At 38.3% G+C, this 288358-nt stretch overlaps 8 protein-coding genes and 1 long non-coding RNA gene across 11 annotated transcripts in view; 3 read left to right on the forward strand and 6 right to left on the reverse strand.

Annotated features, from left to right (window-relative positions):
- Window positions 1-19283: 19283 nt before the first annotated feature.
- igf2b (insulin-like growth factor 2b) lies at window positions 19284-28397 on the reverse strand. Its single transcript, XM_007228064.4, has 4 exons — window positions 28048-28397; window positions 26862-27012; window positions 23732-23913; window positions 19284-22777 (listed from the first exon to the last, which is right to left on the reverse strand). The coding sequence occupies exons 1-4, from the start codon at window positions 28138-28140 to the stop codon at window positions 22541-22543; spliced, it is 663 nt and encodes a 220-aa protein (XP_007228126.2). The 5' UTR covers window positions 28141-28397; the 3' UTR covers window positions 19284-22540.
- Window positions 28398-35763: 7366 nt separating this feature from the next.
- th (tyrosine hydroxylase) lies at window positions 35764-46895 on the reverse strand. Its single transcript, XM_007228063.4, has 13 exons — window positions 46264-46895; window positions 44243-44458; window positions 43038-43212; window positions 42816-42904; window positions 42622-42689; window positions 41707-41757; window positions 41109-41254; window positions 39695-39830; window positions 39512-39581; window positions 39351-39407; window positions 39152-39247; window positions 38602-38735; window positions 35764-37087 (listed from the first exon to the last, which is right to left on the reverse strand). Exons 1-13 carry the CDS (start codon window positions 46345-46347, stop codon window positions 36928-36930), a joined length of 1482 nt encoding a protein of 493 aa, XP_007228125.2. The 5' UTR covers window positions 46348-46895; the 3' UTR covers window positions 35764-36927.
- A 13347-nt stretch (window positions 46896-60242) lies between these two features.
- On the reverse strand, window positions 60243-95125 carry LOC125799037 (uncharacterized). The gene is made up of 3 exons (XR_007437854.1): window positions 94931-95125; window positions 87646-87749; window positions 60243-61293 (listed from the first exon to the last, which is right to left on the reverse strand). It is a non-coding gene; the product is annotated as an uncharacterized LOC125799037 (long non-coding RNA).
- Window positions 72059-103717, forward strand: si:dkeyp-19e1.3 (USP6 N-terminal-like protein). 2 transcript variants are annotated; one of them, XM_015600899.3, is made up of 14 exons: window positions 72059-72237; window positions 87747-87820; window positions 89674-89759; window positions 90102-90141; window positions 90267-90350; window positions 90463-90570; window positions 90749-90858; window positions 94463-94511; window positions 96545-96665; window positions 96792-96886; window positions 96993-97058; window positions 98709-98808; window positions 99123-99275; window positions 100456-103717. In XM_015600899.3, exons 2-14 carry the CDS (start codon window positions 87755-87757, stop codon window positions 101646-101648), a joined length of 2271 nt encoding a protein of 756 aa, XP_015456385.3. In that variant the 5' UTR covers window positions 72059-72237; window positions 87747-87754; the 3' UTR covers window positions 101649-103717. The 2 variants fall into 2 exon arrangements, with proteins under 2 accessions (XP_015456385.3, XP_007228357.3); XM_007228295.4 differs by lacking the exon at window positions 72059-72237 and adding an exon at window positions 82359-82604.
- Window positions 103718-103813: 96 nt separating this feature from the next.
- uevld (UEV and lactate/malate dehyrogenase domains) lies at window positions 103814-116306 on the reverse strand. Its single transcript, XM_007228059.4, has 12 exons — window positions 116169-116306; window positions 115838-115922; window positions 115648-115713; window positions 112236-112399; window positions 111378-111519; window positions 110788-110879; window positions 110537-110642; window positions 109542-109712; window positions 108252-108425; window positions 107070-107157; window positions 106847-106970; window positions 103814-104954 (listed from the first exon to the last, which is right to left on the reverse strand). Exons 1-12 carry the CDS (start codon window positions 116208-116210, stop codon window positions 104790-104792), a joined length of 1419 nt encoding a protein of 472 aa, XP_007228121.2. The 5' UTR covers window positions 116211-116306; the 3' UTR covers window positions 103814-104789.
- A 2637-nt stretch (window positions 116307-118943) lies between these two features.
- On the reverse strand, window positions 118944-124295 carry spty2d1 (SPT2 chromatin protein domain containing 1). Of its 2 annotated transcripts, none has more exons than XM_007228061.4 (6): window positions 123669-124295; window positions 122604-122718; window positions 120964-122499; window positions 120453-120612; window positions 119741-119818; window positions 118944-119604 (listed from the first exon to the last, which is right to left on the reverse strand). In XM_007228061.4, the coding sequence occupies exons 1-6, from the start codon at window positions 123726-123728 to the stop codon at window positions 119517-119519; spliced, it is 2037 nt and encodes a 678-aa protein (XP_007228123.2). In that variant the 5' UTR covers window positions 123729-124295; the 3' UTR covers window positions 118944-119516. The 2 variants fall into 2 exon arrangements, with proteins under 2 accessions (XP_007228123.2, XP_007228122.3); XM_007228060.4 differs by having other exon boundaries at window positions 118944-119419; window positions 123669-124294.
- A 1288-nt stretch (window positions 124296-125583) lies between these two features.
- tmem86a (transmembrane protein 86A) lies at window positions 125584-150727 on the forward strand. Its single transcript, XM_049474709.1, has 4 exons — window positions 125584-125744; window positions 141556-141820; window positions 142046-142469; window positions 144180-150727. The coding sequence occupies exons 1-4, from the start codon at window positions 125724-125726 to the stop codon at window positions 144316-144318; spliced, it is 849 nt and encodes a 282-aa protein (XP_049330666.1). The 5' UTR covers window positions 125584-125723; the 3' UTR covers window positions 144319-150727.
- A 16863-nt stretch (window positions 150728-167590) lies between these two features.
- LOC103038037 (immunoglobulin superfamily member 22) lies at window positions 167591-191091 on the reverse strand. Its single transcript, XM_022672116.2, has 22 exons — window positions 190926-191091; window positions 189662-189796; window positions 188278-188414; window positions 186666-186765; window positions 186222-186258; window positions 185455-185623; window positions 185193-185306; window positions 182691-182853; window positions 182204-182479; window positions 179123-179407; window positions 178285-178409; window positions 178049-178190; window positions 177420-177716; window positions 175715-176017; window positions 174380-174553; window positions 174041-174169; window positions 173426-173722; window positions 173221-173309; window positions 171419-171611; window positions 171036-171335; window positions 169635-169961; window positions 167591-168739 (listed from the first exon to the last, which is right to left on the reverse strand). Exons 1-22 carry the CDS (start codon window positions 191086-191088, stop codon window positions 168672-168674), a joined length of 4023 nt encoding a protein of 1340 aa, XP_022527837.2. The 5' UTR covers window positions 191089-191091; the 3' UTR covers window positions 167591-168671.
- A 10561-nt stretch (window positions 191092-201652) lies between these two features.
- The window catches only part of b4galnt4a (beta-1,4-N-acetyl-galactosaminyl transferase 4a), a 289838-nt gene continuing 203132 nt past the window's right edge, over window positions 201653-288358 (forward strand). Inside the window, exons 1-2 of the mRNA XM_022672115.2 lie at window positions 201653-203443; window positions 263918-264030. Coding sequence (XP_022527836.2) covers window positions 203302-203443; window positions 263918-264030 — 255 coding nt within the window. The 5' untranslated portion in view covers window positions 201653-203301. The remainder of the gene's footprint in view (window positions 203444-263917; window positions 264031-288358) is intronic.

A 288358-nucleotide genomic window follows, 5' to 3' on the forward strand; every position in this document is an offset into this window, starting at 1 on the left:
AGAATTATTTAGTATAGGCATATTGTCAATTAAAAGAACCTATTCACCCTGTAAAATAATTCATAATTTATGGCCAGAAATGTCATAAACATGTACAGAAGAAATATCTACAATTGATTTTCTGACAATGCAAAAAAGTGTGTTAATTTACTGTGATCCAGATAAAAAAAACCCAAATGGTTCTTTAAGATGCCATGGTTCTATATAGAACCATCTTCAAAAGGCTTTCTATTAATGTAAAGAACCCTTTTACCAGACAGGGGACCATATATGAATCCAAAGCTTTAATGGTTAATTGAGTTATCTTGCCTTATTACTAGAAAAAGAATAAGGTCTTCATCCAAATCATTATGTGTGTTGTTAAGGTCTTCTATAGAACCATCTACAATGTATTTTCACCAATACAAACAGTCATTTTACCAGGAAGGCTAATTTAAGCATCCAAATGGTTGTTTAAATTGGTGTTTGTCTACAGAACCATCTACAACAGGTTTTTTACCAATGCGAATAACTTTTGTTGTAATGATCGCTTAGAGAACCATCTACTCAATGTTAAAACCACCAACTTAAATAAACCAACTTACCAGGCAAAGATCCAGTTGGTTGATCATCCAAATGGTTAGTTATTGTGAGTTATTGTGGTTATCTATATGGAACCATCTTCAAAAGGTTTTCTATATCCAATACGAAGAACCTGTTTATCAGGCACCCCTTAAATCAACTAAATAATACTCAGAGTTGTTGTGGTTCTCTATAGAACCATTATTATTAAAGTCACATGCAAATAAATGAGTCCATGATTGTTTTACATTCTCAACAGAAAAACAAAAGAGAAAAAGCAAGCCTGATAGAGATAGCCAAGACCTGCTGTCAGCAGAGAAAGGTGCATATATTTTACCGGAGAAAAACATGGAAAGTACTAATAAAATACAAATGTTCTTTGGCGAATTAGATGAATAAATATTGCACGTTCACTCTTCGAGACCCAACACGGATTCCTTTGTCTTTCCTCGATGACATGATAATGCCTGCAAACCCCTTGAGTCCTTAAATCCTATTTGAGTTTCCAACATTGGCAGGCACACTTGTTAACCTTGTCTATGAAGATCTACAACTTGCTCTTTCACCCGTGGAACCAAAATATTTGTGAACAATAGGAGAGCACCCAAAGGATGCTGGGAAGTGACCCCCCAGCCAAGACATCCAAACAGTTGAAAAAAAGAGAATGTTATCCACTTCGTTCCTGATAAGCTCGGGGTAGGCCCCTGTGATCCACTGTTTACACTGTAGAAAACACTCTAACCATTTCCTACTCATTTCCCTTCCCTCCCCTGAGCAGAGAGAGAAAAAACATTCCTTTGTGTTTCCAACTCCAGCTGAGGTGGGTTCACAAACTCTGGAAAAGTGATGTAATTTCTTGAAAATTATTCGGGTTTGCACGCGCTCCAAAGCATTTAATGATCCCAGGTTGGTCATGGAAAGGGCACACGACTTGGTAGAGTCAGAGAATCCGCAAAGGTAATAAAACGAAATGAACACTTGAGTTTGGTGCACCTCGTAAATCAGAAAACAACGATGAAATAAGAGCAGAAATATGACAAAGAGTACACTTTGTCACTCTTAAAAATAACATCTTGTGATATTTTTAATGGTACTTTGGGAAAAAAGAAGTATGTACTTATTTCTTAAAGCCTGTTATGTCTATGTGTTTACATAACCATATGAACTCTAGAATGTATAGCTCTATTAAAAGCATACATGAACTGTTGTATATTCAGTATCTTGTAAAGGAAATGTTTTTGGTTTTGTTTCTCACACTCATCATGCTTTCCAGGGTGCGTTAATGAATTATCATGCCTTATGTATTTGAGCAGTGCAACCTTAATGAGTAAAAATCACACTTTTCCCATTGGCTCCTGGCAACACAACTAACCCCTTCCCCACCCTGCCGTCAGTGTGTAGTCACCCCCCGCCCAGACTACATTAATCTATATGTGTTTACTGGTAATCTATATTAAATTTTATCTAAAACATGTAGCTCAAATGTATCTCAGAGCACCTATTGAACCACCCATTGGATTCTAGCCTTCTGTCCATTCTGTTTTAGATTCCACAGTAGTGGTAGGATCTAATGCTGGACAAACATGGCTTGTTGTTCTAGAGTCAGCTTTAAGTTCATAATTTTAGAACAAGTCAGAAGATTTATTAATATTGTGTACTTTACAAATTCTAAGTGATGGTCTTAAGAATAATCTATAATGATTAAAGGGTCGTAATGGCTTCTATGGTGACGTGACCCAATGAATGAAAAAAAATTAGATGTCTACACAACTTCAGAAATGGAATATCCCATCAGGTCTCATTCCAACTTTGTTATTTGTCACCTTACCATAAACACTCTGGCCAGTATTCAACTTCACTCACTCCTTATAACTTACAAAAGATGTATCTTATGAGGTAACACTTCATAATTAATTTACACAATGCTATTCCCTGACTTAAAGCATCTGATTACAAAGCAATTTTTGAGTTAACTCTAAGTAGTTTTGTCAAAAGTTATTTTAGTCGATGACTCTTCCACATGAATGTGTTTACTGTTCATTTTCATCTGTAGGTTATAACCATCCCCCCCCCCCCCCAATTACCCTTACACTACATGTACCAAAACTTGTGGGATTTAAACTTGTGATCTCCTCACATTTGATGAGTTGCGGTTAGACTGTAGGGCCTCTCCAAAGGCGTGAAAAACAGAGTTCTGAGTAAATGTACCTTTCTGTTCTTTAAGTTAATCATTTTAGAACACGTCAGAAGACTCATTTATATTGTGTTTTTTTTTTATAAATAATTATAATAAAGTAATGGTTTTAAGAATGATCTATAACGAATAGACCTGCATATCCAATAATAACGCATGAAGTTTCAGTTATCCAATGCAATTACCTTCTCTCACCAAATCACTTGAGGACACACTCCACTAAAGTAAGTCTTCTGGCTTTAGAAACTGACAGGAGACAAAGACTTCTAGGCCAACAAAGCTGTGGATGAACTATACAGACTCATCTCACACTCCTCCTCTTTTCTCACCCCTACAGGCTCTTTACATAATCATTCCCTCAAAGTAATTAATTCAAAGTTGCCATTGATGATAAAGAATGTGACACAAAAGCATCAAATGCTCTGTACAGAGAGGGCCTAGCGGCTCAATCAAAGACCTCGGACCAATGAGAGGATTAATTAGTGGTTCTTACTCTGCTCTGTTCTCCTGTGTTCTGTTTTCCTCCTTTTTTCTCTCTCTTTCCTCCCAGGCCCCTCCCTCCTCCCTCCTTTTCAGATGCCTGGCTTGTGTGTGTCAGTGACTGAAAAGAGGAAAAAGGTCAAAGGTGGTTTATTTAGGAAACTCAAAACTGCAAAAGTCTTCAAAGCATGCCACCCCATTTAGAGGAAAAAAACAGAGACTCCGAGGGCCCACCTCAGACTTTGCCCTCTGTGAAGCAGACCAGCTGATGTCATAGGTCACATTCCATGGTGGAAATAGGCCAGCCTTCTGTACGATAGCAGGTTGCTGAATCATCTCCGAGGCTGGGGCGAGAGTTTGGACAGGGGTGCAGTGTCTAAAAAGAGCTTTGTCTCATCACTTCATCATTTTTGCGAATGCAGTTCAAGTTTCTTTCGCCGTAGCCAAAATAAGTTTTAAATGCTGTTGCCTTCTTTTCTCGCTTATTGCTCTGACTGGTACAACACTGTCTTTGTTAGGTGAGCAATTCAAGACCCGATATGCTTGCAGAGAGATGGAACTGGTGCTGATCAGACAATCTAAATAGACTGTGACCTCCTGAAAGGGATAATGGGGCTTCCGTTGTGGAAAAAGGAGGCCAAGACAACAAAGGGTGCAAGCCACAAGTATGACCAAAGAGGTGCTGGGTTAAAACCAGGCAGCTGGGAAACCAGGGCATGCACACTGCTGAATTGCTTTATGTCCCTGAAAAAGTAAAAGGACTCTAGAGCCATTTTTGGTATTGTGCTTCCTTTCAGTTTCCTATAAGGCGCAATTTCCACACATTCATAAAAACTGCACAAATTGTGTTTCTAAAAAAATATAGGGAAGTGGTGAAAATGAAGTGAAAGTCAAAGACAAACTAAGAAAAGTTCAACCAGCAGAGCTCAATAGGTCAAAAACACACAGATATTTACCAGACAGATATTATCAAATATATAATTTTAAAGGTTTTGGAACATTTTATAGTTTTAAGTTTAAACGAACAGACAGGTTTAAGCTATTAACCACTCCTAACAAAAACTACCCATCACTGAACTGTGAAAAAATAACAATGCCAATTTTCAGCATATTGACATGCCCCATGCCTTTCGCCCTGTCTCATTGAAGCTCAAGAACACTGCTCTGACCTATGGGCTATTTGTGCTGGGTCTCCTGCCATTGTCACTGCCATTGGCATTTTCACATGGACAATTGTAACCAGATGCTGTCAGCCACAATCATCACCACCCACTGCACTGACCACTGTGGGTGGTATTGGGTTCTATGACGTATTCCAGGTAAACATGTGACACAGAGGATGAAGAAATGTTGAATATCTGCACTTCAGAACTTCAGAAACGGAATGTCCCATCAGGCCCATTTCCAACTTCGATAATTTGTCACCTTGCCATAAACACACTGGCCAGCATTCAACCTCACTCACAAGATAATACCTTACAACTTAAAGATGTATCTTCTAAGGTAACACTTTATTATTAATTGACATACTGCTATCCCTTAAATTAAAGCATCTGATTACAAAGCAAGTTCTGAGTTAACTCAAAGTAGTTTAGTCAGAAGTTCTTCTAAACTAGATTTTTAGTCAAAGACTCTTCCACAAGAATGTGTATACTGTTAATTCTCATCTGCAGGTTTTACCCCCCTCCAACCCTCTCACTTCTTGTGCCAAATCTGAGTGGCTTTAGACAATGTACAGCTGAACCCCTGGAATTTTGTACTTAGAAATATAAGGAGATCATATGGTTAAGTCAAATCTAGGACACAGCTCGCATGGTCAAAAGTTTAAGAAGAGGACCTGCATTTACAGTTGAAGTCACTAAATTAAAAGCCCACACCTAACTGTTTATATGTCTGCTCTTACCATTTTGTGAGGGGAAATCTTGTTTACAAATCTCTGGTGAAGCAGATCTGTCTGGACCCTGTCAGGGAAAGCTTTCCCACTTGTAAAATAAATTGAGGGTAATGAATGAAGATTTTTTTAACTGCAGCTTATTTACTAATGAATTTAATACTCAACTTAAATGAACAATTTGCCATATTGACAATGTGTTGCAAGACATTTGTATCTATTGGTATTTTGTCAATTTTGTCATTGACTATTTGATATATTCTGATTATGGTATTTGTTCTTCAGCCAAAATTAATTAATGAATATACCGATAGAAATCCTCAAAAATTACCCCCAAAAATATTTTTACATTGACTTCGAAAGTATGCGAGTTTGTTTCAAAGTGTGTGAGAATGTTTTACTAAACTAAGCTTACTTAACTCAGAAAATCAGTTAAGATATATGTATTCTGAAACCCAATGATATTAGCCCAATAATATCAATCTAAAATGTACATTTTTCTGCATACAGCTCTGAACAAAACCTCATGTTGAATAAATATGCGACTGCATGTGTGTGTGTTTGTGTTTGTGTGTGTGTGTGTGTGTGTGTGGCAGTGAATGATTTGCAGCAGCAGTTGGGAGTTATCCACCCCGACCACAGCCACATCATATTTTGTTTGGCACTTGTTGAGCTCAGCACCCAACGCCATTTGCACACAACACACTATTAATAAACCATGGAACCAAATTCCCATCATACTTTCTCCAAACTTCCCAGTCACTTTCTCTTCACATTCTTTATCAATCAAAAATCTAATACTGTGAATTCCTGATTTTGAAATGGTGCCTAACGCAGGCATTACTGGAACTTTAGTCTGTTAAGGAATGCGGAGCAGAACAGTGACGAGCAAAACCGAGTCACCCTTATCTCCAGACTTCTGGAAAACAAAACATGGAAAATGAATGGCAATGTCGGGAATACGACAACATTAACTGACTAATATGTTTTTCTTCTTGTCTTCTGTGCATTGTGTGAGTTTCTTAGAAATTCCAGTAAAAAATGTAAAATGTAAAAAAAATAGTAGTTTGTTTTGTTATTGATTGTAATGATAAAGTCATTAACAGTTTTCGCTGTAACATAAAAAAAACTTCCTCATTTTTTTTTACTTTTTCTCTTTGTGGTGTGTCAAAATTATTTACAAACTGGCCAAATAAAATGCTCCAAAAAGACTTGGAATTTTATCTTTTATTCCAGTGATTTCCATTTAAAATTAATTGAGTGGATGGAGCTTTTTTCCTCTGCTGTAAAGTTGCTGTTTTCAAGATACAAAGTTTTTATGGAACAGAACTGTGTTCTACCCATACAAACCTATCAGCATAAATATATATCAGATTTCTTTTTGTATTTTGTGCAAATTCTATCCTGACATGTCTAGTAGTTTCTGAAGTTCTATAAAGATAAACATGAAAAGAAAATAACGAAAACATGTACAACTGGATGATAATGTTGGAAATAAGACAACATTAGCTTTTAATAGGTTTGTTTGCTTAGAAATGCCAGAAGAAAAATCCCTATCTGCATTTTCTGACATAATGTGAAACAGATATGTTATTTTAGATGAGGACTGTATCAGTAGAATTTTACCTGGAATAAACCATCAGGATATTTCTTTTTTATTTTCTGTTAAGTTTGTCATTTTGGATATATAGTGTTGTATATGTGACAGCAATTATATATGATTCACATACACTACACATCTCAACAAAAAGTTCCCAAAAAGAGACTGATAACTCCTTACAAATCTTTGAGATACTTTTTTTCTTGAGAACCATATAACTTATATAATATTTTTTCTCAAAATACATACAATATACCCACACATACAGTACCAGTCAAGAGTTTGGATACACCTCGTCATTTAATGTGTTTTCTTACTTTTTATATATTTTTTATTTTGTAAATATAATATTGAAAGCATAAAGCTTTACAGGAACACATGTGGAATCATTTTATAAAATAGAAGTTTAAAAAAAAACAGAATATGTTTTGTAATTTAAATTCTTCCACATTTATCTTTGAGGACAGATCTGCACACTCTTGGTATTTTAATCTCAGTGTCTTCATGAGGGAGAGATACCTGGAATAGTTTTCTCAGTGTCTTAATGGAGTTTCTGGAGGTGCTGAACAATAGTTGCTGCTTTTCCTCCAGTTCATCCCAAATCCCCTTCTCAGTTGATCGGGTTTAGATCAGGGGGTTAATGTGGAGGACAAACACTTTTTTTTTGTTTATTATATAATTCCATGTTTACCTTAATTGTTTTCATGTCTTAAATATTAATCTACAGTGTTTCAAATAATAAAAAAAATATATAAAAACATTAAATGTGATGTGTGTCCAAACGTTTGATTGGTATTGTACATATTTTTTACTAGTATCTGAGTTGCAAATAGTGGAAAATATACCATTAGTAAAGGCAGATTCTTGTTAAAGCTGCTGAAAATGAAACACACTCTAAACTTACCATAGTGTGATTTACAGCAGAAATAAATTTACTGTAGAATTTTACCTTCACTGCATTTAAAACATGATGATTTGCTGTATACAGTTCATCCAATCAGAATGACTTCATTATGCAGTAGTAATGCTGTGAAAACTACAGAAATTTGTTATAATGTATCTTATCATCCAGTGTTGCAATAATAAGGTAGTATAATAGTTAGTCCTCTGTTGCTGTGTAATGCATTATTACAATCATAGACTTAGAAAAAATGACACATCCCCTTGAATCAGCAAGTAGTCATCCAATCAAGTGGCACACAACACGCCTGGACGGAAACGTTTGGCTGAAAACAACAAGTCACACAGAAAAAGAAAAGGAAAAAAACACGCCATAGGAAATGACCACTGTGATTTTGTCCGACCTTTCCCCAGAATGTTGTGTGAAACTGAATGACTGTGGCATTCTGAGGCCGGTGGTGTATGGAGCTCAGCAGCTTTAAGCCGTCTGGGCTTCCTCCGCATCCACTGCTGCTGTCTATGAAAGTGCTGGCCGACTTAAACCAACACAAATAACATGGCTTGGGCTGTGCGCAGACAAGTAAACGTTCACTTAAGACCCAAAATTACACACCACACTCATGGCACACACGCACAGTCTGTCTGGTGCGTAGGACATAATGCATGTTTACCTGCAAAGAAAAGCCAGGCACATCTAAGAGTGATTGACTTACCAACATAATGACGGCCTTTGGGCACTAAAAGCTCTCTGATCCCCCCGAGGAGATTTTCGAAAAGCAAATATGAGGGGAAAATAAGGTGTTTTATATACCATACGATGAGAATGCATTATTGTCCTGCTTGACGTTGAAGTGTGGGCAAAAAAAAAAACATCTGTCGACCGCTCCGCAAGAAAATAATACGCTTTGGAATAACACTGGTTTAAATACCTCTAAAGCCAGATTCACCAGAACTGACTAATGTGGTCAAAAGAAAAACAGAGCACCAATAATATTACATCACTCCCCCTCCCCCCAAACCCCTCACACCACACCGCCACCACAACAGTGACGTAATATTATTGGCCTTCCACAGATTTCCTCTGTGCACTACATCGTCACACAGCATTGTGTTACAGTGTTGTAACTGCTTGCATCATATTTTTCTGCATTATCTAATGGTTATGTTATGTTTATTGGTATGGAATACTTTCAAAATCTATATTTGGCCACAAAAACGAACCAAACATTCAGGTGGGGTTAGGGTCTGAAAATATCTCAGACTTTAGGCAGAGACAAAGTAAGCAACACTAACTCAGTAATGGAGAGTTTACTGTCCACAAAAATGCTCTACCACCATAAGAGAAGATCTTTAGAGACGAAGAGAGGAGGAGCTACCAAAAAAGTTTTGGCCCACAGAACAATAGGTCTGGTCTCAGACGCTCAGCTGCAAAGTTAGTGTGAGATTATCAGAGATGTTGGCATCTGAGATTACCACTGGCAGAACATCAGTAACTAAACACCCTCATCAGTAAAGACTGTATACACTACTCTACTGGTGCTTTGGTTAAGAAATGTTTATTTTTTAAGCTTGAATGGTTCTTGACTTGGATAAATGGTTCTAGAGAATAACAGTTACAAACTGGTACAATATGAAGAAGTACAGACATCCACACTCATTGTGTTGAGGTTTAACTTCAGCATCTATTTTATGATTTATTTTTGCAAATGAACATTCATTGTTCAAGTCATTGTTCAACCATATTTCTTATGATGACATGAGGGCATGACATCTTTGTTTAGAGAATGTGTTGACATGCTCACTTAGGATCTGGATGTATGCTCACTTAAAGGGCCTCACAGTATTGGAAAAGGAGAATAATTTTGCACAAAAAGATTAGCGTGTTGTGGACAGCAAAGAACATATATACCTCTCCTTCCAAAGAAGAGTAGCTGCATCTAGAGGATGGTTGAGGGAGCTAAAGTTAAAACATCCACTCAAGCATTTATAAGCTTGAAGCTCTGGTGAAACGGATGTATCAGGTGCTTTTGAGGCTCTTACATTAGCTATTTAGCTAACACCTTCCCTAAAGGGTTCATAAAGTACCTGACATGTCTGCTTTACCACAGTTAAAAAAAAAAGATTTTCCTACTCAAAACAATTGTGAGAGCTGACTTATGGGCAGTGAGTTTTTTTTAAACCACAGACGCAGCTCCTCTTTTTTAAAGGAGGTGGATATAAGTCATATGTATTATGTATGTGTATAAAAGTTAGTTAGTAAATAGCCTGCTGAATTGTTGGGTTAGAATAGCTGGATATTTTACGATCTGATTTGATGATCTTTCACAGCAGTAGTGTGTTTCAGATTGCGTTGCTGCATGAACCATTTAATATGAAACGACTGAACGTCACAAATCACAAAACGGCATAAGAAACACTTGAAGAATAAGGTGAATAGCATTACTCCAAAAACATGTCCTAGCATAATTATAATTAATTATTTATTTTAATTTTACATATCATGTAGTGTTCTTGTGTTACATGTAGATTTTCCCACCTCATAATGTCAGTGTGATCACTGCATATCATTGTCTTCTTTGTCCATCAGCTAAGTGTTATACATATTGGTATTAGTGGCCTATTGGTATTGAGGGTGCAACAGTGCTTCAGTGTATGCAGTGACATGGAGAACATTCAGAAATGTTTAATTTTACCACAATTAGTTCAATATGTGTGAGTTTATGGAGAAATTGGCTTGCTTACATTGACTAACATCAACCTGAAAAGTTAACCAATCAGAGGTGATACGTTTGCATATCTTGAATATCATGAATATTCATGAGCCGAAATCTTCTTCATTCTTCCCCACCCACTCCTCCACCAAATATCTCACAGGACATTCATTCATACTAGGGACCACTGCAAAATGAATTAAAAAAAACATGAAATGAGACTTTTGAACTTTTAAAAGCTTCTACATATTTACCAATCTCATTTACTCAAGATGATTTGATAAAGAGCAGTCTGCTCATTTATGGCTCCAGAGAACATTTGGATGAATGTAGCTGAAACTATGGCTGAATGAACTGGATTACCTAATGTTTGTGTTTCATGAACAATCGCAGGGCAAGAGCAAGTCACTCCGAAATGTTATGCTTGATTTTCAGAGTCCAACATAAATAATTTATGACACACTTTAGTGTGGTCCATGAAGTAGACCATTACTGTAATTGGATGGCTCCTCTCTTCTCCTTAATAGCTTCTGTTGCAGTTGGCTGCCGATTTGCCCATTCTAATAATGCCAATCTTTCTGGAACACACACACACCACGCTGCCACCCATCATTAGTCACAAAGTCTTGTGTGTGGCTCACAAACAGAAAAGACGTTGTCATTTGGGCTGTGCAAGTGCACCGGACGGCCCTGAGCTCGAGCATTTCTGGACGCTGTTTCGACTGCATTAGTGAAGCATTAAAATGAAGCTGACAGTCTTCTAGGGAATGGAGATGGCACAGGGGACGTTAGGGGGCAGAGCTAGTCTGCCAGCCTCACCACTTTGTCTCAACAGACAATTCTTTCGGGGTGACCAAATGGTACCACTGTGACTGTTCTTTTTCAAGTCCTTTCACCACAAACATTCGTACCAACCTTTGTGTGTATGTGTGCATGTGTGTGTGTGTGCATGTGTTGGTGTGTGTTGCAGATTTTGGGTTGTTGTTTTAGTGGTTGCCTCCACATGCATGCAATTGCCAGAGAGTAATTTGATAATTGCTGTGTTGTCTCCGTTCTGGAGAAGCAGGGGAAGAACGTACTGCCCTTTTCAACAAAGCATCCAATCAAACACTGCTACTGACCAAATAACATAAACACCACTAAACACCCAACTAATGTTTCGAGCCAGAGGCGTCTGTCACATGATATTAACCTGGTATCAGAGAGCAAACCTAAACAAGGCACTTTACTGCAGACTGAATACATGCTGTTTCAGTGTTCAGCTGTCCAGCTGTGGTCAGGGGGTCCAAAAGCACAGATGAGGAGGAAATGAAACTTCAGACACATGGCACTGTGTAAAGTGACGTGTGTGAGGTCTTGCGCAAGACCTTGGCTGCAGCAGGGCACATATTGCACAAACGCCTCGCTCAGTGAACACACTAAAACTTCCCACCGTTTCAGAGGACATTACTTCCAAATGGCTCCCAGGGGAGGTACAAGATACTCCACATCAGGGCTCTTTACAAACTGTGAAAAACTAAAAGTCTAAAAGTTTGTTACGCTGCTGACAAAAACACAGAACACACACATGCACACACAAAAAGTCAGCTCAACTCGTTCATGCTTCCCAAAGTCAAACAGTGAGCAAGAAACAATGGACTGCTGTAATTAAATGTAATGCGCAATTATAGCACTGGTAAAGGCAAATTTTACAGCTGACTGATGTCTACTTTATGATCAGAAAACATGTAATTTTCCAAAAGGATGGTTAAGCCCAGAAAAAGGGCATTGTACTGAAATACATGATGGTTTTCAGGGAAAATAAGACAATAGTTTGCTCAGTGGATTATGCTCTTCAGCCTACGTTCAGTGCCTGAACACGTTGTAATAAATCTTCATTCTTTTCTTGTCTTTACTCTCTTTAGGAAGGAATATAAGCCAAGGACTCCCAAATTTAGGGCTTAGTTGCATTGCTTTCACTGTCTTTCCTACTAAAACAGGCATGCCTTTACAGGTTTTCTGTATTTATCCATGAAATGTATTTTCTCAATATCAGAAAAAAATGGAATACCAGGCAATGCATTTCCAAAAGAAAACTTTCTTACTTTTACACAAGATATTTCACATGTTGTCTGCTCAGATTAACTTAATTTATTAATAAACAAACAAAAATATATATATATATATATATATATATATATATATATATATTTGCATTTTTTTCACTCCTAAATGTTTCAGGTCATCAAACAAATTTACATATTAGTCAAAGACAACACAAGTAAACACAAAATGCAGCTTTTAAATGACGTTTTTTATTTATTAAGATAGAAAAAAATAATCCACATGGCCCTGTGTGAAAAAGTGTTTGCCCCTAAACTTAAAAAAAATCCTTCACTTTGCTGTATATGAATTTAGCCCCACTCTTCTTTACAGAATTGTTGTAATCTGGATTTTTTAAACATGAACCGCCTTTTTAAGGCAATGCCACGGCCTCTCAATAGGATTCAGGTCAGGACTTTGACTAGGCCACTTGACTTTGTTTTTTATCAGCTATTCAGAGGTGGACTTACTGGTCTGTTTTGGATCATTGTCCTGCTGCAGAACCCAAGTTCACCTACCTCGCTCTGCCTCACTCTACCTCCCCAGCTAGCACACAACCGACCTTCAACGTTGAAATGTGGTTGAAATATGACTAAAGTAATGTCTGTTGTTGTTTCAACGTTGAACGTTCAATGTTCAATGGTTGTGCTAACGTTGAAATTTTAACGTTGAATCAACGTAATGTCCTCAACCTTCTGCCGTTTGAATCAGAATTTTACATTTCCTCACCATACAATTTCTAAAAATGGTTGGATGGAGGAATGAAAAAGTGTTTTACTTCTATTTGCAGTAACTGCTTTTTAATTTAACATCATGTTCTAATAGTTGTTTTAGTGTTTTTGAGATCAGATGTTGAATCAGATTGGTAGTGGTGGATAACTTTCTTTATACTCAGCTTTACTACAGTGATGTAAGTTGTTAACACTTTGTTAACCATAGGATTTTCTAATTTTAGTGAGCTATGGTTTATTACAGGTTGAATGTATGATGTTAAAACAACGTTGCTATAACAACATTGATTCAATGTTGATTCAACCATAACATATACGTTGATCAGCATTGATTCAACGTTTATTCAAAGTTAAAATGCCAGCTGGGTCACTCTACCTCACGCTACCTCACTCTACCTCGCTCTATCTCACTGTACCTCACTGTACCTTGCACTACCTCACATTACCTCACTCTACCTCACTCTACCTCGCTCTATCTCACTGTACCTCACTGTACCTTGCACTACCTCATATTACCTCACTCTACCTCACTCTACCTCGCTTTACCTCGCTCTACCTCACTCTACTCTTCCTTACTCTACCTCATTCTATCTCACTGTACCACACTGTACCTTGCTCTGTCTCACATTACCTCACTCTACTTCACTGTACCTCACTCTACCTCGCTCTACCTCACTCTACCTTACTCTGCCTCACTCTACTCTTCCTTACTTTACCTTACTCTAACTCACTCTACCTCGCTCTACCTCACTCCACCTTACTCTGCCTCACTCTACTCTTCCTTACTTTACCTCACTCTATCTCACTGTACCTCACTGTACCTTGCTCTGCCTCACATTACCTCACTCTACTTCACTGTACCTCACTCTACCTCGCTCTACCTCACTCTACCTTACTCTGCCTCACTCTACTCTTCCTTACTTTACCTTACTCTAACTCACTCTACCTCGCTCTACCTCACTCCACCTTACTCTGCCTCACTCTACTCTTCCTTACTTTACCTCACTCTATCTCACTGTACCTCACTGTACCTTGCTCTGCCTCACATTACCTCACTCTATCTCATTGTACCTCCACTCTACCTCTCTCTACCTTGCTCTGCCTCACATTACCTCACTCTACCTCACTCTACTTCACTCTACCTCACTTTTCCTCACTCCACCTCACTCTACTTTGCTCTACCTCACTCTGCCTCACTCTGCCTCACTCTTTCCTATTTCAGGTGAATGCAGTCATTTTGTTTTCTTTTAGAAACATTCAGATAATACAACCTTCAATACCGATTCCACTTTACTCGGTTTGCATGTTTTTTTTTAAGTAATAGTTATAGTTATGGGAGGTTCTATACATAGCACTGTGAAAACAGTGTAATTGTAAAAGCTGTGATCAAATTGGTGTGTTATCAGCACAGTCTAGAGTGCCAGGTGTAGAAAATGAGACGTTAGGCTACCTGAGTGCATCAGGACACTTGCCTATCATCACGATGCTCTTCACTGGAGAGGAGGAATGTTGCTACTCAATCCTGTTAATCTCAACTCGCAAACACAGCAGTGCACATTCACAGACAATAGGATGCTAACTGTCTTGTAATCAAGAAATCAGGACTAATACAGCCTTAAATTCCAGGTGATCCAATATCACGAGCCATGCCTGATCACTCTAAACAAATCTGTCCAATCTTTTATATTGAGTTCACCAAATGAATCCAGCATAAGTAGGATTTAGGCATTATGGATCATCAGGTAATGGGAACGCATTAAGTTCTTGTTTACTCTAGTTTCAACAGAAATACTATAAATAGAGCAATCCAATTACTAAAGTAATTGAACGAATGGTTTTATGGATCATGGCATGCATGTTTTATATTAGTCAATGTCCCATATACCTGAATCCACCTGACTTTAGAAAGGACTGACTAAAATTATCCTTTAATATCCACTGTGGTCAGCAAAGTTATTACAGCTTGTTGAGATATAATATAATAGCTGAATGCATTTATCAGAAGCGATGTTCACAAGAATTTGCACATTTTGTGTTTCTCACATGGCTTGACAAGGTTGTTTTTTTCCTAAATTAAAACATTCTCCTTTGTAGCCCAGTACATCAGCAACCTGAGATCACTTACCAGAAAAATCTTTAAGTGTGTCAAAACTTTTGACTGCTACTGTATTTGTACTTTTCTAAGTACACTGTAAAAATCTTCAAAATCTTAAAAAATTAACTAGTAATTACATTTTTTCTGATACCACAATAGAAATAGCAGAAAACCATCTACAGTGTGCTATTTTGCATACCGATTGCTTCATGGCCTATTAGTGAATCTCTATGATTAATTTAATCCACAGATGTGTTGATATTTAGGTACATTTTGGGACCTATTTATCCTAAATTTAACTAACTTGCTTTAGATTAGTTTAAGGAACATTGTGTAAGGGCTACGTACGTGGTTTCCTTCAGACTGTGGTGTGTGGTATGGAGGCCCCAAACACCGGCAGGAGGACTCCACTGCAGAAAACACACACACACACACACACACACACACACATACACATGTTAGAGTTACTTGTGGTTGGTCGGATGCACGGGATGCACTGAATGCCCAGCCAACTATTGAAAGTGGATTGGCAGCGGTAGGCCAGGCCAGAGAGGCTAAAGCCAGTCTCCTTGTGTAAAGCGTGCTCACGCATTCCTTGCCAAATATCGCTGCTTCTAATTGCTCCGTCTCAATGGAGGAAAACGGGGTCATATCATAAGCCTGCCTCGACCTGTACAAACTGTTCTAAACTTTTAAGTTGTTTTCCTGCAGCTCTGCTTTGTGTAAAAATATCGGGAAAAATAAGCTGAAATGTGTTTTTGTATGCTTTCTCTTTTACCCAAAGGGCCTGATTTCATAATGAAATCAATTTCACTCCACATCGCTGTCAGTGCTGTGTTTGTCGGAGCAGGGCCACCGTATAAAGACGAGATTGTATTTCTTCACTGCTCCACAAAGTGATCTAATTGTCAGTTCCCAATCAACCAGTAGCTGTGAAGAGGGCTTCCTAATTATGTAACCATAGTTTCTGACTTGTAAACAATAGAGGGGCACTCTCTGTATTTTTTCATATGGGGCAAAATCTTGCTTGCGAGCTATGGCGAGTGGGATAAAATGGCAAAGTTAACGGGGATGTGAACTTGCTTCTGTGTGCTATGTTTACTGGGTCATGTTCATGCCAGAGATACAATAGGTTCAAAAGGAGCCTCAGCTGATTTTCCCAATGAAAACTCTGCTCCAGTGCTGGCTTTATCCGTTTTCAGGTAGGAATTATGATGCACATGCTTGATCATCACCTTCCGCCGCATTAAACTTGCGCTAAAAAGGTCATTTACTACAACTTCCGCAGGTTCAGTGAGTGCACCAGAGTGAGTCTCAAATGATGGCTTTTCTGAAATATTCATCTGTTGTGCAGAGGAACAGGTTTCTAATTAAATTCTTTTGGACAGGAAGGAAAGATTGTAGGAGTGGATTTAATATTTAAACATATTTACAAGCAGGTCAGCATCGCCAACAATTCTTTTCGCTTTAATGGTGTCCAGGTGGAGCCGTGCAACTTCACTAAAAACTTCACAGAAGAGTTTCATTACAGAGATCTGTATTGCTAATCCATTACAACCGCTTTGGTTATGGTTTATAGTATTACACATACATTGTAATAAATTATGAAATTGTTTTAAATTTTGCTTTATTTAATATTGGCATGTAGCACTAAAAGTCCAGTTTCAAAAAGTAAAGAATCAGTGGCTCCTCTGGCATCTGCCAATAGGGCATTTTTTTTTTTTTTTTTTTGACTTGACCGATGTGGAATACATAGACAGAAGTATTGCTTATGTTGGATTAACATGTTGGAGCAATGCTGCAAGGATTTTATTGCATTCAGGATCAGGCAGGATGTTGGATGATTATCATTCCACATCTCCACCTCAATCCCAACTCTCTAACTCAAAATAAACGTATTGGATGCAGCATCATTTCAGAGAACCCAGTTCCACAGCTCCACAGCTGAATGCGGGGGGCTTTATACCCCCTATAGCCCACTCTTGGTAGCCTATAAGGCATGGTGTCAACTGTTTTTTTGGTTGTTTTTATCTGGTCTTGTTCTATGGACAAAACCTCTTTACCACAGTGACTTCACAATCTGTGGGCGTGCTTTTGCACATGTGTGTGTCACATTAGTAGCTGAATGCATTTTTTAGAAGAGCTGTCAACAAATATTTGGACATTATGGGCCACTTTTCCAGAGAGGGCCTAAGCCTAGTTGTAGAGCACTTGTTCCTTTCAATGGGAAATCTCAATTCCAAAAGCTGTGTAGTAAGACTAGGCTTAATTTTTGGGTTGGTTTGGGTTACCTTTAGCATCCTTAGTAAGGTATTTGTCATCTTAGAGGTGAGTTTGGGGTCATTATCATGTGGGAAATCTACCAAGAGAGGGGATCATACTCTGTTTTCAGCATACAGCAAATCTATACTGCTGTACCAGTTGACCAATGACTACTCTAACTTAAATCTAAGTTTCATTAAAATATTTGTAGAATATTGAGCTGGTATCAAAAATCTATTTGAAAAAAGTGTTTGTTTTAAAAAATCTTTTCAATGCAATAACTGTTATTTTCATTTTCACAAGTCCAGGCTACAACATCTATGAATGTGAATAAATCAAAATACTCAGAACTGAAGTTTAAATTACTGTTTCAACAACAGATTTTAAATCACCGATAGAATCTGATTAAAGCCTCATAATTAATTTGTAGTGTTTGACTTAATGTCCAAAAAACTTTATGCGGGACTTCCAGTAACTGTATAAATGAGGAGGCTACTGTTAATAAACTGTCAGTTCTACAAGGAGAAAAAAAATAATGCAAAATATTTACAGTTAGATCTGAAATGGCATCTTAAGTAAAAATCTTTGATTCAAAGTAAAAGTCTTTAGTGTAGGCCCTGTCATCTGCCTAAGTCTTTGTCCTGTTTGGAGCCCACCCCCAGGCAACTGGACAGGACCAACCTGGTGGTGATGGGGAGGATGGAAGAGAAACATGAATCATCTGCTCCTAAAAGCAGGAAGTGATTAGAGAGTTGTCTTTTAAAGACAATTGGAAGCTACTGATTGGTCAAGGAGACATGGGATTAGAGTCTTCTCTTTCTTCAGAAATTATGAGCTTATAGTTCTCATAGCAGTCAACATAATGTCTGTTTATGAAATACCAATATAAAGCTTGCTGTTTATGCCATGTTTAAAGGAGGGTTTACTGGAGAAAGCTCCCACTTAGTGTGCAGATTTGCACAAGCACAGAAGCTATTTTTTATTATTTAAACATTCTGCCTTTAGTTTTAGGTATTGTAATCTCTCCCTGTTCATAGATCAGATCCTGTGTGACTAAAACTAACTGCCTGGTGTTACTGCAAAGATGGCCACCAAGAGAACACATTTATCCATAAGGACTTTGACGTTCTTGGTACACACGTGGAACTGTGGGCCGATAAATGTTAAATTCCTGCATACTTTTAGAAATGGAATGTTCCATCCATCTGGCCTCCACTATCAGACCATTCATGTCATCAGTGGTCAGTGTTTAACCTTACTCACATGATAACACCTCAACTTGTATAGGTGTGGGCGATCTAATGATCAAATAATGATATACACTGCAGTCCTATGACTTTGTGCACGTGTGTGTAAAAAGAGGTATGAGCCCTTTTATTCCTTCCCTGTGTATCTTTGAGAGTTCTTGCTTGACTTGATCTGTACTGGAGGTTTTCTGAGCCAAGCCCTAGCGTGCAAAGCAGGCCGCGTGCCGTGCGGAACATTCCCATGTCAGGTTCTCTGTGAATGTTTGGTCACACTTTTAGTGCAATTTGTTTCGTTGGCACACTTTCGCATATCAGCGACCAGGCAGTGCAGAAAAGATGCTAAAAGCAGCACTGAGGATAGTCTTTGTAAGCCTGGAGATCTACTAAATCATTTACGATGTGGAACGGTCTCAAAAAAAGATCTTCAAAAAAATGTGTACACAGAAAAGGGCCTCTCGCACGTGAAGGCACACACACACACACACACCACACACACATACGTTACAAATATCAGCATTACTAAAAGGTGTATTCGATAAAATGTTTTCTTTATTGATATTAAAAATGAAAGTACATGAATTGTGCATTTCGGACATTCTAGCGTGCAGAGGTTAAATCAATAAAAATACACACAGGCTGAGTGGGCTACTGACACTAATATGTTGCATTGACAGGCAAAGGATCCCTTCATATTTCAGCGCAAAGAACGTTTTTTTTTTCTTTACACCATTCACACAGAAAGTAGCCTGTTCAAAATAAAAAAAGAGTGGATGCAGTCCTAGCAGGAAGTAGAAAAAGATTGTTATGTCTCCAGAAGATGTAATAATAATAATAATAATAATAATAATAATAATAATAATAATAATAATAATAATAATAATAATAATTGCACTGCTTTATCACACAACTGATATGGATAACCAGACAGATTACTGATGAAGACTGTAAATGCAGAGTGGTATACTGTAGACTGTAGTCATTCTGTAGTGGCTTCATGATCTTAAGTGATGTAATATGGTCTGTTAAAGTAGTACTGGCTCATTCTCCATTTTTCTCCATGTCTAAGCGTGGGAAATATCCGAGGAGTTGAGGAGTGAGTGGGGGAATAAAACACAGGATTGCTCCTAATGGCTCTCTGTTCCTCTGCTCTCTGTCTCGAGTGAGGATGAGATCCTCATAAACCGTTTCTTCCTGAGTATAACACTGCGTCGAAGATGGTTCAGTTAGGTAGCCCTTTAGCAATGAAGTAAGATTGGTATTCCTTGATGAGTGAAGGAGGAACCTGTTTCCAGCCAAGGCAGGATGTAGGGCGATGAAGAAAGACAGAGAGTCAGAGGGAGGCAGACAATGACGTATCCATTATTATAATAAAGCACCCCCTCTGAGTGACCTCAGCAGCGATGAGGAAGCATCACCTCACTGCCCTTCAGTGCTCACTTACAGGCTGAACACTTCCCCTGTCAATCGCTGCTGAGCCATGGAGGATAACCGTGTTACTAGACGCTGCCCTTTACACTGATCTGTGACTCCACTACAAAGCTGTCCCGTGGTGCAAAGAGACCGTTTCCCCCATTACGCCTCATTACAGCTACTGGCTTACGACTCGGGTTACTTTTACTTTAACACCACTCAAATCCAATACATGTGACAAACGCTTAACTCCTATACAACTCCTACGCTGATTTACTCATATATACATACTGCAAAAAACACCCCCCTCCCCACTTTAAAAAAAAACAAAAAAAACAAAACAAAAGGCAGATCGCCAGCTCCGATTCCATTTCCAGTCCACATGAACTGGTTTAAATTATTGTCTGTTGAGTACAACTGAGTACAATCACTGCATATTGAACTTGGTGTGATAAAAGTCAAGCTTGAGTATTTTAATAACAGAAATCCATTTGGCAGATCAAAAAGCCATGCAAGAGAAGCCATGAGAGGAGAAAGACGGAGAGTCTTCAGATTATGTGCCTATTTTTTGTGACATGACATGCCTAAGCAATCCAGGGTACTTCTGCTGTTAAAATATTGATTTTTTTTTTTAAATAGCTCCGTGGCAAAACAGAAAGGAAAAAAAAAGAAAGAAATATTTTTGGTACAAAGCATCTACAAAACAAGCATTACAAGTAAAATGGGAAAAGGAGAGCATATAAAATAAAATCCATCAGTTGAGCATCAGTGCTACGTATATTACTGTATTTGGACCAATTTTTTTCATATATATATTTTTATAACAAAATAAATAATGCCTTTATACAGTGCCCATATTTGTACTTAAACAAACAAACAAAAGCTTGGCGGCTCATTACGCAAGATACAGCTCAGACTAAAAGAATATAACATGATGTCCCTGGAAACTAATTATATATAGATATAGATATATATATATTTATATTTCATATTCATATTTTATATAATATATTTATATATATATTCAAGTATTTGTTTTCAGGCAAAAGCATGTGAATACTACTGATAAACATTAAAAATAAAGGTTAGTTGACATTATTGCGATTTTTTCCCTTTGAATTGATATTTGTGCCTTCAGAACTGTAAAATATCACAAAAAAAAAACAGACAAGAAAAGAAAAGACAAAAAAATGCCTATTTTGCAACGACAGGAATGTCACGGTACCAGAAAATGAACAGGTCTTTTTTTTCCTTTTTCCTTGAAACATCTTCATGAAATGACACACAGAAAATAAAAATTAAAAAAATCATCCCACTTATTCCAAGTCCTTAACTCCCACTTCCTGCAGTGCAAGGCAAGGGCTTTTGCAGCCAAGGTAGAACAGAGACTAGCTCTCCAAGTCCAGGCCTTTACGTCATCCCTTTACTGTCCCCACACTGCTCCCATCCACTGACCGCAGTGACAGCAGTGGAACCAGGGGCACACAGCGTGACTGCTGCATGATTTAACCCCATGCATCACTCAGACACAGCTGCATGCGGCGGCGTCCTCTACACGCACTGCCACGGCCGATATGCTCTTTTTTTCTCCTTGTAAAAGTCACACTTTCCTTAAAACGGAAAGTTTAATAATTATTCAAAGAAAAAAAAACGTGCTTTCCAACCTCCTATTCTTTGAGTCCGTTCACAAAGCTAGCACCATGACATTTTTTGAGCTACACGTTCATTGTCCATAAAAAAATAGTGCCTTTTTTATTTACTTAACAAGAACTTTGACGTAATCCGTGGCAATGTGCAATTTGCAGACTCTTCTCTGCTTTTTGTTTGTGATTAGAAGGTGCTGGAACAGGAATCTAAATTTTTACAAAACAATTCCTTACAGTGTGGATGTCCCTTTATAGTTAGCGGTGCAAAGTAACTAAAAGAATAAGGTCTAGCTGAGAGATACTTCTGTCTCGGGAGGAAGTTGTGGAATGCTTGTTTTTTTTGTTCGTGCTAGCAGTTTTGATGTCCTCCGAAACCGACAAAACCACTTTTGCAGGGGTGTCCTCTTGACCTTTTTCGCAAGCCACGTATCTCTCTCTTCATCTTTTCTTCCTTTGCTCCTCTTCCTTATTTTTAGGATCCACCTAAACGATTACAGTCAGCCAAAGCGTCATCTTCTTTTCTTTTTTTTTCAGTCTCGTTTGTGATGTGCCTTTTTGTGGTGGTGAATGAAACAGCAAGAGTAAAAGACTGGAAGAGTGCGAACATGTGTGTGGGGGATGGGAGGGATGCAGGGATATAGAGGACTGCCACAGAAATGACGTCAGATACAAAGCTATGATCCCCTAGTCTTTTTTTCTCTTTTCCAACTCTGTGCAAACTATCCTGGATTCACTTGGGGCTGACGTAGTCTTCTGTGGGATGCCATACTGGAGGGAGCTTGCTGGGAAGCGAGATGAGAGGCTTGTGGAAGTTGGCCTGCTCCTGGGCCTTGATCTTCTCCGCCTGCCGCCTGAACTTCCTGGATCGCAAGATGGCTGGGATGCCCCTCCGTAGCCTCTGGGCGGCCCTCCGTTGCCACTGGTCGTATTTGGAATATCTCACGGTCACGTGCTTTCTTGGGACATCCTGAGGAGAAAATTTAAATTAGTGTTCAAACTCAAGATCTATTCCAACACTATTTTTTTTTTTATATCTGAGCTATTATGTGGTCAGCAGTGGTCAGTTTCTACCCAATATTCTCATGCTTTTCTTTTCTGTACACTCTTAAAAATAAAGCTGCTACAAATATATATTTGAGAGATGCTATAGAATAAATTGTTTCGTCCAACAAGTTATTTTCTTTTTTTTTATGTGAACATATTTTGAAAGATTTAAAGAATGGAATTGTAAAAAAGGATCTTCTATGGCATCGCCCCCTCAAAACCTTTGTAGCAGCTTTATTTTTAAGACTGCACCTTTGTGAAGCTCCACAAAAACATTCAGTTAAGATAGTTAAGACATCTGCTGTCCACAAAGTTGGGGGGGTCACAACAAAAACCTAATCTAAATTCTTCTCTCCCCAATACACAAGGCTATTAACACAGTAAATATGACTCAGCTCAAACCAAACTTTCAAGCCACTGTCTGCCCCAGAACAAACAAGTTAAACAAAAGACCCAGACATGAAAGCTCTACTCTCTGACAATGAGAGTAAAGGAAAGCTGAAGGAATTTTAACAGTCTGTTTTGTCTGGCTGTTATGAATTAGATTGGCCCTAAATGTAGCACAAAAAAAACGTGGGCCAATCTTCATTGTTTTACAGAAAAAGAGTCTCCTGTATGTAATTAGAGCCTTGTCATGAGGTTAACTACCTGCTTAAAGAAACCTGTGAGTGACCTCTGTTCCAGCCCGTCCTCTCATTTTCCACTTAGTCAGCCCTTTTGAGGAAATACTTGCTTACAATGACCAATTTCACTACGCTTGTTTATATTTTCCTTTTGTCCCACATGAGGAGACGTGCGGTTTCTGTAGAAATGCACTGAACTCTAGATGGTCAGAGCGATTAGGTGATGTTTTTTCCACACTGCTGGTTTTACGTACCGGTTTTAATGCTGGCATCATGGATATGACCTGAAGGGAAGTGGCCGACACGTCCCTCTCTGACTTGGCGGGCTTGGCGCAGTACTGCTCCAACAGCTGAAGGTCACAACTCCGAAAACAACACTCTTCCACGATGCCGCGGTTCTGAGTACGCCGACTGTTCGCTCTGCTTATTGGTCTACCTGTGGATGAAGAAGTAGAGATGGCTTTGAGTTGTTTGTTGGTGGAATGAGAGCAAGGCTTAATCAGAGAGGCCTAGATTCAGAGCTAAAGCAATACCTCAACAGACAGCAGGCCTCATAGCACACACATACGGCTGTATGCATGTGATGATTATTATCAGAAATTAAATAGCTTGCAACAGTGACTGAAGACTGTGCTCTGAGGTACACAAAGAGCTCTGTTTGTTTGTTTGGCTGTTTTTTTTTTTTTCTCTTTGGGGCTAATCTTGTTAGGACATCCATTGGACTAATTGAGCCACTGGACATTCATTTTGCCAACTTCATACACTTCATACCCATCCACACATGGTTCCTCATTGGAAAGAAAAGTTGAAGGTCAACAGAGTGTTAGGATGAGTACATATTAAAAACCAAGGATATCATCTGGAGATATCCCTTGTTTTAGGTGAACGAAGGGGAGAAAAGTCTCAAAAAGAGGGGGAAACTTCCAAATGGTCAGGATTTGACTGTCGGTTGGGAATCATGATTGAGGGTAAGTGGAACTGTGGGGAGGGGGGACTGTACTGTCCTAAATTGGATAATGATCTCTTTGGGCAGTTAGGCCTCTGTGGCCAAATGAACACAAAGGCCTTGTCTGTTTGTCAATGCTTGTGGGAGAAAGATGACAAATATTTTAAAAAGTTATGCCGTTGACCTCTTCTGAGAAGCTGAGGGGGGACTTAAACGAGCTTAGCGAGAAAGAGATAAGTACAGAGACACACTTTTTATCAATGAGATAACAAGCAACAAATGGCAGAGCTGTCTGTCAGTGTTGCATTATCTCGTTTTTACATACAGTAGGGCCCATGCTGGAATTACAGCTACATTTTAAATACTCATCAGTCAACTCTGGTAAACCATTAACAGATTTGAGAGTAATAGAGTTGATATTTTGCCTTAACTCCATGTGCTAAACATTTAAAAAGAATTTTTTATGGGTTTTCACCACGTTATTGTGTAAATATTAATAAATATTGCTAGAGAGATTCACTCAACTCATCAAAATAAGAGATTTAATCAATAATTAAGATAAGATATTGTCGGTTAATCTAAAATAATGAGATATGGTTGGCATATAGTGTATGGCCAAAAGTATTTGCTCTCCCATTAAAACAATTGACCTCAGGTTCCAGTCACTACCATGACTACAGGTATATAAAACCAAAAACCCAGGCATGCAGACTGCTTATACAAACATTAGTGAAAGAATGGGTCACTCTCAGGAGCTTAGTGAATAACTGGGATAGGATGTCATCTGTGTAACTAGTCCAGTTGTGAAATTTCCTCACTGCTAAATAGTACATAGTCAACTGTCAGTGATATTATAACAGATTGGGGCATATAGTGTCCAGATGTCACCAACTTTCTACAGAGTCAATCACCACAGACCTTCAAAAGTCAGGGGGCCTGTGCTCAAGCACAGTAGAGTGCAGAGAGATTCATGGAATGGGTTCCCATGGCCAAGCAGCTCCATTTAAGACTAACATCACTAAACGCAATGCAGGCTGTCATGTTTTCTGTCAGAATTTTTTTTTTTTCATTTATTAGCATTATTTGCAGATTTACTGGATTTATGTATTTTACAGATACAAGGCACAAAAAAGTTTCAGACTTAAAATATTGAAAGCAAAATTGTATGATGAAAATATAAACTGGGAGGTTAAGCTGGGCTAATTAGTACAAAATGTTTGTAATCAATGTACCTAGTGGTATTATTCAAAATAATATATTTTCATTTGAAAAAAAGTTATTTAACCCTTTCAGATCCTGCTTCAATTACAATGGACATCAATGTATTTTTTTTTCAATTGTTTTGTTGTATTTTTTTTTTCAATTGTTTTTTTGCACAGAACACTAATTGAGGCCTGTTGTCAATCAGAATAGATCATAAACCAGCCAATGCAACAGTAGCATAACTCCGCCCACTGCACTGGACAACAAAAAAAATTAGCACCTCAGACATTATTAGGGCATGTAAGCACTACAGAACAAATGAGGCAAAGTAATACAAGATTATTATTACTATTTTTTTGTGATTTAGAAAACTTTTATCATGTTTAAAAATAAAAATAAATTAGATTTATTTAATATAGATTTTATATTATAATAGTAGTGTCTTATTCTGTGTGCATTACAGGCAGAAAACACCATTCTTTTATTTTCCATCACTTGAACATAATTCACGCCTGAAAGGGTTAAAGTGTTTATATGAAAGACACAAAAGGAGCTCCCCATTTCTAGAATGATCCATAGGTTCCGATGTAACAGAGCTGTCATAAGGCACGTCCATCCTCCACGTAAAGGGGGGAAGGGGGGCAAACAACTTCCAGCAGCCTGGGAACATTGCTGGCGAGGTGAATGGAATGCCACTTGGGTACTATTACTTTCCCTGGCGGAATGTGCGAGTAAACAAACAGGCCATTGTGGCTCATTTAGCACAGCGCGCCTTAACTGCGCGCGTCCCCTTTCATATGCAATCAGAGATATGGAGGGCGAGAGAGAGAGAGAGAGAGAGAGAGAGAGAGAGAGAGAGAGAGAGAGAGAGAGAGAGAGAGAGAGAGAAAGCGCGCAGTCAGCACACGCACGGCCACCAAGGCTGGAGACCTCAGCCCTACAGCTGGGCGCCCTAATACCTGCCAGATCTCTTTCTCTCTCTCTGTCTGTTTCTACATATCTCCCTCTATCTCTTCACCTCTCTCCCTTTTTTGCGCCCCCTCCCCACCCCCCTCCGCAGGCGCGCGCGCACGCTCGCTGGCGTCCAACACCAACGCTCTCATGAACGCGCAGCACTTCACAGCTGCACTATAGGTAGCTATTTAGGCACTTTTGTTAAAAATCTCAAACAAGCCAATAAATCGAATTTCGTATCGGATTGTTTAGAACAAATTTAAACACGCTGTCGTACTTACTGAAGTAGAAGCCCCTGTCCTCGCACACGAACTGCAGCGCGTCCACCAGCTCTCCGCCACATAACGTCTCGGCTGAAGCCATATCCAAGACGCACAGCGACAGAGCCAGCGCGCACACCAGCCACCGACTGCACGCGGACATCTTTCTGACCTGGAAGAGGGGCAAAGTCGGAGTGAATAACATAGCTAACTATAACTTTTTACTTTACGCACGGATGCATTTTAAATAGCATGCATATATTTCTTTATTACTGCATTTGTTTGCATCGTAAAAGACTTAAAGAACTTTCCTGAATACATTTAATAAATGTGATAAATAGGCTAATAAATGCATGCATTACTTTGTAGACTTGTAAACTTAAAGTATTTGCATATAAAGGGAATGACATAATGCATTTGTTCCAAACACACAGTACAATGCTACAGTGCTAGTTTTTGTTTTAAAGCCCAGTCGTTGACAATATTTTACTTGCAAAATATCCACTGTATCCAAAATGCTGTGTAATCCAAAACTACGAGTGTTAAATCATTCAGAAACATTCACACTGGCAAATAAATGCACTCTGTATGCTAAAACATGCAATGAACAATTGCACAAACCCTCCCAAACATCAGGACACTACTACTACCTCTGCTCTGTCCAAAAGGAGGAAGATCTGCTTGTGCTGAGCAAAATAGTGAAATCTTTTATCTCCTCTGGTCACTCTTACACAACACTCAACAAGTTGCTAACTCCTCAATACTGGACTGAGCTCTCCCTCTCTCTGTTTCTCTCTGGATCCACACTCAGCATATATTATTCCCTGTTCTCCCCACATCGCTCCTTCAGCCAAAGTACTGTCGCCCCCTCGTGCTGGACTGGATTTCTTGGAGGAGCCTGATCTTTACGCACAGTTAACAGAGCCTGACTTTAAATAGATAAATAGATAGATGACAGTGGGGTACATAGCTAGCATAACTAACTACACAGCAGCTGATGTTGTTTTTTCATTATTACGAATGACAACTAACTAACTTAACCCACACTCCAGCCCATATAAGCTGTCAGCCTCCTTCTTACACTCCTGTCTTCTATGATCTTTGCGCTCCTAAACAGCTGGCAGGCACATTTGCGTAAATCGACCACCGTAAAGCCCCCCATTTGCACTTTTCTCCCCCTTTCAACTCGCAGATCCTGATCAAGTACCTTGTTCCTGGCACTCTCCGTTCTCCAGCAGGTGTGGCAAACAGAATGGTAGCTGTGTTGCTGCTGCTTCTTCTGCTGCTGCTGTTCCTCCATATCAGTGCTGTTGGAAGTTTGTTTCAAAATACCAAAAAAAGAAAAATATATATAGGTAGAAAATAATAATGATAAAAAAACAAGAACGCGCGCGCGCACACACAGGATACTGCGGTCGTATTTGGTCAAGAAGAAAGTTGCAGGTAGTTTCCCAGATGCTGCTCGAGCGTTGTGGTTTGTGTATGTGTTGGTTACTCTGTGCGTGCGTGCGCGGGTGTGTGAAGCTGTCCCAAAAATCAGGCGACAGGCAAAAAGTTCTCAGAGAGGAGTATTATATAGCAAGCCCCGCCCCCCTGGCCAGTCCGCCCCGCCCTCTATCCACGCCGCCGACAGGACGAGCATGCGCATAGATGAGAGAGAAAAAAAGAAGAGCCCTGGAGCAGTAGCCCTGGGATCCGACTCAGAGAACCGACTCATCCGGGCAGACAGACAGCCAGAAAGTGTGACTGATTGAGGCCAGCTCACACATTATCACCTTAAACTTTAAAATATGATTCAACTAATAATGTCACCTGTAGTTAAGAAAAATCTATGAAAAAGAAACATTGTTTAATGTTAATTAAATGTAAAAAAGATTCCAAAATACATATAAATCAACGTAAATTAAAGTGTGAAATTGACTTGGGTGTAGCGAAACACAATAACAAGTATAAACTTTTGTCCAAAAGCACACCTTCCAAAATACATCGCTTTAGCCGATGCTCCCAACAGGTTTACAATGCTAGTGATAGGGGCATAGCATTGCCCATGCAAAGAAATTGCTATTTATTTTAATAAGAAACAAGCTCAAAGCAACTCCACACCTCATTGGTAGAATTCCATGAAGCTAGCAATAGTGTTGTATTTTGGAATGCTGAGGTTGAATGCAGGTGGGCTATTCAACAAAAGCACTGCATTTCTCGTTTATATTAACTTAGAAACAATGTAATGATATCGTAGTAAGAGATCAATAAATATTCATAATTTTTTTAATGTCCTATATGTGTGCATAAGTAAGATACAAATGATTACAGTGATTAAACAGGTTACTCTGCTTATATCTGCCTATTTATCATGTCAAAACTATTAAAAATACACAAAATACAGCTCATATATTAATGACTCTATTACTACTTAAAAACAATATAATGTATTTGTTTACCTTAAAATCAGCATCAACAAACAAGATTGTGCAGTTTGTGAACAATCTTTGAGTTGTCTAACTTTTGCCTCAATCTAAAGAAGCTTTTCAGCTGCAAATGTCCACGATTCTACATTTACTAAATCCTCAAAGCACTGTACTTTGTACGAGTGTACAATGTAGAATGAAAAGGAAATGTAATATATTCTTTATTAAATGTTAAAAAGTAAGATGATGAAGCATCATCACAATATCAATGTTGATTTTTCATTCAAAGTCAAAACATAATTCATCATTGATTTAACATTGATATGAGTTTGATTTAACCATAAATTCACATTAAAATTAATTGGTCCAAAGAGGTCAAAAGTCCAGGAAGATCTTTTAGGTTGTCTATGACATGACACATATTTTCTTAAGGTTAAACAGTGAAACATCATGATTTTTCATAGCTTAGTCATAGCAAGCCAGAGTTAGGTCATAACACAGATGTTTGATCTTCGCCACATAAGGTTATGAAAGTGTGCTATGCAGAAATCAGATGAGATCCCAGATGACCTGTGAGTTACTGTGAGTTACTGATTCCTGTGGAAAAGTGCTACTGATGCTGTGCTCTCTGGAATGGATTAAATTAGCAGAATTTTGGCATAAGGTGGAGTAAATTACTATTATTCTCTATTATTACTATAAATCACTGTTATTTACTATTTGTAGAAGGTTTTACCTGTACAGTAGAGTTACCAAAAGAAAAGCAGGACAAACAATATGTTAATACCCTTTACTTCTCATTTTAAATGAGAGAGTGAAAGAGCAATCCCAATACATCCCAATACATTTGTTTATATCATGTTTATGTGTGGAGTTAAAGTCCTCTTTTACAATGAGCGATGTGAAAAAGCTGCTATTGTTTTCCAGGAGGATCATTCCTGCCCATGATCCATGCACATGCCAAACTCTGTATTTCAGTTTAAGAAAATCATCCCAACTGTGAAGCATGGGGGTGGCAGTATTATGGCTTATTATTATTAATAGACCCATAACCTCTGGGATTTATAAGCAAATTCTTTAGGAGAATTTCAGCATTTTTTGTCTGTGAATTAAAGCTGAAATGTACATGGATCATGCAGTAAACCCACCAAACCCAAGAAAAAAAATTAATAAAGCAGAAGAAATTTATGATTTTGCAGTGGCCAAGTCAAAATCCAGATTTTAATTTATAGAAATGCTGAGGAAGATATTGTTCCTGAAGAAGTTCACAGTTAAGCAAATACAAGGGTTTACAAATAGCATTCTCTCTGACAAAGATATTTAATGTTGCATAATTTTCCTTAAACAGAAGCAGTAAATGTAAAATATATGTAATTTTTTGTACCATTTAGGGACATAAATGAGGGACTTAAATAAAGATCTAATCACACTTAGATCACACAGATGAACTCTATAAAGTGTGAAGAACAGAAGGACTGACTTTGAGAACTGGAGATGATTTTATATACAACAGGGGTGCGTTTCCCGATAGCGATTGTTCTTAGGGATTTAAGAACAACTTTAAGAACGACTTAACTTTAAGAACGCCATTTTTCCGACTGTTTCCAGAAGCCACTCTTAAGTCTCCATACTTACGAAGGACCTTTAAGTAGCACTTTGGTGGCTCCGCCCCCGTGTCTGTGAGGTTTAAGGCAAAGCCAGATGAAAACTAGACCACCGATTTATATACAGTTCTTCATTATTAAGCCACAAAGGTATAATTTTGTATGATATAAAAAGCCAAATAAAATATATTTACTTATTTGTTTACTACTACGACTGTCAGACTGGGGAAAACCGTTAATTTAATCCATATGTGTGTGATATGTGTGAATAAAAATTATATTTGTAGGTAATTGTAACTTTGTCTTCACGTGAATACGATTATTTCAACCATATAATAAACCCAAATACTATGAATAAATATGCGCAGGTTAATAAATTAATTTAAATAGTCTGGAATTTAGTCTTTTTTTTATTGTTTATTTTTTTATAAATACGTATGCTGAATGCATCTTTAAATGCATTTTTTTAAGGATCAAAAGCGGCCTCTTTCGTTTTTGAGTCAGAACTGCACGTGGATTCCACGTTAAGAAGAACTTAGTTATTTACGAGTGGGTCAGACCACTCGTAAAGTTACGAACGAGTTTAAGTACTACGTTAGTTACGAAGGCTTTCGGGAAACGCTCGTAATTTTAAGATTGTTCGTAAGTACGAAGTTACGAAGTACTTAGCGTTAAGAACGTTTTGGGAAACGCACCCCAGTTCAGTTAGACGTATGAACTGATTCAGTGGTTCAAATGAGCAATTCATGGAAATGCTGGCTATCCCTGAGGCCCCTTGTTATTTCCTGTGATCTCTACCTGCTTTATTGATCCTCACATAGTGTATAGTGGCTGGTAGATCACTTACAGGATGAGTGCGCAAGGAAGGATGTTGAGGAATTATCGGGGCCTGAATTGAATTTGGTTTGATTGAATTATGTGAAGCCTACCTTGCAATGTCATCCATCTCCAAGCAGAGCATTCAAAGCCATTAACACAGTGCAGGCAGGTGTTGTCCTTAGTAAGAGATAAAAAAAACTTCTTTAAATGTCCTATGAATTTGCATAAGTAAGATACACGTCATTATAGTGGGTAGACAGATTACTGTCTGATATACACTTTTATCATGTAAAAACTATTAAGTAAAACTATTAGTAATGCATAGGATTTGCTTGCATGTAACAGTCCACACATATCTGATACAACACTGAGCCCAGTTTTATTTAACTGTTTAGAGTATGCAGACAGGAAGCCTGTTCATCACATTGCTGTAAACATAAACATTGACAATCTAAAATTAAACTTGCTGCTTTAATTTAAAACGTTGCGTTAAATCACAGTACATGCATTAGTTTTGCCTGCTTTTAGTGCAAGATTGTGGTGCAATGTGGAGTTTTGCAAAAACTGATCTTGCCCTATTAAAACGGCGCCCCTGCTGGATCTAAATGTCCTCGCAGCCTCTGAAGATGCCATAAATTATCAATGATCTGAGTTACTGGAAGCCCCATTATGAAGACATTAAACCTCTTCTCTTTGCCCTCATATCATCCATCAGTTGCAGTGAGCAGGAAGTCCTGTAGGTTTGTAGCACAATATCATAAATCATTCACTGCACCATTCATTCAGCTGCATTGTCATTCATTTTAGCTTTATTGATTCATTCTTCACATAAGAACTAGTTCTAGGGGGAAATTCTCAGCAAGAGAAACACATTGTACATCCAGCTCTCAAAAATGAGTATTAAAATGTATAATAACATATGAATTATGATTTTCATTTTGGCTATGAGATCAGTAATACAGTCAACCATGTGTAATAATGCAGAGACTAGACTGGACTGAACCTTATTTACCCCCTTTATTGTAACATATATCTGTTGTTTGACATCATATCTGTACTAAATTACTAGTATCTCACTGTAAGAAAACAAAATGCATTCCAAATATTATGAATTTAGTATCTACTTGTTCTATACATTTCATGTCATAAACGATTTTAAATATATAAAGCAATGATTAAATGTATTCCCTTTATTTCAGATTATTTATTATCATATTTTCCCTTTAGAATTGGTAATATTCTCACAAACATGTATGTCTGGTGTGTTTAGTATGTTAGTTGCTCAGCAAGACAGCTTACTTATATGTGTGATGAACATATTTGGTAAAATTAAAAAGTGATTCTAATGTAAGTATACACGGTTTACCTCATAAATATGAATAAATAAGAAGCTATTTAAATCCAAGCTACCGACGCAAAAAAAAATGTGTGTGTATATATATATATATATATATATATATATATATATATATATATATATATATATATATATATATATATATATATATATAGGCATGTATTACTTTGCATGTGAAATATATTTAAAATATGTATACATTGTTTCATTTTAATGCAGGTCAACGAATTAAAAGTAAAGACATGAAATAAAAGTATCTTAGATTTTATTTACACATGTATTTCTAGCAAGGATTGCAATGATACCATTTTTCCCTTTAATATTGTAGCTGAATTATGTATATAAACCTTAAGCTAAAAAATATTTTTTGTTTTATATAGTATTTAAACATTAGTAAAGTTTTGAAATGTTCCATTCACTCATCAGTTTACACAGTACATTCAGAGATATTAAACTACAAAACCAGCTCATTTACACAAATCCACTATTCAGTCTACAGCAGCTTTAGCTCCACTCATTCACAGATTATAAACAGTTTTATATCTGAACTGCTTTTTAAATGAGGCTCCATACATGCAGCCAGTCTATAACTCAAAGCTCAGAGAGATCATTAACATGCATCGGGGCAGTTTAATAATGTTTAAACGTGGATAAAAATGGATGGAAATGGCTCATGTGAAAGTGAGTTATGTTTTTGTTAAATAAAACCACACGTCAAACAGACATCAGGGAAAAGGAGAATGTGGAATATAGGCACTTTAAGAAATAGCCCAGTGATTCCAGGTGTTTCTATTAATCTTGGGAAAAGTGAATATACATTAAGGTTATTTAATTGCCGGCAGGGGCCTACTGGGTGCGTCTTTTATCAAGAGCAGTTTTAAAACATAGCTGTGGGAAAACTTGCCAGAAACCTTGCTTCCAAAAATGCATATAGACTGCCATCTGGTGGCGGGAGTGTGTCTCACAGTGTAGCCACGAAGATTGTTGTTTCTGTTTAATGGAGAAGCTTTAATTTAAGAATGAGGTGTAATAAACCTTTAGTATGTAGGTGTCAGCGTCAAAAACACGCTATTAACACTCTTTTACCTTTATCTTTTATGTACAACACTGACTTGCAGGCAGGCACACAGGGTGAAGTCTGAAAGCTAAATTGCTAATTAGCCAATTAGCACAACAAAGGAGTCAGTAAATAAACTAACAAATAGACACAATATCACTTTCTTTTTCAATACTGATATTGAAATATTAAGCTTGGGCTTAAGCAATATTAATCCAATATACAAAAATCTAAAAACAAAAAAAACAAATTAAGTGTTAATACTACTATTGTGCCATCTAAAGCCAGAAGCCCAGTAAAGTATGACCAGCCTCATGCTTTCTTGGTGGCCTTTCTTTTCTGATGCAACAGAACTGGACAATTAGCACTCTACTCCAACCACACTGACCAGTCCAGAAACACAGTGTAACTGGAATTTCAAAAAGATAAGCGGCACTTTAACTGCTCTGGAGGAAGCACTGGAAGCACTGTTTGAGATAAGGAGAACCTACAGGGGCAGTTATCAGGATTTAGTGCCCTTCATTTCCCTGTGGCATATAGTATATATAATAGTATCAGTTAAGAAAATCTCTCAAATGTAACTGGATCCACTTAATGTAATAAACTTGCATGTTTTAAACATGTGATGCTAAAGAATTTAAAAATATATATAATAAATACGAATTTTAAAAAATATGTTGCTGGTTACCATTAATTTTATTCACTACTTCCTTGAAAAAAACAAGTATTGAAACGAGTATTGAATTTAAGAATCTTGCTATTTCTTTCTCTGTAAATATAATATAATAATGGTTTGATCTTTATGACAACATTCATTTATTTAAATTATTACTCATATTTCTATTTTCAAACTTATTATGATCATGTTTTAACACTCTTCCTAAACAAAATCTGAGTTAGCAGGTGTTCACTGAGTTTTTAAACTCAGTTCAACTGAGATTGAACTGCTTGAACTGTAAAACCACACACAGGCCCTCACTTATAGTTCTACACAGTATTTGAATTAAATGGATATTTCCTATTGAAAGGAAAATATATTCTAAAGCTAGATTTGATCCCTGTCTGGGAAATTAACCCATAAAATACAACTTTAGACTAATATGCTGACCTAGGTAAAGATATTTTTTTTCTTTACCCTCAGAATGTATATATTACACTGTTACACAAGCCCATTTAACATTTGATACTGCTGATATACACTTCTAATACATTTGCAGTCAGTTTGGTTAACGTTCTGACTGATACTTAACTCTAAGATACTGATTACAAATGAACTGACACATGTTATGGTGCTGAACGATTTATGCTCTATAAATCACAGCACATTATAGTGCAACTCTAGTTAAACTACGCATTTAGGGATGATCTGCACAGATTTCCCGAAACCACTCAGCTCAGTATGTTGTTTGCAATCTCTAAGTGCCAGAATATTAGCAGGTTAAATTACTGTAAAAGGTTTGTACTTGCTCTGATAGTGTTTATAAATAAAGTGACACATGTGTTATGGTTTTGGTGGGTGGGTGGCTATGAGAATTTTGATAATTATGTCAGAAGAACTGTATATTTGTCCAATGGTTTGAATTTATGTTACAGCTTCTTGGACTCTGTGGTTCTTAAATTATGTGAGTGGCTCATTTTCAGCTTTTTATAATGGGAAAAATAAGACACACACAGACAATCACTTTAAAATGGTTTAATTTTCCATCATGTTGATTTTATATTAGCAGCACTTGATTGCCTCAAAGGCAAGCACAGCTGAAACGATGCGTTTGAGTCGGCCACCACAATGCACGAAGCACAGTACTTTCCACATCAAATAATAGCCAAAGCATGACCAATACTGAAAGTAAAAATTAATTTATTTCATTGTTTTATTTTAGCTATTTAGAGATAAATTCACACTTGGAAAAACTTAGAAGCACACAGCGTACTGTGTGGCGGTGCATGGTAATGAAAAATGATCACCGATTGCAAGAGCATACTTCACATTATTAACACTTATGCCATGATATATGTATATATATATTATTGAAACTATATATACATTCATAATTGGAAGAGGCTGAGGCTCCAGGGTTGTTTAAATCAGTGTTTCTCAGACTTGGATCACAGGTATCAACCATAATCCATGCTACTGTGTGTTTAGCAAAAAAAAAATAACCTTCCTTTGAATCGTATGTTAACCGTTCAGCTAATAACCCTAATGCAGAAACTACAGAGGGTTTTGTTGTAGGTCCTATAAAACTGTTGATAATAATTATATCCCTGTGGCTATGAGAGTAAAGTGTGCACTAAAGAGTGAGCTTACGCACAGTATTTACTGGGTAAAGCACTGAACATAAACATATCTAAAATCATAACAATTACAGAATAAATCTTTGAACATGGATGTTAACATTTCTGTGCATGTAGTCAATTTTCTGAGGTCTTCTCGGAACCATAGTGGGATGCTTTAAGTTCCACCAGTGGTACATAGATAACTACTGAGAACTACTGGTTTAAACAGACACACCTATTTGTATATACTAAATAAATAGTAATTTTATTACATAGTATTTTATTTATTTTTAATAAATATAATTTGGCTTTGACTCAGTGGATAAATCTCTTCAAAAAAAAAAATACCACACATTTCTGACAGAAACTGAAATAGAGTCACCAAGTGACCCAATAAATCTTTGGAAACAAACTCTAACGTGAGGTCTCGTGGTTGCCACCCAGCTTTTTAAAAGCAACAACTTCAGCAGCAGCAAAACAGTACAAGAAACACAACATATAGAAAATGGCACATAGTAAGCAGTGAGGGACAGGGTGGCAGGGCAGGTGGCAGGGCCGGGTAAGCTCATGCCAGCACATTTAAGGCGTCTGTCAAGACCTTCAGGTCTTCTTTGACTAATTCCAGTCCTCCTCTGATCTTTAGGGGGTTGTCCAGCACTTCTATGCTGCTTGTGAACGGGTCGAACCTGACTGAAAACGGCCTCTTGATGCCCGTAGAATATCCTCTGTCATCAGAAAGAAAGAAAATGTGTAAAAATAGATCATACACACAGTTTTTATATGGATGTATACAACAGATTAAATGACAGCAACCTCCTAACAGAAAGTACCCTGTACGGAACTTGTAGTCACTTCTGATGTATCAGTTTTATAGGATGTTGGGGTTGTTTCCAGAGAAAGATTAAGCCTAGACATGGTCTTCACAACAAAATATAGTCTACAACTAGGCATTAATCCCTGTCTGGAAAACTAAATCTTCAGAGCCTTCAGAATCTGAAGGTTAGTAAATCTTTCAAAATAGTACATTTAACGATTATTTACTGTTTTTAGAACTATTTTTATTAAGTAGTGTCATCCAATGGGTTTGTTCATTCCTAAGTGTCCTGAATGTGCCTATACACTGTATGCACAATTATTACTCATACAATTAAGTTATTATTCTGACCTTATTTGCTCATTTTACACCTATAACTAATATAGACTTCCATGTTTTATAGTGTTAATCATTTCCAGGTGATGACCTTTCACCTAAAGGTACTTTAAGTCAAAAATGTACTGACAATGAAAAGTCAAAAATTGTAAAATGCCTTTCAGACAGATGCAACACTTTTTATCTATGGAGGTGTGATAAACAGACAATCAGACATTTTAATGCAAATGGTCCCAAAAATGCATATGTACAATTTAACCACAAAAGAGGTGAGAAGAACCAATTACTGTCCATTTCCACCATATTCCAGAACTGCAACCGACCTGGAGTGTCCAGACAAGCAAGGTGTGAAGTGTTAAGGGACATGGCTAAGGTAAAGAAAGCTAAAACATATCCACCACTGAATAAATATTCACATGGTGAAGTGTCAAGATTAGGCCAAGAAATACAGTACAGATTTCTCTCTTTTTTTTAGAAATTGGTAAAGATCAGTCAGTGGCGTGCACAGACATTTTGGGGGGCAAGTGTTCAGGAGGGGGAAAGGGCACTTTTTAGCACACATGGTGCTGTATGAGACATTTTACTGCACAAAAAAATTATTTCACGTTGGGCTTAGAGGGCAAACGGTAGGATTTTACTTGATGTGTATGTTACCTGGCTGGTGGGACACAGGGGAGAAGAAGCCTGTTGCTGTGCGTGCTGTGCTAAAGACTCGCTGAACTGAGCTGCTGCTGCAGCGCATCTAGTGTGCCTTGCGTGCGACTGCGCAGGGTCATGTGACAGAGGAAGAGAGAGGTCGGGTGTGTGCGAGCTGATTTCAGGACATTCTGTTTTCACTCGTTTTTAATCGCTCAGGTTTTCAAAAGATCATTTCAAACCGGCCTCAGTAAAATCTTAATAATAATAATATAAAAAAAAAAAAAAGTTTCAAAAGGGCACTTTGGTTGATAAAGGACAGAGTTGGTAGTGCTTTAGCCTCTGAGATCAGTAAACCATAACATTTCTTAAGTAATCTATTCAACATATCAAATGTAACCATTATTTAGATTTAACCTCTTCTGATAAAACAATTGTCCCCCTTTTTAATACCTCAGTTTTTCTTTAGCATCAGCGAAGCTCTCAGACACGAAGTAGACAGACTGGTATTCCTGGTCTTGGTACGGCTGCACAGCTACAGTCTCTGGATCAAATTCACGGATCTCTGGCTCATCTGACAGCGCATGCTGGTGAGGAGTTAAAACAAAAACAGGTAAACAGTCAGCTATAGTAACAAACAGTTTTGTAGTTTAGGAATGTAGGGGTGCACAACATTCAATATGCGATAACACTGTTGCATATCCCCAAACCTATTTAAAATGCAACAAATTAAGATCCTAAATTAGTTTTGTTTTCCAGCCCTTAGCATAGCAGTGCTCATTTTGACTTGGTTAAGCAGTAGTTTGGTGTAAGCATTTACTATGGACCTCACTCTGCCTCCCTCTAGTCTGCAACATGAAGAGCTCCCTCTGTTGCTGCATATGGGTAATGCAGTTTGAGTTCTTGGAGCTGTTATTTAAGGAGCTTTTTTGTCATCGTTTTTTGTTTTTGGTGTGTTAATCATAAAAACGTATATTTCAATAAGAAGAAAAGAGACACTGACCACTAGCTCGCCGTAGGAAGACAGAAGGCCTGCACCATAAGCTTTCAATGTGTCTCCCTGCTTACACAGCCCAAACTCCACTGTGAACCAGTAAAGCTAAACAAAAAAACAAACAAACAAACAAAGTTAATTTCTCACAAGATAATTAATAATATCTATTAATATTAATATATGTGTACAAATGTTATGAAAGACTCACGGTTGACAGTTTCTCAATGTCTTCTTCTGATGCACCGAGAGAGGCAAGACCAATGCTCTGTAAAGAAAGAGATTTCCATTTCAATTTTGTTATTACATGTCATTTTTCAGAAAAGAAAAAAAAACAGAAACATTGAAAATGGTGTAACATGCTGTGTTTACCTGGGAAAACTGAGCAAATGTTTTATCAGCTAGCATCGGGACATGTCCAAGGAGCTCATGCACACAGTCTCTAAACAGAACAAATGATAACCCATACTGAGGCTAATAGTCAAGTCTATTCACATATATTCTAGATGTTACAACAAATCTGAGAGTGGGAATATGTAGACAGTTGCTTCTTACGGTTCTGGAGAGTGCATGGGTGCGGAAGCATGGCGGATGTACTGTGTACACTGGAACACGCGGAATGCCAGACTGGCCAAAAAATCTCGTGCTGACAGAAGACCTGCCACTGGCCTCAGCAGAAACCCAGTACGCTCTGATGACGAGAGATGGAGAGAAGGAATAAGTAAGTATTTCCTTATGCCTAAATTATGTATGTTCTTAGTGAATTCATGTAGTTCTAATTCTGTATGATTATGTAAAAATGATACTATTATTTACTGATTTACAAAACTTAGTTAAAGTGGCAGTCTGTATTATTTTGTTTCTAAACTGAAAGCAGAAGCATTTCTGAGTGGAGAAGGGACAAAATATTGTGCTTAATGGTACCAGTGTGCTGGAACAACCATACCTGCTAAGTCTAATATATTCATTCTAAAAACTGGGGCGTTGGGTCGCTTTTCACTGGAGTTCTTCTGGCCAGGTCATGCGTCTTTACATACTTATGTCACATGTACAGCCTCTAAAAGAGGATCTGGCTCAATTTTACTAAACACAAGACTTCAGAAGCAGAACCTCAGACCTCGGTAGCTCATTTAAAAGGGAATGCGATAGAGTCCACGCTAAAACCAGGGTTAATATGAATGAAGAAATGGTGGTGAGAGCTCTGTAAGTGATGCTGAGTCTGACTCAGCGTGCTCTCTCTCTCTCTGACTGAACATAACCTGGAATCGGATTTATCCACTCTGAAAGGAGACCGCATCAAACCCATCCAGTTTAAAATAATTGTTCAGCACACTCAGTGCAATTACCAATTCTCACCAGAGAGGGGCCCTAAATCCCCCTAATCCAAAAAATTACAGACATCAGCTTTGAGTACTACCCAGAGGTTAATCAGATATGCCTACACTCTCTCTTACTGTTAAAAGCAAACAAGAGAAGGCAAATCTATCTTATTCTATCTATTAATACAGTTATTCAATCAGCAACTGTGTATCACAAAATCTTGCAAATACTGGACAACAGTTTCTGGTATTCAATGGAAGGGTAAAGATGGGTCAGTTTAAGTATTTCTACAATGGCTGGTCTCCTGAAATTTTTAGAAAATTAAATTTTAAGACAAAGGAAAGTCCCTGTATAGTTTTAGTGTAGTGTTGCTAATAGAGTGCTCAGTGAACCATACACTGACATGCCAAAGATCATGGGATGACAGTAGGTCAACTGATTATGTGACCTACTGTTACGTCAGGGGACAGTCTGGAAACACTCACACCTATATACGTTGGGATGAATGTGAATTATGTATAAGGGGTGCCAGAGGCATTGAACAATCCATTTCCAAAAATGTTCAGTTTTAATAAAGTTCATTATGGTATAATTAAAATTTTTGAGGTAATCCTTAACATCAAGTTCTGATACTGATCGGCCCACTAACCTTTTAAAAAATTTGAGACGTCCTCCAGCTGAGGGATGTTGTTAGGGCTGTACGTGCAGTGCTTCTCCAGCAGCTTCAATGCATCTAGATACTCACTGCATGCATGAGTGGTGTACAGGTCCCTAAGGGTACTGTAGACCTCCCTCCTGACAATACACACACACACACACACACACACACAGAGTCACATTACAATAACCAAACAGAATCACTCGACTTCATCAGTCTGTCACTTGTTGCTGTGCCACAGGTGCAGGTCAGTGCTTAATGTGATGTCCGTATCACATTACAAATCTGATTACAGACGCAGAGACAACATGCTAACATAATGCACAGCCTTGCAGGTGACCTGATTTATCCTGTGTAAACCAATTCCCTTGAAGTCAGGCTGCCTGTCCCGACAGTGATTGAGTTAACACAGCATGTTGCCACGAACTACGATCCTAAATCCGCCAAAAGGCTAAATGTTTAGCCTTAACAAATCAATTTATCTAGGAACCTAGACTCAGAAAAGCAGTGTTCATGTCTGCTTTTGTGCATATTTAGCGGTATAGTATGGCTTGGTTTTTGCTCTCCTAGAAACAATTTACACACAAACCATGTTCCAATTTCCTCCTCTGTGTACTCCACTCTGGGGATTGACTCTCCACTGAAAAGAAACAAATCAGATTTTAAAATTCAATCAATTTTCTGCACAACATCAACAAAGACAGGAAAAATCAAGTGAAAGCACCCAGAATACAGTCAATAGATCTAATATTTTTTTAATGAAATTGTGGTGAAGATGTTATAGGATCACTTGAGCTATTTCTAGACATTTTATACAATTTCTATCATTTTATCCAATGTAACGGTCTTACTTCAAATTGTTATTTAAGCAATGCCACTAGGAGGAGTTTTGGTTCCATATAAAACATGTTTGTAAAAGAAAGTGAGGGTGAGGAACCTTAACAAATATATTGCACCACTCATGGTGTTCATAAGAATTTGCTTAAAATTATTTTTAAGAAAGACACAAAGAGAAAGTCTTAAAAAAACAAAGAATTGTTTAAAGCTCTTCTCTTTTAAATATTGATCCCATTATACTCATAAATTAAACAAAATCCCAATTAGTAAAACATCATAGTAAGTGTGATTTAGAAAGAAAATAATTTCTAAAAATGGTTAATTACACCTTGAATTAACCTAGAAAAGGTAGAGGGATATATTCAGTATTTTTTATTTGTTTGGGGTATAATGTCCCCAGTTTTTCTAGTGAATATCTGTTTTTCTCTAATCTACCTCTTATAAGTTCTCATATGACATATTGTGACATAAAATCAAAATGTACACATTTTAAACATTTAATGTGCATTGTAAAGTGTTTGAAAAAAGCATTCTAAAAATGTTAAATGATTAGAAATGGCCCCGATAAAAGGAAATAATAAGGAATATAAGTCATTCAGATTTTATTTGAGATGCTTTAACTGGCCAACATGTCATTTTGTGGTTGAACTGATTGAATTTCACCTACTGCCTGTATTTGAAGGCAATGTCACCAATCTGCTTTCTTCGTTTTCTGTACACTGGGTCTGTGAAGCCCTGAAGGAGAGAACATAAGATGCAGATTTTGGTTAAATTTAAGTTTTAGATGGGAAAATGGAGAAGGGAAAATGAGAACACTGTCTTCACACCATTGCCATGTTTAAGATTGTTATGTGTACTCACGGGATGATCCTGGTCCAAATCTGGATCAAATTTAGTGACCAAGTGATGACATCTATCCAGTTCAGCTATTTTCTTTGGAAACCAGTGAACTAAAACCACAGAACAGAGCATAGAAAACAAACAGAACAGAAAATGTGTCTCTACATTATTATACAGCTACACAGTGCAATTCTAAAAGCAGACTGATATTACTCTAAAACCCAGACTTCTGTGATCTCTTACATTTAACCTCTTTAGTGGTTCTGACATCCTCTGCGATCCTCTTCAGGGAGCTGACGAGAGTGCTAACGTCTGAGAGATGCACTTCACACCGCACAAAGTATTCTAAATCCTCCAGACCATCTTTAGGCTTCCGACTCGGTCTGGTCTCAAGGTGATGCATCTTGGCTTCAAATGTCTATAAATTACATTTCACAATATGTTAAAACAAGGTTTTGAGTGACTACAATTATATAATAAGAAAGTCCCAAAAAACAATAAATAAATAAAAACAACAAAAGCACCTACACCCAAATATAATGCATACATTTTTGAATAGAGGTATTTTGTTCAGGTAAAACTTATATCATATTAAATAACAACAAAAAACACTTATTTAAACAACAATAATGATACTAAACATAGAATTTGACTGACCTACACCATGCCTACCAAATCAAAAGGTTTCCAGCAGGCTGCTTTTCTTATTTCCAGACAACTAGAACAACCTCCTACCCTCATTGTATATCCAAAAAATTAATCATGCAATTGATTTAAATCTTCATAAGCTTTATAAGGAACCAATTCAATAACCATTAGTTCAGGGACATCTTAACAAAGGGATAAATTAACTTAATCCTTCACACTAGACACAGAAAAAAATATCATCTAACAGTCACCACAAAAAATTACTTTAAAAAAACAAACATAGTTCCTCTGTGGCATCACTCCAAGGGATCATTAATGGCACCTTTAATGCATAAAACTGGAAATTGTTAATGGAACCTTTAATGCGTACAGATTGAAAATCCTTAATAGCACCTTCAATGTGTTAAAAAGATAGAGAACCATTCATGGCACCTTTAATGTATAAGGACTGGAAATCCTTTATGCCACCTTCGTTAAAAAGACAAAAAAAAATCTTTAATGTGTTTAAAAAACTGAGAACTCTTCATGGCACCTTTAATACATTACGACTAAAAACACTTTATGGCACCATTATTAATGCATTATAACTAAGAACCCTTAATACAACCTTTAATGTGTTTAAAGGCTAAGGACCCTTTGTGGCACCTTTAATGTTTTATGACTGAAAATCCTTTATGGCACCTTTATTAATGCATTAAAAACACTCAAAATCTTTAATGGCAACTTTAATGCATTAAAAAGACACAAAAAGTCCTTAATGGCACCTTTAATGTATAAAGTCTGAGGGCACTCGTTCTTACCTCGAACACTTTGAGTGTGCGGGAAAGGGCAGGGCTCTTGGAGCTCCTCAGGGTGAAGAAGAGGTTGAGCAGGGCTTTTCCATCCTCCTCCTCGAACACGATGTGCTCGTTGGTCTCCGCCGCCTCCGCCGCTGCTGCCGCCGCCGCCGCCGCCGCCTCGCGCTCTTTCCGCGCGTCCTCGATCAAGCTCTGCCGCCTCCCCACGAACCGCGGAGACTGCCAACAGCGAACCACAGGCGGGTCGGTGCACATAACGCCAGAGACACACAGCTGTTCTGTATGTATCTGACTTGCAGCTTGTGTATAGATCAGAAGGCACTGAGGGTGTAGGCTGGTTAATGAAGCCCTGCTTACCTTGGGCACAGGGGCTGGGAGCGATTTGCATCTCCAAAAGCGCATGAGAACTTCAATGCAGTCTATGGAAACCTGCTGCATAGCTTAGACTTAGTGCTTCACTCTTTCAACTAGAGTATGCTGTACTGTGCGTGGGTTAAAGCTTAATCTAGATACTCTCCTTTAAGATGCATGAACTGTTTCTTTTAATGAATTAATACACACTGAATCACAACTTATGGATCAAAGCGCGCGGGATGGTAACTTAAAGCATTTGAACCGTAACTGAAAGTGTATAAAATTAAGGCTTATGCAACTTAAAGCAAATGCACTGTTTTACGCTGTAGACCCAAGCTTATGATCTCTAACGTAAAGTATTTAAACTTAAAGCTCTGCAGTGTAGCTTCAAGTTTGTGTAATTCAGAGAAACAATTATGACCTACATACAACTTATTATGTGTAACTTAAAGCTTATGAACAGTAACGTAAAGGCTATGAGCTGTAACTTAAAGATAACTAGTTATTACTTCAAGTGTATGATCTGTAACTTAAAGATTGTTATTTATTATGTAAAAAGCGTATAAGCTGTAAATTAATGATGACTAGTAATTACTAAAAGTTTATGATCTGTAACTTGAAGATAGTTAGTTATCATTTAAAACTTATGCGTTGGAAATTAACTTTAATATTATTTGGGAATTATATAAAATGTTTACGATCTGTAAGTTAAAGATGATTAGTTATTATAAAAAAACGTTTGAGTTATAAATTAGTTATTACCTAACGTTAATGAGCTGTAACTTAAAGATGATTATTTATTCTATAAAAAAGTTTATGATCTGTAACTTAAAGATTAGTTATTTTATATAAAAAAGCTTGTGAGCTATAAATCAAACATGATTAGTTTTTTACTTGATGCTTATGAGCTGTGACTCAAAGCTTACTAATTGTAACGTAGATCTTATGCACTGTAATACATTTTAAGATCTGTGACTTAGTGCTCATCAAGTAAATATTGTACAGTAATCTTAAGTACTTCAAAGAAAGGCTTATGATTTGTAATGTATAGCTATAAAGCTATGGGGAGGATTCCTGGACAAGGATTAAGTTTAGTCCTAGTCTAAATTAAGTGTCTTTTTAGTGTGAAATCCTCATACATAATACCATGTTTTACAGGATTAGACTTAATCTTTGTTTGGGAAACTGTTCCATATAGCGTGTGTATTGCAGATTAACGCTTATGAACGGCAATTTAAATATCTTATCTTATTTTATTCATGTACAGCAGATTAAAAAGAAAGAATTGTAATTTAAAGCTCATGTACTGCAGAGAACAAAGTTGAACTGCAATGCAAAGTGTAAGAACGTGAGGCTTATGCACTGTTGCGCAAAAAATAAAAATACAGAAATAAAATGTACACAGTGTAACTTAAAGATGATGTACTGCAATGAAGCTCAATCTTATAAATTATGATTTAAGCACTGCACCTACCCAGTTCATAAAGTTTAAGCTCATGCATGGCTGTGCGTAATGCATTTGGAAAAGGGAGGGCGCATGCAGGTTGTGCTCCATATCAAAATTAACTATATGACTGTTCATACCTCATCTGCATATCTAACACACACTATCACAGACACTGTGTTTAATTCTGTTAAAGTGCAGTAAAAGGTGCAGACCGGTCTCTTACCGTGATGGAGTCAGAGCGCTCCAGCTCGGACGCGGCTCTCCTCATGCTTTTGGTGGATGATGTGGAGCTGGTTGAATTGGGCATAACTCAGCTGTTGATGCTCTTCTCTTGGCGATCTTTTGCTTCAGATGTCCGAGACGTCCTGCTGCTCCTTCTGGGTGGAAAGTGCTGGCTTTGTTGGGTTTGTTGGCTGCGCTGGGCTTTTTCTATCACCCACAGTATTTATAGAGACAATTTCTCTTTACTGACGTCAAACAGCCTCTCATTCTCGCCGTCCAGCGTTTCTGAAGCTCCCCCACCCCTGCTCTTCTTTAAAGCCAACTGGTTTTATGAGCATTGGTTTTTAATTAGTTTAAATGTATATTTGGTTGGCCAGAGATTCGTTAGTTAACCTTATATTGGGGTTCAATTGGTAACAAATGTTAATTTGAGTGATGCTATAGAAAAAAAAAACATTTGCTTCCATAAAGTGGAAGAAGAACATTCAAACTGGTGAACGAATTGATGGTTTTGGTTCTTTTGAGTTTTAAAAGGTTCTTCACATACAAATATGGTTCTTTATGGAAATCAACAATGGTAATACTCTTATATTTAAAAGTACAGCTAATTTCAGGTGTAGCGTATACTTTATCGTTTATTATACGCTTATTATAATGCTATAACAGACTAATGAGCTTTATCTTCAATCAATGTACAGTAGAGCACTGTTTACAGCCGAATCAAGCAGGATATTTATGCGGCTTCAGATGATGAAAAAATAATTATTTCTATGTTTATTTATACAATGGTGATTTATTACAATGATTCCACTTTACATCTTTGCTGTGATTTTTTTTTGTCAAAACGCTTTTTTTTACTTTTTCAGTTAAGACCTCTATATTATCTATAATATTGATATCAGACTTACTTTCCTCTTATTATTTTTATTTTATATGTCCATATTAATGACAATCATAAGACTAGGCACTAAGATAAGGCTAAAATCAGCTGAAGCAAATTGTGAAAGTCTCTTTATCAGCTCAGCTCAGCAGCCTCCTCCTCCTGGGTAAATGTGACTTTGATTAAAACCTGAGACTTGTTTTCTGTCCCCCGTTTGTGTGATCTGAAGCTTCACCTCCAGCCGAGAACAGTCTGAGGCGTTTAAACGCGATTAAAGACTCGACACGGAGCGATAAAGGAATTAACCCGCCCTCTCGGCCTCGGATGCTACTGCAGCTACACGGGATTTTTCCACACCTGTATTTAGACAAGCCCCGCCCACTCCTGAACTAGGATTGGGTGGAAAGTGTTGTGAGTATGAACTGATATCCAATCACAGCAGCAGGATTTATCACTCAGTGATTCAGATATACTGAACAGCTGCACGTTTTTCGTTTTCTATGTAAAATTGTTCTTTAATTTATAAATAGAAAATTATGTTTATTCTCCCAAACACATGTCACACCTCAGGGATAAAATCTAATCATTAAAAGAAAACAAAAAACAGGCTCCTTAAATCATGTGCAAGGTTCCGTACAGCACTGTGTGATTCACCTTAACTAATTAACCCTTTCAGACCCTGCATCTATTGCAATGGACATGGTGTGTTTTCTTCTTCTTTTGTTTATTCTTTTGCTTCACACAGATTAAGACCTATTATTAATCAGAAGAGACATTTATTAGCCAATTAAACAGCTGATTAGCCCCGCCCACTTCATTGGAAAAGTAAAGCATGGCATCCCATCAAATGTGACAGAGTAAACACCTTTTCGCATTATGTTATGATTTTTTCACTGCCTAGAGATCATTTGTAAAAAATGAAAAAAAAAAACGTAATAAGTTGAAATAAGTATGAAATAAAATAATTATGTTTGATTTTTATTTATGAATTTGTTATTTTACGTATCTATTTACTGAATCCTGTTTTTGAGCACATTACAGACAGAAACAGTCTTTATATATTTTTTTTCATCACTAGAACATAAGTCTAGGTCAGGTCTGAAAGGCTTAAGTCCAATAAGTGTTACAAATGTGTTATGCTGACATACACTGCATAACAAGTCCATCTGACCTGTAGGTGTGCTGGGTTAGTGCTGAATATAAAAAAAATGCTCTTTTTAAAAGTGTATTTTTACTTCAACGGGTCTGTATTGATTGATTAACAATTCAAAATTGCTTTAATGAAGTTACATTCCATAAAACTAGCTTTGACATGATTTCTAGAACAAAATGCTTAAAACTTATGAAGTTGTAAAGTTATAAAAATCACAGTGTTTTTTTATAGGTACTGTAATTTAAAGTATGCATACTAGAAAAGTTACTGCAGCAACTTACCAGCTAACTGCAGCAGCATGTTAGTGTACATTTCACAGATTACTTATTATAGTGTACATAATAAAACACACTGCTCTGCATTCCTTCTTAGTATCCAAGTCCTACAAACCTCATCAAAAATCATTCATGGTAATGCACATAACTAAATTGAAGCAATATATTCTGTGAGACAAGTAATAAAAAAAAAATAATAAAAAAAAACATTAACTCACAAAATAATCAAGAAATCCATCTTTGCTAGACTTGAATAGTAATAGTAGGCTTTAAAACTATTGATAGAATGTTAGAGAGTATGAATGAATGGCCAGTTCTGCTGCAGGAGTCGGGGTTATCAAGACACAGGTCATGTAAAGAGAAAAAACACACTTGCTGGCTTTATGTGAAGGGGTCAAATGTCTTTGTGTAAATGCTGCAGTGTAAATGCTAAAGAGCACTGATGCTGCCTGGGGGTTTTCACCAAAAGGGTTTCATTTATCAAGAGGGACAGAGGGAGTAAAGAAGATAAAAACACATGCTGACATTAAGACAAAGTGCATAAATTTTCCACCTTGTTTTCAATCAGGTTTAGCATGAAATCCAGGGACACTCTTCTCTTTTGTTGAATGCTGTTGTTGTAAAAAAGAAAATGAAAGGTGGGCTACCCCCACCTCTCGTCCGGGGTACAACTCCCCTACGTGTTCATTTGATAGAGAGTCGTAGACAGGTGGAGTGAAGTTGAAAGCAAACCAAGTATTTATTACTGAATTCAGGAGAACCAATACATACAAGACAGTTAACACAGCCGTCCCAGTAAAAGTTCTGACCCCGTCTGATCTGACTCCATGTTTTATACCCCAAATGACGTGAAACCTGCTGATGAGGCGTTGCTAACGATTAGCTCATGTTAATATGCATAATTTCACGTGTTAGTACTCAAGTTTCACGTGTCTGACCGGGCCACTAGTGTTTGGCCTTGACTGTGTTCTTCCAGAATGGAACATCGTGGCACTATCTGTGTGTGTGCGTCACCCCCCGCTTTGAAGCAGCGTTTTTTAGGGAGGCACTCACTCACCAAAAGGCCGCTTTGATCTAAGAGCCTCTTCTGTAGCAATTTAGCCCCGTACCGAGCGTACCAGTCGAAATCATACAGAGTGTACCAGCCGATGATTGATGGCCGTTAGTTAGGGTCATGCAGTGAACGAAATGCTTCAAGCATGAGCTACGCAATAGTCACACAATAGATCTCATATGTTATATGTTAATGTGTTAGTAACGCGTGGTTAGACCGCCATACAATAGACCCTATGTGTTAGTAAACGCCTTATGTATCGTGTGGGTTAATTTGTCACAATAGAGTCTGTGTTAGTCACATGCCTGATCAAACAATGTTTTACTATATATGTAAAGAATATACTGTGATTATTGATTAATCTTCTATATAAATGCGTGTAAAATACACTGTGAGTAATTAAGTAATATAATACAGGAAATTGACAAATCCTGCACCTAACAGCTGGGGTTATGCATAGGGCTCAGCCAGGATCTAATACTCACTCAACTAACAACAATAGCAAAACCACCACAATCTGATACTGGCTCGACAAGAATCCAGAAGCACAGCCTAACACTATGTTCATGGTCCATTGCCTCAACTGCCAAGTAACAGACCTACCAAAAAATAACCTATGAACACATAGAATCCCTCCTTAATCTAAGCTCACTTCCTTTAACTATGGCAACAACACACTTACCTAAGCACAATCACACACAATAAATCACATTATAAGTTGCGTGAGCAGAACACAGCAACCACTACCATCTGATACTGGCTCGACAAGAATCCAGAAGCATAGCGAACTATGTTCATGGTCCGTGCCTCAACTGCCAAGTACTCAGACGTCTACAAAAACTCATGAGACAAATTATTACAAGAGCAGGACCACACCAATCCCCTTCATCCAAACTTAAACACAAACTTCAGTGCAAGCTCTTCTCAGGGGTCATCAGGCAGGCACCTTCCTTCGTCAGTGTTTCGCTGAATTAGGCCCACGACACCTCCAGAAGGCTCAACAGTGAAGTCTGGCGTCCCAAACCCACCCCCCTCCAAGCTTGCTGTAGAAGCACAAACTCACTCCCTTCCCCACACAGCCTCAGCCCTTCTGAACCACAACCACTGACTAGATCTTTCAGCTACATCTGACAACTCCTTCACTACAGTCCTTAGCACACGACCTCTAATTCCGAATTCAGACAGCAGTCTTGTGGCAGACTTCGCAACAAAGCCTCTAGTACCTACCTCTACCGGTCTAATATACGCTTGCCACCCACGCTCTCTCACCTCAGCCACCAAGTCTGTATACTTCAGCCTTTTCCTTTCATAAGCTCCATCTACCTCGTCTTCAAACGGAACAGTCAGCTCTATAAAATACACTATCCGCTTACTGTCAGAGTACAACACTACATCCGGCCTCAAGGTTGTAACCAGAATGCACTCTGGGATCTGCAGTTTACTACCTACATCCACTAATAACTTCCAATCTCGTGCATTGGCCCACTTACCAGCAGTTTTCAAGCACTGTGCTGTTTCTCCACTATGCTGCCCCTCACGCACAAACGTTATTACCCTACTGCAACCTACCACGGGCATGTTATTAACTTCTAACCGTTTCTTATCAAGTGCACCTGCAAGAGATCTAAGTACCTGATTATGCCTCCATGTGTAGCGCCCCTGGGATAGACTCACCTTACATGCCGACAAAATGTGCTTCAGGGTGCCACTTCCTGCACATAGCTTACAACTTGGATCCTCACCCACCCACTGAGCAAGGTTTTGTGGCGTTGGCAGAACATCATATGTAGCTCCCAAAAGAAACTTTATACGGCCTGTATCCAATCCCCATAACTCTCGCCAGGTGATTCTCCGCTTCTCTACACTTTCCCATCTCATCCACTGCCCCTGTTTACTCTGCCCTGCTGCTTTTGCCCTCCTTGCTTCCTCCTCCTGCTCACGAATAAACCCTGTAACCATACGCCTTTTCTCAGGTGATGTGGCCTTGCCGAATGCTTTCCAAGAATCACCTAAACCTAATCCTGCCCTCCCATTTTGTACCTGCCCCACAACATCCCTGTGCTCCAGTGCCCTCCTTGCGGCTTGAGTAGCTTCTCGAGCATTCCACTTTCTCCCAGACCTAGTCACTGGTGCTGTTGCTTTAACCAGCCCGTCTTTTGACCCTAACAACTGCATTTCACGTCCTACCTTAGCACATTTGAACTCCTCAACCAAGCTCGTCAACGGCAGTTCCAGCATCCCTCTCCCACACCACGCCACACTACTAAGGCAACGCGGCACCCCCAACCATGTCCTTATAGCCTTGCTCATAACCCTTTCTAACCTCTCAACCTCAGAAATCGGAATATCATAAACTGTAAGTGGCCACCTTAGACGAGGCAACAAACCAAACTGCAGACACCACAATTTTAATTTACCTGGCAGAAAAGACTTATCAATTCTATTAATGGCCTCCACCATTTCTGTCCTCAACCCTTCCACCTGCTCTTTATCATTCAGTGCTGCAGTATACCACCTACCTAAACTCTTAACTGGCTTTTCCAATATAGATGGTATGACTTCTCCCTCCATCATAAACCTTTCTTGTATCAATTTCCCTTTAACGATTGATACACTCCTAGACTTGCTCGGTTTAACTTTCATCCTAGCCAGCCTAAAATTCTCATTTAACTTCCCTAGCAGTCGCCGGGTACATGGCACCGTGGTCGTTAATGTTGTCATATCGTCCATAAACGCCCTAACTGGTGGGAGCCGGGTGCCATCATGCAGCCTCTCCCCGCCTACGACCCACTTAGAAGCCCTAATAATCACCTCCATTGCCATCGTAAACGCTAGCGGTGAAATTGTACAACCTGCCATTATACCTATTTCCAGTCGTTGCCAAGATGTGACACACTCCCCTACACTAAAGCAAAACTGTATGTCTTCAAAATAGGCTTTAACTAACCTTGAAATCTCTTCTGGAACCCTAAAAAAATTGAATGCCTTCCACAACAATGCATGCGGTACCGAACCAAAAGCATTAGCCAGATCTAAAAACACCACATGTAGATCCTTTTTCTCGGCTCTTGCTGTTTGAATCTGATGCCAAATCATACTATTATGCTCTATGCAACCAGAAAAACCTGCAATTCCTGCCTTTTGTACAGACGTATCAATTAAATTATTTCTTTTCAGGTACGTTGCTAGTCTACGTGCAACCACACTAAAGAAGATCTTACCCTCCACATTCAACAAGCTTATGGGACGGAACTGATCAATAGCTACAGAATCCTTTTCTTTTGGGATAAGAACACCACCTGCTCTGCGCCACTCCTTTGGAATAATCCCCTTCTTCCACACTATAGCCATTAGTTTCCATAGAAACTTCAAAACATCTGGTGCACTTTTATATAATCTATATGGAACCCCATTTGGCCCTGGGGCAGAACCTGCCTTTGCAGCCTTCACCACCTCCTGAACCTCACTCCACCTAGGGGGGTTAACATCCATTTTCCACTCTATATCACCTAACGGCGGCATGTCTGCTGGTAGGTCCAGGTCGCTAGACCTTTCCTTCTCTGTGTAAACACTCTTAAAGTGCTCCTCCAACTCCCTCTTTCCGACCTTTAGATTTCCTGATTTCTCCTTACTAAACAGACTCTTAACAAACCTAAATGGATCTCTAAAGAACTCTATCCTAGCACGCTCCTTCTTCTTCCTCCTTTTCCTCATAGCCTCTGCTCTCCGCAATTTTACCAACTTACTTCTCAACTCCTCCTGCAATAACTCAATGCCCTCTCTTTCTGCCTCATTCCCCTTCTTCCACTTCTTTCTGAGTAACCTTGATTCCTTAACCAGTTTTTCTATTTCTACCTGCCGCCTTGATTTAACTACATCTTGACACTTTACGTTCCTCTGCACAACACCAAATCTTGCCATTCCATAATCATAAATGACTTTACCTAGCCTGTTCAATTTACTCTCTGCTGTTCCCTTCAAACCCTCAAGCATACCTTTCAAATCATCATTAATACTCCTCCATGCCATCTTGTCTCCTGTGCCTGGCCATTTAACTTTGGATCTTTGACCGATTCCTTTCTCCCTACCCATCTGCTTTCCCTTAGCCTTTGACCTATCAACACCTCCTTCATCCTCCACTCCTTCTGTGCTTAAGTTAGCCTCCCTAGTATCAAAGGTATTGATATCCTGCGGACTGTGGCACGTAACCTGCCGCTGGACTTCAGCCGACTGACTCAAACAATTCTGTTCAAAGTATTGTTCAATGCGGGGCCCCTGCACTCCTTCACTCAAGCACCTCATCTTTCCTTGGTGTATCCTCAGCCCTCTCACTGATGTGACCTTGCTCCACCCACACACACAGGTCAGCAACTCCTTTCCACTTACCATCCCACCTGCCTCTATGCTTAACCCACTTCTCGTAGTCATGTCCGTTCCAGAGTCCGTAACCATGTTACCATACCATAGTAATAAAAATGATCAAATACAATGTGAGTATTGGTTATACATATAAAATACAAGGTTTCACACAATGATTATGTAATTATAGATACTAAGGTAAGTAATCATAATTGAAAGATATTTGTCAATACACTCAAAGTAAAATAAACAGTTACTCTTCACTGTATAATCTCACATTAACATCAGTGATTTGAAGCTTAGAGAAGGTTAATATTTTGAATGGGGTGAATTGGAAATATACAGTGGCTTGCATCCAAGTATTCATGCCCCGTGAACTTTTTCACATTTTGTCACCTTAGAACCACAAAATTAAATGTATTTTATTGAGATTTTTAAAGTGATGTACCAATACAAAATAGCACATAATTATGAAGTGGAACGACAGTGACACATGGTCAAATAATCAAATAAAAATCTGAAACCTTTGACGTGCAATTGAGTCAGCCCCCTTTACTCTGAAACACCTAAATAAAAATCCAGTTTAACCAACTGCCTTTAGAAATCACTTATTAGTTAAAAAAGTCCAGCTGTGTATAATTTAGTCTCAGTATACATATACCTGTTCAATGAAGATCTTAGTGGTTTGTTAGTGAACACTAGTGAACAAACAGCATCATGCAGACCAAGGAAATAAAGTTGTGGAGAATTTTAAAGCAGGGTTAGTTTATATCCTAAGCTTTGAGGACCAAAAGGATGTTCAATTCACCATCCAAAAATGGAAAATGTATTCTACAACTGCAAGCCTACCAAGACAGATAGAGCATGAAGAGCACCATTCAGAGTAGCAGCCAAGAGGTCTATGGTCACTCTGGAGGAGTTGCAGAAATTTACAGTTTTATCTGCCTGAGACACACATTTACATTTCTCTCCTCTTTGGGAACTCGTGACTTATTACAAGTAGTGCAAGGAGGGAAATAACTTTGGCTGTATCTCAATTTCTGCAGGGTTTTTTTTTGTTTACATAAGTTGCCTCTGACAGCTGTTCTTTACATTGTGTTAACATTTTATTCAAGATGAACTGTGTAATAGAAATGCTCCAGATTCACTTTTAATAAAATTCTATTTTTATATTGACTTTCACTGAAGATTAAGAAGGGCTTTCTCCATCCATCCATTCTCAAGTTCTCAAGGGTCTTTTGAAAGTTCTGCATCCTTTCATTGAGCAGTTGTCACAGGATAGCATAGTGCTCAGCACATAGACCTCAACTCTAATATTTACAGTGTTGCTGTACCTGCAGTCCTTACTTCCTTTGTTCTTACATAAGTAAGACAGAACAGAAGGTGAACTGCTTAAAGTCCACATTTGCCATTAGGCAGTGATGTCAACAGGTTTGTGTTAATCTGTTATATAGAGCCTAATACTATTTGCAATATTTCTCTATGTGGAATAGACTCTGTAAAAGCTGTTTCACGTAGACGTATAGAATCAATTACCCCGGGCAGGGATTAAGACTATTTTTTGACCAGGTTTTATTATCTTGGTCCCGGTGCCCACTTATCCTGCTTCCAACACATCTTATTCAACTAAACATCTTATTAACAAGCCCTTTCAGAGTTGCATTTGATGTCTTTAAGTAAATAATTATCTAAAATGTACGTTAGGACCAGGACGAAAGAACAGATCTTGTAGACTATGTTTCCTTTTAAGGTTAATATCCATTTAAAATGCTGTGTAGTCCAAGATTAGTTTTAATCCCTGTTTGGGAAACTGCTCCATAATGTTGGTTTTACCAGACAGGGATTAATCCTAGTCCCAAACTATATTTTTTCATTAGAAAATATCCATTCAAAATGCCAAGACTAAGCCTAATCACTGTCTACGAAACTGCCCAGGACTGGCTCATAGTACCATGCCCCAGCAGTAGGATTAGGACTAGGAGTGTCAGGAGTGCTCTGACTCATAGTGACCATCTCTTTATACTGCACACAGGTTTTAGCTGTAAATGTCTCAGTCATTCATCGCTCACTTGCTGTTTATTCATTTTTCCCTCCCTTGTCTAAAAGTTGCAAAGGATCCCCGGCACTAAGGCACACAATTATCGCAATTATGTATTGATTCTCCGGTGGGCTCCTGCGGATAATTGTTAGACAGTGTAATTGCAGTGTGCCCAGCTGGGCGATTATTCCTCATCCTCCTCAGTTATTTTTTTTTCTTGCTGTATTGTGTGTTGTCTCTGGGCTTCAGTCGTTTCTGTGAGGGTCATTAGTCTCACAGACTGAAAAGAATAAACAAATAAATATTTCATTATATTCAAAAACGATGTCATTGAAATTATAGTTTAAGCACGTCATGTTTAAGGTATTTTCGCATGGTAAAAATAAACAAAAACATAAGGCATGCAGTAAATATAGTTAATGATTTAAAATCTGCGCATGGTGTTTCACTTGTCATCATAGTCTTCCTCTTTTTTTGCTATGTTTTATTCCTGAGGGTTTGGGCTAACTTCCACTCTTACTTCCTTTTTGAAAGGGTTGAGGCATGTTTAAGTTCACCATGTCTTGTTATCCCAGCTTATATCTGCAGATTTTTTGCCAGATCCATTTACTCTATGCTTGTAATTGTGTTTTCGCAACACAAAGACAGTAAACATGTTACAAATGTTCTTAGAGCAAATGTTATATATTGAGAAACTGAAAACATTTCTTACTGTACAGCATATTTATCAATTTAAAAGGTTCTTCACACTCCAACATCTCAATTAAAAACACGATTCTTTACCAAGCCAAACGTAGTTCTTCAGTGGTACTGCTCAAATAACCATCTGTAGCACCTTCACTTTTAAGAGTGGAGAACCCTCCCCAGCAACTTCTTCAAATGAAATGTTCCATTGTGCTTCCATATGCCTTGCAAAACATATTGGCATCATCATCGACACAGACAGAACAGTGAAACGGTGGAACGTGTTGAACGTTATGTGGCCATGTTTCTGCCCATCAGAAGACCCATGAACTGCAGCCTGTTCCAAACCCTGTAAACAGCTATCTGACTCTTATTTCTCTTTGCCCAAGGCTACAAACCCAGACTACTGAGTGCACTCTTATTTTATCAGGCTCAGCAACCAGTCCTATTCTCTGAAAAGAGGAGGAAGGGACTTCTTAGATAATCTTTTTAGTTTAAAGGGGAATGTTTTGTTCAAAATTGTACTGTACATACATGATCAAACATAACATTATGACCACCTTTTTGTTTCTAAACTCAATATATATATTTTTTCAGCTTTGCTGATCATATAAGAATACTGTTCTGTAATTGCAGAGAGTAGACCTGTATCTGTTTCTCTGCACACTTTATTGTCCTCCTTTCACTCTGTTCTTCAGGGTCAGGATTCCACAGGATAAACCACCACAGAGCAGGTATTATTTGGGAGGTGGGTCATTCTCAGCTCTACAGTAACTGTACTGACATGCTGGTGGTGTGTTAGTCAGTGTGTGTTGTGCTGGTTTGAGTGTATTAGACACAGCAGTGCTGCAGGAGTTTTTAAACACCTCAATGTCAATGCTGGACTTACAGTAGAACATGGGCAAGGAGAGGACGCAGAGGTGGACGCAAATGTGAGATATTTAATGAAAATAATACAGAAAAACAAACAAGAAACTTAAATAAATAAAGAAACATCAACAGAAGCAAAACAAAGGAAACATAGAGAACATGGAAGTAGCATAAGCAAAGGAAACACAAAATCTGACTGAGGCTAACACATACAAAAAACGACAAGGAGAATGAAAAAACACGGACTATAAGTACACACACACCAAAACAGGAAAGAGGAAACACCTGAGACAGGTTAACAAGAGGGCGGAGCTACAAATGAACAGGTAAGAGGATAGTAATTGACGGGAGTAATTGGAAAAACACAGGACTGGGGCAGAGCTACAAATTAACACAGACAGAGTACGTGAAGGAACATACACAGACAGAAAAGGTAAACAAACACAGAGAAACACAGGCTCCGAAGGGAGACGACAGGAAACAGGGCAAGGACGTGACATCCCACAGCATCCTGTGGCCACTAATAAAGGGCTGAGCATGACCAACGCTAACAGATGCCATCCTCTCTCTGATTTTACCTCTACAAGGTGGAACAGCTAGGCAGGAGTACCTAGCAGAGTGGATGACAGTGAGAAAACAGTGTTTAAAAACTCCAGCAGCACTGCTGTGCCTGACCTATTCATGGCAGCACAACACGCACTAACACCTCGTACGCCACCACCATGCCAGTGTCACTTTAATGCTTGGTATAACCCACCCACCAAATAATAAATGTGGCAATCCTGTGGATCCTGTGATCCTGATCATCAAAGAACAGGGTGAAAGGAGTCTGTAATTGTTAAAATTGCTAAAAACGGACAATAGGTGTAGAATAATGTTATAATGTTATGCTTGATCTGTGCACATGGCTTTGAGTAAAATCATTGGCTTGATGGTCACGACATCCCTCAGTCTCTCAACTGAAAAAGTAGCTGAAATGCTTTATGCTCGTTTACTCCTGTTCAGTGTGGTGTGTGTTGAGAATGTAATTACCCATTCTCCTTCCAATGTGTCAAAATACAGCTGCCAAACAAAATGGCTAATCATGTAGAGTGCACTTTCATTACTTTTTGCACATGTAATTTGTCCGAGGTGGCAGAGTGTTCTGAGGAGGATGGCTGCTCACTGAGTCGTGCTGACTGCAGTTGAGTCATGACAGCCTCTTTTTGGGCCAGGATGCTCACTCTGGCCATGTCAGATGCACCTTCTGGTATGATCGGTTATGGCTGGTTACACAAAATGTATTTGCTTCCTTCACAGATATCACTACAGTTAGTAATAGGTTAGTGTTTACTGAAAGAGCCATGTTGGTTATTATACACCACCCCCTTTTATTTCAACAGTGCGATAATCTGCTATTACTAACCTCAGAAGAAGAATAAGGAGAAAATGACAGATTCAGTAGAACATACTGTACATTTAAAGTACTACATTTATTTGAAAAAAAAAAACAAAACATAGAAGCCTTTCATGAGCGTGTCTTAATTTAACTGAACAACTAAACATAGTCAAATCCTTTTATATAGTCCAGCATGAATTTCAATCTGAGCTGCTTCTATTTCGGTTAAATTGCCTTCGATAATCATTTTGATTGTAATCAGAATGGCAGAAAATAAAAAGCACACAGATGAAGCTCGCACATTTCCTCATATGTGTTTTTCATTATAATTAAAAGAACAAAGGATAGAGTTACTCACATTAACCATGCATATAAAGCCATATATAAACAGTTTTTGCTTATATGCACACATAGGCTACACAGATTTTGCAGTGCTCTGTACTTGTGTGTTGGAGAAATATTGAAATTCAGAAAATACATTACAATTAGCATTGTATTAACATTACATGTGAAACATGATTCTAAAAATATTTTTTAAATATTCTTAGATGCAAGATACTACACACAAATATATATTTAATATTTAAGCTTAAGGACAATTTTAGTCATGTTCTCATCCTGTTCCTCCACGTGTGTTGCTCCATGTCTCTGGCCCTACCCTCATGACTGTCTGTAACTCCGCCCCCCATTACATGTTCCCAGGTGTTTCCTGTTTCCTATGTCCTTTGTGTGTGTGTATATATAGCCCTTTGTGTCTGTGCTCAGTTGTCGGTTCTTGTGTGTTTTACTTCAGACAGGTTGTTTCTTTTTATCAGTCTAAAGTATACTCTGTGTTTCCTTGTTGTTTTTGTTCTGGTTTGTTTGTTTTCTTGTTTAATAAATTACTCGCAATTGCGTCCAAATCCGTCTGTCTTACTGCAGCACCCTGACAATTTCTCTACTTATGAATACTTTATTTTACGAAAGAAATAAAAAAGTCCACCTTGAATGTCACATTTAATATGTGTTGAGCTTGTAGAGTAGTGTTACAAGCTGTGTGTCGAGTCTGATTAGAGACTGCTGATCATTTGTTCCCAGAGGTGATTCATCATTAATCATTCAACAGTGTTTTTCCTCAGTTAACATAATCTTTTTATGAACTTATTGAAATCAGCCATTCGTATTTGAAAAGTTGGAGGATGTCAAATTAAAGAAGTAAACTCAACAAAACATTATGACACATTATCCATATGTAAAACAAAACTTATATCATATAAATATCATAAAAATAATGTAAAAATATGGGCAAATTGCTTACCAGGAGTGAACCACCATGATGTCACTGTTGGAAGTAACACTTTCCTGCATTGTGTTTTTCCTGCATTTCACTGTGTACCATTCTGATAGACATTTCTAGCTCAATTCAAATCATTTATTATATATATATATAGGTAATATATAAGTTAGCAGGTATTTAGGCTATGCTAAATTCTTCAAAAATGACCTCAGACCTAAGCTAAACACATTAGAAATGGAATTGACAAGAAAAGCCAACAGCATACTGCATACAGAGGACAGCAACCATATTGTCACTCTCCAAAGAAAAACAAAAATTCTTCTAAACATTCAATGGAAGTCAATGTATTGGTCCGTTTATCAAGAAATTTTGGCACAGTGTAAGGAACAGTTTGTCTGTTCAAATTATGTAGTAAACTACAAATTGACAAAAATAGAGATACTTGTTTTTTTATTGGACAACAACGACATGCTATACTCAACACCAAAAAATAGTCAATATATTAAACCAAATGTTACAGCTGGGGTGCTCCATACCCTAAATGAAGATTAATACATCTTAAATTTCACCAATTGTCCCCAAATTACTATTAAGTTTATGACCAGTTCTCATAGTTTGATAACAGTAAAACCATATTAAGTGTATTAGATCTTCTTTAAAACAGGTTTCAGGGGCTTTAGGGCCAGTTAACTTCTATTCTTTTTTTTTAAAGAATACACGTGAGGTCCAGACCGCTAACGAGTGTTACGAGAGCACTTACAAGAGGCTACGCTGGAGAGAAAGAAGACTCTCTCTCTTTCCGCCATCACCACACATTAGACCAGAAATTTCTTTGGGAGTGAACGCTTTATTGAATTTACCTTTCATAATGGCACCATGTGTAGCCCCTGCTGCAGGGCAGACTGGAGCTGGATGTGATAATTACGAGCACCCATACCTCACTGACGCACCTTCTAATTAAACTCTGACATTTTCTCCTCTCTGCTGGTGCAGCCTTCACCACTCTTCTTCCTGCGTTATCTTTTTCACATCTTCTTCATCTTTCGCCGCAGCTTTGCAGGAAGCTGTTATGATAACGGAAAACAGCAGAAAAAAAAACAGGAGAAATATTCTTTAATATCTTTCTTTAAGCATCCTTCCCTGAGGAAATGTTTGACATTATTCACAGAGACAAATCTATGACTCTCCCTCCTGAGAGGAGCAGGGTATTGATTTTGCGGTTGAGATTTCACCCTAAAGTCAAGACCTGACAGTGCGCCTTAGCCGCTACTAAACAGACATCACTTCTCTTATGAAGCTCACTTTATTGTGCTAGGTTTGGAACACGGGGCAAAGAAATATTACGGGGTGATGGACTGGGAATATTAGAAGAACAAATAGCAAAGCAAATAGTCCTGGGTGTCCTGTTAAACAATACGCTAAAAGTTTCACAGTTTCAGATTTCACCTCTAAAACACACCTTGAGTGTCGGAGATACTGGAGGGTTTTCATTTGATCCCTCCGGATTTCCTATTTGAGTGACTGAAAAATTGTGTAAAATGACCAGGTGGGACGTGACATATCCGGAGAGACCAGAATGGCTTTTGCATGAAGCTAAAAGGCCTGCTGTCAGGGAAGACGTGAAACAAAACAATCCAAATAAGATGTTATGTCTGAAATTGCTTATCGGGGCAGATATGAGTAAATTGCCTTTGAGGCTTTGACGTGACTAGAGAGCTGAGGCCCCCATAAGGCCAGATCAATGACACTTCTGAGAGCGCCGAGCGCCTGGGATGTGACGTGGGCATGACACACACGGTTTGGCTCGTCTGGGATGGTCACTTCCTCTAGATAATGGCTGCAGCTGTGGCAAGCATCTGTGTCACCACCCCTCAAACTCACACAAGTGTCTCACGGCCTCATCAAGTCACACACACAGCCCATTACTGCTGACTTAGACTGAGGAGGACCTAATAGAGCCATAGGGATGCAGGACCAGGCTGTCTTTACTCAGCTCCCCGTGTTTGTCAATACTGCCATTTTTCAAGTTTGGCCACTTCATTTGAAGTGAATTCTGCCATTAGATTATTGAAACGACAGGAAGCAAATATATTCAGGGCATCAGTGAGATAACGGATGTAGATGTCCAATCAATATTCTTTTATATTTGTTTTATAAGCATATTAGTTTATAAACATAAACATTATGCCAAAATTTCATCAGGGGAAAGAAATGGAACGTTAAAGCTTAACTCAACTGCTTAACCATTGTGTTTTGAACAATATAATGTCCCAGAAATAATTACAATAAACAATTTTATTTTTATTTAAGACAACTTTATGCCACTGATATAATGACAAAACAGTAGAATAATAATGTATTTACACATCTTTAAAAGAGCAATAAACCTTTAATTAAATATGAGTCCAAACAAAGTACAAATTAGGTTAATTTTTCCATGTAAAAATATGGTTAATTATAGGAAGAGCCTAATTACTAGGTAATATACATATACTGCACAATACATTGATAACATAATTATTGTGACACACTTATTTGACAATTCTTTATATTGTGGAATACATCCATAATGAGTCAACTAATAAAATGCCTCAAAATAATTTGAAATACAATCTTTTTACACAGACTTTTCTTCCTTCTTCTGTAAAGCTGTCATTTTTGACAACCACAGTATATACTATAGATAGGTTTCATGACTTTTCCATGCCTTCAAGGCAAATTTTCATGACCTTATGATTTTTAAAACATCAGTGTAGACATGGACAATAAAAAAAACTATAAACTTAAACTATAATTAAAATTGATTATAGTAGGCCTACAGTGAATCAGATAAAATGTTGACAAACAATCTTTAATAATAAAATGTCAGATCCTGAGAGCTCTATTGTGTATGTTTAATTACTAAATTAACTCTAAGCTGACATATTTGTTAGCTCAGAATAGATATTCCCAATCATTAAACTGAAACACAAACAATTGTAGACTAAATTTTCATGACTTTTCATAAACTTTCTGGATATTTGTTTTTTTTTCTAAAACTTATCCAGGCCTGGAAATTGCTATTTTTAAATTCTATTGCCTTTCCTGTTTTTTAATGACCGCACAAAACCTGTATAGACTGTTTGGACAACAGTATAGAGACAGAGCCTGATTCTGTATATATGTGCATCTTATTGTGACTGTGTGTGTGTGTGTGTGTGTGTGTGTGTGTGTGTGTGTGTGTGTGTGTGTGTGTGTGTGTGTGTGTGTGCAGTGTGCACTGGTCACAATCTCGGCCTCATCTCAGCGGGTGGAGTCTGGGGTCAGGCAGATATCAGTGCCTGAGGAGTCTACAGCCTTTATTACATCACAGAGTCAGAGGAGCCAAATGCATTTATGTCCATTGTATCTCAGTCCTTAATTTTAACTGCATTGACTGCAGCACCTGACCTGACCCCACAATGGGCAAACAAGCCCTGAGTGATAGGTCACGTATTCCTGTGCTGGTGTCGCGGAAGAATACTGACTTTCAGTTTTAGCTTCTTTTTACTAAAAATAGGAAAGGAATAGGATTAACTACAATATCATCTGATAGATTATTCAGCCTGTTTTGAAATAGTGTTTCAAAATATTTATAAAAAGACATGAAAGTCCTGGAAATAAATCCTTCTATTTGGTTAACACTTACATAATGGAATAATTTTGCCTTTATATGAGAATATGAGAATAACTATTTAAGTTGTCTCCTGGACAAAGATTAAGCCTAGTAATGGTTTGCATTCTTAAAAAGTTCTACAAAAATCTAAATCTGCATCTACAAAGCTGGGCCTTAAAGTATGAGCAATCCGGATGCAGTTCACACATTGGCATTACCATGTTTTAAACTGCATTTACACCTGTCCACATTATATGTCTTGAGTAGATCAAATCTGGATATGGTCAAGCTACATAAAAATAAAACACCAGTAATATTGGTTCCTTATTTTGTCTGCAAATCTGCATATTCTTTCCCACACAGCTGTAGTATTCTAGTCTGACTAACTAGAACTGCATTTGTCTATTAAGTGTGAATGAAAAAAAAAAATCAGTCATATAAGGTGACCAGGAGAAAATGTCTTTGATATCCAGATAATATCAGGATATACTTTGGAAAGATTCCGTTTACACTGACCACCTCCTCATCTCCTAATGTAGCTTGAGTGATCAGATTTTAAAAAGATGAGATCCAATTTGATGTTCCCATGAAAAAAAAGGTGCCGACACGTACATGTAACATTTTCTCTTCAACGTAATATGGCTCTGGAAGATAGCAGAGATACTAGATGGTCCCAGATAGTGAAGTAATAGTGGGTGGTTCCACTTTACGATGGAATAGTACTATAGTAATAATAATAGTAATAGAGTTTGTTTGAAAATGCATATATATATATATATATATATATATATATATATATATATATATATATATATATATATATATATGTGTAAATAAATAATTACACACACACACAGACACACACACACATGTGCACACCGTGAGAGAGAGAGCAATGTAGGCAGAGACAGCAGGAGTGAGAGTAGAAAATCAGTATTTATGGCAATAATAAATGAAGACATATTTCTAGTTGCCTTTCTGTATCCAGATTTAATTCCATCTGTGTAAAGTATGGTTAAAATGTGTTTTTGCCCATTTCCAAATGTGGTTTGAGTGATCTGATCATAATTTAGTACCAATGCATCCTTGGAGTGTTTACACTTTGCTTTTAATGTGAATGTCAGATGTAAGTGAAATCTCAACGTGGTTTGATCATTAAAATTACACATTCCAGTCAAAACTAATTCCATCTCTCTGCCTTTCTCTCTGCTTGTTCTCTCTCTAATTCTTTTACATGCATCGAGATGCCCTGTTCCCAGTGTTGCTCAGCCTGGCTCTCCACTGCCTGCTGTGTCAAAAATTAGTACCTGTTACATTAGCTTTAGCTCCACATTATCTCTCTGTACTGTTGTTTAACTTTTGTTATTTATTTGTCTTGGTTCCTCCTAAGGTTTCTTCCTCTAAATATAAGGGAGCTTTTTTTTCTTGCCACTGTGTCACCACAGTAATTGGCATCTCTGTGGTGCTGCTCATAAGAGGTGTGGACCTGTTTTTCTCTGTAAAGCTGCTTTGTGACAACTTCTGTTGTAAAGCGCTATATAAATAAAATTTAATTGAATTGAACTGAACATTAATGTCAAGTGTAAACATTTTCCTCAGCATAACATCATCTGATGTATTTGTAAAATAGTAGAGCTGAACAGAATCAGTACTGTCCGGCACTACGTCACACTGCTTTTAAGCCCAGGTGAAAAATGCCTTTTGTATCTCTTATCGATACACTCTCCGACCTCACTAACCAGCTCCTGTAAACAAGTAACAGCACTCTGAAGATAGGAAAACAGTCGTCCAGGCTCCTGCGAAGAGACAAACGCAGAGGTTGTGTGACAGCTGTTATCAGCCATCAGCACATGTGTAGAGCAAATACCACTCAGCCTCAGCCCACCCACACATCCCCCCCCCCACCCCTGACCAGCGGGAATCCACTGCCCACAAATAGAACCACTGCCTCACATAAAACCTCCAGACACCATTGCCTGGTTTGTTCAGGCCCCTAGTATTTGTCCAGGCAGCCATTTAGGCGACTGTGTTTGCCTGCGGGTCACGCAGAAGGGACGTAAGCAGACTACCCTGATCTGTGTTACAGTGCGCTCGTTGAAAAAAGGCCCAGTGTGTCCGCAGGTGTCTCTCATTATACATCTGCCAACACGTCACACCACGCACACCGAGCCATCTTATTGTTTACAAATTACAGCCCTCAGAACAAACAAGGCCTTCTCCTTCACGCTGGAAAGGATCCTGTCTCTGATGGTTATTGTGGGGAATAATGTAATATTGTCAGCGTGGCGTCAGATACAGCTGCGGCTTTGATTTAAATGGACAGGGATTCGGCACATAAGCATCTGATGTAAACACTGACAATCCTGTCGTGACATAAAGATCATTTAGGTGAGGAAGGGGAGAGGCTTAGAGGGTTACTGACAAATCATACTGTGAGAGAGAGAGAGAGAGAGAGAGAGAGAGAGAGAGAGAGAGAGAGAGAGAATGGACAGTGGGATAGAGAAAAACAGGGAGACACAAAGAAAGAGAAAAGAAACATATGACAAAGCAAGAGAAGCAGAGATACACATAGAGTATGAGAGAGAGTTTGGCTGACAAATTCATATGATGACATTTGATGGCATTTGTCATTTATCCAATTAAATAAAAACACTTTATTCAAAAGCATGACGTTCTGACTACACTCTAAAAAACAGAGGTACGATATGATTACTTTTTTGTACTCAAAGGTACACTCTTCATAATTGTACCCTCAAAGGTACAACATTGGTCTTTACAGGGTCAGATTTGTTCCCTTTGAAGTACAAAGTAATTTCTAACAGAAATAAGTACAAATTTGTACCATTTAACCAGACAAAGGGTACATTCAATATTCTGTATCACTGTACTGATAAACAATATATATTTTAATTGCACATTTTTATTTGAAAGCCAGACAGTTTTGGATCATCAAGTTTTTGAGCCATATTTAGTTGATGATAATGTTTATAGTTTTTAAAATCTTTACTGGCACAAAAACCATGGGTACAAAAAAGGACTCACTGAAAGGTACTTTTTTGTACCTCAGTATAAGGTACAGCCCCAGCGACACGCTTTGTACTCTTTTAAGTACAAATCTGTACTTCCTTTTCTTAGTGTGTAATTTAGATGTTAATTTGTCCTGCACTTTATTAGGAACATCCAATTACCCAACCATGTGGCAACAGTGCAATGGACAAAATAGTTTTACATGAGTCTCAAAATGGTACAGTACTGTTAATAATAATAGAAATCAACAGAGAAAGTCTCTGGCAATTCAGAAAAACACTCAATATGGTAAGCAGAAAAAAGCAGAAAAGCATCTCAATATGTACAACATGTCCAACCTTGTGGCAGATGGGTTACAACAGCAGAAGACCTCAAGAGGGGTTCCAATTCTGTCAGCCAAGAACAGAAAGCTGAGGCTACAGCAAGCACAGATTCACCACTACATACCCTGACCTAATGAATCTCAGTTACCTAAATTCATTCTTAGATCTTATTATTATTATTTTTTTATACAAATTTTGGGAAAATCACTAGAATCACTCAGTGTTCTCATGCTATTAGCATAGCTGCCATTAGCTATTTTTCATGTTTGTGATAATTATATGCTAAAAACTTATTCCTGTTACTCAAAACATAAAAAGTAACAGGTGTGAGTGCCAGTAACAAGAGTGAGTGTGATTTTGCAGTAAATATCAATAGTTTGAACATGCAGTGAACCATTCCTTTAAATAAAGACTTTCTTGAAGAGAAAAAGCAAAGGAACTTGCTTTGTAAATGGCACATGAGTTTTGTAAATATCTTAGGCTTAGAAACCTTGTGAAAAGTTAAATAAAGCTGCCTGAGTTTGACCAGTCTTTTGAAATAGTTAAATGCATGTGTTATTAGATTCAGAGTTTAAAAAAAAATAATAAGTTTAATTTGGAAGAGTTACAACAAGCAAATTGCACCCATTCAGTGGAATGGCCATGGTTAATTTTTTTCTTAGTGTTTTGATATTTATCAGTTTACAGCATTTTTATTATTTGTTTTTTTTTTAAATAACAATCTCTTCCTAATGTACCATTCTAATAACTGTACTGTCTCTATTTCAGCTTCTCTGACACAGAGTACCAAACTCCTGAGTCCACTTGAAAATCCAATCACATTCAAAAATAGCTCTTTCTAAACGTTGCACAATCACATTTGATCTTCTGTTTGAGCACAAAGCTACTGGTAAATGTCAGGCCACGCACGAGACTATCCAGAGACGCCACACTCATACCCTGCAGGCTGAAGACCCTGTAACTTCCTGTCCACTGCCGGGCACTGGAACTGGCCATCAGGCAGCGGGAAGAGTAAGAGCAGAGAGTGACCCGCACTCGACCTCTCAACCTAACCAGCCGAGCCGCACTTTACTCCTCAATGCTGCTGCGTACCGCAACAGATGACTGCAATATTTAGAAGGACAGATATATACATCAGACAAAACACACAACTCAGCATTTAAAATATTATAGTGCCCTCACATAACATACTAATATATGCACTACCAATAAATAAAGCCTGTTTTAATTTCATGTCATCAGTACTCTGCGCTCTTTTATAAACATTCAAAATGGAAAATGTTCTACACATGCCTTCATCACCCAATTATACTGTAAATGTATTGATATAAAGCTGCTGAAGGACTCAAGAACAATTAAATGTAATTAAACATGACATTTCTTCAGGCAGGAATTTAGACACAATTAAGGCAGCACAAAATGTTCCTTCTTTCTGGGGTTTTACACAGAGTAACAACCAATGTCATATGTTTGTCTTTTGGAAAGGAAAGTTTTTGTTGTTTTTATTTGTTACATATTACAAACTGTAATTTGGAACAATAGAATCAGAACAATGAGATATACAGCTCTGGAAAAAAATAAGAGACCACTTAAAAATGACGAGTTTCTTTGATTTTACCAAATTGAAAACCTCTGGAATATAATCAAGAGGAAGATGAATGATCACAAACCATCAAACCAAGTTGAACTGCTTGAATTTTTGCACCAGGAGTGCAGGCATAAAGTTATCCAAAAGCAGTGTGTAAGACTGGTGAAGGACAAAATGCCAAGATACAAGAAAATGATGACCAGGGTTATTCAACCAAATACTGATTTCTGAACTTTTAAAAGTTTATGAATATGAACTTGTTTTCTTTACATTATTTGAGGTCTGAAAGCTCTGCATCTTTTTTGTTATTTCAGCCATTTCTCATTTTCTGCAAATAAATGCTCTGAATGACAATATTTTTATTTGGAATTTGGAAGACATGTTGTCTGTAGTTTATAGAATAACACAACAACATAAATTTTAATCTAACATTACTCTATAAATAGCAAAATCAGAGAAACTAATTCAGAAACTGAAGTGGACTCTTAATTTCCAGAGCTCTATTTGCTGTACTCCCAGGTTGGTGAACATATCTACAATCAGATGTAATGTGTTTAATACCCTTGTAAGTGGCTGTGTGCCATATCAAATTTTACATCATACAATATTGTGTTACAGAACTGTATTTGTATTTGTATATTGCGACACAGTAATATTGTGAGTAAAGAAATCCACATGGTGATAATAACAGCATTCTGTCTTGAAAGCAGTATTTGCTGTTTTTGTTTTGCTATTTACTGTAAAGCTTTAAGAAAACTTTTTGGATTATTGTTCATGTTTGCAGTTTATATGCATACACTAAATATTCTTCTCTTTGGTATTTTGGTAGATTTTTTTTTACATTTGTTTTGTTGCAATAGTATATTCTTAAAATTTGTTGTTGTGTTTTTTTATATCAGAAAGAATATTGTCATCAAAGAAATGCACTGAAATACTATGATGTTATTTTGTGGCCTTATTACCCATCCCTACTTCTAATAAATCATTTTCACAACATCTACAGAATGCACACTGACATGCCAAATGTTATGGGACATAGGGCTAGTATAATTTTCCCTTAGTTTTGTCATTAAAGCAAATAATTACCCTGTACTGACCTGTGGGATATGAGTGGATCCTCCTGTATTCAGTGTGAATTTGTCACTTGTCTGCACTTTATCACCCACTTCACTGTCCACTATCCATCTCCCACATAAAAAAAGAAATGAAGCAATAATCATCTGTCTCTTGAGGATTAAATGTATTGATTTTAAAAGCAATCTTTGATGGACAGTTCCTAATTACAGTATACTTAGTCCTACACTGCCCTGTCCTACACAAGAACAACAAGCCCTCCCGTGGTGAAGCGTGGAATTTCAATCTAAAAGCATTAAATAGAAAAACCCATAAAACTTTGGCCATATGGTACAGCCATATCTATATTTTACATATTATATTATACATTTTTATATATAGTTTGCTGTGGTTATATTATGAAGAGAATGTTCTAAACCTATGGTTCAGACTTTTTTGGGATTTTTTATTAACAATGAATGTAAACCAAAATCCACATATCAACATGGATTACTGAACAATCACATGCAGTATTTAAGACTTTGTCAATTCTAACAAAAGATAAATGCATTTAGAGCACACATGCTGGTTAGCTGTGAATGTTAATCGCTGTTATAGATTCAAATCAGTATTTAATACATTGAAATTACTGTTTTTAACAGACTCATTTACAGTATGTCCTCATTAGAAGAATATGGTCTTCACACTGATTCAGATTGCTTTTAAAAGAGATATGGCACTTTCAAAAAGTCTTTAAAAATATATATTTCTGAAAAGTATTTAAAATATTTTTAAGAGAAAAGACTAGTTAAAATCAGTTTTGAAAAAAGTTTTGATTCTTTTAAAAAGTAGTTTCAATCAGTTTAAAAAAGCAGAATCTTTTAAAAAGAAGTTACAATAAGTTTTAAAACATTAGAATCTATTAAAAAGTAGTTCCAATCTTTTTTTTTAGGATAATCTAAACACTAGAATGCTTTGGGAAAACTGGGTCAGTTTTATAGTAATTTAGTAATCCAAAGAGAACCGCTCATAAATCATCAAAATCATTACATATCAAAATGAGTGAAGCTTTTAATCACCGCTAGAGGGCGCCAAAAGCTTATTTACTCACAACTCTCCCTTAACATTGATTAAAGTAATCGTATTGTGAGTAAGAATGACATTAAACTGGCTTACTTTACTTGTTTTAAAGTGTCCCTTTTTATCTATGACACTTTTAGTTGTTAAAATGGCACACAACTTCATTCTTAACGGATTAAGCTCAGAAGTGTGACTTCTCATGTCTCCTTCTAGTTACCGCTAGAGTGCGCCACACGCCCATTTCCCTCTGAATATTTGCCCAGTCATTTTTTCATGCTTAGGCAAGAATTGCATTAAAAAAAAAAATTCTCTTATTAGTAAACACTGTAAAGTTATCTTTTGTTAGAATTGACAAAGTCTTAAATACTGCATGTGATTGTTCAATAAACCATGTTGATAAATCATTGTTAATAAAAAAATCCAAAACAGTCTCAACCATAGGTTAAGAACATTCTCTTCATAATATAATCACTGCAAAATTACATGTAAATATAATATGTTTATGTAAAATATATGTGTAGATATGGCTGGACGATATGGCCAAAATAATGTATATATAATATTATACTTAAAAAAACAAAAACAAAAAAAAATAAAATAAAAATAATATATATATATTTTTTTCCCTTTTTCAGATTTGTCCATTGTTGTATCTTGTAACACAAATCAAATGGTATAATCCTACTTGCAAAATGTAAAATCCAGAAAATAAAGAAAAGTTTATTATTTTTATTTTCCCTAAAATTATGATTGTGAGGGGCAGAGGGAGAGAAAAAAACTAAAATTGGAAAAATGCATACAAACTTATTATTGTACATTTTAATGTATTGCACTACATTAAAAACATTGAAATAATACGTTTAACACCAGTTTTCTATTTTGGCATTTAGCCTCAAACGGTCAGAACATTCAATTTATAAACGTTACACTAACCATTGTCCATTTCCAGCTGTATCTTTTTTTATATATTTTTATGGGATAATAACAGATTTTGATCAATGTTAAATGTTTTTCCTCTGACAAAAAGTTTCTGCTGCCCCCAGCGATGCTCTTACACACACACACACACACACACACACACACACACACACACACACACACACACACACACAAACACACACACAAACACACACTCTCTGTCGGACTCTCTCAGCTCTATCCGCTCACATGGAGCCGAGCTGTGTGGACGCTGCTGCTGCTGTTGGCGGACGCCTCGCCTTCTCTCTGGCCGTGAACGAGAGGAAACTATGAGAAACGCCGTGTGTTTATCTGTCTGTGGAGCCGGGAAGACCTATCCTAAACGGTGAGCGGCTTTAACACCACCTTATTCCCCAGACCTGGGTTTATACCGCGCTTTCTGCGGTGATGTTCACTCAGGAGAAGAGAGAGAGAGAGAGAGCGCTCAGTTGAGTCTGACCTGGGGCTGAGTTTAGAGTTAACCTAGCGAGCTAACATGATTTCCGGAGCTCTAAACTCACCTCTTTTACTTCACCAAACTGTCGATTTGTGTGAGAAAACATTTACCAGACAGATAAAGCGAATTCCCTCCCTGTTAAAGCACCGACTGTTGTATTTATTTTGCAGTATTTTGACTGTGGAGTCGAGCAGTGAATGAAAACCAAGTTTGAAGTTGGCTTTTCAGTCGAATTTCCGTTCCACCTTAAATGCTGCAGCAGTTACTGCTGCATTCGGTAGCTACACGCAGACTCCTGTACTGTAGTATTTAAGGTGGAACGGGAAATTCTAATGAGAAGTCAGCTAAAGCCTTTATAAGTGTCGTATAGCGTTTATTAAACTTTTACATAAACTCATTTGAAGACATTTCTTTTGAGTTGTGCCTCGGTGTAGTGTATTCTCATGTAGTAACGTTATATTCATTAATATCACAGCTGTTCAATTTAAAAGTTGTTTTTAGTGAACTAAGTTGGTTAATTTCTGACTTTACCCCAACTGTAGCAAAACTAATAATTTCAAAAAGCAGCTTTAGTAACTATCAGCTGTTTTTTTGCATCTATTTTAGCTTATATACATTAAACTTGTGTGTATCGGTGCTTGTAAGGAAGCAATATGTCCAGTAATACATGATATTAAATTTAGAAATCTAGCTAGTCTAGCTAGTCAGTTAATGTCTGTTTTTTTCTACCATGTTGTAACGTTGCCCCAAAATACAAAACAACACCAGTGACTAAAATCACACAGAAGTGAAAAAATGCCTTAAAATTCTCACCAATTCCAATGTTTATTTTAGGCTATCCCTCTTGTTTTTATTGTTTTTATTTATCATTTATTTGTCTGTAAAATTTGCACTGTTAAGCTGTTGAGCCTTATGGGCAGTGCTTCACAGGAAGTTTCAGTTTCACCTTCACTCATGGGCTGACAGATGGGCTTGTCACAGAGAATGCATGGCCACGTCTTTGGTTTGCATCCTTAGTTTCTTTAAAACAAATTTTTTGTTTGTTTGTTTGTTTTTATAAAGCATTTTAGTTTCCTTTGATGCTGCAAATACGTCCCGTGTTCAGCCGTTTCATTAGAAACGTGGACACAAGCCTATGTTATTCCACACTGAAACTTTCACTCACTGCTGTCATCCATTTTCCCTTTTATTCATGTCCATTTTCCCTTTTTACTCATGTGCAGTTCTTACTTATCCTTGGCAAAAAGCCATATTGCTTGAATCAGCGATGTATTGCATTTTAATACCGCATATACACATGGTGCAAATGAAAGATTTTAACCAAAATGTCTGATTCAGTGTGGTCTCCTGCAACTAAGGGAATTTTTTGCAATCACCTTAGGTGCTAACTGATCTCTCCAACACTTGACTAATTGAATTTCAGTGTCAGTTTGACACTTAGTCTTCATGTAAACACAAACACACTAAAGTACAGGATGCACTGTGATCACAAGAGTGTATTTCCTTCTCTACCCAATTTCACATAGGTGTGGCACATTAGTTTCCTATTCAGGCCTCATGTCTTTGATTGTGATAACAATAAGTACAGGTTACTGAGTGGTTTGTTCCTTCTTAAACACTGAGATGTTTTGGACAGCACTCTGTTCTGTGCTGATGTTTGGTTTCCGGAAAGATGACCTTAACAATGATAAGCGAGAGTATTCAGAGAGCAAGAGTATTCAGAGTGGCGTTCCTTTTTTTTAGAATTAAAGTTTTCAGACTAGCAGAGTATCTGTTTTCTCCCTGAACGTGCTGAAACAAACCTACTGGTGAGGCAGAAGACATCCATCAAAATTAGGCCATGTATCCCTCGTGCAGGGTGTCAGAAAAAAGTCACCCAGATGTTGTTGAAATGTAGAGCAATTCACCAAACCGTGGTATTCCAGTGTCAGCCAGGAACTAGGGCTTTACAGCTAAGAGGTAATGCTGGTTGTTGGCTATGATGCTATTGGCAGGCTGTGCACAATGCTTTACCAATATGCAGCTGGTAGCTTGTGTTAGATTGTCCCTCAAGCTATCAAGGCCTATCTCAGATTTTAAACTAAAACCTAATTATAGAGATATGAACACACTTGTTTAGATGAGTGTGGTATGAGTCAGAGTCTCTCTTCTGTCTGACTGGTTTCACAAGATGTGTCATCTGAGGGAAGGAATGATTAAGAAGTCAACATAACTAATGTGGCTTTACAGCAATTCAGTTCTGACAGTGCAGAGAGTGTGATAGTATAGTAATGGGGTGCATAAAATCATGTAAAAAGCTGTAGGGAGTCAAATATACAATGTTTGCAAGGACTAAGGATATGAACAAAGATGTGTATATCTATTTACAACAGTTTTAAATATAAAAACATAAACGTGAGAATGATCGTAATAAAGCTTTTATGATTATTGAATGTTAAAAGTCCACTTCTTACAACATATAGGGATGTTTCTACACATATAATTAATTAAAAAATCACACCAAAGTGCATCACAACATACCACATTAGAACATTCTTTGTGGCGAGAGCAGGAAAGTAAATACAAGAAGAAGGTCCTGTGTGCATATGTCTGTGGGGTTTAACAGAAGGCAGTAACAGAGATGGCATTTGTTCATAGTGTGTTATTTTTTTTGTCTGTGTCATTTGCAATCCTGTAACAAAAAGTACAATATAAATTTCATGATTTATGGGCACCTTCCGAGTAGTAAAGTCAAAGGTGGTATCGGTATCAGTATATGCTTGATCGATATCAGCAGATACTTGAAAATCTTGAAAAAAAAAAAAAAAAAAAAGTTTATTTGGGACTGATGTTTCTGGTGCTCCCAGCCCTGCACATTTTTTCTTATCACACCCCTTGCAACTCTAAAATAGCTTGTTAATGAGCTGATTAGTTGAATCAGGTGTGTTGAAAGAGGAGGAAGCACTAAATGTGCAAAGCAGAGGGAAGTCCCTGGACCAGGATTAAGAAACACTGCTTTGAAGGTTCTTGGTGTGGTTGTTTTTTTCTGCATCCAAGTGCAATTACTGTATTCACGCCTGCCCAAAGAATCGATCCAAAGGTGAAAAAGAACCAGAGTCTGATTAAACCAGACTGGAAAGTAATTTTAGGAGGCTGTAATGTCGTTTTCAAAGATGTCCACTTTGCCTGTTTTTGCTCTGCAGGACCATGCCAGTGTTTTTTTTTCCTGGCAAGAGGTCATGTAGCCCAGGGGATTATCAGGATGGAGCATGTTGGCATTCAGTCACACTGCTGCTTTCTGATTTCTCATTAAGGAGCTCTATATTCTGAAGGATAGGCCGGATGATGGATAAGTCGTATGTAATATACACACCAAAGCACAGGTGCCAGCTGGGCCAGTGCTGAATTTTTAGGGGCCCTTTATTGAGGCTGTATGCAAGAGCCTGGCTTACTTGTACGTTTATCACTAGTGTTTGCTTTTTGCTTAATTTTATCAACAAGTGCTTGCATATAAGAGGATTACATGACAACTTGAGTAGATGTTCAAATAACTGTAAAAGTAGATTTGACAGCTGTGCAAATTAAAGGCAGCCACAGAGCAAAGAGACATTGAAAGAGGTGCTGTAGTAAGTCATATTTTTCCCCATTTCTGCTTTACTCATGTTGATATTCAAATAATAATAATTTATTTAATATCCTGCACTCTGGGTTTGTTCTATTTTGACCAGCATTGTTTCCTCTAATTTCAGATATGTTTTAGTTTGGTTGTACATTTTTTTAGTCTTTCGGAGACTCGTGTTGCTTTTAACACATTTTTGTACATCCGCTTGCTCTATGTTTACAAGCTCTAGCTTATTCGTTTGCTTAGTGTCTTAATGTTCTGTCCTAATCGGACAGTATCGTATCATGGCCAATTTATTGTAATGCTTTTATGAACATGATGTGGATATTGTCTGTGCTTAAAGAGCTTGTTTAATTTGCAGCAAAGTTTGATTTAAAACATTGTACTTTAAGTGTAGGAGAATATTTGGATAGGAATTCTTAAAATATGTGTATGTGACAGTGTATAATTAATGTTTATGTACGTCCATACAACTGTTAGGCCTGTTACACCAGAGTTTATTTAGGCAAACTTGAAGAGCAAAAAAAAAAAAAAAACATGTATTGTGAAAAGTATTGCATATCGTGAGATTTTTTGAGAAGTTTTTAAGACAGCCTGTTGACTAGTTGATTAAACCTGTTTCCTGGGAGATTGTATAACGCAGCTGCAGTGCTGCATGAAGTTGCATGTGCTGCAACACCAAAAATTCTGTCCCTTTTTCACAGCAGTTATTTGATGTTTTCAGTCTGCTATCAACATTACTGGGTTCCCCTTACTCTGTTAATGAAATTAGGAAAACCCCATACAAAGGCCACAAAAAAATATTGGTGTTTATTTTTAGGATCTAATAATAAACTACTCTTCTGTGTTTTTCCATAAACTTTTGGAAAATCCAGATTTTTCATCCTTAAAAAAGGTCTACTTGTGCGTAATGTGTTTATTATAGGGGATGTAGCCTGTTTACTTTTGGAGCCTGAGTAAGGCTTGTCTTTTAAAGGATACGTCCAGTGGTAAAATATCAGTCATGGGGAAGTCCGAAGTTGATCTGAAACCTTTGCCTAATGTTGTGGTGGGCTTTTTTTTCTTTTCACTGTAAGCTATAGGATATTGCATGGGAGCCAGCATGACTGCTGTTTCACATCTCACTGGGTTTAACACACTTTCAGATGTAAGGAAACGTGCGGAGCTTTTGGGTTTTGGTCTGTGACAGTCCACTGCTGGTGAGAGAAAATGTTTACATTCGTTAGTTCCTTTGAATCTAGTGGTTGATTTTGTTTTCAGCTTAGAGAAACTTTATAGACAAAGACTAATGTGGGGGGAAAAAAAATATTTTTTCAATTTCCGGAGTTAGCAGTTGGCCCATGTGGCCAAGTAGAAATTTCTAGTCGACTTTAGGATTCCGTCCTTTATATAAAAACTATAATAAAATAAATAGGTAAGTACCTCATATGTCTGAAGTAAAAGGACCAGATTTCACATTTGTCATTAAGGTTGTACCCGTTTTGACAGTTTAAGTCCTAGCCAGAATTTTTCATGTACATTCATGCAGTTATTTTAGGTCCGAAGCCCAGCTTCACTTATACATTCATCAAGTATCGGTGTGATGACGTTCTTGATTTAAAGGAACATGAATTGGAGAACTAGATCAAAAGCCTAAAGCAGCATCATGTAAAAAAAAAAAAAAAAAAAAATCCCAACATTTACTAACATACTTGTAAAAATCCCCCCACATGTTTTTTTTAAAAAGCTTAAAGATGCAGGACTAGCTTAAATGAACATGTTTACTGATGCAGTTGCGGAACTTTAGAGGATATGTTCTTTTTCACGCTTCACTGAAGTTACATGATGCAGCAGAACTGTGTTTTGTCACAAACAACAATGGGCGACACTCCATAGTCCCTATTACAAGTCAGCGGTACAAACCGTTATTTTTAGGTGTAATTTCTGTGCATATGCTGTGTCAGGCTAGATTTGTATCTGGCAGTTTTTTTGGATCAGATACATTTTAATCATTTTCTGATGAATTCTAAGATGTCATGCCTCGTACCAGAACTGCAAACCAAGTCGGAGGACTTGAACAAATCTTCTACTAATCCTTTTTAGGTCAGCTTTAACTTAAAATTAAACTTTGATTAGTTGTTAGTTATTATTATTATTATTATTTATTTGCGGATTTTTTTTTTTTATATACAGTTTTAGCTACTGTGCCACATCGTATTTTATGCCACTCACTGCATACTGTTACACAAAAGGCATAATTTTCTGTTTGTTAAAATTTATGAAGCTTGCCTATGTCATTGCATGTCAGAGGCATGAAAAAATTATATTTGTTCATTCTAACAAAATTTAGAATAACACCTGTTATTAAGAGAAAACATAATTTGTTATTTTTATTCACGTCTGCACTTCATCTGTTCTACCAGTATTTTGACTGTGTTTTTCACTGGGGGTGCTGCAGGTGTTGCAGGAGTTGAGTAGTCCTCCATGGTTGATTGCGGTCCAGTATCTATTTCTGACTCCACGATTGTTTTGAAACGCCCACTTTCTAACGCCCAATCAAATCCCAATTAATAAAGTCAGGTCCTACCTCAAAGTACAAAAAACAATGTCATAAAAAATAGTTATGATCCTGTTTTATGTTGACTAACAGAGAAAGGCTTTTCTTTTAATGGCATGAACCAAAACCAGTACCCTACCCTATTTGCTGTGCCTCACAAAAATGCAAGTGTAAACATCCAAGATGCATTTAAATCATATTTGCATTTAAATCATATTTGCATTTAAATCAAATATGATCACTTGAACAAACCCCTACAGGAAGTTATTGCAGTGTAAACATGTTTGTCTCTTCAGAACACATCACTGGCATGTGATCAATGTCTTTTATAATGATAATCATGGAGGATGGTGTAATGTAAAGTCATGCACAAGGGTATGTAAAATTATGACTTATTTTCTTTAGCACTGCACAGTAAGAAACAGATGTGCAAATTCGGGTTTGACTACTGAGTGTAAATGCATGTGGTCAGAATCTTTCTCTCACTCATGATCCTGTTGGCCCAGTTCTTTCTTTGGTGTCCAAAAAAAAAAAACCTCACATTAAGTTAGGCTGTCATCCAACCATGCGGAAATCAAAAAAGCCATAGCCTAATTAGCTTGCTGGTTCTCCATGAGAAGTTTATGCATGGTGGTATCAGTTTATTGGCTGTTGTATTTTTATGCCCAGGTCTGCAGTCTTCTGTGCAGTTAATTCCAGGCTGTTTCTTGCACTAGTATGAAGTTTCCACTTTACTATGACAACACCGCTGTAAAGATGAACTCAGTCTTAAAATATCAGCTTACAACTAGAATAAGTGGTCGATTCTGTCAGTGCTGTGTGCAGAAAGCCTAACCACAATAGCGCTTCTGTTTTTAAACCACACAGATCTTCACCACTGTGTCACGGTGCATGGTCAGCAGCAGACTTTTAAAATATATCTGAGAGGAAAAAATGGGTTGTTAGCCTCTAGCCTCCTCTAATTTATTGGTTTGTTTAGCTTGTTTGCTTTCAAAATTAATGAGAGCCTATACACTTAAACATGTATTACACTGGTTTGTATTAATTTTACTGTTACAACCACAGGCAACTAGAGTAAAACCATGTACTGCGCTATATAAAAGTATGAAAATAAGGACAGTATTAAGAATTTTGTTGAGTTTTTTTGATGAGTCAAATAATTTGATATAATTTGAAATAATAATTTGAATATAATTTGATATAATTTGAAATAATAATTTGAAAACGCATTCCTCTCTTTGTGGCTCAAATAGAAACTGTTGTAGATAAACTGAGTACCTAAAGTAAAGTGCTGGATTTTTGTCTAATTTAGTCTTTTGTGTATGACCCCCTGCATTAAAATGTTCATCTTTAGTCACCTACTTTCTATTTTTCACAGAACTAGACAGGCTATTTCTTTGCTAACTGTGCCACTAACTTGTCCACTCTGGGTTTGGCATGCTGCTAACTGCCCTAGCATGTTTCAGGCATTATAACCATCACTGCCATATACTTTTAAACGTCCTTTACATTGACATGGATGTTAAGCAATACATCAAATGATTCTGACAACAGCAAACATGGTGACTGCAGAAGAGGAGGTCACAATATTGAACTTAAAGTAAACAAAATAGCTATTAGAATCAGTGGAGTGAATGGCTACACTGCCTCCACAATTTACATAAAGTACTGCTCTGCTCTGTATCTGTAAGCTTTCAGAAAACATGCACAGATATGGACGAAACTAAAATAGCAGGTAACAAATAACTCATACGTATGTTGCTTTTCCTGAGTCGTGTTATTTCATATTCTTTAGATTCTGGGTCTGTTTCTCTCAGCTTGTCCAGAAATGCATATGTAAAACATGTCCTTTAGAATGTGAATTACACTACACAGAGTGATCAACAAGACACAAACCATATGTAAATACTTAAGTTAATCGTACACGTGACCGTTTCATAGGCAGTTGTACTAATCCCTTAGCTCTGTACTGTATTAAAAAAATGTTCTGTCTCTGTTTGCACTTCAAGCATAATCTTTTTTATTTTTTATTTTAGCAAATTAAGCATAATTTGACTGGTTATGGTTATTCATAGTTAAATTACAAGAGATTTAGGAGAAAATAAAAACACAAACCATAGTCTTAATATGACTGGTTTGCACTTACTGTTTGCACTATATAAGACCTAGAAAAGTTTTATTTTTTATTCTTATTTCTATTTCTTATAGAATTAATTTGTGAGAGAAACCAGTCTGTTAAGTTTGCGTTATATGATTGTCATTTTTAATTTTTGACGCTTTCTTTAAAATTTTTATTGTAAATCTTGTCTCGTCTCGTCTCGTTCTCGTGAACCCAGTAGCGTGTCTCGTCTCGTTCTCGTGAACCCAGTAGCGTGTCTCGTCTCGTCTCGTGATGTTAGTGTCTCATCACACCCCTACTATAGTAGTATAGTAGTATTGTACTGTATCTGTAGCTTGGACGCAGACAATAAACAGTATTTTATAGTTGTATTTTTGTAGTAATTGGTTGGGAGGCAGCAGCTTATATGTCACTGTTGGCTATCTAAGGTTCTACTTGGTTGTAAAAGTAATGTCAAATTGTAACCGGTCTGAGAGGACATTAGATGATTAGTGATTAGATGAATCGGACATGCCCTACTTTTTTGATTCACTGGTTTTCACTCAGCCATCAACTCCCTAGCCCTGGACCAGTTTGCACTCTTTAGCTTGATGAATAAGTCATGGTGTAGTAGCCTCGACTGTTCTGACCCTTTTTCAGCATGTCTTCTAATTTACAACATAAGATAGTTTTGAGTTAGAATTGAGGCACTACAATAATAATAATAATAATAATAACCACCGTACATATAAATCTACTGTGATGTATACATCTACTGTCCTCTCACTGTGGTGTAGAACTGAAAGGTTCAAAGGATCCCTTATTCCTGCTGCTATAAGATAATATAAGATCAGCTATTGACTGTGTACTCTGTTATTACTGTGTGTTTTAGTGTCACGAGTAGCTGTGTTCTGTGATGTACACTTGTGTGCAGTTTTTCGTTTGGAACTTTGCTGTTGGAAAAATAAATTTACCCATTGGGGATTAATAAAGTTAAGTCATGAATAAAAGTGGTAAAAGATAAACACTCACATCTCTCACCAGCACACATTTATCATGGCAATATCTGTGGAAAGTCCCATCAGATTAATAAATTGATGTGTGGTTGCAGATGAAATGGTTACACCCTTTCAAACTGTCCTCACTTAGATATCCTTAGATATCTATGACCCCTTCAAAATGTCACAGTTATAAATGTCTACAGGTTTGTATGTTCATTTATTGACCAGTTTGGAAAATTACATCTTCAGGAATGTACTGGTGTGCTTTACTTTTTTTGATTTATCTGCTAGAAACTACAGATAAATGCAGTTATATTTATGTATCTAAATTATTTTATCTTAGTTATAATTTCTATTGTTTTTCTATTGAAGATGATAAAAACTCTTCATGCTCCTTGTTTGCAGTGCAAAGATAAGAACAGAACGGCCTGTTATTTGTTTACATTGTGACATGATGGACGTAGCATTTCCAGTTAAGCTGTCCTGAAGGATTGTGTGCTATTGCATAACTGGTGAATTTATTTATTTATATATTTTTGGAGTTATTTTAAATAATCAGGATTAACTGAGTTCTCTGGCATGATAATATGTAGCCTAATGTAATATCCACTAAAAGAAGTACGTAAAACCAGCACAACAGACCACAGGCTGATTGTCAGCCACGTCCTGATATATTATAGCACAGCTTGACTGAGCCTGTCCAGGGTTAAAGTGCAGCCGTGTCTGTCAGCGGGTTTTGACCGTGTGGACAACAGATGAAAAGCCACCTGTCTGACTGGAGAGAGGGCTTTCTCAGTCACTCGCTCTGCTGATGGTCTCAGCTGGCATTATGCTGGATCTAATCTGGCCTGTGACCAGAAGTATTTGTTGGATTATAGGAGCGAGAGGTTGAAGGATTTGAGGAGCGGTTGAGGCTTTCCTTACAATAAGACCAGATTGGAGCTGTTGGACTTTTATCATGTGGAGCAGAGCAGATTGGATATTTTGGGGATTTTAGATGACAAAGGGGAGCTGATGAAGGTATTTATTATATGCCCGGTATCAGCTGGGTGAACTTTTATTGTGAAATGTATTGAGCTTGATACAAGACTAAATATAGTATGTTTTACATCTTTACATATTTTTCCCTGTCTGTGGGTTTCATTTTGTCTGTCTGTTTTATCTACCCACTTGTGTATATGTTTTGTTCTTATATTGTTGTAAATTTTTGTGTGCTTTTTGACATAATTAAATATGTTTGCTGTTGTTCTTAGAGATTGTGCATTAGATTATAGTATGTATCAGAGTAACTCTCTCTGTTGCACATCTTTGTCAGCAACTGAGAGCCTTTAGAGCCACATAAAACAAATGAGAATCTCTAGTTCAGTTCAGTAAAATAACAACTTTTTTTTATTGTGCATATTGTAAATTTAATCTAGATTAAAGTGTAAAATAACAGTTTGTACTCCTACACAAGTGACCAAATCAACATTTTCCTCTTTTAAACACTGCTTAGTTCAGCTAGACCCATTGTGTTGGTGCACTGAAAGCCATTTCCCTGTCTTGATACTCCCACTGTGGCTCACGCAACAATAAACATCCAAATAAGGAGTTGAAGATGGGTCTAAACTTTCTGAATGAAAGTCGCATTGCTGTCAGTTGACCTGTGAAGTTGACCTGCTGTCAGAGAACAGAGAGGAGAGACAGGTGGTGAAATAGGTGCTGGTAGACAGTGGATGTTCCATTAATCTATGTCTGGTTGAGACCACCTAAACCACTGAACCAGATCAGCATATTTGTTGGCACTGTATCCCATATGGTTAACATACAACATGGTTCTGTATAATGAAACTAATGGGATAATGATGACATACTGTTATTCTTTATGTAGTTTTTTTTTTATCTTGAATAATGAAAAATGATGAAAAGTGAAAGACTTTTAAACAGATAGTAGAACAGAGATGTAGAGCAGTTACGTATCAATAATGTATCGCAAAGAAAAAATGATACAGTATATTGTGATATCGATTAGGGGTGTGAGATTAAAATGTGACGATATTTCTCGTCAAGCTTAACCCTGTCTCACAGGGGAAAAAGCAGTTTAGTGTGGACTTTTTAAGAGGAATCTGGCAACACAGTAGCGATAGCAGCGAGTGTGGTGGCTGTGCAGTGAGAGCAGCTCTCCGCAGAAGAGGAAAATTCAGGCATTTGCATAGAAGATGCTTCTGCTACTTTTAAGTTGTATGTCTGGCTGCATTTTGGCTCCAGTGGAAACAATAAACGGTAACAGAGTGACCAACAAGATACAAACCATATATAAATACTGTAAGTAAATCCTACACGTGACATAGGCAGGTGTACTAATCCCTTAGCTTTGTTTTGCAGTTCAAGCATAGGCTTAATATGACTGGTTATGGTTATGCATAGTTAAATTACAAGAGATTTAGGAGAAAAAAAAACACAAACCATAGGCTTAATATGACTGGTTGTGGTTTGCACTTATTGTTTTCAAGACCTAGAAAAGTTTTATTTTTAATTTTTATTCTTATTATTATTTCTATTTCTTATCAAATCAATGTGTGAGAAACCAGTCTGTTATGTTTGCGTTTTTGTCAAATAAAACTCATTTTTGATGTTTTCTTTAAGATTTTATTTTTAAATCTCGTCTCGTGACATTCGTGTCTCGTCACACGCCTAATATTGATGTCTCTCAGCCAATCACATTGCAGGGTTGAATTAACAGTGGTATATTTACATTTTCAAAATACTATACTGTTACTTGGATTGTTGGGACTAGGGTCTTTCAATGACTATGATCGAGGTTTTGTTAGAAGTTGTCTAGGAGCTCAAGGTCCACTCATATTTTTTGAAAACAAGAAAAAAAAATCACTGATCTTACTTAAAAGGTTAAAAAGAATGTTTTAATTTTAATCTAGTCATATTTTTGCATGCTACTGTTAAGCATATACTCACTGTGCTGGTACTTGCAGTACTGGTGATCTGCAAGACATCAGAGCAGTCTTGCATGCCATGTACAGTGACTACACTAATACCCTGTGCTCTGTTATCTAGGTCACAGTCTAAAGGAATCTTCAAACAGCTTTTTTGCCCATATGATTCTGCTTTGCTGCCTTGTGCTGGTGCTGTGTTTGTCTGGTATCCGGTCTCGGCTTCATTGAAGGATTATTCAGGCATGTCCAGAATGTCTGTTTAGGTATTTGCTCATGAGCTTGTCCAGAGTCCTGTGCATAACTTTAGTATGTTATCTTAGAAAGAGCCAGAACTAAAGTGGTGGTCTAGTCAAGGTGGTATGACTGGCACTTGTCCATTTTATGTACGTTCATTGGAGGCCAGCACATTGCTTATAAATAAATGAACTGATATACTGCCTGTCTAAATTATGGCCTTATTTTAACTAAAGCATTAAAAGATTTGCAGGGTGGAATAATGTGTTTGGGTATTTGCCACGGATTGCCTCTTCACACAGACCTCCTGCATTAAGGCTGCATTCACATGACCAGCTGTATTGCTCAATTCTGATTTGTTGCTCAGTTTTCACTACATGCACACTTCCGCATCCGAATTCAACAAAATGTCATGACATAGTAGTTACAAAAGCCTGCAGAGAGTTTTTAATTTTAATCAAAATATTCTGGTGCTGTCACCATATATCAACAGAAGCTGGGACTTCTTTTCAAATTTCTCACCATGCCACACTGCATTTTGACAGAACTACATTAAATTAAAGCCATAATGAGCTGCTGTAACCTACAGTTGGTCTGTTTTTACTTGACATTTACACAGAAATAGAGTCATTTTATAAAAAAAAGGCTAAGGCTAAGTTTTCTCATCTTAAACTATAGCTCTGTACAGCTTATGTTATTAGTACAAATACTGCTGATTCTGGCAGTTAGCATTGCGGCTTAACCACCCCAACACCGCCAAACCTAGCTTCTGTGTCTGTTAACATCACAGCGCCAACTTAGCCAAGCCTGGCAGTTAGCATCATGGCTAACCTGCTCCAACCTTGCTGAGCCCGACTGCTGTGCTGGTTTGCATCGCAGCTCCAACCCTGCTGAGTCCAGCTGTTGGTATCATGATTAACCTGGTTTGGGAAGAGGTAGTAAACTAAAGTGTGATAAGTTACACTGAATGTATGGGCCTGTCACCACTAGAGGAAACAGTGTCAGATGTGACAGTTAATTCTTTCTGCATTGATAGTTCACATTCATGGTTGTAAGTGACCCATGTCTGTCATTTGTATAAACTAGTCTGACTTCTAGACCCTCATGTTCACTTTATCATTATCTTTACATGAGATTTTCCTGTTGTCTGCAGTCTCCTCTAGATTAGTTTGAAGCAAGTAAACTGAAGAAAGTGTATTATCCAAAGCTCCGACTTGACATCCATTTTTTATTCCTTTTTCTCCCGTAATGTTTCTCCTCCCATTTGAGGTTTTGGATATGTCATACTAGATTACAGTCACTTTAGTCTTCTTAAAGATACCAAGTAAATAAAGCAGCCTTTTTCTGCCACTTCATATGGATCTGTCATAAGAGGAAATGTGAAATATAAAGGATCAAATATTTTGTGTGTTTCATTTTTACAAGAAGCATGTGATTCTACAGGCTGTTCTGATTTTCTGGTAAATTCTGTCACATCAAACAACAGTCCCACCTTCCTACTCAAACAAAGCCACCCCCACAGCCAGCAATAAGACTTTAGCATTGTAGCTGCCAACAGTTCTACACATACACTGCTGACCATGTAGTAGTGTGTAGTACAGTTGCACATATTGCTAACATTACATTTCTGTGTGATTGGCTAATGCTCAGTTTAGCAGACTCTTTCCATGGATATTAAGCTAATGGTGGTAGCACTGGGGCTTTAAAAGCAGAATTAGTGTTAGTGAGAAGCAACAGACTGGAAAGACGTTTAAACAAAGGGAAAGGGTAAACAAAGAAAGAGAAAAGGGTGCAAAAGTTTGTTTGTTTGCTAGTATACACAGTTATTAGCTACTTGGCACAGTAACAGCCACTGGCTGCATTGTGTAGTCTAGCGTATCATAGTTAATCAGTCTAATGAGAACGTTGTTTTTATTATTGTAGTTATGTCATTGTTTGTGGTCGCTTACGCTGTATTCAGATTTGAGTCACTTTCACGTGGTCCTAAATCAGATTCGTATCCGATTAATGGCCATGCGACATGAATGTGAATGGTCAAATTGGGATTCATGCATCTTTCTGTTTTTTTTACGCATGTGTTATGTGCTTCTCTCTCATACCCACACATCTCTTGGTGCAGCTGTGCAGCTATAGCAGCAAAAACAGCAGATACTCACCTCCTGGACCTGAGCATGTACTTCAGAACAGCTGTTTACTCTCCACTCCAGCAAAAGATGCACACCATTTGAGCTGCTAACTCATCCATTTCCCTTTATAAAGATACAAATCGTTTCTCAAATCTGAGTTTTTTTTTTGTTGCTAAAGAAGGCGACGTTTATACACTTATCAATGTACATATGTGAGACATTTCAGGGACAGATTTCATCCACATTACACACAGATACAGGTCACTTACATTTGTGAATGTAAACCGTCAAGATAGCCAAATCCAATCTGAGCAAAAAATCTGATTTGAGCAATGTGGCTGGTAATATAAACATAGCCTAAGTTTTTTTGCCCAAACGCTCTTCTAGTTTACGTATGCAGATACCAGCAGAGAAGCTTCATAGATTGGTCCTTCCCCAGTCTGCCTAGCACTAGCTTTTAGCCTTTTTAGACCCACTCCCAAATTATCCCGCTTTCTCCAGAGGACTGGATTGGTAGTAATATTATTTCAAGACTTCTGTAACAGTCTTGGGGTTTTACTCTTCTGTTGTAAAACAGAGCTATTTACAACTGTGTTTGAGCTTTACAGGATGTTCATTCAGTTGAATATAATGAATACTGAATAGTAAATTTTATATGTATCTGAATTCTGAAACCTGGACAGTACCCAGGAACATCCCTAATGTAGACTGTTAAGCATGTGTGTTTAATCACATGTAGTGGGAAATTCATTAAAGGCCAGTAACACTTACGGTAAGTTTGATCTTGGGACAAAGAGTGTGTCATATCCCAGCTGAGACGTCACATTTTGGAGACACACTGTTTATACATTTTTCTTCTGTTCCTTTTCCAGATTCTGAGATGAAGAAAGATATCGAGTTATTAATAGCTGAAGAACGGGCTGAAATCATCTCAAAATATGACAAGGTTAGTCACACATCTTCATGAACTTGTGTTGTTGCACAAGCCAAGTTGGACTGTCGCTATTGTAAATTTTTTTGTGTGTCATCCAGCTCACACAGTATTTTATTATAGCCTCAGTCAGACACTGTTACAGATAGCCTCTCAGGTTTGGGGGTTTAAAGAATGACAAAGCAACCACTTGAAACAGCACATGTGTCTGGCATGCTTGTTGCTATTTGGGAGCTATTTCTCTTGCAGCTGTAGTCCTGCTTCAGCCAACCCTGCTTAGGGATTGGTGCAGAATGTTTTTTTCTAAACTTTGTGCGAACACATAGAAAAGGACAGCTTATTCAGTGTTAAAAAGGACATTATTTTAAACTCGGTTCATTTAGATTACTGATTGTTGCTGCTGAACTTTTGATAGTGGCTGATATTTGATATAGTCAGCACTGCTTTCTGATTTGTGGGGTTAACAGTGTTTGTTAGCTCTGATATGATGCTGTGCTAATAGATACCCACTCTTTGGGCTAAAAGATACACTTTAGAGAGGATTATATGACCAATGAGCCACATCAGTAAGCCTCACAAAGTTGCTGCAATCCTTAACTTACAAATAATTGGCTAAATTGGAGAAATATCCACTGATCACATGTTTTAATTTAAAATGGGCTAATACTGATACATAGCCAATCAATCTTTCCACATCTACATTCTATGAAGCCTCTCCATAATAAAGATCACTTTTCAGAATCCTGCTTTGACGCCTTTGTAGATGATTGATAGATAATCGGTGATAGAGGAACCAGTTTCTTGGCAATCCATACAGTAGCTATTTGCCCTGAAGCTGAGAAACTATGCAGTAAAAAGCTCCTTTTCCCTGATCTGCACTTATATTTTTGATGTGTCCTATTTGATTAAAGTCAGGAGGTAGATGGAGGAGTCGAGGCTTGTAGAGAGTAAACAGTTATAGACTAATTCTACTCAGAGATGGGGGAAGTGATGGATGCTTGCTGTGATAGAGTGCAGCTGTGTGTCAGACTGTATCTACACTCACATTTGGCAGCCATTGATTGTAGTCAAGGCAGAAACACTAAGTTTGGAAGCCATTAGAGAGTACAAAGTCAAGATGTTAAAAAAAAGGAAAAAAAGCAGAAGTGGCTCTTCTCTTTTTTATGGGGTTTATTGCCGGGTATCTTTGAAACATTCTTTTAACTAAAGTTAAATACAAGCTATTTTAGGGTTCTAGGCAATGAGTTTTATTCTTTGGAAAATTCCATATTATCCACTTTCGAATGTGTTTATAGTTGGGCAGTTTTTGTTTGTTTGTTTCAGTAAATATCTTACTTTGGTAATTTAGTTGTGTGTGTGTTTTTTTTTTTTTAAGGTTTTTACTTTTTGTTTGTTGGTTCATTGAATGTTTTAATAGTTTGTAAGTAATTTTTATAGATTGTTTTAATAGTTTGTTAGTTATTATAGTTATTATAGATCATTTAATTTGTTAAGTTACATCAGAATGATAAAACAACTAATATATATACAAAACATTTCATGCAGACATATTCTGTAATAATATTCCCAAATTCTGCTTTTTTTTTGTCTTCATATTTTATTAAATTTTTTTTAGCACAGAAATAATTGTGAATGGTGAGGAGAGGATATACTTTGTCAGTATAATGTGGGCCAGTCTTAGTATATTTAGCAAATGTTAAATTGTGCAACCAGTCACAATTTGTAAGCAAGTAATGCCTCATAAATTGCCAAATTTCTCTACATTTTGCCAGCACAGTCTGTCTTTCCATGGCTTTGTTTTGCTCCTGTTTTTTTTTTTCCTGATGGCTTTTTTTTTTTCTTCTTCTTTTTTTTTTTAATGATTGCAGGGCAGAACAGAGGACGCGCACATTAACCCTTGGGAAGATGCCAACTACAGCCTTTACAAGGTCATGGACCGCTTCGGCTTCCTGCAGTAAGTCATGCAGCACTCTTCGTTCTCCAGCAGACAGTGGAGCATTTACTGTACAGGCTTAATGATGAAGTTACTGAGAAGACCACAGCGGTGGAAGCATAGGTCATTAATCAGTGAGAAAATGATCTGCAGTTGCCTATGTTTTTTTTTAACCCTTTTGTGACATTTTTGTGGGGTTTATATAACTGTGACCTTACAGTCCCTGTGCTGAGGAAGGATGTAGGTTTGGTTCCTTTTGATACTGATCCTGGTTACATTGTCATACATGCAGACAGAAGTAGAGCTGAAACTCATGTTTTGTTTCATGATGTCCTGACTGTGTTGCTTCTTCTTTCTACCCAGTGAGAAGGAGTTGCCCACTCCAAGTGCAGTGGAGGAAAAGGTCAGATCCTGTTTCCCTTTACAAAATTAAAATACATTTAAAGCGTTTAATTTTATTCAGATATCCAATTTGTTTGAATGAATTGGTCCTTAGTTAACACTCTCATTTGCTTTCTTTGTTCACAGCATAAGCTTCAGGAGATTGAGAGAGCGGAGAAGTGGCTTAAGATGGTGAAGAAATGGGACCAAAAGTACCATAACAGTGAAAAGGTAAGGAAAGGCATGCTTCACATAGTTCCACTGAGCGTGGGCACAGACAATAGATCCCGTTCCAGCATTTCCTCATCCTGTGTGTGTGCGTGTTTGCGTGTTTGTGGTGCAGATGATGAAGCGTGTGTATAAGGGGATTCCCCTGCAGCTGCGGGGCCAGGCTTGGGCTCTTCTGCTGGAAGTGGAGAAGGTAAAGGAGCAGAATCAGGGGAAGTATGAGGTAAGACAATATGATAGAGTACATATAATGGGGGTGCCCAGATAGGCTTGCTATAAAAAAGCTGAGCAGGGGCCCTTTGTGATGAATATAATTTTAGCTCTATAAGTTTAGAATCTTTTAAGTCATGTTTTTCACGGATTACGTTTGAAATAATGTTTGACTTTTCCATTTGCAACAGGCAATGAAGAAACAAGCCAGACTCCACTCAACAGAGATCAAACAGATAGACCTGGATGTCAACAGGACTTTTAGAAATCATGTAATGTTCATGGAAAGATTTGGAGTCAAGTAAGTCAGTGAACATACAGTACAGGCAAAAAGTTAGGACACACCTTCTCTTTTTCAGTGCGTTTTCTTTATTTTCATGAGTATTTACATTGTAGATTCTCACCGAAGGCATCAAAACTATAAATTTAAGTTTTATGTACTTAACAAAAAAAGGTGAAATAACTAAAATAAATATATATATATATATATATATATATATATATATATATATATATATATATATATATATATATATATATATATATATTCAAGTTTCTTCAAAATACCCATCCGCTGCTCTGATTACTGCTTTGCACACTCTTGGCATCATTCTCTCAATGAGCTTCAAGAGGTGGTCACCTGAAATTATTTTCCTACAGTCTTGAAGGAAGGAGTTCCCAGAGGTGTTTAGCACTTGTTGCCCCTTTGCCTTCACTCTGTGGTCCAGCTCACCCCAAACCATCTGGATTAGGTTCAGGTCCGGTGACTGTGGAGGCCAGCTCATTATTTGTTAAGTGCCTAACTCCACATGTTCTCATTCATAGTTTTGATGCCTTCAGTGAGACTCTACAATGTAAATACACTGTAAAACCAGATAAGTTAACTAAACTCAAAACTTTTGTTGTAACCGATTAACTAATAAATTTTAAGTTCATGAAATATAATTAACTACAATTAAAAAATATAATAAAGTACAATTAACTTAACAAATACATATACATATATATTTAAATTTAATATTTTCCTGAACTTGTATTTAGTCTTCTTTCTGGTTTCATTCAACTATTTTTTTAAATACTCATAAATGTAAATGATGCTCTACAGTCTACAACACAGAGGCCAAGTATTTAATGATAACATGTGATCTACAAGTTTACCTAAGGTAGCCCCGGGTGAATCACTACACACTGATGGTGAGTGTCAGAAACTGTTGGACACACACAGTATGCAAATAGATTGTGACAGAAGCCAATGGAAAAGAAGCTGTTAATGGCAACAGACTAAACTCGGTTATTATAAGTTGATTCAACTCAAAGATCTCAGTTTAAATGTATATGTGCCCACGAATGTTCAACTAACTCAAAATAGTTGAGTATTGTTTAGGAATCTCCAATTTTATGTAAAACAGACTTAATTTATTTGAGTTCAAACAACTTCTGGGTTTACAGTGTAGTCATGAAAATAAAGAAAACGCATTGAATGAGAAGGCGTTTCCAAACTTTTGGCCTGTACTGTACTTAAACACCTTTTTCTCTTTTTCTCTCTCTATCACTCTCTTTGTCTCTGCCACACTCACGTACACACACACCATTTTAATAAATGTCATGTAATCACAATGACTAAGTTCTACAGGAGGGTTTAATTTTTAAATAGTGGAAACAAGAAATGAAGATGTGATGATTCCCATTCCAGAGACAAAGGCAGAATAAATGTTAAGGTAGATCAATTTTACAGCTAAAAAGAACATTCATAATGTAACCAAATAATAATAAATAATAAATGAATCCTGCGTAGTATAAAAATATCTAGGCTGCATCCCAAAATCACATAGTACTTCACATGCTAAGCTAATGTATGAATATTAGTATATTAATAGTCCACAACATTCACGTATGATTAACTGTGCTATTCTTAAACAGTGTTTTTGTTGATGCACTGTAAGAAAAGCACTCCTATGTGTATCAGATGTTTTGTCTCCTGGCTCCAGAAAGCCACTGCTGATTCTTTGTGTTTGTTTACTTTTAGTCTGGAGTTCTTTCTGCCATTGTGTCTTGGCCCCATGGCCTTTTGCCTTCAGGTGCATGTGAAGTGAATAGTGCAGACCTTGTAGAGGCCTAACCAAAACAAGAGCCACTTCCTCTGTCTCAGCGCCTTTTTTTATTTCTTCAACTTCCTGAGAGTCAGTGAGGACTTGGAGGAAGTGACAGCCCCACGACTCACTGCCATTATGCCCAGAGTTAATGCCGTGTTTTCATTCTGAACGAACAAAAATCTGCTGCAGTGTGGAAAACCATTTCCCGACATTTTTCACATTTCACTGGCAATCATAAAGGTGTTTTATTCAGGGCTAAACGGGAGTGTATATATATAACAGGACTTGAACATGAGGTTTTATGTCGGGGATATATACATTGTGCTCTGCAATTAATTCAGTTCATGTTCACATCTTGGTTAATGATCCAGGTATATCTAGCTGAAGAAGAAAACATCTTGTGCATTGTTTGTGATGTTCAGAAGATGATTATGATTTCCACGTGTCCAAACCGAAACTTCGTTTGTCACATTCGTTGGTTTGTTCAAACTAAGCTGGAGGACATGACGAGGTTTCACACTTGTATGTGGGTTTGCTGGGTTGTACACAGTGGAGGAAGTGTAGGAAGATTACATCAGTGTAGCAGCTCAGTGCTGTCGTGCTTCAGCCAAAAAAAATCCTCTTCTGCCCCTCGGCCTCATTTACACACCCCTGCCTTACTGACCAGGCAGATTACTAATTTGTTGATCCCATCTTTTTTTGCTAGTTGATTTGTCTGTGAATGATAATGGAACAAAAAGATCATCCTCTCTGTTTCAGCCTGAGTTCTGCTCCTACCCACCCACCCAGCAGCATCTATTATTAATGCACCTTTCTTTTTTGGATGCGATAGTTAATGCATGAAATATCCTCCACTGTTGCTGGGTTGTTTTCTTTTTTTTTTGTTCTCATCTTAGAACTAATATGTCTAACTGTGAGCGTGTGTGCAGCACACATTCATACTATTTCCGTAGTTTGGTGGCCACAAACAATTATTTTTGTAGTCAACATAATCTGTTCATAATTATTTTGATTAGTCAATTTGTTGACAGTTATTTATGCCATGCCCTGGATTATTTCTTATGTCTGGATCAGACACAGCAGTGCTGCTGGAGTTTTTAAACTCCTCTGTGTTACTACAGAAATATTCCACCAACAGTGTCCTGTGTACAGTATCCTGTAACAACTGATGAAGGACTAGAGAACACAAAACTGTGCAGCAACAGATTTGGAGCTTCTGTCTCTGACTTTATATCTACAAGGTGGATCAGCTTGTGAGAAGTGTCTAATAAAATGGACATCAAGTGGACAGTGTTTAAAAACACCAGCAGCATTGCTGTGTCTGATCCCCTTGTACCAGCACAACACAAAAACACCAACATCCAAATAATACCTGCTCTATGGTTGGAGGATAATAATGTACACAGAGAAACAGATACAGGATTAAAGCCTGTAATTATAGAACTACAAAGTATCCTGTATGCTCAGTGGAACTAAAAAATGGAAAACAGGTGTATTTTACTCAAAGTGGTGATTAAAATGTTCTTGTTTGCTCTTAAACTCAAAAGAGGAACCACAAAGATACAAGCGACTCCCTTCCTTTTTTATATTGTCACTCAGTTTATTATAATGGTGTCTTCATTATCCCCTCCCCTACTGACTCCTACTCATCTCAGAACATTATCAATTAAGTTGACTAATCATTGCAGCCCTGTTACATAGTCCACATGATGTTACAATGGCTATAACAAAGACTTTCATTAGAAACCCATGCTGAAGTTGAAAGTGTGTTGTTACTAAGCGTGTTAACTTGCATAATTTTTTTTTTCACAGGCAAAAAGCTCTGTTTGATGTGCTGACAGCCTACTCTGTCTACAACAAGGTGAGTGTACGTTTTTTCCTGTATGATTTATGTTGGTACTTTTTAGTTTTCATACATTTATTTGAATAGAATTTTCTATAGCCTTGATTGTTCGCACAGACACATGCAGGGCATAAACATTGCTGTCCACTGTTGGTGGTAATGCCTATGTTGTTTTCCCAGTACTCACACTGTGACACTTGTGAATCAAGGATCCAGACATTAACTAAGGGGTTTGTTTTATAAAGCCCTCAGCATTAAGCCGTGGAGCCATGGCACTGTGTACACTGGAATTATGGTGCTCCATCCAATACATTTAGGATGAGTTGCAGATGAGGTCATCTAACATCCTGAGCTTGCTAATGCTTTTGTAACCCTAAAGGAGAACTTCGGTGTAAATTGGACTTTTGTTGTAGTAAAACATGATAAAAAGTACTTACCTTTGATGAATAGCACTCCTCCATTCTTCCACAGCGTCCCGAGATCCAGAACTTTGAACAGTCTATCCAAACACCCTTCAGACTGGGTGACACTGGGCATAATTTGCCCCGGATCTTGGAACGCTGTGAACGGAGGTGTGCTCCGTTTTATGTTTTACTACACCAAAAGTCCATTTAACACCGGATTTCTCCTTTAACTGCACAGTAGAAATAGTTATCCCAACAATAGCAGGATAAACCCTTTTTTTAAATAATATAAATAGCTGATGATTATGTACATTTTTTGTTAGTGCGTGTGTTGCTCTAATGGGTGTGTACGAAGTTGAGAATTTGAAAATTTTGCATGTGAATACCAAAGCATTTGTAAGTGCAACAATATCATTAATATTCTGCGAGATGTGTTGTACATTGCCTGTTAAGTTGTTATTTTGGAGATGTAAGATATACATATACACACTCACACCATCATTCATTCATAACCCTTAATTTTAAAGTAAATGGGGGAAACATGTGTGTTTGTGTTGCCTGTTACATAATCCAGCACACAGTGTTCTGAACTGAAGAGGGAGAGGTTAAGAGTCATAACCCTACTACCTCGTCTGTGCCAGATCTGTTCTCTGTTCTCTTTCTCTGGAGTTCCTGAAGCTTGATAAACCTGATAGATGTGGATCCTGCTGATCATGCTTTAAATAGTTGGAAAACCTCTGCTGTGCTGATCAGAGGAGCTTCAGAGCATCATGTTCTGCTTAATGAAAGCACAGAAACGCTGCTGCGTCATTGTGGTGGTCTGTGTGTGTAGTAGTGGGGGAAACTGGGTCACATCTGTCCTTAAATGTATGTGAATTGTGGATTAATTTTACTAATTTTATGTTGTTTTAGTGATCTAATGGAAGACAAATAAACAAAGTGATGTTGAATTGTTCATGTTCCAGTACTCAAATATTAATAATCAAGAAAGTAAATGTAGTCAAACATGCAGATGCCTACCTTAGTACTTTGAAGAGTACTGTGTAAATTCTATCTATCTAGACAATAAGGGTTTATTTGCTAAAACTCTAACATTAGGCTTAATACAATAAACTTTCATTTAAAAAAAAGTGTAATTTCATGTGTGTAGGGTGTTAATTCAAACATTTATGTAGCTTTTCTTATAAAACCTGGTATTGTTAATCATAGTATTTGCTCATTTATGCTTGGGCCAGTTTCCCAGACTGGGATTAATAGGAGAAAACAGTCTTCAACTAGGCTTCAGGAAACCAACCCATTATGTTCAGTCCATTTAAAAAATTTGGAACCACGCTTTTGTTTCTTAAACAAAGATGTTGTTACTTTTTACATGTCATTTTTACTGTCTGCACAATTGCATGGATTGTAATCCTGGATTGTAAAGTGTTTTTACACTCAACATTGTGCATAGGTGCATAAACTTCTGCACAGTACTGTATGAATGTTTAATGTGTAGTGTATGTATTATACATTGGATTGTGGTACTTCAGGTATATTTTAGAGCGTGTGCAAGGTTTGCGTTTATAACACGTGAGAATATAATGTTGTTTACATGTGATTGTTTACATGTGATGGTTACAGAGTGCTTGGCTTTTATGTTTTCTGTAGGAGGTCAGCTACTGCCAGGGCATGAGCCAGATTGCAGCCATTTTGCTAATGTATCTGAATGAGGAGGACGCATTTTGGGCCCTGTCTCAGCTCCTTACCAACCAGAAGCATGCTATGCACGGTAAGCAAATCTGGATTCGCCTAACAGGTTTTTTTTAAAGTTATTTTTTTATTGTTGTGTTGTGTGACCATTGTGAGTTTTATAAATTGTAGGTCATCTATACTTGTTTTTCATAATAATTCCCAGGATTCTTCATCCCTGGCTTTCCCAAGCTACAGAGGTTCCAGGCTCACCATGACCAAATCCTGGCTAAACTCCTTCCAAAGCTCAAGAGGCACATGGTAAGATTTTCCCACCCCTGTTTATTTAATGGAGAGGAACTATGAATGCTCTGTGAATGTACTGATTTTTCCCACCTTGTCTGTTCCTTGTCTCTCTCCTTTGCAGGATAAGGAGCAGATGACCACGGGTATATACACAACCAAATGGTTCCTGCAGTGTTTCATTGACAGAGTAAGGCTGCTCTTCATAGCTTACCCTTTTTACTGCCTTAGTTTACACTGATTTCCTCTTGCTGTCCTAATAGATTGATCACAGATGGTAGCAGCATCACTCAGGCATGTTCTGGTGACTGACTGTTTTAATATATTAAAGTCAGAGATTATACAGCTGAATACAAATGCACCAGTCTGACTGATACAAAATCTCATGTTCGTCACATTTAGGATATTCTACTGTATTTGTAGTTGCATACATTTGATCAAATACTTAGTCGATTAGAGGTATTGGTTGCAAAATACAAAATGTTTATCTCCAGAATTTCAATGTAATCATTATTATTCAGTCTTTTTTATCATTAAGCAACAGCCGGATTTACATTGTCAAAATGAGAAAAAGGTCAACAATATAAATACTAACTTTTTAGTCCAACAAAAAAAATGTGTATATACATATGGCTTTGAGGTGCTATAGTATATTTTCCTTTCATACAAACATCTTGTGTCTCAATTCTTTTCATTTTTTTGACATGTTAACATTTAAATCTAGCATTTATTCACACATTGTCAAAATTTTGTAATGAATGGACGAATAGAAATGCTGAAAAATGTCTTGGAATAAAATCTATATATTTTTCATATATTTTTCATTACCCTGTATAATTGATGTTTTAGAGTTAAACAAGGCTTTGAGGGTGATAGTAGGGGTGGGCGATATGGCTCTAAAATAAAATCACAATATTTCAGGGTATTTTTGCGATAATGATATACTTGGCGATATAGGAAAACTAAAATAATTAATTAATTTCAGGAATATAGTATAATAGTATAACAGAATAATCATAATGTGGCAAAGTAAATAATATAGCATAAAATAATATAATGCAGCAAAAAATATTGCAGAATATTTAGTGCATGCATATAAACTGCAAACTAAAACAATTATACAATAAATACACCTAAAGCTTCACAGTAAATAATAGACTACTTTTAAGACAGAACAGCCCTATTATCACGATATGGATTTTTAATATCATGATATTTCTGTGTCACGATATATTGTATACGATATAATATTGCCCATCCCCTAGGTGATAGTATATATTAAACTCTGCTACAAACTACTCTGCTTATTTACTTTAATTATCAGTTTTTGGAACATAATGGGTGTCCTTGTTGTTTTAAAGCCGCCTCCCTTTTAGTTCCCTTGCTTTTTGGTGATCCATTATTTAAGACCTGTGGACAGCATGGCAGAAAGAGAATAGACGGGGTGTGACCTCTGTTACAGAACACGGAAAAAGCCTTCGTGCTTTTTTATCTGGGAAGAGCATTACATCATTCTTACCCACTCACACTCACACTAGAGTTCTTTAACAAACAAAACCAAGACTTCTCCCTGAATTTTTCATTTGAGTTAGCCAAAACCCAAGACAGACTTTTATTCATGCTAGTCCTTGGGCATGACTGGTTCATTTTTCGTACAAATTCAGCACTGATATCTAGTGATTTGGGTTTAATCACAACCTAAATGAACCACTGAATCACACCAGTCTTTATATATTTTACATATATTAATTAAAATATATAGATATTTCGATACATGTATATTAATTTTCCCCCTATCATTATATCACTCACTTTTTTCTTTGTTTTTTTTTCCAAATAGACACCTTTCACCTTGACCCTGCGTCTGTGGGACATATACATCCTGGAAGGAGAGAGGATTCTGACTGCTATGGCCTACACTGCCCTAAGAATTCACAAAAGTATGTATGATGTCACACGTGCTTCAGTTAAATGAAACTAATTTATATATATCTTTCAGAGAAGCCCTTTATTCGTAAAGCTCTCATATCAGTTCCATTTATTTAGCCACCCAACCCACAAATGTGAATACGTGAAACGTGTGCGAATTACTGCACAGTTATTTCCTACTCCTGTGGTTTTTGCGGGGGTTATAACTGTGTCATGTTAAATCCGTCACCATAGTTTAAACCCTAAGTTCTACACCATAAAGCTTCTGCAGTTAGCTCGGTTCTGAGTGTGCTTATGTAACTGTGCCCTCTTCTTTCTCTTTCAGAGCGTCTGCTGAAGATGTCTTTGGAGGATCTGCGGGAGTTTCTGCAGGAGAGCATCTCCTCCTCCTTCCACCAAAATGACGATACCGTCATAGAGCAGCTGCAGGCCGCCATGGCTGATCTACGCAAAATGAAGCTGGATCTTCCTCCTCCATGTATGTTATATTATCTTGCCCATCTGTAGATGTTCACATGTGTCATTTGGAAATGCACTTTAGTCAGTTTTAAGAAAGGGTTCAGTTCATATGGGTTCAGTTCATTTCCTGCTGGGCACTATTTAGTTGTAGAGTTTTTAATTTTATGATTCACAAAGTATTTTTGGATTTTAGACTTTTGAGTCATGGTTTAATGTTCATGATGTTCATAGATTTTGTTCATTCCAGTGATAGCATTAATTTGAATGAGCACATGGAGATAATTTCCGGGTACATTTCACCCTAATGATAGATACAGACAGACTACTTAAATATAAACTTAATTTAAGCAAATAATCTGAATTGAACAGTTTTGTAATGTTAATGCTTAATTTGAAAACCACATAAAAAGTTCACACATTTGAGTTAAAATGGAAAACAGCATTACTCCAACAATAGATGGATAAATATATTTATTACATTTAATAAATAAGCAGGTGTCTCAATACTTTTGTCCATGTAGTGTATGTTTATGCATCACTGTACAAGACCAGTTTCTTGGACTTTTAATTTTCCAACATATATATTTTACAACTCAATCCCTGTCTGGAAAACTGTACCATATAGATTTTAGATTTAGGTTTAGAAGCTTTTATAGTTCTATGCTGAAACTACAAGGCTAATGTAGCTACCAAGTACACTGGCATGCCAAATGTCATGGAGCCACCTGCCACCTTGTATGTAGATGTAATTTCTGCCAGAGTCACTTGTCTGTTTACAAGGACAATTCTAACCAGATAGTGCTGCTCATGGTCATTTGCACCCACTGTAATGTTCACTGTGGTTGATAATACCTTCTGTGATGTACACATATGAAACTGTTGATTGAGAAATGTTAAATACCCACATTACTTTGGAAATAAAATGTCTCACCTATTTGTTTCCAAGCTGGCCCCTTCACAAGGACACTTATTGATCAATCTGCATACTGCTATCCCTTCACTTTTGGCATGCCCATTTAAATGTGAAAAGGTGTAAAACTACCTGTTTATATCATGCAAAGTTCAAATCTGTAGTGTCATAAGTTACCCTTGAAAAGAACTTGTGGAAGGAAACAAATAGCAGTTTTTCAAATTTCATTATAATACTATAAGAGCAAAAATAAATTTTAATTATTTTGTATTCCTTAATATTCTTGCAGCAAAAGGTGATGAGTTGCCGAAGATGCCTCTGGGTGTGGAGGATCCAGAGGATGTTGTATTAACTCCAGTGAAGCCTAAGCAGGATGCGCTCCCTCAGCCAGCCAACCCTCGCTTACCGGAGCCCGTCACCCAGAATCAGACCCCCTCCATCCCTCCAGTCTGCCCAGTAATACCATACAGCCAGGCAAATGGTCCAGTACCTCTAATCACAACCTCATATCCACAGCCTGGGTCTGCAGGATCAGAGACTAGAGTCCACAGCCGGAGTGGAGCTGCTGAGAAGAGGCTGGCTTTCCCCTCAGCAGGCGCCACTCTCTCGCCAGACAGTGCTTTTAAAAGACCACCTTCAGTTGACTCCATTCTGCAGGGGGATGCGGGTGACTGGCCACCTCCGTACCAACCTTCTGAGACTGATGTCGCCAGTGTTCACTCTCTAAACTTTCCTGAACTGCCCCCTCCACCTCTACCAGAGGCTGGAGTGGAGCTTTTACCCCTGGAGGACGCCACATTACCGCCACCACCACCAGCAGCATCACTGACTCATCCTTTGGATCCCTGTTCCTCACCATCTTCATACAGAGCCCAGCGGCAGCTCAGCAAGTTCCCCGTCAACTTGTACGTACCCCCTTCCACAAGCGACCGGCGGCCCTCCAACACCTCTCATTACGATAACCTGTCCGAGGAGGAGGAGTCCGTGGAGAGGTTGCTGGAAATTGCAGCTACTCTTCCTCCAAGCCCAGAAACAGGTCGAGGAATCTCCAGCCTCCCCACGCTGCCAGAGGACAGTGCCACCCACCATTGGCCCCAACCACCAGGGTTCTTTTACATCCCTGACTCTGTTCCACCTCCTCCACCTCAGCCATACCTCAGTGCATTGCCCCCATTGCCTCAGGAGCAGGACTACCAGGGGCCGGACAGTTGGGTGACTTCAGACTGCGTCCTCCCAAAACCTCCCCCCGACTTTGCAGACACACCCTCCCCAGTCCCCTCCCCCATGATTTCCTTCAGATCCCACCAGGCAAATCAGAATCAGAAGGACACCTACAGGAACCAGCTACGATCTCCCAAGGTCCCAGTAAAACCACCACCACCAGCAGCTCCATCCCCTACACCACCTCCGGTGTGGCCTGACTCGAGCCTTAACCGGATGCATGTCCCAAACCGCCAGCTGCCAAAGCCAGTGACCTTCTAACACAGGAAACGTTTGCGGCCTTTGGTGCTGCTGCAATAAAAAAAAAATAAAAGTCATGTTCCGTCTCTCTGATGTTCAGAACTTTCCAAATGTCAAGCCATCCTGTTACGTTCTCTCTTCTTTTTTCCTCTCAAACTGTTGTGATTTGTACAGCTTTTTTTTTTACCCGTTAAGATTTGATTTTGTTCCTTTTATGGTGGAATTATGTCTAATGTAGCATATTTTGCCACATTAATGGTGCTTCTATGTGTAATTGTTGTCTTCTATGTGTAAAAGCACTGTTGTTGAGCTTAGATCCGTTTGGCTTGTACCCGTTTTGTGCCTTTTAAGCTGTTTGCTTTGTACAGATATCTATGTAAGACTTAAGACTTTGAAAAAACTCCAAAAATATTTCTAATTTGTACAGGACACCAAAAAGGTCAATTCAATTCCAAATTTTATTTGCTCTTCCGAAACTCCAGCCAATTAGCATGTTATGCAAAGGAGTCAGACGTATGCATGCTTTCACTCATTCTATAATTTCCTCATCTATAATATGCAGTGTTTTGAGTTGTGAAAATGTGTTTGAATGTGTTTAAGTGTGAGTGATGTGATTTGGTTTATGCAGCTTTGTTTTTTTTGTTGTTTTTTATCTTCTGCTCACTTTAAAACATATCCTGTAAAGCTTTACGCACAAATGGCAATTTAATTGTAACAAAAAGAAAGCTTTTTGTCTTTTATGTGGCTCATAGTAAAAAAAAAAAAAAGGAAAAAATGCTTATATCAGAATGAGCACATCCCAGTGTAAGAGAGTTGGCTCTAGAAGTTTTTGAGATTTGTTTTTTTTTCTAATGTATTTTAAAATGCTTTAGGTCAAGGATTTGGAAATGAATCCTCTAGTAGAGGGATCACAATTTAACAATTTGCTGATTTCTAGCTCCACATTGTGGAAGACAATGTGCAATCTTCCATAAAAACCTCAAATGCTTTGCCTGTAAATGTGTGTTCACAGTGAATTTGTACAGAACTTAAACAGAGAGAAAAATATTGTGAAAAACATCGTATTATTTTATTTGCACTTTTTTAAACTGTATTTAAGAGCTTTATGTTTTGTGGTGTTCCTCGGGTGCAGCTGCTTTTCCCTTTGAAAGCAGCTTCCAACCTGTTCCAACCCAAAGATGGTCTTTTGTATTTGGTTGTGATGCTGTGATGACACCATTTAATGCCAAAAATGTTTAAAAGAAAAAAATGTGGTGGTTTTTTTTTCACACAGTGTTTTATTGAACATTTACATTATTGCTTCATTCTGCAGTGTGCATTCAGTGCTGCCTGACACAGTCTATCAGAAAACTTCTTTCAGTACTTCTGCTGTAGTATACAAAAGTTAAGTGCATCACAGTATCAAGATATGAGGCATATCATTAAAAAAGGCATGAAAGCAAGTCGAAAAGAAAGCATATTAAACTTATAGAAAAGTGCAAACATAAGGCACCTTTAGATTAGCAGGATGTAGTTTGCATTTCCAAAGAATGAAATATTTTCCCTCCCCCACTCCCCAAGGACACAGAGTATTATAGTTTATTGCTATGTATAGGCCCCAGCTCTGCAAAGCAAAGTGAAATATGAAAATATACACAAAGACATTTCTTTTAGGGATTAGTGCAGTAAGAAGAACTTCATTGTCAGATATACTATTCACTTCCATAAATAAATCATCAACCTAAAATGGCTTACTTGGCATGGAATAACTTATAAAAACAAATTACATAATAAAATATAGTAATAAAACAGTTCATGAAAAGGAGTGTAACTATTGCATACAAATTACCGTCTTAAGGCCCCACTACACTCAGTTCTGTACAAACATGTGATTCAATCCTTCGTAGGCTTAGTGCCAGTTAAAGTCACCCTATTTGCTTCTGAAAGCTAAGGGACAGATTTCAGATATTTCAAGTAAAATCTGCAAATAAAGCTACAAGTGTCTCAGTGCACTTCTAAACATAAAGGTGCTTCAAATGCAATTGAGTTTTTTACAACAGAAATGTAAGAATGAAGAACATTTACTTTACCAATTAAGAGATTCTTTGCACTCTTATGCATTATACAGCTCTGGAAAAAAATAAGACCACTCCAGTTTCTGAATTAGTTTCTCTGATTTTGCTATTTATAGGTATATGTTTGAGTACAGGGTTTTATTCTATAAACTACAGACAACATTTCTCCCAAATTCCCCCCAAAAAAGTAATTTAGAGCATTTATTTGCAGAAAATGAGAAATGCAGAGATCCCAGAGCTTTCAGGACTTAAATAATGAGATAAAGAAAACAAGTTCATATCATAAAGTTTTAAGAGTTCAGAAATCAATATTTGATGGAAAAACCCTGGTTTCTAATCACAGTTTTCATGCATCTTGGCATATTCTCCACCAGTCTTTCACACTGCTTTTGGATAACTTTATGCTTGGTTTGATGGCTGTGATCATCCAACCTCCTCTTGATTATATTCCAGAGGTTTTCAATTTAGTAAAATCAAATAAACTCTATATTTTTTCCAGAGTTGTATATAATATTATAGTATAGTATAGTATGTTTTTTCTTTGGCATTGCTCAAAGGACCATTTGAAGCAACTTTAATTTATTTGATGGAAAATATATATAAAGCCCTCTGAGTGATGACACTAATGTCTATTCAGTTTATATCAGTATTCTTCAGTCCTGGAGGCACCCTGCTCTGCACATTTTAGTGTTTTTCCAGCTCTCACATTCACAAGCCCTCCTGAGTTGCAAAACCTTTTTCCTGAGTTGCAGAGGAATCAGAAGCAGGGTATCCATATAAAATGCGCAGGGCAGGGTGCCTTAAGAACCAAGGTGGGTAAACACTGGGTTATGGAATGTTTATTTGTGTATGTGTCACCTTTGGTAATGCAGTGCATTCAGACAGCACAAGGCTACACACAATCTTTGTGGTCGCCTACTTTACATGCTGGCAAAGGTTTGTTTTATCAGAAGGCACCATGCAGTCTAAGATTGCAATTTTATAGTATTGAACTCAGCCAGAGGCTGTGGGACTGAATGAGGTTATTTTCATGAATCCCTCTAAACATATGATGATTGATTGGTTACTGCACTGCAGCAGCGCTGGTGTCTCAGAGGGGTTTTTGTAGCTATATTCTCAATTGCGTGAAGAAGTTGCTTAGAGATGTGACGCTCTCCCTCAGTTTGGCATCATCTTCTGGTGTAAGAGCCACTCCTGCCAGGCGGGTAGATCCGTTCGCTCCCAGCACACAAGGTAAGCTGAGGAACACCTCCGAACCAATTCCACCCCATCCCTAAAAAAAAAAAAAAAAAACACACATGATTATAGAACACTCAAATGTTAAAATTGGGAATATATATATAATAATATCATATATATTATATTATATATAATATATATATATATAAGCTGTTAAAAATGCTTAACTCTTGTTTATCTTAGCAACTATTTGCTTTATTGTATTGCTTCAATCAGCCCTTCACCCTGCTGTTACATTCTAGCCTTTCAGCCTAGCTTCCATACTCCCCAGATATTGCTGCTGCCATTAATAATTGAAAGACTTTCTAGTTGGCTGGATGTAAGAATCAAGTCACATAACAGTTTAGGGATTTTGGAATTGGCTTATTTGGCAGCCTTATGGTAGATGATTGTAGATCTCCTTTTTATTTTATTGCACTTAGTGTGTATTTTAAGAAATCTTTTCAGAATTTGTTTACTCCATTGGCAGATTTCTTTTACTTATTAAAGAAAAATATGTCTATATGTTTCTTTTGTTTGTTTTTTTATTTTTTTTTTGCCAATAGATTTTCAAAGTGGAGAAAACCTCAAGACAGAGAAGAGGTAAACAGAGAAGTTGTTCATGGTTAAAATTGATTTACAGCACCTCCCAGAGGGCAAAAGCTGAAAATGTAGTAGGCTAAATGTAGGGCTTCACAAACAATTCAGAATTGCATAAATCAGTGGTTCTCAAACTGTGGTAGGTAATATTAATAATACTAATAAAAATAATAATACATTTTACTTGTTGGCGCCTTTCAAGACACTCAAGGTCACCTTGCATCCAAGAGATACTCATTGTGATTGTTGTATTTACGTTATTTTAGTCAATCTGTATTTATTTGATCTTGTTTTTACTTTATTCATTCTATTTTATTTTTATCTAGTTTCTACTTTTCTGCTTTTAAATATGTATTGTTTGTTTAAAAGCGTTCACTCAACCGGAACCAGAATTACCAGAAGGATGATAAATGTTTTTATGTATCAAAAGCAAACGATTATACAAGCAAATTAATGCAAATGTCTGAGTCTTAAAAATGTGCCTGGTTTAATTGGAGACAGTGACATATTGTCAATGTCAGATAAAAACACAATTTTCTCCTAATGTCGTGAAATTCAAAATAAAAGTATTTTGCAGCATTTCTATTAGAATTTGGAGTAAATATTTCAATTGCATTTATTTATTGTTTTTCACACTGACATCAGGATATTCAACAGCGTTATTACACATTGCATTTTTTACTAAATTGTAATTGTTTGTGTCCATACTGTATGTTCCTGTGGATGACTTTTAGGTGGTACTTTGAGTTTTAAGTTTGATTGTGGCTATATGATTTTGAAACCAGATTACTGTATCAGACTTTTAATGGATGTACACATTGCAATAAAACAGTAACAGGCTGTTTTCTGACCACCAGGTAACGTCTTAGTTGTGTTTAATTCTAGGGTGTGGCATATTCTCAGAATCAAAGTGTTTTAATTAAAAACACAGCAACAGATGTTATGGGAAGTCAACATCCAGTGGTCAGCATGGAAACGAAATATACAGAAATCGTCAGAAAGAGCAGGGCCCAATATTTACCAACCTTCTCAGATTAAAAACGCTGAACGTTGATCTGAAATGATTTTTTTGTCTTTTACATTCTGTTTATAAAAGGATAACATGAGGCTTGGGTCTGTATTCACAAAGCTTCTCATCTTCTTAGAATCAAAATTCAATGATCCTACTGACAGGAACAGATCACAGATTTGCCCTCCTAATCTAAGAAGCTTTAAGCTTTTTCTTAAAGATTACATATCCGATCAGTGCTCTTACTCTTACATATAGGTCCTGTCTAAATGTACTAAGCCTGATTACTCTCTAAACAATCACAGGCAGCAACAAACACCACAGTATGGGTGACTGACCTGAGCCAGCGTGGTGATGGAGTGTGTTTTCCTTTGATCCGTGAGAACGCTGTGAGTGATATCAGCGATGGACAGTCCCACTGACCATGACCTCTGACCTCTCCCTTTCAACATCTCCAGCCCCCTGCAGGGTGTTAACAGAGAGAGTGTGAATTTTTTGGATCCAGATGCTTTTTTTACAGTAACAGCAGCTTCAGATGTTTGCAGTGTTCATGGTTCCTACCTCTCTATTAGTGGCTTTGTGGAGCTGGTCACTGGAGCCAGCACTTGATGTTTGTCCACACTTGTTCCTGAACTCCCCCATACAGCAACTAATAAAGAGCAAGACCCTCCATTAGTACTGTTTTAATACTCTGAAACTTTGAAACTCTTTTATTCATGCACAGAGAACTTCTTTCAAAATGCCTGTGAGAAAAAAATGCTCAGGTGTTTCTATTTATCTCTGCTGTAGATCACTGAATTAGTGGTCTCTGGAGAAAGACAGGATTTCAGCTCTTTCTCAGGAATATTCATGCAATATACATGCAAATATATCACCTCTGATTGGCTAACAGCACTGCAGCAGAGAACGTCTACCTGCCTTCCCCCCACAGTCAAATTTATAGCTCTAAAACTCAAAGGACAAAAGACTCTGAGCGTCGCTCGGCTGTGAGACAGTCTCACCCCGTCAAAGCCCCAGAGTCCGCTCTAAATCATAAAATCCGATGTGAACGGCGCCCGCTTTGACTGGTGTTCTGTCAAGTTGTGCTACTTCTGTCAAACCGTGCTTCCCTAGTGTTTATTTAAGGTCTCGGTAAAACACGGAATCAACCGGAGATCCGATTTAAACCTATAGTTACTTACACAAGAAAGCAAACCTTAACTAGCTGGTGTAAACAAAGCTCTTTAGCTAACAGTGTCGGCTCTGCTGCAGCCTGGCTTTAGCGCTGCCTTGGGCTGTACCGAGCCGAGGTGAGCGAGACCATGAACTCAGGGGTTGACAAAGACACTGTGCTTTTCCTGATCGATTCATTTTTCTGAACATTCATGCTACTGCAAAGAATGGGGGTTTACAGTTTACTTTACAGCATGCATATACAACTCAGAGAGACCTATTATATTTCACAAAGAACAAGAAAAAGTGGATTTTAGCAGAAGGAGACCTTTAAGTTAATCCAGTTCTTTTGTGCTACATTTTTTAACTGTCCATAGAAAACATTCCAAATGTTGAAATTTCCTGTTTACACACAAGAAATAAAAAATAGGTTTCTTACAGTAACCACTGTGCTTCAAAAGGTTCTTCTACTGGACAATAAACAATGCAACCTGAACGCAGCAAGTCCATATCCTCCAAAACAAAACATGCTCTGAAAAACTGTATCAAACAAGGCAAAAAAAATAGGAAAAGGAGTATAGACGGGCTCACCCTTGTTGTCGGACACCTCTCCTATGACCCAGGCCTGTTTGTCGGATTTGTTGGCCAGTAGAGCAATGTTGAGGACATAAGAGAGTCTCTCTGATTCCAGGTTACAGCCTGCACCAATCACGTGTGTTGGCGGCAGACAACTCTGCCTCCAAGCCACATGCGTCATTATATCCACTTAGAGCAAAAAAAAAAGAAAAAAAAGAATAGGAATAGTTAGTTCCATGGTCAGATATACATGCAATCATTACATTTCTAACCGGATCTAGTTGTCTGCGATGCACGGTAATCTAAAGGCAAGGTTCAAGAAGCAGGACTGGATTTTAGCACCTTAGGGACACATGCAGTCTACAGCCCACCTAGAATCATTTCACTGATAACACTTTACACAAATAACAGTACTTACAAAAGGTAATAAACTGTCTTAACTCTTTATTAATTGACATCTGTTAAGATATTATTAAACTACATGTTAATGCTTAAGAATTTAGAAAACAATAAAAATTATTTCATACATTAGTTTAAAAATGTCATGATTAATAATATCTTAACTACTGTTTATTAATAATTAATCGAGACATTTAGTCATAAGTATGGTTAATTAATGTACACTTATTGTACAGTGGTACCATTTCATTTAGGCAGAAATACCTTCTGGAAAGAGCTCCAGTCTAATGCAAGGTACTACACACACTCACACCTAAACGCAATTTAGCACAGTGCTGCAAAAGATTATTTAAGCGATGCCTAAGGAGAACACTATTCTGTGGATGTGAGTGTGATTGCGAGGGAGATCCTTTAAATCCATAAAAAGGTTTAAAAATCCACTTTTTTAAATCATTAAACCATTCTTTACACTCAGATATCAATCTTTTTTATATAGTTTTTTCCTCCATAAACCTAAACGTTTACAGCAGTTTTTAACTCAAAACTTTTATCAAACAAGTGAATTAATGAATCAGCTCATGCTGCCCAAAAGCTGTTAAAAGTCGTTTATACAGTATTATTCAACGTTTAAGTTATATTTGCTCCCACTACGGTTTTCTGGTATCTATGCATGATTGACTAGAAATTAGGAAAAACTCTACCCTGACCTGTTTCCTTCAGGAAATTCAGTCACAGCTCTAAAGTGCTTAATATATGATAGAATGCAGCTCCTGCTCCTTCTGTGATAAGACACTTTAATTCATTGTTTTCTTGTTCTTCCATAATGACATACTTTAGTTGGGGTATCTCTTGAATGCCAAACTAACGAAAGATATATCAGAGTGTGTTCAGTGTCTTCATACTAACCAGGCTGGGAAACGATGAGCAGCACTGCCGTGGGGCTGAGGCGGGCCAGGCTCGGGATGATGCGGCTGTACATATCTACATTAGTCTGCACCACACTTGCATACGACTGCTCCTCACTCCAAGCGTTTGCAGTCACCACCACCACCTTGGAACCTGCTGAGGCTGACAGGTCTGCAGGGAAAACACATAGACACACACACACACACACACACACAGACTATATTAGTGCTGGGCCTCAGTGAGAAAGGGGTCTGTTACGCAAGCCTGCATATCCTAAGACACATGAGTCATGTGAGTGGTATTATGTCAAAGGCTGGTTTGTTGCCGTTTCAGGAAACAGTTGTCCTCTTTTTACACGGAGAAACTTATAAAACCTGAACATGACAAGGGAAGTAATGCTAAACCAGCACAATGAAGTTCTGACTGATCCTAACAGAGCAAACCACCATTACTCATAAGTGTGTTTAAATGCTTTCTGTGCTTGAAAACAAACAAGTCAGCTAACAAGGGGCTTGTTAATATAACAAAATCAAGCGTGGAACAATCAGTGCAGTAGAGCTTTAATTAATAGTTTACATGCATTTTTTATGTGGTGTTTAAACCCTGGATTTAAGACTACAGTGTTGTACTCCACTGTTCTGATTGGGTTAAACAAAATCCCGTTCTCTTCATACACTTATTATATCATGACAGTCTTCCATTATATTGTATCTTAACCACTGTATAACATTACATATTGTATCGACAGCTTCAGCCCCACAGTGCATTGGACAGCCTGACAGCTCTTCAGAAACATGTTTTTCTTTTACCATTTGCAAGATAAAGCAATAAATACACAGTTAACCTATCCAGAAGCACTTTCTAATGCCACAGCCAACAGCATACATGTAAAGCCCTGACCACTGAAGCAATACATTCATTCAGTATAGTTAAGTTTAGCTTCTTGTATATAAATTAATCATGTGTGGTATCTCAGAAACAGAACAGGAATGTACCTTTTGAAACTTCCACATTTGGCAAACTGAAGATCTCTAGGTCCATTGTACCACCCTTGGTTGAACTTTCTGGTATGTCAATCAAAACCAGTTTGTCCACAGGGCTCTTTAGAAAAAGAGGGAGGCAAATTCATTTATGGGCAAACAGGATTTGTAAGACAGATTTACCAGAATTAATGATTGTACTATTATGCATTATGCATCATGTTTTTAATTAGAGAATTTGGAAAAAATAAACAAACAAAAAATACTTTTGCCATGATACTCAACACAGCAGCCATCCCCAGGTCTCCTCCTCCTATCACAGAGACTTTATTCACACCCTTATCAGGTCGATTTCCCCCTATGGAAACAAACATTTGAATTATTTAAATTTTAGTATCAACATTTACTTTTTTTTTTTTAACAATCAAATGTTGGGGACAGAAAACAATGCTATATACACTTTTTGAACAAAAGTATTGGAACACCTGCTCATTCGTTGTTTCTTCTAAAATTTCGCTGTCAGATTCTGATTGCATTCAGCAGGATTAGTGAGGTCAGAACGTTGGATGATCAGCACCCCAAATCATCCTCAACTCATCTCAAAGGTATTGGATTAGGCAACATCATACCAGAAAACACGGTTCCACTGCTCCACAACCTGGCATTGATCATGCTGTTTCATGCAGCTCTAGATCTTTATATTCTATTGAGATCTTCATAGAAACTAAATGTCAACATCTGCATCAACAATTAATAATGGGTGAATGAATCCATTAGAAAGGGTGTTCACAAACATTTGGACCTTATGTATTGCAAGTGAATCAATTGCAAGTTGAGTATTAAGTGTCAAACCTACCTTCAGTGATGTTTAGATGCGACACACAAGCGAGCAGCTCATTGGGATCTTTTCCATCTCCTGTAGACTTCATGCCTAATGGAGGATCCTCTTCAAACTTAGCAATCATCTCCTCCAAGAGCACACTTACAGATGATTTTGGCTATAATGACATTGGGGTATTCATCACGTACAAAAAAAATAGAAGAAAATAAATGACAAACATTCACAGAGCAAATCGAGGTTCATTTCCATTCAAGCATAGAGGTATTTATAAGTTTCAGAAAATAAGTGAGCCCACTACACTGGATAGCACTCTACAGCTTAGAGTCAATTATTAATGAACTACCTGGTGAAAATTAAACCAATACTAAACACACCAGAGTTAGGATTAAGGATGGTTCACAGAGGAGCTTTAAGGTTTAGATTTAAGGTTCAGCTCTTTCATTATCGACTTTTAGTACAATGAATGGACATGAACTCAATAACTTTTGCTGATCTCAATATTACTCCCATTAATGTGAAGGAGACAGTATGCTGTTGACTGATCACAATGGTTATATTTTATTTATGGTTTTATTTTTTTAGTTTATATTCTAAATCCAATGTCTAAACATTATTACTAATTATATGTTCACTGCTCTTTAAATGTAATGTGACATGTGTTGCATTATTATACCATTATATCTTCAATATATCCGTGGCATAAAATAGTCTTTTAAAGACAACTATACAATTATACTATCCAAATACCATTTTACCCAGATTACTGTAAGAATCTTTTAATTTGTTTAATAATCCCCCAATTGAACTTGTATTACCTAAACTTGCATTCAAGGAATAGTTTACCAAAACAAATAAGACATTAATTACTCTTACATGGTCCCAGTTGTGTAGGCCAGGCAGGTAGATTCTGCCTTTGGCATCCACATGTTTGCCCTCTCTGATCATCATGTTGGAAGTGGGCCGTAGAAAGCAAATGGGTGGTGTGAAGGGGAACGAATCCAACAGCCATAACTGGATGGGCAAGTTGTAAGAGTGTCCTTTACAAAGAAAGAAAGAATTTCATATAGACAAGAAACAGTGAATATACTGCTCTGGAAAAAATAGAGACCACTTAAAATTATGAGTTTCTTTGATTTTACCAAATTTACCAAAAACCTCTGGAATATAATCAGAAGGAAGATGGATGATCACAAGCCATCAAACCAAGCTGAACTACTTGAATTATTGCGCCAGGAGTGGAATAAAGTTATCCAAAAGCAGTGTGTAAGACTGGTGATTAACTGTGATTAAAAAACAGGGTTATTCCACCAAATATTGATTTCTGAACTCTTAAAATGTTATGAATATGAACTTGTTTTCTTAGTTCTGCATTTTTTTGTTTGTTATTTTAGTCATTTCTCATTTTCTGATTTCAGATTCTCAAATAGTCTGTTGATTCAGACACCACATTATGAAAATATACCTATTAAACTGTGAATAGCCTAAATAACAAAAATATTACTGTACAGTTTTTTTATAATGAGCCTCTGAACTTGGCATTTGAGAAGATTAAAGAAGAATAAATTGCCTGTTCTGCATATTTCCAGATGCCCTAAATCCAGATTCTCAAATAGTCTGTTGAATCAGACACCACATTATGAAAATATACCTATTAGACTGTGATTAGCCTAAAGAGCTAAAAATATTACTGTACAGTTTTTTTTATTATGACCCTGTGAACTTGGTTTTTGAGAAGATTAAAGAATAAATTGCCTGTTCTGCATGTTTACAGATGCCCTAAATCCAGATTCTCAAATAGTCTGTTGAATCAGACACCACATTATGACAATATACCTATTAAACTGTGAATAGCCTAAATAACAAAAAATATTACTGTACAGTTTTTTTTATTATGACCCTGTGATCTTTAGGCTAATCACAGTCTAATAGGTATATTTTCATAATGTGGTGTCTGATTCAACATACTATTTGAGAATCTGGATTTAGGGCATCTGTAAACATGCAGAACAGGCAATTTATTCTTTAATCTTCTCAAAAACCAAGTTCACAGGGTCATAATAAAAAAAAACTGTACAGTAATATTTTTAGCTCTTTGGGCTCATCACAGTGTAATAGGTATGTTTTCGTGATTTTGTGTCAAATTTAACAGACTATTTGAGAATCTGGATTTAGGGCATCTGGAAATATGCAGAACAGGCAATTTATTCTTCTTTAATCTTCTCAAATGCCAAGTTCACAGGGTCATAATAAAAAAACTGTACAGTAATATTTTTAGCTCTTTAGGCTAATCACAGTCTAATAGGTATATTTTCATAATGTGGTGTCTGATTCAACAGACTATTTGAGAATCTGGATTTAGGGCATCTGGAAATATGCAGAACAGGCAATTTATTCTTCTTTAATCTTCTCAAATGCCAAGTTCACAGGGTCATAATAAAAAAACTGTACAGTAATATTTTTTGTTATTTAGGCTATTCACAGTTTAATAGGTATATTTTCATAATGTGGTGTTGATTTCAACAGACTATTTGACAATCTGGAATTAGGGTAACTGGAAATATGCAGAACAGGCAATTTATTCTACTGACATATTCTGAAATGCCAAGTTCAGAGGGTCATAATAATAAACTGTACAGTAATCTTTGTAGTTATTAAAGATTTTCACAGTTTAATATGTAAATTTTCATAATTTGTGTCAAATTTAACAGACTATTTGAATATGTGGATTTAGGGCATCTAGAAATATGCAGAACAGGCAATTTATTCTCCTTTAATCTTCTCAAATGCCAAGTTCAGAGGCTCATAATAAAAAAAACTGTACATTAAATGTTAAGTTCTTTAGGCTATTCACAGTATACTAGTTATATTTTCATAATGTGGTGTCAAATTCAACAGACTATTTGACATACCTGTCAAGTCTCCCGTTTTGGCCGGGAAACTACCGTATTTTACTCCTCTTTCCCGCCGTCCTCCCGTATTAGTATTTTCCCGTAAATTTCCCGTATTATACTAAATAAAAAAATATATAGGCCACAGGCGACAATGCACTGACCGCTGTGTGTCTCTTAACCAATCGTGGTGCCGGTTCAAGGAGAAAGTCCCGCCTTTCAGGAGAAACAGCCAATCAGCTAGCTGGTTTTGCGGAGCGCAGTTTAGTGTGCGGGAAGCCCCGCCCCTCCCCTCGCTGTGAGTTCAGGCAGCTAGTCGGAGCAGCTGTCGTTAAAACTAATCTGGATATACGGAGATTTTTTCTAAAAGAAAGGTAATTAACCATGTAAACTGTGATGATATTGTTTCTGATAGCTGGTTAAAAAGACTCTTCTCTGAATCAAAACATAAATTAAACCCACTGTGTGTTTAATAAAATACAGCTTGTGACTCAGTTAGCTTAACTTTAGAATTAGCTAGATAGATATTCAGGGTTTGAGAAAAATCTACATATATATATAATGCCCTGCCCTGATGTGCCTGATCAGCCAATAACTATCATTTCCAAACTCTATTAGTTCAGGGCTAGTTTTAGGGTTTGTTAGAATTTGTTTAAATCTCAAGTATTGTGGTAATGTATTATAATGTCATGTAATGTATTATTTAGAAGGGGTAGAAGAGTTGGTTGAGCTGGAGAGAGAGAAAATGTGGAGAGGGCTGAAATTAACTGAACTGATCAGGAGTGGACTGAACGATAGAAAGAAGTATTAATGAAAGATTATTAATTGTGCAGGCCCCTTAGGACTATTATTTACTTATGGAATATATCTGATCCATGTCCTTTTTGTAAATTCAATTTTAAATCTATTAAATAAATAAAAAATATATATATATATATATATATATTTTTTTTTTTCCTCGTTTGGGCTGTTGGGGCGGCGGAAAAAATCCCTTATTTTTAAGTCCAAAACTTGACAGGTATGCTATTTGATAATCTGGAGTTCGGGCAACTGGAAATACCCAGAACAGGCAATGTATTCTCAGTGTAATATGCCCTAAATGCCAAACTCGTTTTGCTCGGCTCAACCCTGCTCTCTACTGGCGAATAATTGGTACTTCGACTTTTTAAGGTGGACCGGAAAATCCGAATAAGACACTGGCGAATAAGACGCCAACTTCAGCCTCGTAATTTTTTCCAGAGCTGTATGTTTATAGCAGCATATTTAAACTTTTAACTCGTCCCACCAGCTCATGACCAGCTTGTCATCCAGAAAAAACATACCCTGCTATGCTTATCAAGAGCTAGATAATGAGTTTTTTTTCTGGTACTCATTCATTCATTCATTCACTCTCTCACCCTTGTATTTGACTGGGATGTTGCCAACCAGGTTTAGCAGGTCCCTTTGAGTGCTGTCACTAAACGCTGTTAATTCAAAAGAGAAGAGGTGGATTAGCTCATTTAAACAAGTTTGAGTTTAAGGTTAAACCCAACACATTCAGTAAACTTCTTCCCAAAATAGTAGATTAATAATGAACTCATCACTCACTGTAAGAACCAGTCTTCAGTTTCATGTCAGGATAAACACGGTTAAGTTTCTGAAGCTCCTCAATGGCAACATCTCGAAATTTATACTGTTAAACACAGTGAAATTAGTGAACTTAGTTACAGCAGCTGCTGAGAGTTTAAACTCCTGTACTTTCAGGTCAGACCGGTTGTGTTTCTTCTCTCAGAGAGAGTTAGCCTAGGTTAACTCCAGGAGCTAATGTGTTTAATGTGAACACAGCCTGTTTATCACTCCCTCAAACAAACCTCAAACAATACAGAAACACAGTAAACTCCAACACAGTAAACCCACAGTAAACTCAGAGTGAACGCACCTTAGACAGGATCTTTTTGAGCGGCTCTGAGTTCAGCTCCATGTTTAACACTAACTCTTCAGCTCAGCCTCCTGACAGCTCCCTCAGCTTCCGCAAACGCTCACATCAACACTCCACCAGCAGCCGGTAAGGAAAGCCTGCAGGGACAGTCCGTAATCACCTGTGATCCTGAATACAGCTCAACACACCGCCTGATACTACAGAGAAATTAAAAAAGGAACACTACCGCGGAAAGGTTTAAATCGTCGTTGTCCAATAAAAAACAAGTATCTCCAAATCAGCAACTTTTGACTTTCAATGGAAGTCAATGTACCGGCAAAAAGAGTTTATTATAGGTCATTTTAAAGTATCTCTTTTGGAGCTTCATCAAAAAATTATATACATATATAAACAGTACCAGTCAGCAGATTAATACTGAAGTCATCCAAACTATGAAGAAAAATGCAACGTTATAGAATTATTTAGTAAACAAGAGTGTTAAACAGGGCGGCACGGTGGCAAAGTCGCCTGAAGCCATGGGTTCGATTCCTAGCTGGGGTCACCCAGTCGGTGTTCCGTGGAGTTGTGCTACCCTTTCAAACCGTGCTATCCTAGTAGTATTTCACTTTTAAAAAGTAAAAAAATACCAAAAGCATCATATTAGAAATCTTATTAGAAAACACTCTCAGCAGAATCCTAGGTAGGATATGTGGATTGGCAAAATATCTGTATCAGGTAAAATTAAGGACATATAACTTACATGATTTTTATAGTTTTTAATTTTTAAATGGTGTTTTTTTTTTTAAACATGCAAGAAGATTGTTTAATGCTCTCAATAAAAAAAACTTAAGGAATTATCACGAAAAACAGGAAAACTTAAAAAAAAAAAAAAGTTGGTCTGCGCATGCGTAGTGTCTTGACTACAACCCCCGCGACCCTGACGGATAAAGCGGGTATTGACAATGGATGGATGGACTGGCTCTCATCAGGAAAGAAGACCAAAAGTGAAATGCTTCTCAGATTTTTAATTTACAATGTATGGTTACAATTATATAATTCTGAAAATGTCCACCCAGTGTAATTGTACTTAAAATAGAAAAGATATAGAACAAAGTATTCAAGTAAATTAAATTTTTTCTATTGGTCCGTTCATTAAGAAAATTTTGACACAATGTAAGGGACAGTTTGTTTATTCAAATTATGTTGTAAACCTAAAATCGACTAAAATGGAGACACTTGTTTTTTCATTGGACAGCGATAAAATGCAATCCACAAGATGCATTGCTTTTCCTCACTAACATGCAAAATATGTGCCAAAATTGAATGCAAAACTACTATTACAGCACAAGATGTACGAACGAGATAATAATGCGTGGTCATGACTTATTAAGGTGTGAGAATGAGATAATTAAAGCGTGTGAATGAGATAATTAGGGCACGTGAAAGAAATAATTAAGTCGTGGCCACCATATGCTTATCTTAAATGTGCAGTTCTTGTTAAAATTGAACAGTTTCCCTGATTACTGATACTGAAAATGTGACAGATAAAGGTGTGGCTGTACAAGCAAAGAAGGAGATATATCTAATTATTTTAGTACAATAAACTTGATTATATCCTAGTTTTACTGCATTTTTTCTGATCCCTAGATGGTCATTTGTAGGTTTCTTTCTTAAGACACATTTGTAAACCCAATCCCTGAGTTGTTAATTCTGAATTGATTTTTTCTCAAGATACAAGCATGGGCACAACATCCCTGATATTTTATACAACACTGCCCTGCCCAATCTTTTTGTGAAGTGGGTATAAACACACTACCTGCTGCACTATTGTCTCACTCCTTTTTATATACAGACCACCAAACATACTTTACTCAGGGTTCTTTTGGTTACATTTTCTTTATTTAAAATATTTGAATTCAAAGTGTTGGTAGACTAACTGTCTGGAGGAAGGTCAGAAAAAGACACTAGATAGACTGCACTAAGGGTACTGTAAAGCAAAAAGTTACAGGCTATATATTTTTATTCTAATGAGCTTGTGCTCTGTGATGGCATGTTGAAACATTTTGGATACAGACCCATAAAAAGGTCTGCATATAAACCATTCATAAGTAAAAACATACTGTACTGTAAATGCCTGTTTAAAAATATAAGCACACATATGGCTCAAATGTCCGTATAATTTTTTTGAGTAATCATTAATGTACATAATTTAAGCTGCAGTTGGACTCAACTCAAATTCAAAGCTCTTACAATCGCCTACAAGGTGATGACAGAACAGGCTCCTTCCTACCTGCACTCGCTCCTGAAGGCTTACGCTACCTCCCGGCCGCTGCGCTCCTCCAATGAACGTCGCCTCGCTTTGCCAAACAAACATTTACACAAAGCAATCCAGACTGTTCTCATACAGAGTTCCCCAATGGTGGAACAAACTACCTTCCACTACCAGATCAGGAGAATCTCTCGCTATCTTTAAGAAACTCCTGAAGACAGAGCTCTTCAAAGAGCACTTACTCTCCTAACACCTCTAACAAACTAACTACTTCTAACCTCATTTCCTTCTTCCCCTCCTTCACTCCTCTATCCTATTATTCCCCTTTGACCTGCTTTTATCCCTATCCAAAGATGTTTTACCTATAAACTTATTTTACATTGTACTTGACTATTGTAAGTCGCTTTGGACAAAAGCGTCTGCCAAATGTAATGTAATGTAATGTAATGTAATGTTCACCATAGACATGTCTTGGTGTGACCTACTGCATTTAAATACAACCACCTACAAATCACAGGACACAAAGATCTGTCAAAACACTTTAACAAGAAAAATGAAAATACATTGCAAAATTGCAGCTTCTCATTTCAGTCAGCAATTGAATATTACAAGTAGTAAAATAAGACTCCCAATCTGTGTGACATTCTGAACAAATAATGAAATAATGAAGTAATGAAAGTTGTCGCTTTGTATTCCAAGGCAGCCCACATAATTTCATCATCATGGATATAAAAATGTTAGTGACTCATTATTATATTGTACTTTCTCTACAGCTCAGCTATGAGAGATGATCTCTTGATAGTGCATATCTGAAATAAATAACGTAACATTAATTGCACAGTGGCACAAGGAAATTTCAAACCCTGAATCTTCACACAATGCCAGTCCATCAAAAACCACACATCAAGTCTTTCTCTGTTTTGCTTTCATTGCTTGTTTTCTTTTCATCTCCTCCTCCTCCATACGCATGTCCTCCTCATCTTCCTTGATACCCATGCGTAAACTGAAGCAGAGAAAAAACAAAGGCGCATTAAGGTAAACAGTGGTGGCTGAATTTCTGTGCCCATCCTGGCGCGCAAATCAGTTACATAACAATCATGTCATTTTCTCCTTTTAGCTGCTGTTCTTTTCATCTCTTCCAGCTCTCGTCGTTCTTCCTCCTGATCCTCAAGCACAGCCATACGCAGGCTACCATGCAGGTGGCACGTAGAACACAAAAAAGAGGCAGATATGACTTATAATGTTGGAAAAAGGTGGCAAATATACCTTGGTTTGCACACACTTCTTTCGGTTAAGTTAAATAAATTGGATTTGATTTGTTTACCTTCTTGCCTCCTCCTTCTGCTGTTCCTTCCAACTGCTTTCCATATACTTTAACGCATAGTCGCTCTCATCTTTGTATCTGAAAACAGAGACAACGCTGTGTTAAATGATGCTTTTTTTTTTTTTTTTGCCACCGTCTGTTTTTAAATATAAACAGATTGGGAAATCTCTGGTAAGTATGTACACAAACTAAGAAATATGATTAAGGAGTTACAACAAGTTACAGCTTTATTAGATGTATTCATCCTATTCATTTTAGAATGTTCTCTGATTCAATAAATCAAAGTATGCTGTTTACATGACTACTTCAATAACTGCAGTAATCCAATTCTAAATGTGCATATAAACACACTCAAAGCTCCCCCTTTGACAAACCTACTAGACCAGGGTTTAATTGTGGTAAAACTAACAAAAGTCTTGACCACTCCAAATACTTTGAATAACACAGCATAGCCTTCTAATAGACTAATCAGCCTTAACACTGGTGCCACAGACAGTGGTGCTAATGTTACGGCTAACCAGTGTATGTAAACCATAAAGTTCTAGAACAATACTAAAATGCACTCCTCAGGATGCTTACACACAACAAAATAATATCTAGGTAGCTGTAAATGCATGCAAATCCTCCTCATCTTGGAGCAGTATATATGGATTGAGCAGAGTCTGGATCTGAACAAATCAGTCTTTTTTTTAAGTTTCCACTGGTTGATTACCTGGTTCGATCATAGCCAAAGATTTCCCTGATATGCTTAGAAATTTCATCTTGCTCTTCTCCTTCATCGTCAATGAAGTCGTCCATCTCAGAGTCATATTCTTCTTCTTCATCTTCATACTTCCGCTTGTAGCTGGAGGTTATTGGTGGTAGAGCTACTCCTTAAAAAAAGAGGCGTACAATTTTTTTAAATATTGTAATAAAATTTTGAATACAAAAACAATTAACTGTACATTTATATTAGCACTCCCAGCACTGAGATATTTTCGTATGTGAAATTAAAGGTGAGTCAACAGAGATTTAGAACTGCTGACTAAACACATCATGCCATTTAACAGGGACAGGTTTTTACAGGCCCCTGTGATTCAAATACAGGCAGCTGCTACAGTCTGGCAGACTGACAAAAATAAACACGGCAACACTATTCTAATAGTAACTACCATTTTTTTCCTGAAGTATGTTGAATAAAATTATGAATACAGAAACACACAAATATAGAACACTTATCTTACCATTTGGTCTGACCAGAATTCTATGGCCTGTTGGTCCTATCACTGTTTTGGGTCCTTGGGGAGCCGAAGGCCTTGGAGCCATTCCTGGTTTGGGTGCAAAGTTCTTAGATGAAATTGTCTCTGACACAACAGTACACTGGGTTCTTCCAGGTCCTTGGCCCATGCTGTTTGATGGTCGTGCAGGCACACCAGTACACTGGGGTCTTCCAGGTCCTTGGCCCATGCTGTTTGATGGTCGTGCAGGCACACCAGTACACTGGGGTCTTCCAGGTCCTTGGCCCATGCTGTTTGATGGTCGTGCAGGCACACCACCACCAGACCTACTAGGTCCATTTGCAGAGGGTCTTGCTCCTCCAGGCACCGGACGACTCTGCTGACTACCTCCAGGTCTCGGTTGCTGTGTACCTGCTTGCTTTGAGGGGCCACCAGGTGCAGATCTCATAGGTCCATTGTTACCTGGTCGAGGAGTGGGGGCACCCCCAGATCGCGGCACTTCTCCCTTTCCAGGCTTTTGAGGAGGTCCTCCCTTGCTTGACATACTCTGTCCGGGTCTGACCTGGCCAGATCCTTTGATGCCCTGCCCATGGCCTGGCGGTCTAGATGGGTTCGAGTCAGCTCCATGTCTGCTTCCAGAACCACTTGATCTTTTTTGAGGTAATCCAGGATAACCCTTCTTCGAGGTAAGGTCACTTGAGGGGCTAGTCTTTTGGCCTGATTGAGGCCTGGGTACTGCTTGCTTGCTTGAGACTGGGCCACCACCTTTTATGGCAGTTTTACCACTTAAGGCACCTGAGGAGCTAGAACTATGTTTGGACCCATTTGCATTAGATAACTTGGCAGAACTGTGCGGCCGCTCACTTGGCATGTTTTGCTTTGGTGCTTTGCTAACTCCACTGGGTTGTTTTTCACCTGAAGACTTATGTGGCTTGCCTTCCCTAATGTCCCTGTCATGCCCATTTTTCTTGTGGGAGTTTGAGGTGGGTTTGCTTTCTTTTTGCCCTGAACTTCTGTCACCTTTACTGTCTTTCCCTCTGTCTTGTTTCTTAACCTTGCGCTCAAGTTCCAACTCCCTAATTTCATCTGCAGTGCGAAGCCTCCCCTCAGGTTTCTTAGTCACAGGTTTTAACTCGACAGGTTCAAACTGTTTTTTCTCTGCAAGTCTTAAAAGATCTGCAAAGTTCATTGGGGGTCGAGAACCTTTAGGTGGAGCACTAGGTTTTTTCTGTGAATGGCTCATTTTGCTTGGACCATCACTGCGGGGTTGAGGCCTTACCGGTGTGGGTTCTGGCTCTGATTCTGAGTCAGTTTCTGCATATTCATAATCGTCCTCATCATCATAAACATCACTGGTGTCCTGAATTTGATCACCCGGTTCTCCCTTGGACCGCCTCTTCTTGGGCTGTTCCACAACAGGTATGCCATTGTAGCCTCTGAAGTTGTCCTTGGTGCGCGAAGCCATGGCGCGGGCCTTTCTGTCAGATTTCAGTTCCACTCTTTTAGCTAAAAGTTCTTCTTTCTCCTTTTTTTTCAGCAGTTCTGAATGTGAACCACATAAAACAAGGGAAGAATTTACGATACATTACAGGAATAATACAGAGTGTTGATCAATAAGTAAAATAAAAAACATTCTTGGATCTTACCTTTCTTTTTATGTTCAGTTTCTTGCTTTTTTAGAAACGCCTGCACTGCAGCTGAATTGACACCTTTCACCTTGGGGTCTTTTTTGGGTGGGCCAGGTGTCAAGCTATATCTCTTCTGCCAAACAAACAAACAAAAAAAAGAGACAGAAGCATTTTAAACAAAGCACTACACTGCACAACTACATTAACATTCTTCGCATTCACATTATCGGGGGAATCTTCATCAGACAGGGTGATAATATAAGTATAATGTATATATACACAGTACCAGTCAAACGTTTGGAAATCTCCTCATTTAATGTTTTTTTTTTTGTTTATTTAATTTATTTTTTACATTGCAGATTAATATTAAAGACATGAAAACAATTAAGAAACAAAAGAAATATAGAATTATGTAGTAAACAAAAAGTCATCTGCTTCAACAATTTTCTGTCCTTTTTTTTTGCTCGGTCCTGAACTTCATTTTAAAATCAGTATTTTCCTGAATACAAATCAAACAGGCAAAGTCCTCGAAACCTTTAGTTTCGTTTTGTTTGTCTAGTTTTTAACGTATATTTTCAAACATGCAGAATTTGGGTTGATTCCTGTTACTGATCTCGAAAGATTAAGTGGAGTAGAGAGAAAACAGGCAGCTTTTTCAAGTGTCCTGTAGAAGATTTCAAAGCCTGTAAATTTTCAGAATGTAAAGTTATTGTACTGCAAAAAAATATTTTTGTATTACCTACACCTGTAGCCTATATAGGAGACTAGGCATTTTAATGCCAATAGTATGAAGCTGTCTTCAAAGCTAAACCTGGTACTTACATACAGCTACCTCTGGTTTGTTAAACATTTCTCGTTTACAAAATAATCTTACGCGTTCATGTATAGCTTTAATGTCTTCAGTATTAAATTTACAATGTAAAAATCATATAAAGAAGGAAAACCCACTAAATGACAATAGGTGTGTACAGCCCTTTGACTGGTAGTTACTGTAATTATTTGTAGCTATAGTAATACATATTAAAAATGTAGCTAGCCTAGGTAACTAACAGAAGCTGGAACACAGGTGACTGGTGAACCTACCTGTGCATTGCTACCGCTCTGCTTTTCAGAAGCCATGGACAGCACTCTGTGGAAATCCATGCTGGCAGATGTGGAGCTGATCACCAGGATCCTCTAAACCAGAGATTTAGCTTAACTGCTGCTAGTCTGTTGGGTTAGTTAGCACTAGCACTAGCTAACCAGAGCACGACAGTCGCTCGTAGCTTTTTACAAATGGCACAAACGAGCCGCTCAGCTTCTTAAACCGAACCCACACGACAGCATTTTAACAACATGTGCTAAAATGAGCTTCTGTGAGTCCTATTAGTCTGTTCTAGACGAGAAACGAGCTCCTACAGCCGCTCGGAGAAGCATAGCGAGCTACAGCAAGCTAACGCTAGCTAACCTAACGCTAGCTAACAAGCTAGCCTAACCCAAGTGAGTCGATCCACAGGTTAACCCGATGACAGTCCAGCCGAATCTGTACAAAAACTCGCTATCTTAGCTGTCTGTGGACATATTTAGTCCGTATGTCGATTAACTATCTCTAATTCCTTCAGCTGGTTTAGATAATGTAGAAAATAACCGAGAGAGGGAGAAAACAAACACGTCTACTTCTTATCTGTCCACCTCACTCCTGCGCTGTGAAGCGTCGCGTCATCCGGCGAGCTGACATATGTAACATCCGGAGCGGGGGCTCCTGGTCGGGAACAGATGCTGTAGACCTCTGTAATCTGCGAATTAAATTATGTGTTTATAAATGCTGTGGGATTTACTGGAAACACCGGAGAGCTGTAAGACTGACTGGGACACAGCAAATATGGTGCCACACTGTTTGTCTATGGAAGGCAGTTTTAGCTTAGACTGAACCCAGCAATACAAAGTCTAACTTCACAAAGTCTAACTTTTTAGTAGAAAACGACTCCAAGATCTCTGCAATGTAGTTTTTACCAGTAGAAACTTTCATTTTACAGATCAGCAATGGAATGTTTACCAGTTATAATATAAAACCCATATCTGTTAACAAGACAAGACAACCATATAACTTACACCATACTTGTGCTGAAAGCACAGATGGAATTTGTCCTCCAACTTTAACCCATCTGTGCAGTGACCCAGACATAAAGTATAAAGTACTAGTGACCCAGACTAGTTCAATTCCAGGTATGGGTAAGTATGCTGTGCTACACCAATAAGAGTCCTTGGGCAAGACTCCTATCACTATGTTGGCCCACCTCTGTAATAGGAATAACCTTGTAAGTCGCTCTGGATAAGAGTATCAGTAAAAGTAAAAGAGTAAAAGTATAAGTGCTCTATCAAAAAAGTGATGAGTGGAAGTTGAAGTGTTCTTTATTATTATTAATATTATTATTATGTAAGTATTGCAAGTAGTTTATTGTAAATGTAGTACTGAAGTACTGAAAGTAAAAGTACAGTACTGTGTTCTGTATTTATTACAGAAAGCAGTGAAAAGTTCTCAGAGTGAAAGACATCTATCTATCTATCTATCTATCTATCTATCTATCTATCTATCTATCTATCTATCTATCTATCTATCTATCTATCTGTGTGTTTGCTGAAGGGGGGGTAGGTAAAAACACTGGGCACGCTGCTCTCGACTAGTAGTGCCACAAGGTGTCGTAGTGTAATGCTCTCGTTTAATCCTAAAAATGGCCAAATTAAAGCGTTATTTAACCTTTATATAGCGTTTATTGTCTTTAAACCCTCGAGAGCACGTTTTATATATTTGAACCGCGGTCTTACAACACAGATGAGAGGATGTAAATAACCCGAGTGAGTCCCTCCCCTACAGTGGGCGTGCGCTCTCCCTTCAATCTTGTATTTACAGCCAGGCTCGCGCTCTGATTGGGCGGATATTTTAACTACATCCTATCGGTGCGTTCCCATTGTGCCCCCACCCCCAGTTACAGCTGATTTCCTCCTCCCCCTTGATGATGAACTGTCCCAAACAAGAGAGAAAAACAGTTTTCCGCACAAAGGAGCGTAAATACTCCCGCTGTCGCCTTTAACGTCCGTCTCGGAGCCGTTCCTCCTCACAGCCGCGGAGCCGCCGCAGTGTTAGTCGTGCTGCTGAACATGGTGTCACCTGTCACGGTAGTAAGTGGACAATAACTGCTTCTGCTTTGCGTGTCTGCGGTCTTAATAACAGCAGCCCAGATGCGCTAAAGGCTGTGTGTGCTGTGGACTAGTCAAAACCAGCATCCTCAGCGCATCTCCTCCACACTCTTTCTCTCTCCCGCTCAGCCTAGGTGTTCTGTCGTATTGGGCTACCCGTCTAGTTGTGTTGCTTTCTGCACTGCGCATGCGCTAACCCAAATTTTTCTTGAATGTTTTCGTGTTTTTTATAATAATTCTTAGTTTTAGCTTGTGTGCGTTAAAAAAAAACCTGACCTCACTGCCATGAATTGCTTTCAGTGTTAAACAAAAGTGTAAATGACAAAAAAAATAATAGTACACATTAATACTAATAAACAAAAAGGTTCTATTACCTTAGCTTTAACATAATACAGTGACTTTAGGCTAACCAAATCCCCTATCTAGCATTAAGAGGGGAGTTTCTTACAACATGATGCTTTTGTATGTGTTTATTTTTTTTTCTTATACATATATATATATATACACACACATATACACTATAGTAGCATGGTTTGACGGGGTAGCACAAATCGCCAGAACACCGGCTGTGTATGTGTGTTTCTGTGTGTTTTTGGCCATCGTCTGAAGCTGTGATGGTGCAGCTTAGCACTGTTTGCAAGATAAACTAGCTAGGTTAACGTTAGCTATCTAATCTGTCTTGCAGTCTTAACTACAGCTCGCTACATTAGACATTAGTCAATGATAAATGTTGTAGTTTTCTTTAAAGACGTTTCATTCTCAAACCATTTCGAGCCTATTATCTGGATAAACAATGAGCACGTGACCAAGAGCAGCATGTCCATGTTTATTTGTTCGTTTATTTATTTATTTACTTATTTATTTATTACATTAGCCATCCGCAGTCTCAGTCACAGCTCGCCTACTCGCTGTCAGTAATGGTTAGCGAAACTAAAACTCAGCCAGTCACGTTAGAGGGTGAAAGCTGAACGCAGCCTCTGCGGTGCTCAGTTCCTCAGTCTGAGGCATTTCTAGAAGCGTGCAGTGTGTACTCAGCTGTTCTGTAACCTCAACCGGCAGCCTGTGATCATAGTCCTCATTCTGCTATATATAAAATGATTCTCACGACTTCCTTATTGTTCCCTGCTTTCAGCTGCTTTCAAAGGGCTCGCACTGAAAGAAAGCACTCATGTGACAACGCTTTTACACCTCTTTTTTCTTTCTTCGGCTGGCGCATGCGCACAACGCATTTAACGCATTCAACGTTCTGCATTTAAGGAGAGTGCACAGCTTTGGAGGTCTGTCATTAGAAACTGCTGAGAGAGTATTAAGTCTCTGTGCTGCACATGTGAATACGTATGTTAATTGACATGGTGTAGGATTTTTATTCATGTAATTTATGAACAAAATCATTTTTCATGAAGTTAGGGCTGGGAGGTAATTAAATACATTTGAATAACCAAATTGCTGTTTTAATGCGATTTTCCCAATTGAATAATTGAGATTGTACATCCCCAGATAGCCACCGAGTGCTGGCCCAGAATTGGGCCTTAGCTGGTTTCTGACTGTCCTCAAAGCTGGCCCAGAATCGGCCACCGGACTCGGCCCAGTGTCTTTTTGAACGTAGGACCAGGACTGGGCCTTATTCGGTTTCTGACTCCTCAAAGCTGGCTGGGAGTCGGTCACCGGACTCAGCCCAGTGTCTTTTTGAATGTGGGGCCAGGTCTGGGCCTTATTCAGTTTCTGACTGTTCTGGAAGCTGGCTGAGATTCGGTCACCGGACTCGGCCCAGTGTCTTTTTGAACGTAGGACCAGGACTGGGCCTTACTCGGTTTCTGACTCCTCAAAGCTGGCTGAGATTCGGTCACCGGACTCGGCCCAGTGTCTTTTTGAACGTAGGACCAGGACTGGGCCTTACTCGGTTTCTGACTCCTCAAAGCTGGCTGAGATTCGGTCACCGGACTCGGTCCAGTGTCTTTTTGAACGTAGGACCAGGTCTGGGCCTTTTCCGGTTTCTGACTCCTTGAAGCTGGCTGAGATTCGGTCACCGAACTTGGTCCAGTGCCCAACATTGGGCTGAATAGAGTAAGCAAACTGCTTGTAACTGAAGGTACTTTGTCTTTTACTGTTGGTGAATTTGTTTTCTAAGAACTAGGAGATTCAGGAACCTACAATGTTATTCCTACTACTACAAGCTACAAGCTATTTGTACATAAAATTTACGTAAATAACCACTTCGTACATCAGTACATCAATATGATTATTATATTATTATATTATATTATATATATTATATATTATTATAGGAAACACTAATAAGGAACTTACCATTGGTTTAAATAAAGTATTTTGTTTACTCAATTAGTGTTAATGAGAAAAAAAAAGCTCAAAGAAAGACATAAAACATAGACTTATATTAAATTTATGTTTAATTCATAAATTTTACATATTAAAAAAAAAGGAAAAAAAAGAAAACAGAAACAGAATACAATTTGCAAATCATAACATTGGTTTAATAGGTTTAAGGTTAAAGGTTTGGCACCTGTGGACTTCTTGTTACTTTTTACCGTATTTATTTTTATTTGCATCTGTTTTAATGCATGGTACCTTTGCTACGTAAAACTCTCTTAATATTGAGATAATTGGTTTTAAGAAAATTGCATCGGCCTAAAACATTTTCACAGTAATGTACATACACACATACTGTATAGGTTTTTGTGTGTGTTTGATCTGTACTATGGAGGACCAAAAATGCCATAAGTATAAATTAATAAATGCACATATTAATGTAGAAATACATAAATATAGACATAAATAAATGAATAAATAAATACATGTTGAAATAAATAAATAAATATATAAATAAATGAACATATAAATGAATGAATAAATAAATAAATAAATAAATACATGCATAAATATTTGCATAGGTAAATAAATAAATTAATAAATACATTTCTTATTTATTTATACATTTATTTATATATTAATGTGCATTTATTTATTTATTTATTCATTTATTTATTTCACCATTTCTACATTTATTCATTTATTTATTTCAACATTTCTACATTTATTTATTCATTTATTTTCACATTTCTTCATTTATTTATTTCCACATTTCTTCATTTATTTATTTCCACATTTCTGCATGTCTATGGTAATTAGAGCAATTAAAGCAGGATTGGTTGCGGGACACAGAAGTACAGCGGCTGTCTTTATACAGTAATTCACAAGAAAACAGACATGGGGGTTCCAGTAAAGAAGTGTTTTACACACCAGTACAGTGGTGTATACACCAGTACACCCTACAGAACAGTGTTTTACACACCAGTACATAACAGGACAGTGGTGTATACACCAGTACACACTGGTGTACCGGCGCACACCCCGCTGTGCTGCTGTGTGTCCCGGCGCACACCCCACCGTCCTGTACTTCCGGTATCAGTGAGAAGGAAACAAAGGGACGGCACAGCAACATCACGGCTATAACCCCTACTGCAGTAACAACTGCTGAAAATAAATGAGGGTCAACAGCTTCAAAATGTTGCCGCTGCAGGCCAAGACAGGAGCAGTAGAGCCAACACTTTTGCAGCTCAAAAACTAATCCTGCTTTAGAGCGAGGATAGGACCACCTACCTAACTATCATACAAATGCAGAAATACAGAAATAAATAAATTAATAAATGTGGAAATAAATCAATAAATAAATGTGGAAATAAATCAATAAATAAATGTTGAAATAAATGAATGAATAAACAAATGTTAAAATAAATAAATGAAAAAATAAATAAATGCACATATAAATGAATAATTAAAAAATATGAAGAAATATAAAAAATATATAAGAAATGTATGTATTATTTTATTTATTTAACTATACAATTATTCATGCGTGTATTTATTTATTTCTACATTCATGTATGCATTTATTTATTTATACATATGTCATTTTTGGTCCACCATACTGTACTACTTAAATAAATAGATACATCTACATTAATTATACGGAAAATGTGTTGATTATAGATATTAAAATAATATAAGACAATTAAAATAAAGATAATTTAATAATTCATTGATGTCTCCTCCTCAGTAAATTTATATCTTACTCCCGTTTGGAGAACATGTTGGCATTAGCGTCCAATGCAACACCTAACATTAGCCTGAGAGCATTACACACCAGTATAGTTTTGCTTATTTATATTTCCTGAGTAGGCTCTAAAAGCAAGTTAGACCTTCTCTACACATATTTAATTGTACGCTTGTTTCTATAGATACAACTATCAACTAATAGAATCAAAGTACAGTAATAGTTTAATGTTAAATATGTTTATTGCAGTCATATTTGCAAATATAATGTTGTTATGTTTGCCCATTGTGACCATTTTTTTTTTGCCCATAATGTTGACCATTTTAAATTCAGCATCACATTCTTAAAATAAGTACTTGGAAAATTGGGCACTAGCAGAAGCGAAAGTAGGGGCAGCAACATTAAAACATATATTAATTTACTGACAATAATAAAAGGCATCTATGATTTTCCTATTTCATTTTCTGCCAATAGATAGATAGATAGATAGATAGATAGATAGATAGATAGATAGATAGATAGATAGATAGATAGATAGATAGATAGATAGATACTTTATTTATCCCGAAGGAAATTTAGGATATATATAAATATAATATAAAACATGAATAAGTTAATTGCTCTGAAAAGCTCCACTATTTTACTTAATGCTGTTAAATTCTCCTGTTGTGTCTAGTTATAGATAACTGTATGTAATTTGATTTTACATTTTTTAAGTAAAACACTTTTGTCTCTAGTATACTAATATAACTTACTGCACACACAAACAACTTCTAGTGTGATTTTACAAATTAGAGAAATGTTGACTAAAGCTTATTTGGTAGTAGTGAGTGTGTTTATATAAAACTGTGCTAGCTAAGTTAATAAAGTACTTACATTTTTAACAAAGTAGCAGAGTGTGCAGGAACATATTACTGATCTTTATTACTGAATAAAGATTTTTTTGTATTAACTGACAGACACAGCACCATTTTATTTAACTAAAAAGCTAGCTAAAACAAACATTACACAGTGACTTGTAGAGACACACAACCACTAAGTTAACCTAGCTGACTAGCTAGCTAATGTACAACATCTAAACAAAAGTTCCGTGGAAGCATTTAGGTTAGCTAATAAAGAACAATTCGCTAGCTAACTACCAAATTGGTTAACTAGCAAGCCTAAATGCTTTTACAGTATGTATGTTTGTAAAAGCATTTAAGCTAACGCTAGCAAACTAGCTGGTTTCTATCCTAGCAAGCTAACTATTTATTAGCTTAGCTAACCTAAATAACGTTACCGAAACAGTACTTCTGTTCTGGCCTTGTACACTAGTTAACAATTTTAATTTCAAGTAAAACCATACTTTTTGGTTGTCTGTTAGTGACTGTTATAGCTGCATTATCATTTACATTAACATGAAATGTGTTTAATGCTACATTCTGAGATAATTTAGCCTCAGATAATATCACCTTGATATGCTGCTAAGTTAGCTAGCTTAGCTAACTGAAGAGGCAACACACAGATAGGGTTATAAATCATATTTGACGGTCAAAATATTTATTAAGTACATGGAATCTAAATAAATTATATTTCAAAAAAGGTACTTAATACTTAGGTACGTAGGTTTGCTACCTACCTACAAACTTCAAAGGTTTCAGGATAGCTGACAGTTGACGAAAGTTTTAATGTTTGAGGAATCCGCGCGCCAAGTGCTACCAGAAACCGCACGGGTTGAACTGGGCTGATGCGCAGGGGCACCAAGGTAAATATCATCTAGATCACTCTAAACGTGATCACACACACAGCTTATCCAGTCCCTGTAGAAAAATGTGGCCAATAAAATTAGACTCTCTGGGTGTGTGTGTGTGCGTGCGTACGTGTGTGTGTGAAGCAGTACTATAACAGGCTGTGTGTGTGTGTGTGTGTGTGTGTGAAGCAGTCCTATAACAGGCTGTGTGTGCGTGTGCGTGTGTGTGTGTGTACTATAACAGTGCTGGTACAGGGTCGTCTGCCGTATTTGAGCCAGTACACACCTGTGTTCAGAGAATCAACAGGTCAGGTGCGTCAGTCCATCACCAGCACCAAAACGACTGCTCAGTGACACTGATGTAGAACAGTCAGAAAGTGACACTGGGCCAGCTGTGGGCCAGAAGTATTTTTCTGCTTGCGACTCTAAACCAGCAGTGCCGACTTAGAAACGAGTCCGGGCCAAAGTCGCTGGCTATCTGGGTCTTTACATACAGCTCTCGAAAAAATGAGAGACCACTTTAAAATAATGAGTTTCTTTGATTTTACCAAATTGAAAACATCTGGAATATAATCAAGAGCCATTAAACCAAGCTGAACTGCTTGAATTTTTGCACCAGTAGTTGCATAAAGTTATCCAAAAGCAGTGTGTAAGACTGCTAGAGGAGAACATACTAAGATGCATGAAAGCTGTGATTAAAAACCAGGGTTATTCCACCAGATATTGATTTGTTACCCCTTAAACTCTATGAATATGAACTTGTTTTCTTTGCATTATTTGAGGTCTGAAAGCTCTGCTTCTTTTTTGTTATCTCAGCCATTTCTCATTTTCTGCAAAACATGCTCTAAATTACAATATTTTTATTTGGAATTTGAAATAAATGTCTGTAGTTTATAGAACAACAGTGTTTATTTTACTCAAACATATACCTATAAATAGCAAAGTCAGAGAAACTGATTCAGAAACTGAAGTGGTCTCATAATTTCTGTCAAAGCTGTCAGAGGGAATCTTAAGTAAATCTGTAAAAATCTTTTAAAAAATCTTATATGTGGGAAAGAAGTTTTTGTTACATTAGGGCCCAGAAAGAAGATTAAAGCAGGTCTAACAGTACATCTTAACATTCTGGATAAAATCAAGACCACTGTACATGTGAATACATATTGTAATTGACATGGTGTAAGAATTGTATTTATGTAATTTATAAACAAAGAGGTTAATGAAAAAAAGTAAATTAAATGTAATCATATTAATTTGAATAACCACTGTTTACAGTTTTAATGTGATATTTTCAAAATTGGATACTCAGGATTGTACATCTTATCTGTCAGATAGATAAATATATAAAGTATAAGTAAATATGTAAAGAACTATTTTATGTGGCAGTGATTTTTATATTTTATATTTTTGCTTAACTGAAATACGTACGCTTGTTCTGTTATGTTCAGGCCCAGAAAGAAGATCATAGCTAAAATTAGGAAAACTGATCAAAAAGCTGCTCCATTACTGCGTGTTAATGATTCATTGTTAATGAGGTATAATGGGCTGGGCTGTAGATGTAATCTTCTCTTATTGTTTTATTGGTCATTTGTTCAGATTTAATGATTTTTTTCAGCACTCTCAGGACAACATTTGGTATATGAAAAAAGGGTAGTGAGAAGACTGAAGGTTTTTATTTACCTGTTTTCAGTAAAACCTCTAAAGAACTCTTTTACGTGGCAGGGATTGTCATATTTTACACTTTTCTTTGAATACAAGGATGTTATGTTTTCATTGAACTTAATATAAAACCTCCACATACGATTGAAAGGGTTGCTTATTAAAATAAATAGTGAATTAAATGTAAAGGAAGTAATAGCTCATGCATCACTTTAAATGGTGCTGTCTGTTTACAAAAAACTGAAGTTGTTTTGTAAGAATCATTATGCCAAAATTAGTAATCGAGAATCGCTCATATACATTTATATGTTTTATATTTTTACAATATCGCCCAGCTCTACGTGTAGTCTGTTCAGACAGTCATTGATGCTTCTTCTCAGAAAACAGGCCTACTAATTAGCTAAATGCTACCTAACCTAGTAGTAGTAGTAGTAGATATTAAATACATGATATAAACATACAAACATTCAATAATAAATAAAATGCAGTGATCCATCAGGGCTGTTGAATATGCTTTCCACCCCGTCGCAGATCTCGAATAACCACAATAACATTCTGTCTCGTTGAGGTACCTGCTGAGGAATAATTGACATCACTTAAGGCATCAGAGCAGTTCAAACGTTCATAGTCTGATAAGTACTTCATTTCAACAGGTGTAATTTGTTTGGACACTGTCCCTTAAGGGCAGTGGGGTTTGGTGAGCACAACATGTCCACCCTGTCACATAAAAAAAGAACTAGAAAACACTTCAGCAAAGGCCTGCCATGATAAGTATGTTTCTGATTTATCATACAATATATGGACATGATATGGTAGTTTTTGCTGACCTCAGTATTGCCTGTTTTGTTTATATAGTGAGAAGAGTGCATAAACATGAATCAGCAGGTTTAAATTAAAGAAAAATATATTTTCTTATTATTTAAAAGTTAATTGCTCTTTAAAAGAGTAATCACAATTTTCTGTGATTATATAATCATTATGTAAGTGGCATAACATTGTCTTGATATGGCAGTGATATCACAATTATTTCTGGGCCTATTTAAGCATTTATTTTGCAGTCTTCACAGTAGTAGTGTGTGCAATGAACTGTTAAAGCAATTGTCAGAAGATCTAAGCTTGATCACAGGGAGTGCACCAAGTTTAGCCTCAAATACAAAAGTGTCACACACCTAATACACCAGGGCTTTTGTTCTCATTATTTTTTTTAGAAATAAAATATAAATATAAAGATTAAAGAACTTTAAAATGAACAAAGGTTTTGGACATGGACATTTTTTGCTGTAGCAATTGAAAGCTTCCAAGCACATGGGCACAGCTGGTTGTCAATGTGAGCATGTGATCAAACAGCAAGTATAGCAAGTATATCTCATAGCCTAACTCTTTCCTACTGTAAGGCTAGCCCAGGAGAACGAAATACTGGTTCTCAAAAAACTGTTGCTTACAATACTGATCAACAGTGAACCACTAAACACTAAACAAAACATTGTATGTATGAATCATGAGTTACAGTTAGCTGATGAATACATTTATCCTTGGAATTTTTCTTTCAGGGGGATATCAGCTATGCAGATTTAAATGTCTGCATTGAAAATGTTACACCATTGTAACTGACTTATTGAGGTGGAATAACTTTTGATCCATTTTTATGCAGCACTCCGTTTCATAGCTTCATTCCACTGACCAAACACTGAGCCCTTCTTCCAGTTACCTACACCCACTAACCATCATCTTTAGTCACGTCCAATTTCATTTTCAAACAGTTAAACCAATGAATGTTTTTGGAAACAGAAACATAGTGAGTAAAAAATGACGCTTAGAGCGAGAGTAAAATAAGTCTGTGCCTGTGCTCATGATAATATTTTTGTAATTAATGTTAAGTAGAGGTGCGCGATATGGCTCAAAATTAATATCACATAATAATAATAATAATAAAAATATTACACCCGAAAACTGTGGTAGATTTCACAGTTTTAAAGTTCTGAATATTATTTAGTGCATACATATAAACTGTCTGCACACAAACAATTATACAATAATACCCCTAAAGCTTTACAGTATACAAATGAATACAAATACAAAATTCACTGCTTTAAAGAATGCACAATCATCACAATCTAGAAAAATAAATAAGTAAAATGTAAATGTATAAATTCTTTACACTTAAATGTCACTATCACACACTTCTTTATGGTTCTTTATGGAAGCAGAAGTGCTTTTTCTGTCATCCCTAAAAAAAAACTTTTAAAGCATCTTTATAATTTCAAAAGTGTTTTTACATAACCACAGTGTTTTCCCCTTCCAGGACACATTTGCTGTGTCCTTTTCCAGACCTGCACTGGCTGAACATGACCTTTCCCAGACTGCAGGGGTACAATCTGATTAAAATATATGCTTGCTAACAATAGCTATTTTCCAGTGGAACAGCACAACTTCAGCCCCCCACTTCCTCTCTGAGGCCAAAGAATCCAGAAAGAGCCAAGTTCTTAGACTGGCCCAGAGCACCAGGACTGATATATGACTTCACTGAACTTTAGGACAGTTCTTTTAGCATGTAGGTGCTGCTAATATTGTTGTAAAAAATGTTTATAATGCATGCACAAAGCAAAATAAATAAAAATTAATGCTGAATGATACTGGAAACAAACTGCATTCCAGGATTATGTTTATATTACATTTTTTTATTCTCCTGCTAAATATATTGAGATATAAAATAAAACGTATAAAACAAAATGCAGTGATTTCCATTGTATTTCAACAGAAGTCAAGTATCCAATATTGTGTTCCATAAACGTGTAGATTAATCAAATTAAGTGTTTCCCAATGTTTCTACTGAATCAAGCACTGGAGTACAATGAAAATCTCTACACTACTCTGTAGCCTCATAACATGAATGTAAGGAATGTACGATTTCATAATGCAATGCATTTGAAAGGTCAGACTATACAGATTCAGAAAATGTTCAACCATATTTTGCACTGTATTATTACAAAGATAGATTAATAGAAACATTAAGATTGAAAAAATGTATTTGTCCATTGCACAAGCATTACACGTCCTGCAATATGACTATTGAGCATGCCCATATTGCAGTAACAGTGCTGACATAAAATAGTGTGGAACTGTAAATAAATATATATATATATATATATATATATATATATATATATATATATATATATATATATATATATTGTATATATATATACAAAAGATGCAAATAGACATTTATTAGGGACATGTAACAGACAGTCTAAACATTATAGGAAAAGGAAAAACCTCCTCTAACAGGATTTATTTTTGGAAGCACCCTGTTTTTGGAATGTTTTACTTAAACCCCTCCTTTTGGCGTTAATCTTTCAGGCTTTGATTTGGATTAAGCCTGAGCCGTGAGGGTGCTTTGATTACTCTTGTCATTTTCTATGTTGATGTGTGGCATTTCACTCTCATTTCTATCCACTCGGAGAGATGCATTAGCGGCCAGTGCGTTCAATGTCTGCACGGACACACATGAGCACAATGAATAGAATATTCTGATATTCAGTGAACACTAGATTGAGTGTTTTCGGCCAGTGCTAGAGGCCTCCAGCTCAGTTGGGGGGAAAGTAGAGCAGAAAAGACAGAATTACAGTCACATGGCCCACTGAGCCGGAGTATTTACAATGTGTGGTAGGGGGTGTATCATTTCATTGTGTTTCTTTCAGGGTGTTTTTCTAGGGCTGTTTCATTGTATATGACAGATTTGGGATATTTAAAACTGGTGGCAATTGAAATTCCTATGCCTGAATGTATGTAAAAGGACTATAAACTATGACTAATTAAAGTATTGTTGAAATTCATATATTAATTTACATTACATAACAGTCTGAAAGGTCTGTTTTGTATTTGGTCCAAAACTCACAACATACAGTAGATGTTTCTACTCTGTGATGATTCATCTCAGATGCTTCAGATTAATAAAGCACAGAGAAGTTGATGCTTCTGGACATGGTTAACACAAGGCTTCTCTTTTGCACATTAAAGTATATTCGTATATCGGTAGCAAAAGTAACATAATACACAAAGATGATAAATCCTACACCTAACATCTGGAGTTATATATAGGGCCCATTCACTTGCCCTATCCTTAACTCTACCACTCACTTACTATTACCTAGATGACAGTATTATCGGACCACACAAAAATAGTTATCGTGACAGGCCTAGTTCTAACTGTTGATGGATAAAAACACAATGTAACACAGCTATAAATTCACCAGAAGTGGATCTGTTATCATAACCCCAGTTTTACTCAAGCTCTCGTTCCATCTGCCATACTTAGAGAGAACACTGTGTTGTACTTGAGTCTTATCAGTCTTTGCAGATGATAAGCACTGCGCTGCCAGGCTATAGGACAGAGCAAACAAAACAGTACATCACCGCCGCCCCTTACTGTCCTCCGTCAATGACAGTGTGCTCGTTTGGTTCATTTGGTTCATGGGATTATGAGTTTTAAGCGTCGATTGTAGCAGGGGGCATATCATGCTCTGAGTTGAGCCAGGCTTCTGGAATGAGCCTCTGCTTTGTGATTTGGCCCCGGGGGGTTTGAGCAAGCGAGCCGTTTTGCAATCGGCTTGGTCCCTCCGCTCAGCCTTCGTACCACATTGCTCTGAAGTGGTGGGATGCAGCTGGGTTGTTGTTTTAGGTTGCAGAGCACAAGGTGAAATGTCTGCAGGATTGCTTTGCTTTGAAACGCCCCCTCCACTCTCTCCCTCTTTATCATTCTCTCTCTCTGTCTCTCTCTCTCTCTTTCTCTCTCTCTCTCTTTCTCTCTCACTCCTGCTGCCAGAGAGCTCTGGAACACTGTGGACTGGACACTGAGCCCCATCCTGTCCCCATTCCTCATTACAACATGCTTGTTTTTTAAACAAATTGCACTATATGTCCAAATGTTAGTGGAGACCCGTACTAAAGGGGTCTATTTAAGCATTACTGATTGCTGACACAGATGTGCAAATGCATATAAACACACACAGCTTGTCTAATCTCTGCATTAAGACATTTTGTTAACAGAATAGAACTCTACTGCAGATAAATGAACATGAACCTATTAGCACCCATGCATCATGCCATTGCTAGTGGGTTTTATAAAGCCTTCCAGCATAGAGCATAGTGTACCAGTGGAACTCTGGTCAGTGTTATCTGGAAAGTGTCGCTTCACTAAGTACTTTTGGGATGATCTGGGCAGTTACAGTTGTGGTCAAAAGTTTACATACACTTGTAAAAAAACATAATGTTATGGCTGTCTTGAGTTTTCAATAAGTTCTACAACTCTTATTTTTCTGTGATAGAGTGATCGGAACACATACATGTTTGTCACAAAAAACAGTCATAAAATTTGGTTCTTTCATAAATTTATTATGGGTCTGCTGAAAATGTCACCAAATCTGCTGGGTCAAAAATATACATACAGCAACATTAGTATTTGGTTACATGTCCCTTGGCCATTTTCACGGCAACTAGGCGCTTTTGGTAGCCATCCACAAGCTCCTGGCAAGCTTCAGGTCGAATGTTTGACCACTCTTCTTGACAGAATTGGTGCAGTTCAGCTAAATGTGATGGTTTTCTTGCATGAACCCGTTTCTTTAGCACTGTCCACATGTTCTCAATGGGGTTTAAGTCAGGACTTTGGGAAGGCCATTCTAAAACCTTAATTCTAGCCTGGTTTAGCCATTCCTTTACCACTTTTGATGTGTGTTTTGGGTCATTGTCTTGTTGGAACACCCAACTGCGCCCAAGACCCAACCTTCGGGCTGATGGTTTTAAGTTTTCCTGCAGAATTTGGAGGTAATCCTCCTTCTTCATTATCCCATTTACTTTCTGCAAAGAACCAGTTCCACTGGCAGCAAAACATCCCCAGAGCATAATACTACCACCACCATGCTTGACAGTAGGCATGGTGTTCCTGGGATTAAAGGCCTCACCTTTTCTCCTCCAAACATATTGCTGGGTGTTGTGGCCAAACAGCTTAATTTTTGTTTCGTCTGACCAGAGAACTTTCCTCCAGAAGGTTTTATCTTTGTCCATGTGATCAGCAGCAAACTTCAGCCGAGTCTTAAGGTGCCTTTTCTGGAGCAAGGGCTTCTTTCTTGCACGGCAGCCTCTCAGTCCATGGCGATGTAAAACACGCTTGACTGTGGAGACTGACACCTGTGTTCCATCAGCTTCCAAATCCTTGCAGACCTGCTTCTTGGTGATTCTTGGTTGACTCTTGACCATCCTGACCAATCTCCTCTCGGCAGCATGTGATAGCTTGCGTTTTCTTCCTGATCGTGGCAGTGACACAACTGTTCCATGCACTTTATACTTGCGTATAATTGTCTGCACAGTTGCTCTTGGGACCTGTAGCTGCTTTGAAATGGCTCCAAGTGACTTCCCTGACTTGTTCAAGTCAATAATTCGCTTTTTCAGATCCACACTGAGTTCCTTTGACTTTCCCATTGTAGCTTTTGTAGCTGAGTCTAATCACTGGGTCAAATGAGCCCTATTTAAATGGGCTCATGAGAAGTCAACAGCTGTAGTCAATCAGAATCACTTACAAGAAGTGAAGAGGCCATGACATGAAGCTAATTTGATTGACACAACTCGCTACATCACCAAAATTGACAAATTTTGTTGCTGTATGTATATTTTTGACCCAGCAGATTTGGTGACATTTTCAGCAGACCCATAATAAATTTATGAAAGAACCAAATTTTATGACTGTTTTTTGTGACAAACATGTATGTGTTCCGATCACTCTATCACAGAAAAATAAGAGTTGTAGAACTTATTGAAAACTCAAGACAGCCATAACATTATGTTTTTTTACAAGTGTATGTAAACTTTTGACCACAACTGTAGGTTAGTTAGATCAGTTGGTGTGGTCATAATTAGCATCCTGATCCCAGTTCTCACAGTGCTAAATCAATCAAATCAATACAATCCTAACAGCAATGCTTAAAAATCTATAGTTCGTAGAATGCTTTTCTTGGATAGTAGCGAATATTCCAAATTGCCAAATTGTTAGTTATTCCAGCAAAGCAAGATAAATTCTGCTTACATTTTAAATTCTAGATTATAAAAGAATAATGGGATATGCAGGTTTCTCAATACGTGTGCTTGGATCTGATCAATTCATACTGTACAGGCTGTACTCTAGTATTACAAGGAGAAATTCTTGTTTATGAGTCATGCCAAAGCTCTCAGTTAAAGAGTGTCATAGTAATTGAATCACTTAACTATCTCAAATATGCTGCCATGCCATGACATGTCACGGGACAGAAAATTTTACTATGTCCTATAGGGCTAAGGAACACTGCACTGACCTGCAAAATAAGCATGTTGGGCCTCCTGCATTGAATGCCACTTATCTGTCACTTACCTGTTTGTATGGACAATTGCAGCCAGACACCACCTGTCACAATCATTACCACCCAACATGCTGTCTACTGTGGGTGTTAATGCCTTTTATGACTTGTTCTGTGTACACTATGGATCAAAAAAACTTACAAAATGTAATGCTTATTAGCATCTGGAATCCTTTATTAGGCCTCACACAAACACAAGCATCACTTACAAGATAACACCTAACAACTTATACAGGTGTGAGCATTACCAAGCCATCCCAAAGGGCTCCCAAGATGCAAATCTGATCACCTGAACTAATTTGTGAGGTGTCCTGAGATGCATGTTAACAGGAGTGTAAACAATCTTTTCAAGATACATTTAACAACTGAAACTCCACCCAATACAAATAAATTTGCATATTCTGTCCCATACAACAATCAGATTTTAGTCCAACTAACCAGAGACGCATCTTAAGACCATGGGTGAACACATGTGGCGACAATCTTATCAGGATACTAGTAATTCGAAATTGAATTACTCCATTGTATTTATTTTATCATTACCTGACTTAGCTAAAAAAGAATACATAATAGCTCGTAGATTAATAGGAGATATTCGAGAAAGACTATTCTATAACCCCTGTTCTCCCCAGTCTAATAACCTACATGTTTCTATCTCTTCCATTTCCTGTGAAAAAAGTTTGCATCCCACCACCTCCCATATCCTCCTTAGTTCTCCTGACCTCCTGGCTTCCTTTCAGTCCTTTACGGAGCTGTGCTCGGCCCTCTAGCCTTCTAACATAAAATAAAAGCTGCCAGGAACTCTAGCCAAATGTCTCAGAGTTCCTTCCCCCTCTCAAAGGTTCTACACCCTCTCCTTAGACCCACAGCCATTAAACTGAGCTTCTGTACGCACAAGCTACTTTTACCTTTAACCCAGATGCCTTAAGTGTGTTTTGTTCTTGTGTCCAGGTGAAGAGCGAGGGCCCAAAACTGGTGCCATTCTTCAAAGCCACGTGTGTCTACTTCGTACTGTGGCTGCCCACCTCCAGCCCATCTTGGTTCAGTGCCCTCATCAAATGTCTGCCCATCTTCTGCCTATGGGTGTTCCTGCTGGCCCATGGTTTCAGCTTTTTAGGAGCCCATTCCAATGCTCGGAAGATCCTGGCAGGACTCATCTTCTCAGCGCTTGGTGATGCTTTTCTGATCTGGCAAGAGCAAGGATACTTCAGCCATGGTGAGTGTATTCGATTGAATCTTATTAGTATAATTTATAGATTGATCTTGGAGGTCGTATTTACACGTGTTTGAAAACTCCAGCCGCATTGCTGTGTCTGATACACTCATACCAGAACAACACTATGCTATGTGGCGTCCTGACCATTGAAGAACAGGGTGCAAGGAGGATAATAAATTAGAATAAGTGGAGCTGACTAAGTTCATGACTTATTTGTCTACACAGGTCTACTGATGTTCGCCATCACCCACATCCTGTACTCCTCTGCTTTTGGGATGAAACCACTCAACCTACGGGCTGGCCTGGTCATCGGTACTATATCTGGCCTTTGCTACACCCTCCTCTACCCCTACCTCGCCGGCCCCTTCACGTACCTGGTGGCCGTCTACATCGCACTCATTGGCTTCATGGGCTGGAGAGCCATCGCCGGAGTCCAGCTGGCCAACGACCTGTGGACCTGGACCAAACTGTCTGCCTGCCTGGGAGCCGTCCTCTTCATGGTGTCTGACCTCACCATCGCCGTCAACAAGTTCTGTTTCCCCGTGCCACACTCGCGAGCCATCATTATGGCTACGTACTATGCAGCCCAGATGCTGATCGCCCTGTCGGCCGTGGAGTGCCAGGACGCTGACGTGGCTAGGAAGAGAATGTGAGGAGCACTGATTCATTTAAACTGCATCACATTATCAACGTACAGAAGGCTGCATCTTCATGCAGTCGGGTCCAGTCCCCACGTCCACCAGTTTAATCCTCCCTATCTTAAAACATCGTTTGAACAGCAGCCCTTTGATCCCATTGTGGCTTCTCTGGCATGATCGGTTTCAGTTGTTTGATGTTTTTTTTTTAAATATATTTTTAGGGGTTTGACTGTGGTAGGAGAGAGAGATTAGGCCTCCATCTGGAGACTTTATGCTGGATTGGTGTTTCGAGATTTGAATGTTGCTTGATGGATATCAATCACCAGTTTGACTCGATCCCTTCAACGTACACCTTTTTTTTGTTTGTTTTTTATTACAGTGCAGTGTTAGAATCTCTGTCAGTGAGGCTTTCTCCTTGGTTTGTTCCCCTCATGAAGTTGAGGGAAAAGGGAAAGAATAGTCTGACTAAAGGATTTCTTTTATAGATTCTGTTCCATTCTCTTAGAAGTTTGCTGTTGCTACATTTTCGTCTCCGTGTAAAATGGTATTCTACTCAACAGAGCAGAATTCCGCCTCTTATTTCACTCCAGACAGCCACATTGCCTTCTGTTTTCCGCTTTCTGTTTTTCTTTTTGCCCCTTGCTCTTCTGTTGTACTTTAGACAGTCCCAGCTGGCCAGAGGAAATTGGAGTCGTGACTGTCGTGAGGACTCTCCTGATTAGCTTTAGCTTCTCGCTGTTTTTAAAAAGAGCGGTGATCAGTGTTTGTGTTGTTAGGAATCGTTTATTTTAGGGAGCTGGTTTCCCCACTGTATATCCTAGTGTTAAGAGACATAATCAAAGAGCAGCATGACTTTTTTTATACTAAATATTTGAGCAGAACAGACGCTCTGTAGCTCTGGCTCTGTGTGTATCCTGTCAGTATTCTGTAGTGTTATCCTGTTTGTCCTGTTTGACATTTCGGAGCATTTATTCCACCAGGATTCTTTCTTCTTTTTTTTACTTGTTAACTTGAACCCAATTGAACACGCACACACGCCATCCCCTCTATGTTCCCTATTGATATGAATATTTATATATGTATATATATATTCATTCATATCTACATATATACTTGTAGACGCACATTTACACACATGTATGCTGAACAGGATAGTTTTCTTGCTGCAAATCCTCAGCAATAGCTCTATCTCTGTGCTTGTAGGGGCATAACTAAAGATTATATCATAAGATAGATAAGTCTGTGCTTATAACTCTATCTGTGTTTTTGCTTACTGTGTTTTTTTTTTTTTTTTTTTTTACTCAAGGAACTGATTGTGTCTGTATTGTTAGCTTAAACATGTCATATGACCATGTTACAGGCACCAAAAACACAACGCATAAGGGACCCAGTCAGTAGAGTGAACTAAAAACCAGGTCAACGCCCCCTATATAAAGGGAAAGGTTACTTTAGGGGAAGCTACTGTTTCTCCTTTTTCTTCTTTCTTTTTTTTTAAGACATCGTCAGACATCGACATGAACATAACTACACTTCACTGCTGTACTTCTCATGTGGAATCACTGCATCCTCAATCCAAGCATCTTTTTTTCTATTCATATGTTTTGATTTTGTATATATTGTGATGTTAGGAGTCAGGTGTATTTTTTACAGATGCTGCGAGAGGTTACGAAGAAGACATAGAAACGAAGCTACTTACTACATTTGTCTTGTTTTACTGACAGGTCACAGCCTACTCAAGTGATAACAGGGAGTCCGCTCAAAGGCAATTGCACTGCACTGAGCCATAACTTAGATACAGCCGGTAATTTGTCCTTCTCTCTGTTTTATCAGCTTGTTTTGTGTCTGCTTTCTGCCTACTAACGTGTGGTGCATCTGTTGACACTGTGGCATTAATGGCGACTTCTTTGTTTAACATTGATAGGTAGAACAAGCAAAGCTAGTACCTTACCTACTATGTGCTCTTACACCATCTTTATGATACTCAAGCATAACACGACCATAACGAACAGATGGACAATCCAGGAATGAGCTGACTAATAGATATGACCACTTTCTTATTGTATTTATTTTGTTCTTTTTTTTGGTTGTTTGGTTGTTTTTTTGGCTTTTACTTCCTGTCTTTAAGTTCTCTTATGGGTACGTGAAGGCTGGAGATGCATCCTCCATTGTGCACAACACCTTACGCCACAAACTATATCCCATTGTTAAATTGCAGACAGCCTCAACACGCTTGAAGGAGAACGTTAACACCTGACTTTAAGCCCAGATAAGTAAGAATGAGTCAGAATGTTTTACAGTTTCACAGCAGAGGAAGAAGAAACATGGTGTTTTCTACGTTCACATCCATCCAAATCAAATGTGGTCAGCAGCACTATAAACATTGTACAGTTCGTTGCTGCTCTGTACGCCCAGGACGCTTTGTGTCGACGCGGTTTGCATCATTCAGTCATCCATCAAAAGGGATCACCACCTGGTCTTCTCTCGCTGCTAAACAAGGGAAAACAAACTGTGATGGAAATGTTGGGCTTTTTATGTGTTCAGCTGGTGCAATGAAGTGGAGAAGGAAAAGGTTTTTTTTTTTTTTTTTTTTTTTTTTTTTTTTTTTTAAACAGTCTAGAGCACAAAGCCTTGCTGTGTACATTAAGGTGAAGCAGCAGGCAGATCCTTTATAGGACATTCATGTTCTGTCACTCAAGCCTAGGTTGACAATGTGTTTGTTAACCCTTCTCCCGCCCCCGCCATCTGCACCAACAAGTACAAACACACATCATACACTCACAATATGGGCATGCGAGTACTGTGTGTTCATGTATGAATAATAGATAAGTATCTTTTTTTTTTTTTTTTTGCACTTTATGCAATGTTATTTCAGAAAATATTGTGGAAACAAATTTCTTTAACTGGATGAAAGTCATTTCATGCACAGTAATGGTAATGCTTTCTCCCTCAACACTATCATTGCAATGTTGGTTGGCACAAGGGTCTGTTGGCTGATTTACAGTATCAGAACTGGCAATCTGGTGTTTTCTTCCAAGCACATTTGTTTTCTACCAAATGATACTGCATTGTGGGTAGTTTGGAAAGTGGCTAGTGGTAGGTGATTTTAAATGTATCGGAGGAGGCATGCGCTTGTCCTGAACCTCTTAATATTGGGAGAATTGCAATAATTGGGGGAGTCATAGAGAATGAAGGAGTTAATTGGCTTGTTGTTCACTCACTCACTCACTCATTGTCAATCGCTTTATCCATTAAGGGTCGCGGGTGGGGCTGGAATCTATCCCAGCCGGCATTGGGTGGAAGGCAGAATACACCCTGGATAGGCCGCCAATCCATCGCAGTGGCTTGTTGTTGTCTGATTAAAAACCTGCTTTTGGAGCATTTCTATTGGACTATCAACCAGAAATTTAGATACAATTTTAAAAACAACTGCCTGACCTATATTACAAAATTTAAAAAGTACAAAGCAACAAAAAGCTGAGAAAGGGGGTGTTTTTGCATGACCATGGCAATATGTCTGAGGTTTATGAAATTCTGCATTGGGCTGTACTTGCACACGCATATAATCCAGCTTTGCTTGCCCAAGCACCATTGCGTCCCACTGGTTCCTTCACTGCAGCCCCGAGAGAAGTTTCGTAGGCTATGCCTTTCCTATCACTCGTTGCTGCTGTCAGCAAAAGATTTGCTTGGTCAGACTAAATGGCGTCAGTGGCAGCACTGTCAGCAAAAAAGAATGTCTCCAAGCCATCATGTGTTATCCTGCCAAACACGACGTTTAGTATCTGTCTGAAGAAGAGACCAAGCATTTAGACAACTGACAGAGGTTACCACAGGTCAAGCTGTAACCAACTGTCAAAGCCACTTCTCCTTCCCCTCCAACAGCAGGCCTGTTATTCAGATATAAGCTCTTAAAGCTTACTATCTGGTCACTATGTATTCTACAAATTATGTGGTGACTACTTTGAAAGGAACCAAATATACAGTATATGTCGTGGTGTAAAAAGAGGATGAGACCCATTTAAATAGATGTATGTAGAACCATTTTAAAGCTAATCTTTATTTGTCAGATCTGTAGCATAAGGTCATGCAAATATGTTTGTATGTATAATAAAAGCCAATGGACAGATGCAGAATGTTATGACTGAGCTGCTGGTTAGGGGGGGTGTAAGGTTTAGGGGTGGCCAAAGACCTAGAACAAAAATCTTGCCCTGCATATTTTAGGCCGTGTTCACATTTCCAAGCTTAAATAAACAAGCATAGATGAAGGACCACACACAAAGTGCTTAGGATTTTTTTTTCAGGGCTGTGTGGACATGTCAGATCACATTTTTTCAAATCAGATTTGAGTCACTTTAATATATAATCCAAGATTGGACGTCTGATTATTGGTTGTGCAGCATTAGAGATTTGTCCGTATGAATGTTGAGAGAATTCAAAGATATTGCAGACTCTACAGCCTGGTAATGTGAACATGTTTTCCCTGCTTCCAAATCATACCTGATACAGCTAGAATCCTTTCTTGTTGATGGTTATTTGTTAAGTCAGAAAACCACTACATTGTGCAGGAAAGGGGGTTCAGAACCAGTGATCTATTCAGTGAACCACTATTCAGATGAGATTAGATTTACTTGGGTAGTTGTAATGTAATATGACCTGTGTTTCTGAGTGAGGGCAGTCCTTTTAACAGACTGGGTGCCCCTATACCTTCAGTTAAACACGTTGTAGGAATTTATTTTTATTTATGCTATGGCATAAAAATACTGAGCAATTTTCCATTATACTAAACATTCCATTTTATTATTGTTTTTAATCTATTACATGTGTAGATGGAAAACCTTGGCTTCTTGGGTTAAGAGTCAGTGGATTGTCTGTCTAATGTGCTGGTTACATTTTATGGAACCAAAAGTGGTTCTTCTATGGTATCACTCAAAGAATAATTTGTAGCACCTTTATTTTCTTTATCAGAGTAGTAAACGACTGTGGTTGTCAGACCTTATGCTATGGATTCAGCAAATTGACAAGTGCAGATCAATTCTTTACAAAATAATTAGTGATAAGGGCTGGGAACAGTGTTCTGCGGATGTTCTTCAATCAGACCTAAGTGTGTTTTATAGAGCTTGGTGGTGTTATGTGTGATATTGCTGTTATACGTGAACAATGCAAGGATTTAAGGCCAGTGTGCAAATCTGCAGGAACTGGTGTGGTCCATGCAGATAAACTAATCTAAACTAAGCTAAGCTAAGCTAAGCCTCTTCTCTGTTTGCAGAAAGTAAGCGCCACTCAAGCTCCCCTGCATGCGTCTCCCTTGGGGGCTAGTTAGGCAGAGACAGAGGACACCATACCTCCCCCACACAGCCTCCCCCTTTGTCTACAGGGCTGTCCTGTTATAGGAGAACAGGTGCAGGCAGACATGTGGCACGGAAACCCAATCTTTATAGCGGAGCAGTCAGTGGGCGAGATGATGCAGGACATCAGAGGGACAGAAGAGTCCCTTTCCATCTGTCCTCGAACCCTCAGGAGGCACTGTTTTACCCCCCAGATCTGCTGATCGTTTTACCCTCCCTGTCAGCACTTTACTGTTCCTTCTTTTGTGTGTGCTGACAAAGGAACAGAGGAGAAAGCAGTATTGATGAGTGTGAGTTTAGGGTGATCTGTGCTGGTGCTGAGGGGGAAAGGAAAGCATCAGTAGAGTAGGAGAGAGAAAGACAGTGTGAGACTATACAACATGACTAGCGCACACCCTTGTCTTATCGAGATTGATATGCACTTTTTCTGTTTTTGTTTTTGTCTTGCTGAAATGCCCTTTCTCTACCGCTGTGTGTAATATGGTCACTTTTGATATCTGATTGATGGTTTATATACCAGAGTTCTGTTTTCTTGCCATTTATAACAATCGAGAGTGATTTACATAAATACATAGTGATAAATACTGATGACTCTTCAAAATAAATGTATTAAAAAATATTTTTTATCCAAAGCAATGCCATAGAACAGTGGTCACCAACCGTCCAACCAATCCAAATCCAACACACGTGACTCACCTTAGCATGAGCTGCACTCCATTCCATAGGGTCTCTAAGTAGTACCTCTATATTCTGTACCAACAGAGCATATATATATATATATATATATATATATAATCAGTTTAGGAATATGCAGCTTTGTAATGTATTTGTCAAACACCTGCTCTTTAAGAGACATGCAATGATAACAGGTGGTTATCACTTTGCTTTCTCTCCAACAGAACATCTTCTCTACCTTCTCTTTACAACAGAGGTGCTAATACCTGGTCCTGGGGATCTACCACCCCACAGGATTCAGATCCAACCCACTGGCTAAATATACAGACCTGTGTGTTATATTAGGGTTGGATTTACTGGGTTATTGTGTATTAGGACTGATCTACTGTATGTCACCTCTGGTCTGGTCTTGACTAAACTGTATTCTGTATCTTTAAAAAGCAGTCCAAGCTGAAACACTCCTTACAGCTTCAGAATGATGGGCTGAGCTAAGCTACTATACACAAAATAGGCAAAATTGTGTGAATGTAAGCGTATAGCAGCTTAGATTCATCTTGAATATATTTTGAAGCTTTTGTAGTGTTTACAAACCATATCAAACTCAGAAATTTCTTTAAGAGTTAAGGTGAATGGTCTGTGATTGAGATAAAGCAACTGATTTGTGAAGGCAATAATCAGATTAGATTAGATATCAGGTAATTATTCGTGTTTAACTTAAACCCTAATTCAAGTTAAAACAACATTATGTAGCATTTGTACCTTAAAATATCAGCTCTACTAACTTGTGATGGTGAAAATAGCTTCTATGTTCTATTGCTAATCCAGGCTCAGCATGCTAATAACTAAAGTATGTAACTGTGAAGCAGGTTGTTGTGTAAAATCTTGTAACATTACTCTCCTGCCTCAATCCACATTCTTCTTTTACTTTAGGTGACAGTATCTCTCAGCTTGTCCAGAAATGTGTGTTTTTAAAGCATAAATTACACTTTCCAACTGTAGCAGAAGCCCAAAAGCAGGAAATACCAATCCTCTTTTATAATACTACTCTTTAGGAAGATACGCACAGTAGATGCGCATGAGTAGTGTTGGTGACCACAGCTATGGAGTAACTATTTTTGGATTAATAAAGAACATTTCAATCAATGTTTATAAACAATTTTACCTTAAAGTTTTAAAACAATCAATATACTGTAATGGATATTAGTTTAATGTTTTTAAATGCCAACAACCTTTAAGACACCTTTGTTTTTGAGAGTGAACAGTTTGGTTTGATATTCAGTAAGTTGAAATACTAAGTAAGAAACTAGAGCTGGTTCTGGTTTTACACTTTAGTATTTTCACGCTTCTCTAAATAGCTGAGAAAATGATCATACTATCATTTGAGTGTTAGCTGTATCAGTCTTGATACACATCCGTCTTTCACTGGGAACAAACCTGAGGATACAAATAGGAATCGAGCAGAAAACGACTTGCTTGATAAACCTGTGTACGTTCATTCATTCCTGCACAGAGCCTGACTGTGGGCTTTTGCATCACTGGACCTCTTTTTGCCTTTCTCGAGCCGAGTGCTGTGAGAAGATGCTGGCCGGCGCCTTCATCTTAAGACTGAATCAAATCTCAGAGTTCATCTTGGTCCTGCCTTACATTTAAACACTTGTATGGGAAATATAATAATGATACAATGCTATAACAGATATATTGCTTGTTTGGTGCTGTTCTCATCATTGGTTTAATACACACACACACTTACTGTATGATAGAAACGTCATATATATAGGGACCAAGATGAATTCAGAAGAGGCCTCTAGACACAAATGAGGTGTGAGATATATGTATATTTTTCTGCTTTGTTTTTGGCTACAATACAATGTAACAGTGTGTATCCATTGGGAATATTACAATCTTACCAGTTGTGGGACTGTGAGTGCAGTCCCTAAATGAGTGCAGTGGTTTAAGATTAGCTACAAAAAGCTACAACACGTTTCAAGGGAAAACAGTTTAGTTCTAATATATTATTTTTTAGGCTATATTATTACATTGTAAAGTTGACATTGTGCTGTGAATGACTTATTGTTACTTTTGCTAAATAGTTTGAATATTTATGCCTTATTATCATAAATGTTCACTAGATTTATAATTTGTTTTGTTCTGTTCTGTAGAAAATGACCATATTGCTCATTTCCTGTAGTGAAATTGCTATGAATGTGATTCAATCTATAGAATAAATAAATGCAATTACAATGCAACCGACACCACTCGATCTGTGTGTCTCATTGGACAGTTGCCTCATCTTCCCAATAGCGGTTCATCAGAACTAAAAATATATATATATATATAATTGTAATTGTAAACTACCACCAACAAGGATGATCAGCAGGAGCCTGCAGGCTTCAGAGTGAAAGCGGAGAAGATCATCTGACTGACCTTCACTGCTGCACACACTGACACCTCTCAGTCAGCAGGACAGCCTCTCTGAAGTATAACATAAGTAGCCAATAGAGTGAATATCAAATATCTGAGTGTGTGTGCGGGTGTGTCCTTGAACAAAGAGATAAACATGCTGAGTCTTCCAGTACCAGTGTTGAGCTGTGGAGCAGTGGAACTGTGTTCTCTGGAATGATGGTGCTCCATGCAGTACTTTTAGGATGAGTTAGGGAGTTAGGGAACACTCTTGTTGCTGAGTGCATTCAAAAAATCCCTTCAATGTTTCAAAATCTAACCCTCGTGACTCTTTTTAAAAACTAATTTTAAAACCATGGATTTAATCACAATACTTATGTCCATATAATGTACGTAAAAAAAGTCAATACAACAATACGTCATTCAAAAATGGAAAATAAATGTGATTTGCTGTCTTCAGCATCATCCTATAGGTAGCTTTACATTCATCTACATGTTAGCCCAGCTAGGTTGGAGTACCTATTAGAGTGGAGAGTAAATGGATACAGTCTTTAAAAACTTGATCTGATCTACTGATACCAGAACAACACACACTAACACCTCATACACCAGCACCAGGTCTGTACAATCACTGCAGTGTTGAGGATGACCCACTACCCAAATAATAAAATAGCTGCACTGTGGTGGTCTCTCCTGTGGCTTTCTAACAGAACAGGCTAAAAGGAGGATAATAAAGTATGCAGAGAAAAAGATACAAGACTACAATCTGTAATTATAGAACTACAACCTGCTTTTTATGTGATCAATGGAGTTTTCGAATAATGACCAACATAACCAAGCATGACCAAAATAAATTGCATCAAACATTTTGTAGGTTCAAAACTGGTTATACAGTTTGCTTAAGCCCTATCCGGACGGGATTAGTTCCTCAGGGAGTCCTGGGGTAATTTTCTTTTTTAAAGGGGGTCCTCTGTGGTTTTATTCCTGTCCGGAACGAACATGTATGTGTTTTTCTCAGACCTCTGAGAAAATTACAGGCTGAATTACTTACTGTGAAATGTGAAGATGTCCGGATTCACATCTCTGAGTTTCGTCAACTCGTGTTTAATAAAATAGCTGTTTGTCCACTGCCACGCACCGTATTTACACTTTGGGCACACGTTTCCACAGAGATCTGCGAAAACACAACAGCGAGTGGAAATGGAGGAGCTACTGAACGTGATGTCATGTAACGGAGAAAGCCAAAAAAACTCACTGGTCCTCCGTTTTGTTTTTGTTAAAAGCAGTCTCGACACAAAAGTCTTTTCACTGAGTAGAATTGTGAAATATTTTTCCACAGAGTGAGAAACTAATCCCGTTTGGATAGGGCTTAAGTAGGGTTTTGTCTGTTTAATGATCAACATTTTAACCACCTTTTTAACTACGTTCACCATCAAAGACCAGTTCAGGAAATATTTCAAATACTGCTGAAATTTGGAAAGCTGGACAAATTGACAAGTATTGATAAAATATAATTTGCCCACCCTCTAACAGAAAACTGAGAACTGTAAATGATTGCTGTCTTGCTTATTGTCTGAAGTAGATGAATGTCCTGGAGTTGTTGAGCAATTAAAGTTGTTGAGTGCTGGTGTTTCTTTCTTTTCTCTTTTATTCTTCTTGTTCTTTCCGGAGTGTAAGGAAAGGACATGGTGTATAAACTCACACTGAGGCTCTTTCTCTGCGTGTATGTGTGTCAGTGGAAGAGAACTAGGCCTGTGTCTGGCAGGGAGAATGTGATTTCCTGTGCTGAAGCAGGCTTTAAATGAGAGCACTGTGGAGTGGAACATTGCACCAGGTTGGACAGCTAGTGAGCTGAATCCTGATAAGAAGAAACTCAGTTGCCAGCAGCCCACAGTCAGTTGCAGTGCTGGAATATGCAGCAGATCCGGAATTACCAAAACCTTCACTCACCATGAGCCCGACCTCTTGTGGTCGTAGTGTAGAATTACAGTTTCAGCATTACTGCATGACCGAACAGAGTCCTGCAGATTTAGGACTCATCCACAGAGTGTGCTTTTTTTTTATCAGAGGTGATAGAATTGCTTAAACCCACTTTAGAGTAAATGTGCCATTAATTTAATCAATAATGACTCCAGTGCAAGAAAGTACATTTACAAAAACAGCTTTAATAGCATGTAGCATGCAGACAACTATTTAAGACCTGAATTATTTAGAGAACTGCAGTGGATCCTCTTAGTATGCAGCTTCCATCTGTTTAAAGGAAATAAAAAGTTTATTGGGACAGTATTTCTCAGCCCTGGTTCTGGAGAAACTATGGAGCCCCTAAGGTGACATCATGTTAAAAAATATATAATAATGTGTGACCACATCTTATTAAGACGTGGGAATGAGATCCTATTAGGTCTGGCCACAAAGTATTAAAGCGTGGGATGGAGAGGCGTGGCCATGACTTATACAGGCATGGGAATTAGTTGATTAAAAAGTAGCTATTAAGTCGTGGCCTCAAATTCCTTTTGTTTCACAGCTAACAAAGCTAGCAGCTCTCAGTGGTTGTGCACAATATGACTGCCTAAGGAAGGAAAACAGGTCTGCATACTGTTTTCATCTGAGCCCGTCAGCTTTTAGTATGAAAATTGTTTCGCTGTAAGAGAATCCAAAATAATACCATAATTTATTCCAAGATGAAAATAAAAAGAAATAAAAAGAAAACAATTTACTCTCCATTTTCTTACAAAAGATTATGCTTGGATTGGAGCTTTGATATAATATTCAGTCTTCTTCATGAGCATTAATTCACAGAAAAGCTAGCTTTATTATTCTGTGGCTATAACTTAATTATCTCATTCCCACGCATTAGGATCTCGTATCCATGTCTTTATAAGTTGTGGCCATGCATTAGGATCTCGTTCCCACACCTTAAGAAGTCATGGCCTGCATTAGGATCTCGTTCCCACGCCTTAATTGGTCGTGGTTACGCATTACTTTTTTTTTAACATGATGTCATCTTATGGGCTCTATAAGAAACACTAACCTTTTTTACTCTTTTTTCCACACCCAAACGAACTAGTCAACTCATTAACAGTCCATTACTGAGTTAAAGTGTGTGTCAAATAGAGGTGGGCGATATGGCCCTAAAATAATATCACGATATTTCATGGTATTTTTGCGATAATGATATTCTTGGCGAAATGACAAAACATTCAATTAAAACATAAATATTTGTTACACCCCCCAGGCGTGGGTGGGTAGTAGCAGTTATGCGACCCTGGGGTTAGCAGGGCCTGGATAGAATCTGGATGCAGGATACAGAGAAGACACGGTGAGACAGTGTTTTCAGTTTCAGGTCTCAGATTCATCTGTTTTCTTTATTCAACAACATACACAAACCAAATCACTTTAGTCTTTTTTTTCCTCTTTCTTTAGCAGTTTCACGAACACATTGCATATTTCTGCACTCCTCATACAGATCACACAGAAGATACTTAACCTTCTTAGTTACAGTACATCTCTAGGTACACATTACTGTTACCTTGATCAGCAAACCTCCTCAACACTGTTACTACAAAATACAAAAATATATATATATATGTATATAAGAATATATAAAAAATATTACTTCATATTAATATATTTATATACGCATACATATACCAATACTCACACATTCCACATTAACACCCTTCATTAAACAGTTATTAATTAACAGAATTCCATTAACTTGTACTAAGCACACTTTAACTCCATGTTAGTGCTTTTAATATCTCATTTTAAGTTGAGTTTTTAAAACTTGTATCTGCTTAGAGTATTTTTAATTGACCAAAGTAATAAACGTGAACATAACTAAATAAAACAGGAATACTAATTAGAGAAATGTAAAACTGTAGCTTATTCAACTGTAATAAACCCAATGCTGTGGTTGGCAGAGGCTCTAGCTTCACCTAACAAAGCCAAACAGGCTCTTTAATAGAGAGTAGAATTAAACTGGACACTTTAGAAACACTTACTTCACCTACAGAGACTTAATTTAGTTTTATATATACATATTTTTAATTAACTCAATTATTTATGTGTTTTTAACATACACAATGCGTGTTACTGAGTCAAAATGGCTGGTGCCGCTTAATACAGGTGCGAAATGGCGGCAGCAAGGCGCGTAATTACTCCAATGAGTTAACTAGTGTTAGCGGGAAGAAAATAGAGAACAATAGCGTCGGCCAGGTGTATAATTAGCAGGCTGCGGTGGCTAATGCTAGCGTCAGAGTAATAGAAACAATAGCGTCGGCCAGGCGCAGAGTTAGCAGGCCGCGGTAGCTAATGCTAGCGTCAGAGTAATAGAAACAATAGCGTCGGCCAGGCGCAGAGTTAGCAGGCCGCGGTAGCTAATGCTAGCGTCAGAGTAATAGAAACAATAGCGTCGGCCAGGCGCAGTTAGCAGGCCGCGGTAGCTAATGCTATTAGAATTATACGAGAAAATAGCGACAAACGACAGAGCGGAGATAGTAAATACTACAGCGAAAACACACGAGAGATAGCGACGGACTGGAACACGGTTAAAGAGCGGGTATATCTCACGCCAGAGCGAGGGGAATAACAGCGGAGCGCCGGCTAGGCGCGGTTAGTGAGCGGCGGTGGCTAATGCTAACGGCGGAGAAATACAGCGAGAGCGCCGGCCAGGCGCGCAGTTAGTGGGCTGCGGGAGCTAACGCTGCCCGATGCTGAGCGTCCACCAACACACCGGACCATAGCGGCTCATATTACACACCGTAACACTTTCAAAGCATATACACACTCAAATAACCCTATTATAGTGCTTTAGAAACATGTATACTTGCACAGTTTCACATATTTCCCCACCTGGATGCAGGATACAGAGAAGACACGGTGAGACAGTGTTTTCAGTTTCAGGTCTCAGATTCATCTGAGAATAATCTACTGATGCCCACCTAAGCCTCTGTATAGCGCCCGCCCCCTAGCACTGCTCCCTCTACTGGACTGGATGATTCACAATACAATAAACCCATTTAAAGCAGAAAAGATTATATATACAGATGCAAATAATATTAATATATAACATATAAAATAAATAATCACTTAAATGTGACTACACTTTTAAGGGTGTCACACGCTCCCGGACAAAAATAAAAAAAAAGAAGAAAACTCTATCAAAAGATTTCTCAACTTTACGCTAAGTTACCCTGGTTAATAGGCCATTATAGAATACACCTGAGGTGCGTGTGCAAACGGAAAGTAGTCTACCCATGGTTGTGTGACGGGTGTATGGTAAGGTGTTAAGTAAGGTACGCTCCACCAAGGCCTAGCTAAACAACTCGACACGAGTGACCTGATTGCGGGGTACGACTCTACTGTGGGTTGGCCTAGTGTCGGATATGTAAACATCTGTCTGGGCCTTCTGCTTCTAGTGGACATTCTAATCTCAGTTTCAGTGTCTACAGGTTCAGAGGTGTCAGGCACTTCATGTTCACTCTGAGCTTCAGAAACTACTTCCCATTCTGGTACCTCTTCAATCATCACTTGTGATTCCATCAATCTCGGTTCTTCTCTCACGGGTGATAGGACTTGTCTTTCAGGTGACGGTAAAGGTTCTACTTGCGGTTGTTCAGCAGGTAGTTGTAGCTGTCTTTCTGGTACAGGTGTGTGGATCTGTTGGACAGGTCTTTGATACAGTGTTTCTCTTGCAGGTTCTTGAATCTGTTGCGTAGGTCTCGGAAATGATCTTTGTGTAGGTGCTTGAAACGGTTGTGTAGATCTTGAAAACTGTTGTTGTCTTGTAGGTGCTTGGAGGTGTTGTGCAGGTCTTGGAAATTGTTGTTGTCTTGTAGGTACTTGAAACTGTTGTGTAGGTCTCGCTTGGACAGGGTTCTGGGGATTCACAGAAGGTAGGTTCTGGTGAGTGCTCTCTTGTGTTTGCTCTACAGGACGATAACGTACTCTTAGCCAGTAACCTCCTGACTCTTCCTCATCATCTGAATCGCTTGTGCACTCTGGGTCCGTCTGTGGTCTTTGTTCTCGCTCTGCTCTCTTGTCTACTTGAGTAGGTTTCTTTCCACCAGTGGGTTTCGCTGAAGGTAGTGGCAATTCTGCAGGTAAGTCATTCACTAACAGGAGCAAGTTCCTGTGCAGTGTTCTTGACTTGCGTTTGTCTCCAGCTTCTGGATAGACTACATATACGGGATTGTCAGACACTTGTTCCTTGACGATGTAGATGGTCTTTTCCCAGTAAGCTCTCAACTTGCCTGGTCCTCCTCGCTCACTCAAGTTCCTTACGAGGACTCTGTCTCCTGGGTGCAGAATGACGCCTCTCATTTTCTGGTCGTAGTACGCCTTGCCTCTTGCACTGGCTTGTTTACTGTTCTCACTTGCTATCCGATACGCTTCTGACATTCTCTTGGCCCACTTGTCTGCATAGCCCTGGTGTGTCAGATTTTCTCTCTCTTCATTCAGTCCAAACAACAAATCTACGGGAAGACGAGGGTGACGCCCATATAAAAGATAATGTGGTGAGTACCCAGTAGATTCGTGCCTTGTCGAGTTATAAGCGTGAATGATGTGATGGAGATGGTCCTTCCATCTTTCCTTCTGCTTGTCATGGAGAGTTCTTAGCATCTGTAACAGCGTTCGATTGAATCTCTCAGCAGGGTTACTTTGAGGATGATAGGACGACGTCCTTGAATGACCCACTCCTGTCAGTCTCCGTAGAGTTTTAAAGAGCTCATTTTCAAATTCGCGCCCTTGGTCATGGTGTAATTTAGCTGGGTATCCAAATCTTGGTATGAAGTCGTTGAAGATGCGCTCTGCAGCTGTGCGACCAGACTTGTTTTTGGTGGCGTATCCCTGTGCGAAACGAGTGAAATGATCCACAACCACCAGAATGTATTCATACCCTCCTTTGCTACGCTCAAGGTGCAGATAGTCAATACATACGAGCTCCAGGGGAAAGCTTGAAGTTATACTTCCCATAGGTGCACGAACATGAGTTACAGGCTTCTTTTGCTTAATGCAGGAACATTTTCTGGTAATGTACTCCTCGATCTCTCTTTTCATGAACGGCCAATAGAATCTCTCTCTCGCTAGACATACTACTCGCTCTGTGCCAACATGTCCCATTTCATCATGGAGGTATTTTAGCGCGAGTTGCTTGAACTTGGATGGTAGCACCAGCTGTCTTCTTCCACTAGCTCGTCTGTACAACAGTCCATCTTCTAGATACAGCTTGTTCCACTCATACCAAAGCTTTTTCGCTGTCCCACTCTGCAGTCTTCTTGCATCACGATCTAACTCTGTACCAGCTTCTTTATGCTCCAAGACCTCTTTGATATCTGAATCCTCTCTCTGTGCCTCGACTAGCTCCTCATGGCTGATAGTTGGTAAGGAAACACATGGCTCCGAGATGGTGTTTGCAGAGATGTTAAGAGCGGCAATCCACGCAACATCCTTACGCTTCGCTGCTCCACTTCCTTCCCAGGTAGCATGCACGACCTCTTGTGACAGTTCCTCTGTACATTTCTCAACCAACTCGTCAATGTCAAGTGGGATGCGAGATAAGGTGTCTGCATCAATGTTAGACTTTCCTGGTCGGTATTTTATGTCGAATCTGAAGTCTGACAGTTCCCCAACCCAGCGGTGGCCGACTGCGTTCAGCTTCGCAGTGCTCATCACATATGTCAGGGGATTATTGTCGGTGTAGATAGTGAAATGAGGTGCGTAATACAGATAGTCTCTAAACTTTTCGCACACTGCCCATTTCAGCGCTAGGAACTCCAACTTTCCACTGTGCAGTCTGTAGTTCCGTTCCGTCACTGTTAGCGTTCTCGAACCATATCCAATGACTCTTAATTTACCATCTTGGTGTTGGTATAATACGGCTCCAAGGCCCTTCTCTGAAGCGTCTGTGTGGAGCACAAACGGGGAATTGAAATCTGGATATGCTAATACTGGTGGACTGATCAACATGCCAATAAGCTGTTCCAATGCACTTTGGTGTACTTTTGTCCAGCTCACAGCCGTCTTGGAAGGCAGTTGTGGCCCCTTGGTCTTTTTCTGAGTCGACTGACTTGGTGTTGTGTCAGACTTGACTTGTAAGAGCTCGTATAAGGGTTTAGCAATACGGGCAAAATCTTGGACGTAACTGCGGTAATAACTGAGGAAGCCCAGCAACTTTCTAACCTCTCCCACAGTTCGTGGAGTCTTTCCCTCCAAGGCCCTTACAGCTTCGAGGTCTTTTGGGTCAATTCTCACCCCATCTGCAGACACGAGGCGACCTACATACCTCACTTCTTTGCGAAACAGCTCACACTTTTCTGGCCTCAATTTCACTCCATGTTGTTGCAGTGCTTTCAAGACATGGCGGACTCCTTCAACATGTTCTTCGAAGGTTTTGGCATAACACAGAATGTCATCCAAATACGGTATACAGCACTCGTCCCTGAGCGTGTCTAGCATCTCCTCCATGCTCCTCTGGAATGCGGCAGGGGCATTGGACAACCCGAACGGGACTCTAACCCATTCATATAACCCCCATGGCGTTATGAAGGCTGTTAGGTGTCTGGACCCCTCGGCCATAAAGCCTTGATGGTACGCCTTGCCTTGGTCCAGGATGCTAAACCAAGAGTGTCCACCCAAGGTGTCAATCAAGTCCCGAATTCTTGGCAGCGGATGTCTGTCCGGAACAGTCTTCTGGTTCAATAGGCGGTAGTCTATGCAGAGTCGGAGTGAGCCATCTCTCTTCCGCACACACACCACGGGAGCTGAATATGGTGATTTTGACTTCACTATCCAGCCTTTTGCTAAGAGATCATGTATATAATCTTTAACTTCTCGGAACAAAGGTTTTGGTATGGATGAATATGCTCGTTGCACAGGAATGTCATCTTTGAGAGTCAAGGTCATCTGCAAGCTGGGGATACACCCAATGTCATTGTCGTCTCTTGCAAATGCAGCGGACTCTTGATAGAGCATTTGTTTGACCACTTCTTGTTGTGCTTCACTCAAGTGGCTTACCTCTACTGGGGGATGCCATAGCGATGACTGCACCTTTGGTTGGAAACCAGGAATGTGATCCTTCAGCTTGTGTAGCTCGGAGGAAGGCATGTCTGTCGCAACAATTTTCTTGACCGGCTGTATGCTACCAATGGCTACTTTGCGTGGCAGGGTGATGTTATGCTTCGTGTGATTTCCAACTGGCACTTTTACATAGGGAACTCCATCAGGTTGAACCTCTAGTAGGCCTGCTCCCACATCCAATTCCTCAACTGGTACGCTGTACTCGTCTGGCTCGAACAGTACCAAAGAATCAGACAGATGATGACCCACTGGAGCTCTACATTTCACCCACATGACCTGTCCGGCAGGAACAATCAGATCACGGTGACCATTTCTCACTCGTCCTTGCTGGATACACGTTTTCTTGGCCTGCACGAAGTTCACCACATTCTGGGCTTGATCACTTGGAACAGAGATAGCAGTACAAAGAAGACGAATTAAGGTTGGAATTAACTGTTCTGGCTTGCCTTGGATTAGCTCCTCAATGACATTGAATCCAAGTAGAGGTGTCTCTACCGGGTGGTGACTGACCAGAAATGGGACATTGATCGTCAGGGAGGGGTCTTCGTTCCCTGGTAAGTTTACAGCTATTACAACCCAGCCATCAAAAGGAATGAGATCGCCGCCGATTGCGTACACTTCTAGCTTCTCTTCACCCTCAATAAGCTCTGTTAAAGGACGGATAGGCAGATCAGGGAGGTATTTCTCCTTCCAAGCCCTATCAACTATGCTGACTTGTGCTCCGGTATCGACTAATGCACTTACAGCTAGACCATTTAAGTTGCACTTGGTCAGAGCCTTTCTTCCTATTAGATCAACTAGCTGGCCGTTTGACGCTGGGGGACTTGGTTGCTTTCGTTCAGACGATTTCTTCGGTCTTTGACTCTTGGCGACAAACACTCTCTCCTCAGCCTTGCTTGTACCTCCAGTCCTGTCTCTCTGCTCACTTTTGCGAGACTGCTGTGGTTGAGTCGCTGTGTGTCTTGGTACGCTGACAGCCTGCTGCTTCACTCGCTTCATACAGCCCAGGGCCCTGTGACCATTTTCCCCACAAGAAAAGCAATGACTACAGTTTGGGAGATTTTGTTCGATGCACTTAGGACAGCCGTAGGCTCTCTCTCTCCTTGGAACAGGTGGAGCTTGACGGTTGGTGGAGCACTGGCACCTTCCTTCTGGTTCCACTGACTGGATGGGTTGCTTCATTGACTCAATAATCTTCGTGAGAGTGTCTATTTTCTCTTGGAGCTGTTGTATGGTGTCATTTTTACCTTTGCGCTCACCATTCTCTCTCTTTGTGTTGTAGTCTGTCGTTGGCTCTCCCTCTAGCTGCGCACCGTGCACGTTGGTGTGACGGGGACGAAGGACTGGTCCAATTCTTCGCTGTCTCTCGTTCTCCTCACTTGTCACTTTCATGATGTGTTTCAGTATTGCCTCGTCTGAGACTGTTCTGTCTGTGAGTATAGGTTTCAGCTCTCTACGGATGTCATTATACCTAGGCCCTATACCTTGATAGACTGTGTGCAAGAACACATCTTGTATGGTGCTAGGGTGGTACCTCACGTCAGCTTCTGACTGTCTGGATGTGAACAAGACTCGCTGTTTGAGACTGATTAGGCGATAAAGAAACTGCTGTGGAGTTTCGTGTTCTCTCTGCTGTGTGCACATTAACTCCTGGAATAACTCAGTGCTGTTTCTCTCTCCTAAGTGTGACTGTAGAAAACCCTTAAGTTCACTCACTGTCATGTTATCGTTGTTCATGAGCATGTCCTTAAAAGTACCCGGTCTGATTATTCTAAGCAACCCCCGGACTATTTCTAGCTCACTGAAATCTTCTTTCAGCCCCTCATCTATCTGCTTGCAGATGCTGTTGTAGCTAATGTCAGCTGTATTGTCACCAATTTGTCCCCCTACAATTTTGAACTCTCTGCGTGGAAGGAAAGAAAGATCTGGAAAACTCCCTGGTCTCTTATTAAACTGCTGTTGTCCCTTATCTACCCGTTGGCTAACCAGTGTTGGGCTAGAAACTGGAGCGGTTTGTGGTGCATTTACAGTTTGTGGTGTCAGCATGCCAATACACTGAAGAAGACGCTTACTTAACTCTTCAACCCCGGCAGGAACCCCTTGAACATCACTACCTGCGACTGCATTAGCACTACAGCCTGTGTTTGTAGGTTGTACAGCTAGTGAGGGTGTAGTGTTCATGTCTCCAGGCAAAGCTACATCATCTGGAGCAGTAGATGGCTTAAGAGGTGAAGTGTCAAGTGGTAGTGGAAAAGTTAAATTACAAGTAGGATCTACTAGATCTGTGTATGATGGTGACTCTGACATTGTTACTGCTGGCACAATGGGTACATCAACATTACATGCATGTCTCACAGTATCAATGGCATCCTTCAAAATCAACAGTTCTGTCATACCTTCGTCCTCAGATTCAAGCAAGTGCGTGCTGTACATGAACTCGTGAATGTGCTCAAAGTTTCCTTCTTGATCTCCCACCTGAAGCTCTGACGGGTCTCTACCTGACACTGTCCCAACACTCTGGGCGACCTGGAAAAGTCTCTCCGCCGGCAAGGTAAGTAGGCTCTTCCTGATATCCCATATCAGGCTCTTCCTCTCACTGCTGGCCATATTAACTTGTTCCACAGTCCCTCACACACAGTTGAACAGTTCAGATGACACTCTTCTTCTCGAACACCAACACAGCAACGTCGACGCTCTCTCAGCTCCAGTGGTCAAGCACGAACAGCATCCTCTACAGCACATGCAGCAGCACACTCTTGGCTCTGGATGTAGGTCATGAGTGGTCTTTCGACGATCCCACAGGCAGCAACATCAGTTCTCTCTTGGTCCCAGACATCAATGGATTAGAAGATTAGCGCTTCAACCACTAGGTGGCGCTAATCCCGGACGAGCCCCCAATAATCTGTTACACCCCCCAGGCGTGGGTGGGTAGTAGCAGTTATGCGACCCTGGGGTTAGCAGGGCCTGGATAGAATCTGGATGCAGGATACAGAGAAGACACGGTGAGACAGTGTTTTCAGTTTCAGGTCTCAGATTCATCTGTTTTCTTTATTCAACAACATACACAAACCAAATCACTTTAGTCTTTTTTTTCCTCTTTCTTTAGCAGTTTCACGAACACATTGCATATTTCTGCACTCCTCATACAGATCACACAGAAGATACTTAACCTTCTTAGTTACAGTACATCTCTAGGTACACATTACTGTTACCTTGATCAGCAAACCTCCTCAACACTGTTACTACAAAATACAAAAATATATATATATATGTATATAAGAATATATAAAAAATATTACTTCATATTAATATATTTATATACGCATACATATACCAATACTCACACATTCCACATTAACACCCTTCATTAAACAGTTATTAATTAACAGAATTCCATTAACTTGTACTAAGCACACTTTAACTCCATGTTAGTGCTTTTAATATCTCATTTTAAGTTGAGTTTTTAAAACTTGTATCTGCTTAGAGTATTTTTAATTGACCAAAGTAATAAACGTGAACATAACTAAATAAAACAGGAATACTAATTAGAGAAATGTAAAACTGTAGCTTATTCAACTGTAATAAACCCAATGCTGTGGTTGGCAGAGGCTCTAGCTTCACCTAACAAAGCCAAACAGGCTCTTTAATAGAGAGTAGAATTAAACTGGACACTTTAGAAACACTTACTTCACCTACAGAGACTTAATTTAGTTTTATATATACATATTTTTAATTAACTCAATTATTTATGTGTTTTTAACATACACAATGCGTGTTACTGAGTCAAAATGGCTGGTGCCGCTTAATACAGGTGCGAAATGGCGGCAGCAAGGCGCGTAATTACTCCAATGAGTTAACTAGTGTTAGCGGGAAGAAAATAGAGAACAATAGCGTCGGCCAGGTGTATAATTAGCAGGCTGCGGTGGCTAATGCTAGCGTCAGAGTAATAGAAACAATAGCGTCGGCCAGGCGCAGAGTTAGCAGGCCGCGGTAGCTAATGCTAGCGTCAGAGTAATAGAAACAATAGCGTCGGCCAGGCGCAGAGTTAGCAGGCCGCGGTAGCTAATGCTAGCGTCAGAGTAATAGAAACAATAGCGTCGGCCAGGCGCAGTTAGCAGGCCGCGGTAGCTAATGCTATTAGAATTATACGAGAAAATAGCGACAAACGACAGAGCGGAGATAGTAAATACTACAGCGAAAACACACGAGAGATAGCGACGGACTGGAACACGGTTAAAGAGCGGGTATATCTCACGCCAGAGCGAGGGGAATAACAGCGGAGCGCCGGCTAGGCGCGGTTAGTGAGCGGCGGTGGCTAATGCTAACGGCGGAGAAATACAGCGAGAGCGCCGGCCAGGCGCGCAGTTAGTGGGCTGCGGGAGCTAACGCTGCCCGATGCTGAGCGTCCACCAACACACCGGACCATAGCGGCTCATATTACACACCGTAACACTTTCAAAGCATATACACACTCAAATAACCCTATTATAGTGCTTTAGAAACATGTATACTTGCACAGTTTCACATATTTTCCCACCTGGATGCAGGATACAGAGAAGACACGGTGAGACAGTGTTTTCAGTTTCAGGTCTCAGATTCATCTGAGAATAATCTACTGATGCCCACCTAAGCCTCTGTATAGCGCCCGCCCCCTAGCACTGCTCCCTCTACTGGACTGGATGATTCACAATACAATAAACCCATTTAAAGCAGAAAAGATTATATATACAGATGCAAATAATATTAATATATAACATATAAAATAAATAATCACTTAAATGTGACTACACTTTTAAGGGTGTCACATATTTCAAGAATACCCTTCTGCAACAAAATGAAAATTAAATTTTAATATTGCATACGATATGATATGGCACACCCCTAACTGAGATATAAAAAAATACAAGAATTTTCATCAGATTGTAACACAAGCCAATGATCCAGAATGTTGTGATACTAATAATAATGCACTCCAAATTTCTCTATGTATCCAGAACTTAAGTAAAATTAAGTATACTGGACATATATAATCTGTCTCTAGTAGATATATAATAGGAAATGAGAACAGTGTGAATTTTCCTTTTGCTAAAACAGTAAAAAAGTAGTACCCTGATATGATAATTAGGCGTGGGTGATATGGCACGATATAATGTATAATATCATTTACATACGATAAGATATGGCACATTCCTTAATGCTTGAAACTCTTGTACTAAAATGTATAATCCTCAAAAGGTAGACAAGACCAAAAAGGCTAAACGCTAACTGTGTTAGCCTGCTGCCAGCCTGGGACCAGTGTTAGCAGCTAGGACAGAGACAAGAGAGCCACAAAAACAGAGCCATGTTCTAAAGAGCACATGAGAGGAAAATCAAACAGACTAGGGAAGACACATAATCAGACAGCTGAGAAAACAAGACAGTAAGTAAATATTAAAAGTGTCTGTTACATCGTATTCCTTATTTGTCTTGTTTCCTCTTTTCTCTGTCCTTTCTGTTCCTGCCTTGTTTTTTTGGCTGTCTGTTTCACTGTCTTCCCTATCCTGTTTGATTTCCCTCTCATGTGATGTTTAGAACATGGCTCTTTAACACATGCCTCGATTTCTGTTGCTCTCTTGTCTGATCTGTTGAGTTAAGTGGACTGGGTGTATGTAAGTTTTGGGGGCAGAGCGGTATTTGAGGTTTCCTGACAAGTAATTTAAGAAGAAATACAAGTATATTAAACTAAATGCGAAACAGCTAAACAAATCTACATATAAATTGTTATTTGAGTTTAGTTTAGTATCTACATACTATTAGTATCCAAATACACACTGCCTGGCAAAAAAAAGGCGTCACCTGGATTTAACTAAGTAAATGATCTGGGGTTGGGCTGCAGTTGGTCAGGTCTAGGTTCAGCAACAGTATGTGCTGGAAGAATGAGATCAGCTGACTACCTGAATATACTGAATATAGACCAGGTTATTCCATCAATGTTTTTTTTTCTTCCCTGATGACATGGGCATATTCCAAGATGACAATGTCAGGATTCACTGGGCTGGAATTATAAAAGAGTGATTCAGGGAGCATGAGATCATCATTTTCACACATGGATTGTTCACAGCAAGTTCCAGATCTTAACCTCATTGAGAGTCTTTAGGATGTGCTGGAGAAGACTTTGAGCAGTGGTCAGACTCCACCATCATCAATGCTGCTGCAAGATCTTGGTGAAAAATTAATGCAACACTGGATCGAAACAATGCCACAGTAACTGCGTCCTGTCGTGTGACCTTTTTTTTGGTGCCAACTTTTTTTTTTAGCCAGGCCGTGTATACTGTATGAATTTGGTTGGTGCTAAAACTGATTAGTTGCTGTATTATAAGCCTGTTTACAGTCCTGGTATTTTGCCAACGAAAAATACATTTCGTTCAATTTAGGGTGGAGGTTGTTAGGCCATATAGAATTAATTCATTATTATAATTAGTCTTTTTAATCTTGGCTCATTCTCATTAAATATCTCAAAAAGCTTTGACTAGTGGACTGGGTGTATGTAATTTCGAGAGCACAACACCACAACATTATCAATTATTTTATCGGAATTCTCTTAATTAATAAAATGTAACACTAAAAATCAAAAAAAGGAAAATGAGTATAAATAAAACATAATATTACTTAGAATAACTAAGGTTGCCTTTAAGCCAAGTTAGAAATAATATATTTTGCTGATAACTTTAATTAAATGGGTTCTGTGTTAGTTATCTATCAACACAAACATTGTAATCTATTTGTAATGGTTTATCTGATCCACACTTACAACTAAATAAATCACCCAATGCTTTAAACTTTATAGCTTTATAATAATATACTTTTTAATGCTTGTTATTTGTTTTGTTTGCTGTAATTGTTTGGTATTTCTGACCCAAATCACTTGAATAGGAATCATCGAATGTACAAGCTCCAAAACCATAAGTACAGTACGGCGCCCTGTGGGCAGCATAAAAATATTACTCGAACACTAGGAATTGAGTTAATGTTGGTGGTTACAACCCATTTCTGTTTTACACACCGTCAAGCTAAGAGCAGCATGTTGGCAGCTATTACCTGCTTACTCCAGGTGTTTCCATCACGAGTCTAGACATGCCCACCATGCTCACTTGTAACTGAACCAGGAAAATTTAGGCCCCAGGGTATATTGTGGTACCTTCAATACAGGTTTAATAGGTGTGCTCACCCGCATCCCGTGACCATAATATGCCCCGGTGAGCCTGTTATTAATGTTTGTCTTGTGATTTTTCTCTCTCAGCTTTCTCTCACACTCCCTGTGGAATTGTTTCATGATTAACAACTCACGCTGTCATGTCCTCGGCCTGCAGTGTGCAGTAAGGTCAAACCCAAACCAGAGCGGTGCAGTTAATGATCTGTTAAAGTTCCAAAACAACTCACCTTCGTTCTGGGAAAATCAACACCATGAAAGACACTGTGCTTTATGATATGCTGCAGGTTTTATTAGGAAGATTTAATAGTGAATTTATTGTAGAATAAAAGATAAAATTGAAAGGAAATCACAAAGAGTGAGAGATGGTTAAACAAAAAAAAAAACTTTATATATTGTAAGGTAGAGATCTACACAGTTTAAAGGTTATGCCAGAGCCTGTACATTATCTGGTGGTTATTTACCCTCCTGTTTTGCTCAATTTCAAATTTCCAGTACCAGCTGTAATGTTTCCTGGTCAAACTGACCTGTGTTTCACACTATTTAACAAACCAAAAGGACATCAAAAGTTTTCTCCCCAATAATTATAATCTTTACTTCAATTAATATGAAAATAAGTTTGGGTATAATTAAAAATTTCCCCCCTCACAGATTATGATTCACTGAGTAACTTTTAAAAATTGGCTTTAGTTTTGTTCTAAATGTTTACCGTTTAAAGACTTTATCATCACTACTGGGTCAAACTGACTGGAAATGTGTGTACTGTAAGCATCGTTGTCCAATGAAAAACACTTATCTTCGTTTTTGTCGATTTTCAGTTTACTACATAATTTAAACAGACAAACTGTCCCTTACACTGTGCCAAAGTTTCTTGATGGACCAATAGAAACTGTTCAAAATGACCTGAAATAAACTCCTTTAAACATTGACTTCCATTGAAAATTTACAAGGTTTTTTTCTCTCTCCTGTAAAGTTGCTGTTTCAAGTGTACCAAGTGTTTTTTATTGGACAGCTTTGATATGTATTACTCTAGTAATTTCATGTTGCAGAAATGATTAAAAATATTTTCTTGTTCTACCTTTAAAAATTTAAACCAGCTATTGTAATCCATAAATTAATTAACAGGAGGGTTACACATGAAGGTTCTTTACACTCACACATTTTACAATTTGTTCACTATTAAAATCAAGTAATTGGCAAACCAAAAAAAAAAACAAAACATTTTGGGCATTTTTTTTATGCATATATGAATATATAGAGGGCATATTTTTAGTTAGAAGAAAAGAACCTAATCATAAGATTCAATATTTGTTTCTTTTATTTGCTTTTTGTATTAATGTTAGTAATAAAGATTAAGTTTAATTAAGCAAACCTGAAAACATGCTTTGTGTTTCTATTCAGTTTTTTAGTTTTTTAAATCAGATGCATCTTAAACAACCCACTGAGAAAGATTTGATAAAATGTGCATTTTACTTTTTATGCATTCAGCTAATAATTCCAGACAGGTGCTTTGGATTGTGCTTCCCTTAGATGATGAGCTTTTCTTTCCAAGATTCCTGAGTCAGGTGCTCCAGCAGTCTGTTATCATCCTTATCTGCAGCACAAGAGGAAATTAAAATAAAATTCAGAGTCTTCAAGTGAAGGTTTGTTCATTAAGAAGTGGCGCCATCTAATGAAACATCAAAGTAATCTAATCTCAATGTATTAACTTATTCAAGCTAATATTGTTGCCTTCCAAAGAAAAATGTATCTCTAAAGTTGGTATAAAATTTGCACAAAGCTACAGTTGCAAGAAAATGTATGTGAACCCTTTTGGAATACTTGGATTTCTGCATAAATTGGTCATTAAATGTTTTCTGATCTTAATCTAAGTCACAACAATAGACAAACACAGTTTGCGTAAACTAATACCACAAAAAAATATAATCGTTTATATGAAGGTTTATATAATTATAAGTATGACCCAAAACATAGAAATAATTCAACAACCGAATGGCTTCAACAGACGAAATTACGCCTTATGGAGAGTCCTGACCTCAACCCAATTGAGATGCTGTGGCATCATGACCTCAAGAGAGCGATTCACACCAGATATCCCAAGAATATTATAGCTGAACTGAAACAGTTTTGTGAAGAGGAATGGTCCAAAAATTCTCCTGACTGTTGTGCAGGTCTAATCTCCAGCTACAGAAAACATTTGGTTGAGGTTCTTGATGCTAAAGGAGGGTCAATCAGTTATTAAATCCAAAGGTTTAAATACTTTTTTGTGTGCTATTAGTTTAAGCAGACTGTGTTTGTCTATTGTTGTGACTTTTAATTGAACACATTTAATGACCAATGTATGCAGAAATCAAAGTAATCCCAAAGAGTTCAAATACGTTTTCTTTCCAAATCCTCTAAAGTTGCATTTTTAGAGATACATGCTTTTTTTTTGCACAGCAAAAATATGATCTATTTATTGTGATGCATTTTTGTTATGCTGTACATACCGAAGACCACAAGGCTGCACTTGCACTTGGCCTTCCCCAGCTTGTTCTCCACCAGCAAGGTGTATTCTCCGCTGTCCTTAACTGTGCAGGTGGGGATGGTGAGGGTGCAGACTCCATCAGTGCTGCTCTGCCAGTAGCGAGGGCTGTCTAAAATACTCACATCCTCCTTAAACCAGGAGACCTGCGGGACGGGGAAGCCAAAGAAGGCGCAGCTCATGGTGCAGTCATTGCCAGAGCAAACAGCATGGTTCTTCAGGGGCAAGAGGATCCCAGGCTTGACCTCATGATGCTTATGGGTGAAGGGCTTCATCTGCAAGGTGAGGTTTTCTGGAAAGAGAGTTTAGATTATATGTAAAAGTAAGCAAATGTAACAGAAACATACTAGTTAACACTTATTTTTGATGGTCAGAGATGCACCTGTGCATTTTTATGACTTATAACCCTGAAAGCAAAACAACTGTGGCCAGAACCTCAGTCAAATCAGATAATTATTAGTGGCCAGTCCTGACAGTGCTGGTTGTACAGGAGGATATGTTCCTGACCTCCCACATCTCTAACATACAGCACAGTATTCAATACTGAACAGTACTTATAATCACTATTATGATAAGATTTGTTTAAAAATAAAAATAATACATTTCTTTTCATTTATTATAATAAATCATACTCTATATTTACATCTCTCAAAAAATAAGAGACCACTTAAAAATTATGAGTTTCTTTGATTTTACCAAATTGAAAACCTCTGGAATATAATCAGGAAGAAGATGGATGATCACAAGCCATCAAACCAAGCTGAACTGCTTGAATTTTTGCACCAGGAGTGGCATAAATGTATCTTAAAGCAGTGTGTAAGACTGGTGGAGGAGAACATGCCAAGATGTATGAAATATGGGATTAAAAACCAGGGTTATTCCAGCAAATATTGATTTCTGAACTCCATCTGAAGCCATTTCTCATTTTCTTCAAACAAATGCTCTAACTGACAATATTTTTATTTGGAATTTGGGAGAAATGGTCCGTAGTTTATAGAATGTATAGAAAGAACAATGTTCATTTTACTCAAACATTTACCTATAAATAGCAAAATTAGAGAAACTTTTTTTCTAGAGCTGTATAAGGAATTGTTGAAGTGTATTTTCATTTAGCAGATGTAATTCAATAAGATAAAAAATGATGCTAGGCCATCATTAAAGTAACATATGGGTAAAAGCCACTAAACTATCATCTAAACTAGCATCTAAAATGTTGTTGTAGGCTCTAGTTAATTATAATTCATAATTCTAATTCTTAATCTATGTAGTTTAGGTGCTGGACTATTTAGGTGCATATTTCTGTGCAATTTAATACACTAAATTAAAAGCATATAAAATAGGCTGCATAAACCACTCTGAGCATTACCATGCTCCTTTTCGATGCTGAAAGGCTCCTTTGCATCCAGAGGATCACTGTCCCCAATGAGATTGCGTGCGATGACTCGGAAGTAGTACTTGCGGCCAGGAAACAGGCCAGTGACGGTGTACTTGCTGCTGAAGACGTGCTCAGCAGCCGTAAACCAGGTGGTTGTACTGGTATCTCTCTTAAGGATGATATAATGAGTGTGCTCATCTTCAGTGAGGTCCGGAGTGTGGTCCCAATGCAGAGTTACTGTACCCTGGACCTCCTCTACCAGATGCAAGTTCTTAGGAGAACGAGGAGCATCTAAAAAAAAACACAAAAAGAAGAAGTTATCATGCCCTGTTCTTCAGTATAAGTACCTCTACTGACTGTAGATGATTCAGTACCAGTGACACGGACGCTGATGTCGTAGTGAACCTCCCCGCAGTCATTGCTGAGGATAACACGGTACACTCCAGAATCAGAGCGCTGACATGAGGTAATCATGAACTGCGAATCGTTCTTCCCCTTAGAAATGACCTCCTGGCCTCTGGTTGGAACACCATCTTTCAGCCAGGTGACCTCTGGAGGAGGAGAGCCCTGAAAATACAGGAGTCTCACATTACTGTTCACACATTAGACATTTTCATTACCTGAAAGTCCAGACCAGAGGCTGCACCAAGGTTCCTGTGTTTGTTGCATGGTGGTATACATTTGGTCCGGATAGTTTTGGTTTCACACTGCAGTTTAGTGAGCAGACTAAAGTACTTTGTAACATCCTGTCATCATTACCTTCTCGGGATGCATCTCCCCAATACTAATATAGAATGCAGTCGCCTTACTAAGTGTTTACCAAATTTTGCCTGTCTGACAGACTTTGTAATGCAGCAGAACAACATATCAGAATATGGATTAATTTACCGTATTTACGGACTATAAAGTGCACTGGATTCTAAGGCACATTTTAAGCGACAACAGTAAGGAACAAGGGTGTTGCCAGGTCTAAGTCAGCAGGTCTTGTAAAAACTTTTCTTTTAAAGTCAAACAAGCGTTGGATGTTAATCAAGTTTTTCTTCTGTAACTGTTTATTTGGGTAATTAAAGCATATATACATATATTTACAGTAAACTTAGATTTTCAATATTTTCAACAGCACGGTTAGCAGTGGTAAGCAGTGCTTAGCGGTAGTAAATGCCACCTGACAGCGCTACACTGAGTAACCCTAAATATTCCAGTAAACCAGGGCACTATCAGTTAGTGGTTTGTCCCGCGACAGACACACAGACTAGAGTCCAATATATACTTACCTCTGAAGGGTGAAAGAGCTAGCTCTGCAGTTAGCGGCTAATGCTAATACTGCCAAGCCTTGGTACTGGAGAAACTTGGTACTGGAGAAAGTAAAACTTCTTTATAATGCTCCACTTCAGCGGAGTGGCTTTACTGCTTCTTACAACCTGACTGGTACAACTGGTAGAATTCATACAAAAGGTGCACCGGATTATAAGGTGCACTCATGATTTTTGGGAAAATTAAGGTATTTTAAGCGCACCCTATAGTCCAAAAAAAATGCATATATATATATATATATATATATATATATATATATATATATATATATATATATATATATACATATATATACACACACAGTAGATACAATAATCTATCTATCTTATTGTAATAAGCTATACTGCTGTTCGATGCACATGCACACAAAGAGGAATTGCATTTCGGCACAAAAACGGTGGTACCACTTTAAAATAAGACTCCCTTTATAAAGGGTTTATAAATGGTTTACAATTAGTTTATTAATGGTTACTAATTAGGTTGTAAATGCCTTAAAACTCATTAATAATCAGGTATAACAAATACATAGAAAGGGTAACAATATAGATGGCTGTGGGTTCACTATTTGGCAAACAACAGGTCATTGTTGCCCTTTCTATGTAAGTGTTATAACTGATTATTAATGATTTTTAAGGCATTTACAACCTAATTAGTAATCATTAATAAACTAATTGTAAACCATTTGTAAACCCTTTATAAAGGTAGACTTATTTTAAAGTGGTACCAAAACAGCTCTGTTTATTCTGTATTGTTTACTAGGTGACGATAACCTTTTGGTAACAATAATAGATTTACACCAAAAAAATATATTTTTAGTTTACTTAAAAAGTGGTTCATCCTAAACAGAGCTGACAGCACTTACACTAAAGGACACAGGGATACACAGTGTGCATCCAGCTCGCACCAAAATCTGATGTTTCACCTTGCCCTGGAGATTAAACTTTGGGGGTTCTGTACAGGAACACATAAAAAAAACAGATAATGATAACAAATAGTGTATAACAGCTGTATAATAGAAGTTCATCTTTAATAGAAGCCACATTTTTGTTTCAGTATATATATATCACCTGGTGGTGGCAGAGCAAGAACACCATGCTCCAGCTCTATTGGTTCTCCAATGCCCCCCTGATTGACAGCTCTGATACGGAAATAGTACTTCATCCGCTCCTGCAGGCCACCAACATTGTAGGAGGTACCAGTGATGGGAATCTTTGTGTATTTGGCCCATTCCTTCCCATCTTCAGGGCGCATCTCCAGGATATATCCGGTTGGGTTGTCTCCCAGCTCAGGAGAACACCAGGCCAGAGATATGGAGGTGTTAGAGGAGTCTATTACATGAAATTTCCCAACCAGACCAGGAGCTCCTGATGGGGGAGAGAAACATTTTGGTGCCTTCATTTTCTGATTTTTCAAAAATGTGTTTATTACGGAGTAACAGGGGTGTTGATAGGAATCAGGCACTTTTATTTTAATGCATCTAAAAGGTACATCACTAAAGAACATGCTGATTAATATCTGATATATTATATAACTGGTGCTCTGGTGGTTTTCTTGTCTTTAAAATGACTATATTTGTGTTTTAGACACAAAACTCTTAGCCAAAACTTTCTCTACAACATAGTATTCTATAAAAAATAATGACTTTGTGGTGGAATTCTACTTCACAGAAGTGTAAAGCTCACGTGTGGGATCCTTGGCCAGCACTGTGTTGGATGAGGCACTGGGTGTCCCCTCTCCAGCTCTGTTGACAGCAGTCACTCTGAACTCATACTCCATATCCTCCACTAAGCCATCTACCACACACTTTGTGTCTGAAAAGAGATAACATTTGCTGAGTTATGGTCCTGACCTTCACGGATGTAGTACTTTTTATCTATGAAAATGATGACTGTGAATCAAAAGGTCTGGACTATTTAACTATTAAGATAATCTCTCTTTAGCGGTTCCTGAATCTTTATTTTAGACTGGACTACATTATACGTTATACATGGGTAGTGTAAATGAGAGAAGGGCTCTTTTACCTTGGATTAGTTCCTTGCTGATGGACATCCACATACTGCTTCCTTTCTTTCTGCGTTCCACTATGTAACCCAGAACAGGAGCACCACCGTCCTGGGCCGGATTAGTCCATGTGACTGTGGCTGAATCTTTAGTTACATCACTGATCTGGGGCTGAGGGACCAAACTAGGAGGTTCTGAAAAAGGAAGAATTATTAGAAAGGAATTGTTTTTGAAAGCTAGAGTTATCAATCTTTTTGCTTTAGTCATAGTTTAAGTCTAAATATGGATGAATATCCTATTAATACTGTTGTTTATCACTGTATTTTTGCTGTGAAGATGCTTGAAGATGAGGAAGAAGACGCTGCAGACACTGCCTTAGGTGTAATATAATTATTTATTACAAAGACTGAGACAATATCTTCAAGGTGGTTCTAGGCCAGCCCTGGAGAGAGATGTTGCCCAATTCAATGTTCCTGCTCTCTCTAACAGGACTGAGGGACCTGCTTATATAGGGTGATATGGTATACATCTGTAAACACGTAAAACATGCTCCATAGGAGGAGTCTTTCTAGAAGAATGGATACATACATTAGTAAAGAAAAATAAAGAGGAAAAATATAAGCTGAAAAAAATGTACGTCAAGACCCACATAGAAACTTTCTACATCCACCTTCCTGCTCTTTTGTTTTGCCCTCCTCCAATTCATCTCCTGACAGCTCTGAGTCTGTCTCATCTTCTACCATTCTAAATAAAATTCTATTGGCCTCACTCAGCCCTCTGCTTCTTACAGTATGGAAATTGCTTAAAAACTGTCCCCTCCACAAGACACTGAATAAAAGCTGTGGTTTGAAAGAGTCGGAAATACTGTACATCTGTGAAATCTTGCAACAATTAAGTTAAGATTCTAAAAAAAAACTGATCACTTGCCTTTTTAAAAATGTGAATGCCTTGATGTCTGCTAATTTTAAAAGAAAGACCCTGTGATCTGTTGTCATACCCCCGCAACTGAAAGCCCAGGATGTTCTTTTGACAGTCCTCAAACAGATTTCATTATTAGTGCTTGACCTATAGGAGTTATGTCCGCAAAAGTAAACAAAAATAAAGTGCTGGCTTTCATTAACTTTTTGTTAACATTTTGGGTTTGGACACATTATTTCAAAATCCCACTCAAGGACACCCTGCCCAAGCACATAACTGATTCAGCTAACTGACTAATTAACAAGCTCTTTATGATTTGAAAGTAGTAGAAAAATCCTGTGCATGATTGAAACCCATCCTACAGCTTTTCTACAGAGAGCTGTATGTGTTTGTATGTAATACTGAGTATTTTATGATACTTTGCTGCTGGCACTCACCAATAGGTTCTCCAGCATAGACCTGCTCGGTCTCCAAAGGATCACTCAGACCCTGTGAGTTCACTGCTCTAATGCGGTACTGGTACGGCTTCCCCTCCTCCACCGTGTCATTACAGAAGGTGGTGATGTCTCCATCCACCTCTCCAACCTTGATCCATGACTTCTTTCCAGTCATGCGTCTCTCAATGACGAAACTGGTCACCTTTTTGCCCCCGTTGTCCCGTGGTGCTTTCCACTTCATTGTAATGCACTTGCCACTACATTCCAGAAAATCCACTTTACCCTGTGGTGGTTTAGGACGGTCTGAAGAGCAACAGAAGGACATCTCTAAAGTTAGTGAATTCGGTGGCCCTGAAAACTTTAAGCACTTCTTATGACTTACTTTTAAAAATTCTATGTTGGATTAACACTAAGATAGACATACAGTATTTTTATTCAACAAAAAACCTAAGGTTATGCTCAAACAGTAACTAAATGTAACCAAACCCAATGTTTTTTGTGATCCATATCCTACATTCATTGGAACGATTCAGACTCAAAAACTGAAACACATTTTCAAAGGCTTCATATGAGGTTTTGTTTTGTTTTGTTGTAAGCTTAAGGGCTCACCCAGATTAGGGGGTTGAACCTAGGTCTTACTGTTCACAGCAAAGCTTCCTAACTGGGTGAGCCACCTAGTAAAGGTAGTTAATAGGACCCAAGTGCAAAGTAGACAAGACTGAGAAAAAAACTGAGTCAAACTAAAAATAATGTGGATACTGAAAACAGGTGGAAACCAAAATAAATGACCACACCTAATGTGGGAATTTCTGCAGTAAAAGAACAAAGGATGCTAGGGAGAAAGCTGGCTTTCCCAGAAGAAAGGTAAAATGGACAAAATGAACAAAATGGCTGCTCCAACAAAAATAGGGAACTAAGACACTGAAAAGTGGAAACAGAAAGAGACAAGAGGAAGGCACAACCTTCCACAGTTAAATGTAACTTTTGAAACTTCTTTTCTCTGTTCTTTTGGTAAAAGGAAAAACATGATAGAGGTCCAAGAGACCCGAGAGCTCGAAATAAAGAATAGCAGCCACTTGGCTGCTCACACCCACTTACACACAAAGACCCAGCAACTACTGGTCTGTGTTCCTCAGGTGTCTTATATTTTTTTTTTTGATGAGCTTGTCCTTCACATTTTTTTTAGAAAAAAAAGAGGTTGCGACATGAAACTCCCTATTTAATTTGAACAGGAAACATCACCCAGATATTTATGAGATCTGTTACCTCACTCTCCTTCCATTGAAACCCTTACTGACTGCTGGTGTCCATTTTCCTTTCTACTTGTGTCTGTTATTTTCCTTTCCATTTTAACTTGATGTAAAAGTTACATTTGAATTCTGATCTGATTGTTTATAGTGAGTCACATTGCTGAGAATAGAATATGTAATATATTTTAGTACTGCTTATGAAAGTGGTCCAAATTAGAACTTAAAATGCCAGATTCAGGTGTGTTTTACATATGATTAAAAATATCAGATTTGGGACACTTTTCCTTGCTGTGTGAATATATAAGCTTAGAGGCCTGTCTTACAAAATAGTGCTTTTGCTATTAACACTAATACAACCACCCACTGAAATACTGCAGAAATGATCAAATGTGTTTTTAATTTTGTATTTACTGCAAAATAACTAAATGAAGTTTTTTTTTTTTCTATGGGCTCACCAATCACATTCAGCTGCACAGTGGCACTGGCTGATCCACAGTCACTTTTCAGTCTGAGCATGACAGTTCCGCTGTCCTCTCTCACACATTTATGAATCACTAATGTGCTGGAATCTCGATCCCGCTGCACCACTGCCCGTCTGTCCTCGACCAGCTCCAGCCCGTCTCTGTACCAAGTTACCTTTGGTGCAGGTTTGCCCTTGAAAGGGATCTTAATCGTGGCCATCTCTCCAGCTTTCACAGTCACCGGCTGGCTGGATAGCATCTCCAGCAGAGCGGGATCAATAACAGGGGGATCTACAGAGATCAGACTCAGATATCAGCTTACACTGATAGATGAAACCATTTTTCATTCCATTAAGAACCGTGTTCGTAAAAGAGATATGGGATTGGATCCAGAAGTGCTTAGTTTTTATGACATTGCTCAAAGAACTGATAGGTAGTACATACAGCAAGTAAAATTAGCTGTGCATTTACACATTAATAATCCATTTAATAATGCAACTACTGTTGTTATATGCAGCCACTGTCACAAATGGATTGACAACCTCAGGTTTTGGATCCTAAGTAAAATACATAATGTAAATTGCAGAGTATTCACTCTAAAACATATTTAAAGTAAGTCTTACTGGCTATATTCAGCACGGCCTCACTCTCCGCTCCTTTCGCTCTGAAGGTGTATTGGCCCTCGTGTTCATCTCCCACGTTTCTGATCAGCAGTTTATGAACAGCACCCTGCTTCACCACCTGGACCCCTCTCAGATCCGTGATCTGCAGCGACACACACACACACACACACACAAACTAATACTGGAGCTTCTTTTATTCCGAGTGCTCCAGGATTTTACTGATAAAGGTCTTTTACCTCTTTACCATCTTTCAGCCAGACACCATCTACTTTCTCATCATCCAGAACCACACAGAGCTCTGCGGGGGATCCTGAGGGACACTGAACATCTGACATGCTGCTCTTCACTGTGGCAAAGCGCTCTACACACATTTACACACAGAGAAAAGAAAAAACAAGAAAAGAGCTGAGAATAAAGTTCTATTTAGTTTTATAATCTTAACACTATTATTATACTACACTGCCTGTCCAAAAAAAAAAAAGTCGCCACCTGGGTTTAACTAAACAAATTATGTGGGGTTGATGCTGCAGTTGGTCTGCAGGTCTTGGTTCAGCAACAGTATGTGCTGAAAGAATGAGGTCAGCTGACTACCTGAATATACTGAATATAGACCAGGTTGTTCCATCAATGGATTTTTTTCCTTCACTGATGGCATGGACATATTCCAAGATGACAATGTCAGGATTCATGGGGCTGGAATTGTGAAAGAGTGATTCATTAGGAAGCATGAGATCATCATTTTCACACATGGATTGAGAGTTGTCCACAGAGTCCAGATCTTAACCTCATTGAGAATCTTTGGGATGTGCTGGAGAAGAGCTGCTTTGTGCAGTGGTCAGACTCTACCATCATCAATGCCGCAAGATCTTGGTGAAAAATTAATGCAACACTGGATTGAAATAAATCTTGTGACATTGCAGAGACATATTGAAACAATGCCACAGTGAAGGTGTGCCGCAATCAAAGCTGAAAGCGATTCAACGAAATATTAGAGTGTGTGACCTTTTTTTTTTGGCCAGGCATCTATCCATCCGTCCATTTAGACTGTACACTGCCTTCATTTTTGTCCTTTACCTTCCACAGTGAGGTTGGAGGAGCTGACGTATTTATTGCTGTCATTATCTTGAGTGCAGACGATGGAATATTCTCCTCTGTCTTCCAGTTCACAGTCTTCCATGATGAGCTCAGCCCTCTTGCCTTCCCTCATGAAGATGTAGCGTGAGTTATTAGTGATGTCTTTCCCGTCCTTCAGCCACCTCACCTGAACGTCTTTGGAGCTCATCTCTGCCTCCAGCCTGGCCTTGCCTTTCTCCTTCACTCGTACGTTCTTCAGATGACTCACAAACTTGATTGGGATCCCTAATGAAAAAAGAAAGAACTCACTTCACATCAATAGAAGATCTTACTCATTCTGTATTATTTTCTTCTGTAGATTCTTCTAAATTTGAACTAACTGATGATGTTTATTCATATTAATGGCTTTCAATATACAATCATATTATCCTGTTGGCTAGGGGTGACCAATTTAATCCTCCTCAAACTTTCCTTGGTCCACCTGAAAATGTAATCAACCATCTGGCCCACAGGTTAAAAACGTCTACTATTATTGACAATAATACCTTACTTTAATTTACATTTTAGTATTGCTTTATACTTTATTGAAATTTGATTTGCAGCATAGACAACTGAGCTGCATACACACATTTTATACAATTGACAGCAAAATCCACACTAAAGTTATGTCCCTCTGTGACATAACTTTATAATCATTCATTGTACAGATATGTAGTTGCTGGACTTCAACAGGCTGATGGCTCTGGAGTCCTGGAGGCTGCAGACCTTACTTTAAACCTTCTATTACAGAAATAACCAGAGGTGGAAAAAGTACAGAAAAATTGTAATTAAGTAAAAGTATCTTTACTTTGTTAAAATTCTACTCAAGTAAAAGTAAAAGTACCCATCTAAAAATCTACTCAAGTAAAAGTAAAAAGTACTCAATTTGAGTAAAAGTTACAGAGTTCATTTTAATTATTTGATGTAAAAAAGTACAACAAATCATAAGTTAAATTGTTTTTAATGAACTATTATCTCACATAATAATTTGAACTATTCAGGCAGTATTTGTTCAGACCACCCCATAAAACATTTTCAAGAACAAGTGGCATAGGTTTCTATGATCCAATTTTTTCCTTTACTTTTAAATTTTTTTTCCTTTACTTTTAAAAAATATTTTTTACAGTTTTACAGGTCATTGTTAGATTTTAATTTGCAATTGCTATGCTTTAACTGCTATTAAATGTTTTTTTTTAACATTCAAGCAGATTGTTTAATGATAAAAATACTTACAACCATAAGCTTTCTCAGGTTTGATGCGGAAGTTTTGAAAGCTGACAGCTCTGTCCGGCGGGGCACATTTTGTATTGCATGAGGAAGTTATTGCCTCGTTATTCCACGCGCAAGCATCTGTGCGCCGGTGCATCCGCGCCAATTAATATATTTTTTAATTTAGACAATTGTTTTTTTTCCAGCATTTTATTTTTTACTCAGTAATCGGGAGCTTTCCAATGTAGCAAAGTAAATTACTTTTGTCAAAATGTACTTGAGTAAAAGTAAAATGACCTATTTTAAAAACTACTTTAAAAATTACAAATTACTCATAAAATCTACTCAATTACAGTAACATGAGTAAATGTAATGCATTACTTTCCACCTCTGGAAATAACCCTGCACTTTACTTTCTACACGTTTACATGTCTAGGACATTTCTCAGAGGCACATGATCACGTTACTGCAAAAATGTATATATAGACATAATAGATAATCATGTACTTACTTGTAAATAATATCCATGACATATTACTGTCACCATGTACTTATTGCCATCCTGGATATAAATTTAACACCAATTTAATATTAATATTGAGTCAGTTTGTTTGTAATATTTTGCTTTATTGTATATTTTCTACTTTTCTCTTAATGCGTCTCTTAGGGCAAGGAGCAAAGAAAGAATTTTGTTGTACGAGGAAACATGTTTTTTTTACTGTGCACATAAAAAATAAACTCTTTGAATCTTTGAATCTACCTGACAGGTAAGATTAGTAATCAGGTAAGATTAGCAGATTGGCTGTAACATTGAGGCTGGAGTTTGTTGTAGGATTAAGATATAAATTAAATATTTGTTTATATTGAGTGAGGTTAGAGTTCACTAAATATAACATTCAGCAATATGCAATAGTTAAATGGACAAGGTGACCATCTAGTGGACTAGATTTGTCATTAGTGGACTCTCAAAATAGTGTTTACTGCACTACTGCACACCATTTATAGGCTTGTATCTTTCTTACAATAATTCAAATATTAAGTAGAACTATGTTAAATAGTTGTGTTGTTTTTAGAAGCAATTGTATTTATAGTGTATACATTTCTATTACTAAAAATAAACAGCTCATTTCCAGAGGTGGAAAGTAATGAACTACATTTACTCAAGTTACTGTAATTCAGTAGATTTTATGAGTAATTTGTAATTTTTAAAGTAGTTTTTAAAATAGGTAATTTATTTTGACTCAAGTACATTTTTACACAAGTAATTTACTTCGCTACATTTGAAAACTTCCAGTTACTGAGTAAAAAATGGTCGCGCGTGGAATAACGAGGCAATAACGTCCTAAAAAAAAATACAGTTTATAGTCACATATATGACCATACCTTTTTAATAGTAAAAAAAATATGGATAATAGAAACCTATGCCAATTGTTCTTGAAAATGTTTTATGCGGTGGTTTGAACAAATACTGCCTGAAAGGTCCAAATTATTACGTGGAATAATAGTTCATTAAAATGATTTAATTTATGATTTGTTTTTACTTTTTTACATCAAATAATTAAAAGTAAATGTAATTTTTACTCAAAGTACATTTTAAATTGAGTACTTTTTACTTTTACTCGAGTAGATTTTTTAGATGGGTACTTTTACTTTTACTTGAGTAGAATTTTAGCAAAGTAAAGGTACTTTTACTTAATTACTTAATTTTTCAGTACTTTTTCCACCTCTGCTGATTTCTAACTACATAGTAGTGCACAGATAAAAAAAATGCCCATTTTAATGTTTATATTTTTGGTTATTTATGATCAGAAAAGTTCCCACAAGGACACTTACGTTCAATGAAGAGCTGGGCTGTAGTGGTCAAGTCTCCGATGCTGATAGTAAAGTCCCCAGTGTCGCTGGGACGCACGTCCTTGATCTTTAAAGTGTAAGTGAGGCCGTCCTCAGACACACACACATCGAACTTCTCATCTCGCTTTAGCTCCTTCCCTTTAAACTTCCACACCGGAGGGGTGTCAGCCCTCTTGGAGAGATGCACCTCAAACACAGCGGTCTGTCTCTCCGTCACTCGCAGGGGCTTCAGATCTGTCGCGAACTTCAAAGGCTCTTCTAGCATTGGAGAGAATAAAGGGGTGAAGGGATGAGATAAAAAGAGAAGGAGAGAGGAAGGAAAAGCTGATGAGACAGTGACATTGCTTTATCTTACTTTGTGTCTTGGCACTTTTTCTGTGTTTGTCTGAGACGGAGTGAATGTGAAGGAGTGTTCAGGTTTAGAATATGAAGCTACACTGTTGTACAGTATATGTTGAGTGATACATGCCTATGACAGTCAGCTTGGCCGACAGGATCTTGTCTCCAACTTTTAGAGAGTATGTGCCAGAGTCTGCCAGACACACGCTGGAGATACACAGCATGTGCTTAGTACCCAGCTGTTTAACTTCATACTTCCCGAGAGAGTACTGAATCCGCAGCAGCTCCTCGCCCTGAATAACAAATGAGTACACACACACACACACACACACACACACACACAGACCACATTAACCAAAAAGGTTTGATGCACCTGTGAAAATTAGAATTAAAAAGCTCATCATCTACCAGTAAGTGTTTTTGTTAAGTATATTAACATAAACATAACTTGTTTTACATTTCTCATTAAAACATCTCCAGAGTTCTCCTCAAGAGAGTCTAGTATTATTAATATTAGTAAGCATCCTAACACCTGGTTTGGTAAATAAGTGCCTAATGATGTTAAATCAGGTGAGCTGGGGATGGAATTGAATACCTCTACTGGAGCGGAGACTGGGGACGTCCAGGAGAAGCTTTGTTCTCTAAACTAGCTCACAGGATCTCAACTACTCTCTATGCATACAATCTTAACAATAAATTAAAGCAGTAAATGATTCTTCAAGAGATAACAGAGAAGAATGCTTGACATTTGGTTTCATTGAGAACTAATTTTGTGAGAGATTGATTGTTATTTAGAAGATTGATTGATAACCAGGGATAACTATTTAAAGATTTAGGGTTAGGATTAGACGTCAATAGAAAGGTTGTTTACTCTTTAAACTCCTAAACATCACTCGAATAACCCATTCTGAATGCATATATATCCACATAGGTTGCCAGAAAAAAAAAATGGAAGAGACCACTTCATTTTCTGAATCAGTTTCTCTGATTTTGCTATTTTGCTATTTTGCTATGAGAAAAATTAAGATTATTAATTTATTCTATAAACTACAGATAACATTTCTCCCAAATTCCATATAAAAATATTGTCATTTAGAGCATTTATTTGCAGAAAATGAGAAATGGCTGAAATAACAAAAGAGATGTAGAGCTTTCAGACCTCAAATAATGCAAAGAAAACAAGTTCATATTCATAAAGTTTTAAAAGCTCAGAAATCAATATTTGGTGGAATAACCCTGTTTTTAATCACAGTATTCATGCATCTTGGCAGGTTCTCCTCCACCAGTCTTACACACTGCTTTTGGATAACTTTTTTCCAATCATGGTGCAAAAATTCAAGCAGTTCAGCTTGGTTTGCTGGCTTGTGATCATCCATCTTCCTTCAGATTTTATTCCAGAGGTTTTTAATTAGGTAAAATCAAATAAACTTTACATTTTGTCTCCTACTTTATTCCAGAGCTGTATATTATCAGAAACATTTTACCTTTTTATATTGGGATATGCTCAAAATGTCCCAAAATGTCCCTGTGCACTAAAATTGTGTAAATGTTGTTAGTGCCCTCACTCCCCAAATACTGAACTAATGTTAATGGCTTTATATCTCATTATACTTGTAGAAAGCCCACAGGAAGTCTCTATAATGTGATAATCGATGTAGTGATGATGTTTGACATTTAATATACTGTATGTAAGCTTTAATTTATTTAGTAATTAAGTCATGAGCACGAACAATGGTGGCATTTGGCAGTTTGGGTAGAAAAGTATCTAACTACATTAGTCTCATATCTATTTCAAATCATCCTCCTCCCCAATCAGACTTGGTCCTGGTCATGGCCTTGTCTGAGCTATTAGTTTCAGCTGTCCCCAGCTGTGGTGTTTCCTTTTCATGTTTGCCTTCACATCACTGTGTTATGTGTTTATAGGGTGACCCCTCTTCGCTTGGCCTATCCATTGCCAGCATTTTCAGAGAAACTTATTCGCTGGGACAATTCTTATCTGAAGAATTCTTCTAAGGTATGTTATAATGAATTCCTAGATTCCTTTAATTGTGGACACAGTGGTCTCCCAGGTCTTAACTACGTAAGGTATGACTGGCTTTACAATACAACTGAAAATCCTGACCTTAACATTGGTTGTCATTTGACATTTAATATGACAAAATACTCCCTTTACCGCAATGTTAACACAGAATATTTACTTTCTTGTTCCCACATCAGACAGCTCTGACCAATCCGAGGACACAGCGTGTTCGCATGGTTTATTGGTGCGCATTTTTACTATTTATATTATTATATTTATTATTTTTATAAGATTGTACATTTTTTACCTCCTTTTTTGGGTGGTAATGATTGTGATTGGCAGCTTCTGGCTACAACTGTCCATATGAACAAACAAGCAACCCAGCATTAGTCACATCAACATTCAGTGCAGAACAGCCCACACACTAATCCCACAACTGCGAGTAATGTTCTTTAGCTTCTATGGGACATGGCAAAAGTCATGGGACAGGATACTACTTCCTATACCAAGAAATTTGGCATGTGTGATAAATGGTCCATAAATTCTTTCTTCTTGTTTAAAGTCACCATCTTAAAGACATGTAGCTTCAAAGACATGCACATGTATGTTTACCTGAAACCACAGCATCCTGATATTCGGATCTTTCAGCTCCAGAATAGTGTCAAAAACTACATTAGAGTCCTCCTTCGCTGTTACATTCTCCAAGGGTTTCAAAACTCGCACCATCTGGCAACAGAACGCAATCAGTCTGAGTAATCAAACAAGCATCACCTAATACACTTAAATCAGTGTACCTCATAAAGAAATTGTCATGTGATTATGCATTAATTATGAATTAAAATTAGTGCTTGTCCCACTTGGGTTTGACACCCACTTCCACATCCACTTTCTTCTTCATCTCTTTGAGTTTCTTGAGGATTCCTCTGAAATCAGTGAAGCCATACTCTGCACAGATGCGCTCGTAGTCTTTCTTCTCAGCCCCGGCCAGGATCTTCAGCATCTCCTCCTCTGTGGGAGGCTTCTTCTCCTTCTTCTCCACACTCCTGCGGCACATGATCACGTCTCTCAAACGCTCATGCAACATACGGCACGTCCTCCATGATGGGGACTTATGCCAGAAAGCATATGCAGTAGAGCAGATGGTGGAAGGTAATGCATGCATATCTTAATTAATCGTGCTGTTTTTTTATTTGCTGAGATTATTAACAAACTCTGTAGCAAAACTAAACCTAAATTCTGTTGACAGTTATGAGCACATATGTGATGGAGCCTGTTTTTGGACTAAAATATACTGGTATAAGAGAGTCTACAATGGAAAATCTTTTTTTCTTTGCTTTTCCTTCATTTTTTTCCTCCACAGTGTATATTTTTTAATTTGCAAATCAGTAAACATGATTGTTTTTCCACACTCCATTCTGTGACATACATCTAGATTCACATCTATCTAATGTCTTTATATATAATAATATAAAAAACTGTATCTCTGTCCTTTATTTATATAAATATAATACCTTGTATATAATTTGGTGTAGCCTTTCCTCACCAAATTAGAGCAATTTTTCACTCACCTGTAAATCTGTCCACATGTGATGTTACAGTAAACCTGATTTGATTTCACTTGATTTGATTAAGAAATCTTACCTTTTCTTCAACTTTTTCTTAAAGTCCAGTGCTGGATCTTAAAAAGAGATGAGAATAAAAGGCAAAAACATCTTATAGCATCATAGTCATATAATTGTAACACTCATAGTGGTAACTGAACACTAATAGCACTGATTTAACACTGGTAAATTTACTGTGCAAAAGTTTATGGTGGCATTATTTTCTCACTATCAAACAAAAACATTTTAAGCAAAAAAAAAAAAAAAAACTTTACAGGATAAGGAAAAACATCTTTTCAACTTTCAGTGGAGGTCAATGTAAAACAAAGCTATTTAATTGATTTGGTAGCATTCCTCTTGGTCCAAATATCATAAATTGTAAGCATTTATATTAGGTAGTCAACATTATAATCCTGGTGATGTGCTTTGTTCATTTAGTTTGTTCATTGCAAGAGTTTAAACACTGATTAAAATGCAAACCTACTTTCAGTCACAACAAGTGAGACAGAGTATATAGCATCCCCATGGCAATTAGATGCAATGCACTTGTACACATCAGCATCCTCCATGGTCAGGTTTTTAATCTACAAAAAACACAAACAAACCCAGAAAAAATAATCTTATTATTAGTACATAATATTCCAATATGTAAAAGTTATAAACAAAAAAGAAGGAGAAAACATGACATAAAGAGAGAGAACAGCTGCAGTATCACTAATGGCCAACAGGGAGCAGCATGATATCTAGGGATTAATTCTGCATGTTTGGCACCCTTCTCATCAACCAGATGGTGGAAACCAATGCATATGTCAACATCTAAATCTTAATTACTTCATAATGACATGTTAAGCCTCTCTGAAGGCAGCAGACTGGGAATAACATACAGTGCTGAATTTACCTGCTAACGTATTTAACTGTACATTGAACACGTTCTCTCCTTGATAATTGAAAAACAGATGGTGCTAAATCAATGACGTAGTCACTGCGTTTGAGAAATGGATGTCATTGCCAGCCTTTGGGAAACAAAGATTTTAAGTTAAGGCAAAGTAGAAGCAAATAAACTCCAGAAGTTCCAGAATCAGCTGAGATTTGTAATGCTAATGTAATGCCGGGGGCGTTCCTAGACAACTGGAGGACACACAGAATTTATAGGGGCACAGCTGTACCCATCTTCTTGCTAATCAATCGTAGGAGCACAACTGTTGTCTAGTAAAAAGCCTGATAAACACTAAATAGATGAAGTGATTTAATGCTGTGGGTGTTACTCTGGCATGGATGAGAAACTAACAAACTAAATGCACTTTCGTTGGTGCACTTTGGTCAACAAGCAAAAACACAAACATATTAAATCTTCTCAGTTTTGTGCCAAAATTTGCCAAATCTGCCTCCACATTTCTTGCAATAATTATTCCTTTCCTACAAGTTAAATTGTGATTTTCTTTTTTTTTTGCCTTTGCATCATTACATTCTGTTTATGCTTCTAAAATGAGTAGTTTATTTGTTGGGTATAGCATGAGGCTCATTGTGTGAACATAAAGTGGCTGTAACTAAAAAAAAATACAGCTACCTATGAACTTTCATTATATCATGTTTTATATGTTGACAAAACAAACTAGCCATGACTGAAATCATTAGCTGCTCAAGTGTTTGGAAAGACAGTAGGGCATTATGGGAAATGCAGTGCATGTGGTGCATTTCCAAAACATATTTTGTAGTTTTGCACAAAAACCCAGAATAAAATCAATTTTTTACTGCTTTGATTGAATGCCACATTATCAGCAGCTATAGATATATACATGCAAAATTTCCAAGCACTTTTAACTTAGTATATCCATAAGAATCATCTATCTAGCTATAACTTCATCATATATGCCTTAAATTATACTTTACTCAGAGGTACATGACTCATTTGCAATGTTAGAAGCTGCAATTGACCTCATTAACCATTTCTTGTTGCACTTTAGTGTATTCCTCTGAAAAGGTAATGCCTTTGTAATTATCTGTGAGGCCCTTTATCACTGCATTATCATGGTTTGCTCTGCAGCTTTGGAAATTCCAGACTCCTGTTGAACAAAGAAGGTTTACTGTTCCCTCACCTTTAACACATACTGCTTATTGATGTCATCATAGAAGGTCCTGGCACCCTCTGTCATCGGTTTGCCGCTCTCTCTGGTCCAGGTTACAGTTGGTTTGGGGTTGCCGGATGCCTTTGCTTTAAACGCAGCTTTGTTCCCTGCAAAGTAACTGAGCTTGTTTAATTACAAATATTTAAAGACTTGTCATGGTGCTTAAATACTACCATGATAAAAGATTGGTTCAAATTTCTACATTATAAACTGTGTTGTCTTTTGAATTGTAATTTAGAGTCAGGATTTATTTTAGCTCTATCCAAAATGTTCTGTATAACTTTTGAGATGCACCTTATTTTCTGTGACAACTGCCTAAAAAAAACACAGAAATTTGAATCCAAATGGCACTACATTTTTCAGATGGTGGAGTCCAGTAAATTAGCCTGTAGTTTTCACAAGGAACTACAACATGTCCAACCTGTCCAAATACACCATTAAATAAGACAATGCATACCCACCAAGAAGTCCATATGTCTGCTTTTCTCATTTTGGGGGGAAAAATCAACACCAGAACATCCTTATCTAGAGAAATAGCTTAGTTTAAAAGTTTAAGCTCTGGGAAAGTAAGATGTCAGCCAAAGAGCTACGTAATTAGCTGTGCTCTAAACAGCTCTACATTTATGAATATGAATATAGATGTGGCCAAATACTGTAAATTGAGCTTGATATTGGTTTGAATTGGACATTGTGGAACAATCTTCTTAATATTATATAATTACAGGTGCCTGTATGTATTATGTTACAGGTAACATGACCATGTAGGGCCTCTATGGGCAACACCAACCCAACTTTTTTTTAAATCACAGCCTATTTTTATCTGTCCAGTAATCACACTCTGTACAACATGTACATCTGCACTCTGTGACTCTATTTTAACATTTTATGGTACATCCTGTACATTTGCACTCCTGGACACTACTCACATTTAACTTAAATACAATACTTGCTCAGGTTTATGTTTGGTATTTTTCATATCTGCTAATACCTTCTATCTCCTATACATAATGTATTCTATATTACTGCACTACCTTATGACTATGGCTTGTTACTTTCACATTTTGTATAGTTTTTGTGTTTACATATTCATGTATATATTATTTATTTTTTACTTATATCTTATTATGTATAGGTAATATTTTAAACCTAAGTTAGAATCTTCTATAGTCTTCTATAGTCTTCTTATAGTCTCCTATAGTCTGCTACTGGCAGTCAATAAAGTATCCATCCATCCATCCATCCATCCATCCATCTAACTGGGAAATCCAAAAATGTTGTCAAGTGTACAGTGTTGGTCTTGAATGTAGATGCTAGTGATGGGTCCTATCAGGGTCAGTGGTTGTGGGTATCTCACCTTCTTGACCTGTAACAGAGCGAGGCCTGTCCTCGAAATCTGGAATGCTCTCTCCTGCAGGGATCTCAGAGCTCTTTTGCACCTGACTGAATGACTCCATCACACCTGAGATCTTACGCTGCACTCCTGACTGCTCTGTTGGACGGAACAGACATTTAAACATACACTCCTACATAATATGCAACAGATATTGAAATTTAAGTTAGCAGAACTCTCAGCAACAAAGCGCTTTGAGATTTTGTTTGTGGACACAAATTCGTCATATTTCATTCCAGCAAAACTGCATGCCTGTGTGTCGTTCCATCTGATTATAATTATCACACTCAATCCATCATTGCCATGCACAGGCAGGCTTAGCCAAAGCTGGAGTAGCTGAACATCTGCCAGGTTTGATGTGAAAAAAAAGATTTGCCGCAGAATTTGGATTTGAAAAAGCTTCAAAACGTCGCTCGCTCCCATATGGCTCTGAATCATACAGGTCTTGGCAGTAAACACTTCTACTGACATGCTAGGTGTGCTTCAAAAATATAAATGAGACAGCAGATGCATGCTAAAGCCTAGGTTGCAGTCGAGGTAGGACACCAGAAATAGTCTTTTTTATTTTTAGCGAATGTGCCTCGAAAGGATCTTTGAGCTTAGGGCTCTGATTGATCCAGCAGACTAAGGCGCTGCTGCTATGATCGAGAGATTGCTGGTCCGAATCCCGGTCATGCAGCTTGCCATTGGCTGCTGGAGCCCTAAAAGAGCACAATTGGCCTTGCTCTCTCTGGGTGGGTAGAAGGCGTTCTCTCCTCACATCACTCCAAAGGGTGATGTGAATTAGCACAAGGCGCCTGTGAGCTGATGTATCGGAACCCAGTCGCTGTGATGCTACTCGGCAATGCTGCATCGGCAGCAACCCTCCTTGTAAATTGATGAGAAAATCACCTATATATATATATATATATATATATATATATATATATATATATATATATATATATATAAAGAAAGGATCTTTCAGCAACTATGATTGACAAATCCTGGAGGGCGAGATTCATGCAGAGAAAAACTCACCTGTTTATTGACATAATTAGTAGGTGTGCTAGAATAGGAAAATCAGCAAACAGTGCTGGACTCTAGTCCTCAGTTTCCCACCCTTGCCATATAAAAAAACACTTTTGGATTCATAAACCACCACGTTTGTGATAGAGATGTGTGAGTGTAAAGAACATTTATGAAACTGTTCACAATGCCTTCTAGAAAGTTAAATATTTAATATTACCCTCGAGCAGCCTGGAGGTTTGAGAGACCTTTCTCAGACGTGTGGAGCTGATGGAGTAGGAGCTTGAGGAGGAGGTGGAGGTGGAGAACGAGTTGGAAGACATGTGTAGCTCAGAGCGCTGCCCCATACCGCCCCCACTGGACTGGATCACCTCAGTGGACATGACAGACACTGACTTGTGTGATAAATGGAAATAAAGAAAAGAAGAAGAATGCACTGACAAAATGTCAAAAGTGATGGAAAAGAAGTGTGTAAACTGACCATAAAGTGTTACCTCAGTGGACAGCTTGGAAACACCCATAGGTGTATAATTAGTTAAGTGTTTTTATCTTGTGTGAGTGAGGTTAAACACTTATCAGTCATTTATAATTTCCAGATCCAGAGTGTCATGTGTGTACCAATTTACATAATAATACAAGGCGTTAGCACTCACAGTGGACAGCACAGTGAGTGATAATGATAATGATTGGCGGCATCTGACTAAAACTGCCCATTTGAACAGTCAAGTGAGCACAGTGGCTTAGTGGTTAGCACGTTTGCCTCCCAGCTCAGGAGTCTTGGGTTCAAGTCTCTAACTGGGTGAATTTTCATATTCTCCCTGTATCTGAGTCATTTCCTCTGGGAACACCGGTTTCCTCCCACAGTCCAAAAACATGAAGTTGAGGTAAATTGGATACTTTAAAATTACCCAGAAAAAAAATGGAATACTCTGAATGAATCTGTCAGTCTAATGCTCTGACACTATGAACGGGAGGTCACAAGTTAGATTTTCGTTTATGTAGCTCTGCTATCAGCTGCCAGCACCCAGAGGGAGCAAAATTGGCCTTGCACCCTTTGGGTGGGTAGATGGTGCTCTCTCCCCATTACGCTCAAAGGTGGCACCGGGTGGCACGAGGCGTCTGTGAGGGGATGTATTGAAACCGAGTCATTGTGCTTTTCTCAGAGTGGGCTAGCCACTCAGGCAATGATGCATCAGCAGCAGCTTAAAAAAAAGGGTGACTGACTTCACACCCTCCTAGGGTCACAGTTGCCACTGCTGATGGGGACGCACAAATGGGTGGGACAATTGGATAGCCTTATTGGGAGGAAAAATGGGGAAAATCTGAAATAATTTAAAAAAAAGCAAAAAAGGCAAGTGACTCTGGTGGTCCCACAGCTCAACACATTGTTATTTAGCATACATGGGATATAGAAATGTCATAAGTCACAGTTAGTTTCTGACAAATTATGTATCAGTGTAATAACTAACTGCAGTTAGTACATTTATTGTAAGTTTATTGACTGTTTATTGACCTCACCCAAGCAAAGGGACCACCATAGGACCATAACTGACCAAATACTGTTTGGAATGATTCTCATTGACTTCCAGGCCCAGAAGCAATTCTGTGATTTTGACAATGACAGCAGGAAGTAGAAATTGATAGTGCAAAAAGAAAAAAGGAAAGTACACAGTTGTCAAGGCCCAGGTGACGATTTTCTACCATTCCTGTTCTTTCTGATCTTTAGATTGCTTTTAACCTATGTCCAGATGAGCTTCTCTTTTCTTTTCACCGGCATCAAAGATAATGAGGCAGTGAGAACTGAAATGATGTGAAGTGCTTCTTTTTTTCTCTGTGATTTAAAAGGATTTCACTGTTATTTGAAAAGGCGCCAACATTGCTGTGAACATGAGTCATTCCATTGCTTGACCCTCTCGGGCTATCTCATTTTCATCAGCAGTGGAAAAGCTTTTTGAGCAGCCACTGAACAAATAACCAATTGTGGAAGACAGCCTCATCTGTCCTTGGAACTGTGGTTCGATCCCGCTGCGCTCATGAAGTCTTTCCCAGCTCTCAGAGAGCGAAAGAGAGAGAGAGAGAGAGAGAGAGAGAGAGAGAGAGAGAGAGAGAGATTTGAATTGGACAGATAAAGACAGACAGGTTAGAAAGAGATAGACAGACAGATAAATAACAGGCAGATAGATAAGAGAAAGGAAGAAGGAACATTTAAAAACGTGTTTTAGAAAAAGGGACAAATAAGAGTGAGAGAAACATTGAGAGAGGGAGAAAGAGATAAACATAAAGAACAGATAGATGAGAAAGAGAGAGAGAAAATAGATACAGACAGACAAAAAAACAAATAATAGAGAGACAAATGTAAAACAAATGAGAGACAATCAGAAGAGAAAGACAGAGATACAGGGAGAGAAAGGCAAGAGAGAGAGAGAAAGAGAGAGAGAGAGAAGCAGACAGAAACACACAGACAAATGAGAGAAGACAAACAGACAAGAAGGAAAAATACAGAAAAGAACAGACAGACAGACAGACAGACAGAAGAAAGACAGAGATAACAGACAGAAAGGTGAGATAAGAGAGGAAAAAATGAAAGAAAATAAAAAAAACCTATATGAAAGTGTGAGAGAGAAGTCAAAAATAAATGAAAGAAAAAAGTGAAAGTGACAAGACAGATAGACATGAAAGGAGCAGTTCAAACAGTCAGGTAAAAAGAGAGAGAGAACAGATGAACAGATAAGTGAATGAGCAAGAGAGAGAGAGAGAGAGAGAGAGAAATGATAGCAAAGTGAGTTTTGTTAATGATTACAATAAAAAATAGAATAAATCAATGTAAACTTGTCTCACTAGATTTTAGAGCAGCTTCTGTGTGATCATAAAGAGCAGGTTTTGAAGGAGCAGGGTTGGAGCTTGTTATGCTGGGAGTGAATTTAAAGGATTAGTATAAAACGCCATGTTTAGGGTTTGTTCTTTTTGTGCAATGATCACAACTAATTATCCCTGAGATAATTATCCCTCAGAGCCATGAGAAGCTAAGTGTTTTACGCGTTCCTTCTCTATATTACAGCATTACATTTTACAGCATTACATTACATTGGTGTCACCACATAGGAGAATCACTGTACATAGGTGCGATTTAGAAGTGATGATGTTTGTATCGATAGCAGTCAATGGTAAGAGTCATCAGAAAGAAAGGCCAAAAGATTCAGTTATTTTTTTTTTACAATCAATAAAAAAATACATTACCTCAATGTATTGAATATTCTCCACACATATATGTACTTTACCTCACACTATCAACACACATAACAGCACTAATATGATTTTTTGGGGGTTATGTATTCAAGTCTAAAATCAATTTAGGAACATTTTTGTTTTAAGAAAGTTACTGTACCTTCTGAAATTAACTCATCCCATACCGTTGCAAGACTGCAGATAACAGAACAAACCATACCTGTTTTGCTGAGACCTTTTTCACCCAGTTCAGTGGAGATCACCTTGTATTATTTGTGTCTCAGTGGCTGAGGTGAGTGTGATGGTCAGGGGTTTTCGTGTTCCTCCTGCAGCGTATGGCAAAGCCTTTGGTTGTGAGCTCCCTTCGGCCCAGTTTATTGCAGCTACTGCACAAATAAGGCTGTTTGTAGGAGAGTGCAACTCTGGCCATTACAGCATCCCCTGTGTAAGACTGACATTCTCTGACCTATCTCACATCTCTTCCCCACTGTCCCTGCAGACCCAAGCGCAGGATATTTCAGGACAGTTTCCAACCACGCTGAACACTTGTTTTCCAGCTTAAGAGCGTAACATACACATTTGTGTAACTGACATGGCTAAAGTGTATAATCTCACCAGCTACAAGCTACAATCAGTGTATATTATACTGACTGGAAAATGAGAAGTGAAAGCCACACATTTACATTTATGGCATTTAGCAGATACTCTCATAACACTGTTAACCCCAAAATGTTAAATCACCCTTTAAATAAACAAAGCTAGCGGTCTCTAATGGTGACATTAACTAAACAAATGTTGGTATTACTTAAATTGACACACTATAAAAACACCATTGAGAAATCTACAATGTGGAGTTATGTATCATAACTAGGTTTTGGGAGATTGATCCACGCCCTCACTCCTCCCACTTCCTTCCCAATTTAAACTGCCATTTCCTTTCTACCTGCTCGTTGAACAACCTCGCACCCACCTCCTCCCCATCTTCCTCCTTCTTTAATTTTATCCTTTTCCCTCACATTTCTCTTCGTGAGAAGGGGGGGCTTCGGCTTCATGCTATACAGCGAAGCTGCCCCGAACTCAACCCCAAATACTGAGTTCGCTCCCCCCTTTCTTCTTATCTGCCCAGTCAAGGGCGTGGGTCAATACTAGCAAAATATTAGCTAGTAAGTTGCAAGCAAGTGAAAGGCTTAGCTAGCTAAAAGTTGACAAGTTGGCTAATGATATAGCTCGTATATATACAGCTTCGGAAATAATTAAGAGACCACTGCAGTTTCTGAATCAGTTTCTCTGATTTTGCTATTTATAGGTACATGTTTGAGTACAATGAACATTGTTGTTTAATTTTCTAAACTACTGAAAACATTTCTACCAAATTTCAAATAAAAATATTGTCATTTAGGGCATTTATTTGCAGAAAATGAGAAATGGCTTTCAGACTTCAAATAAAGCAAAGATCACAGTTTTCATGCATCTTGGCATGTTCTCCTCCACCAGTCTTACACACTGCTTTTGGATAACTTTATGCCACTCCTGGTGCAACATTTCAAGCAGTTCAGCTTGATTTGATGGCTTGTGAGCATCCATAAAATATATTTTCCTCTTGATTATATTCCAGAGGTTTTTTAATTTGATAAAAAAGTGGTCTCTTATTTTTATATATATATATCTGGGCACACACACAAATGTTTATCCGTAAATGTAACTTCTACACCAAACTGATGGCATTAACAACTAAATGTCACCAAATAAAAAAATATATTTAAACCTAATGTACTAATTTGTATATGTAGGTAATTATATTCTTACAAGCTAGCTAATAAAGTTGCTTCTTGCCAATATTTCTCTCTCCCAATACATTAGAACATTTTAAAAGCCAATTTAAATGCTTGGTCTCAGTTAGTAACTATATCCTCACAAACACAGACTGTCTGTTTGCTAGCGGAAACGTTAGCCAGCTGAGGTAACTAGCCACTAGCTTACATCTGCTAAGATAAAATACTTGTTGCCTTTCTTTGTACATTTCACCTAGCTGCACATAATCTAACCTACTGTTGCCTTTATTTCTCAGAGTCTTCATGAGGTAGAGTCAGCTGGAATAGTTTTTACAGCATCTTAAAGAAAGGAAGGAGTTTCTGGAGGTGCTGAACAATAGTTGCTGCTTTTCCTTCACACTGTGAAGCTCCAGCTCATCTCAAATCACCATCATAGTTAATCAAGTTTAGATCAGGGGATTGTGGAGGACAAAAACTTTTATTGTTTACTACTTAAATCCATATGTGCCCCTTTATTGTTTTAATGTCTTTAATATTAATTTACAATGTAGAAAATAAATTAAATAAAGAAATACAGAAAAACATTGGATGAGAAGGTGTGTGCAGATTTTTGGCTGGTACTGTATAGTTATGGTATAGTTTCCTTCACTTTAGAAGGTGAATGACTACCAATTAATGTCATCTACTTCTAATAACTTAAATATTAACAATTACCATCTTCAAAAATGATAATGCCATACTGGTGCATTAGTGTAGTGTAGCACTCACACAACATAACTGCATTCCCCCCTAAAAAAAGGAAAAGTTCAAAGAAATAATCAAAAGCACAGACTTGACCTCCATTTAATTTATGCCTGTAATATGTATGCAAACTTCCAAGTACAACTGCACCTGTGTATGGATTTACTATTGAGCTATGAACCTAATTTCCCCCCGGACAAATCCTCTTAAAAACCATAGACATCCTCAGCTCTAATCAGACTTCAGCAGCAGCTTTATTTAGAAAGTCAATTAGAGACATGGCCAGTCTTCAGTGGCATGCATTCCAGACGTGGTCTGGTATTCTGTAATTTCTCAGAGGAACAGCAGTTTCTGAAAGATGACAGAAGACATGGGTGGGGCAGAGTCTGAGATGTTTTCGACCGCCCCCACAGATCTCGAGGGTGGTAGCTAGTCTTTGGCTCTAAAGCCATTTTTGGGAATGGAGGTGGAAGAGTGTTTCTTAGATAACTATTGAGCTATTCAAACTATTTCCCTATTATGTCTGTCTGTCTGTCTATCTATCTATCTATCTAAGTTAATGCAGTGTTTTCCCAGAACATCTTACAGCCCTTCATGCTTCCCTCTGCTGACAACTTTAATGGAGATGCGGATTTCATTTTCCAGCAGCATTGCCAAATGTACAAATCGGTCTTAGACTAAGACTCTGATTTTTGTGTTTTCATTGGCTGTGAACCATAATCATAAATTATAAAAGAAATAAACATTTAAAATAGATTACTTTGTGTGTAATACATCTACATAATATAAAAGTTTCACATTTTACTAAATTACAGAAATAAAGTAACTTTTCAATGATATCTTAATGTTTTCAGATGCACTAGTATATGTATGAATATGTCTCCATCCATCCATTCATATTGATATATATATATTTATTGATACAGATTTACAACAAACCAGTATGTTTGTCTGTCTCTCGACAGATGCAGAGCAGACCCCTAGAAAAACACAATTACAGAGTCAAGCTGTCCTTTCCGGTTGGAAACCACTGTACATCTTCTGCTTTATTTTTCCCTTTCAAGTAAAGCTAAAGTCGGAAAGTGATTCGGAGAGCTAATGGAATAGGTTCAGTGGCTGGTAAGCTGCACCTGCTGGTGAGCGACAGCGATAAAGAACGCTGCTGAAGCTTCAGGTTCCGGCCGGCCTGGATGAAAAGGCTAGCTTTATAATCCACTTGACATTTCGGCAGAGGTTGGCCAGATTACTGTAATGTCACACCTGCTTTGGAGGGGAAAAAACAAAGGGAAAAAGGATTTCCATTAAGAGCTATGGATGTCTCTTATGACCAAAAAGAGCAAGCTTGTAGGTTTGCTCCTAGTGTGATAATAAAATATTCCTTATGTTCCAGAAATAGACTCAACCTTGCACAGAGCCCTGCACTCACTCTCTTCCTTTTTTCCCCTTGCTTTTTTTTTTTACTGTGCTCTAATGTCATAATAATTGCAGGACTGATGGCAGTTAGACGTGGCATCAACATGCCATCCTTCTGTGACTTTCCTCTCACAGCCTGCTCATCTCACACCTCTCAACTCTATCGCACTAGTTACGCTTGTCTCCATTGATGACAGAGCGGAAGGCAGATGGGGTGAAGAATGACAACCGTGCTGTATGTATCACACACTCAGTCAGTGATAAGGCTAACCTGGGGCACAGCTGGCAAAGCTCTTCACATTTCTCATTAAGAGCTTAGTAAGCATTAACAGCTATATACCTGCCGGTAATAAACAGATTACAACCCAAAGGCTATGAGGCTGGATCACACATTCTGCTGACAACCACAAGAGTCTGCTGTCTCACAGATATAAGAGCTGAACTAAGAAGGGTGGTTTAGTATAGGGCAATATGAGGGGGGGAGGTCCACACTCAAGTCTTGTGTCAAGACAGGGTAACCTTGAGTCAAATCCAAGGTCAAGACATACCAGTTCCAGATCAAGCCCAAGTCAGAATAAACTGTTCCTGACTCAAATCCCAGGCCAAGAGAGGTTAGTAATGAGTCAAATCCCAGGTCAAGACAGGTTAGTCCTGAGACAAATCCCAGATCAAGACGGGTTAGTCCTGAGTCAAATCCGAGATCAAGACAGGTTAGTCCTGAGTCAAATTCCAGACCAAGACAGATTAGACCTGAGTCAAATACAAGGTCAAGGCAGGTTAGTCCTGATTCAAAAACAAGGTCAATGCAGGTTAGTCCTGACTCAAATCTCAGGTCTGGGCAGGTTAGTCCTGAGTCAAATCCAAGGTCAAGGCAGGTAAATAAAGAGTCAAATCTCAGGTCAAGACAGGTTAGTCCTGAGTCAAATCCCAGATCAAGAGAGGTTAGTCCTGAGTCAAATCCAAGGTCAGGACAGGTTAGTCCTGAGTCAAATGTCAGGTCAAGAGAGGTAAGTCCTGAGTCAAATCTCAGGTCTGGGCAGGTTAGTCCTGAGTCAAATCCAAGGTCAAGACAGGTAAATAAAGAGTCAAATATCAGGTCAAGAGAGGTTAGCTCTGAGTCAAGTTCAAGTCAATTTAGGCTAATTCTGACTCAAGTCAAAGTCAATTCTGAGTCAAGTTCAAGTCAACTTAGACTCATTCTGACTCAAGTCAAAGTCAATTCAGACTAGTCCTGAGTCAAATCACTAGTCAAGACTGGCTAGTCCTGAGTCAAATCAGGACTGGTTTGTCTTGAATCACATCCAAAACACATTAGTTCTGTGTCATGTAGCATGGTAGTCCTGACTCAAGTCCAAGTTTACTCGGGCTAGTCCTGACTCAAGTCCCAACTAAATCTGGTATGTCATATCTCAAGTCCCAAGTCAAGACAGGTTAGTCCTGAGTCAAATCCCAAATCAAGACATGGTAGTCCTGTCTTAAGTCCCAACTGAACCTGGCTTGTCTTGTCTTAAGTCCCAAGTCTCAAGTTAAGACAGGTCCTTTGCCAGACGTTAAATCATCACGTCTCTTCGGTTCCTTCTGATTTGAGCATTTGGAGGTCTTCAGTCTTCTTTTAGTCAAATTGCAACTCCAGAATAAAGAATTCCAGAAATTGATGGATCCACAAAATGCTAAGTAAGGCAGACAAAATTTTGGAGCTTTTTGCCATGCTGTTGGATTCTATATAAGTCAGTGGCTGTAATCCCTCAGGCTTACTAGTTCAGGTTTGCAGAAATAAAGTAAATTGTATTAAGAACTGGAACTGCATGGAAAGCCATTATAGAAACACACAATTCTTATATTTTATAAAGTGAACAAATTAACAATTATATTCTCAGCTTTCTGTGTTTTGCTCAGGATCAGTAAGCAGAATTAATAGCAGAGTTTTTGCTCTAACAACAATCCCTATGTTCTAGCTGTTTTGTATTTTCCTACTATAGCAATCAGTAAAAAAAATATCTTTTGTTGCCAGAGCAATTTTTTATTTATATAAAGAAAGATTTTGAAGAGTCTTGTATGTCATCAGCTTTCCTGCAGCCTAATGATTATTCTGATGATAACAGTGCAGTTGCTATTATGTACCTTTTTTTATTATTAAAATCATGAGGCTATTACCACACAGCTTTAGTCATTTTGCATGAGGCAGTGCTGCTATTAGTGTCAGCGTTAATATGCCCTCTGCTGAATAAAGGTGAGTTAAATGGGAGGCATTAACTAGCCGTGGTCGCTTTATTGCAGCATGCTGTGTAAATCCCGCCTCAGTTTATGGAAAGGAATTTTATTCTTTACACCTGTTTTGTGGAAAACCCGCCTTTTGTGCAAGGACTGTTTTTTATTAGCCAGCTTTGTGAGTGTGCAGCCATGGCCAATCCTGGTGTAGGAGGCGGGGCTTTGGCTGAAAAAAACAAGCAGCAAAATAATTTTATATATAAAATTAAATAAATATTTATAATAAAATAAATATGGCATCAGACTACACTTCTGTTGATTAATGGCCAAATAAAAGGCTGTTGAATGAAAACTATTAGACTAATTACTGTTAACTAAAGTAGAATATCTATTTCACTGAGATATAATCATTTAGAGCATTATACAGTTGGGGGGTATATTTAGTTTTAACTAAATTGCTCCCACCTCATATTATTATACTATATCATATCATATTATTCCTTTGTCCCCTAGATGTATGCATTCAGATTTGATATTAAACTATTTCTTATTATTTAATAACAGTTATAAAGACAATTGCACAGATGATATTATGTCTACAGAATGTGTAATTTTAGTTATATATATTTATATATATATTTTTCTAAAATATATATGTTGAGTTTATTCAATAATCAGTGCAAGAGTGATAAGTCAAACCTTTCCATACTGGAAATATACCTGCAATTCTATCCCTTTATTCGTGGTTAGGCAAAATGTCACACTGCGAGCCAAATATAGCGCAGGTGCATGTTCGCTACCAGCCAATCCTGTCAGGAGCTTAGCAGCTATATGGCCAATTAGGACACAGGAGGCGGGGATTGCCTGACAACGGGTGGGTAAAAAAGAAAACAAATAACGTAGCGTGTTTTTAGAAAAAGAAAGTACACACAGACACACAGACGAACCACTTACACCACAATGTAGAATGTAATAAAGAAAAAAATACATATACGATAATAACACCAAGATACACCATATTAAATTAATATTTGTTAAGTAATCAAATATTACTTTTTTGCAAAGTGCAAAATACATAAATTTACATAAATACATAAATACATATTTGTCTTTTTATCATTTTAAACCTGGAACCTGATGTGCTTGAATTCTGTAAACATTGTGTTATTATTACATTTACATGATTTTTTTGTCATGTATGTTCTATTTGTTGAGTTGGATTTATAACAAAGTAGTATATTATACATTATATATTTTACTAGCTGTTCTTCCATTGAGTGCACAAAGCATTGTGTGTAAACAAAGAAGAAAGACAATAAACGCTTACATGGATTTTTACATTGGATTTTACTGAGATTTAAGCAGATTTAATAGTGTTTAAGCAAAATGTGACACACTGCGAACCAAAATATATAGAGAGCGCAGGTGGAGGTTTAATAACAACCAACCAATCCTGGAGCAGATTGAGGGGCGCTGCTGCATTCTAGCCAATCAGAGCGCAGGAGGCGGGGATTGCTGAGAGCGGGTGGGTAAAAAAGGTAAACAGCGCAGCGGCTGTGCGTTGGTTCTGCGCTCCTGCAGGTCGGACGAAGGAACTGCACCATATATACAGCGAGGTCCCTCCCAAGTTCGGTTGCCCGGCAGCGTCATGGATGCTCTTCTTTCGACGAGCGGAGGGGACGAGAGAGGGACGTTTACCGGGAGCGGAGTGAAGACAGCACGGGTTCAGAGGACGCGCGGGACGCCTGCTTTTCTGGAAGGCGCTAGATGAAGTGGAGGTGCTGCTGCGAGACGCTGAGTCGCGTGGATTTAGGATGCGGAGGGGCGGCGCTATAGTGGAGGGATGAATGAAAGGAAACACAGCACTGAGCAGGAGGAGCAGCTAGCAGGGCTGTAGCAGCAGAAGCTGCAGGGAGACTGGGGGACTCAGAGGCTACTGGCATTGTTTGTTTGTGGCAGCGTGTTTGGGTGGGTGTCTTAGCTAGTAGCTAGATTATACAGGGAGGCGCGTGGGCGCGCGCGTGTGCATGGGCTGCTGTTTAGCTAGAAATCATACGAATAGACAGAGCACTGACTGTGTCTTGTGTAGACTTGTATATATAGGCGAGATGTTTGACGCTCAGATTGGCTGATAGCTCGGAAAGCGTCCCACTCATCTGACAGCTGATAGGCTTTATTATCGTGTTTGATCATCTCTCAAAGACTTATACAGCCAGAACTAGGCTGCACACAAGGCGCGAGAGCACCTGCTTTCAAACGCGTGGTCGGATGGACAGTGTACAAGTAGCATGCCACATTAACTTAACCCTCACGTGGGCAATTCCCATGATCAGCTATATCGAAGATATGACATATCGATTGATTATAGACGTGTATGCACTCATGCATTCATGCTCAGCTAGCAAGTAGTATCGGTTTCAAAAACAAGCCAAACCGCAATTACGCACGCATTTTACGTGTATGCACTTTTTTACGCATATTGTGCGTAATTACAGACAAAAGTGACTCTAGTGTGACTGAACCTCATTCAGATGAACCCAACACCAGAGCTAAAGCAGCATGTAACTAAGCCTCACAGGTACTAGAAAGTGAAAAAGGAGATGGAGAAAGGCTCTAGGAGAAGTTAAAGGTAAAGGTGTGAGAGTCTATCACTCAGAGAGGAGGAGGAAGGGAAGGAGGGGAAGAAGGAAGGGGGGGATGATCCCTGGCGTAGCTGCTGGCAGAGTAATCGGCCACACTGAGAGCGGATTTAAGGGCGAGATTAGCCACGGACTGCTGCTGCTCTGTTCGCTCCTCGCTGTGCGCTCTCTTCTTTACGCGCCGCCTGCGTTTTTACGCACTGCTCCCTGACGCCGCGCGCGCGTTCACGCGCTGTATAGTGCGCGAGCCTGGACATTCCACGTCCACAAGGTGGTCTTGTCGTTCAGTCTCCAGCGCAACAGACTGGTGGTGGTGGTGGTCAAGCACACGCTACAAAATGACTACAGTGCGCGAGCCCAGAGAGTGCCAGTGACGACCCCTTACCCCCCCACCGTCCTGTGCCAGTCAGTGGCGGACGCCTGCATCTGTAAAGGCAAAAACGTGGGACTAACCGCAGACCTGTGACCTGTTGAGTGGAGGTGATCCTCAGCGGGCAGTGATGCTGTTCTCCAGACCGGCGCGTCCTTCGCCAGCCAGGCTTTGTGGCACTTTGTAGGAGCCCTCGCGGAGCCCCCCCACCCCTGATCCTCAGTGAGGATGCTGCGCTTTCCCCTGAAGAAGATCAGGAAGCAGTTTAAGCTGCTGCTGCTGCTGGTGCTCCTCACCTTCGCCGTGTGGTTCACCTACCTGCACATCAACCAGGGCAAAGCCATCAAGCTGCACTTCAACTACGGCAAAGGTAAGAAAGAGTGTCTCTCTGGACACTGGACCAGTGTTTCTCCTCAGTGTCGCATCAGCTCCAATGCTTGGTTAAATCGTTCCATATTAGAATAGGTGTTTCTAACACCTTTAAATCTTAGAAAGTGGTCATTAAAGGTTCTTCAGCAAAGGAAGTTTTTGAATTTTGGTTTAATGATGGAAAAAGGTTCTTCTGTAAAAGGAAAAATTAATCTGGTGTATGGTTATTTTTAGAGCTGTACCCAGACAGTCCACATTTGTGTTATTCTTGTATATTCTTATGTGTTTCTATCTGGAATACAGCACATATGGCGTAGACTATTTTTTCCCACGGACTGTTCTGGTTTAAAACTACTTTTCAGGGTGTTTACTAGGGCTGCAACGATTAGTCCATATAATATCAACAATGTTGATTATAAAAAGCTGTTGACTCTAAATGTTTATTGTCGACTAATCATTAATTAGTAGCACTACACAAAGTACTGGGGACAGAAACAGAATGGCAATTTTTTTTCTCACTAAGTAACAGCACTTCACATAATTTTGAAACAATAAGGAAAGCTAGAAACAGAAGTCATATCCACAGCAAGCAGAGACAGAGGGCATGGGAGAAATAATCTGTGATTAATCAACTTAGCAAAAAAAAAAACAGTCAGATTAGTCGACTACCAAAATAATTAGTTGCTGACCTTGTGTTTACACACCTGTAAAATTTGTCTGGTTAAATCAGACTGGTTAATTTTCAGTCTTGGTGCAGTTTATTTGGGCAGGTGTGAACGCAGTAGTCACACTTACATGGAGACCCAAACAACTACACAGAAAGCCTAGAGAGGCTTGAGAGGAGAGGAGGTCTTGGTTGGGTCCCAGATTCCTCACTGGTTTTGTTTGTTTGTGGTGAGAACACGATCCAACCTCAATCTGAATGAACTATTAGCTGTACTCCACAAGTTTGGTCTAAATGGCTGTTCAGATATAGTTCAATTACCCAGATAATTACTACAGCTATGAACAAAGACCATCTTTTAAAGTACCTTCTACCTGTGTTTACTTTCTTGCTCCGCCTCCGACATGTGTAACCAATAAGCAGAGAGAACATTTTCACTTGGTTTGTTGTGAGGCATTTTGGTGAGCTTGTTTATTTTTTCCTCTGTGAAAATTAACCAAACCAAAGTTAAGGGAAAAACACGCCTAAGTTTACAAACTGATTACCTGATTAGGAACCGAGCAAACAAACTAAAGGTGTAAAAACACTAAAATTACACTCATTTAAAACATAAAAAACAGGATGTGATCTGGGTCAGGGATATAGATTGTCGACCTGCTGAAACAAAGGTGATTGAACTCATTTGTTCATGAATACATTATTATTAATCATAACTATAACAAAAGTTTCTTTATAGTACTAGAATAAAACGATTATTTGACTTGCAACAATTGTAGTAATGTTTGGTGCTATAAAACGTTCACGCTTCTCGATATGTTTACCATCTTTACTAAGGTCATGTCTACACTTGTGTGGATATTGTTTAAAATAAAAAATACGATTTCCATCACTCTCATTTTTGCAAATATTTTTATGCAGAGCATGCTAGCCCTGTATGAGGTGAAAGTACCTTATAATGAGAGGCATAAACACATTTTAGTTTCATTTATCCCAAATGACACACTACTCCCTAGGTAGTGTACAGTCCAAGTCACAGAATTATGTAATATAATCTAAAATCTACAAAGGGCATTATATATTTGTAACAGAAGAGTATTTACATATATTCATATGTCACAAAATGAAATTAAATGCTATGGTATCTGAAAATTAGTGCTATGAAGTTTACTATATAGGCAGTTAGGAGGTATTTAGTCAGAAACATGCATTTTACCACCCTGTTTATATGATAACACTGAAAAATATATAGAACATTTTTAAATAGCTTTGTTCTGCAAACAAAAAGCAAATTTTTGCTTGGACTGGAAACACAGTCAAAAACCTCTGGGTACATGTTTAATAACATAAATGTAGGTTAACTAAGTATGCCCTTCGCTCTAGGACCAGAATTGTGAACAATTGCCATATTTGCCAGAACAGCAGTAGTGTGTATGTGTTGTAGTTTTATGATTTATGTAGTTCACTATATAGGGAGTTTTCTGAAATCTCCAGAACGTTAAAAAGCTCAATTTTGTGTGTGGGTGGGATGCCTAACAGCATGCAAAAATATCCTGTTTTTATAAATATCCAGATTTTATTCTGGACAGGACCCAAAGATATATATGTTTAGTGGTTGTGTCCTTCTGGGTCTCAGCTGTCAAGAGGACTCTAGGACCAATTCATCTGCCACAGCGGGGCCAACATCAAACCAGCTAACCCCGAACATACCTGATTCAATTAATTCATGAATAGGCAGGTTTTGTTGTTTTGTGTATATTTTTTACTGGAATAAGCCAAAAGGAAACCACCAGCCTGCTCTGCTCTAACCCTCCAGGTCTGAATTGGCCTCCCCTGGTAGGGTGTATCACTGGGTTTGCTTACTGTGATTTGCTCCCAAAAACATTTGTTTGTGTTTCTTCTGACTGCATAGCCTACTTTCTGGATTCTACTCTCGAGTTGCGTTGTCTGCTAAAGTGTTCCAGTTGTGCTTTTTCCCGTATGCGCAGAGACAAGACTAAACAAAGCGTACAAATGCATTTCCACACAAATTAGCAATACCCTTTCGCTGCATTTGGCTTGAGTTCGGGACGGGTCCAATCCGAAACAAGAGATGGAGTGAGCTCATTAATGATTAAGGACTAGATCATGAATACTGATGCTGGGGTTGTGCAGTGATGTCTAATGTAAGTAATGCATTGTCAAACTTCATTGTAATTATTTCCTACCAGTCATCTGGCATTACTTCAGGACGCATGCTGCTTACTGCAGCCTGCAGCATCACTGGAATTAAAGGCAAATGGTTTGCGGCTATTGAGGTATCTCAGTCCCGCTGTTGCAGTAAGAGCAGCTAAAAAACAAGTTGGTGGTTCTTGTAATTGAACATGATTTAATGTGGTTAAAGAGGCATCAGCAATGCTGTGAGCCTGTGTGTCAAGCAAGCGAGTTCAGCACCATTGCATCACCAGGGTTTCCCCCAGGATTTCCTTGAAGGTGCGGTGGCAGGACCCCCCGGTTGGGAACCGATAATTTATATCACGTTAATGATATCACGATATAACACAATTACACATGTTTCCAGTTATTTTCTTTATTTCCAACTGTCACTGAAAAATGCCCACTTAAAACAAAAAGTTGCAAAAAGTAGGTTTCTTTAAAATAAATCCTTATTGTTCTTTTTTCAGATACGGTAAACGTAAAAGTGTGCAACACAAAATGTTAAATTATACATATCAATATCTTTAATCTTTAATTTAATTACAATAAAATGTTTACTGGACCGTGAAAACAAATGCATCACAGAGCTGTTCTAGGGTGCCTCTATTCTAGGGCCCTACATCCTTGCTTTATGACAGCTCCAGAAACAGAAACATAGCGTGATTTTCACTCCACCAGGTGAGTGAGCCTGAGTGGACACCTGCGTAAGTTGAAGCTGTTTAATCACTGTTTAATTCATCTCTCTCTCTCTCTCTCGCATTATGTTTCAGTCTCTCTCTCTCTCTCTCTCTCTCTCTTTCGCATTATGTTTCAGTCTCTCTCTCTCTCTCTCTCTCTCGCATTATGTTTCAGTCTCTCTCTCTCTCTCTCTCTCTCTCGCATTATGTTTCAGTCTCTCTCTCTCTCTCTCTCTCTCTCTCTCGCATTATGTTTCAGTCTCTCTCTCTCGCTATTTACAGGCGCGCTCTCGCTCTCTCTCTCTCTCTCTCGCGTTATGTTTCAGTCTCTCTCTCTCGCTGTGTCCTATACTCACACTCTCTCTCGCGCGCGCGCGTTATGTTGGCACTGCATGACTAACTACCGATTTCCACCCCCGAAGTTCAACACATGGCTGACGGAATTATTCCCCCCTAAATTTAGCTCCGGCAAATTTAAGACATTTTGGTTGAAATTTTAAGACAAAATAAGACTTTTCAAGGCCTTATTTGACAAAAATGAAATTTAATACCATTTAAGACTTTTTAAGGACCCGCGGCCACCCTGCTACATGTGCAGGACTGGAACACAGCTGTGCGTTTAGGAATTACGGCTAGAGAAGCCCTCACCTGTAGCCTCCCGAAATAGATGCAACATGCGAAACCAGCCGTGTTGTGTAGGCTACGTCTACAACATATTACCGATATAACCCTTGAACAATGTTCAACAACTTGTTCACAAATATAAAAAAACATCATTTCAGCGCCACATACCTCGGATTCAGTTGTCCAGTTTGACAGCCGGTGTCCTGTCGAGATGATCAAATTCCAGTGTCAGAAACGAGAGAGGGCGGGGCAACGCTGATCAAGCGCGGGAAAAACGCCAGGCTCCGAATTTTCACGAAGGGTGGCGGGGAAGAACGAAGGCGTGGCGGACCGCCGCACTGAAATGAACGTGGCGGAAACCCTGCATCACGCTGTATTTCTGCTGTAGGGTTAAGACTGGAAGAGGCTTCCTTCTGATTTCGGCACCATTTCGGCACCACTGAGAGCAAAGCGGCATAATTTCCCCGCTGACAGATACATGATTGGCAGAGCGAAGACTGGACTGCATTTCGCCTGCAGTAAAGAGTATTTGCTGAGAGACTCAGTCAATACCCAGCTAAAGAGTGTCGGTTTTGCTCTCAGAGTGAGGTGTAGAAAAGTGTTCCTCTTTCTCTGCATTGCTGCTTTATCACACGCTCTCACACACACACTCCACACACACTGGCTCGCTCTCTTTCTCTCCGCTTTCTTTCTTTTTGTACTACATTATTACTACACTTGTTACAGCTTGCGTTAACCTTTTTTGGATTTCAGGTCAGGCTAATTGTTGGCAAGGCGTATCTTTGCATACTGAAGAGATCAACACTGATTAGTGCATCTTCTTTTGTTCACATATCTTTTGCCTCTCATGTCTTTATGCTGCAGACGAAAGTGACACAAGATGTGGACTGCACATGTTTGCATGTAACGTCGCTGCAGTTCGCTTCGGGTCATTATGCACCTTAACTGCATTAGCTGTTTGGGAGACTTATGTTTTAACCCTGTGATCCCCAGCAATTACAACAACAGCAGATATCTGATAGTCGATATCTGCTAGTATTCAATTGTAGCTCATTGAAACATTGCAGAAACATTATGTTTAAAGCAGAGCTTAAAGTGGGCAGTTACCATAGTCCTTATAGAAAATCTAGTTACTTTGCGGCCATCTTTGCAGTGCCACTGAGCAGCTATTTTCAGTCACACAAGATCAGATTTATATCTCTATGAACGGGGAGAGAAATACTGTGCACTAAAGGTCAGAGTACAGTTTCAAATAGTTTAAATAAGTCAGAAATAATTCTGCTTAATAATGCATAAATAAACATTTTTGTTTTGGCATGTTCTGATTGCTGATCACCAGACTTGTCACTGTCACTGTTTGATATATAAATGGGACTTCTTACACTTTACCTGGTGTTTGTTTACAGATAAAGTCCTGCCCATCAACAAAGAGAGCCAGCCAGCTTTCTGGATACTCCATGAGTGGAAGAGGGTTGCCAATATTTTAAATCACTGATAAGATCTGACAAAAATACATTAATTATTTGTAGCATTTGGCATAAAAATGCATAAAAACTGGATTTTTTGTTTTGCGCAGATCTCAACATTTGTACCACTTCAAACATTGGTTGAAATTAAGTATGATTTCTGAATTTTTAGGCAGCACTTAATTTATGTTAAGATTTGCATGGTTTTATGGGAATATTACAAGATATATCACTGTATATTTGTTGTCTCTTTTGTTACTTTTTTGAAATAGTTGATTTAATACATAATCCGATTGCATATGTAGGAATGCGAAAGTAATAACTACTTAATTACCCTGAATTCAAAGGGTTAATGCTGAATTAATGAAAGGATTAATCTCAGAATCTTAGAAACAGTAAATCAGAGCTTTAAATGTACAGACTAGCCTTTAGGAGAGTAGTAAAAAAGTGAGGTAATGAATTTAAATTTCAATCACTCTGCTTATCCTTTTATTATGTGTGCATAATGGAGTGTTCAGAATAATTGTGAAGAAAAAAAAAACAGTATTTCATAAAGCTAAACAAAGCATTTGCAAAAGCATAGCACAGTGGTATCAGCATTACTATCTATCTATATGTAAAGCGTGTGCTGTAAAAAAAAAAAAGAAGAAGAAAAAACGTTCCAGGGATTAACATGTTTGGTAGAATCAGCATTTTAGGCTAGCAGAATGAAGGACAAGCCGTGCTGAATGGAACTAACTGAGTGTGGCATGTAATGCAAAAGGAAAAAGATACAGAAGGTGAGCGGGCCGCACTCTTTCCCATGTCAGTTGGGAAAAGCGCTATAGGGCGAGGCGGATCCTGAGTGCTTGTCTGACAGTGGCTTTTGTGTGTCTCTCCCTCATAAAGGATCCCGTTTCTCATTAAGTGCTGCTGAACCCTCTCTCTGTGGTTCGCCTCTTTTCTCTAACTGCCCCAAACTGACCTCAATCATATCCGAGGGACCTCTGCTTCTGGCTGCACTAGTCTTTGAGTGGCCGCCAAATCACTCTCTCTTCACAAAAGTAGAGAGTTTTTCTCTCTTTCTCCCTACTCCTGCCTGTGGTATCATTCAAGTGCAAATTGCTCCACTAATCCTATATTAACTCAGAGATGTCTATGGAAAATAAATGAACAGCACACCACAGTGTATTGGACTGTAAATTAAAAAGCAGCAGAGCTTTACAAGAACCCATTTCACTGAGGGTTAATAAGGAATTGTGTCTGCTCCCAAAGGCCATATATATATTTTTTTTCTCTACCTCAGGGCAAACAGTGGTCACCTTATTCATCAGACTAACTGTGAGGGATATGATTGTGATGAGGAACAGGGTCCTTAGTATTTTAATGTAATAAAATGCAAGAAACAATTACACAATTTGTAGTAATGAAGCAGAAAAGTGCAGGTATTACATCAATGTCATGCATGTCACAACCTTGCATCCAAAATCTCCAAAATTTTAAAACATCTAGATGGAATTTTATAAAATTTATGTAAAATTTCATGTAATTTTGGATCATTTCTGTTTTTCCTTTTGTGATAAAATTTGAAACAATGTTAAAATCTACTGTCAGATCCACATTATGTTAAAAATACCAAATGGAAAAGATTGAGATCCAAGAATTTTGTACTGTACTGTAATTCTTTCTGAATCAGTTTCTCTGATTTTGCTATTTATAGGTATATTTTGAGTAAAATGAACATTCTTAATTTATTCTGTAAATAAATTCCAAATAAATAAATTCTCATTTAGAGCATTTATTTGCAGAAAAAGCTTTCAGACCTCAAATAATGCAAGGAAAACAAGTTCATATTCATAAAGTTTTAAAAGTTTAGAAATCAGTATTTTGTTTAATAACCCTGTTTTTTAATCACAGTTTTCATGCATATTGGCATGTTTTCTTCCACCAGTCTTACACACTGCTTTTGGATTACTTTATGCCACTCCTGGTGCAAAAATAAAAAAAAAATCTTCCTCTTGATTATATTCCGAAGGTTTTCATTTTTATAAAATCAAAGAAACTCATAATTTTAAGCTTATTATTTTTTTGTGTGTTTCTGTCAAAGGACTGCATCATGCATACTTTCCACACATACAACGCTGCTGCTCCACACCTCTTGTGTTATTTATGTGTGACAAGAAGCACTTGCGATGTCCCTTTCTACCATTTTTTTCTTTTTTTCAGTAAAAAACAATCTTTCCAGCTGTGTTCATTGTTTATTGCTGCTCCTGTTGTGCTAAATCAGAAGAAGTAATCAAAGGAAACATGCAGGTAGATGATGTTTCATGGCTGACCCACCACCTAGTGGATATAGCTATTAATCTTCCACATACAGGAAAAAAAAGGTATTAATACAGATATGTGATCAGTGCTGCTATAGCGTAGACTGCGTACGCACGAGCACACAGTGGTGCGGTGGTTAACAGCATGTATACTGCAGCCCTGAGGCTGTTTTCAGATCTAATTTGTTTGCATCATTTTTTTTGCTTGTTTTTTGCAAAATTGTATTTGTTCATTTGGTTCGCTTGGTAGCACACTGTAACATCACACTGCTCACACCCCTGAGTATGATCATACATTTTTTTAAATTGATTTATAATAATTGGTAGTGTAAAGGGTATGTTACATTATGAATGTGCCATTGAAAGGGTTATTCACAACATTATTTCCCTGAACACTTCATTGTTATAATATAATAAATGTGCTTGAGGAAGTGAGACAGAGAGAGAGAGAAAGAGAGAGAGAAAGGGAGGGAGAGAGAGAGCGCTATAGAGAGAGAGATGCACTGGAGTAGAATGACACTGTATCTACTTCAACAAATGGAAAGCCTCTGGAGTGACACTCAACTGGACATTTTCAGGTCAAGTCGGCTGTAACAGCTCGACACCAGACAACAGTCTCAAACCAGATACCTGGAACACAGAGTTCAGACATGCGTAGATGTCACACCGTGTCCAGCACATATTGAAAAGTACAAGCTTTTTCTAAGTTTAATGAAGTAGTAAATCTGTCAGAAATACTCAGCAAGAACTCGTAAAACTAGGCTGTAGCAGCTTCAGGCTTTTGTAATCCTGAGTAGAGCATCAGCCTTCAGGAGGTGACAAGCTGGCACTGTCTTACAATATCACAAGTCTTTTTAAATACTTTTAAATACGCCTGCCATACTTGAATTTGAAGAGGATTTAGACCTCTTAAACATCCTGCTGTTTAAGCCAGTTGTTTAAAATATATAAATATAAAAGTATATATTAAGAGGATTTTCTTGAAGGGGACTATTTAACATTGAGTAGGATGCACCCACCCCACTTCATGCCACCCTGAAAAATTAGTACCTGTGTACCAATCATGTACCAAAATGTACCAAATTATTCCTTTGAGTGATCATTATTTGCTAAGGTATTTGCATTCATAAAACCCATGATTTTATACTTTTTTATGCAGGTGTCCTTCTGCTAAAATCCACTTTTTCTTGTTCTTTGTGAAATACAATAATTCTCTTTGAGTTGTATATGCATGCTGCACATGAAACTCTTCCTCAGCCTCCATTGTCTGCTGTAGCTAGTAAAAGAAAAGTTTTAGAAAAACAAGTCGATCAGGAAAAGCACCGTATCTACGTCAACCCGTGAATTAGTATTCATGGTGTCGCCCACCTTGGCTCATGATCGCCCACAGGCAGAGCTGAAGGTGACACATCTCATCAGATAGGAGCAAACAGCGCTAGGAACAACATGGATGTTCGTTCCTGTGTTTTTTGTGCAAATAACACGTCAGTGTTATATGCTTTGCTCAGTAATTCAAAACTAAGGAACAAATGGTTAGAAATTGTCTATGGAACACCACCAGGGAAGTACAATTGTGATAGATAGGTGTATGTTTAAAACAGTTCTGTTTACACTAGTTATTCTGGACCTGGAGTACCCACCTCTCTTTAAGTAACTATGTTTACATAGGATCTCCGGTGGATTTTGTGTTTTACAGAGACTCTAACACTAGGTTAGTGGTTGACCTGCTCTTAGCAGGGCATTATTACACATATAAAGTAACGTATGACATAGTAAAGACTGTCATTAGTGTAAAAATGTCTTTATTTCAAAATGTACATCACTTGTATGTCTCACTGCTGTAAGCCAATCAGATGTGATATGTTTGCATGAGTGAATATTCATGAGCAAGAGCCGAAATCCTACAGTTTCCCCCCACTCACTTCTCCATCAGACGAAAGCAGTGTTATACCGGATCACAGAGCACATTTTTTTTATTTTTTGCAAAAACAGCTCACATGACATTCATTCATACTAGAGACCACAATTAGACATTTTAAAATGAGTGAAATAAAAAACGATGGAATGGGACCTTTAAGATTTGCCTAAAATAAATACATACTGTATATTCAGTGTACCTTTCAAAATGGGTCCTACAGTTAGCACAATTTAGTGCTGCACAATTTGTTTGCATCACAATTAGCTCAAACACTTAGCACTGTGTTGCTAGCAACTGTAGGCCAACAGACACACACACTCAGTCCCCAAGGACCCACAGGCAATTTTCATAAGCATTTTATTAAAAAGAACATGCTTGTTATGTAAGCGAACTCGAGATTATGGTCAATAGAGGCTCTCTATTGAATAGCTGATTTTTTTTTTCATTAATGTAAATTTAATGCAAAAGAATTGGGTTAGCCTGAATCTGCCCCATCAATGGACTGTAGTCTACTCAAATGAAAGCTATTGATAGCTAGTTACTTTTCCAAGACTCTCAGTAAGAACTGGGTTAATCTGGAAGCTAACAAGACCCAAGACCCAAGGTATTCCATGCTTTACTCGTTTTGGTTTACACCCAAGTACAAATGGAGTGTTTACACCTGGGAGAATGAACTGAACTAAAGAAAGAGTTTGATCAAAACAAGACAAGAGTTTCTTGTGTCTGGAGGTCTGCTTTGTGTTTTGTTACATAAAGGATACGGTTAGAATCTGATCAAGGAACAGTGGCCCTGTATCAGTGTAACACAAAAAAACCCCACCCGTCTACCCGAGGCTTATCTGAGCTGTGAAGTGATAAAAGGAGTGTGAAGGAACGGGTACATTTGAGGCAGTGCTGGAGTGGCAGGTTGCTTCCTCAGAGAGAAGGAGCCTATGGGAAAAGGTCATATGAGTGAGTGTGACTGGAGCTCAAAGGCAAGAAAAACATCTCCTCTTACACAGCGCTGAAGCCGCGCCGGAGCTGGAAGGTCATGTGCACAGAGGAGCGCTTCACTGCTTATATGCCTGAAGTGGAAATTCCAGCCTTTCAGAGGTTACAATGCAGAAACCCAGGTCTGCCATTTAGCATGGAAGTGTACAATAACGTCAAAGCAATAACAGAAGCGGGGTGGCCGTCACAATAATAAGCAGCCTCATTTACAGTCCCGGTGGATTTCAGTTCAGAAGGAAAATTGCAGACACACACACATTCAGATTTCTATAACTGAACCGGTGGGGTGCAGCGTTTTTCCAGTTGCCTTCATTAGGAAATGAAGCAGAATGCAATTTCGTTTGTAATTTTCCAGTGACTGAAATCCACTCTTTGAGAAAAAAAAATTCAGTTAGATCTACATAGAGAGTTCGTACAAATGGTACAGCAGGTTATAATCGAATTTTATAGTCCCCAGTGTTGAGTATTTTAGGATGAATTGAGAGGGAGCTCACCTGTGTGCAGGATAATAAAACAAATCTTTCCTGCCAGCTGGGTGCCTTTGTTAGTATTTTATCCAGCGAAAACACAGCCATTCTGTGTGTTTAAAGCAGCGTTGTGTGAGAATTGGCTTTTCTTGCTCTTGAATTCCCCTGGAGTTAATAATTGTTAACAATTTGTGCTTCTAGCCACCTGGAAGGAACATACTTTACACATGCATTTCTGGACAAGCTGAGAGACACAGAACCATCAAAGAAAGTGACAGAAGCATGTGGACTGAGGTAGCAGAGTAATATTACAAAATTGAACACAAATATGACTTGTGTTGCACAGTGTTATATGGTTTTGGTTTTGGCAAGTGTTTTTCTGCCTACTTCACAAGGTAGGTAAGTAGGTAGGTAGGTAAATAGATACTTACTTTATTCATTGATCCTAGAGTGAAATTCAGTTTACCAAAGGTACCACTCTGTGTAATAAATGTCAGTTGAGCATTAACGTGCTTTTATCATACAATATTCTACATAATGTTGCTGTAAAAGCTGTGTTTTTAACTTCTTGGCTTCATTTTTGACGCATGAAGCTTGTCAAAATGTGGGGGTTGACACAGTGTATCTGTGTGTGTAAGTGTCTGTGTGTGAGTAAGAGAGAGAATCTCCTTTAACCCTCGGGTTAATGTCATTTGTGCTTCTCTGGATCTTGCCACCTCACAGGCACTCTGCTCTATGCAAATGAGACGTTTGGCCCCGAGCCAGCGCCATTCTTCCCTCAGGATTGTGTTGGCTCTGAATAGCGCCAGACTACTTTCACACCTACTGCACTCTACTGCTACTGCCTGTTATTGTGCATCAGGATGATATGGCTGCTTTACAGCATGCTGTGTGATTTGTGTCATAACTGATTTCACAGTGTTATTGTCTGTTGTAAAACTGATTTTCTGCTGCTAAAATCTGATTGGCTTAACTGTGCTTAAAGCTGTATTTAAATGCTTGATATACTCATGTACAGTATGCCCACAGATCAACCCAGTTTTGGATTAAGAAAGGCTTTACACACAAATGGTTAGTGAAGTCTTTAGCCAACTGCTTGAGTCCAGTCATCCCTGTTAGGTTCATTTTAGCTACAAAATCACAAGCATTACAGAAAGACCCTGTAATACAAAATATTATTGAACACTACAATCAATGATTACATCCTCATGTACATGATAACATACAATGTAATGTAATTAGGTATCTGTTTAGCTATATATCTGTTATTATATAGCTATTCAATGCACATTGTTCTTCATTGAGGCTCAGCTATTATGGCTAAGGAAGAAATAAGGAGGACCACTTATTGCTATCTTATTTTTAAGAATATTTCATATGCCAACCTAAAGTACAATACATAAAATTCAGTCTAACGAGATAATTGGCAATATTATGATCCTGTGCAGTGTTTATGCTAAGCTAACACATCCAATTGTATTTTTATTTACTCCAACTGGGAAACTCAAATGAACAGTCACACACATTTCGAGGTAGATATTGTCTCATAATATTGACAATTCTGTTATTAAAGAACAGTGTAATTGTTTTGGTGTGTAGTACATGAAATTTAATATAGTTAGTTTTTTTCTTATGTTAGCTGTTTAAGTTTGTAACAAGTAGGGCTGTAATGATACGTCGATATAATCGACAGTGTTGATTATTTAAATTTGTCGACTACAAATTTCATTGTTGACTAATCGTTAATTGGTAACAGTAGTGCATTACACAAAGTGCTAGGGATGGAACGGCCCAAAAGTGCCCAAACACAACAGATTACATATTTAATGACTAAATATCAGTACTTTCCACATTTAAACAACATCCAGACATTTAAATGTCTTAATCGACTAATCGAAAAAATAATCAGCAGATTAGTCAACTACCAAAATAATCATTAGTTGCAGCCCTAGTTACAAGTGAATGTCAGAGAAGTCACACCAATATACTTCTAATTCTTTCTCAGCATTCAGATAATTATATCCTTTTACAACATTGGCACTCAGTGGATGCAATTGCAACTACAAGCTGTACTTAATGAGAGGAATAGGCTCACCATTTCAAACCATCACATTTTTTTATTTTTTGACCATAGCTTACTGTTTACAGACTACACTATTTGTTGAAAGAGTAAGAGATTTATGGTTTACCCTGATTTTTTTTTTTTAATTAAGTACTTTTTTAGTGTAGCACAGTGACTGAGCTTGGGCCCCAGGTGTTCTGGTTTCCTCCCACCTCTCAAAACACATGTGGCAGGTGGACAAGACATGCTGAATTGCTCCTAAGTATGAATGAATGGGTGGGTGTAGTGCCCTGCATTAGACTGGCATCCAGTCCAGGGTGGTTTTCTGCCTTGTGCCCTATTATTTCAGGTAGGCTTTGGATTTACCACAACCCTGACCTAATTAGAAGATGGATGGATGGATGGATAAAGTGTTTATTTAACTTTAAACCACATCTGTCCTGACCTCGCAAGGTGATTGGCTAAGAGGCAATCTATATTTCCTGCTATGACCCAGAGTATCAGTTCTGTCATTCTGGTAAAAAGAGTTAATTAAAGTAACTCCACTCCGGCCTTTTCGACAGATTTCAGATTTTAGGCGTCACCCCGGTCTTCCGCCTCAACAGAAAACCCTGTGGTGACCATTTTTTGTGACCACACAGACACGCACACACATTCAGTGCGTATTATCTTTCAGTCTCCTGGTAGAAAGCTACTCTGCATTGAAGCCGGTGTTCTTTTACAGTAAGCGATCCAGCCGAAGAAGCAAGATCGCAATCAATCATCAAAGAGCTCCTTCCTTGAGCTGATACCTCAATGGGCTTTTGTTGTGGTCGAAAGTGAAAAGGTCACCTTTCCATTCTGCTGTCCTCACACTCACAAGATGAAGCGCCTGATCGTACGCCGCAGACAAGCTCTCTGTGATGCTCAGCGCTGTGAGCACTTTAATTATTATCAGATTCAGATGAAGAGAGTGATTTAGTCACACATAAGGGTGCAGAGCAGTGCAGCAGTCAGGTGGAGAGCACATCTGCACACAAACAGAGTGCAGATCTCTGATCACACAACAGCCTGAATACATCAGTGTGTCATTAAACATCAAAATACAACAACACAATTCAATTCTGTTATTTTGGCACCACAGACTGGAGTGAGAGACCCTTGTAGTGAAAATTAGGAATTAATTTAATAAATGTAATACATTTAAAAAAATGTAGTCAGAGTACAGGCAATGCTAAAAACCAGAGCAAACAGAAGAAAAAAAACAGTCCAAAAGTGATAAACAGTAGATGAAAAATAAAGGTCAAAAACCAGAACAAAACACCAAGATAAATAAGCCAAAAGGTCAAGATATCAAAAATCAGAGTAAAAAGCCACAAATAGGTCATACGCAGAAAGAGATGAACAAGAAAGTAACGCTTGGTATGCAGATGAATCAACAGGAGCAATACACTGTTCGCTTCATACAGAACAGAAATACAAGTATTGGTTGATGGGTGATAAGCTGAGTGGAATTAAAACTCAGGTGAGGCTGATCTACCAATCAGGTACTGATTGGCTGGCTGATGAACATGACTGAGAAGTGCATTCTGGGAGTTGGAGTTCATTAAAGTGGAAATGTCTTTTAAGGAGTTGGGATGTATGACATACAATATATTCTTTTAAATACAATAATTGTCAACTAGAACAATTAGCTTTTCTACAAATAACCACATCAACCATTCCAAGCCATATATTATTATTATGGGTTATTATGGTATGCCCATTAAATAACCGAAGAAGAAATTCATCTTTATAGATCGTCATGAAATAGGTGATGTCAGTGTCATCAGTGTGGTTTTTGTTTTAAAACAAGACATTTCTTATGCGCTAACACCAGTGATACGAGGAAGACTACATAAACAAGTGCGTTCTCAGTGATTTATATGAAAACTCTACTGGATCATGTTGTTTGAGATTGCATAATGGCATAATTTGCACAAGCCTGCGTTCTGTTAAGTGTCATTTCTCTGGAAAAGGAGCCACTTTCACCCATGCATGTTCTTTTTTAGAATTAAATCGGATAAATCGGGAATTTTATATCTTGTATAAAACACTTTTAAATATATCATAATTAAATTGGATTAATCGGGAATTTTTATATCTTGTATAAAACACTTTTAAATATATCATAATTAAATCGGATTAATCGGGAATTTTTGTATCTTGTATAAAACACTTTTAAATATATCAATATATCAATTTACCATATATTACCAAGCCCTAGTACATATTATTTAATGAATGTATTATCACTACAATGGAAGTTTGAACATCCACACATGAGCCAAAGGTCACCAGCCCCTCATCATTGGGTTACAGAACATTAAGACTGTGTTGTCTGGAGTGATTGAGCAACATACATTTTTTATGAGATGAGTTAGAGCACAATGTTCACAAATCCAGACTTTCTAGATGAGTAAAAGCTGTTATATAGCATAATGGTCCTTTTTAACCAAAGAGCCATCTAAAAAAAAACATCTTTTGGTTCTCTTGCTTTTAGAAGAAATGTTTAATTAACAGGTGTCCACAAACCTTTGCACAGCTACTGTAAGTAGATAGATGGCAGGATCTGCACAGCGGCAGTGTTATTCTAATGCTTGTAAACAGGGCCTTCTTGGGCTCTTGGGCTTTGACTAGTCAAGTGCTTCTTCAATGGAGGCCTGTTATTCTGTGGAGAGCCTTTATCCATATTTGGTTTGTTTTAGCATTATCAGTTTACACCTCTCCTTCCCCCATGTGGCTCTGTCTGGCCTGTTTCTGGCAGCATGTCAGAGGCAGAGAGGTTTGGGAGCAGCGTTAAGCACCACCTCGTAGTCTCCAGCTCCAGGGGGCCGTCTTCATTTCAGCGTTTCATTCTCTCCTCTCCCCATGGGGTCGCTTCAAGTTCAGCTTAACTACACAACTCTGCAGCACTGCAAAGTCACACTGGCCTGGATTTCAAATTCCCCAGTCCTTCACTTAGAGGATAAGGGCAGTGAAAGAAAGCTTGATGTGAGACTGTTTAATGTTGACTGAACTGCAGGTGACAGATTCCTAACAAATAATAAAAAGGCGATGGAGTTGGGCTTGGCGGTTGATATCTGCTCTGTGACTAGCACATTTCATTTCAGTGAAGGCTTGGACTCTAAAGAAACTCTAGGGGGTCAGATAAAAGATGTTTTCAACACTGTGTGTGTGTCAGCTAGAACTCGCTACTACACTTTTAATACTCAGAAAAATAGATGCTAGACTTCCATCAGTGTGGTTTGTGGTGTCTCTTCACACCTTCCTTTCAACACTGTCTGAAACCCCAGCTTATTATTTGGTATGGAAAATGTAACATCAATTTTGATCTATCTGGACGGGATTACTTTCTCAGGGGGTCCTGGGGAATTTTTCACTTTTATGGGGAGTTCTCTGTGATTTTATTCCTGTCCAGATTGACCATGTACATGTTTTTCTCAGACGTCCTCTGAAAAATTACAGGCTGAATTACCTACTGTTTTTCACTGAACTCTGTAGTCCTCCGGTAAAGTTAGTCCCATCTGGATCCACATCTCTGAGTTTTGTCACCTTGCGTTTACATTACATTACATTACATTACATTATATTATATTACATTACATTACATTACATTATATTACATTACATTACATTTGGCAGACAGTTTTGTCCAAAGTGACTTACAACAGTGAAGTACAAAAGTAATAGAAGTTAAAGGTAAAATCATCTTTAGATAGGGCCTGAAGGAGGTCAAAGGGAAATAATGGGATAGAGGAGTGAAGGAGGGGAAGCAGGATATGAGGTTAGAAGTAGTTAGTTAGTTAGAGGTGTTAGGAGAGTAAGTGCTCTTTGAAGAGCTCTGTCTTCAGGAGTTTCTTAAAGATAGCGAGAGATTCTCCTGATCTGGTAGTGGAAGGTAGTTGGGGAACTCTGTATGAGAATAGTCTTGTTTGCTTTGTGTGAATGTTTGTTTGGTAAAGTGAGGCGACGTTTATTGGAGGAGCGCAGCGGCCGGGAGGTGACGTAAGCCTTCAGAAGTGATCAGTGCAGGTAGGAAGGAGCTTGTTCTGTCATCACCTTGTAGGCGATTGTAAGAGCTTTGAATTTGATGCAATCACCAACTGGTAGCCAATGGAGCTCAATGAGCAGTTTAATAAAATAGTTAATTACGCTTTGGGCACGCGTTTCCACGGAGATCCATGGGAACACAACAGCGAGTGGAAATGGAGAAGCTACTGAACATTGTCATGTGACCAAGAAAGTCAAAAGAATTTTTTCAATTGCAAAGGGTCAAAAATCATTAAGACTACACATTAATCTATTGTAATATAGTGTTATCATACTTTGAAACAAGGGTAATACTCAAATTTGTGTGATTCTTTGGTTGCTTGTGCCCCCATCTTGCCATTGATTGTCCTATCCCTCTGTTTCGAGTGTGTCTCTGAAAATAATTCGTTTGAAGGTTCAGGTAGATTATAACTTCCTCCTCCCCTTTTGAAGGTAACAAAAAACAGCAGATCCTACCCCTAGGTGGGAATGCGCAAAACAGAGGTGAATTGCTAAGTTTTATAGAGTGTATAAGAGAATGCTAATCTCTTCCATTTTTCTCAAAACATTTTTGATGCAACTCTTTTGAACATGTCCTGTGCGCCCATGACCTCTCCCACACTTTCAGCTCTGACGAGTCTGGCTCTGCTGATTGTTGCTCCAAATCCTAATTAACAAATTCAGCACAAATTCTAACACCATACTGGAGACCAGAGAGAAGAAGTGTGAGCTTGTGACAAGAATTTAAAGCAGTATCAAAAACCAGAAGCTTCTTAGCAGACAATAGAGGCTAATCCAGCCAGTTCTATAGTGTCCCTAAAGCCTTTCCAGCAGTTATATGTTGTGTCAGTGGTAACATTCTCAGTGACAACAGCAGCAAGTAATTACAAGCCTGTGTGCCGTGAGTTTACTCTGGACGAGATTTGTGAACGCTAAGATTTCGGGGCCAGCCATTCCAGGAGTCATCACAACCCCCTACCCTAATTAATATAGAATAAGCATGATTTTCATTGCTCTGCAGAGTGCCGAAAAAAAAAAAAATCATATCAAGTTGCTGCTCTAATCATTTCAACTTTGCTGCCGCCTGCAACTTTGCACCCCCGTCAAATCACTCACGGCCTCCCAAAACGTCACGGCGAAAGACAATCTGCAGGAACTTTGACTCAGAGCAGATTTTTTTTCGTCTGACTCAGACTACTGTTTGCCCATCATACTCAAACACACACACTCATACACACACACACACTTTGCAAATGAGCTGTCAGGCTTACACACCTTCTCATTTTTTCCCATATCTGACTCAGAGATTCACCTGCATCAGCAGGAGCAGTACACTAACTCTATTATCAGCCCGTCAAACTCTCGCACCTGCTCTCTCTCTCTCTCTCCCTCTCTCCCTCTCTCACACACACAAACACACACACACACACACACACACACACACACACACACACACACACACACACACACACACACACACACACACACACACACACACACACACTTCTCAAATCATCCCTTTCCTTTGTTTGGAAGAATAAGCAGGCTGTCAGAATAGATGAAGGATGAATGTTTGCATTATGCTGCGAGAAAATACACATACATCAACAATAAAAAAGGCGCATATTCAAGTAAGCACACCATATTTTTCGCTGTATCAAAAACTCCTGAATTAATTCTGTATATCTACATATATACTGTATCAGTGGAAAACTACTCAATGACCCTTTCACTTTTTTGTTGTGTTATGTTGCATCCTTATGCTCAAATAAAGTAAAAAAAAAGCTACTACTCTGTTGTCTTGGTTTTGCGCTTGGGATCATGTCTTGTTGAAATGTTAGTCTTTATCCCAGTCTGAAGTCCAGAAAATACTGGAACAGGTTTTTATTAAGAATATCTTTGGCTTTGCACCTTTCAGCTTTTCCTCAAATCAGACGGGTTTCTCTATCCCATCTGCTAAATACACACCTGATGCTAAACATGATGCTGCCACCACCATGCTTCACAGTAGAGATGGTAGTGTCACACTTAGAACTCTTAGAGTCTCACAATCTTAGAGGCATTTGCCTTCTTTTTTGCAAACATGAGTTGAGCTTTAATAGGCCTTTTGTATTAAGGAGAGATTTCTGTATGGCTGTTTTCTGTATTCTGCCATTAAATCTAGATTGGTGAACCTGAAATGGTCTTCTAGTGTTGTAGTCCATCCACTCAATTCTGCTGTGCTTTTCTGCTTATCACAATTGACCTCTATTATCAACACGGTCATGCAAAACTCTCTGCAAAACAGTCAATGACTGCATGTTTTCTTTTTTTTCTTATACCATTCTGAGTAAAATATATATAGAGACTATTTTGCTGAAACTCCCAGAAGATCAGCACAGCTACAAAAATACTCATTCCATCCCATTCTGCACTGAAATCATATTTTCTCTCCATTCTGATGGTTGATGTTAACATTACCTGAAGCTTCTGGACCATGTCTGCATGATTTAATGCACTGCACTGCTGCTGTCTGGCTGATTAGATAATTATATACATAAGCTTAGCAGATAATTGCACCAGTGTTAAAGGAATCACTAGTGATTGCGGCTATTTAATACATTATAGTTTCTATTGTCTCACTTTGATGCTGAGGTGCTGCCTGAATCCTCCACATCTGGCCAGCTGTACAGCTGTGCCTCCAGACCTGGCTAAGCTCCCTGAGTAAAAGAGTGCTGATCTGAGATCAGATCTTTGCCTCCGCACTCTAATGAATTTGATTAAGCAGACAGATGGGAGCTAAGTCCAGATCAGCTCTCTGAAGCATGATGGGTATGGGTGCTGGCTTGTGGCTCCAGGTCTCCTCTAGGTTGGTGGACGCTTTCTCGTCTCATTTATTCCGACCTTGGAACACCTTCACCTTTTGAAATGCCGACCTTTCCATTACGTTATCCGTTATTAGCCGGGCATAAAAAGGCGACGTCTGTTCTGAGGCTTCCTCTCATTCATATTCTCAGAGCCGCTCTGCTTGCAGCTCCGTCCAGCCCGGAGCCACATGCCTTTCTCCATTTGGCCCGGGGAGAGGAAGCTCCTCGTTTGCATTTTGATTCGATTCTCAGACAAAGAGCTCCGGTGAGAGATCCCAGCTCCATAATTCAGCACACAGCCCCGGCCGCAGCAGGAAATGGGATAGAGACTGACATAGGTTATCAAAATGTATCGGAGGCAGTATCATTCTTAAGAGAGCTGGAGATACACTTGTTCTTTTTCTGCTGTCTATTTGCATTGATGCGGAGGTCTGTCGACGCAGGGGTGGGGTGGGGGGGGATGCACGGTTGTGCGATGGTCCTGTCAGCAGCCAGAAGAATTCAGTGATTCGTGAACAAGGTGCGTTTGACATTTCACCCTTGCGGAAAAGGAGGAAATTCGGGCAGATCCATCTCTGTGAGAGATGGGCTTGCCATCAATGCCCAGTGGACCCTTCCCTCAGCTGTGGCCTTTAGCATGGCTTCACTTACTCTTCGGCTAAAAATGGCTTCTGTGTAGCTCTAAACTATGGCCGCATTTTACCATAAGCATGTTTGGAGAGTATTCATTTTTAGCTCATGTGGCTGACAGTTTGTGGACAGTACCAACACTTTTAAAGAACCTAAAAATCTGTAAACTCTGTAAATTCCGGAACACTCACATGGTTTTATTATAATATTTTATATTTTTGTTTGATTCCAGTTAAATAATGTTTCACTGACACAAATGACTGACAGTTGTCATATAGAGCTTTACTGTATGTCCACATATTTGTGGACAACTCTTCCAATGAATGCATGCTACTGTACAATAGCTGCACTTATCGCAACTGACACATACATTTGAATGTGCACAGAAAAATATGTAGACAAATAAAAAACTTTTTGGAGCAGAACAACCTGAACATGAGACATAGGCATTGGGCTTTGAAGCAGTGGAACTGTGTTCTCTGGTATAATGTTGTTCCGTTTAATTATTTTAGAATGGACTCTGTTAGGGATTGAGAATAAACATCAATGTTGTGTCAATCATCCAACATCCTGACCTTACTAATGCTTTTGTGGATAAATGCAATTAAGTCTTTACAGCAATGCTCAACATTCTTTAGAAAGCCAGCTAAAGCAAGAAAAAAAACTATAAACAGAAAGGTCAAGGTGATCATGCTAATAGACCAGCTTGCCCATCATACTCAAATGTAAACTCACACTATACTGATCAAGAGCTGAGTTGATCAAGCAGCTTAACTTTGTAAACTCTGGCTTTTTCTTTACTCTTATAACTTAGAAACAACTCAGCCAGTTTGTATTGCTATGGCTTTGCATATAGTTACTGAACAGTTTGCTAGTATATCCCCACGCCCTTGACTGAAAGAGAAGGAAGAGAGAGGGGGGAGGGCGAACTCAGATGATTGGGCAGGAGTTCTGGGCAGCTTTGCTGGAAAAGTGTGAAGCTGAAGCCCCTTCCACACAAAGAGAAGTAGGAAGAGAAAGGGAGAAAATGATGAAGGAGGAAGATGGGGAGGAGGTGGGTGCTAGGTTGTTCGACACACAGGTAGAAAGCAAGTGGCGGTTTATATAGGTTGGAGAGTGGGAGGAGTAAGGGCGTGGATCAAACTCCCAAATTTACGTTATAAAACTCCATTAATACTTAAGGACTAATCAGCTGCTTTACCAACATAGGGTAAAATTTCAGGACTCCCTTACAGTCAAAGACCAGCCTAGACCATCTGCCAGCTTATACCATACACCATCATGAATTATTTACAGCAGGAACAATAGAAACCAAAAGCTTACATCAGTATATAAGTTGGATTCTAACTTCCACTGTTTCACTGTGGCCCTTTGTTTTATTTATGAGCAATATATATATATTTTTTATGGATTAGTATTTGTATTGCTGTGTATAAAGTAATTCAGCGTTTAATGTCAAGGCCTTGGCTACCCACTACTCCTCTGCTATTGACCATTTTCAGCTTTAAAATGTTAGGTTTCGTGTTTATTCTTCATCTAAAAAGACCCCAGAGATGCATGCTGACTCTTCAGTCAGAGCTCCCCACTAGCGCACTGCTAACACCTACTCATGCTTCCAGTCAGATCTTCTGTGGCTTTTGATCGCCGCGCTCCGTGATCTGTACGTTGGAGCATCTTTTCATTGTCTAATTGAGATAGCGGACCTGATTGTGTTGTGTGGAGTCTTTGAAGCTCGGGTGAAGCAGTGGGTGGCTGGTTCTTGTGCGGTATAGCGCGCTCCTCTGTTGTAGCGCAGCCACAGAATGATGCATCAGCCTACATTCACTTTCTGTCAGGTCATTACTTAATTAGCCAACTTTATCTGCGCAGACACTCTGGATTAATGTTTTTTTTTCACCCTTCTGGGCTGTGCTTTTGTCTCATTTGCCTTGTTTATGAGCCATGCAGCAGCGAGCGTAACGCTTAAAACCGCTAACGGTTTGTGTCACACGTTTTCATTATGAGTAAGCGTTCCACTGACAGGAAGTTGTCTAGTCTGAGGTCAAGTGTGAGGAGATCACAAGACTTGCAGTAGATTTTGATTTATGTTTGTGGTTAATTAGAGATGTTGGTTATGTCAGCATTTTTTGTGTCTGTCACTCTAATTACTCCTGTGGTGTAGTTATAAATGTTACTGTAAACAGTGTTATTGTTCATAAACTAAATGGGCTTGGCTCATGTCTACAACCATGCCCAACCTGACCAAGCTAAAAATAACCAGTATGGTCAAGCTTGGCCTGATGCTGATTGACCAGCAAGACTATGCTGGCTGACCAGTATGACCAGGCATGACCAACATCAAATGCATCATACTGTTGACCAGTAAAATGTACTGTACTTGGATAATTAGCTTTTAGACCAGTTTAAGACCAGTTTAGATAATCTAATATCATCTACCAGCAAAAGCTGGACATGTGCTGAGCATTTTCAGCAGGGTTATTGTTTAGAGGTGGCAAGGTGGCATATGTTCTGGGCAGTCTGTGGATGTGAGGTCAGTTCTGGTCCCAGTAAAGGTATTTATGGAGTTTAGACAAATGCACAAATGGTAGAGAAATTGGCTATGCTAATTTGCCCATGGTACCTGAATTCCTACCATGTGTCCAACGATTCCTGGTGGGCTCCAGACCCATCATGACAATAAAGGGGGAAATAAAAATATGTCTGGATGGATGTACTGTTAGGCTGAATACATGCTGTTTTATTATGTTAATAATATAGTTTAGATTTTTTTTTTCATTGGATTAGATGTGTTTACCTTTATAGCATATATTCTAACATTTGATAGCACTTTTTTCTGTATAGTTATTATTAATCCCTGTGTTTTGTTTGCTGCTAATGTTGATAAATGTTGCAATTTTGTCACTAAAAAGCTTTATTAAGAAAAAAAACGTCATGATCAGATTCTAAAAACTTCTATTCAAATAGTACTAATAATACTATGCATACAAAGTACAGTGATTTTTATTAATTGTTTGCTACACATTATACAGATATATAGTTGATACAAGAAGATAAAATAAGAGCGTACAGCTCTGGAAAAAAATAAATTATAAGACCACTGTACTTTCTGAAACATTTTTTTCTCTGATTTTGCTATTTATATGTATATGTTTGAGTGAAATGAACATTGTTGTTTTATTCTATAAACCACAGACAACATTTCTCCCAAATTCAAAATAAAAATATTGTCATTTAGAGCATTTATTTGCAGAAAATGAGAAATAGCTGAACTCTTCTAAGAGTTTAGAAATCAAAATTTGGTGGAATAACCTTGTTTGTTCTCCTCCACCAGTCTTACACACTGCTTTTGGTTAACTTTATGCCACTCCTGGTGCAAAAATTCTAGCAGTTCAGCTTGGTTTGATGGCTTGTGATCATCCATCTTCCTCTTGAATATATTCCAGAGGTTTTCAATTTGGTAAAATCAAAGAAACTCATCCTTTTTTAAATGGTCTCTTATTTTTTTCCAGAGCTGTATATCATGATTCGATAAAGTATCATCATATTGCTCAGTTCTGCTTAACCTGACCTCATCTGAACCCCAGTTTGACCAGAAATGGTGAGTCTGGAGTCATGACCATTAGCGAACACCCTGATTTTTGTGTCTGCTGTGAGCTGCTAGATAAAAAAGGAGAGGAGTACTTGTCTGTAATGTGTAATGCAGTCTGACCCCGGGCCATGGAGCTGTAGTCGGGGCTGTCTTTGATTGTCTTCTTCGCAGCAGGAGAAGCCGACTAGCATGCTGCTGAATTAGTTATATCCTAAAGATGATATTTCTGAGCCGTAGTGATTGTTCAGGGAGGTTGATGTTTTATTAAGCAGAGGTGCAGAGGCCGCCGGGCCTGAGGGAGGTGCTTTTTTAGTTCAAACTCCACTGAGCTGTAGACTTGATGGGGCAGAAAGTCTGGTCTGGTGCCCTTAGGATGTGCTCGGCTCACCTGATGTATCTTTAGCCACATTGTGATTCGAGACCAATACTAGTAGAGTGATGTGCTGAGGTTAGATTACAGTCGAATGACGTTCTGTAGCTTGTAAATGCTAGGAATTAACCTGATTTCGTAAGCTTTTCATTTACTGGCTCAGGTTATTTGCTGTCGTTTATTTTTTCCCCGGTCTATTCATTCTCCTCCACTAGACACATTCAGGCCTCAAGGCCGTGACACAAATGGCTGCTGGTTTGTGATACTGAAGCAATACTGTCCAGCATTGGCAGCACTGGCTTTCATCATCCACACAATGCATCCATAAGATCCATTCATGCTCTGATGCAGCACGACTGCTGGAAGGTGGGTGGCTACTAAAGCTGCTTTGTGCCTTTTTTTTTTTTTTTTACAGACGAATGAGCCATTCGCTAAAACCTCAGGCCTGCAGGTCACACTGTTTGTTTACATGCCCTAATTGAGGATGGCTATACAAAGAGTATGTCCTTAAAAATCAAGCTTCCTCAAGGCTGAAGCACATGGACTCAGGAGCAAGCAACTGATGTTAAAAGTTATGTGAGGATAATACATATTTCTCTTGTAAAAATAAATAAATAAATAAAGCTTGGTTCCTTTTTCCTTTTTTTTTTTTAGACTTAACTATTTGGGAAGAGGAGTTTTACACAATCTTGAGCGTAAACCTACCTTGAACTTTAACATGGGAAAAAATATATTAAAAACCGATAAATTGAGTTTTGAATCTCTGTTTATGTTAAAAATGTCCTTTTATAGAAAACTGTATTAATCTTGGCCTAGTTGTTACATACCTTGAACTTCAAGCACTGTTGTCTGTTTTCATTGTAAGGAAAATACAGCATAACCAAAACAGAAGAGCTGAAAAACTGAAAATAAAAAAAGTTTTAATATTTTCAACATCAGACAGCAGCATATTTGCACCATACTCTGCTAGGTTTTTGGAATATGGGTTTGCTAGTCAAACCAGGCCTTGTGAGTACAGCTTAAAGGCTGCATCTTAACTGCATTAAAAGGTATAGAATACAAACCTTAATAGAGATGTGTTGACAAGCTAGTGTACAAAATATTAACATACCAACCTGTTTGCACTTCCGTCATTATCTGCTATTTTTTTACCTAATTATTTAAGACTTACGTAGCTCCTCCCTTTTCAGTTTTGCTTGCTTAACAAGTATAACCACATTCAGACACCGACTAGTTCTTATTATGGATTTTGAATATATTCAGTTTGATCTGTATTATATACTACGTTCCTAAAAAAAATAGGTAATATTACCATTGGTACACAATTAGGAAACACTTAAAGGAGAACTCTGTTGTAAAACTGACTTTTGTTGTAGTAAAACATAAAATGTACTAACTTTTGTTGTATAGCCCTTTGTTGAATTGAGCTACTTTGAGCCTGGATAACAGTGTAAAAAGCAATTTATCTGCAGGGGCAAGTGGATGCCCGAAGTACCCATTGTAAAGAGTGCTGGGCAAAAAGCACAAAATTACTGGATCTCTGTCGGCTGCTGGGAAGTGGAGGTGAGCTATTCAACAAAGTTTTCAATAGATTTTTCAGTTCTCCTTTAAACTTGGCATGCTACAAAGATAAAGCTGTGAAAGTGAACAACTGTGCTCACTAGAAATTCAGCTTTTCTTTTCTTTTCTTTCTTTCTTTCTTTTTTTTTTTTTTGTACGTAGAGTATCAACTACCTCAGATTAGGATTAGCTACACAGAAACTAAAATAGGCCAGTGTAAGGGTCTGGCATAATAAAACAAAAAATTAGAATGCTTTGGGTCAGATGCACAAGGGTGCTTTTTATTAAACTCGTTATTTATATAAAAAAAGAAATAGTACAAAAACATTACAATATATAAGTAAAAATGTGTAAGCTATTTTTATATATATTTACATATATTTGTTTGTAAGTTGTTCAACAAAATAAATCACCATTTTTTAATTTTAATTTTAATTTTATTTTTTTTTCCCTTAGACTCAAACAAACAAAGCCTGACACATAGCTTGACCAGGCCTTAAATAGCACCAAACAGGAAGACTTGTGATGTCACCTCCTGCTATTTTGGAGGGAAACTATTAATAAAAGTCCCCCCAAGCAAACACACCAGTTTGCCCCCACTGCATGAACACATGTGTGGTCCCCACCATAGTAAACAGCCAAAGATAAGTATGATTTTATTTGTTTTAGATGAGAAGGTTACAAAATTGTTCGCTAAAGCACATCTGAGCAATGTTCTGGGCAATAAAAATACCAAATATTTCAACATTAAGTATCATATTAGAGTTTTTTTTCTCCTCTTCTTGGTAGTTGAGCCACAAATCAACATTTGTTCAATTATTAATATCGATTAATTTACCAACATGTGTCTATGTGTATCTGAAATGTCACTTTTAATTCACAATGTACATATTTAGATACAGTGGCAGAAAATGGCTCTGTCACAGTGTGCTACAAAAGACAAACCCAGATAAACAAGCCGAGGCTAAGCAAATGCTAGGCTAAAAGTTTTTGATAGCTGACTGACTATAATCTCTTTAGCTTGCTTACTGTGAGTTAGAAGAAGTACGCTAAATCACTGTGTGGTGGGACTTGTAGATAAGTACAAAAATAATTTTGTGTTCTTGTTGAGTGCTGAAAACTGTGAAAGCTGTGCTATGTGACTTCTGTTAGTTCCATACTTTTGTCTTATACACATCTGTGTTCATTAACATATTGTAATATCTCACACTACTATACAAGGTCTGCAAAATAAGTGTTATTTTTCACTGGTCTGTTCTGTCATAACACATTAGCGTGAATAAATGTGAAGCCGCACGTTGTCGGGACACTGCAGCCATGTCTGTGACTCTTGCTATAAATAGTTAATTTGCTCTTATATGTTTGTGTGTGTAAGCTGATCAATTAACACACACTAAGCTGAAGAGTTTGGTGGTTTAGCTGGTCTTCGAGCATGATGATTAACCTGACCAAGCTAAGCTTGTTGACCAGCATGATTAGCTTGCCCACACTGATCGACAAGCATAATTAATGGAAGCAAAAACAAATGCAGTATACACCCTGCTGGTAGAAGGGCTAGATATTTAACCACCTAGCACAACAGCATAAGATATGTTTTTACTTAAATGACAATCAAGGACCAGCTTAGATCATTCAAAATCAGCTGCCAGCTGGATTTAGCAGGTACATCGAAAGTGTCAGACATCAGTTTAGCATTCTGGCTCATTAACCACACTTGATTTAGCAGCTAATTAGCAAGATCTTTGTTTTAAGAACAATGCTGTGTTGAACCAAGAGCAACGTATCTGTTTTAACACATTTCTAATTCCAATTAGACAGTTGCTTGATATATAACATAGGACCGTGCCTACAGATCATTGATCATCTTACCTGAACATGGGTGAACACAAATGGCACAGTTTGTTAAGTCTGCTTTATTCACCTGGCTGTGATTGTTAGGTATAAAAGTTAATATGAAATTTATCTGCATGCCACTCACTGACATTAGATCACCATAATGCAAAAATTTACTATTATCTAGTTTTATTTCTGTGATGTAAGTCACTTTGGCTTAATTTTTTAGCTTGTGTTTTTTCTTATACTATATCAATTTTCTTATTTGCTGTGAGCAGTGTGAGCACAAAAAAAAAAAAAAAGAATTTGTGGCAGTGCTTGGTATGCGTTTTTTTATTTTTTGTAGTCTTGCTCTTTGGCGACACAATTAACTGGATACCACCTTTGAAAGTACCGTACAGAGCACAGCAAATCTACGAAAGTTTTAGTTAATCAACACTTACAGCTCCTACTGCTGATCCTCAGATTATCAGTGTTTAAATGTGTTTGAAACAGAGTGTTATTCATCTTGAGGGACAATGTATAGAACATTACAAAAGCCCTGCCCATTGAAGCGCTATAAGATTTGCCTATAAAGATTAAAGCCTCTGGGAACACATTGATATATATATTTTTTTCATAAAATTAAACTTGGGTGGCATTTTATGGTGTTGTCATGCTAAAAGGGCGGGGTACACCTCTCGGAAGAGGTGCTCTGTCGAGACCTCCCATCCATTCCAGCATCCAGCTGCTAAACGTCTATGTAAAGCAGGAAGTGGACAGAAGGGAAGACGAGGCAGACATTGCAACAGTTGTGGCTCAAGCTTTAGCTCTTCAGGTTTAGCTTTAGCTTTAGCTCTTCAGGTTTAGCTTTAGCTTTAGCTCTCCTGGTTTAGCTGTGACACACCAGATTTAGCTTTAGCTCACTAGGTTGCTCAGACTTAAAAAGAAGATTTTGCCATATTAGCATTGTGATTGGGCAGGAGGAAGCTGCTGTAAACTTTACCCACTTTTAGAACCGGACATTCTACAGTGATAGGAGAGCAGTACTGGTGAAATACAGCAGATACTTTTTTTTTTACTCTTAGTAAGATATTCATCGGGCGTACTTTATACACATACTCTGGGGGCCCTGTGGAGCTAGACTGACATAATTAGAAAGAACTCATTAATGAGGGATCCAGACCCACCCTTAGTTGGCATTGGCAAAAGACAGTTTGAGCTGAAAGAAAATGGGCGAATGGTATTCGTCCAAAAAAACAAAATACTGTCCTCCGAATGGTTGACTAGTGTTCCATTGCCCAGTTAGATAAACACACCACCCTATATCTGCATTCACCAGCTTGTGTAACATAATTGACAAAAGCTGTAAATATCAATAAGTGACATAAGAAAATCTGTGAAATCTGATTTTGTAATGTAGATGTGAGGTTTTCCCTTAATGTATAACATACCTATAGTCCCCCTATACATTACTGACCTTACCCAGGCTTCCAGTCTTCAGGCAAAGGAAATTCCACTCTGGAATTCGAAGAGGAATGCTCCTTCAGGACCTAATGCAGTAATCCTGTCTGCAATGTGTACATATTTGTGTGCCATGCGTAGATTATAGAGCCTTCACAGATGAGTGATATTCTGGGTTGGCTGGAATGGGGCGAGCCAAGTCTGGGCTAGCGTCCATTTCCAGTGGATTGTTTTGGCTGGGATGCAAGCGCCACCAAAGCTGCATAAACTCTACTGTAAGGAAGAGTAGCAAATGAATTATAAACTAAAGAGAATGTGTGGCGTTCCTCAGCATCCGAACAAAAAGCCACTGAATTGCGGAATCTGCTGCACCAGCTTAAGCAGGTAATAGTCTGTTGTTGGGGTAATTGTTTGATTGTAGGCTTTCAGGTGAAGCACTTAAACACATTCCCTCTCTCATGCCTGCCTGTTATTGAGAGTGTTAGGAATGTCAATATATGTGTTCTGTTTTTTGATGTTCTTTGAAGTGTAGTCCTTGTATAGGCACTTGGAAATAGTAAACACTTGCTGCTGAATGCAATCAAATCCTTACAGTAGTACTCCAAAATTGAGTAGAAACATCTAATATTAGTCTTTTCAGGACGGTAGAGGCTAATATGACATAAACTCATTTCTAACTCCCTTGATTTTTGGAAGAAACAATGACTGAACAGGTGTCCCACTTTTTTTGTCCATATGGTGTGCTTTCAATCTGGCAAATTGCATCTACATTTCATTATAAATGGACCAATAGGAATAATAAAAATTAGGTTAATAAAGTATGTACTTTTCTCTCTCCTCTAAAGTTGATATTTTAAAGTTTTGGCATTTTTTGTGCATTTTCTTTGCATATCTTGACATATTTGTAACAGTAAGAATATACCGTGTAGCACAGGGTGAATAAATGGACAGGATGAGCAAAGACTCATGTTGCATTTAAAAGATTGCTGCTGTGCTTGGGAACTTTTTTTTTCTCACAAGTTGAGCACAAGTTGCAGGCCTCAGTTTGCCAGGGTAAACCACTTCCTTGTGTCATCAGACCGCAGCATAGAACAAATGTTCTGTTTTCTGGGCCGTGCGGGGTGGTTTCCTACTTTGAGGTCTGGACTCAACTTTTTCTGACTTTAAAAAAATCTTGATAAGCTCTACATCATTTCAGCTCCACAGTGCTGAGTTGTTTTCTCACAATGAAAAGGATGAACAGAAACACTTGTGGTTGTTTTCAGAATAGAATAGAGCTTGATTATTTTTCTTACTATTTAGACCTGTCATATCATAAAAAAATATTAGTTTGATAAAGAGAGACCTTGAAGTGAATAATAGAATGTGCTTTTTATCATTATTTATGTGGCATAAAACTATTTTATTATTATTTCTGGAACAGCATATCTTCCAATAGAGAAAATAAGTTAATGTTATAAGTAATAAGTGAAGTTTTTCTAAAGGCATTGTTTTAGTGGTTTTCCATTAAATGTACATTCATAATATAAAATCTCTCCTTCTGAGACTGAGTTGAGAAATTTGGCTGTTGTTGACATTAAACCTTCTTTTCTCTGTTATTGTGATTTTCTTAATGCTGCTGTTGCATTTTTTTGATATATAAAGAATGGGATATAAAAAAAATATATAAAATGTATTTGTCTCTGTGTAATTTGATGCACAAACTACATTCCTGAACAAGACAATGCATTCATATGAATACAGGTCAGAACTATTTAAAAATGCAGTGCATCCAACAAGATAGACAGTCTTCTAGACCTTTTTCTAGCATTATTAAATCATAATAGCACAGGTTCTAAAGCAATGATTCTACAAAATACATTTCATTTGTACCCAGAGTGGATGTGAGCCTGCTGTAACTTTTCTGGCCACAGTTAAAATGAACATTGATCTTTGAACATGCTCAGACTGCATGGCCGGCAGTACGACCGGTCTGATAAGGTTTAATATGTCTGAAAGGGTTAGTAGAGAGCTAACCTGCTACAGCAGAAATCTTTCAGTAAGTTCAGACTGGACAGATATTGGCATGAAAAAGGTTTAGGGTTGAGACGGGGTTTACGGCAGCTCTGCGGGCAGGCTGAGTTCAGACTGGGGTTGAAAGCTTATGGTTGGGTGCATTGATTGACTCATTTCTGACCTTTCCCTCTTTTCTCCTTCTGTCTTTTTAGCTTGTTTCATTTCTTTCTCTGTGTTGTTGAAAATTAATGAGATTTAATAAATAAAAATCTGTGGGAACTAGAAAGGTCTATGTGGGTATGACTGTGTGAATGAGAGAGAGAGTGAGGTAGAGAGAGAGAGGTACAGCGAGATTTTTAAATGTGTGTGATTTGATCATCAGTTAGCTGCAACACAGTCTACCCCTTAGCTAACATTTGCTAATGTACTAAGACTAGTTGAGCTCCAGGCACTTCAGAACCTCTCTGGTATGGGGTTTTGATCATCAGTATTTAGGTCAGTTAGTCAAACTTAGTCAAAAACAGCTGTAGGGAGCTGTCTGATACTTTGTGAATCTGTACTTGGGCTAACTAAACAAAGACTAGCTTAGCAAGTGCACTACCTACAGAACCCAACAAATAATAGTAATTTAGCTTTCTGTCTGCCAACAGCATCTTCTAATTCTGGGTCATTCTTGTCTGGTGTTTATTAGTGGAGTATTTAGTCATATTTCAGTGTGTTCTGTGGTGAATGGATTGTTAGCTTTTATGCTAGCTAAGTAAAATCCTTGGAATTTATGTGCTTATTTGTGCAGAGTAACTGCAGCATATCTTGCTCTTTTTGCTTAACATTAGTTTGTAGTCTTTTCAACCACTCAATAGGCTTTCTCACACTGAGTAACTAAAGCATCATTTGCTCTGGGTGGCCTAACATTAGCTTTTAGCCTTTCTCTTTGTCTGGAAACTACCAAATCCACATAACTCAAAGGAACTAGCTTGGGTTGACCCGGTGTCCAGCCCCCTTTAGTGGTTTCCATGCTTCAGATAGACAAGCACTACAACAGTATTACTTGCTCAAGTGAGCTTTCTGTTAGTTCATAGCTTTTTCAACTACTCTAGAGGCTTGGAGACTACTCTAGAAACCAGCAGGAAACAGCAGCTTGTTTGCTCCAGTTGGCCTAATGATAGCTTTTAACCTAGAGTTCTGTGGTGAATGGAATGTTAGCTTTTATAAATCTTTGAATTTCATGTGTTAATTTTGAATGAACAGACTGATGGTTTATCATTTACTGTTTAATTAACTTAAACATGTGTACAGTGTTCGCTTCTGTTCTTTTACTCTCCCGCTTTCTTTTAATTTCTCTTGTATCTTTCTTTCTCTGCCTGCCTCTCTTTGTTTAAGTCTTATCTCTTTTTCTTTCTGCCTCTTTTTACCCACACTCTCAAACTCTCTTACTCTTCCTTTCTGTATTTCTCCTTATTTCTTTCTCTCTAATTTTCTCTCTTTGTTCTTTCTTTCTGTTTCACCCTCTGTATGATAGAGAGCAGTTGAATGCAGCGTTCTCTCCGAGTCGTCTCTGCTCTGCGGGCTCGGTGGGGCTTCTGCTGGTGTGCATTAATTCAGCTGCAATCTGCATGAGCTTATTCACAGACATGGAACCGTGTGGAGGTGATTTCAAAGGCATCGTCTGATTGGGTGTTGTTAAACTGTACGAACAGCAAAGCAGCCTGTGCGGGGAGTGTCCTAATGAGCATAGAAACAAGACAAGTAAATCACGCACACACTCCAAAATCACTGTACAGATGCAAAGCAGTGAAGATAGACAACAAATAGAAAAGATGGCACTTTGTTTTTTTTTCTCATATCAAAGTAATGGAATTTTCTGTGTGATGATTTTGACTCCCTGCACACTGACGGGGTAGCCTGTAGTAAACTGTTGAATGGATTTCATCGTTAAGTGTGTGTGTAAATAAGTGTGAATATGTACGTGTGACTGGGTGAAAGTTTGTGTGTGTGTGTGTGTGTGTGTGTGTATATGAGGGAGAGAGAGAGATGACAGCAGGGCAAGTAGGAGGGACAGAGCTTCGTTAAGAGTGCTGCGGATGAGGCTGCCATGACAGCTGCTGCCTACAGGTGGTGAGGAGAGCGAGAGAGAGAGCGAGAGAGAGAGCGAGAGAGAGAGCGAGAGAGAGAGCGAGAGAGAGAGAGAGAGAGAGAGAGAGCGAGAGAGAGAGCGAGAGAGGGAGAGAGAGGGAGAGAGAGAGAGAGAGAGGGAGAGCGAGAGAGGGAGAGAGAGGGAGAGAGAGGGAGAGAGAGGGAGAGAGAGAGGGAGAGAGAGAGGGAGAGAGAGAGGGAGAGAGAGAGGGAGAGGTTGCAAATGAACAAGAAAGTGAGGAAAGGAGATGGAAACCGAGGAACACCTGTCATAACAGCAGTCACTGTGTGCTTTAGAGCTGCTGCACGTTGTGCATACATTACAGTATAGATTAAAATTATGAGCTGTGTTAATCTCTGTGTACATTAAGACATTAGGAACAGGACTCCCAATATACCGCCATTTAAAACCTATTGATTATTATGCCATTTAAAAAAAGGTCTAATAATTTACAGTAAGTTTATTGATGATATTTTATTATTTTTATAAAAAAAAAAACAGCAAAGGCGGATCTAAACAGTCAAATGCTGTTTTCTGATCATATGATGATATATAAATCATCACTATAAAGCCAAGATTTTGTATTTTTCTATTTTTTCAGTGCTATAGTGCTTCCATTTTTTGTTATAATATGAATCTTGTAGTTGTTTAATATATTTTATACACATTTTATCAATAAAATTGCATTTTTAAAAGGCCTTTTTATATTGACTTCCATTGAAAGTTAAGAAGTATTTCTCTTTGTGACACTGAATATTTTGCACCATATATTGTGTACTCTTTTATTGCTACACTTTATGAATACATAGTCATATCATATCTCATCAGCAAATATCAACAGATTGTATAGTCATATTTGTTAAACTAGTAAATGTTATAGTAGTTTAGGATTTTTAAAGTACACTCATTTTAGCCATTTTTTTGTGTTAACTTTTAGACTTTTTAAACTTACTGTTAGCTTTTAGCCATTTAAGCAATTCCATATGTGTCCACATGCTGAATAACTGTAGTGCTGCCTTCTAGATTATAGTTAACTTTTAGCCTTTTTAGTCACTTCAGAGTTTTCCACATGCCAGAAAAAAATTACTCAGGTTGATCTTTAGGCTTTTCATTCAAAATGGACGCATCAGTGTGTGAGAAACAGTAGCAGCGCTTGTTCCAGTCTGTCTAGTTTTAGCTTTTAGCTTTTGTAGACACTCCAAAGGCTTAAGTGTGCAGAGTAACTGTAGCATATCTTGCTCTAGGTTGCTTAATATTAGTTTTTAGTCTTTTCAGCCACTCAATAGGCTTTCTCGCACTGAATATCTGAAGCATCATTTGCTCTGAGTGACCTAACATTAGCTTTTAGCCTTTCTTTCTGTCTTGAAGCCTCTACATGCACATAACTCAATGGAACTACCTTGGGTTGACCCAGCGTTCAGACCCCTCAGTGGTTTCCATGCTTTAGATAGACAAGCACTACAACAGTAGTGCTTGCTCAAGTCAGCTTTCTGTTAGTTCATAGCTTTTTTAACAACTCAAGAGGCTTCTAAACACCAGAAAACAGCAGCTTGCTTGCTCCAGTTGGCCTAATTATAGCTTTTAACCTTCCGCATTCTTCTGAAGTAGCCACTGAAAGCCTTTCTTTAGTGGGTTGGGTGTATTTATAAAACTCATTCAAAAGTTTTGTGGTTTGCTCTGTTTTAGTTATCACAATAAAAATACTACTTTTATACCATCCTCTAATGTGTATATATATATATATATATATATATATATATATATATATATATATATATATATATACAGCTCTGGAAAATGAGACCACTTAAAAATGAAGAGTTACTTTGATTTTACCAAATTAAAATTCTCTGGAATATACTCAAGAGGAAGATGGATTATCACAAGCCATCAAATCAAACTCAACTGCTTGAATTTTTGCAACAGGAGTGGCATAAATTTATCCAAAAGCAGTGTGTAAGACTGGTGGAGGAGAACATGCCAAGATTCTTGAAAACTGTAATTAAATCTTTTTTGTTATTTCAGCCATTTCTCATTTTCTGCAAATAAATGCTCTAAATGACGATATTTGTATATGGAATTTGGGAGAAATGTTGTATATAGTTTATAGAATAAAACATCAATGTTCATTTTACTCAAACATAAACCTATAAATAGCAAAATTAGAGAAACTGATTTAGAAACTGAAGTGGTCTCTTAATTTTTTCCAGAGCTATTTGTACTGTATGTGCATATGCTGTATATACTAGCACTTATAAATCTATAAACATGACTTTCTCAACTTTTTGTAAGTCTATATGTCTTTAACTGAGCCTCTGTTACAGTACCCTGCTGAACACTAGCTCCTCTGCACTCTCCCTGATGCTCATCACTGAGGGAATACAAATCATCCCCATTTATGAATTATTGAACCCAAGCAGGAACATATTTCATAAACGCAGCCAATTAAATGGAATTGCAAGTAGCTGCGGTGCTCATAAATTAGAGATTTAGGCTGCATTAATGTGTGTAGGCTGACTGGAAGTTGTTGGCATTTGAAGACCCATGCGTGTGTGTGTGTGTGTGTGTGCGTGGGCTGGGGTGGCCATGGTGTCCAGTGCTCCAGCATTTGATGATACCCCCTCTCCCAGACAGTGAAAAAGCGACAGATTGCAGTGTCACCAGTTTAAGCGTTGATGACACAGTCCTGAATGATGTCCCCGTCTGGTGCCTCTGGTGGTGAATTAATCAGGGGAGTGAGGCTGAATCACGTGCCACTGAGCAAAGCTAACGCCTGACCTTGGGTCAGCATGACCACCTTCAGCCCTCCTCCCCCTTAATGAGTGTATTTATAATGCGCCACCTGATCTTATATGGTGTGGATTCATTCACTTTATTCCGGGATGCAGGAACAAAGGCTGTCCCCATCCCTTCCCCCTAGCACAAACACACACACACACACACACACACCTGATTGAATGAGAGGCAGAACATAATCATTACAGTGAAATGATTGTAATCAGGCAGAAGGAAAGGGAAAGACGGAGCCGGCGTGCCAATTCCAGACATTTCTGTAATCAAACACTAATTGCTGGTGGCACATGCCGTAATAGAGGAGAGAGAGAGGAGAAAAGGACGAGCTGGCTGCTAATGTCATGCGTTTGCTGTCTTTTCAAATGAAATCCTTCTCTTCCCTTCCAGGCATCCCTCCTCATTGACTCCTGTGACATTTTTGTTGCCATCTGAATGGGTTAAATACTTGGACTCGGAATTTGTGCAAATTTGTACCGAGAGCTGTTTTGTTAGCCTAAATGGCCAATTTCATCACTTTTTAGTCATTTAGAGTAGTTTAATTTGAATTTGCTTCATTTTAGAAATGAATTAGTTTAGAAATAGTCTAAATTGTTCACAGTCACAGAAAAGGGAACCAAACATTAAGTAACAAAAATGAAAAAGATTTTTTTTCTATTATTTTACATAGACAATAATGTGGTTAATACCATCCTAAAATGATATTATTGGACAGCAGTATGTAAATGAATCGTGAAGTGTTACCTCAGGGGTTTTCTTGGGAAAACCTGTACCTGTATAAGTTGTGTTGTGTTTTCTTGTGAGTTAGGTGGCAAGGTGGCATGAATTATTATTATTATTATTATTATTATTATTATTATTATTTCTGAACTGCTTGAATTTTTGTACCAGGAGTGCAGGCAAAAGGTTTTCCAAAAGCAGTGTGTAAGACTGGTGAAGGAGAACATGCCAAGATGCATAATAACTGTGATTAAAAACCAGAGTTATTCCACCAAATTGATTTCTGAACTCTTTAAACTTTATGAATATGAACTTGTTTTCTTTGCATTATTTGAGGTCTGAAAGCTCTGTATCTTTTTTGTTATTTCAGCCATTTCTGATTTTCTGCAAATGCTATAAATGAAAATATTTTTATTTGGAATTTGGGAAAAATGTTGTCCGTAGTTTATAGAATGAAACAACAATGTTCATGCAAATCGTATAGGTTAGTGCTTCTGCTGTAAAGTTGACATTTTGGAAAATCAAAGTTTTTATCTAACAACGATGATATACTGCCTGTTCAGAATACAGAGTAAACTAAACTTAATTTAGTTAGTGTTAAGGAAATAAATATATATATATATATATTTGTAGCTTTCTAAATCATTCAGCTATTTAAAAGAAGTGACTGAATATTTTTTGAAGGGGTCAACAAATATAAAAAAAAATTGGAACTATATTTATTATTACTTTATATTTAAGTGTCTTAAAAAGGTTCATTTCAATGGATAAAGTGAGGCTAGAAAGCTGTTGGTGTTTTAATCCTCTTTCTAGGTATTTCCTCAGATGTATGCTGTACCATTGATGATAATGCAGCAAACATCATATAAATACACATAGAGCTTTGTTCAGATCAATCAGGAATGACATGATTTCTTTAATCCTGTCTGGAATGTATGTACGGTATGTAAGGATTATGTTAGATGTCACTGAAAAAAATCACTAGTAAAAAAAAAAAGCCCATCCTGCAGCAGAAACATCCAGATCACATCACAGCCCACTGGAGGCCCGCCTGCTGTTACTGTGGAGCAGAGGCTGAAAGCCGTGTTCAGAAAGCTAAAACTAAGTGTCTTTAATTATTGCTTGTTAATGTATTATAATGAGGTGTCTTAATGTGTGCTAATGTCTGTTTACACTCACGTACTGTAAAAACAAAGAGTGCTGCGCTTACATGAGTCATATGATCTGCTCTATCATGGGGCTTTTTTATGTTTTTTTCTCTTTCTTTGTTCCCTCTCATCTTTTGCTTTCTTTTTTTTTTCTTATAATTTTACTTCTAATTTTTCCATTTTCTTCCCAATTTACATGGCCAATTACCCAACCCACTCACTAGGACTCCCCCTATCACTAGTGATGTCCCAAAACACCATGAGGGTGAAGACTAGCACATCAAATCAAATCAAATTTATTTGTATAGCGCTTTTTACAACTGGTGTTGGCACAAAGCAGCTTTACAGAAACGTGATCGCAGGACAAACAATCAGGCAAAACATTAAACATCGAAAATACAGAATTCAGAACCCCCAGTGAGCGCGGAGGCAAGGAAAAACTCCCTCAGAGCAGCAGGAGGAGGAAGAAACCTTGGGGGGACCATCCTACCACCAATTTAACAAATCTTTATACATCCACATAGGTTTTTATATTCAGTATAGTATAATAGCGCCACTAATGGCTTGTATGTAATCTGTAGTGGAGAGTGAAACTGATGATGAGCAGCTGATCTGTGGTGGGTGATGGAGAAGAGCTGACTTCAGAAACTTCCATCAGTCTGGCGGGACAGAGGACATGAGAGCCTGAGGGTCCAACATCCATCGGGCAGTCAGTAACTCTGAGAAAGCCAGAGAGATGGAATTAGTTTTACTGGATTTATGTAAAACAGAGAATATAAAACATTCTTATGCCTCCTCCGATACATGTGAAGTCAGCCACCGCTTATTTTCGAGCTGCTGCTGATGCAGTGCTGCCGAGCAGCTCACAGACGCCCTGTGCTGCAGACATCACCCTAGGAGTGATGTGGGGAGAGGGCGCCATCTACCCACCCGGAGGGAGCGGGGCCAATTTGGCTCCCTCTGAGCGCCGGCAGCTTGATGGCATACTGTTTGCTTATTATACTTATTTCTCTAATTATCTTATTGTAGATGAAGCTCTTATATGTCTTGCTTTTTGTTTTAATAGGGTGAATCATTGACTTTCACACATAGCTGCCTGTCCTTCTGCATGTCCCTCTTTCTCTTCCTCTCAGTCTATAATTGCTCTTTCTCTTATTATATTTCCTTTTAGTTTTTAACATGTTATGTCTCTTTTTGTCTTCTCTGACTCTTACTCTCTCTCTTTGTTCTTTCTCTTTTTCTTTCCCTCATATTTTACATTCTCTCTTTGTCCTCTTCCTGATTGTCCTTTATCTTGTCCTTTCTCCCTTTTGTCCTCTGTTCTTCTATTTTCTTTGTCCTCTCTTTTTTTCTCTCTCTCCTTTTATTTCACTCTTTTTCTGTTGTTTTTGATATTTCTTGCTTTCTCTTTCTCTTATCTTTCTTTTTCTTTCTCTTCTCTTTTTCTTTTCTCTCTCACTCGCTTTATCTTTTCTTTCCCTGTGTCCTCCTTCTTTCCTCCTTTATCCTCTTTGTGCTCTCCCTCTATTTGCTTAGGTGCTCTCTCTGTTGCGCTATTACTTCTCTCTCTTCTTTCTCTCACTCTCTCTTTTCTCTCTCTCTCTCTCTCTCTCTCTCTCGCTCTATTAGTGCTATTATACCCCCTTTCTCTATTTGCACCCCCTCTATATTCATCCACTCTCTCTCTCTTTGGTTCTTCCTTTCTCCTCATTGTACTTTCTTTCTCTTATCTTTCTTTTTCTTTCTTTCTCTTATCTTTTTCTTTTCTCTCTCACTCGCTTTATCTTTTCTTTCCCTGTGTCCTCCTTCTTTCTTCCTTTATTCTCTTTGTCCTCTTTGCTTAGGTGCTCTCTCTGTTTCGCTATTTCTTCTCTCTCTTCTTTCTCTCTCTCTGTCTCTCTTTCTTTTTCTCTCCCTCTCGCTCTATTAGCACTATTATACCCCTTTTCTCTTTTTGCACCCCCTCTGTATTCATCACTTCTCTCTCTCTTTGGCTCCTCTTTTCTCCTCTTTGTCCTGTCTTTTTATTTGCTTACTCTACCATTCTCTTTCTCTCTTTCTTTTTCTTTGTCATCTCTCTTTGTGCATTCTCTTCTCCTATGCTCTCTCATCTTTCTTTTTGTTACTCTTTTATTCTGTCTTGCTCCTTCTCTCACTCATGCTATTTCTCTCTAAATCACACTCTCTCACACTTTCTTTTCTAATCTTTCTCCCTTTTTTCTTTCTTAACCATCTTTTTGCCATCTTCTTTCTATTCATTTCTCTCACTGTCTCGCTCTCTATTTCTGTCTCACTATTTCTATTTCAGCTGTTTTGATCTCTGCTGGGATTTCTGGTAATATTTATGACCTGAGTTTGACTAAAGCACACCTTCTCACTGATCACGTTTCTTAAATGTAGACTGTGTGTGTGTGTGTGTGTGTGTTAGAGCGGGGCAGGATTGACTGTGTGCTGTGTGTGTGTACTGAAGGCTGAATGTAAAAGGAGCTCTTTGTATGAAGGGGGTAAAGCGGTAAGCTTGGACTCCATTCAGTAGGTTTGAAGTCCGGCAGTGTGTTCTGTCCTCTATAACAAGCCACACATTCATCTGCAGCCTGGCTGCTGCTCTGCACCTCAGTGTGTGTGTGTGTGTGTGTGTGTGTGTGTGTGTGTCTCAGAGGGATGCTGTATTCACCACACCTCATTCACCACAGGCACCCAGCCCTCTTAGTTTGTATGTCTAGGTGTGTGAGCATGTGTGTGTTTGTAGTGAGTGAGTGTGTGTGTGTGTCTGTAGGTAGGCCGCATTCACCAGAAAATGTTTTTTTTTTTTTTTTATCAGAATTATACAGCATTAGCGTATGTCATCATGAAATTATATATATTTTTACCTTTAAACACAGTTCCTAAAGTTCAACCCCTTATATTCCACGTTTTATTTCATCCATAGCAGACTAATTAAAATGAATATGAGGAAAAACAGTAATCTACTGGGAAGGCTTAAGAACATCAACATCTGTTGTGAGGAAGTTGTGAGGTGTTATCTTGTGAGTGAGAGTGAACACAGGCAGGTGTGCTCATGGCAAGGCATTGGAAAATTGGAGTTGGAGTTTGGCCTGTTAGTGGGTGGCAGCTGGAATGGATCTTATATGTTGTTTTTTTAAAGGTGTGTGTGTATTCAATAATCCTTGATCCACAGTGTCATGTGTGCAGCGTGAATACATCATAAAAGGCATTTCCTTCCACAGTGGACAGTACAGTGGGTGGTAATGATTGTGACTTTAGAAATCTAGCTAGTATGGACAGTGCAGACAAACAAGCACCTCACAGCCACATTTAGTGCAAGGGGTCTCATTGTATTGGACAGTATTAGCTGTCCATCAACTACCACATATCTTTTAGTACCTCATCACCACATCCCATAAGAATCATCACAAATGCATTTATTGAAAAGAAAAACACTGAGGTGAGTGGGAGCTTGCCAAAAATATTGCGTGTGTTATTTTTGATTAAATTCTTTTTTTCTGCTCAGTTTACTTACATGGGATTGGGTCTGGTTAAAAGTTACTTTACACCTGGCCACCAGGGGCCTTAGGAAATGATTTGGAATCACTGTTCATTCTACTGTTCATTCTACTCTTACACACTCTGCAATCTATTGTAGTACAGTATTGCCAATAGAATAAGACTCTCTGGAGCAGATACATATGAACCATTTGAAACCAGTCCCTTCGCAGGTGTGGGCTACAGGGGTCTTTATGAGCCTGATTATGAGGCTGATTTACATCCAACATTTTTTTAGCAAGTAGAGTGTTAAAACTGAGCTTTTTAAAAACATTTTCCGGCTGTTCAATCTGTTCAAAATGATGTTAATTAACATTGCAACACTGAAGAAGCATAGACCTGTTATTTAAGAACAAGCTACACACAGCGCTGCAAGCTCACGTGTGCGTGAGTCCCAGAGCTGCGTGATTGTAACATTCTAACTTGTGCAACTTCTATTTAAATAAAAACGGTTTAATTTGTTACTTTGCTGTATTGTGATTATTATGCCATAGCTTTATATAAAATAAAAATATGATTTAATAACAGACGCCTACATCACAGACAACTGTGTTCTCTGGAATGATGGTGCTCTGTCTGATAGTTTAGAATGGGAAGAGTATGGGATGAGTTGGGGCTGAGATGGAGAGGTGCTCATCCAAAATCCTGGTCTCTGTAATGCTTTTTTGTTGATTGCAATCAAATCCTCACAGCAATGCTTCAAAATTTAGTCAAAAAACTCTTTTTTTTTGTGCTGGTGCATGTGTATGTATGAGTGTTTGATTATGCCTGTCTGTCTGTCTGTATGTCTGTCTGTAAGGTGGACCTCGCCCATTTGGATGCTGGATTTTATTGACTGGGATGGAAATGTTTCTGTTTTTCTGGCCTGGTTGCCTAGGCAACAGTTTGCCACTAGGTTGGGCCTCTGTCCACAGGGCTGGAGAAGTGTGAGGTCATCACGTCTCTGTCGTGGGAGAAGGAGAGAGAGAGGAAAAGAGAAAGTCAGGGCTAAACAGTGGCCTAATGGAAGAGTGAAGTGCACCAGAGGAACAAGGGTTTTAACGTTGCTCTTTTTTCCTCCCTATCCCTGCTGTTCATCAGCCAGTGCCAATGTAATTACAAACATATCAGCCCTAATCCCCACCAACCGCCCACACACAACACACTGTCCACCTGCAGCCTCGCTCCTATCTGTCCTGAGCACACTGCACACTTGTTGGTTGGTTTATCGGAGAGAGGGGAAGTGTTTGCCAGCTGCTAATCGTTCTCTCATCGAGCTCTTTGGCTTGATCTGCTTAAAGTATTCCATTAAATTAATCTGCTCCTGCAAAAGGCTCGAGCCTAAGCCACACAGGCTTGCTTATCTACTCTTCTGTTGTTGTTTTTTTGGTTTGTTTGTGTGGATGTGCGTGTAATTGGGTATATGCTATATATACAAATGTATTGGGACTAGCACTGGGGGATATGACTTAAATACTCATATTTGTATATGTTTTAGAGGAATAGTGATTCATACCATACACATATATGGTTAAAGTATCAGTGTTATATGTAACACCATAAATAAAATGTCCCCCCAACTTTCTACCTCATCACAAAAGTATTAGAAGGAGCACCATCATTCTAGAAAACACAGTTCCACTGCTCTACAACTCAATGCGTGGGGGTTATAGATAGATAGATAGATAGATAGATAGATAGATAGATAGATAGATAGACAGATAGACAGATAGACAGATAGACAGATAGACAGATAGATAGATAGATACTTTATTTATCCCGAAGGAAATTTAGGCATCCAGCAGCAACAACACAATACAATAAGAAACATACTCAGACAAATCAAAACACAGAAGAATAGAAAATATATAAGGCTATAAAAAAAAACCTAACTATACAAGGTAAGCATCTATCTGTAAACGGAGCAGTGCAGTAGATGTTGCTAATGGTCATAAATAATTAAATAATTAACAGAGTAAAGTGCAATGACATCGATTACGAAAGTGACTGATGTGACATAGAAATATAATATAATATAAGTATGCATACGTTACAAGACAGTTCTAAAAAGAGAATGTGAAAATGTGAATACCCAATCGTGAGTAAGGTATACTTAAATGTAAGCGAGGTTGGGGAAGTGTTAATATAAATAATTAAGTTGTTGAATAATGTCCAAGTGGTGTGCCTGGATTAAACTCAGTCGTCAGCAGCATCCCGTCCCCGATGGGAGGAGTTAAAGAGCCTGATGGCTCTCGGAATGAAGGATTATAACCTCTAATAGTCTCTTGGAATATAATCAAGAGAAAGATGGATGATCACAAGCCTTCAAACCAAGCTGAACTGCTTGAATTTTTGCACCAGGAGTAAAGGCATAAAGTTATCCAAAAGCAGTGTGTAAGACTGGTGGAGGAGACCATGCCAACCAGTGTTATTCCACCAAATATTGATTTGTGAACTCCTAAACTTTGAGTATGAACTTGTGTTCTTTGCATTATGTAAGGTCTAAAAGCTCTGCATCTTTTTTGTTATTTCAGCCTTTTTTTTATTTTCTGCAAATAAATACTCTAAATGACAATATTTTTATTTTAAATTTGGGAGAAATGTTGTCTGTAGTTTATAGAATTAAACAACAGTGTTCATTTTACTTAAACATAAACCTATAAATAGCCAAATCAGAGAAACTGATTCAGAAACTAAAGTGGTCTCTTCATTTTTTCCAGAGCTGTATAGTGTGTATCTCGTTGATAGACTGTCCTAGAGCAGATCTTACAGCACCTCTGATTACAAAACTTAAAAGCACAGGGACATAATGAAGACTGGTGATGACAGTATAGAGGAACATTTTATACACTCTATAGACAAAAGTTTTGGGACACCTTATTTAGTATGCATTTGAATTTAAAATTCACACTGTTCTCATTTCCCATTATATATCTGCTAGAGACAGATTATATTTGTCCAGTATCATTTATTTTACTTTAATCCTGAATATATGGAGATTTTTGTGCATTACTAGTATCATGACATTCTGGATCATGGACTTCTGTTACAAATCTAATAAAATAATTTTTTAATATATCTCAGTTAGCCATATCATATTGCATGCAATAATAAAATTCTAAATAATTTTTCAAATGCAGTGTTTTGTCATATCGCCAAAAGTATCGTTATCATGAAAAAAACATGAAATATCGTGATATTATTTTAGAGCCATATCGCCCACCCCTACTTTACACTGTGATCTAATTTCATTATGAATGGACCAATAGTAAGGCTTCAAAATGACTTGGATTACATTCTCTTTCATTCAAAGTTAAGTTATGCCTAAATGTTTGTGGACACACCTTTTAACAATCTAATGGCAGGTCCCTTAACATTTAGACCTATAACGTAACTTTCTAATGGCAGGTGTGGAATAGAGGGGTTCTAAAGTCCCTTAACTGTGGAGCAGTGGAACTGTGTTTTCTAGAACTATGGTGCTCAAAACGTAATATCGCAATACTCTGAAATATCAATGTTTCTGTACACCCTTAGCTACATTAGAATTCAGTGGGAAAAGCTTGTTTCAGTAACTGTTATTTTCATTTTGAGGTTTGTGCCAAAGCAATTACGGTAAACTGTATTAGGCTGTGTGGGTGATGCAGTGGGCTGTGTTTGTGAGTGTGTGTGTGTGTGTGTGTGTGTGTGTGTGTGTGTTGGACAGAGGGATGTTGGACTCCTGGCCAGCTGCCTCTGACCCGGATTAGAGGAAATTAAGGAGCTTTCGGGTGATGCGTGCTGTAGGCCGCTGCTCTCTGTTCTCCACAGCTGGGCTGGAGTGAGTGTGAGCTCAAAGCAGATCAGAACAGCACACACACACACACAGTAACACACACACACACACACAGACCTGAGCCCGGCTACAGTCAGAAAAAAAGCAGGAAAAAGTAAATTATGTAGTTAACTAAAGCCATTATGAATGAAAAGTTTGAATGAGTGAATGAATGGATAAATAAATGATAGAACAAGTGAATGAGTTACTAAATTAATTAAAAGTATTGACAAAGTAAAGAATAAATTAAAGGAAATGCACATAAATGAGTCTGCGGACTAGTGAATGAAACAATACTCGAATGTACAAACAAATGTATGATTGTTGAATGAAGTGGATGAATGAATGAATAAATGAGTGAATTATTGAATGAATGAATGAATGTATTGATAAATGAATGGCAAGGTTGAATCAAGTGAAAGGAATGATTTGTAATTAAAAGGAGTGATGAGGATGAATGAATTGCATAATTAATGAATAAAAGAGAAATGTGAAAATGGAGAATGAATAAACATAAATGAATGACTGAATTAATGTACAAGTGAATCAATAAACAAGTGAATGGCCAGACAGATAAATTAATAAATGTTATAAATGAACTAATCTGCTGTTTTAATAATAATGGTACTTGGTTTAGTAATTATTAATAACTGGGTCTTGGTTTAGTAATTATTGAATTAATAAATGCATTAACGGGACCGATTGGTAAGAGATACGCAGTAGAACTGCATATGGCAATATAAATGAATGAATGAATGAATGAATGAATGAATAAATGAAATGATTGCAAGGTAATTTACAGATTACTAAGGGATATGCTGTATACAATTAACACAATATAATGAAAAAAAAACATGAGTGAATGAATGAATGTACTAATGAACAAACAAACACATGAGTAAATGGATAAATGACTAAGTGATTGAAGTAATTAAAAGGTTGGCATACAATAATTAACTAAAAAAGGAAATATAAATAAACTAATTAAAATAAACTATGATAAAAAAAAAATAATAATAATAATACAAATAAAATAAACAAAGTTTGAAAACATGAATGAATGAATGAATAAATGAATGAATGAATGACCAATTGAGTAAATGAATGAGTAAATGAACAGTGTTGTTAATATATGCATCCCAAAGCCAGGCCAGTAGCTGTCTGTGTGAACTCGCTGTTCTAGTAAATGAATCTTTTAATCTCTCCTCAATCTCTTCCTCTCAGCCTCTTTTCTTTAATCACTGCTTCAAATGACCTTTCCCTTTAAATCTCCCGGCTCTGTTTCCACCCCTCAGACCCCGGCAGTAATCTTTATCAGCTAATTTCAGCAAATAAACGCCACTGATGTGTGTGCTGACAGGACAGCTCCAGTCTGACTGAACACACACAGATCCACAGCCACCGAGCTCTTCCTCTGTATTAAAGGTGAAACAGATCTAACTCCTCCACAGCTCAGTCTCTGAAACCCCCCCCCCCCCCCCCCCCCAAAAAAAAAAAGGTTTACGCAAAATTTTACTATTTATTAAAATTACACATGTAACTGTGAATATTTACAACGTTATAAGTAAGGCCAATAACAGTGAAGAACAGCACAAGAGTACTATTTATAATGTATAAATAATAAATGAAACGATGCATGTCTATTTTAAGCAGTGGACACGTCATTTACACAAGCCAGCCTTAAAGGTTATGAAATTATCGTTTATATTCGTGGTGTATTTATATCAGCCTGTCAAAATCTATAGAGCTGTCTGATCCTGACTAACTTTACTCCGCTCTGATCCTGCTGTCATACAGACCATTTGGATAGTGCACTGACGGCATTAGTCAATAGGTAGGCTACTCTGTTTATTAATTTTTTATTAAAGTCACTAAAAATCTTCAAACTACACTATTACTATTTGCAAACGTGCCACGTGCCTTGCAATACCCAGATTAGTTTCTAGTTAAGCGTTTAAAGCTACCAAATCAGCAAAGCCAACGTAACTAGCTCAGGCAACATCACTGAACATGAAGTAATCAAAACTATTTAAACCTTTATCATCGAAGTTACTCACCAGAAAGGGATGCATGGGCCTCATCTTTCTGCTTCTTTTTCTTCTTCTCAGTTCCAGACTCAAACCGTCGCTTCATAGTTGAATTACCATTTAGTAGCAACTTCGCGCGGTGAACTTGTCTCCTGCCAAACTCAAGTAGCGTTGCTACTTTAGTCAGGACTAAGGTTGCCAGATAGGTTACGATTTTTCATCCTATTTGTTTATTTTATTTTAAGTTTTTAACTTACACAAATATTGCACTGGACAAGTTTTTGTATAGAATGGCCACATACACTTTAAAAATGGTTAAACATGCGCAAGATTTAGCGCCTCCATGCATTTTTTGATTATTTATTTGACTGGAAAATGTCACATCTGGCAACAACCAACAGAGCAAACCGAGCCGTGCCATTTCAGGCAATAGGGGTGGGGGCATTATATTATGCACAAAAATAATAACGTGCCGCCTTTAAGTAGTAGAGTAGGTGCCCCATGCAATGTTTAAAGACAAAAAAGATGAGCGTATCATAAATAATTCACATTGGGTTTTAAATTTAATAATGTCATAATTTCAACACATTTCATTCTCAGTCAATTTGGCTCCCTGCAACTGCAAAATGGTTGAGGCCTAACGCTGGCTGCGTTGTCTGCGTATGCAGAGCGGCGGCCCTGTCTGTCACAATGTGTCTTTCAGCTCTGATGCCTGATGATTATCTTTTATTACTATGAAGGTCCTGAAGATGCTTCACTCAGTCTGATTCCCTGTTATCAGTTCAAACGCTCAGGCTGACATGGGCTATTTCCATCTCCTCCTTCAGGCTCAGTGCATTGTTTGATTTTAGCGATGGTGTTGGTTTTTTAAGGCAGTCGGACTGCAGCTTAGCGTATGTATTTTTAATCGCCTGCCTCTTGGGTGTAATTCGCTATTCTGTAAAAGTGCATTGTCTTGTCTAAAAAGCCTTCCATAAGTTTTCAGTACAGAAAATAGAAGTGCGTGAGTTATATGTGGCTCGAGGATAAAAGTGCATGAAACAGCATCTTCGTAAATGATGTTCAGCAGTTACTATTTGTGGGTTCTTTTTATAGCAGACAGTATTAAATATGGCAGTTTCAAAAGGACATAAGCATTTGCATAAAACAAAATATGTTTATGTTGTATTTTGTGCTGTAACAGTAAATCAGTAGTTTATTCTGTATCATTCTGTGGGCTTTTTTATTTCTTTGTATCATTTGGCCCTTTTATTCTGTATTAATAGTCCTTTTCACACCTGACTTGTTTGGTTTTAACCAACATAGCAAGTGTGCCAGATGTCATCAACCATTGTGCAGAAAAAAAGAACCGTTATTTGGGCTAACCAAATAAATTCCACCATGATCCAGTTTGTTTGCAGTGTGAAACTTTTTTTTGTGATGGTTTTGACTTTCGGACCAATTACATGTAGTTGAGGCAGGCTATAATCACCTATTAATCAATCAAAGAAGAAAAATAACTGGTGTTGAGATGAAATCTGACGTCCCTTCACCTTTTATCGTGCATAAGTATTTGCGCAAAAGCTTTTGCTAGTGATTCTGTATCTACTGTAACTGTATATTTACCCTAATATATTAAAAACAGAAATAAAAGGAAACTGAGGGTAATCTATTATATTTATTCTGCTGTACAGTTCTGGAAAAAAATAAGAATCTGATTTTGCTATTTATAGGTATATGTTTGAGTAAAATAAACATTGTTGTTTTATTCAATAAACAATGGACAACGTTTCTCCCAAGTTCCAAATAAAAATAAAGTCATTTCGAGCATTTATTTGCAGAAAATCAGAAATGGCTGAAATAACAAAAAAACAGATGCAGAGCTTTCAGACCTCAAATAATGCAAAGAAAACAAGTTCATATTATAGAGTTAAAAGAGTTTAGAAATGAGTATTTGGGAGCATAACCCTGGTTTTAAATCACAGTTTTCATGCCTCATGCTTGGCATGTGCCCCTCCACCAGTCTTACACACTGCTTTTGGATAACTTTATGCCTGCACTCCTGGTGCAAAAACTTCAAGCAGTTCAGCTTGGTTTGATGGTTTATCATCATCCATCTTCCTCTTGATTATATTCCAGAGGTTTTCAACTTGATACAATCAAAGAAAGTCGTAATTTTTAAGTGGTCTCTTATTTTTTTCAGAGCTGTATGATGCATGTTCACATGTAGGAGTCTGATTTAGACAGGAAGGTAGAATTTGGCACAGCCTTTCGGAAGGGAATCTTGCTGAAGTTACAGCATTCTACAAATCAATCGGTGTCAAGTATACTGAGACACAACCCAAATTTGTGATATTGACAGAATGGAGTAAAGTTTTTTTTGGCTGCTCATTAATCTGCAGTGTGAAACCAAAACAAACTGGACCAAAATATTTACAATGTCCTGATTTTTGTCTGGACTTTCAGGTCTGAAAAAGCACTGAATTGCTTGGTCTCTTGTTTGTGTATCATTTGACATTTTTATTGTGTGTAATTATTAAATTGTGAATTGAATTGCTTGGCCTTTTCATTCTGTATCAGCAGGCACCCAGGGTTTTAGAGATATGAACATTTTCTTGGCACACTTTGGACTTGTTATTACCAGTCAAACATCACCTGAGCACCACAGCCTATTTGAGTATCATTGCTGACCATGTGCTTCCCTTCATGTCCACAGTTCATTCATTTTCCCATGGCTACTTCCAACATGAGGATGCAGCATGTTACAAAGCAAAAGTTATCTCAGACTGGTTTCATTAACATGAGAGTGAGTTCATATAGTGACCAGTCACCAGATCTGAATTCAGTAGAACACTTAATGGCTGTGGAGGTGTGGAAGAATCACAGGTAATAACTGTCCTCTTAGAGTTAAATGGTTTGTCAATTTGATAAATCAATGGATGTATATATAAAGAGACATTAAATTAAATATGATTTAACATTCATTTGTTCTGCTTAATAAAACAGTAAATGATTTGCTCATGTTGAAGGTGCAGTGCTCAGCATTCACTCATTCTCTCTTCCTCTCATTCTCTCTCATTCACTCTCTCTCTCTATCACTCTCTCACTTCAGGGGTGAAACTGTCGATTGGCTCTCATTAACCTGCTGACTGAATCTTAATTATTTCATTAAGCCTGTAACAGCTGAGAGGCTCGGGTCATTCACCTCTCCACCACCCCCCCCCCACACTCTCATTCACTCCCTCTCTCTCTTCCTCTCTCTCTCTTCATCCTTCTCTTACTTCCGTCTCTTTCTTCACTTCTGTTACATCCTATCTCTTTCGTTCTCTGTTCCCCCTCTTTCATCATTCTTACTCAATCCCTCATCCTGTCCATCCCTCTCCCTTTAATTACACTTTCTTTCCATCTTTTCCTTATCCGTAACACATCTCCTCTCTCTCTCTCTCTCTCATTCTTCTTTTCACAGTCTCTTTTCTCTTTCACTCCATTACAACATATCTTACTACCCTTGTGTTGTCTCACTCCCTCTTTTCTCCCCACTCACCTTCACTTAGTCTCCTTCTTTCTCTCACTCACTTTTCGTTCTCTACTTCCCTTTCTCCATACCTTTCTCCTTCTGTCATTCTTTTTCTCTTAATTTCTTCGTTTTCCTTTATTTCACTGCCCCCGTGTTGTCGTGTTGTCTTACTCTGTCTCTCCTCCTCTATCACTCCTCTCTCTATCACTTAGTTCCTAGTTCTTTTCCATCCCCCTCTCTCACTTTATCTCTTTTCTTTTCTGTCCCTTGCTCTCTATCATTAGTGTACTTCTCTCTCTCTCTCCATTCCTCGCTCTTTCTGTCGTACTGCACTTGTGTTTTTACTCTTTATTTTGTTCCCTCTCTTTCTCCATCACTTACCCCCTCACTTATACTTCCTTCCTCACTGCTTCTGTGTTGTCTCACTCCTTTTCCCTCCCTCTCTTTCTCCATTGCTCTGTCTTTCTTGCATTCTCTCTAAATTCCCTCTCCCTCTCTCTCGCTCTCACTGTCTATCCATCAACTCTCATTCTCTCTTTTACTTGCTCATTAACCCCTTCTACCTTTTCTTTCACTGTCCCTTTTTTACCACTTTATATCCCTGTCACTGTATTATCTTTCTTTGTATCTCTCTCTGATTATCCATCACTTAGTCCCTCTCTCTTCCTACCCACTCTCTCTCACTCTCTCTCACCCTCTACCTCTGTCACTTCTCAAACTTTCGCTCGCTCTATCTGACCTTCTGTTGCTCCATAAAAAGCCTTTCTGTCAATTCATTATGACGCCATACACATGGGTTCAGTGGACGACCCAAATGCTACACAGTCTAAAATAAAAGAAAGAAAAACATGCTTCTGTAGAGTGATGCCATCCTTCTGTGGTTCTATAATGATTTGGCTTTTTCTCATAAAGATTTATCTTTATATTTTAGAGTATACATTGAGGTCATTATTGTCATTTATAGAGCGTTTATTTGCAAAAAAAAAAAAGAGAAATGGCTGAAATAACAAAAAAAGATGCAGAGCTTTCAGACCTCGAATAATGCAAAGAAAACAAGTTCATAAATTCATAAAGTTCAGAAATCAATATTTGGTTGAATAACCCTGGTTTTTAATCACAGTTTTCATGGCATGTTCTCCTCCACCAGTTTTACACACTGCTTTTGAATAATTTTATGCTACTCCTGGTGCAACAATATAGCAGTTCAGCCTGGTTTGATGACTTGTGATCGTCCATCTTCCTCTTGATTATATTTCAGAGGTTTTCAGTTTGGTAAAATCAAAGAAACTCATCATTTTTAAATGATGTCTTATTTTCTCCAGAGCTGTATATATTTCAGCCAGTGTTCTTTAATCGCTGATGATATGCACGATATGCTTGAACACTATATTGCCAATCGTTATACTAGAAAATTTCATGTTATATTGCCCACCTTTCAGTTAAAGGCACATGTCTGGGTTCCTCTCCATCTTATAATCAGTGAGTTTATGAGATTGTCTCACAACAGTAGCAGCTTCCTCTGTAGTCTCACTTGGCCTACTAAACTGGCAACATCTGACAGCAGTTATCAAACCAGCGCAGATGCTGTCTCGCTATCCCGCAGTAAACAGCAGTAGGTTAGGATCAGGAGGAGGAGATAAGGCTCTTTCATTCTCGTCTTGTTTCCTCTTGTTTTTTTTCGCGATTGTTCACACTCAGCACATTTGCTTGCGGGTTTTGAGGATGTGCGATTCCCGAGGAGTTGAAACAGAACGCGCCTCCTGCTGCTCGCGCTCCCGTTGCGGCGATGGGCTCTCTGTTTCCAGTGCTGCTCTCTGTGGTGCGCATGCTGAGAGCTGCTGTCCAGACTGTTACTGCGTTTTCCGTTCCACACGGCCCTCACTTCTACTAGCAGCTTCATGCATATTCCAGTGGAGGAGGCTGTGTGAGTGGCAGCAGGCCGGGAGAGGAAGACATCCTCCTGCCCTTATCATATATACCTGTACCTGCACCGCTGCTGCAGCTCCAGCTTCAGCTCTAACTCACTCGCTCCGACTTTCAGCTCCATCACTGCACTTCACTTTAGATCTCAGCTGACAGAGGTCTGTAGCCCAAAGTCCCATCCCACAATTCTGTCTGTTTTTTATGCCACTCTGTTTTATGCAAGCTTTGTACACATTATACTGTACAATATATATATAAAAAATAATAGGCCTATGTAACACTGGTGCTCACCAGGTTGTTGAAGAACGTATGAGGCTCAATGTGGAATAATGTCAAACTTTCAGTGGATTAACCTGATCATATGATTATGAATGTTTATTAAGATAAGATTCTTTTTTTACAGAATAATATATTTAAAATAGAGCAACAGTCAAAAGTTCAGACAAACTTTCTCATTCAATGTTTTAATTTGTAAAGTAATAATAAATAAAAAAAAACTGAAGTCATCCAGACTATGAAGGAACACATAAGGAATCATACAGTTTTAAAATTTTATTATGTGTACTTTTGCCTGGGGTGCTGTTAATTTGCAGTTTCTGAGGCTGGTAAGTCTGATGAATTTCTTTTGTGACCTCCTGGATGAGATGTCCATGCCCTTTTGGAATTATTTTGGTTGGCCAGCCGTGTGTCCCATGGTCTCTCCATTTGTAAAAATAGCTCTAACTGTGGTCCACTGGAGACCCAAAGCTTTAAAAATTATTTTGTAACCTTTTCCAGACTGAGAGATTATCAATGACTTTGTTTTCTTACCTTTTTTTATTTCTTCAGATTGGGGCATAATGTGTTGCTTTTTAAGCTCTTTTAGCTGCTTCATGTTGCCAGACAAGGTTAATTTATGGGGGGCAAACACTTTTTCCCACAGGGCTAAATTGGTTTGGATAGTTTTTTTCCTTTCTTAAATGAAATCATCATTTAAAAAGTGATTTTTATATTTACTCAGGTTATATTTGTTTAATATTATTTTGTTTCATAATCTAAAAAAATGTACGTATGTAAGTACTTTTTCAGGTCACTGTATGTATATATATATATATATATATATATATATATATATATATGCATCTACAATATATCTGCATTTTTGTTGTTCTATTGTTGTTCTATTATTGTTAGAAAATATGAGGTTTTGGTATGACGTCATCAAAATGAAAAAAAAATTGTTTTTTGGGTGACAGCAACAATACTATATAGTACTATGCAAAGCTTAAAAGACATCTGCTGTACATTGACATGCCTCAAGTCATGGTTTGGGAACGGATTCTCCCGAACACAAGTTTCCGGCGGAAGTCTGGGAGTGCCGTTCTTTGCCCGAATTGAAAAACACAACACTTCTATTAGGTGTGAGTTCCCACAGCTGTGGATCCTGCTGTTGCTGGTAGTGGTGGTGTTGTAACATCTGGTCATTTTTGACTGCTCAGTAACAAGGTGAGGTCTTGTTTAAACAATGCCTTAACCCACATGGCACACATGTGGTTGACATTAAAATGGAAGTAGTTTCTCTTTAACCACTCACACTTGTTGTCACCTCATTAGCTGTTGGTCTGCATGTGTTGTTTCCTTCATGGAAACACAATGCGTATGTAGACTTTAGATTTTTTTTTTTTTAGCTTGGTTTCATTAGACACTGTTGTTCTACACTACAGGGGTGGAAGTAGAACAATGTACTGTATGTTTGCCTATATGTATACATATTAAAAATGTATTAGTGTGTAGTAAGTAACTGTGGCATGCCATATTCTAAATGAGGAGACTGGTCACTGGAATGCTCAACATGATTAGGGCCACACCCTTGGAAAAAAGAGCTAGTCAACTTGCTGGACATGCTGTGGGTGGTGAAAGGTCAACATCCTAGTGGGGGAAACCAAACCCTCTGGAGCAAAAACAAGACTAAAAAACTAAAACAAGACTAAAAAAATATCTGCATTACTGAGCTATCCTCATCTATTTATAATATTATAAAAAAAGCACCCCCTATAGTGCGCTGAGTGGTCTAGCCGGCTAAGCACTGCTACAATGATCAGGAGATCGCTGGTTCGAATCCCGGTCATGCAGCTTGCCACCAGCTGCTGGAACCCTGAGAGAGCACAATGGGCCTTGCTCTCTCTGGGTGGGTAGATGGCGCCCTTTCCCCTCATCACTCCAAAGGGTGATGTCGATCAGCACAGGGCGTCTGTGAGCGCTGCTGCGCTTTTCCTCCGAGTGCGCTGTGATGCTACTCAGCAGCAGTTTAAAAAGAGCCGGTGATTGACTTTACATGTGTTGGAGTGGCTTACCTATAGTCTCGTTCACATCTGAAAGTAAATTGGTCTGATCATAAATGATTGCCAAAATGCATAGCTGTTCATACCTGCCATTTTAAATAAACATATTATGTGATTGCTTATGATCAGATTTTTCCATATGATTTCTAATGTATGAGGCATTTATCTATTAGCTTGTTACTGAGTCATGCTCAGCTAACCTGTACGGAGGTTGTGGTCTTTTGGTTATTGTGTATGTATGGTGCTGTGGTGATGCAGTTAAAGAGCCACTAAACCCTGAACCATATTTTTATATTATTCCATTAATAGCTGACATATCAGTCCTGCTTTAAACTTTCCTAACCTTTAAAAAAACACTCTATTATTGTGTTAATTTCCGTGTCTGAGGTGCCCTCTCAGGTATAACTGTGCTTTATGCATGGATGATCACAATATGCAGATCAGTCAATAAATAATACCACTCCCCTGCTGATGTCCTACCATCTGAGTCTCCCTGCTATCAGAGGCACACTGCTGCTCAGCCAATCAGCTGTCCCTTCTGCACAGCCTCTAAACCCATACATCACCTAGTGCCCCTCCTAAACTACCCCTCCCTTTTTTTTGCGTTTTTCAGCCTTTTTCAAATTTGAGCTGAAGCTGGAGTCAGCAAAAACCTAAATCAGAAGGTTTAGTGCCGCTTTAATTTGGGTGGTTTCTTCCTGTCTGAGACATATTGAGACACTTTACAATAATGAGGTCATATTTGTCTCTGACCACCTCTAAATGTGGTTTGAGTGACCACAATGAGTTCAAATTACCCTGCCTTACCTGTATCTTATGAACTGGTCATCAAGGACTAATTTTAAATCCATGGGTGAACAGAATTAATAAAGACTTTCTGAACAACTTTAAAGCACATATAAAGACAATTTATTATGAGCCTGGAACGAACCTCCAGTCCAGTATTCACAATATTGAAGTAGGAGTTATTGAAATATCATAAAGAACTCAACAGCACATTTATAATCTAGACAGTAAAATAAAAAAAAGTTTATATAACGATGTTTAAACTACTGAATGAAATGCTGTTAAAGGTGCGGAAGCACTGAGCAGAACTGCATTTATAGATGGCATTTGCTTTCGGTGCATTTTATTTTAATGCCTGGCTGAATGGCTGAGTTATGATGCAATCTCAGAGTGCATTACGAAATGATACAGTTCACTTTAGAGGCAAACTGGAGCCAGGCATTTATTTCATCTGGCCTCGGTTCCCACGGGTGAAGGCGCGTCTATTGATATTGTATTGATTGAGACGGAGAGTGCGTTGGAGGTCTGAGTGTGTGTTTGCACTGTGTTGCTGCAGCATGGTGCCCACACTGTCCCTGCTGGGTTATTGGACTTAGCCATAAACTCACTCAGCCAGCATTTACTGCACATATCCAGAAAACCATAATGTCTCATTATGTTTTTATGGCTGGGTTTTTCTCTCTGCTGCCCACCTTAGACATTTTTTCATAGTGCTGTGGTATCAGCTTTCAACTGCCTGTTACGTGTGTGTGTGTAGGTGTGTGTGTGTGTATGTGTGTGTTTGTCAAATGAAGTAGAGTTTTTTTATTTTTCTAATAACAGTTATAATAACAGTGGGTGTTGACGCAAAGCAGCTTTACAGGGATCTGGGGCCAGTTTATAAGTTAGGAGACCAGTCGAGACAGTGGAAAGAAAAAGAAAGTGGTGTGCAGTGAGGCCCTTTTAACCCTTTAGAGAAGGGGTGACAATAGGGGCATGTAAATCATTACATTATATTTAATCAGGAAATATATATTATAGTTATTGTAAACTATAAGCGTATAGTTTATAAATTAACTAAACTAAAAAAACAGCAAGTAATTCAAAGCATTAGTCTGCATTTTTCAGTTGCTAGAGGACTCTTATCTGACTGACAGCTGTTCTAACCAATCAAAACTGCTTTTTAAAATGGCTTCTGCTCCCTTGTGTCTGCGTTTCCACTTCTACTGTTTTGTGAAGGGTGTAGTAATGAGTATATTAGCAAAGTCACAGGACAATCTAACCAATCAGATTCATCAATCAGAATCATTTTCACTCCGGGGGTGGGGCCATGACTGTCTAACCCCTTCTCAGTGCTCGGCTGAAGGGGCTACGTGTTGCTTGGTGTAAAACGGAGCTCATGCTGGATTAGTTTGATAGTTAACTTACTATCATAGAACTGCGGCTGCAAATGAGACAAATATTGTGTCATATCATATTAAAAAGGCAGTCCTTCAATGTGACATTAATTCACAGTAATAGGCCGCCTGTCTGGTGAGTTTTTGTGTGTACTTAATGTTTTGGCTGACCTGGCGTCTTGTAGGCGTACAAATGAGTGATATTTGTTGGCCGGCTGTACTTGTAGGAAAATTAAGCATTCATTTTGTCGTTTGTAGCTGTATTTTTGGGCTGTTAATGTGCTCGAGATAGAGAATATGTAGAGTTAGTGTTAGTAATACTAGTTTAATAAGGGTCTATACAGGTACCAGTCTTTTAGGGGTATGATTGGAGCACACTGGTAAGGTTTTCTGGCTCTGCTGGAGATTGAAAGGTACTTGCAGGAAGCTTGTCTGAAGGGCAGGCAGCAGGTGCACTCAATCACTCAATGTTGACCTTAAACCAGCATCAAACCAGACTGGAGAGCGGTATCCACTGGTATCCATTTCCTGGGGGTGTGATTTGATTCAGTATACACCAGTCAACCATAACATTAAAGCAAAATGCCTATAATACTGTGGGTATAGGTCCTTTAAGTGAGCCCTGGGCACCAGTTCATTTATTTCTGGTTAATTGGTTTTTCATTCTTGGACCACTGCATGCTGCCTGATGTCTAATGTAGGCGTTTACTGTTTTTTGTAATATGACTTCACGGTAATACATTGTCTGCCAAATACACTGTATTTAGCAGACGCCCTTATCCAGAGTGACTTACAACAGTGCTTCATTGTTTACGTCAAAATATCCATAGCTAGTTTGTAGAGACTGGGATCAAGCAATACATCAAGCTTTGATAATGTTAAGAACCCTAGGAGATTTTTTTTAAAGATTAGTTTAAGAGCTCTTTAAAAAGATGGTCCTTAAATCTGTGTTTGAAGCCCACAAGTGACTCTGCTGTTCTGACACCCAGTGGAAGTTCGATCTACCACCTTGGTCCTCCAGCACAGAGAAAAGTCTGGATGTTTGTTTTCTCTTGGTCTTGAGGGATGGTGGTTCAAGCTGAGCCGTACTGTAAGCTCTAAGAGCTCCTGGTACAGATCTGGCCAATCTTTGAACATTGCCATCAAGTAGGGAGGAGCTGGTCTGTTTTTGGCTTTGTAGGCCAGCGTCAGGGTTTTAAATATGATGTGGGCGGCAACAGGAAGTTAGTGAAGGGATCGCAGCAAAGGAGTCACATGATTAACTGTGGAAGATTGAAGATGAGTCTAGCTGTCGTTTTCTGAACTAGTTGCAGGGTTCTGGTGGCTTGCAGTGGAAGACCAGCCAGTAGAGAGTTGCAGTAGTCAAGTCTTGAGATGAAAAGAGACTGCACAAGCACCTGAGTGGCTTCCTGATAGAGAAACTGATGTTATACAGGAGAAATCGGCACTACTGAGTCAGATTTGCAACATCACAAGACTGGATTTTAAACAAGACACAATAAAAGACAGCCAATCACACTAAATTCAATTACATAGATCAGCCTTAAAAAAGCACATAAACCAAAAAGACTCTTTTATTTGTAAAGGAAGATCTCTTTTTCCAAGTCAACCTAATATCTGCATTTGTGTTTTGAATACTGAGAGTGCAGTATGTCCATTGTCTATCTGCCGAGGTTAACACATCTCTCAGTGGACCATGCTGTGCCTTCCCCTGTGCCAAGACCCCAGAGAGATGTTGGACTGATTTCTAATGGGAGTCTATACTGGCAAATCCCATAATCCATCTGCAGTGGGTCAGTGACCTGGAGCCCCTGTCACTCAGGTGATAGAACACACAGTTCCTCACCACCTGCTTTAAAAAAATGGATGATGTGTCTCCTATGAAATGAGGCCACAGTAAAACATCCTGACCCATGATACCCTCTTATACTGTACTGTTTTTTTATCTTTGATGTTGTGTTTTCCTGTTATGACTGAACTGATGTCACCATGATATCTTGAGGTATTGTTTGTCTTCATATACAGCTCGGGAAAAAAATAAAAGACCACTTAAAAAGAGTTTCTTTGTTTTTCCCAAATTGAAAACCTCTTGAATACAATCAAGAAGAAGATAAATAATCACAAGCAATCAAACCAAGCTAAACTGCTAAAGTTATCCAAAAGCAGTGTGAAAGACTGGTGGAGGAGAATATGCCAAGATGCATTTGTTGGGTTATTCCAACAAATATTGATTTCTGACTCTTACAACTTGAAAACTATGAATATTAATGTCTTTTTTTTGCATTATTTGAGGTCTGAAAGCTCTGCATCTTTTTTGCAGTTTCAGACATTTCTCATTTTCTGCAAATAAATGCTCTAAATTATAATATTTTTATTTGGAATTTGGGATAAATGTAGTCTGTAGTTTATAGAATAAAACAACAATGTTTGTTTTACTCAAACATAAACCTATAAATAGAGAAACTGATTCAGAAACTGAAGTGGTCTCTTATTTTTTTTTTAAGTTAGTTTAACACACCCAGCTCAACTCTAAAAGGAGAAGGGAACGCAATAAATGCACTGGGCAGAATGCCTCCAGGACCAAGATTGAAAAAACAGCTCTCTGCATTTTAAGATGGCAGTAATTTTTTAAAACCATGGTCATAATAAAAGCAATATTGCTTAAGGTGGTGTTGCTAATAAGGGGGGTAATGTTAACGTTAGTAGCAGTGAAAGGTTTTATCGTTTCTCTCTCATTTCAGATGGAGAGCGGCAGGCGGAGGGGACCGATGCCAGCCGTAAAAGAGATTCACGCTCCTCAGACGGCCATCGCAAGAGTGACGATACCAGTGACAGCCGTGAGGAAGATGCAGCGGTGAGTAATTAAGGAGCTCAGCCAAACCTCAGGGGTGCTGGAGGGGAGGAACAGTGTACAGTGAGATATCCCTCCCTGAACAGAGTTAATTACACTGCGTTTTGAGAACACTCAGCAACTTTTCAGTATGTTTTTCTCCAAATGAGCATGCATACTTGATCAGTTTGCAGGAATTTAACATATTAAAGACGAGCAGTTTTAGTTGGTGGAAAAAACATTGCAATAAATATAAATATTTGTCACAGTATTTGCTGCTTGGGAATAAAGCCAGAGCCCACACAGTTTATCCTCTTCTTGTGATGTCAGAACCTCACCACCCAAACCTTTCTGGCTTCAGGCAACACACACACACACACACACACACACACAGGCACATATTGCACTAAATAGCAAGTATGCTAGTTAGATGACAGAATGGTTAATGTATTGACGTTGTATTAATGTACAGATCACTTCACTTTCTTTTTAAAATGAAAGAAAAGGAAAAAAAAAAGAAATGAAAGATTTATTGTTGCGCTTTGTTACACAAACCGCAGTTTCAAATTGTTTTGTCCTTTTAACAAATTTACTCTGTGTGGTACTTCTGTTCTGTCTGTTACGCTAAATGGAAAGCTTGTTATCTGAAGATTTATAAGACTTGTAAAACAGTTTACTTTTGTACAAAGCAATGGGAATATAGGCTAAATCACTTGTTCTGCAAGAGAATGTGTCAACCACTTTAGCGATAGCAACCAAGCTAACACTTTATATTACTAAATATTACTTGTAACTGCTCTCCAGAAAGAAAAAAAAACTCCTATAGCAATCTCTCAAAGTTAGAACTTTGGTTGTATTTTTAAGATCCATGTTGTCCTTACTTCTCCCTTATGGGAAAAAAAGACATATATGGACATATATTTGTATTTGTATACATCAAGAGTCAATGAGCACACTTTCATTAAATTCTATAAACTTCATTTTACTTCTCAAATATCACTGTTTTCCTCTGATATATGATATATATTAATTGGAATTGCTGATCCAATGATTTATACCAATGATTTATAAGGAAACATCATGAAAATTATCATATGTGCCTAAACCTTTTTTGTATCACTGTACATTTCAAAAACATTTAAAAATACATGATATTTCAATTCACACATGTATTTCACACATGTATTTCAGAATATACTGCTTACATACTAATATATATATATATATATATATATATATATATATATATATATATATATATATATATATATATATATATATATATATTTATTAAAAAATATATAGGAAAAAAATGGTCAAAAAACAAAGTAAAATATTAGTAAACATGCTTTTTTGTGACTACAGATACACACAGAGAATAGTTTTGTATAATTTGTTAAACTGAGACAATAAAACAAATGCAAACAAATTCTATATTACAAACAAACTATCAGTTTATTCATGTGCCATCATTAAATCTACTGAATGTATAAAAACTTACTTAATTACTTAATTAATAATTGGGACAGACTCAGTGTTATGCTAAAAAAAACCTTAGTGCTACGAATAAAAATGAAAAAAAAAAAAAAATATATATATACATATATATGTATATATATATATATACTTGAAGAAAAATGAAGCGTTCTCTGGGTTTTGATGGGAAGTGCACACTTGAGTGTGGTTCAGCGGTGCATTTGGCTTCTGCAGAGCCATTTTGAATATTAAATAGATGTTTTAAGTGCCTCCAGCTCCTAAATGCTCTGATAAGCCTGACGGATGAATTGCTGGAAAGCGCAGTGTGTCGGTTTGATGTGCTGTGCCGTCCCTTGCACCCTGCTGATCGGGGTTCGGGTCAGGGCCACCAGCCGCGTTTGAGGACGCGTACAGTGGGGAGAGAGGGAGGGAGAAGTGCGCTACTAGCTTTGAATGATTGATAGCGCGCTCCTCCTCCACATGCTCTGAAAAGCCATGCACCGCATTTCCATACCTCCTACTACAGCGAGGAGTCTTCCAGCTTCCAGCTCACGCTAACGCCTCTCTTCGTGCCACAGGCCGGCTTTCCACGTGCTCTCTAGCTCGCTCGAAGGCAGACAAAAGCATCTCCGAATCCCCCAGGAGTCTTCTCTGACCTCCCCCCTTCCCCCGCTCTGTGTTTGAATAAGTTAGCTGTGCGGTCATGTGTGCAGAAACTCATCAAAACTTGGAGCAAATCACAGAACAGAGATCTTAATTATTATCAAACAGCAGCTCGGTGGTTTTCCTGCGCTCCATCAGATTAATACTTAATTCCACAATATTAAAGTGGAGTGGATGAGGGATTTAGACAGACAGAATAGGAAGGAGATTATGCTCCCCATGATGGGCGGATGAAGCGAGGTTAAAGCACAGATGCCGCTGTCATTTCTAATTCCTATAGACAGAGGTGACCATAGCTAAAGACACCGACTCTATGGGTCAGTTTCCTGGACAGGGATTAAGCCAAGTAGACTACACTGTATTTCCTTTCATTGGAAAACCTGTATTTAAGGTGCTTTATAGGCCAACATTAGGCTTAATCTCTGTGCACCTTACTATATAGACCACATCCATTCAAAACAAGCTAGGAATTGATCAGAATGCATTATTTTCGTCAGAAACAAACATATAAGGCACATAAGGGAAAAAAGTATAGCTTTTATTTTAATGTAAGGTAATATTTTGCCGTCTTGTTCTTTTCAAGTATTGAAAGGAAATTACTGAAGTTGTACTCATAAAATAACCATGTAAATGTATAAAAATTGACATTTTTTTGTGTAGCATACTGCCTACTATATATATATATATATATATATATATATATATATATATATATATATATATATATATATACAGCTATACATACAATACTGGGAAATAAATAAGAGACCACTTAAAAATTGAGTTTTTTTTTTATTTTACCAAATTGAAAACCTTTGAAATATAATCAAGAGAAAAATAGATAATCACAGGCCATCAAACCAAGCTGAACTGCTTGAATTGTTTATGCAAGGAGCAGCATAAAGTTACCCAAAAGCAGTGTGTAAAACTGGTGGAGGAGAGTATGCCAAGATGCATAAAACTTTATTTAAAAACCAGGGTTATTCCACCAAACATTGATTTCTGAACTCTTAAAACTTGAATATGAATATGAACTTGTTTTCTTTGCTTTGATTGAGGTCTGAAAGCTCTGCATCTTTTTTTGTTATTTCAGCCATTTCTCATTTTCTGTAAAAACCAAGAGCGGAGTCTGAACTCCTTCTGTTGGTGCTCATGTCAACATACTGTTTAACTCAAGGTTGTTTTAAATGAGTCTTTAAAAGAGTCGCTGCTTGAGTTTTCTTATTTTTTAAGGTCACAGCATCAACTGGTTCAGATAAATCACTGCGTAAAAGTATCCTGCGTAAATCTGCTTAAATACACAACAGAGTTTACACCTAATTGGAGTAAAAAAAAATTATTGACTCCAGTTTATTAAAATCTTGATAGAGAAGAGTGTGCATCACCATCAGACAAAAGTCAATATAATGGAAAGCAGTATATTGTTGTAGGGATTTTTTTATTATTTGTGTATTATCCTGTTAAATGCTTATTAAAATTATCCATTATAAATACTGTGCATCAACATATTTTTATATTATTTTATATTATATTTAAATAATATAATATATTTTTATATTATTTTATATTATATTTAAATTGCCTTTTTTGTGTACATCTCATCATTTAAGCATTTACAGTTTTGAGCAAAGCACCTTTACTTTCCAATACTTTAAAACGTTTTTAACAATTGACCATCCTTGAGCAGTCAGTTACACTAACTATTAAAAGACTACTTATTATTAGACTATACTCACTAAAAGTTCATTATTTATATAAGGGTGCATTTTTATTATTTTGCTATTATATTGTCATTATATCATTGACATAAAATGACCTTAAAATTACAATAATATAATTTATTATAATGCATTTTGCTATTGTGAGAGTCCTAATTTAACTTTTTAATTTCTTAAAAGCTGTGATTCTAAGTGTAGAGTAAACACTTTCCTGGCATTACTTGCATGTCTTTGGGGCTTTTGTGGAGAGCACAGAAAAAATGTTACATTACATTCCGTTATGTTTCTCATGCTGAGTAAGATAAACACAGGTTAATTAGTGCCAGCAGTACAAGGATGCTCTTCATAACCTCAGACAAGACTCTTGTCTCCATGGTAACGCGTAGAATAACCGGCATGCTCTTGGAGGATCATCCTCAGCCTGAGTTCAGCAAAAATGGAGGACACTGTGGATGGTGTGACGGTGTGACGGTGGAGGGGGCATGTGTGTGTGTGACTGCAGCAGCAGATATTAGCCTGAGGGATGTACCAGTGTCTCTCTGAACAGAGTCTGTGTCTCGCTCATCTATTATTAACCACACCATTTACCAGTTCTCTGTTCACGCTGGGCCTTCCATATGTGGAGGAAACACACACAAACACACACACACACAGTCACCTTTTACAGTATAAAAAGCTACAGTGTAGGATGAAAGAATGTGTTATGTGAAGAAATATTGGTTTATTCTGTATAAGAAACACAAACAATATTGTGAGTTCAACCTGCTTTAGGTTCATTAGTTTACACTTATAAATGAGATCCGAAGCCAAATATTGGCATTGATCATTTTTAGTTGTATTGCGGTGTTGCTAAGATTCAAAGAAACCCATGTTTAACTGAATCACAGCAGAGCATGACTGAACTGGTGAAATTAAAACACTCGAAATACACAATACCATCACAGATGGTGTTAAGAAAATATACAAATTATTATTATACAAAGTATTTAAAGCTCACCCTTAGTATTAGAACAACAGATCTACCAGCACAACCATGCAGACAAAATAAGATAAATTATTTAAAGGGGATTATTTTATCATTTTTGCATGCTTTTGTATTTTCTCTTGGCTCTCAACTGCTCCTATAAACACTCCAAGCAAGAAAAACTCCATCCATCCGTTTTCTATGAATGAGCTGAAACTGTTTGGTATCAGGAATCATATGTTTCTATGAGCCGCTTGGATGTTTTTTTTATTATGACCTCACAATAAGGACACTTGCATAGAACTACCCTGGCACCACTCTTCACCCAGCAACTGTCACCAGAGCCCCACCCACTAGGTCAGAAGAATAAACGCTATTTTGATCTGCTGGTTAAGAACCTCAGACAGTACACTGCAGGATTAGCCAGCAGACTTTGTCTGAAGGAGGGATCTGTGGCGAGTCAGGGTGGGTCTGTTGCAGAAGAGCAGATGAGTTGCTCCTGTTTTGCCATTTGGCACAAGCTAACACTAACTTGCTGTAAATGCATAAAAGTAGCAGAGCCCTTAAAGGACTCATTCTGAAAGTGACTGAAACTAACAAGAATAGAGCTGGTGAAATAGACGGGAAAAAATAAAAACGTCAGCACCTTCAGGCAGCTAAGGTAGCTTGTTAGTCAAGTTATATAAAAGTCAAGTAGATACTGGTGATTGGTTTAAAATCCAAGAGTCTCCTACTAAATCTCCCAAGTCGCTTTTCTTTTTTTAAATCAACAGAACGTCAAGTTTCCAGGTTTCCCTCCTCCCTCTCCCCTGATTCTCCTTTCCTACTTCCTTTCACATCACTCACCAACCAATCATAGACAGTTCCTCTGTTTATCATGATTAATCCCAGATTATTGAATCTGTCTCACCTATTATTCATTGGGTGAGTTTTCCAGGCAGGGATTAAGACTATATGGCTATAGACTATAGGCTATAAGATATTGAAAGTGCTATGTAGGTAAAGGCCCCATTTACAGTAATGTTTTTAATTTAAGCCTGTCTGTTTTCTGTACACTCTGCGAAGTATTGCCAACCTGACAACCTTGGTTTTGGTTTCCGTATTGTTTGCTCATCTGGATATTTGACCCAGTTTCTGGTTTAGGTTTTCAGTGTATAGTTTATCCATGTCCTGCCATGCAAAGCTGTCCAGTCAAGTGCCAGCAGTCAGTCTTGTGCTCATGTACTAACCACTGATAAAGGGGTAATATATGTCTATAGCAGAAATTGTGTGCGATGGTTTACAGTTTCGAGTCGTACACCAGTTAAGCTGGAGCTACAAGGCGGAGGTGTTTCTAACACATCATCATAAAGACTCGCAGCGCTCCATTAATATGGCTGTAATGATTTGTCAGTGGTCTTGAGCAGCACACTCCTCCAAACCTGTTTCACCTTCACCTTTGCTCATTAAGTCAACGGGAGGCTCCATTATCTTCCGTGCTAAGGAGCTGTCGCTACGGATGGGACTGGGAGTGAGTGTGTTTGTGTGTGTGTGTGTGTGGGTAATGCCTCCTTCTGTCTCATGTAAATTAATGGCACTGTAGCTCCCCCCAGCTGGGCAATTTCACCTTAGCTCAGCAGATCCATCATAGCCATCAGGCTAACATGCAGAGTGCTGGCCTTGAAGCTATCAGAGGAGCCTGACGGACAATCCTTTGGGCTTTCAGAGCCACATCTTCTCTCTCTCTTTCTGTCTTTCTCTCTCTCTCTCTCTCTCTCTCTTTCTTCAAGAGCAGGACAAAGCCAACTGCTGTCTGAGAAGCTCTAAGTGCTCAGCTCCTCTGCGTCAGCCTACAATGGTCTTTGGTCGATATATGGCTGTCCGTGTATTGTGCCTGAACACCTGTTCAGCGATGATGATCACATTGTGGAACGTGGAATGAGATAATGGTTCCATTGGAGTGCTAAGTGCCATTGATTGGTTAAATATGCACCTCGGCGAGACTTCATGACATAATAGGGTCGGCTGAAAGAGTGTAATTATTCCTCAGGCAGCCGAAAGCTCTTCCAGTACTATACTTTCTGTGTGCGGCTCCTTATGGAGTCCTTTACCTTTGACACACACACACACACACCTACACACACACACACAGGTCCGCTAATTCCTGCAAAGAACAGAGCATAGATCACCTGCAGATCCTGCTGGATTAGGGCCTCAGGCTACAGGATTTCTGTTCTCCAGGATAAAGAACGAACGAAAGAAAGAAGAGACAATAAGATGAAAAGTGTGTGCGCACTTGTGGCGCTGTGCTGCCGTGGGCAGTGGTGGTGTAAGTGTGAGCGAGAGAGAGAGAGTGTCTGAGTGAAAGAGAGAGAAGGAGAGAGAGAGAGAGAGAATAGGGTAAGAATGATTCCTAAAGCCAGGATTTAGGAGATAGACTAGGGATTAGGAGGGTGAGGAGATGTGGCACTTGCAGTCTGGCTGAGCCCTAGGTGGCTCGGAAGGATACTTTCAGAATCTATAAAATGTGCTGCCTTTCACCCACCTGCATACCAACTGCAGTCACTAAGAACTTTTTTTTGTCGTCCCACTCACACATATGTCCACTGTCGTATCAAAACTTCGGAATCCTGTTATTTACTTTCTGTATTGGTTGTTTTGAATTCACTATTTGAGAAAGTCACCTGCATTCAAAATTCATACATACTTTTTTAAACATAAGGTTCATTAGAATGACACAGAAGTAGTGTGTAACACATGGATAAGGCAAAAATGTATCAAAAGGTAGAAGTATAGATATTAGGGTTAAAAGTACTTCTATTGATGTTGAAGTATCAACTCAAGTGTTTTACTCAAGAAAAAGTGTAAAAGTAATAGTTTTAAAACTACTTAAAGTATAAAAGTAAAAGTAATGTAAGGGGGAAAAAAAAGCTTAGGCCACATCACAGTGTCCTATAGTACACTACCGTCCTTCCCTAAAACACATTTTTCTAAAAGCCATAATGATTCTAATGTTATTATATTATTTATATTAAAATGTTAATGTTGTTCAATTTAGGATGCACTAGGCTCCCTGTTTCAGCCTCATATAAACACATTGAAAATGAATGCATTCTATGTATTCAATGTAAATATATTAAAGAACTCTAATTGACTCTTGAGCCACGGATCATCTTCATACTAGATTACTTACATCTGCTATGTTTTTGCTGGAGTGTAACGTAACCAATGCCATTGATTGGTTAAATATGCACCTCAGCGAGAATTCATGACATAATAGGGTCAGCTGCAAGAGTGTAATTATTCCTCAAGCAGCCAAAAGCTCTAGGTCTGGGATGCATCTGGCCATGGCTTTGGAATAGTACACAGCACTGTGCGTTCATGAAAGGCAGGGCCACTGGTTGTAGGACCTCATTAACGTAACATTGGGCTGTAATGTCTATAATAAAGACCAAAGGCAATCTAGCATTGTGGCACACTATGACACCAGGCCTTCTGGAGATGTGATGACCAACCTTTCACCTTGATGCTGACCACAGTGTCTTCTCACACAGATTGGTTGGTCACCTCCACCAAACCGCTCTCATGGCAAAGTGATGTGGACTACCAAAGTATGAGAGAGGTCTAAAAGCAGGTGCCAGATGGATGGGACATCCCATTTCCAAAGTTGGAAGTTCAACCCAGCCAACCCCCTCAACCCACCCACAGCAGACATTTCAGTGGGTGGTAATGATTGTGACTGGCGGTGTCTGGCTTGAATTTGCGGCGTCTGGCTTGAATTGACACCACTTTAGTGTAAATATACACTGAAATGTGGTCATTATGGTCAGTAGTATTCCTTTTCTGTGTTTGGTAGCTGGTCTGAAAGATGCCAGGAGTGACAGCAGTTCAAATGGACTCGATTCACATTCAAATGTAAATTCTTTCATTAAATGTGAGCAATATTAAAAGTCATTATTGTAATATGAGTGCGAGAAAGATTTTAATTACTGTGTCAAAGAGATGTCAAGAGAAGCTGTGAAATAGGACTTTTCTTAAGTGCGTGTATTGTCCAACTAATTACCAATTTCTTTTTTTCTCCTTAATGACCTGTCATAACCCTTTACTGGCAGTTAAAACAGTCTCTCTGTATGCTCTCTCTCTCTTGCTCTCGTTCTCTCTCTCTCTGCTCAGTGGCTGTTCTAATAGAAGGGTAGTAGGTTTGCTGGGGATGGTAAATAAGGTATTGGTTTGATACGTATGCTGATTTACAGCACCCACCGGTCAGAGGCCGATTTAAATCATACTGGCGGGATTACGGCTGCTCGTAAAATGAAGCATTTGGGCCTTATTGTTAACCCGAAATTGCTTTTAGGGCCATAAATATCCGGCAGTCTGGCCTTGCTGATACTTTATGGGTGCCAGGGAAGGCCTGTCACCCTGACCGCCACCCCAGCCATGACAGATATCTCAGAGTCCTCGCCGGACAATAAATAAACGTATGCTTGCCGATCGGTCACTGCTGCACGCAGGAGGGTGGACAGTTTTGGCGGCTAACAAACCGAGCGTCCGGCTCTGTGGACAAAATCCCAGCCAAATGGAGGAGGCGTATCCGGCTTAGTGGCTGCGGTTGTCTGAAGCCAAAGAGAGGATTATCAAGAGGGTGTCCTGCAGGGCAAACAGACATGTCTCAATTAGCTTCATACACACAGACCAAAACACACACTGACTTGTCTAATTAGCCAAATTGCATTGTTAATACCTGTGGCGATGTGGGCAAGAGAATAGAGCCTCTGAGGAGACGTGTGCTTGAATGCTTATGCTAGGCAAGACCTGAGGACAGCCAGCCCTGTAATGCAGTAGTTTGTGACCTTGATCTTGGAGTACCCATGCTTTAAAAGAGAAGATGGGTCAGTATCAATATAATGTGTCTTTTGTAGCTCCAGGATATTAGTCTAAATTTTGGAAAAGCAATGGATAACAATATATTTTTGAAAATTTACTATAGATTATCACTTCTCTTATGAAGTACTTTCTGGTAATGTTATGTACATGTACCTTTGCCATGTCCACAGTTACAAGACTGATTATGTTGATACATTCTAAATTTGTCCACTCTATCACTCTCCACCCTGTCATGACATGATGCATGATAAGAAATAAAAAGTTATTAAGCTAAATATGATTTCTGTGTAGTCTGACGTTTTAAGGGGCAAAAGGCACACTATTCTGATAATGACACATATGATAAACCTACGCTTTCTTATTTTTTGCTGGTGTTTCAAATCTACAAATTACTAACATATGAAGTATCCTTACTTCAGCACCTAATGCAGAATCTCACTCCTGATCGTTTGGGTGATGTCGGCGAGGGTGTCACTTTCTGTAGCTGACGCAATGCTGCGGTCAGGTTCGTGTGAATTGGAAATGGGTTTCTCATGAGGAATGCAACCAGCAGATTCTGCCCTACTGCACTTGCTGACCCACTATTCCTGCTTGTCTACTGTTATTTTTCACATATGTGGGCATATGCAGCCCTCAACTGCCTCATTTAGTTGCTTGACTTGCAGCTGTTAACAGTTACGTATTAGGGGTCATTGTTAATGTCGGATTTGCGTGCATGGGATCCTGCAGCTGAGACCCAGAACCAAATATATGTGGAAATAATTGGCATCAGAGTGGCATGCTGAATCCTCGAGTATTTCACCGGATTTAGTCATTTTAGGATATAGAGGTGGAAGGCATTCAAGGAAATTTTGTAGCTCTGCCATGTTTCAAGTCAGACTCGCTTTAATTAGCCTCAGGCTTCAGAGGAGTCAGGGGCCTGAGCTTCTGTCAGTGTGATCAGAGCGAAAATGCTCACTGAGACAGAGGGCTTCCAGCTCTAAACCTGAGTCATCCCGCCTCTCTAGTGTGAACTGGACTTGTCTGAAGTGTTTAGCCGGGGATTTGGTCGGGCTCCTGAGGCTTTCCGGGAACTGCTACAAGGACGCAGCTCTGATGGGAGGAAAAAGATTCCTTCATGATGCCATAGCAAGGTCTTAGTGCACTGTTTATGCCACTCAAGTGCAAACCTCTGGAATCTCACACTAATGTGTCCATCCGACCCTTTCAGACCAGGCTGTGAAGCCGAGGCTCTGCGGGAAGCGCTGAATTCCTCGCCTGGCCTCGCCTTGGTTCCGCAGCCAATGCTTCTCCTGCATCTATTTCTGCTCCTGCTGGAATCTTGTTTACACTCGGAAGCTCATGCCATGAGGCAGTGTGGATTCTGGCAGATGTTACATACTTTTCCCTCTTTGGGGAGAGTTTACAATGCATGCAAACTAACAGACGACAAGTTGCTCACACCACATCAAGTTTGTCTCCTGCGGGTGGGTTTAAGGTTGCTTGTGTTGTCGTGTGTGGGCGTGTATCGGCATGGCTGGTTAGCATACTCGCTAATCAAGCAAGCTACCTTTTGAGTCGGCCTTTACGTTATTTCCTTCTTGAATTTTCTGGCTAAAAAGCAATATTTAAAGATTAACCATATTTAAAGATTACAAGCTTTGGATCTTGGATCATTGTGTCTACAATTAGTCCAAAGGATGTGTGGAGTCAATTGGTTTAGACTTCAAAATTCAATTCATTACTGTCCAATGAAAACAAGTACAGGGGTTGGACAATGAAACTAAAACACCTGTCATTTTAGTAAGGGAGGTTTCATGGCTAAATTGGAGCAGCCTGGTGGCCAATCTTCATTAATTGCACATTGCAGCAGTAAGAACAGAGTGTGAAGGTTCAGTTAGCAGGGTAAGAGCACAGTTTTGCTCAAAATATTGCAATGCAAACAACATTATGGTGACATACCAGAGTTTAAAAGAGGACAAATTGTTGGTGCCTGTCCTGCTGGCGCATCTGTGACCAAGACAGAAAGTCTTTGTGATGCATCAAGAGCCACGGTATCCAGGGTAATGTCAGCATACCACCAAGAAGGACCAACCACATCCAACAGGATTAACTGTGGATGCAAGAGGAAGCTGTCTGAAAGGGATGTTTGGGTGCTAACCCGGACTGTATCCAAAAAACTGAAAACCACGGCTGATCAAATCATGGCAGAATTCAGTGTGCACCTCAACTCTCCTGTTTCCACCAGAACTGTCTGTCAGGACAATAAATTATTGTGCTCTAAAACCAGGTGTTTCAGTTTCATTGTCCAACCCCTGTATCTCCAAAACAGCAACTTTACAGGAGAGAAAAAAAAAACAGGAAAAAAGTTATTCTTCTGGTCTGTTCATCAAGAAATTTTGGCACAGTGTAAGGGACTGTTTGTGTATTTAAATTACGTATTTAACTAAAAATCAACAAAAACGGAGATACTTGTTTTTCAGTGGACAGCAATGATTTGCATTAAAGTTGAAAAAATCTCAACTTGATTTCTCACAATGTCGCTTGTCGCTCTGCTGTCTGCTGATGTGAACGCAGCATTAGGAAACCAACCTGATTAAAAGCCTCTCCACTTCAGGTTATTTTAAAGTAGATTTTTGCCAACGACATAAAAAAAACATACTAGTGACCTCCACTTTCTATCATTCCACCATCCTGTGCGCGTCCCAGAGCAGCGACCCCTTCTATCTTCTATCCCCTTATCTCGTCCAGTGGACTCAGCCGCAGCCTTCAATTTGCCCCAGAGATTGAGGAGTCTAAGGCCATGATTGCTTCCTGACTGCAGAGTTGTTTTTAGAGCCCGCTGTTTGGCAGAGCCCTGAGGCGTACCGGTTCTTCCACCTCTCTTCTTCCTCCTCCTCCCCATGTGCTCCTCTCTGATCTGGAGCTCCTCTGGCTAATGGAATCAAATCGAAAAAAAACACAACCTTGCCCAGGGACAGGTCGCCCAGGCCTTATAGGGGAGCCAGAGGCTATCTCGCCGCCTTTGATGTGCTCGTCCACGTTGAAACTAACTTAGGAACAGCGGGATTCATTGCGCTGTCTAAATTAGACCTCTGCTGGGCAGCAAGAGGCATAGCTGGAATCAGATTAAACCCTGAGTGAAAACTTGGAGGCTTCTGGGTCCCCCCGAGGGGTCAGCACCTGCTTTGAGCCTTCTTCGAAATGAGGATTGGATGGAGGCACTGAAACCAATTAACTCGTGACCCTGGGGAGGCCATGGCTGGCAGGACGATGTTGTGAAGCCCGGCTGTAGCGCAAGGTCAGTGCTCAAGGCGATCACCATGGAGGCTGCCCTTTCTTTGAGATGAGGATTTGTTTCCACAGCGAGCAGCTGTAGTCCTTGTAGTCCTTCTGGTTCATGAGTTTCACAGAAAGCCACAGTGTCTCTTATGGGTCTCCTTTCCTGTTCAGTACCCACAGGTGGACCTGTGGCATGATGTAGTGTGACGTATGTCCACATTCCAAGGAACACGTCTATATGTTTATTTTTGGCCACTGCCTGTCAGTGCATCGAGATATCTGTTTTTCTCACCTGATTGAATACAGTTTCTATCAGTTTTGTATATAAAGTTATTTTTATTTATTGTATTTTTTGTGTTCATTTTACATGTATTGGTACGTTGTTTGGTGGCTTTTTTCCCCCCTTGTGTTTTTTAATCACTTAGCAATGTTAGCCAGTCATGCTAGCTAGCAAGACAGAAAATGAAAAAAATGGCACAGTGAAGTTTCTGAGGGGGCATTCTTTTTTATATCTTTTTACCTACAAGCCCAGTTGTCCACAATTAGTTTTCACTCCTTTTTAACTGACGAGCTCAGGCCAAAGTGGGCAATTACCTAACTAAATTTCAAAGAGAGAAGGTCACCATTGCCATATGTATGATTAAAATTGCAGAGGCTGGTAAATACATTGTACTTTGATGTTTTCTTTTGCTGGGTTACTTTATTTCAGTAATTCATTTCAGAATGTGAAACTCATATTATATAAATATATTACACACAGAGAGATCTATTTTAAGCAGTTATTTCTTTTACTGATGATGATTATGGCTTGATTTTCAAATGAAATGTAAAATTTACTGATGGTCAGTGATGGTTTGGAGAGCCATGTCATCTGCTGGTGTTGATCCACTGTGTTTTATTATCAAGTCTAAAGTCAGTGCAGTTTTGTTTTCCCACAAAATCCTACAGCACTGCATGCTTCCCTCTGCTGAGGAAACCTTTATTGAGATGCAGATTTCATTTTCCAGCAGGACTTGGCACACTGCCCACACTGCCAAAAGTACCACTCTGTGTTTAAAAAAACTATATAGTATGAGTTTCACATTTTGAACTGAATTACTGAAATAAAGTAACTTTTCAGTGATATTCTAATCTTTGAGATGCACTAGTATATATATTTAAATGTTTCCTTTGAAAAGCAATAAAAAAATACAATTAGGCTGTTTTATTTATTCAGTGGCACAAATTGGTTATCAAAATGAATAAAAGCCTGCAAGATGCAAAATGCATTAAAAAACTATTTTATTTTGGTGCATCTCTTCCCCCCTTTCAATGTGCCTTTTTTTCATTTTTCTGAAGCCGACCTGTTGGGTAATTAGCATGGCTGACTAGCATTGCCAAGTGAGTAAAATAAAAACCATAAATAAAACACTGTAAAAGAATACATATAACAATATATAAACTCTGATAAACAACACTGATAAACACTAAATATAAATATCACAAGCGAGGAAATCAGATGTTTAGATGCATTAGGTTCCAGAAGTAAATGTGTAGGTCATGCTACCTTATGCAAGAGTTCCATAAATGTCTTAGGCAACCATCCCCTATGCTGGCTGGCTAGTTTAATATCTAGCTCTTGACCAGAGTCTGACATGTTTTTTTCTGAATGGCCAGCTGGTCTTAGCTTTATTTATTTTAGCATGCTTGCCTTTAGCACGGGTACTTGACTGGACCTGCCACAGGCAGCATTGTCAACAGGTATTTGTTTCATCCATGCACTGCAATACCCAGATTCACTAATTAGGTTGTGCTGTCTTCTTTGTTAATAAGGAGAGCCTCATTAGTGTCACGTTTTTAATGCCAAGAACAAAATACTGTACCTGTAGACTCAGGAGCTCTTCCTCAGAGTAAGGACCAGAGAAGGGCAGCTGAATGATACCAAGGACAAGTGGTTAGGCTGTTCAGATTGATGAAATAAGTGTCCATGAAAGTCGTTTTCTATTTGTTAGAGTAGATCCGTGTGATGTTTGCTCTAGGGAAAGAATTTCTGCTCTAGGGAAAGATGCCCTTTTAGAATCACTTCATGAAAGTAAAAAAAAGAAAAAAAAAAGGAAACAGGAATGAGGGTTTCTTTCTGTCATTCCCAAATGTTTGAAGTGTTTACTACAAAGAGGAGAGGGGTTGACACAAGATTTGGCAACCTAGCAACATGGATGGATCTAGCGCGATGAATAATTGATGCGAAAATCTCAGTTTAGTGTTTTTTGTTTTTTTTCCTCTCTTTTTCCTTTCCTCTGTACTCAGATGCATGTTTTGGGGCTATGCATTGACTTGTGTTCCTGTGGGATAGTTTCTTGCACTCTTTTATCTTCCTCCTTTTTTCTATCACAGTGAAGGACAGAGTGTTATTGTTGCGTTATTATTTTTTTCCTGCAACTTCTGAAGATGGTTTGTGTTATTTTCAGATCTAAACCTCACTCTAGTTGGTCTGATTAGATGATGCCATGAAAGGTACAATCCTCTTTCATATTCTGCAGAGATGCAGTCAGGCAGTGTAGTTATGAAAGTCATGGTGTTTTTAATGAAAATGTACTATTGCAATTTAATGAGTATGCAGAAGACTCTTCACAAATCTTATTGCTGTTGGAGACGTTTGGCGAAATTGTTTCTTAGCATGCCAGCATGCAGCACTAATGATGGAAGTATTTTGAGCAATTAATAAAATGTGTGGTATCAGCCTTGGCAGTTGCATAATGGAAATTATAATATTTAATCAAAGTAGGCTTTGCAGACCTTGAAGAAGCCGTGCGCATCCTCAAGGAAGCACACTGCCAGTCCTGGATAGATAAGCAGAAGGATTTGGGATGAAATAAAATAAAGTAAGGAAATAAAAAAAAAATATGTGACAGAAAAAAAGAAAAGCCTCAGAGAACTCAGGTATGCACTATTCATCGTAATAAATGAAGAACATATCCATGTCCTTCAAGCAAATGACAGTAGAGAGAGTAGTGGGCTAGGCAGGGAAGCAGAATCTGAAATGAACAGCATGTCCTTCTCCTAATGTCAGACAATAACCGCTGTGAATCCAGGACAGACAGAAATAAAGGCCAGCTTCTCAGTAAGTATAAGCATTTGTTTGGGTGAGTTATGAGAAGCTGGTGGCATTTAGAGTTATAGTGTCTGTCTGTGCTCTGTCCTCCTTATGTCAGATCTTGTGGACAGGTCAGACACTCCCTGATGTGAAAAAAATATATATATATATAAAATTAATGAGCTTTAAAGGCGGAGATGGTAAATAGTACAACAGAATAAAACCAACACAACAGGGACAAAGTAACAAACAAGGCAGACCTGGCCTAGGCTAAAACAGAATCCAGGAGACAGTAGCAAGGGGTAAGTAACAAGTAGTCAAAACGACAAGGCAAACAGAACTAGTAGGACAAAATGGAAATCATACACAGAATAGCAAACATATAGTAAACCACTCGATGCACTGTGGCAGATGTTGGCAATACTTCGCAATGTGGAATTAACACAAAAGGGTTATTTACACAAAGGCTAATGGGTAGGAAAACAGGTGAACATGACAATGAACGTGACTAGGAATGCAGGAACACGGGATCTCTTAGTGGATAGTGTGGTGTGGAGCAAAACACCAATTTTCATTACTGTTGCTACAGTAGTTTATAAAGAACATGGTTGGTCTTGTATCTTACCAATCAAATTGCAGGTAGATGATCAGACTAGACGGTTGCAGGTAGACGTCTGGCCTGCAAGACTGTGTATTCTGTGACTAATTTCAGCCTCACTGGCTTCCTGTTGAAACTGGTGCTCACCTAATGTTCTTTGTTATAATAACACATCTTAAGCCCAGGCCAGCTCCCATATTATACTCAGCAGCCGGGGTGTTGGTACATGCAGCACTCAGCACTCAAAATGTTCTCAAATGCTCCCAGTCAGATTTTGGCCTAGATTCAAACTGGAGTCAGAAATGGCTAGAGTGATTTTTGCTCTCAGGGCTGGGACTGAGAGATTGCAGGTTCAATCCCCTGTTCTGGCACAAACTAATGGATGATTGAAGGGAGTAAAGGACCAGCACTTTTGTTGTCCCTCAGCGTTGACACTACCTGACCCCAATTACTCCCTGGGGGCTGAGGTGACTGCCCACCACTCTGCATGTAGAACATGTAGAACATCTGAACATTACAGTTAACTGTCTTAAAACAGTCAATCTGTCAAGTTTTCTGGATGTTCTTAGAACATTTTTATTTAAAGTTTTAAACATTTTAGTAACTGCACTCTAAAAAACAGAGGTACGATATGAGTACTTTTTTGTACTCAAAGGTACACTATTCATAATTGTACCCTCAAAGGTACAACATTGGTCTTTACAGGGTCAGATTTGTTCCCTCTGAAGTACAAAGTCATTTCTAACAGAAATAAGTACAAATTTGTACCATTTAACCAGCCAAAGGGTACATTCAGTATTCTGTATCACTGTACTAATAAACTATATATATTTTAATTGAACATTTTTATTTGAAAGCCAGACAATTTTGGATCATCAAGTTTTTGAGCCATATTTAGTTGATGAGAATGTTTATAATGTTTATAATCTTTACTGGCACAAAAACCATGGGTACAAAAAAGGACACACTGAAAGGTACTTTTTGTACCTCAATATAAGGTACAGCCCCAGCAACAAGCTTTGTACTCTTTTAAGTACAAATCTGTACTTTCTTTTCTTAGTGTGTGCATTGTCACTTTTTATTGTCAACATTTTAATTCTTAGTTTTTTCTTAGTTTTGGGAATGCTACTTTTAAGGTTTCCATAATTCTAGTATTTGTCTAGCTGGGAATGTTATGCGAGAGATGTTCTAATAACATTGTGATGTTAAAGGATTTCAAACCAGTATTTTAAAAATGTTGCTAAACGTTCTTATAACGTTCTCTGTTAGCTGGGTATGTTCTGATTGTCCTAGCGTCTAGTGCATTAACGCTGTCAGTACAAATTGGTAAATCCGAAAGTTATATTCTGTTAAACTGCTGTGCAATAACTGTAAAGGATGATCTTAATCTTAAGATGTAGAACATCCACTTCTAGAATTCTTATATTTAATCCACCCTCAGCTCTGCAGTGACGGAGGAATTCTAATCTCGAGGCTAATGGTCTCGGCAGCTTAGCTACTGAGGTCAGACACACACTCAGTGGTCACAGCAGGCCGTGTGAGTGAGCGGACTCTCCGTTAGCATTGCGCTCTGCCGCCTGCACGGATGTCTGTCTGTTTGCACTTCATAATGCACTGCCTCCTATTGAAAAAAAACAAGCCGTGGCCCTCACTTCACATTGATTTTTACCATCCTGCCGGCCCCGTGATTGATCTCCACTTCAAAACCATTGATTCCCTTTGCTCTCCCTCCAAGCCCTTCTGTCCAGAGACTACAAATGGGCCTTGGCCACTTTTCTATTGTTATAAATGGTAGCGAGCGCTCCAGGTCTCTAAATAAACGATGGGGCATTACTGGCTGTCTCTGGCGAGCGGTCCGGCCAGTGTTGTATTGGTACTGAGCCCCTGTTCCACTGTTCCACTCCTGTCTCTCTGTTATTCTGCTAGGAAGCGTCTCAGCACAGCACAGCACAGCACTGCACTGCACTGGGGCTCGTTTGCTTTCCGTGGCCATGAGAAGAATACTGAAAAGGCTGCGGATGGCCAAGAGCCAAAATGTGTTACACTTTAAAAATAACGCATGATAAAAGGTTGTTAATGGGGCTGCTCACTTCCGGATTAAACCATTTAAAGATGAATTCCTTTTTTGCCTTCCCTTTTTTTGGTTTATAAGCTGAAGATACAAACCTACAGGCTAATGATAATATAATAATATATCTTATATAAATGGAAAAATTTCAGGTGATATTACATTTGGCTTTGGTCTTTTGAATCCTGCCATGGTGCTTTGCAGTAATACGATTAAATCCTATTGCACCTGCTGTTCTATAAGATATTTGCATTCTGTTATTGCATAAGGTACTGTGTGTGTGTGTGTATGTATGTATAATTTATAATAAAAAATGCCCTCAGGTTTGATATGGAGCTTCTAAACAGAATGGTCCTATAGTAAAGTACTTGACAAATAAATTGTTACAGTGTCATAAAAAATGTTTGGGTGTCCCTGATCAGTTTCTTACAAAAACAACCTTTATGCCTTTAAATTTTGCCTGTTCAGCGAATATGAACTTATATATTTATTGGATGTTCCCTGGGAGCAGGTAAATACTTCAAAGGTCATAATCCTTCCACCTTTTATCCATTCATCCATCCATCCATGCATTCATCCAATACCTTCTACCTTTTATCCATCCATCCATCCATCAATCCAATACCTTTCACCTTTCATCCATCCATTCAATGTCTTACTTCATCCATCCATCCATCCATCCATCCATCCATCACCTTCCACCTTTCATCCATCCATTCAATACCTTCCTTCATCCATCCAGCCAATACTTTCCACCTTTCATCCATCCATCCAGTATCTTACTTCATCCATCCATCCATCCATCCATCTTATACCTTCCTTCATCATCCATTCATCTTATACCTTCCTTCATCATCCATTCATCTTATACCTTCCTTCATCATCCATCCATCTTATACCTTCCTTCATCATCCATTCATCTTATACCTTCCTTCATCATCCATCCATCTTATACCTTCCTTCATCATCCATTCATCTAAACAATACTTATTAAAACACATGTAATCTATGGAACCCCTAAATGTTTTTGCCTATTTTAGCCTGCTGTAAATAGGCTATGTGGGTTAAACTTTTTGTGCATACTATTTAAAGCAAAAGGAAACAAATTTGTGTAGTGACATAATGCATGCTGGGTGTTTTGGAGAAAACGCAGAAATTATGCAAAATATTGTATTCTGTTACACCTATGAACATAAGGAATACAATACTCTGCCAAAATTATTTTATTTTTTATTTTTTAGAGAAAGACAGTGAGAGAGTAACAGACATAGCTGTTAAATAGATGAAAGAGAGCATCCTGATTGGTCTCTCTGTTTGTTAAGTAGATGTATTTGTTAAGTTTTCTTTGTGGGTGGAATTTATACTAGGTTACTCTCTTTCAGTGTCCACCATTTCAAACTGTTTTTCAGTGCATCAGTGTCTTCCTGCCTTATTGATGCACTATGTATGTATTGTCCTCAATGGTTAAATCACTGGAAGGGTCATGCTGAGGTGAGTTTAACAGGTGTTTTTTGTCATTAACATACTGTAGCTAATGTTTCTTTTTTTTAACTGACTAGCTGCTAATGTTCTGCTCCATTAATGTCCTTCATGATGAGACTTGTTTTAGGACTTTAATGCTAAAAATATTATATAATGTAATAGAACATAAATAGGCTGCATACAGTATAGTGACAAATGTTAAAATCAAAAGATTTGATTGTATTTAGTGAGAAGAGTGTTAGTGCATTCCACAAGTCGCTGGTGTCACTAAATCACTAAATCATTTTAAACTCCTAGTTTCTAACCACCTTCAGACAGCCTGCCACTGTTTTAGCTCATTTTAGTTTCTTTTATGATCTTTGGTATGTTTTAAGTTTCTTTATTTATTATTTATTTATTCATCTGTAGTTGAATTTTTTATTAGATCTATTACCTTTTTTTACCTATGATTTTATGATTCCTACCCTTAAATTATTATTTTTACCTTATTTGTTTTATATCTTAATTTTTTTTCTATTATCCTTTTTTTAACAATTCTTATACCTTATTATAATGCTGTTTTTTATGCTTTTTTATTACTTATTTTATTCTATCTACTTTTTTGTTGTTGTTGTTTTTGTCAATCCCTTCCCTAAGTAAATGCTCGGCTGCATTGTAAATGAGGGCCACCCTCCAATGTACTCCAAGTTTAAATAAAGGTTGATTGAAGTCACCAACTCACAATTAACTCACCATCCTCAATACTTTCCTGATTCACAGCTTAATTCTGAGGGTGTTTTCCCTCTATAACCCACACCTGGCATTCAGCATGATGCCAAAATGTTCATGTTTATCTGCCCCAGAGGGTCCTATTCTATTGGCAAGCTGTAAGAGTTTACCATGTTAGCAATGGGTGCAACATAAAGTAGCTGAATGCATTCATTAGAAGGGGTGTCCACAAACATTTGGGTGTATTACGTATTTCAATGCAACTTTTTCAGAATATTACCTAATTGTTATGTGTGTGTGTGTGTGTGTGTGTGTGTGTGTGTGTGTGTTTTGGAGGTGTTATGGATTTGTGCTTCCTCTCTGAAATGAGTATTGCTGGGTGTGAGCTGAACTTAGAGGTGTAAAAATCTCATCTTTCTCAGATCTCTTCATTTAATCTCCATGAAGTATAGTGTTTGTTGAACGGTCAGGATTATTTCATAATGCACGCTCTTGTATGTAGCATGCAGTGGTTATTGCTTTTCCCAAAGGATGCTTCTTTATTTATTATGTCATTAGACAAGGCAGAGCTTCAGCGTTTTTCACTCGAGGTGGTAAAAAGCAATCATTATTGATGTAGCGATCGATGGAGTTTCCCTGAAAATGTGCAGCTTAATTCAGCTTTCTCCACAACCTTCCTTAATCACTGTAATGCTGTCGGCGTGAGGCGTAAACTGATATCGACATTCCCATTCCCAATCAAATACTCAAAATCCACAGTACACCAGTTACTGTTTCCTCAAACAAACACACACTTCCTGATTATTGAAGAAAACTTAAAATGTAATGTAGAAAATGCAGCAAACATTAATCTCACCCCAGACAGTGAAAACTGTTTCAACTCATGATTATTCTGTCTGGTTGTGCTTGGCCAGTCAAAATCTTCTGCATTGTAGATTAATACTAAAGAAAAACATATATGTAATTATTTGGCAGATTTAGAGAAGTAGCTCCTCTTGCTTAGTTGACAATTTTGCACATCTTGGCTGGGTTTTCTGAGTCTGATTTATGAGGTAGAGTTACCTGGAATTCAGGCTTTCAGTTAACAGCTGTGCTGCTGAACTTAATTACTTGAAGATAATTACTGAGTTAATTACTTGAATTGCTTGTATCTTAATGTGTTTGAGAGCATCAGTTGTAAAGTTGTGAAGAGGTAGAGTTGGTTTACAGTGAATAGCCCTATTTGAGTAATGTTCTAATCCATATTAAAGCAAAAACTATTCAAACAAGTAAATATATATATATATATATATATATATATATATATATATATATATATATATATATATATATATATATATATATATATACTTTAATAAATGAAGGTCGCTTAATCGGAAGGATTTCAAGAACTTTGAAAGTATCCTCAAGTTCAGTCGCAAAACAAATCAAAAATGTTATGATGAAACTGGCACTCATCAGGATTCTGTATGTGTTTCTTCATTGTCTAAATGACTTTAGTATTAAGTAACAATGTAGGAAAAAAAGATATAAATTAAAACATTGAATGAGAACGTGTGCCCAAACCTTCAACCATTACTGTATATATATATATATTTTTTTTTCCCACAGGAATGAAAGGAATTTTGCATTTGTCACGATTCTTATGTCACGATGAGACACTATAGCCACTACCAAGGATATCATAGATACTGCTACATATATCAACCACATAGCAGCACCTTAGCAACCACTAAGCAACACAGTAGCAACAACCTGAGATGATATACCATATAACCACCTAGCAACACTGCAGTGACCGCTTTGCACTGAGATACCAATCACCTGTAATACCATAGTTACCACCTAGCAACACCAGGTGGCATGGTGGCTTAGTGGGTGTAGTTTCCATGTTCTCCTTGTGTCAGTATTGGTTTCATTCTGGTTTTACCACAGTCTTAAAACATGGTGATCAGGTTATAATTGGGTTCTCTAAATTGGCCTGGTGTGTGGACAATTATTGATTGCTTCTCTCCGGGGTCAGTGTCTTAGTGCCTGATGCAGTCCTCCAGGTTGAAATGTGTAAAATGTAAAATGTGATTTATGTTTTTTTTTCTCGTATTTTATTTGATTTTATTGTATACATTCAAAAACACACTCATTCAATAAGATTAATTATTATAGTTTTTCTAAGCCATCTGCACAGTCTGTGTGTGTGAACAGAGTGTGTATGTATGTGTGTGTTTGTGTATGTATGTGTGTGTGTGTGTGTGTGTGTACACATTGACAGTTTAGCTTCTTTGTTCCATCTGAGTCTCTTCCTACTGTGTGTGATGAGATTTAGACGACTGCACGCGTGTCCTCATTTTCTCCTCTGCTCCCTGAAGTAATGGTGTGTGTGTGTGTTACTTAGGTGTGTGTTCTTCACTGGTGTGTATTATCCCGTACAGCAGGAAGTCAGCTCTGGAGCTGCTTTTCTTTAGCTTCTTTAAGATCTGTGACACAGATCTACTATTGATTTTGCTAGGAAAGAGTGTGTGTGTGTGTGTGTATGCATGACAATGCAGCATTTACTGTTCTAATGTCACTTGAGGACTCCATGGCATTGGTGCTCAGCATAGCCAGAGAGGGGAGGCTTTCTGAAGGATGTTTATCTGTGAATCTGTGGTTTATCAGTTAAATTCAATTACCTTAAAAAATACATTTCTCTCCCAAAGAAATGAATTGGATGCACAGGTTCATGTGTGCAATAATGCTAATAAACTAGTAACACCAAACCAACCACATGGGGTGCAGCAACCACCTGAGACACCACAGAAACCACATTCCAACATTTCTTTGAATATCACAGCTACCATATGGGGAACAAAAGCAAACCACTTAGTAACACCACTTAAACCACATATTAACCATTTAGAAACACCACTTAAACCACGTAACTGTACTATGTGCCAATTACTGCATACAAAAAATAGATTGTCAACGGGTAGGCAGCGAAGCTGTGTAATTTGCATATCGTCGCTGCTCTATGAAAAACACTCCATATCCAATCCCCATTTTTGTCGATTTTTAGTTTCTACATAATTTGAACAAACAAACTGTGCCTTACACTGTGCCAAAATTTATTGGTGAACGGACCAATATAAACGCTTCAAAATGACCTGAAATAAACTCTTTTTACATTGACTTCCATTGAAAGTTTACAAGGTTTTTTCTCTCTCCTGTAAAGTTGCTGTTTTGGAGATGAGAGTTTTTCGTTGGACAGCGACGATATGAATAGCAGCATTCTCTACAGCATTGGATTAGCAAGTAGAAGAAAGTCATCACTGATTGGTCAGTAGGTCGGTTGCAATTTCAGGCAGTTTTTGAGAGTTTTTTTTGTTCGGAACAAAAAGTTCAGACTCCTGTGAATTGGTGGAAACTCGCACTTCCACATAAATTTACTGTTCCAGAAACTGTCAGGAATCCCACTTTTCATGCAGTGATAGTAACCACCTGT

The sequence above is a fragment of the Astyanax mexicanus genome, chromosome 2 (genome assembly GCF_023375975.1).
Source record: "Astyanax mexicanus isolate ESR-SI-001 chromosome 2, AstMex3_surface, whole genome shotgun sequence".
Taxonomy (NCBI): Eukaryota; Metazoa; Chordata; class Actinopteri; order Characiformes; family Acestrorhamphidae; genus Astyanax; species Astyanax mexicanus.

What these genes read in the sequence shown, in the direction of transcription:
- spty2d1 (XM_007228060.4), bottom strand. Translation starts at nt 123,728, where the DNA reads ATGGATTTCCACAGAGTGCTGTCCATGGCTTCTGAAAAGCAGAGCGGT. An exon ending in TTTGGCTATGATCGAACCAG is followed by an intron (nt 119,819 to 120,452) that starts GTAATCAACCAG and finishes CTCTGTTTTCAG; the next exon opens with ATACAAAGATGAGAGCGACT. An exon ending in CAGAAGGAGGAGGCAAGAAG is followed by an intron (nt 119,420 to 119,740) that starts GTAAACAAATCA and finishes TCTCTGCTTCAG; the next exon opens with TTTACGCATGGGTATCAAGG.
- th (XM_007228063.4), bottom strand. Translation starts at nt 46,347, where the DNA reads ATGCCCAATTCAACCAGCTCCACATCATCCACCAAAAGCATGAGGAGA. An exon ending in CGTCTCAAATTTTTTAAAAG is followed by an intron (nt 39,831 to 41,108) that starts GTTAGTGGGCCG and finishes TCTCGTCATCAG; the next exon opens with AGCGTACTGGGTTTCTGCTG. An exon ending in CATTTGCTCAGTTTTCCCAG is followed by an intron (nt 39,408 to 39,511) that starts GTAAACACAGCA and finishes CTTTCTTTACAG; the next exon opens with AGCATTGGTCTTGCCTCTCT.
- LOC103038037 (XM_022672116.2), bottom strand. Translation starts at nt 191,088, where the DNA reads ATGTCCACTGAGGTGATCCAGTCCAGTGGGGGCGGTATGGGGCAGCGC. An exon ending in AGAAGAAAGTGGATGTGGAA is followed by an intron (nt 185,307 to 185,454) that starts GTGGGTGTCAAA and finishes TTCTGTTGCCAG; the next exon opens with ATGGTGCGAGTTTTGAAACC. An exon ending in CATCAGCGTCCGTGTCACTG is followed by an intron (nt 171,336 to 171,418) that starts GTACTGAATCAT and finishes GTTTTTTTTTAG; the next exon opens with ATGCTCCTCGTTCTCCTAAG.
- uevld (XM_007228059.4), bottom strand. Translation starts at nt 116,210, where the DNA reads ATGGAGCTGAACTCAGAGCCGCTCAAAAAGATCCTGTCTAAG. An exon ending in TCAAAAAGATCCTGTCTAAG is followed by an intron (nt 115,923 to 116,168) that starts GTGCGTTCACTC and finishes TGTGTTTAACAG; the next exon opens with TATAAATTTCGAGATGTTGC. An exon ending in CATCCCAGTCAAATACAAGG is followed by an intron (nt 112,400 to 115,647) that starts GTGAGAGAGTGA and finishes TTCTTTGTAAAG; the next exon opens with GACACTCTTACAACTTGCCC.
- si:dkeyp-19e1.3 (XM_015600899.3), top strand. Translation starts at nt 87,755, where the DNA reads ATGAAGAAAGATATCGAGTTATTAATAGCTGAAGAACGGGCTGAAATC. An exon ending in AGTACCATAACAGTGAAAAG is followed by an intron (nt 90,351 to 90,462) that starts GTAAGGAAAGGC and finishes TTTGTGGTGCAG; the next exon opens with ATGATGAAGCGTGTGTATAA. An exon ending in CCAGAAGCATGCTATGCACG is followed by an intron (nt 96,666 to 96,791) that starts GTAAGCAAATCT and finishes AATAATTCCCAG; the next exon opens with GATTCTTCATCCCTGGCTTT.
- igf2b (XM_007228064.4), bottom strand. Translation starts at nt 28,140, where the DNA reads ATGGAGGAACAGCAGCAGCAGAAGAAGCAGCAGCAACACAGCTACCAT. An exon ending in CGGAGAGTGCCAGGAACAAG is followed by an intron (nt 27,013 to 28,047) that starts GTACTTGATCAG and finishes CCCCTCTTCCAG; the next exon opens with GTCAGAAAGATGTCCGCGTG. An exon ending in GGACAGGGGCTTCTACTTCA is followed by an intron (nt 23,914 to 26,861) that starts GTAAGTACGACA and finishes CTTCATCCACAG; the next exon opens with GTAGACCAATAAGCAGAGCG.
- tmem86a (XM_049474709.1), top strand. Translation starts at nt 125,724, where the DNA reads ATGGTGTCACCTGTCACGGTA. An exon ending in TGGTGTCACCTGTCACGGTA is followed by an intron (nt 125,745 to 141,555) that starts GTAAGTGGACAA and finishes TCTTGTGTCCAG; the next exon opens with GTGAAGAGCGAGGGCCCAAA. An exon ending in GCAAGGATACTTCAGCCATG is followed by an intron (nt 141,821 to 142,045) that starts GTGAGTGTATTC and finishes TTGTCTACACAG; the next exon opens with GTCTACTGATGTTCGCCATC.